General features: G+C 39.4%; 5 protein-coding genes and 1 long non-coding RNA gene across 15 annotated transcripts; 2 read left to right on the forward strand and 4 right to left on the reverse strand.

Moving 5' to 3' along the window:
* The first annotated feature begins 5,968 nt into the window (after positions 1-5,968).
* On the forward strand, positions 5,969-38,431 carry RNF11 (ring finger protein 11). The gene is made up of 3 exons (XM_030033938.2): positions 5,969-6,188; positions 36,456-36,625; positions 37,207-38,431. The coding sequence occupies exons 1-3, from the start codon at positions 6,066-6,068 to the stop codon at positions 37,376-37,378; spliced, it is 465 nt and encodes a 154-aa protein (XP_029889798.1). The 5' UTR covers positions 5,969-6,065; the 3' UTR covers positions 37,379-38,431.
* A 9,580-nt stretch (positions 38,432-48,011) lies between these two features.
* Positions 48,012-95,506, reverse strand: TTC39A (tetratricopeptide repeat domain 39A). Of its 3 annotated transcripts, none has more exons than XM_030033935.2 (18): positions 95,281-95,506; positions 83,743-83,847; positions 76,051-76,182; positions 75,284-75,360; positions 74,721-74,788; positions 71,744-71,808; positions 69,201-69,300; positions 68,021-68,086; positions 62,117-62,225; positions 61,393-61,460; positions 61,203-61,262; positions 60,317-60,478; positions 58,565-58,656; positions 57,421-57,541; positions 54,973-55,084; positions 52,249-52,363; positions 51,426-51,542; positions 48,012-48,384 (listed from the first exon to the last, which is right to left on the reverse strand). In XM_030033935.2, exons 1-18 carry the CDS (start codon positions 95,319-95,321, stop codon positions 48,264-48,266), a joined length of 1,731 nt encoding a protein of 576 aa, XP_029889795.1. In that variant the 5' UTR covers positions 95,322-95,506; the 3' UTR covers positions 48,012-48,263. The 3 variants fall into 3 exon arrangements, with proteins under 3 accessions (XP_029889795.1, XP_029889796.1, XP_029889797.1); XM_030033936.2 differs by lacking the exon at positions 95,281-95,506 and adding an exon at positions 85,956-86,087; XM_030033937.2 differs by lacking the exons at positions 57,421-57,541; positions 58,565-58,656; positions 60,317-60,478; ... (9 more) ...; positions 83,743-83,847; positions 95,281-95,506 and adding an exon at positions 57,046-57,281.
* Positions 95,507-100,918: 5,412 nt separating this feature from the next.
* Positions 100,919-153,045, reverse strand: EPS15 (epidermal growth factor receptor pathway substrate 15). 4 transcript variants are annotated; one of them, XM_041127987.1, is made up of 26 exons: positions 151,788-151,835; positions 145,375-145,416; positions 140,215-140,304; positions 139,837-139,884; positions 138,733-138,828; positions 138,224-138,289; positions 137,639-137,764; positions 137,095-137,154; positions 135,289-135,489; positions 133,554-133,699; positions 132,461-132,620; positions 128,783-128,868; positions 122,949-123,021; positions 117,745-117,906; positions 116,905-117,102; positions 114,749-114,946; positions 114,127-114,204; positions 113,680-113,770; positions 112,173-112,208; positions 111,165-111,301; positions 109,483-109,552; positions 108,198-108,274; positions 107,529-107,691; positions 104,760-104,938; positions 104,146-104,182; positions 102,697-102,813 (listed from the first exon to the last, which is right to left on the reverse strand). In XM_041127987.1, exons 1-26 carry the CDS (start codon positions 151,818-151,820, stop codon positions 102,803-102,805), a joined length of 2,664 nt encoding a protein of 887 aa, XP_040983921.1. In that variant the 5' UTR covers positions 151,821-151,835; the 3' UTR covers positions 102,697-102,802. The 4 variants fall into 4 exon arrangements, with proteins under 4 accessions (XP_029888795.1, XP_029888794.1, XP_029888796.1 ...); XM_030032935.2 differs by lacking the exons at positions 104,146-104,182; positions 151,788-151,835 and adding an exon at positions 152,863-153,045 and having other exon boundaries at positions 100,919-102,813; XM_030032934.1 differs by lacking the exon at positions 104,146-104,182 and having other exon boundaries at positions 100,919-102,813.
* A 13,887-nt stretch (positions 153,046-166,932) lies between these two features.
* On the reverse strand, positions 166,933-172,617 carry LOC115349128. Its single transcript, XR_003926006.2, has 3 exons — positions 172,549-172,617; positions 172,360-172,459; positions 166,933-167,898 (listed from the first exon to the last, which is right to left on the reverse strand). It is a non-coding gene; the product is annotated as an uncharacterized LOC115349128 (long non-coding RNA).
* Positions 172,618-176,121: 3,504 nt separating this feature from the next.
* Positions 176,122-241,106, forward strand: OSBPL9 (oxysterol binding protein like 9). Of its 5 annotated transcripts, XM_030032937.1 has the most exons (24): positions 176,122-176,329; positions 186,260-186,310; positions 190,201-190,279; positions 202,788-202,864; positions 213,675-213,770; positions 215,829-215,876; positions 221,090-221,119; positions 222,002-222,052; positions 226,359-226,397; positions 229,245-229,338; positions 229,879-229,980; positions 232,275-232,434; positions 233,122-233,234; positions 233,509-233,627; positions 235,049-235,134; positions 235,382-235,556; positions 237,079-237,163; positions 237,432-237,542; positions 237,919-237,982; positions 238,093-238,233; positions 239,148-239,226; positions 239,600-239,691; positions 240,145-240,280; positions 240,384-241,106. In XM_030032937.1, exons 1-24 carry the CDS (start codon positions 176,219-176,221, stop codon positions 240,456-240,458), a joined length of 2,214 nt encoding a protein of 737 aa, XP_029888797.1. In that variant the 5' UTR covers positions 176,122-176,218; the 3' UTR covers positions 240,459-241,106. The 5 variants fall into 5 exon arrangements, with proteins under 5 accessions (XP_029888797.1, XP_029888798.1, XP_029888800.1 ...); XM_030032938.1 differs by lacking the exon at positions 226,359-226,397; XM_030032940.2 differs by lacking the exons at positions 176,122-176,329; positions 186,260-186,310; positions 190,201-190,279 and adding an exon at positions 190,314-190,700.
* An 859-nt stretch (positions 241,107-241,965) lies between these two features.
* NRDC (nardilysin convertase) lies at positions 241,966-273,602 on the reverse strand. Its single transcript, XM_030032932.1, has 31 exons — positions 273,256-273,602; positions 268,193-268,523; positions 267,920-268,001; positions 267,120-267,273; positions 264,683-264,756; positions 263,138-263,233; positions 262,080-262,202; positions 260,520-260,577; positions 259,430-259,503; positions 258,291-258,360; positions 257,816-257,893; positions 257,250-257,370; positions 257,115-257,173; positions 256,455-256,509; positions 253,867-253,971; positions 253,471-253,594; positions 252,837-252,923; positions 252,106-252,225; positions 251,310-251,361; positions 250,044-250,194; positions 248,792-248,919; positions 248,262-248,424; positions 246,951-246,982; positions 246,515-246,653; positions 245,994-246,041; positions 245,581-245,633; positions 244,861-244,944; positions 243,227-243,317; positions 242,798-242,914; positions 242,461-242,550; positions 241,966-242,183 (listed from the first exon to the last, which is right to left on the reverse strand). Exons 1-31 carry the CDS (start codon positions 273,585-273,587, stop codon positions 241,986-241,988), a joined length of 3,489 nt encoding a protein of 1,162 aa, XP_029888792.1. The 5' UTR covers positions 273,588-273,602; the 3' UTR covers positions 241,966-241,985.
* Positions 273,603-279,142: the final 5,540 nt, after the last annotated feature.

Genomic DNA, 279,142 nt, shown 5'->3' on the forward strand with positions numbered 1-279,142 from the left:
TTTTGGATACTACCTTACTGTTGCACTGAACTGAAGGCTTTGTGAGGAACAAAGGCTCCAAGATAAAAGTCAAATTCAGATGAAACAATATCATGTTCAACTTCATAGCCCTCGTTAGCTGAGGTAATTTTGGCTTCTGGACCTGCTACTCCAAATATCTATCCTTTCCCCTCATCTTGGCCTGAACCCGCAGTGACAGTACCTGATGACTAACAAACTGGCCACTGGTGAACTCTGGATAGAACTCGCTCCTTGCAAATTCAGGAAGTATTTACAGACAGTAAAAAGTGAAGAAAGACCAACACTTCAATTAAAATTTAAAATTAAATTAAAAAGTAAAAGATTAAAGTTAAAACGTAGATTTCTGTGTATTGAATATCTACCACCTGTTGAATGCCAGCCCAGTACTCAAGTGTCCCAAAGCCTGTCAGGGGTGACGTGTCAGCAAGTCACACTCCCACTCAAACACAACAGTTACTGTGATTCCTTAATATTCTGCTATTGGGAACTTTGCCACCCATGCTACTTACCCGATTTTTTACCTACTGCCATGTTTTCTTACTGGCATTTTCTAAGGATATAAGGCAGAGCGAGAATTACAACACAGCAGTAATGCATCTGTTGTAAATCACCCAAGAGAAACAAAACAATATAAACCAGTCTGAAACCTTCTGGGGTTATCGGTATATAATCTACTGCAACTAAACCCATTCCTGAGACATTTGACCTAATCCGCCTTTCAAAGCATTCAGTAAACCAGATTCCCGGGTAATAATTTCCAGTGCTAAACTACTTCTGCAGTTTGAAATAATCTCCGAAAGTGTACCTTAAATCTCCTACTCTACGTCCATCACCTCTTGCCCTAGACCCACTGAACATGAAGAAAAAAGTATTCCTTTTCTCTGCAGAGAAACTTTTTACATTTTTGAAGATCATTACCACTTTTCCCAACACTTTCTTTTTCTTTAAACCAAACAACCCCAAATTCTTTCAGTCTTTGCTCTTAGATCATGTTTTCTAGGTCTCCGATCATTCTGGAAGTTGAGACTGTGGTAATATGTGGTACACTGAGAAAAAGGAAAATTGACTCCTACACAAAATTCACCATGAAGCTGGGTGACAGAGGGTTTGTTTGAAGAGGTTACCTTTGTGTGATGATTGTCTGCTTTGTTGTGTGGTTTTTTTAATGCCAAAATACATGTCCTTTTTCTTTGCGAGATGCAGTGTAGGTGCCCCTGTGCATGGAGTAGCTAGGCATTATGCTCTTTGGTCATAAAACATTGTGGACCTGGGGAAAACAGTTATTACAGAAGGCAACATATTTATGCCAATAATGGAAAACATATCCTTACCAAGATGGTATCTTTGGGATAAATTGATGTAAGTGGTATTTGTGATGCCAGGATAATTTAAGCAGAAGTTCAAGTAATTTTTAGAAACATGAGCAAAATGCTGCATCACAAAGTGCATTTCAGGGAAATATATTAGTTCCATAATTGCTTTCTAGTGCAGCATTCACTGTCTCTCAGAAAACAATATACAATTGTAATATATACTGAGAAATATCTATGGTTCAGCTAAAATCAACAAAACTAAAAATAACGACATGCATTTTAGAAGATGCTATGTTCTTTATAACCAGATAAATTAACTCAGTCATTGCCATAATCAGATTCACATATATAATTGAAGAATGTAATTTACTTCCATTCTCCAGAGGTATACAAGGCCTTTTTTTCCAGAAGAAGGTTTTAAAATTGTAATGCATCTTATTCACCAACACTACCTGAGCAAACAGCGCTATCTCTGAACCTATAGGTACCATGGCATGGAAAGATTGCACTCAGAAGTTAACTGGCTTCTGTATATGAATTGAGAAAACAATCTTATCCAGAAGAAAGATAAGACATAATAAGGGATGATAAGTGCTAGGAAAGTAAGCCTGATGGAAGAAAAGGAAGTGAAAAAACTTTTCCATGCTGAGGACAGAAAAGGTCTTTCAAAAAACTTTTGTTGAGCATGACACATTAAACATACCCAAAATGTTGTCCAACAATAACATGACCATGGATCATGTAAAATGAAGTCACCAAAGGGTCTTTTATCTATAAATTAGGCAATTTATGATGTCAATTTTGCAAAGAAACTATTAACAAGAAAGACTTTTCACAACCTCAGTGGTTTTTAGATTTTTAACTCAAAAAGAAAGGGATTTTTCAGTAAGATAGCTCATCATCTCTGGCTAGCTCGTATGAGCCTTAAGAATACAGCATTTTATGTAACTTGTCCCCCCCATATCAAAACCCTTTAAAATAAAACATAAACATTCCATTGCCTGCATCCTTTAAAAACATTTTTCATTAATTTCCATTTTGTTTTTAAAAATACATTTCATTTAGAAGATGCTAGCTGCCAAAAAGTGGTTAGTACGGAACTGTGTATGACACTGTCGTATCGAGACTTACCAGAACATTAATCCTGTACACTGGCAAATTTCAGACTACCCCATTTCCGTTCTGACAACAGATTACAGCCAATTGTTTCAATGTTTACAGGTAAGAAAAAGTTTCATTGACTTAGGTTGCCAGTTCTGTATTGATATTAGTCTGATACAAATTTTTATACACGCATTCGTCTTTTCTACCAGTAGTATCTATGCAGCCTTAAACCACTATATGGCTCTTTCTTCCATCTATAGGATCATTTTAAGGCTCCAGAAATCCAGCCTGATGATTACTTGTTCCCCAAACTAAGTGGGGGAAGTAAAAAACAGAGAGAACCGAAGAAATCAGTTAACCTGTCCTATGGTTCCCTGGAACAGAGAAACTGTACTTGTCAATCACATCCTCTCAGAAAAAGAGACCATATAAAACCTACTTGTGAGCCTCCAAATCTGTATGGAACAAGCATCTCCTATGGCATGAACAGCTCATAAACAGGCGGCTGGTTTTTTTTTTTTTTTCGGTCTATACTCTATTTGGTCCACAGTCACCTCTACTATTCTGCATGTGCAAGGATCACTTCTGTGTCTATTTCTGCAAAAGCAGATCCTTCTAAGCAGCCTCTGTACTTACAAGTATTATCTACAGAAAGCAGGTGCAGTGAAGCCTGCCAGGTCTGTTCAATTTTCTGCAACTTAATACTAAGAAATGGTGAAAACAGCTCATGTGTTCTCTGGACAGTAGACTCCCATCAAACGGTTACTGAGCAATAAGGACAACCAACCTCTACCTTGAAAAGCTCTTCAGCTGCTTTCTTGTCCCCAAGCTGCAAAAAACATGGTAACAAAAGAAGTAGCCTCACAGTCACACCACAGCATATGCAGGGATATTAGAAGACAACATTTGTGCATCCGTGAACAGAAGAATTTTTCCATTCTCCGTCTCCTGAACTGCTCTACAAGTTTTGAGCTGGTGGTGCAAAGCCATTATTAACCACCTACCTGGCCTAAGAGGAGTGAATGGCTTAGAAAACAAGTGGCTTAAAGCATTCCAGCTGTGAAGAACCCAGTAATGACTCATAATAGCTCTCCCTCGTTCAGAGCACTCAGGGGTACAGAGCCTGCCACTTTGCAAAGCCCAATGTAAACTGCTGCTTCTTCTTTGGTCTGTGTGAGTCCACCATGAAAAGTAGATCTTTTTCTGGCATTTGACAAGTCTCCATCTTTTAAACGGTGCCCGGATTTGGAGCATCCCGTAGCTACTAATGGGAAAGTTTAACTGGGCTTGGCGGTTATTCCTTTTGGAGATCTGCCTCAGGGAAAATAAATGCAACATCTATACCATGGGACCCCAGAGTACGTCCCAGGATGAGGCCAGAGACCCACATTTGCACACTGTTTTCCAAAGAAAGGAAATCTTGGCATGCCAGCCAGTGGGGAGGCACCACATGCTCCCACAGGACCTCTACACTCTACTGGATCAGACTGCAAGGCAGACTGCAGCACAGGCCTGTACAGGCTGAAGCTCCACAGAGAGAATAAACCATGAAATGACAGCTGAATACAGAAGTCTTCCTAGTTGCCAGTCACGTTGTTCCCGATTTTGCCACTGCGCAACTGAAAATACCAGTAACAGAGCTGGAGCCTCACTGCAAGGTCCTCAGAGCAGACAGCTCAGACATTGCCTTAACCTTGAAATCATGACTGGGTGAGGCAGTGGTTCGCTGGATTCTCTCCAATGATTGCTTGCCTAATTCTATTAAACCAAGTCAACATACTCATAGGATAAACACCCAAATGACCAAGTCATGTACAAGTCATTATTATTTACAGTACTCCATTGCAAAGCCTCTCCATCATGAGCAATGCTCACAATTCGTGCACCATTTTTATTCTCAGTTTCCTAGAAAAGCCTAAAACTGTGTTTGAACACCGCAAATGTCAGCAATAACTTCTCTTTTGCTACAGATTTTACACTGGGGCTGTTTAGGTTATCCATTGATAAGCAGCAAGACAAAACTCCTCAACAGTAATAAAATGAAATCTTCAAGAAAGAACTCATACGGATGACCAGCAAAAAGTCTGTTCCCAGACTGAAGTCCACCACAGGACCTCTCAAATGCTTAAGTAAATGGTTGTAGAGCCAAATACATCACTGAACACCTGGTTTGTAGATACTTCGACCCAGGATGGAAGCTCTAGTGCACACCACAACTGACATGGATCAGCAGAGAACTCGGTGATAAAAACGTGCTGTCCTGCTTTACAGACCCTACTTTGTGGCCGTTCTCATCTGCACCAAATTTGCTTCACTTTAAAAAACACTGTAACAAAAAGTGATTTTTAAATATTTTCCATGGTCTGAATCTGAAAGCCAGGGAGGGGGGATTTTGAGGAACCGTCCCAGAGGACAAAGCTGGAAAGAACAAAGTATCATCCTGTAAAGGAAAAAAAAGTGTCACTCCGCTCTGTGTGGGTCTGTGCTGGCACGCTAAGGCAGTGAAAGAGGGGCATTCACTTTCTTGGAGTTTGCATTTATCTATACTTACCTGTATTTATATCCAAGCCTGAATGGTTTTTTTATGAAGAAAAAAAAAAAAGGAGCTAAATACGTGGTTTCTCTTAGTATCTGCTTATCACACAAGAAGCCTGAACGACTACCTTCAGAAACATAAAAGCGATACAAGGAACGCCGGCTGCTTTTTTTGCTCCACATTCGGGGTTCGAGGCCCTGCCCCTACAACGACAAACCGTGCCCGCTCGAGTCACCCCCTCTCCTCCCTGAGGAACAACCCAGCGGCGACCCACACGCCGGGGAAGGATCCTGGGCCTCTCACAGACCACCGCCAGCCGGGCCGGGGGGGATGTCCCTGCAGCCGCCGCGGACGGGCCGGAGCCCCGGTGGTGCCGCCGCCGGCCCGGGGCGGCCTTTCCGCCCGGTCCCCGCCGCCATGCCCGGAAAACAAACAAAAACAAAGCGCTCCCGGGGGTGGAGCGAAGCGGCACCCACCATTTTGGGGGCCGGGGTAGGGGGGGGAAAGGGGCGGGAAGCCCACCGCCCCGCAGGCGGCAGCAGCAGCCGCCGGACGGGCCCGGCCCGGCCCGGCCCGGCTTGCGCCTCGTCCCGCCGGGGGCGGGCAGGGTTTTCTCCCCCCCCCCTGCTCCGCGGAGGCCGAGGCCTTGCGGTTGCTAACCTGGCCCGGCGGGGAGGAGTGAGAGGAGGAGCCAGGGCGGCCTGTGCGACAAAGCCCAGTGCGCAGGGAGCTGGTGACCAGGAAGCAGAACAGCGCCGGGCTGCCGCGGGGCGGGCGGACCCCACCGGAGCCCGCTGCCCCACGCCGCCGCCCCCCCCGGGGGGTGGGAGGCCAGTCCTGCTGCCGCCCCCCCCCCCCCCCGCCTTGGCTCCGGGGGGTCGGGGCGGCTGCGGAGCGAGGCAGGAGGGCAGCCGGGCTGCTGCTAAGCCGCTTAGGGCCGGGGCTGGCATGAACCTCCCCGGCGGGGCGGCTGCGGGCTGCGCGCTGCGGCGGGGAGGCTGAGGGCGCGGAGCCGCCGCCGCCGGCGGGGGCTGGCGGTCCGTCCCTGAGGAGAAGGAGGAGCGGGGGGAGCCCCGCTCCCCGGGGGGAAGATGGGGAACTGCCTCAAGTCCCCCACCTCGGATGACATCTCGCTGCTCCACGAGTCGCAGTCGGACAGAGCCAGCTACGGGGACGGGGCTGAGCCGGATCAGGAGCCGCCGCCGCCATATCAGGTAGGGGAGGGGGCGGGGAGCGCCGCGGTACGGAGAGCGGAGGCCGGAGGGGGACGACGGAGGGAGCGGAGCGGGCGGCGGGGCCCCCCGGAGAGGCTGAGGAGAGGGGCGCGGGGGGCCGCGGCTCGGGGCTAGGCGACAGGCCGCTCGCCCTGAGGGCCGGCCCGGGGGCCGCCGCTGACTCGTCTCGTCCCCGTCCCCCCGCTCCCGCCCCGCCGCCGCCGCTCCTGCGCTGGGCGGCCGCCCGAACCGCTCCCTTTCCGCTCACGCGTACCGGCGGGGAAGCCGCTTTGTCTCCTCCAGTCTCACAGCTCGGGCCTCTCGGCAGACGGGAGGCGAGGTTCCGCCGGCGGGGAGCGTCGGGCGGGCCGGGCCCGGCTGGGGGCGGGTGTGTGTGTGGGGGGGGGGGGGGGGGGTGTCGGTCGGTCCCGTTGCCGGGCGGGGGGCGGCCGCGGGGTCCCGGAGGAGGAGGAGGAGGAGGAGGAAGGCAGGCGCTGGCCGTCCGGCCGGTGCCGCGTCCTTTGTTGCTGCCTGCGGTGACATCACCGTCTGGCGTTGCGCTGCTCGGGTGACGCTCCGGGACGGGGACCGCGGCCGCGAGCGCTGCCCGGGCTTTGTCCGGCCGCGCTCACCGTCGCCCGGGCTTCGCTCCCGTATTTTTAGCAGCATCTGATCCCCAGTAAGTAACTCTCCCGGCGCAGCGGATCCTATTTCCCTCGGTCGTGTGGGGCACCAGCAGGGAAGTGTTGCCCATTGTTCGGTGTTTTTTTGGTTTTTTTTTTTTTTTTTTCCTCTGTCTCAGAGAGAATCTGTTAATTTACAGCTTGATGACGAATCGAGAGGGTGGGGGGAGAAGGCCGGGTATTTTCTCTCTTTCCTCACAGCAGACGATAACGTTGATGTTGAGTGCTGATGGCGTTAATACGAAAGCCCCTGCTCTTGGCCCCTCCGCGGAGGGATGGCCGCGGGAAGGGGAAGCTGAACTTGGGGTTGCACTTGTCTGCTCCCTGCCATCTGCGTGTCCATCCCCATATATAGAAATGTATATTGCCCTAAAGGAGCCATCTACAGTCAACGGTTGTACAGCACTAAAAAAATGGAAAAAAAAATATTCCAGTGGTATAACTGCACATTTTATTCAAGTTTTAAAAGTGTTTTCCTAGCTGAGATAATTGGATGTGTTCCAGGGAAATCTATAGAAATGACAGTTGAGACACAAATTCTGGAGGGTGACTTGAGAGCTCCCTGTTCCCTAGGATGGGAGTCACTCAGTAGTTGCAGACCTTGACGTACAATTAACAAAATAGCAGGAAGTATTTAGCCGGGCAGATGTGTAATCTACAAATGCTTTAAAAGGTTCAAGAATTACAGCCCTGATAGGAAGCCCTGTGAGTGTTGAAGAGAAGCCCCATATGTAGCAGCCCTTACTGGTGCAGTGAAGCTGCACTGGTGTTGCTGGGCAGCGTGTGCCTGTTTTGTTTAGGTGCAAAAGCTTAATATTAGAATAAATTTCATGATGTGGGGAATTTTTTTCTGAGTTCTGAACTACATCTGCTGAAGTCCAGTAAATGGAAAGTGCTTGGTGGCAGATTCAGTTTTTTAAAGGTTGTGTTATTCTAAATTAAGCCTGAATTGGCTATGCGGTTTAGGAACGCATCGTATTTTTGTCAAATCCACATATAAAGTTTGACTGTTTGTGCTATTTATTGCGTTTACATCTGTGATTCCAGGAGGGCTTGTGGAGATCGTTTTTTTTTTTTTTTTTTCCTTTGAAGACAACCTGTTAGGTCTTGTAAGAGTCACAAATCGAGTATATACTCTGTGCAGGCCTTCTCATGTGGATTTCGGTGTAGATAAGTACTCTTCCTTCGTTGTTGTTTTTTTTTTTTTTTTGTTGTTGATGAACTTCCTGTTTGTAAGTGTGGATAGTTGGTTGAGAACACAGTAGACAGTAAAATGAACCTACAGGTGTCTATTATTGAGTAAGTGTATTCATAGCAAAACTTCCTTCACTTGAATAGAGCTGGGTAGTATCTGGTGATGTGCCCACAGGTGCTTGGCTGTCTCGAACATTGCTGGCTGTCCTGAAAGCCCCTCCGCTCGCTGATCCTAGCAATTCCTAAAGCTTCACCTTAAGGTAGCATTTTGTGTCTCATATAGTCAAAATTCAAAGCTGCTGTTTCCACAGGTCTTGAACCACAATGGTTTGTGATTTAAAAAAAAAAAAAAAAAAAGCCCTACCTACAATATTATGCAGCATTTCACACACTTTGAGGTTGAGGGGATTTATAATTTTAAATTGTTTGGGGTTTACAAGATGCACAAGCCAGACTCCAAATGTGAACAACTCCTTATGCTCCGTTATTGCTGTTGTGCTAGCAATAGGTCGCGCTCTCATTTTAACTTTCAAGTGGCAGCTTGGATTCAGCGTTACAAATGGGAATTTAGGAGTTTTGTCCTTGTTTGCGATGATTGCTTCTTTCACAGTGTCTTAACCAGAATTAGAGTGTGTATAATATATAGACATTAGGAAGGAAGAGGATAAAATGAATTTGAAAACTTGTTTGTGGCAACTAGTGGTGTGTGCAAGAAACTGGGAAATGAACAATTTGAAATTTAACTACTGAGATTTCAGCTGTAAAATTGACATATTTTAGAAGAGAATAAAATCTGGTAGGTTTGCTTCTCTTGGGTTTGCAGCAATGATGTGTGAACTTCCTGAATAGATCTTGCAAGGTATGCGAACTAGGAGAAGGAAGCTTGTTGGGTGAAGGTATGTAGAAAATGACTTCTATGTCTCTTGTCAACATAATACAGAAGTTAGTTACATTTTAAATACTTTTTTGTGTTCTGACAGCATTTTGCCATGGCCATCCAGATGGAAATCTTATTAAGCTGTAATTTTTATTTAGCTATTGATTTCTAACCGCAAAATGAGTCCCCAATAATCATTTCAGTATTGCATGTCAAATTTCTTTTATCAGTGAGTGCTATTGAACTGGCTTTGTGAAATTCCTGCTTCCAAAATTGAGATTGACAATTGGATTGGCAGTATGGACCCAAAGAGTAACGGGGAATATAACTTCCATTCAGAGGCTCTGCATATACCTGTCTCTGCTCTCAGTTTCTGTGGCAGTATGTGTTATAAGCTACAGCAGAAAGGCTTCAGAAAGGAAGCATCTTTTTAAACAGGTATCTGAGTTAATGAGAAAGCGGTCCATTAAAGCATCAGACGTTTTCCAGTGCATCAAGCTTAACGACTAACATGGGAAGTAATTAAAACACACCGAAAAAAGAGTGTGTTTGTATGGCAGGGAAAAGGAAGTGATTTCAAGAGTGGACCAGCGTTTTCATAGACAGACACTAATTTTGGATGCCTCCATTTTAGAACCCAGAAATTACAACTGTTTTTCTAAGTGTTAAGCACATGCAACTCCATTTTTAACCAGTGAATCTGTGATTGGGAAAGAGTTAGCTTTGGTTTTGTTTTTTCTCAAGTCCTCAAAATTGAGTATGCTTTCAAGTTTGTTTTCCTTTTCTGTGTATGACTTCTTCGCCATCTGTTGGCAATATGCCTTCTGCTGTTTTTCCACACAAGTTCACTGTTTTTTTCCAGTTTCTCTTACTTCTAGTAGTTTTTCTCAAAGACTTTATTTTGCAGAACAGATGTGCCCTTTTTCTTAATCCTTGTCTCCTATTTCTGTTCTTAAATAGTTCCTTAATAGTTGCAGGAAATAATTTGCCAGTTTATTAAAATTTGGAATTTTACACAGTGAAGTACAGAATACTTTACATCTTTTCTCCCTAAGTTTCTACAGGGTACTACTGTGGACAAAATACACTGCAGTCTTCTAAAAAAGATGTGTATACCACTTGCTGAATTAATAAGCAAAAAGCATGAGAAGCGCAAGTTCTTGATATTGATACTGAACTTATAAAAGCACATTTGATATGTTGGTGTGGCACATAGACTAATAAAATATTTTACGCCTTTACCTGAAGAGATACAAAGCGTGCTCCAGTACTTAGTACCACCCTGTGTTGTCTTAGAGGCCCAGATAAAATGTTTCAGTGGCTTTTTTAAAAATTATTTTTTTTTTTTTATTTGGAGGGATTAATTTAAAACCTTTTGACCTGGATACTCCTTTGATTATTAGGCTGTAGGCACAGAATGAGACAAGAGATCACAAACATGAGCTTAACCCAATGTCATGCTCCCATAATCTTCCAAAAGCTGTTGGGGACAGCGGGTTTTGAAAGCGCAATTGAGGATGTCTCATGGCTTCTCTTAAACTGAGGTTGCTGCAATAGCCTCCTTGGGCCTTGTACCCTCGTCCCCATGCATCTGTCTTGTCGTGCTTCATTCCAGCCATCCCCAGTTCAGGGAGGTGGCACGGCAGCCTGTAATGATGGTGCCCTAGGTCCCTATTAAGTCACTCTCCACGATCCCCTCAGCCTGAGCGTGCTGCAGTAGATGCAGCCCTGGAGTTTTGCTTATCCAAAATGCTGAAGTTGTCCCCGGTTTGAACAGTCAGAAAATTTTCTTGAAATACTCTACTGCATTTCTATGTGGAACTTGCTCCTGTGGATACATGTGTTGGATGTATTTTGCTCAACAGAGAAACAAAGCTTTTATTATGCTCTCACCATGACTTAAGTAATATATTACATTGGTGTTCTGATGCTGTCTTTTCAAAGGCATGGTAATTAATATCATTAAAAATTGCAAACCAAATTAATTCTGATACAGGAGTTGCACCCATTTATAGAAACATCCATACAAAATTCTCTTGGGCTGCGAATGAGATGATTTATCATCCGTGATTACGTGGATTGTACAAGAAGGAAGACTATGGTAGTATAATGTGTTATAATTTAGCGTTGAGTGGTTGTGCAAAGCTAGAACTGTTGGTATATGTTGGAAGAGCATAAGAGGAGGAAAGGTGCAATGGGAAAACATTACATACGGAAGGCTATCCATCAAAAAAAGCAAACCAACTAGTAAGTTTACTTTCATGTAAGAGAAAGGAGTATATTTAAAAATTGCCTTTGCAGGTCTTGCGCTTTTCTCTGCTTGTCCTCCACATCTTGGTGATGACATGTATGAATTACAGCTGCGTTTGTGGATGTGAACTGAAATACCGCTCCAGTCCACAATTTCTCAGTCTGGCGGAAACTTCAAAGGGCTTCAAACAAGAGTGTCTCTTTGTTTGTGTGTTGCTGGCTAGTGCCTTCTGGCAGCAGTGCCCGAGGTGGAGATCAGCTTCAGTGAGGAGACAAAGTGACGGAGAAGCTGAAGTTTAGAGTGCACTGCATGGATATGAAATGGTAGAGTAAGCCAGTGATGGTTTGTGTTTATTTGTTTTCAAGAATATGATTGCTTAAGCTACCTCATATAATGCATTCTCAAAAATGAACAAGTGTTGTAGTAGTATTCTGGAATAATCTCTCTTAACTGTGAAAGACCAAGCACTAACTGCTAAAGTCACTCCTGTTAAATGCTGCATTCAGAAAATCTGGAAGCCCTCCATGTCTTACGGTGCAGTTCTAGTAAATTATTTGTATGTGCAAAGCAATAATAAACTTTTCTTTTTTTTAACATCTGTATAGGGATATACAGTTCGCTTCTCCAGACAGTAATGAAATATGTATTATGAACTTCATTGTAATAGCATTCAAGATTATTTGGTTAGTGAACAACATGCCGTGACACTTCTTACTCCTTCCACGTCTGAAGAACTTAGCAAGTTTTCTAGAGAATTGTATTGCTAGTAATTGGTGCTAGAGGGGAAGTTTCCTGAGGGTGCTAAGTCTAACTCCCTTTCTAGATAACAGTTAGAAAAAACTGTGCACCTGTATTTCCTTTCTTAATGCATACTGGTATCAGTGTAGCCTGCTAGGCTGGCTGATAGGTGCTGTCTTCCATTTTGCTAGTGAAAAAAGCTGGGAGGCAGGGGGAGAAGAGAGGAAGGCAGGCAAATATGAAAATAAAGGATACCAGATGGTATTACAGAGTTAGGTAACTTTAATCTTTAAAATGCCCATTCATAACCTGTTTTTAATGAATATCTTAATGAGTATTGGCTGAATATTGTAATTCTTTGCCTGCTTAAAATGGATTTTTAACTCCAGTTGGTTATAAATATGTGTTAGACGTGGCTGGAGGAAATGGGAAGTGTATGCTGATGTTGGAGTTCTGTGTTCTCTTTCTATTATGAAAATTAGAGCCGGTTTCTAGACTCACTCTTGTTGAGTCGGCAATCAGTAAAGATCTGTTCCTAACCATTCTGGCCAGAAGATTTTCCAAGAGGAACTTTGAAAAGAAGAGAATATGTTTATAATCACATTTGATGGAGTACTGCTTGCTGTTTTATGTGGATTTCTGCAAGGAATGTCTTAAGTTGGATCAAGATGCTATACAAGGTCTGTCCCTGTCTTCCCATGTCCCTGTTCATCACTTCAATGAAGGAAAGAAGCTCAGTTTAATGAACACTTCTGCAGACCCTGGTAATGGTTGTAGTCAAGCTGGTTGCAGAATGTAAGGTCAAGAAACTAAAAATAACACCACTTGCTTGTGACAGACTTGTGTCTTCCAATCTTTGTGCTTGTCCTTGTTATTGCCTCGCCATAGACACACACAGAGAAACGTATTTGTATTTTGAAGAGGTAATGGTCTGTGGAATAGACTAAAGCAAATCAGCTGTGACTTTTCTATGAGCTAATGAAACAGTTCCTAAGAGACCAGAGAGTTACAAAATGAGCAGGTTTTTAGGGATGTCATGGCTGAGTTAGAATAAAACCTCTTCAGCGGGAAAAAGCTGAAGAGTCACTGTTCTTTGACTCTAAAAGGCAAGACAAGCTTCAGTCTTGATTTAGACCACAAGAAAAATTTGCCTTGACATTATGAGGGTCTCAGAGGTGAAGATGTGTCTTGCTTCCTGAAGGTGGGTTGTGTTTTTGTAGATGTTATCTTTCTTCTTCTGCCAGCCTCTCGGGGGGACAGCCACAGCAGCAACCTGTCCCAGCAGAGCTAGAGTCACGTGTAGCTTCTTGCTGGGTAAAACTGCACTGTGGACTTAAACTGAAAATAACCCTGCTCCCAAAACTGAACAAAACCAAACAAAATCCACCAAAAAAAAAATCACTCTAGCAGCTCTAGCAGAAGCCATCGTCATTCTTAGTTCAGTCTTCTGTTTAGTTTGAAACTTTTAGCAAATCACTTAACTGGTCTGTGCTTTAGTTTCCTCACTGTAGAATGAGGAGGAAAGGAGTAATAACCTTTATCTTTAGTGCAGGCGTGTTTAGTAATCTAATTCATGTTTGTAAAGTGTTCCATGATAATTTGATTTTAATAAAATAATATTCCTCCATTATATAATGAACCTCTGCAGGAATTTACGACAAACCTGCTGCTGTAGAGAGGGAGCTTTATCAGAAGATCTGTTTAAAGCAGTAGATAAGTCTCCTAAAATCTGTTTGGAATCTGATAGTTCAGCGTTTATTTGGCAGCCTGCATTCCAGATGCTCGATCAGTAGGAATGAAGAGGCCATGGAGATGGCAATAAGAAATGTTGCCTGATCAGGTCGATGAATCTTTGTTATGCTGGAAGATTGTGCATTCTTTCAGACAAGCCAACCCAAACAAACAACACTGCCTTCCCCAAAATCTAGGACCACCGTGTGTTTAGGAAGCTCTTATGTTTCCCGTATGTACCCCTGGTTCATATCTGTGATCGGCAGCTGTTGCTGGCCATACATCTGGACTTTGGTTTCTGAACCACAGAAAATAAACTAGTTTTATGTTTTGAAGAGATAATGATCTGTAGAATGGACTAAAGCAAATCAACCATGACTTTCCTATGAACTAATGAAACAATTTCCAAGAGATCAAACAGTTATAGAGAGTGGTTATTTACCAGTCCTCCATCGGAATCTGCCAGCTGCTCTGTTTCTCTTCAGTGAAGAAGAAAGTCAGAATGCCGGTGGCATAAAAGCTGCTGGGCCACGATCCATGCGCAGTGACATGGACAAACAGCAGATGCGTGCAGCAACTGGAGGAGGAGATAAAAGAACCGTCCTTTCAACCGCAGTTGCGTCAGCCAAATCACAACCAGCTGGTTTATTGCATCGGGCATTTGTGCTGATCCACCAGAATGCTTACGCATGCTCTCTGCTTCGTACACGTGCGCGCATGCATACCGTCGTATCAAAGGCTGGGCTGATTTTTGAGCGTTCTCATCCTGCCTCTGCTTTTAGCCACTGGTTTAGTTTAGGATGATGTAGACCTGAGGTGCCTGGGGGAGGACTGAAACTGTGGGAGGAATGAGAGAAACTGTGACTCAGGAAATTCAGTTCTTCCCTTAGCCCCAGCATGCAGCGATGAATGTGCAGACTATTATCCCTACATTACTGAAACCTGTTTCCCTTGATTGTCTTTTTTGGACGCCGGAGAGGCCTGTGTGTCCTCTTGTCTGCTTTTTCCCCACTCAGAGCAATTTGTATTTCTAGGGGGATAGTTCAGAAACAGTCCTTGTACGTAGTTCACTGAACTCCAAGGCCAAATGCCCATGCGGGGACAGCCTCATCCTCAGTCAAAGATAAATCTCAGCTGGCTGGCAATGCTGAGTTTTCCAGAGCTTGGGATTGTAGCCCATGTGCCATTAGAGTTTGGACTGCTAAGAGAGGTCCTAGAAGCATCAAGGAAATGCTTGGTTTATGACTAATAAAATCTAATGGAGCCACATGAATATCCAGTGGTAAGCAAAAAAATCATTCAGTCAGTGCTGGTTTGGACAAAAGCAAGCCATCTGCTATCCTGCAGCCACGATTAAAACCATAAAATTTACTAGATACTGCCAGTTTCTAATCTTTGTCATGGCAAAAGTGCTTTAAAAAAAAAAGACTAGAATATAACACTGAAATGTATCTATAACATAGCTATATATACTTGGACAACAGTTCTGTACATACCGCAAGGTTTCCCTATAGTCCTCACTACTATCACTCTGTATGGCTCTCCTGATGATTTGTGTATAAAGCTCTAGCCAGGAGGAAATGGAGCAATATTTATCTGTCTTCATTTAATCCTGTAAGATGCATCTTGGTAGTGGGGGATACAAATCTCTGATGACTCAGTGTGTGAATGTTGCAGAATTGGATGAGGCTGGGTGCTCTTGCCCTTTCTGTTTCCGAGCTGTGGGAGACTTATCTAAGAGATCAAAGTGCATCAGATTCCATTATTTCAGTGTCTATGGGACAGTATAATGCATGACTACTCTGGGACGATGGCTGTGTCTGACTTCTATTCATCATTGTAATTAAACCCAGATACAGAGTTTGTTCTGTGCACTGAACGTTAATCACAGCATTTTATTAACATGGTTGTTGAAATCTGTAATTCAGACATAGTATAATTTTGCAGTATAGATTAAGACCAGTATTTATTTTGCCTGAATAAATAAATTTTATTTAAAGTTCAGAAAGAGAAGTGATTGCTCTCAGGTTTTGAGCAAACAGGTGCAAGCATTGCTTGACTACAGACGTACCAAACTGCTAAACTGGTTTGGTCTGTACTGTTGCTTAACAGAAAGCAGTTAACCACTGTTTTCAGTGGAAACTATATGGAAGGCTCAGATCAGCAAACTAATGCCCTAAATTCAGGTTTAGTTAAGACACTGAAATTAACATTTTAACACCTGTAGACTTTATTTTATGCTCTATAATAGTACTTGCTTAATTGCCATTGCCCGTTTTTGATGTTTTGGGATTTCTCTTGGTTGATTTCTATTTAGGTATTTTGATTTGTATTGCAGTTGCATCTATATATCTTCAATTTAGTTGATGAAATATGACTAAGTCATTGCTTTAGTGCCTGCTTCACAGAATTCTGTAATGTTATATCTATATAGTTGGAGACCTTGAGGCAGTTGCGGATTGTCCAGTGGAGAATGGCATCCTTGAAAGCATATTGCCCTTCTTGGAAGGAAACAATATAACTTTTAAAATTCAAGCAAAAATACTTAAATTAATTGTTAATTCTTTTCTAGGTTAGTGCTTTTTCACCTCTTAGTTCCTGGGTCTCTGAGGCTCTATGGGCTGTTTTTTTACAGTGCTCACAAGAGCTAATAAAATCCCATCTGTAGTCACTAAACTGAGAATACAGACCCACACCTCTACTTGACAATGTTTGGGGATCTGCAAATCGGAAACTAGTAAGAAGCACTGCATAGGTAGTGTTACTCTAAGGTCTGTCCTGAGCCAAGAAAACTCCTCCGCCTGCCCTGATAGAGGCACACTGGTTTAGCTACTGGCATCCATGTGGTGCTGCAGTGGCTGTGATGGCCAGGTACCCTCCAGCAGCTGGATTGGGTTAGATGATGGCTTTTGGCCCAAGCCTGAGTGAGGTGCTCGGTTGCTGTCCCACCCCACCCTTGACTGGAAGTGGTAGTGTGGTATTTAATCCATCGAAGTGGATTCATACAGTAACTTGCCTGGAGCTCTGCTGGGTTGTATATAATCCTTCCAGCTAGTCATCTCTATAAGAACCAAAAATGAGGTGCAAGGAGGGGTTTTACATTGTGTCTGAATTTGGACAAACTCTCTGGAATTTCTAATTGAAGTTGTATTTATTTTACTGTATGGCTAAACTACTGAAAGTAAGTTTACCAAAGAATGCCCATTCCTTTTGTAAATATAGCGGGTTTCTTGATTTACAGTAGATGGAGTCAGGTATTCAGACACAATGCTTAATGACTAATTAGTTGTGTTTTTAAAAATCCTTCAGGAAAGAAAAAATACTATCTACACAAAATTTCATGCTCCAAGTAATCTTTGTTTTCTTCTGTAAACTGTATTCTTGTTCAGTGAGTAACCTGTTTTTATTACCTCCCAGAAGCAGCAAGATGACCTAGATCTAGAGCTTCCTGGGGAGAAGTTCACTTCACCCTATATATATCTTCTCCTGAAGTGTCTTTATGTAGCTGTCGCCTACTCTGAGCTGATAAACTGAGTAGAAAAGAGATATAGTTTTAGTCTGAGGTAGGGAAGGAGGGTGTTTTATCCTTCCTCTTTTTTTGGGGTCTAGTAAATAACATCTTACGCACATGCCACTATCTGGATTCCAGCATGGCGAAGGCCAGAATTCCAAACTCCCAGCTGCAACATACAGAACTTCATGTCTCTGTGTCTCCTCAGTGTGCTGCAGCTGAATAATGACCAATTACCTCTTGGTTAATGAGTGAATTGGATCATGCCTTCATCCTGGCAGGAGTTTCTGCAGTGGACTCTGAACATGATATCCTGGGGTCAATGTGTTCCTTGCTCTGGTCGGATCACACAGACGGAGATTCCTCCAAGAAGCACTGCTGGTGTGGTGGTATTTTTATTGGAAAGCAAGAACTGGGAAAATGGTAGTAACAACTACGTAACAGATGCTACCAAACAGGCTGTTGGTGCTGAGGGATCAGACAAATGTTTCCACCTCAGGGTAACGAGTCAAATGGTGAAGAGTACTGTAGGGCTGAGAGAAATTTGTCCATCCCTTTGTCAGCATAAAGCATTTTTTTACATATAGGGAGTTTATCTGAGGCAGTGTGTCAGCAACTTGAGCTCTTTAGGCTTCTGCAGCCTTTCTGGGGAGAGAAGGGTACTTTCTGTGTCCCTAAAGAAAGTGCCGCTGCCTGACGACACCACATTGGGGATAGGTGCCAATGGAACCCATTAATGGTCCTGTGTTGGGGTGTGTACATCTCCGGCATGTGGGGAAACTAGCATCGGCATTTGTTTTACTTGATCTGAGGCAGGATTCTGCTCCAGCACTTACAAATAATGGCTTTGACCGACACGACTCGGGAGTGAACGCAGCTGAGGCCAAAGGAGAGGCTTGGGGGCTATCTCTGCGTTCAGCGGACCACGAGCTGAAACAGGTGAAATGTGGCGTGCCTCCTGACCGGTGCTGCGTGCGTCCATGTTTCTGGCACAAGGAAGTCTGATCTAACCATCCGCTGCTGCCAAAAGGGATTGCTTCGCTTTTTCCCTCCTGTTTTCCGCTTGCAGCCATGTGCTCCGCAGTTGCTTTGTGGTGGCTTTGGTGCTTATCTGATCCTTCAGTGAGTCAGCTCATGCCCATCAAGTGTCTGAAATGGGTTCTCAGGCTCTTATTTTCATCGTGTCAGATTAGTGAACCAAATTGACTTCCTGGTGGAGATTGGATTTATCTGCACTCTTTGCCATCTATATATCGCATTTTTACTTCGTGACATCTCTGGAAGGGTCTAGAGGTGTCAGGTATTAGATGTGTGCTATTACCACCAAGTATTCCAGGAGTTTTGGCTTCTCCATGTTGCAGTTAAGGATATACTCAGACTTAACTGCATACCAGAGCATGCACTGAATGAGTATCTGACACTGGTTTGGGTGTGAGTGCGTTTGGGAATGCTCTGTACATGAAATGCAGTTGAAAGGTGCCGTTTCTAACTTCAGTAGGGTGGTGATTTCTGTTGGAGGAATTTTGCTGCTTCAGGACAAATCTCTGATGTAGACAAAGTCTTAAGTCTGTTTTTCTTAAATGTGATCTTTCTGGTTTAAAAAAAAAGAACCAAAAAAAAAACCCCCAAACCAACAAAACGTAATAAAAGAATAGAAATCTGTCTACCACAACCACCATTAAAGACGCTTGGATGCTTTTCCTCGCTATTTTCTTTTTTAAAGAAGCTTCATTAATGTTACCTAACAGTTCATGAGTATATTTGGTAAGTACAGGAATGGGTGAAGACTTTCACAGCCTGTTCATGTTGCACAGCAGACTGTGATATCCCTTGGGACACAACTGACTACAGTAACATCATTCATCTGCATTGTGGGGTGCTGCTCTGCCTCTTGCCTCACACAAGCCTTCCAGTTATGACTCTGTGGATGGTTTCCAAAGTCTGAACATAACTTGGCAAGCTTTGTCACTGCTGTTAGGAGTTTGATTACCTTTGTGCATATGTATGTGAGGACTGCCAGTGTATGTGGCTTTGAATAAAACAACCTCCCTGTTGTCCAAAATGTTTAGAATTAAGACATTATATAAGTATGCAAGAGCAGAAGCTAAGCTGGCCACCTCAATTTGGCCATCCTGTTTTATATGTTGTGACTCCTTATTCTAGTTTGGTGTCCCTTAGGAGAGGCCACTAGTTTCCCATTGAAGCCAGTCTTATTTAAAGCAAATTGAGGGACAAAAACTTGTTCCAACAAATAAACTTGAGAAGCAAATCTTGCCGCTTCTTCACGTGTCTGCTTATGCAGCACTACCCGCTCTTGTCATTTCTGTGGTAATGCCATGCTCTTACATAGCTCGAACCCCCTTACTCGGTACCTTTCTGTTTAGTTTTCTGAATTCAAAACCAGTAATGCTGAACATGAGCCGTAAATACCATCTTTACAGCTTTTTTTGGATCTCATGAGCCACGTTGGGTCAGGCTTAATTTTTGGCTTGGTTATGTACAAAAAAAAAGCCCCAAAGCCACAGGAGATGGGGCTGCTGGGACAGTGAGGGACACCCTTCCTTGTCAGTCACCAGTAAGCAAACGACCCAGCACATTGTTGGGACTGTGGGGGCCTGGAAAGCTGGAGAAATCGTTTTCTGAAAGACTGCTTGCTGCCACTAATGTTTCCTTGGTTTATTTCACAAAATATGCTGGCCAGGTTTCAGTTTGAATATAGTAAAGCATTTCAGCTGGACAGAATGTAACTATTTAAATTAGACCAATAGCTATTGCCCTTTCTCCCTTAAAAAGACTGAAGTAGCACATCAAACTGAAGAAAGATACGTATTTTTTTAAATCCTGGATGCAGACTGGTTACCGTGTTCCAGCAATGAAATGCCTATATATCAACATAGAGCCCATTAATCCCACGTATACTTGTTCCCTGATGACCTTAGGTTTTGCTTGCCACAGGCCAGATCCTCGCCAGTGGTGCAGCTGCCCGGTGCTACTCAAGCAACACAAGTGGGTTTGTAAAGCTGGAGATTTCAGAATGTGCTAAAACTTCCAGCTAGCATGCGGTCAGCAGAATAAGCTTTATAAAGGTCTTTTTTTCAGCTCTGCCTTCACTCCTGCTTCTACCTCTAGATTGTGCTGTAGGAAACGGGGTTGGCCAAGAACTTTTGTGCTTACACCATAGGTGTTTTCGCGAGTGGGCTATTGAAAATCCAGCAGAGATCAAACCAGAATTGCTAATGGAAAATGATTTTGTCCAAAAATTTCTTTTCTCACTTTTAAAGCTTTTGTTTTGTTAGTGTCTTAAGCTCCCTGGTGGACATGACAGTGTCTACAGACATTTATAATAGCCTCAACAAAATGAGGCTCAGATTTAATGAGTGTTATTTTCTGTATTTTATTTAAATTAGCTTTGAGTTAAATATGACAAGCATTATTGTTAGTTGTTACACTGCATCATAGATTATATTAATTCGGATAATAGCCCTGTTCAGTACAGTGCTGGAAATTGCATGTTAGCAAGTGTGTGAATTGGTCTGTTTCCTGGTTTCTGTGAACAAGAGCATATATGGGTAGTTATGCATATGCTCAATGAAGTTATTTTCTGCAGATAATGTATGATTTTTGCAAGATGCTGGTCAAGCTTTGCCTTTACTACTCCTACAGGCAGCCTCTTTTGATCAACCGAGAACTAAGGCTCAAGAAGCTATTTCACAATTCTAGATTTTTTTATGGCAAACTTGCATCTGTTATTCTTGTACCGAACAGAACTTTAATTGTTTCTCTGGTTTACTTTTCTGATTTATTTAGAGATCAGTCCTATATCCCTTTTAGCCTTTGTTTTTCTAGGCTAATGCTTCTATTTTTATTTTGTTTGTTAGTGGATGTGATATTCAAGCAACTTGGTTTTCCTGAAAAACAAAATCTGTCTCATCCATAGTCAGTGAAACCAAACAAAAAAACCCCCAAGACCCCACTCCCCTTCCCCCCCCCGCCCCTCCCCAAATGCAAAAAAGATTAAAGCAGGGCATATTTTAAGTGATTGAGGGGTCATTGACTGACTGCTCAGCATCTTGCAGTGCATTTTGTCATGGTGACTGATAGTGGAAGTCACAGACAAGATTTACTTTAAATCTGCAGAACATGCAGCTCAGAAGTCCAAGGGAAAAGCACCCTTTCATGCACTGCTAGCCATTAGCCTCATTGGGGTAAACCATTCCAGAACACGCTGAAAACCTCACCAGGAACACAGTGTTACATGAAGTGATAAAAAAAGATCAGGACCAAGCCTGTAAGTTATTCCAAGGCTAATTTCTGTACAAAGCTTCAGCAGAGCAAAGAAATTTTCTTTAACCTGATCTGCCAGTCTGAAATTGCTCCGTAGGGTACTTGCTGTATGGCTTTCAGCAGATTTCATTTGATGAACATTGGACTCATTTTTGCCAAAGGTCATGGAGAAAGCCATGCCCAGCCCTTTTCTGCCCCCAAGGAAGCATCTAGAGCTGCCTGTCTCCCAAAACGATGGGTTTATTTCTGCTTCTACTGTCTGATTCAAAACAACAAATGAAAGAACAAAAAATTGTTTGCTTTGTTAATTTCTATTCATGTCTTTATTGCAGTAGAGATCTGCCTATAGGAAAGGAGGTATCCCAAATAAAGACAGGAATTCAGACTCATCTTGTTACCTTGCCTATTTGGTTCAGAGATTACTCAGCAAATCTTTTAGTGTCCCCAGGGAAGAACCTTCCCTGACTTCACTTAACTGCAGCAGTGCATAGGGAGACAAAGTAAGTTTAGTTCTGTAGGTCCTCGGACTTGGATGAGGAGCACTAAATGCCATCTGCTTCCTAGGCTACTCTGCTGCACCCGCTGCCTCTCAGAGATGCATGAGAGGTGTCCTTTCAGGGACCATACGGTGAGCTAAAAAGGTAACTAAAATATTTCTGTAGTAATTGAGTGATGATATTTCTGCTCATGGAGTTAAAATCCAAGCAAGCAGCTTCTTTTTCTCTTCTCTTCAAGCTTAATCTAGCTATTACAGTTACCTCTGTTGTTACACCCTAATGAATCCAAGGTAACGAGGTGTATTCTACACTAAATGTCATAAATTAAACAAAAAAAACTCCAAGGGTTTTCTTGGTAGCAGTTTTGCTGTGGCTGTGTGTATTTTTTTTTGATATGGTAACATACCGAATACCTCCAGATTTACTGCCTCAGAGCTCAGTGTTACTCCATTCAGGTATTTTGTCATGACCGCAGTTTGTCTGTGTGTGTATAAACTGGCAAAACTTACTTTAGTGATTGTGTGGGTTGTAGCAGGACATGGTTATTCCACCCTGAACATTAATGCAGGAGAATATGATAAGTAGAAATACTTCTTTATATCTTCATGAAGCCTGAAAGAGTGTCAGTAGCATAATGTTAATGACATTAGCATTTCATTTCTGACTGAGAGGCATCGAAAGTAGTACGTACCTCACCTATGGTAGAGTTATGAAGGGCCTGAGTGGTTTCCTTGTACCCATGCATCTAAATCGGATATTTGAAAGTTACAGGCAATGTTCTTGGGAAATTAGTGCTTTTAAATTCTTACAGATGGCCTTTTTATTTCCATGTGATCTTCTCAACTCCAGCCCTAAAACTGCACCGTGTCTATCACTGTGTTAGGTGTTCAGGATTTCTGGTGTACTTCACACAACATGAAAGATCCCTCGTTGTGTATGGATGAGCTAAGGCTGGAGATCTCCAGGCTTCACAGCTGCTCTCGTACGGGTGTGTTGGGGTGAAACGGGGCTTTGTCTTCCAATCTGTCAGTCCATATTTGGAAAAATGACCTCTCTGTTTTCATGTCCCTCCTCTCAAACAGTTTTCTGTTCTTCTGAGATTTTGTAGCAGCCTGAGCCATAATTCAGGCAAGTACTTAAGTAGGCGCTCAAGTGCCACGTCCCCGGTAGTGTTTGAAATCCTTAATAAGTGTGGTACTGGGGTAGTAGTGGGGACATTTGTAGACCTTACAGATAATTGCAGCGAGCAGGATGAATCTGTTGTGGAAACCTCAAGTTTTCCTTCAGAAAGCCCATTTCAGTGTAAATGAAGCTCTTGGTACCTTCCATGAGAGCGGGCATAAGCAGGGGAATGGCCTGACAAAATAGAGGTTTTTCTTTATCCCAGTGGGGCTGGACAAGGTGAGACGGGAGCTGTGGTGGCTGCAGAGGCTGGGCTGGGCTCTGTGCTCCCCATCTCCCCTCCTCGCCTTTGCAGAGCCTTGGACCTGCTTCAGTTCCCACTTCAAACCACCTACTCTGAAAGCACCTGCGCTGAAATGAACACAAGTATTTTTGGTGTAAAACCAGCACAGGCAAGATCCAAAGAAGAGTATTTAAAAAGAAAATTAGCATAGACTGAAAATGCTGATTAGACAGGTGGTTGCTTATACAGTTAGTGATGGACTCATTTGTTAAGCTGAATGTTTGCGGCTTGTCCTGGTTGCACTAGCAGTGAAATGAATGTGTGTTTTCTGGTGGCAGATTAAAGAAATGACCACATGCTCGTTGAGCTGTCTCTGTGCATTTAAAACTTTAAAATAAGTAGGAAAAACATGTTCTGGAAATATTTCGCTTGTATAACCAACTCCTGAGAGAGCTATTTATGATTTTTCTACCTGTTCTTGGCACAGGCCTTTTTTCTGTTAAAAGAGGTTTGACAGTTGCATGAGATCACACTTGGATTTGTGCCCTGCGAGCTAAAAATGCAGAGTCACTGCTTGTGAGGACAAGACTTTGCTGGAAAAAATAGAAACACTGCCCTTGTGTTCACTGCTAATACTGCATCGAAAAGTGGAGCTTCATCAAGCTTTAGTGTGCCTTAATATTCATACAGTCGTTCCTTGCTTTTAGGGAGAGCACTGCTTTAAAAAACCCCAACAAATGAACAGATTTAGTAGTAATCGTTTAATGCCTGGGACATTCCTTTAAGATTAATAAATGACCAGCTGAGATGAGCTGATAGCCTGAATCAATGTCTCTGGCTGTTTACAGCTGCTGCTCATTAACTCATAGTTGAAATAATTAACGTTATTATCAAATGAGTCTAAACAAATAGCTGAATCGCATTTTTTGTGTGTGTTCATTCTCACCGAAGTGGGAGAAAACAGCGAGTGTGTGCCTGGGAGGGGTGACCGTGTCCCCCCGGAGCTGCACCAAAATCTCTTGCATGCAGCCCAGCAGTTCAGGGTGCTGTTGGCACCCCCTGATTCAAACCCCATTTCCAGCTTCAAAATGTGGAGGAGATCCCAGAAGTGTCCCCATCGGTTGCCCAGGATCTGGTGGAAGGGAGGAGCTGTTGGCTGGGTGGACGGTGGGGTCGTCCTCGCCAAGCTGGCCCACCACCGCCGGCGGCAGCCGGGACGGCTGCACACAGAGACTCGTACTGCGTTTGAGGTGCCCTAATGTATGGCAGGTGTATGTGAGGCTTCATCTGTCTGTGGCTTTGTAAGCAGGCTAATGCAGAAACATGCTTAAAAACAAGCTGTGGTTAAGCTGTTGCAAAATGCAGCATTGATTATATCCTTTAATTGGCCTCAGGAAGCCTCCTGGCTGCCTCTGCACAGTCCAGTCCCCTGCTGCACTGCCTAGGCTGAGGCTTCAAGTCACGTACCTGGGTCTTAGGGGTATCCACTCTGTGTTAGAAATTCAGACGCCGTTAAGAAAATAAAAAGGCCTGTGGATCTGAGTGTACCGTCAAACTGCCAAGGTGTGGCAGCTTCCTGCTTGAGCAAGCATTTGTAATTGAGGATGGCTTTGTTAAAAAGGCAATTAAAATATTTCAAATTTAGTACAAAGTTATGATTAAGTGAAGTATAACACAGATTTCCTGAGTTCTGAAACAAACCCTGCTGTCATGAGCTGCTTCGTTGACACGGTCTCAAAGCCGGTGCCCCACGCCAGCAGTCTCTCCGCTTCAGGTTTTCTTGCTCTGTGGTTACGCAGATGCAGCTCGTCACCAGCCCCATCTGCTTTTTTAAGCTCTTCTGCAATAGGATGTGGACTGTTACCACTTTTCTCCCCCAAGTCATTTATCCTTAGTAGAGCAATCTGTTTTCTCGCCTTTCTCTATGGTTTGGCAGAGGTTTGCACTGTGTGAGAGTCCCGCTCTCCTGAGTCCCTGTTTGCTGCGAGGCCTAATGGAAAATTCTCCATCAGGTTTCTGCTTGGCTTACCTTGCTGGGGGGAGCCCGTTGCTAGCCCACCTTCCTGGGCTAGCGCAGCTCGGCTGCGGTGCTCTGCCTCATCAGCCATTCTTTACCTGCTCCCTGGTCAAGCAGAAGGTCCTTGTCAAGGTTTGCAGAAGCCTTCTCCTGTGTATTTTTGGCTGGGTAACAGCCTGCAACTCTATAAAAAGAACTACTATGTCCTCTTTCAGACCTTTTTTTTGGTGCTTGCTTACAACTGGGTGGCTACAGAAAAGTATTTTGCATCTTCGTGTAGGATAGTACATCGGGGTAGATGATCTGAGATAGCTGCTGTTGATCTGCCTGTTTGTTCTCATTATCTGTGTTACCTCTTACCTGAAGCTAAACTGACACCTCCCAGAAGACCGTACATAGATAGGGGTGATGTTCCAGCTCGGGCTGCTGACTCTATTTAAGTCCTGTTTTAGGAACTAGATGTATGAGGACTTGCATTCGATGTGATGGTTTTGGATGCGTGCTGAAACTTGCTTTAGGCAAGGCTGTTAAACCGCGTTGTGGATAGCCCTCTTTGCTCAAGGAGGATGCCTGCCGTGTTGTTGAACGATAACGCCAAGATAACACCATACGCTGAGCCTAGAGATGAGATCATTCGTCACTTGATTTCACTGATCCTTTGATATCCTACTCACTGTATACTTTTTCTAAAATACATTCCTAGTTATGCATAATATTTCTCTGCTATATGGTACTGTGTTGTTATTAGTTCAAACTAGCATATTTTAACATACATAGACACATCTTCTATTTACACACGGAAGTACAGCCTGTATTTATACTTCAGCAGTCCTCCCCTGATGGATTGCTCATGCCTTCAGCTTACGTGCATTTTTGTGTTTACTCCCAGTTTTGGCCCTTTGTCCCCAGCCTTTCCTCTTGGCTAATTAGGGTTGATTTCTGTAATTTTCCTACCTTGTTCTTGTACTCAGAAGGGCTGTGTTGTTCTTAGAATTGCTTTCAAGCTGACCTAATTCTTGCCAAAAGGTACGTTTTAGCACTCTTGCTATTTTTTAAGTGTTTGGAGTCAGGATTTCACAATTGGCTTAAGTCCCAAAAGGGACACTCCTCCCATTTTCCTCTTGGCTGCCCGTTCCCAACTTTTTCAGTGGCTATAGCGATCGCAGAGTCAACGATAATGGCTTGTTTGCTTTTCATGAGGTGAAGAGTCAGTCGGATCAGTGTCCTCACAGCCAGCGACTAGAGCTAGTGCGAGGGAAGTGGCAGGACCCGTGGTTCAGAGGCAGCACTGCTTTAGACCAGCTGGAGTCAGCTGCACCCCAATCCCCAAATTCCCTGACATGGCACCAGGAGGTAAGCAGGGGCTGCTCGTGCTTAGCTCGGCTGCGCCGGGTCTGTGGGCTCAGTAGGCACTTCAGGGCATAACGTGCACCATTACTTACTCTTAGCGTGTTACGTTGCCCACCTGAAGTTGCCTATATATATATATGTATATGCCTATAATCTTCATCGGGTGCCTGCCTGTCCAGTAATCCGTATCAGGCCCTTCCTGTAAGGGACTTGCACGGACTTGTCCGAGTGATGCAATGCTTTGGGGGTTATAGGATGGTAGATTTGGGCCAAGCTCATGTGTCAGGAGGCAGAAGTGCATGTGAGCCTAAGCTTTTTTTGTCTGCTGTACTCTGAGGTGAGTCAAAGCCTCCGAGTGAGTGGTTTGGGTGGGTGCGCATGGGGGACGGTGTCCAGGACAAATCACACGTGTCTGAGATCACCGGACGAGCAGGGCGGGTTGTGAGCGAGCCGGTTTGCTGCGCTGAATACGGCACCTGGCATGGCGAGAGTCCGGGCTGCCTGCAGACTTTGTATGTTACCCCGGATGATCAATACCAGCATTTTTAGCTGTCATTCCTTTGATTTATACTATAAACAAGTTGAACTGATTGATGTTTACCCTTTCCAGAAAGTAAATATGTGTCTGAAAGAAGCGTGAACAATTCTCCTATTTCGGTGTGGACTGTTAGCGTTCTGCCATAGCTCCGGAGTGCTTCCCCCATCTCTCGTGCTTGAATGCAGCCTCCGAAAAACATGTTAACTGGATTCATTTGTTTGGGGTGTTCTTTTTTATTTTTGCTTCCTGCTAGCCAGCAGTTTCACAGCAGTAAGTGAATGGGACACAGCAGGTTCACTCTGTACCTTTCAGCAGAAGGAGACAGTCTGAGATTTATTTGTTTTCAGCGTCTTCCACTACAGGACCATTTTCTTTTTCCCAAAACTTCGGGTTTTTATTTGTTGTTAAATCTGCTCCTCATTTCTCCAGCAGCCGTCTTGCTTGAACCATAAGTGCTGTGTTTAACATAGCCATAGCACTATAATAAGTGTCTGTGTTTGCCAGGCATAAGAAGGGTTTCTGCAAAGATAACCGCTTGGTGTAAGTAGGAGAGAACATGTACCAATAATGCAGATGTTGTGGTTTGCTTATGGGGTAGGATGATCCACATACACATGCTGTTCTTCTGCCACCAGCTGCAGAAATGACTACTGGCCCATTCTGCTAGATTTTCTCCTTACCCAGCTGCTTTGCTTTGTAGTCCTTGGGGTGTACAAGTCTCAGGAGGCTACATTTTGTGCCTGAGTGTCCTTAATTTAATGTTTAGGGGCAACTGTTCTTTCCTGGCTTTGCTAACTGCAGCAACTTGACAGAAAAGCATGAATTTTTGTAAATTGTTTATGGATCTTTTCCCTCCCTGTATATAAAAAAAACCCTATTAAAATAAACATGCTAGGAGCTGTAATAAGAGGACTTTGTTACCTCTCAGAAGTTGTGGCCTGATGCTGTAAGTGGAGCTGTCAGTGGGGCTGTCTGGAGAGATGGAGTCAGTTCTCTGGTGAGCAGTTTGATGGTCTGGGATACACTGGCGTATGTTACCCACTTTCCTGAAGAAATTCACACCCTGATGTTTGATGGGATCACTGGAGAAAGGAACAAGGACAGCTAAAACCAACACGAAGCTGGTGAACAAGAATTCAGTTAGTCGAACCGTACCCAAGGATATGGCCCTTGAGTCAGAGAAACTTGCTGTGCAGCCTGGGAATGTAAAAACTGTCTGGTTGTGTCAGGAGATTGTGCTTCCAGGGATTAATTACTGCTCTTTAATTACTGCTTTTCCCCTACAACTCCTTCTTGCTAATCTCTTGTATTTAGGTTTGCATTGATGGTTAATCAAATTTCAGAGCAGGTGACTCTACAGAGCAGCAGGTGATTTCCATCTGCCAGGTAAGGCTGGGTTTGCACTGGCCAAGCTGAAAAGGGCACTGTCACCTATTTTATCTTGGCAGTAGGTAGCCTTTTTGGTTTTGTGTGACAGCACAGGTAAGAAGCTTGAAAATGAAATCCCTTTCTCTAATAGCCCTTGTCACTGTCTAGGAAAGCAGCAGGCAGGATGCATCTAGTTTGTACCTCCTCTCTCTGCCCCAGCCCTGTTTTTGGTATAGCAAAGCTGAGCTCAGGGGACAGGTAATATTTTAAGAGTCAGCAGCCAGGACTCACTTTCATGGTTGCTTATCTTTTCCAACTCTTCAGATATATTTATTTCTTAGTAATTTCAATGGAATAATTGTGGAAAAATGCAAAGGACAATTTTACAGTTTCAGTAAGAGCTTAGATGAGGCTGCGCCATCACTGCGGAACCACTGTGGCTTTCACCAAAAAACACCTCCCTCTGAAATGATGTATGACTCAAACCGGGTGTTGCTTCTTAATTGGTGTTAGCAGCTGGAGAAACACTGTGCAGATCCTGCAGGTTCCTCTCCTCTGTTGCAGACTGTTTCCTTAGTCTGTTGTTATATTAATTACTGACCATATCTACAATGTCTAATTCCTACAACACCAGAAATCTTATTAATCTTCCTTTAGGAGCACCCTGGTGGGAAGCATGTACAAACCTGCACGCGCATCCCAGGCGCAGGGGGGCCCTTGCTGAGGTTCGGAGTGTTTCTCTCTTACTGGCTATGGACCAGTAAGATGCTAGTGCACGTGTTTATTTCTGCGTGAAAATTCTCTATTTAATATTGAAATGATAATTGTGATACTAATAAAACTTTAAAGGAAAAACTGAGATGTGAAATTCCGTACGTCATGAGTTTGGGTTTTTTGTCCTTCAGTGCTGTCAAACTTACCAAGGAATATATCAAACAAACAAAAGTAAGAGTGGTTTTGTTTGAAATGGTCGTGAACAGTTAAAGTAAGCTCTCTCCAGCAAGCAGTGGTAGCAGAACAATCCCTTAATAAATCTTAAAAATGAAGTATACATTTATTGGGCTTAAAGTTCCAGATGAATCAAACATACATTCAAAATTTAAATTGTGTGATTAGTCTCCTTAGGGAGGAATGTGGGAATCCTGAGTAATGCAAGGACTTGGAACTATATTTTAAAGGTGAGCGTGTAATTAGTAGAGTGGCGCAATGAATCTGTTTTGAAACATATTATTATTTGTCAGGAGAGAACTACTTGGATCTTCACACTTCTCACATAAACAAAGGGAATCAGTCTTTGGCATGCTTGAAAATTTGGTAAAGGATCAGTTACAGTTTTGCTTAATACGGTGTTAAGTTAATGCTTAATCTCTTTTCTGACTATATTAGTAAGTGAATGGGGTCTGCAAGACAAACCCATGCTTTAGATTCCAGCTTGTGCCAGAACGGCTCCTCTTGTGTGCGCACGTGTGTCTGGTCTGGTTGTCCGTCCCAAGCGTCCCCTCCAGATGGGAGAGGAGGGCATTTTTCTTTCAAAAGAACTTTTTCAGCTATCCCAGTTATTTATACTGACTGGCTACCTGGAAGCAGGAATATAAAGGATCAGGTAGCGATTTCATTACATGATGTTTTATAGCAGCCAGTGTTCAGCTTTATAAATGAACTGTTCTCTTCTGTATGGCAGAAAAAGGTTTTTATAGTTGGCAGGCTGCTCGTAATATTCTAAGGATTATTAAAGTAAGCTGTAGTTGTCGTATAATGCACATTATAATGGCGAGTGGTTCTACATTAAGATGTCTTGGGGGAGGATATTATTTCAGAATGTGTATTCACATACAGATGGAATTTGAGTCTTTTCACCCAGATCAGAATGACATTCACAGAAAAGGCCCCTGGACCATCATGCCAGTGAGTTCTTTATGAGTAATAAAGTAGCGAGAAGAGAAAATTTCATAAAATTCATTGGGGATTTTGCAAAAAAAACCAAAAAGGATGTTGTGTTTTTTTTTTTTTCCCTCACCTCCTGACTTTACATCTGTAAGCTGAAGTTGTTCTTGTCTAGATTAGTTATTTAGGCTTCCTGCTAAGCACCTCACCTTAGAGATGAGAAAACTGGGAGGCAGCAAGGCTAAAAGATGTGTCTAGTGACGGTGAGCGTTGTAATAGGCAGCAGTGTTATGTTGCAAGGCTGTCAGAGCTGCAGAAAGGCCAGGCCACTTTCTGGATCAGTGTTTGAGGGCTGGTGAGCAGTAAAGCGTATGTGGCCCTGCTGCAGCTGTATGGGAACCAGTACAGCTGCTTTCCGACAACACGTTTCAAGACAGACATTTGCATATCGAAGGGATTTCAAAAAGCTGTGGGAACGGCTGGGGAAATTCAAATTGAACTGTTACGTTTGCATTAATTAATTAGGCAGCAACCGCAAGGAGTGTAAGTGCTATACCGACTGATGTTAAAAAAAAAAAAAGTAAGAAAGACTTAGGATAAACATAGCTAGGAAGACGTTTGTCTCCTTTGTTGGACTGAATTAACAGATATGCTGTTGATCTGGTGTTAAAATGCAAATAAATATCCCAGAGTGAGGCACACTGAGAGCATTGGATTAGATGAGGAAGAAAATTCAGAGATGGAAATGGAACAAAGCAGTAAATAGTGGAAAGCAGGTGGCTGTAGACTGATCTCGGGGACAGCAGTGAAGCTTTAACCTCTGGAACTATTAGATGTTACAAATTTATTTATCTCACCTTTGACCTTCCTGAAAGGATAATTTGTGCATGTTGGTGCAATTACTAAAACCAACAAACAAACAAAAGCCCTGATAACATACTGCTGATATGTGGCGTAGAAGGATCTTAAAATAATCTTTATCCAGGGATTAAGAGTTTCTGATCTACCACTGACCTGTTTTCAGAGTATTACAAATGTATCGCACTTGGCAAAAACAAGATGAAAATGCTGTAAAACAAGAGAAAAGCAGATTTACAGCAGCATAAGTAACCAAGGTAAGTTGCATTGATGAGAAAACTTCAAACTAAAAATCGTGCTTGATGAAACCTCCTTTTTCTAGGAGAGAACCCGAAGTGTGCTTGGGAATCTGCATGCAGAAACACAGTGTCTGGGCCTTTTAAGCCATGTGTGAAAATGTTTATTTTCATTAGAAGTGAAAAATGCAGACCTCCAGATGCCCTCTACGATTTCCTGCCCCCCTGCCCTCCAAAGGAGGAGGAGCCAGGGTGAGATGGAGACACAAACTCTGCTGTAGTCCTCGAGTCTAAATTAATGCTGTTATTTAAGGGCTGAATAAACATTAGGAATTAATGACTTCTGTGCACAGAAAGCCAGGGAGACTTGTGCTGACACCGTCTACTTTGTGACCAAGAAAAAAGTTGTGTATCTCCAGGACTGCGGCCATCTGAGATGTTTCATCATTACTAAATTCATATGTGAAAAAAATAATTGACTAAAGTAAATTAAGTGCCAGAAAATTATTTTTATTTCATTGCCTGACACCAATACGTGGATTTGATTATTTGTTTTAAACTTTTTTTGGTTTTTTTGCATGGAGGAATAGAGTTAACATGAAATTTCATCTTAGTTTGAAACGCCCGACATCTTTATCAAATGATAAATAACATGGACTTTGGCTAGATGTTCAGTATTTCATAATTTTGTCTGCAAAAACATTTTCTATGGTAGATAAGGGAAAAGTGAGACATCAGACCAATAAATTCATGCTCATCTTTGGAATAAAATAATTACTTGGGTAATAAAATCTTTTTTATATTTATACATGTCAGGGAGCCTCTAGCTACAAACATAAGTTGACTGAAGTCTCAAATCCTCACGTCGTTACCCTTGAATATCCACGCTGGAGTGAGCGGGACCTTGCCTTAACGTGGGTTGATAAAAGTAGCCATTATAAACTGTGAAAGATTTGCAGAGGGGTGATAAACCCGCGCAGGCGGGGCTGCACTCGCTCCTTACAGGCGTCTTGAAATTATTGTCGGATGAGCTTAACTTCCAAAAATGCTTCAGAGATTTGATAGCGGAGAAACCAGAGGATGCAGCTGCCAGCGTGGTGATGCGGCGGTGGCTGCGTGCGGGGCCGGCCGGGGTGCGTGCCAGCGGGGCTACTGGGGGCTGAAGGAGCCCAGCTTGACTGACGGGTGGTGGTCCGGGTCTAGGTGAGGGAGCACTTCATGCGGTCCCCTCCATCTCTTGATTTGATCCCTCTGGGGATACCGAATGTCGCTTCAGCGAACTGAGTCAGAGAAATCTGGGCTCTCATATTCTCACGAATAAATAGTTTAAAATATTTTTAGAATCATACACGTATAAACACACCTCTTCTTTTTATCTGTCGGAGGGGAGAGGACTGGTTTGAAAAGGTCATTGTCGGTGTACCCTAGAGTTTGACTCTCCGCGATGTGTGCGGCTGTATTCTTCCATTTTACTGGTATGTTTGTATCCAGTGGACTGCTAGCTCAGTTTGGGCAGGCTTTTAATAGTAATTGGGAGGTGAGATTAAAGTGCCACCAGACAGGGTGTTAAGGAAGTGCACCAGATCATGGGTGCTGAGCGGTCGCTCTTTTTTATTTACAGTAGTACAATTTATGCATTTTTCACAACAGCTTGGCAGCCACACAATCCCCAATTTTTTATATTCACAAGCATGAAGACTTCACGGTGAAAGACAGCACCGTTTTCACCCAGAGTTACTCATCTGACAAGAGATTTCTTGTCTAGTATGTGAAACTGTAGAAGCCCACAGCTGGCAACTATAAATTCCTGCCTTAATGGGTTATGTCAGACATGTAGCGCAGGGTGGTGGCTCTGCGGGGAGGGAACCTGAGACAGGACGCCAAAAGGAGGAGTGTTTCCATACAGCGCTGGCCGTCAGGAAAGCATTTGTGTATTTGGCACGGGAAGGGGGCCCCGGGCCGTCCATCAGGCCCCTCTTCTCCAGGTCTCTGCGGGGAGGATGACACCCGTGGGAGAGGGGCACTGCAGTAATGCAGAAATGGGTTCCCCAAGTGCACAGTCCCTCGGTGGTCGCTCGCAGCAAGCGCCTGCAAAAGACTAGAACGAGGGAATGAGGTTTCGTTCTTGTTTGGCCTATTACAAGCTTAAAAATTGTGTTACTGTCCAAAACTTAACTGAAGCAGTCAACAGTTGGATAGCGTGACTTATTTCTCATTTCAGAGTTGTCCAAATGTGATAGTTTTAACTCACAACAGATTGTTACTTAACTATAGTTTCCTTTTGCTGTCTAATTTCTGCTGAGATATCAGTTTGAATCTGTTTGCTGTTCATCTGCTATAGGCATTCACTACCAGTTGTCGCTGCTACTTCCAGACATTTTGAGAGTTTCTTGGACCTTTTTTCCTCCTCCTGTTTTTGTCTTTCCTTGTATTTCTGCATTATCACTTGCAGTCATGGTTTTGCCAAGGGGAGCTGTATGAAATACAGTAGCCTCCTCTCCTGCCCTTATTAGCACCAACCCGTGCCGTGCACGTAGTTGGTTATAGTGCTCCTCTTTTTTTCTAAGATGGGAAGGAGGGTGCATCTCCCTCCGTATGCTAAGTGTTCTGTACATCTTTGTAACAAATCAGGGAGCCAGCAGTAATGTCTTCTGCTATTGATTTAATAATCTGTCCAAAGAAGTACAGCAAAGCCTTGGGAAAAAAAGTTACTGATAGTTTGTGGTGTTAAGTTCTTGACACATAAAACCAGGACTCGGCTCTGCCTCGAGCTGATGTGTTCAGTGCAGAGGGAGGGTCTGCAGCATTCGGGAGGGGAAAAAATGCTTTATTTTGCTCGCACTAAAGGTTGCCAAGCCACTTCATGAATACTGTTATATCTGACAGGTCATCCCAGCTGGTGCTTCTCCCTATTCAGACAGCGATTACAAAATACTTCAGATAATTTAAACCATTAAAAGGCAGCTGATCTAGAAGAAATCTGTGATTCTGTGAAACACAGTTGAGAGTAGTCAGGAAATTAATCAAACTTACAGAACCACTGGCATTTTGTCTTTTGAACCTTGTCATAATTCCTCTGAGTTCTGCTAGGAAATCAGAGGGGGAAATCCTAGTGTGGCTAAATTAAGAGAAGACTGTGAATTTTACCCCACAGCTGAATTGCAAGTGGCAGGCACTGTGTTAAAAGAACAACTGCCCTGTAGACTTGTATTTTTGATGAGTATTTCTCATGAGCAAGGACTTCTGCTGCTGGGCATCCCTGGAACTGGCCGGCGAGAGGCTGCGTGCTCCTCGGGCTGCTTTCTCCCAGCCTTCCAGGAGCCCCGTCTGTCTTTCCACTTGCCGTGCTTCCTAGCAGTGAAAGAAGAATCACTTTATCAGGCTTTACAAGCGCAACATTACATGTGTTAAACCCCGTATCGGGACTTTGCCAGGTGTTGGTGTCAGCTGAACACTGCACTAGACCATTGCCAGAGCCGGCCAAAAGGGAACGGGAGAGGGGAACGCAGCTGCATTCCTGCTGCTGGAAATACCTGGAGATGCCCACAGCGGTCCGTGCTCTGTAAGGACATGCATGTTTCAGAAGGTGGTTGCTCTGTCCCAGGCAGCAAAAGCCCACATTTTCCCCATATCAGTGAGGAGCGAGTGGGAGTTTGGCAATGGGAGCTTTGTCAGGTGATGCGTGCTGCATCAGCGCTTCCTGCGGTGCAGCTGCATGCCCTCCTGCAGTCTGCTTGGTTTGCAGCAATGTCCTCTGAAACATCAACTTTTGCATTTTTCAAACAGATGAATCAGTGCTATTGTGTCTCTGATGCACCAGGTTTATTTGCAGAACACATCTATAAGTTGAATTTTTTTCTGCTGTTTAAGTACCACCATTAAAATAGACCTATTGCAAGAAATTCTCTCCCTATTAACAGTAGAATTATGGCTACTAGCCAATACTGTCCTAACAGTATTTCCTGTTCAAAATTTGTATTTATGTCCAAAAAAGTGCTTTAAAAGCAAGTAAAATAAGTAAGTACCATGTTAATATAAGTGTTAGTGAAAATATCTGATCTAAAGTTTGTTAATATTCAGAAGAAGCTTCTGAGAACATGGGAGAGGAAGGACTGTGTAATACCTACACATTGTCTGTTTTTTGTTTGGGAAATATGTACTTTAAACATACAGAAGTTGAAGTCCAGCTTGGGACAACTTGTAAAGTCTTACTAATGTATGAGAACAAATGTAAGACTTGGATTACTTACTTAAGCTGTTCTTTTTATCGTCCAGGTGACATTTTTTAAACACAAAAGAATTAAATCTACAGTTCTGGATTGGAACTTGTGTGGCGTAGAACAGTTCATGTAAATTTTAGTGATTACAGAACCAATAAAACCTTCCTCTCTAGAACTCTTAAGAATAGGCACTGTCCTCATCTTTGCAAACAATTCTTCCTAAATGTAAAAAAATCTACTTTTTGTTGCAAATACTGGGGGCTTTTCCTCAGCCATTACATTGTTCAATTCAGTACCTTAGCAGTTCACCAGGTGGCTGTAGGGTTTATTTGCCTGCTGTCTTGTGGAGTTTGTTGTACATGTATTTCACGTATGAATGATTCCTGGAGATGGAAAGCTTTTGCAGAGAACAACCACGAGCAGCTCCTTCCTCAGGATACTGGCCTCAATACTTTATCCCATTCTCAATATAATTATAGCCTCAAAATTGCGAAGTAGGAGCGGGAGATTTTACAAACATTTGTAGGACTAAGAGAGAAAAAGTTAAATACATTGCTTGTACTGTGCTACAAAATGCGAGGAAAACCTCTGTGTTTTTTTTTTAACTGTAGTATTTTAATTTTAGGAGCAGGTCCCTGTTCCTGTTTATCACCCGACGCCTAGCCAGACTCGGCTAGCAACACAGCTGACAGAAGAGGAACAAATCAGAATAGCGCAGAGGATAGGCCTTATTCAGCATCTACCTAAAGGAGTCTATGATCCTGGAAGAGATGGCTCCGAGAAGAAGATCAGAGAGTAAGTTACAGAAACCAAACTGTGAACTAATGTTCTGCCCTGGAAAACCTGATCTTGTCCTCCTGTTTTTGCCTTATTTTCAGGGACTGTAATTTAATGTAGCTTTCAGGAAAAAAAATGACCCTGCAGAAGGTTCTTTCCTTTATCCTCGCTTGTTTTCCTGTTACAGGTGAAACTTACTTTCCTGACCCATGTAATTCATGTCCTTACATGTGTTTTTTCCTCTTTATCCTCTCTTCATGGGGAAATAATTTCCTGTTACTTCCTCACCTGTATGGCTCCCTTTTACCATTTCTAGTTTTACGCACTCTGCGGACCCATGCCTACAGAAGGCTTCCAGCCCTCACTGACATTGTAACCATGGGCACACACATACACTACAAAGGAAACGCCAAAAAATCTAGCGCTTGGTGGAGCCAGCACTGACAGAGCTAAGAACTCCTCACACTATCAACAAGTACTAAAAGTTTGACTAACTCAAACATACCCAGGAGTATATATTGTACTACTTCTCATTTCCAGTGTGGTAACAGCAGCTTAAATATTTTTATGATTTTTTTTTTTTTTTTTTCCCCCCCTAGATGTGTCATTTGTATGATGGACTTTGTTTATGGGGACCCTATCCGATTTCTGCCGTGCATGCACATTTACCACCTGGACTGTATAGATGACTGGTTGATGAGATCCTTTACCTGTCCATCCTGCATGGAGCCAGTGGATGCAGCACTGCTTTCATCATATGAGACTAACTGAGCCAGGGTTTCTCCACTGAACCTTTAAGGAGACCATCCACTTTAATGGGTTTGATCCTTTTGTCATTCAGCCCAAAGAGCCGGGAATTAGGAATTAAGATCATGCACAAAGTATACATTTCCTAATAAATAAATAAAAAATATTCCTGAATGGCTGCAAATATTGGAAAAAACATAGTATTTTAGAGACTATAGAAAAGTAGGTTGTTATTTTTAATGTAAAGCCTTGACCCACCATTGTCTTTTAATGTTTGTTCTTACACCCATATATAGGAATTGTGTAAAGTGTTACAGCAACTGTAAGTGTTTAAACTGCGTGTATCCAATTTTATTAGCAGCAAGATAAGAGTATTTTTTTTCCTAAATAAAGTAACCAGTTTTGTTCTGATTCTTTTCACAAGTCCTGGCATTTGGGTCAAGGCTTTATTGAAATCTACATTTTATAACACTGGCACAAAGAAATAGTTTTAAGCTTGTTTGCACAGTTCTTTTTCTTTTTTTTTTTTTTTTTTTTGGTCCATTGGAGATGGAATTCATTGCCTTAGGTCTTTTTAATAGTGTATTGTTATTGTTGGGCTGGCTCTATGCTTGAAAACCAGTTTATTTATAACCTGTTAAAAGTGCTATATTTTGTTTGCAGTTAGGAATATGCAGACTTCAAAGTGATCTCCTAGCTTGTAAGCAAACTGAGATGCATTATCCCTTTTCTACAAGTGATGCAGAATATGAAGATATAAAACAGTCCTACAGTGAAATTACGGTTTCATGGTTTTTATAACTTGCTTTGGTTTTGATGAAACAACAGTCCTTAAACTTTAATATGTCACCTTTAACTTGATCAGGTTAAAAGTGGGCCAGATGGACAATAAATAGTTAAACTACCGTGACTGAAAAAAAAATATTTGGAACTACTGTAGTGGTAGTGTTGATCACTTATTCTATTTTTTTTTCTCCCTAAAAATGGTTGTCTTGGATTATAGCAAATGGATACTGCATCTCTCGTTCTTGTAGTTCTTAGGTTATCAGAAGTTAAGAATAAACATACTGTATCTCAGTCTCCTGTATTAAATGTATCTGTTAAGCCCTGCTGGCTGACACATCAGTCCACCAAACAGATATGAAATCAGATATAAGAAAAATATATTTTGTTCTGCACGTAAATGCAAAGTTTATGGAAACACCGACTGTCATACTAGCAGTTGAGGGGGAAAACAGTACTGCTATAGCCAGAATGACACAATTAGCTAATTTCTGTAGCAAACAGTATGTGCTTGTTAAGAGACGGTCTAGCAAAGATTGTAGCTGTAAGGACCTTTTATCCACTTACTTAGGATGATTTTTCTTTTATCTTTTTTTTTTCTTTCCTTCCTTAATATACCCTACTGTGACTTCTATACATTCAGCGCAACGCTGATACATCGAGAAGTCCTGGTCTTGCAAAATGAGATGCAATCTCAAGTTAACCACAACAAATCAGGGAACATCCTTGATTGTTTTTCATACATAGTTTGAGTACTTGATACAAGTTGTGTTTAAAGACCCAAGTACTTTGAAGACTTAGTGTATTTACAATATAGAATTGTGCATGTTATGGATAATTTTTGAAGGGCTGGTCAGCAAAATGTAGAATCAACATGTTGATTTATTTATTATTCCTGCAGCTGACAGCAACCTGCTCTCTTAGAGAAGAACTCCAAGTAGCAGTCAGAAGGAATTGAAAGCAGTCTACAGTTCTAGATTCACTCAGATTGCTACACATTTATCTGGACACAATTTTTTGCTGAATTCATACATACCTAATTACATGGATCAAAATCTGGGAAGAGAGACCTGAAATTGTGCAATATCATTGTTCCTTTTCATCATTCCATGTGTGTTCTTTTGTGTCCTCCTTCTTGTTTGTTTGTTTTGGGGGGTTGGTTTCTTTTTTTTTTTTTTTTTTGGTAAAACAATGTCCACATTAAGTATTCATTCCTTTTCTTTATCTTGTTAAAACTGGCAAATGAACAATTTGAAAAAAACAGCATTGTCATGTTGGTATTAGTCTTTATTTATTACAAGACTTGATTAAGAAAGATTTGAAGGAAAGATGAAGTGACCAATTACTGAGCTGAATGCTTTTATAGGCACTTTGTATAGTTGAACTTTTAACACTGATATACTTACCGGGCTAAGGGAAGAAATTACTTTTATTAAAATACTTGTTAAATAGCAAAAAGGTGCGAAGGGCTAAAACTAGAGTTGAATACACAAAAAAACATTCCAAAAAGCTCAAATTTTAGCTGAAAGACAAATGTGTAAATATAACAAATAAATCAAATGATTTTTCAAGTTTTTAGGTGCAATGCTGTTATGGATGATTTCTAGTTCAAAAAAGTAATTGATCTGAATTTAACACAAAATAATGTGTAACCTGAATTTTAGCTACAGTTGTGAAACCAGATCTGTGTCTTAATTCCACCATCTGTAAGATGAAGATAATATTTGCCTCCTGTCTCAGAGGTGTCTAATAAATTACTTATATTTCAAACATATTAGACATTCCATTTACAGCACAGCTGTTTGTCTCCTAACCAGAGTCTGCTGCAGCTCAGTGAGTGGAAAGGGCTGGCTCTTATTCATCTGGACCTGTTCAACTGTAGCCCTTCTTATGCCAGAGCTGTGTTTCAGGGGGGGACAGGCCCATACTAAAATGTCTGCAAAGCAATTTGAAGGAAAAAAAAACCTCTTACAGCTACTCTGTGTAAGTAACCGAGTTTATAGGTGCATCAACAGTGATCAAAAAGTGTTGCTTTAAAGCATTTTGTAGGGACCATGCAGTACGATGAAAACATTCAGTACAACAACACTGTTTGTACTTTAGAACTGTAACTGGCAAAACAACCCCGGCACAGACCCAGAAATAGCTGAGTGGATCATCAGGCTCAATCCTCAGCAATTTCAGGCAACAACACAAGAGACGCTGAAAGTCTACGCGCCCCTAGTCGTTGACAGACACCACAGCCTCCCATAGCAACCTGCTATCCCATTTAAAGACTAAGAGTTGCCCCAGCAGTGCCACAGAAACAGAGCAGGTAGGGACCAAGGGCTAACATCGCCAACATCCAAGATGCTTGCACAGCAGGGAAATTGTTAGGTTATGGTTGCAGATTATAGTAGGAAATGGATTTTGTCTCACACAACAGAAGAAAACAAAATTCCCACAAATCTGAAGCAAGAGAGATGCAATGACAAGTTGTGAATACTTAGTTTTATAAAGACCTTTATGCTTAAAAATTCTTGCACGCTACTGGAATTACCATTTGAATCATTTTACATCTGAGGATGATAATCCTTACTACCTGTTGCCGGTTCGTTATGTAAATCTGGGAGAGAATCATAAAACTTGTACACAAACAACAACAAAAAAAAGCCTAGAGAGTTTCTTTGTGAGGAGCTAGTGTTGTAGAAGGGCTTTAACCACGTAAGGTTTATAAAAGTTCCTACTGTCTTGCAGCTTCCCAAGGCTGAAAGCAATTACGTGTTTGGAAGGCTGACAGCCCTCTCTTTGCAATGGCAGAAGTGTACATTTCTAGGCTAAGGGATTATGAAATACCTGAACTTACTTAGATTGCCACAGTTTCAAGACTTTGACATTTCCTGTCCTTGTGCAATCGTGGTAAAGATGAAAATTCTTGAGTCAGACTGTCAGTTAAATAAATAACAAGATGGCTGAAACCAAACATACAAGCCCTCTTATCAGTTAAATCCTGGATTAAAATGGACAAAGTGGATGCTAGTTGATTACAAAAAGTTTATTACAGACGCTACATTTTTATTAAAAACATACATACTAGTTGATAACCTACAAAAAACCATGAATAAAATCTGTTCAGCAGAGGCCTTCTTGACTTAATACCCAGAGTAAAAATTAGCTTCAAGGATTAATTTTTCCTTTTATACAGCATTTAACTTTGAAGAATATAATTTATGCTAACCACCCTTTGCAAATTATCTTGCATTTAAACCTGTTCTGGGATAAGAGTTAGGGGATTTGGAATTCTTGGTATGAAATGCAAAGTTAATGCCTTTTGATAAAAAGAACAGTCTAAACATACTTTGCAAAAGCATCTTTTTGATGTAAGCAGAAGAAATAACTATATTTGCATGCTAGCAACTGATTTATTACAATATCCACCCTACACTGACACTTAGCTAAGTAAAAGCTGCAGAGAGGAATCTATAATGAAAAAAATATTTGTGAAAACGCCTGTACGTGTTTGTAGCAGCACAAAGGTACGTACTTACTCAGCAAGAGGGGACCAACCATACAACAACCAAACAAAAAGCCCCCAAACTTTCTCTGTCCTCTCAGTTGGAAAGCAAGTAGCAATAACTTCATAAACCTATTCTTTGCAGCACCAACCCCTAGAAAATATTTGTCTTTGTTTTAAATAAGGCATTTCAACAACAACTCTGCACGCGACAGTAAATGTTCAATTCACTGCACGTACTACGTGCACCTGGGCTGTCCACACCAAGCGTTTTTCCTGGACACAACAGCCCCTGCTTCTGCTCACTAGAAGCACTCGTGCCAGGGTTCTCACTGCAGACAGACATGACAAACGTCCACCTTTTTAGCATCTTTTTCCTACCCTTCTGCCACATTAGTGGTAGCTTGTCTAATCAAGAATTCACGCTGGGTAAGCAGACTGAGGGAGACGGACAAGCAGAAATTCAAGGGGAAAAAGATGAATTGCTCTAAACCTGTGTTTTCTGAGCAGGACGGAGCCGTCCCAGGTGCTGGCCCACTGAGGCCGAGCTCTGCTTCCAGAGTAAAAACTGTCTGATGCCCTTGAGCTCTCCAGCCTAAAACTGCTTTTTGGTGAGGTTACCTCACTGAAGGGCTCTTGCTAGATGCCTGTTTGTTTTGGGACTTCTCCCTGTAGAAGGCGATGTACTGCACACTCTGTTTCCTTTACGATCCCACAACAAACCACTAGTAAAGGCCCTTAACCTCCCTGCATTTTCCTCAGCCGTCATCTGAAAAAGTATCAAAGCTTTTTTCAAAAAAAGTATCTCACTTTTTTTTTTTAAGTGTCAATTGAATAGTTCAAACAGTTCTGGTAACTTTTCAAAAAGCTTTGGCTACAGAGCCTGCTACTGGTGCGCATGAATATACATACATAGACTTCTTGTGTTATTATTGATAAATACTTTTTTATATTTATGTGTGTGTGTGTGACAGATCACACACTTTCAATAGACATGTAGCAAAGGCACCACACATGAGATTCCTGCTGCTCCTTAGAAATACCAAGAATTATTTGCATCAGCAATGAGCCCCGCATCACAGAACGGAAACCTGACCCAGGACCCAGGTATCCACAAGCCGTAAGAATGAAAGCCAAAGCACATTTTTCCCAATGGGAACAATCAGCCATTGGAATAATCTCCCCGGGGAAGTGGTGGGTTCCCCAGCATTGGACACTCCTAAGATTCAGCTGGACGGGGTGCGGGGCCATCTTGTCTAGACCATGCTTTTGCCAAGAAAGGTTGGACCAGATGATCCTCGAGGTCCCTTCCAACCTAGTATTCCATGATTGAAATACCAAAACTGTAACTGGCCCTGCTGGTTGCTTCTAAAAAAAACTTTGCAGCTGCCCAACAGAGGCTATGTAACCTTGGTAGTGATGACAGCAGTACTGGGTACTGTACCCAAATGAAGACAACATTGAACATGATCCATATATTGTATCTTCTAGAGTTAAACAACATTGCTTCACCTCCCTAGAATAATCTACTGAACTCTGCTGTCAGAGATAAAGTTATTATTCTGCATCTTTGGACAGCAGGAACAGAGACAGTCTTCAGGCATCTCACACCACCATCTCTACCAAAACGTCAGGAAAAGCACCACATTCAAACAAAACCCCAGCTCATCCTAGAACTGCACCTATGACACTACGAACACCAAGCACAGCCCCTGTGGCTGCAGCATTGCAGACAAATATCCTACACGGCTCCAGCGCTAAGGAAGTCATTCCTTACCTCCACACCCTGTCTGCTGTAGGATAAAAAGAACAGCGAGAGATGAAAACTGTCCAGAACATTGCAGCTTCTACTTATCTTCTCTTTCTCACCACATTACATTGCTTTTCAGCCACAGACCTGAAACTGTTGTTCCAGTACTTGACTAACATGAGATAAACATTTGATTTTTTTTTTTTTCTTTTTTGAATTGAGGTAGCCCATAAAGAGAGCATGCAGGGGGGAGTTGTGACTGCTGTTTTGTATTCTTTCTGTAAAAGTCGAGGAGAGAGAAAGCAAGTAGAATTCAATGTGATGCATAATTCTAAATAAACATTTTGCCTATGTTTAGCCAGCAATGAAAGTAAGTAGGTCCAGAGATTTAAAAAAAACCCAGAAAATAATGGAACACAGCCCAGTCCTACAAAAAATATTGTTGAATTTGGAGCAAACATCATGCAGAATTTTACCACAGTGCTATGCAGATATTTATTAGCTCTGTTGCTGTTCATAAATCTTGGAGACAGGGATTGACTGGGCATGTTTTTAAAGAAAGTATTTGTATTTATATATTTTTTTTAAACACCTGAATCAAACCTAGATAGCATCTTTAAAATATATTTTATGATGACAAATCATTCAATTATAATACTTGCCAATGCACGCTTTGCATATAATCTATCATAAAAAGGTATTTGCAGAACATAATGAGAAAAGAAGCAAGTTCATTTCTAGTCTGTTCAGATTTTCTGATCTCGTTCATCAGTGTCGTTTCCAACCATTAACCATTTTCCTGTACAGCAGTAAACAACATGACTCACCTCTTTATCTTCTCCTCTTCCTCCCAGAGGGGGAACTGCGTGGAATGCATTGTTTTGGTCATTTCATGTACATTTGCTTTGCTGCTGTTTTTTTATGCTTGAGAAGGCAAAGAAATGGATCTCGCAGGTGGAACCGGAGGCTGAGTGTTGTATTTAAACTCTAGGGAGTGCCTTTTGCATTCTGGAAGTACTCTAGGAAAGCCTTGTTTCACACAGAGGAGCATTACTTGATGCTTCTATTGGGCCAGAGGCATACAAGCTGTCAAAGCTATCATCCCATGATCTCTTAGTAGCCTTGGACCCAGGCCACAGATCAACTAAAAGTACTAAGGCACTCAACACAATATACAATTTAATGCCAAACCCAGTGTGAAATGGGAAGAAATGTTTGATATGATCCTGTTCTATGCTGCTATATTTTATAAAAGGCAAAGTTTCCCAAGCAAAGTTTTGAATGCTGTATCACTGCAGTGTAAACAACCTGAGGCACTGTCAGAATGGGACAGTCTTTAAACTAACCATCCGTAACAGAATGCGTTAACTGTAGATCGCAATAGAACTGCATATTGATAATAAATCAAAGCATGTTCCTATGCTACTGGTTTAGTTGAGCAATCATAAGTGGGTGTTTCCAAATAATAGTAGTTGTATTATGTTTGTGACTTCATCAAAATCTCTTCTGATCGTCAAGAAAAGCTGTGACCAGGTTCAGCTTCAGCCCACCATTCTTCATCCAACAGGTTATCTCATCTAGTGTTATTTATAGGAGCTAGGTGTTGAGGTAGTTACACCTCGTTAGACGTCACTATAAGCTGCTGGCTTTTCAGCCCATATCCTCCCTTCAGTTTAATGAGAGACCATACATACATGGATTCCACATATCAGATCTAATGATAAAAACGATGCTCATTTTACTGCTTCTCCCCTCCTGGCCACTACCAAGTTCAGATGGCACAGCGGTATCACATGGCGCACCATGGCAATCGCTGCAGACATCCAGGAAACTGAGCATGAATTTCTACCCCTCCTTGGCTACTGGCAGGAAACCACTTATCAGTGCTACTAAAAAAATACATAGAAAAAGAAATACAGTTTGTAAGTTTTATGATAAAGGTTCTACCAAGTGCAGAAAACTATTTTCTGCTATATGAGTTATTAGTTTGCCTTTGTTTAACTTCCCTGGCTTTGCTGAGGACTGAGAAGAGTTGATACCAGCAATCGTTGGCTAAAGCCTAGTACACAGAGTGGGTTTCTCTAGCATTAGTCAGACAATTCAATGTTTGAAAGCAGGAGAAAGTGCTCCTTCTGCAAATGAGGCGCTGACTATATCCATCTGAAGTCGTACGTACGTTCCCTGAATCTTAGGCCATGCTGAAAATCCTTCATTTGTGATTCCATTAGAGTATCTGCTATTTTCTGGTAGGTACTTAAGTTCAGTAGTACTGAACACTGAAGCTGTTTGAGAACTTGCACCAGTTGTGCTTTCCCTAATTCATTGTACCTGGGACTCGAGACTGATGAAGCAATTTACCATTCTGGAGAGCTGCTTCAGGCAGAATGCAGCAGCTTCATGAGAAACAACGGAAAAACAATCCCAGCATAGACCTTCCAGCTCAGACTGACAGCACTGAGTTGCTGATCCCTGCCACAGAAGAGCACCAAAATGAAGTACGTCGATGACCAAAGACTAACGGTGGGCATTTCAAAATGTAACACACTGAAAAACGTATACAGTGACAACGTACCAGACCTTCCATTCGGCCTTTAGCAAGCAAGGTGTTATTTTCCTTTAGTGAGTTCAGAATATTACAGCCTGTAAATCTTTGTTGTTGCATCAGGAAGGTGAGTATTTCCTATTGTTTGGGAGCTAAAAAGTCAGAGTGAAAGCACAGACTACTTGATCATGGCTAACTACAAAGTCCTCAGCTGAAGCTGGAGATCAGGTCCACGATATGGCTGGTGTTTGTGCTCGACCAAAAGAGGACAATGAAAATCTTAGGATTTTCGTTCCTGCAAAGAAGCAAGGAAGTTGACCGCATATTGCACAGTATGTCCTTTGTGCAATGTATCTAAGATCAGGCAAAACTCAGTTGTGGGTGAAATTTCAAAGAGCATTTCAGTGGCCTTGAGAGATGAATCTACAGTCGGAAGGATTGTTCGCTTTCTGCAAAGTACCATTTATGCTAATTTTCATGGCATTGCTTGCTTAAAAGATGCTAAGACTGCCAAAATATTTGAAAAGGACACAACTGGAAGAAGAGGCGTTATATGCATGAAATAGAACAAGAATCTTTTTTATTCTATACAAAGAATGACTGAATTTTTACACTTAAGTTTGAATGTGCAATACGTAAACAGCATAACTGTTTAAACTTAATTTTATCTGAACTGAATTTATCCGAGAAAGTCACTTTAAAAAAATGCATTCTTCATCTATGATTTTAACTTGGGAAGACTTTTATAAAGAGCATCTATTTTTAAGACAATGCAAGTTCTCTGTGTTGAGGAACAGGTGGTTCTGTCTCTTTGCATATTAATTTGCAATTATAAAACAATGTCGTTTCCTTAGAGGAGGTAAAAGCAGAGCTATAAACTGTCATTTTTCTCTTCTGCTGGGAACAATCACTTTAGAAAGAATATTCACTGTGAGGTACATAGACACGAACCTTCCTGATAAACATCTCCATTGGAGAAAAAGGGCTGTCAGAAGACCTCCCATCTCCACATACCAGAATGGGTCATGGGGAAGAAGCTCTTTCAAAAGGGAGGTAGAATTGTGCCCCAAAAACCCACAGGCATACAAACATGGAGCTAGCCTGGAGAACGGTAAATACGAGTCAAATATGTGTTATGTCTGACTTCACAAGTTTTGCAGAAAAGCAGCAATTCTATGGCAGATGGCATTGGAAAGCAGACCTAGCTCATTGCTCTATTCTTAAAGCCCCTTACACAGAAATTCCCCCAAAAGATCAATAAAGAGCAAAAAGATAAATGGCCCTCTTTTGTGAAAAGCAGAGCACTTTGCCAAGGGAGCCTGCTCCAACCCCAGCTTCTTAACACAGGAAACACTGCCATACAATCTCTTTAAACATAGACATCTCAAGTTAGGCAAACCTAAGAACAATCGTTTTAAGAAGGAATCGACTGTCACAGTAACTCGTGTATTGCTGTGCAGCCAGTGCAATATTGCTGTTTCTTAAGTGACCTTCAAGGACTTGTGCTTTAAATTTAATATAAACTTCAGATCATGTTCGTTCTGATGAAAAAACTGTTTCCTAAGGACCTCCCATTTTTAAACTTGTCAAAAAAGGGATGCAGTTTTATACTGTCATCACCTTCACCCCGCCACCAAATCCTTGGTAAATCATTCAGCTGCTACGAGCAGCAGAATTGACATGAAAACCAAATTAAGAAAAAAAAATTTAAGAAAAGTCAAGATACTTGCAGAAGGGAGACCATTTTTTTCACCGGCAAGTTTCTTGTAGAAGCAAAAATGTGACTAGTGAAAGCTGGTAAAGAGAAGCTTTCCATGCATAACTAGAAATGCGCACGATTCGGAGCTCCTCCCTGCAGTGTTTCTTGCACACCGAGATTTTCTCACATCATTTCAACTAAGTAGGTACTTGGAAAAAGTGATGATTCCTTCTCAACTGCTAGCAGTATGAATTCAAACAAACATTTAAGCTAACTGAGATTAAATCTGTGAATCTTTAAAGTTATGTTGTTTGTTTTTTTCCAATTGTTCCCTTTTATGTTGTAGCTTGCTTAGTAAATGTTGCGAACGCAAGAAAAAGGCACACATGATTGAAAAATGAATTACACAGATGTAAGTATTCAAAAAGCCACTGTTGGAAAAACAATATTTTTCAGGGTTATGGTTGGTTTGAGAGGTTTTTTGGCATGTTATTACATTAGATTAACGTTTTATGCCTCACCTTTAAAATCTCAAATGATTTGGTTTCTCACTGACTTGAAAGAGAAGGAAAAATAATTCTTAAGTGTCAGTAATTTTCTGCATCAAAGTTTGCAACAAACAGGACATCAAAGAAGAAAAAGTTACGACACTGCCGAGGCTCCAGAGTGCATTCCATTTTCTGGGGCGGATTTGGCTTGGTGCAGGGCAGCTTGAATTCTGAAATGTGTTCTTGTTTCCATAGAGTAATTCTTGTAGTTTTGTCTAAAACAAAAGCAGAACCACTCTGATGAATATATATATTTAAAACATTTTCAAGTTACCTTTATATTATTTTTCTAAGCAAAACAACTATAGACAGCAAAAAAACCTTTCTTCACAAGCTCCTTTGTTGCCTACTCTAAAATACAAGGCATGTGTTCCTAGCCAAACAATGCAGCTCTTTGTTCTTTATTTGTAGTTCCACTGTCTGGCAATTACCAGAAAAATATAGCTTATTAAGAAATTGAATCTGGTCCCCTCAGTCAAAATATTGAATCCATATTAAATATCTATAACATCCACTTAGTTTACATTCAGAAATGAAATTGTTTTTCCTCTCTCAAAGTATAAGTGACAAATGTGAATACAAACATTTTCAGTTTTTTTTATATAATGTTAATAAGATAGACTCATCTTAATTCAGCAGACACATTTCAAGAAAGTAGAGGAAAAAAAAAAAAAAAAAAGAAAAAGAAAGAGAAGCTATCCTGAACCAGAAGAGGGGAACACCCCATCTCCATCCTATGGTTGTCAACGATGTGTACTGTGTGCAGGAAATCAGGCCAGACAATTTGTTGTCCTAGAAGCTTGCAAAGAGAAAGTGGGCACACACGAGACTCTGTATCAGCTTTCAAGGAGTAATTCACCAGCCCAGGGAAAGACTGGCAGGACTTCCCCCACAAACATCTAATGGCTGACTCAGCAGTGTCATCTGCCTATAGTCTCCAGTAGCTATGTCACGCCCTAAAGGGTTACAGAAACATTAAAAGAATCTGTATTTTCATGGAAAAGCTTATATAAAAAAAAGAAAATTTGCCCCTAGGACCACATAGAAAGTGCAGATCCTACTTAATAGGAATTAACATGTCAGCTCCTGCAGGATGGATACAGAATCCAGATACCAAAGAGGATTAGACCATGCTAATTTTCTCTTAGAAGGTATTTGTCATCTTTACAGAAACATAACATTAAGTATTAAACAGTCTGTGTACCTTAAAAGCATTTCAGTTCAAAATTCGTAATTCAAATCAAGCATGGAAGCATGGTATCTGTTACTATGGCAGTCTCTTCGTAAAAACAAGGAATTCCACACCCATCCTACACCAGCTTATAATTTTATGTATGCAACACCCAAGAGGCTGACTGAGAAAAGGAGGTGACCGGGTTCTGCTGTATGCTGATCTGAAACTCTCTAGAGTTTTTTCTTTATATTAAGTAGATTTTGTCATGCAGATACTGTATTTCTCATCAGTAGGCTGATACCCTTGCTTGTAGTTCACAGTCATACAAATAGAAATAGAAATATTTCCATACATGACCATGCCAAAGCTGTTTATCATCTCATTCCACTCTTTCTCCCAGAGCTGAAACATTCAAGCCAGCAGCAGTATGTGGATTTAGGTCAAGCAAATCAAGCGTCATGCACAAGCCAAGCGCTCGTCTGCGCTCCTGCCAAGTGCAAACATAATTCTGCAGTCCTGAAACCCACCACGGACAACGCCTTCTCCCTCTAGTGGCTGCAGAGACATTGAGCATTTTTAGCTGAAAACTTATAAACCCTGAGCATTTTCATGCAGCGTAACAGCTACAGGTGGAAATGTAAGGACTGCACTTTTTTTTATGACTGACTGAAACAAGGCGGGGGGTTTGTGGTGGGGGTTTTTTTGCATATCATTACAGTGTCCATGGGTTCTTTGAGCATAGCAAGTCTGAGCATTAGCTTTTCATACACTGGGTAACAACAAATTTTTAAGAGCTGCTGTCTGCTGGTGCTCTTCTTTAAGCCTAACACCTTCCCTCGAGGGGGCCTGTGACATGAGCCACACACAGCTGTCAGGGGAAAAGTGCAATGGCTGAGCAGCAAGCGATAGAAGTACCAGATGGAATGAGAACCTCTGAATCATTAATTTCTAGATCTCTTCTTCAGAGATTTGAACAAAGGAAATGAGGACAGGAGGAGAGGCGTGCTTTGAGGAATGTGAAACCAGCTGAAACGCTTTCCATTGCATTTTGCCAATGCAATTTTTGCTATTCTTAATATCTTCCATAAATCTACAGAGAACCAGGCTCAGAAGCATAGGAGATTAAGAATTGCATATTTTAATTTTTGTGTTGACAGGCTTTTGGCATAATCTTCGGTAGCTGATTAACCACTCTGTCTTGCGTAGTGGACCGACTTGGACAAAAGCTCATAACAAAAACTCTGACCTCTTTGAAACTTGGGGCCAGACATCAGTTTTGTAGCTGCTCACACCTGCGGCAGTGACTGGTGTGACTCTCTGCACTTGGAAAGATGCAGACATCTGGACTCATTCAGGATCCAGGCAGAGAGGTGAACTACCCTGCTGCAGGATGCTTGAAGAGGGCGAGGGTTGTTTGGTTTGGATTCCCTCCCCTCCCTACCCCAAGAAATTTTGGCTCAGCAGAGAGGTAAAGGCTCGGACAGAGGCAAACCCAGTATTTTGTTAATTTTATAATAAAGAACATACAAGATCAAGTCCAACTATTCCTGATAAACCTACTTTGCTAGAAAAATGAATCGCACAAAATAGTAAAAGCAGGTGTTTCAGTTGCCTTTCAGATGAAACAATACAAAGATACTAAATACAACCTGAAGCCTTATCTTAAATGTACTTCATCAAGGAAAGAAAACAGCACTGCTAGCTATCAACTTGAGTAATGCTATTTTAGCCATAACACAGAGCTTTGATTTAATTAATACATCTTTTATGAATAAGTAAATAGACTACAAAGATTATTACGTTTTGTTACACATGGATTATTTCTTATGGAAGCCTTTGACATTCCTATTAACATCTTTAAAATTTTTTTGCTCTTAGCAGAATGGATGTGCAAGTCACAGACTGAACGATCAGATAGTGTCTACCACTAGAAAGTTCCAAACCAAAACTAAGGCAGGCGTGCTTCCATTGAAAAAATGAAATGAGTTTCCATGATATTAATGAAATGTTTCTGCTTCCCACTAACCAGTAAAATACCATACTGACCCATCGGACATCAGCACAGGCTTTTCACTTGCTTACTTTGCTTTTTCCAGTAGTTTTATTGCTTCTTCTCTTCTGCCCTGGTCTAGATACAATATCGCCAGCTCCAGCAAGGCATTTGGAATTAGATAATGGTCATATTTTATCTTCTTCTCACTGCATTGGAAAAGAAATAGCCTCAAGATCTTGAAATGATATATTGTTTCCCTCATTTAACAGCTCCAAACACAAAAAACCAGGAGATTAGCTAAGATCAGAAGGAGCAATCAATCTCTATTACAACACTTGTCATGTTCTCTATCCAAAGCTACCTTCCAGGTTATTAAATGTGTATTTTGCATAACCATCCTACACAGTACGTTATTTCTCAGGATTACAAAATATTGCCTTTATTATGAGGGAAGTATTAGAAACGATGACAGTATTATGAGCGCTATCCATGTGAACTGACAAAAAGAGATGCCATTCACTGCATGATGTATAGAAGTTCCAAGTATAATCATGCTGCCACCTGTCTCTGCAGACTGCATTTGGCCTTTTGGGTACAGCTTGTTCATGACTGGTAAGAGGAAGGGAGCAAAAAAAAGGATGTGGTATCTCAAAAATTTTACGTGCCTATTTTCTCCTTTTTGGGGGACTATATCTGCAAAAAGCACAGATTTGCAATTCTTCTTCCATATGTGGCTAACAACACTGGCAATTAAAATTACAATTCCTTGATATCAAAGTAACTGAAATAAACACTAAATATACAGCAGTCCTCTCCCTTCTATTCATATCACGGTTGCATCTCCTCTTACTTGAAATGAATGGTTACTGAGAAATTCAAGAGCTCTCCTATATGCCAGGTACGAAAACTTACTTTAAATAGATGTAATTAAAATGGTCTTCTGCTTCTGAGATCTTGCCCAAATGCTTGAGGCATAAGCCCTTTAACAGTTTTATCACGCACTGGTCATCTGCTAGTAATTCTGTAGCTGCAAGATGAAGTAAATGGCACATTTTAGAAAACTCTAGAGCAGCAAAAACTTTCCTACCTGTAGGGAAGCTCTTACACAGATAGGTGTGAGCACAATCCATTCACTGGAACACAGAATGGAAGGAACTAACTGGTCAATTTAGTTCATTTAATGCAGACACAAACACACATCAACCTTTTCATAAACTGATCAAACTTTGTCTAAAAATTGTTGGGCTGTTCTTTCCCTCCCTACTCCCACTGAAGGCTATTCCACAATCTTATTGTTCTGACAACTAAAAACTAATTTAAGGTGTCCACTTTGGAAATATCAAGGTCCAATTTATAATCTCTTAACCTTATGCCTTTATTGCCCTTTAGTACGTATAGCTCTTCTCCTTCCTTGACTTCTAGTCACATGACCTATTCGTATGCCAGTGATTTAGCACTTTTGTTCGGCTAAACAAAAATATGCCAGACTTTGCTACTCGCACCTCACATACCCTCATCTTCTTACCATACCTTCTTTTCACCTCTTTTGAGTTTATACTTCTGAGTACCCAGAGCCTTACCAGCCTTACCAGTGCCTAGTTCAAAGTCATTACTATCAACACCCTCCCTCTAGCAGAAATTTTTTGCATAATACATTTCAAAGAAAACATCTGGCTTTTTCATAGCCATTCCATATAGGCAGCGTAAAGTTTACAAGCAAAATCTTCAGCTTGCGTGCTCATTTCCAATTCATGAAATACTAACTAAAAAGAATTTCTGCAAAATGTCTGATACTGCATCTCATGCTATTGAATGTCACCCTGTTTTCACTACTCCAAACCTTACCTGGTTCTTCCTCTGTCACTCCAGCTGATTAAATGCTGACACATACAGCACGAAACAGCTGCTTCCCTTTGGACTATGCAGCTGGAGGCCTTGATCCTACAATTGGAGTCACTTCTATTGCTAAGTCCCACAGAGGCCCCTACATACATATGTCACCAAAGCAAATCGCAGGGAAGATGCCTGAAGACTATGCAGCAAACTAACTTAGAAGGAACAGGGAAGAGGACAAAAGTTGACACACTAAGTATGTCCACAGTGAGATGACTCACGGCCACAGAAGAGTTATTTCATAAGAATAAAAAAAAAAAAGCAAATAAGTTGTCTCTTCTGGACATCTGTCCCAAGAACATGTTCACATACCATGTATTTCCTCCTCCTATAACACATCCTACAAACTGCCCTGGATTGTACAAGCAAACATTTAGGGACCTATCCTAGATGCAAATCTGATATACATAATTGTATTTCTAGATGTTACTTCCACTAACAGACTTCCTTTTACACCTCACATGGTATAACGCTGCTAGGAGCACATCCTCAAATTCATAATTTTATAGGGTTAGATTCTAAAATACTTGAAAATACAATAGTTTAGCCCCAAACACTGACAGGAAAGCTCAAGAAAAGCATGATGCCTGGAAACAGCAAGTCTCTATTTGGAACAGGTAATACTTTAAATTGTTGGCGTGTTTAAAATATATCCCACTTTTCATTTACATATCCTCACAGTGTTTTATAAACATGAATCAGCTTCTATGAATCCCTGCAAAAAGCCAGCTTTATCCACAATTTACCAACTAAGATAAAAAGAGAACAGAGAACTAATTCACTTATTCAAAATAAGGTAAAAAAATGGGTGACAAAGAAGGTGAAAGGGTCAAAAGCCTTCTTCTAAGATCTCACCTTCACTGAAAATATTTTTCCATTCTCTTTTTCAATCAATTAAAAAGGAGATAGCTTTAGCCAGTCTTTCAAGCAACTATTTCAAATCTTGTGTAACACAGTGTGCACAGGAAGACCAAGGTCCTAGAAAAGACTGCAATGCAGTGATTTAGTCCATATTCCTTTGTCAACAGGGGCTTGATCCTTTTGCAGGAAGGTAGTATATAATAAGAAGATCAAATATTTAGTAAGAAAAACTTTGTGAGAAAAGCTGTGCAGACTGGTTGCATTCCCATAGGAGTTGGGAAAGATTGGCAAGAAATAAACATCAATTCAACTTTCTCATGGATGGCTAATTAAGAGACTGACAGAAGATGTGGTAGCAGAACCTGTTCCAGTTCAATACTACCTTAGGGTCATTCACAGTGCAAAAGAAGCCCATCCCTGATGTCCCAGCTTTCTACAGCGTACTGTTGACACACAAATACCATTCAGCCCAAGGTCACATCATAAGTTGACAGCACTTCTAAAACAGAAGACCAACTTGTTTCCTTCTGTTTATCCTTCAAAACTGAAATCCAGTATCTGAGGATAACAAAGCTTCAAGATCCAAGTAATCAAGTCAATGCATATGCTGATTTTGATCTAGCAAAATAAACAGTCTTTTAATACATGTCATAAACTATTCCTAATACACATCTGTGGATGGAAAATCACTTGCTACTATTGTAAGTTATTGCTATATTAAAAAGGAAAATTATTCTTATCTGCATAAACAGTTTATGTTTCATTATCTGTGTTCCTTCTATGATCAGATTAACTTTACTAATGAGTGTCTCTCTTTATTCACAGATAATATCTTTAGCTATTGCACTGTAAAATACCTGCTTAAACTGTATCACTGATTACCTGAACTTCTTGCCAATGCTTCTTCTGCTTCAATTAAAGTTTCTAACATGCCTTCTGTTAAGTTGGGACACTTTCCAATTACAGCATAGCCATTCCAGATATACATCATTTCCTAGGGTCAGGGAGAAATGACAGCATCATTAATTACAGTACTAGATAAATGGAGTTAGCAAATACTTTAGTTTATCCCTGTATGATGAAAAAGTTACAGATTCCTTAAATAAACAGTCATTTTGTCAAAGCATATTTTCATTGCAACTGAAAACTTGTTACATTGGTTTTCAGAAGAAATTAGCCCTGGAAGACAACTAAAGAGCCATTTACTACACACAATGCAAGGAGGATTGCTTGAACAGAATGCAAACACGATCTCACTTATAGATGAAGGCAAGTACCAACAGAACAAACAGACTTAAAACATTCATGGCACATGGCTGACTGTCCCTTGATTAAGGTCTCTTGTTTTTCAGTTCTATCCTAGCCAGGGCAGTAATAACTATAAATAACTACAATGTATTGCTACCATAGAAAAAAATATGAAGTCTCAGGACAACAAAACAAAACAAAAAGCAAACCAAAACCCCCTAACCTTTAAGCCAAACTTCAAACAAACCAACAGAATTTTAGAGCCAAACTGTAAACCCTTTAAATTCCTCAGGTTTGTTTGATGTTCCCACAGAAAGTAACTTCTTTCTTATTCAACTGTTCTTAAATTTTATTAAGAACTATCGGTTTAATTCCTATTTGTTATTGGGGTTCTCTCTTAGAGTATATAACCAGACCAAATGTGCCCATTGCCACTAGCAATCACAAAGTTCAAGATGGAAATATTATATAGACTTATGACTGGTCCTCATGACAAGTTATTCATTCTAAGACCGAGTCTGTATTTGATAATTTAAAGCTTTTTGATAAAACTTCTGTATGGAATAACTGAGTTCTGGAACCATAGTACAAAAAGCTGTCAGGCTAGAATAGATGAAACAGCATGTTAACCCCAGTCACTGTTGCTTTCACCATCTGGTCTCTATTGATTAGAAAACCTGTGCTGAGCTTACTGTATGTAGTGCAGATTTGTTAACATGGTTTTGAAACAGAAGTATTCAAACTACAGTTATTCTAGGCTAAATCCCTGAGCTAAGACTTGCTTGAGGACTCACTCTTCTCAGCAAGTCCCTTCACAGTGAAAAAAAAAAAAAATCCTAGAGATAAGATTCTGCACCCAATACCACATCCTCAGAGTGCTTTTAACTGTTCAGCTACGGCATCTGCTGCCTCAGAAATGCAACTGCAGCAGAAACAAAGGACGCAGTGCCCGGCGACTCCAAGGAGAGCTCTTACTACAGAAACCTGTTCTGCTAAAATCCCATTAGAATAGCCTAGCCAAACCCCAGGCGTGTGCATTTCTTACTCTCTACAATCTCTGAAACCTGAAAGGCACATCAAAGTAACCTAATTATTTCTCTCATTTCAGTCTTAAGGCTTAGTGGAAGTGGCCTCTAGTGAATACTCACGCTATGCTGTAACATCTATATTTCTTCAAGCAGCACTGTGTCACATACCCAGCTGGTGGGCTGAGAAATGACTACTCACTGGTGTCTCCAAGAGCCTCTCCTTGCTCAGGCATTTTCTTAAAGAGTATTTACTAATCATCCATCTGTTTCTCACACACAACAGCTCAAAGCACTGCAAATGTTAACACCACTGCACTTGGCAAACCTGGACTCAAAATCCTTTTATGTTCTTTTAGGTGTTCTTTGCAGACAGATTTTTCTAAGTGCACCATGAGTGAGGCAATGGGTGCCTTATGCAGCTGTTCTCATCTGGCCACAGGGAACTGGCCAGCATCACAGGCCAAAAGAAAAGGAAAAAAAAAAAAAAAAAATTCAACAGTATGCAATGGTTTTCTGGAGTGGCTAAAGGATTTGGTTGTTTCAACCCAGCACCCGTGAGTTGCCCTGGAGAGCACCAAATTGCAAACATTCAGAGGCACATTAAATAGATGCTTACATGCAGTCCCCAATTCTTGCATTGTTTCCTTGATTCCCCTTCCTCCCCCCTCGTAACTTGTACCTTAAAGTCTTCTTTTAGTAGTCTCAGTAAATGACACATGACAGAAGAGACCTAGGGCAAAGTTCCTCAAAAGGGAATCAAAAGAAAGCTGTTAGGAGCATGCTAGTCTATAGCTGGAATAATGAGTTACACATGCAACACATTTACGTGTCACAAACAACTGGCTTAGTTCCCTGTGGCTGGTGCATGCCCCAGTTTTACAGCATTCCTTGCATTCATTTGGCTTTGCTTTGGGAACATTCCAGTCTCCTGCAGAGGTTTTACCTTAGAAACATGGAAAGATACTATTCTAATTATCTCAGTTTTATTTCCGTAAATTAAAAAAAAGTTCGTAAGGGAGGTGGGGGGGGGGGGGCAGGGATATTTCTAACTTACCAAAGGTGGAACAGGCAAAGGAATGGGGTTTGAAGAAAGATATCGTCGAGCTTTCCGAATTGCAAACTTTTCTGTAGGCAGAGATTTCCCTGCAATTTTCAGTTTCAAACTGGGAACAATCCTGAAAGTTTAAAGGAAAATGTAAGGAATTTTTCCTCTGTGAACCTCTGGGAAAAAAAAAACATTCAAACTTTTAAAAAAAAAAAAAAATCAAACCAAAGAGAACTTAAAAAAGCTGTTACACACTGAGCTATTGCTACCTCTGGGGAAGCTGAGCAATACATATTCATAAAAGCTGTCTTTATGCAGGGCACATATATCTCTAGGCTTCCTCTTTAATCAAGCAGGAGGAAGAGGGACTCTTCCCCACCCACAGAATAATAATGATGAACCTAACTCATAAAGTGCCCATCTTTCTTCACAGGCTAAGAAAGAGGCAAGCAAGCTTTTGTCAGTGTTCCTCCCGTTCTCCCAAAGACCAAACCTATTCACCTCGTAATGGATCCCAAACCCAGTGAAATCTGCTTGTAATGTTTATATAAGATATAGAAAACCTGAAAAGTATCAATATATTGTAAAAGCACATAAAAAAGTGGTATTTAGATTTTATAGAAAAATTGTAAAAACCAAAGTAATCAATTTTCTTTGCCCCAGCAAGGTTTAGGCTTTTCTGAGCTTAAGCATTACAATCAGGTTAACTCACTGTTAATAATGCATATATTCACTTGCACATTTAACTATTTCATATTCCTCTCAGACTCAAAACCCAAGAATCAAGTTGTACTGATGTCTCTACTAAGGAGGCACACATCTTGTAGCATAATCCATTGAAGGTTTTCATATCTCACATGCCATTTTGATTAAAGGAAACGACTGAAAAAGAATGTGCATATTACATGCAACAGCAGCAGCCACTGTACGGCTGGTAGACCTAAAATCCTATCCCTAAAGTATTTCCAGGCCAGGAGAAATCTGCTGTCTGAACTCAGGGTCCACTTTAATGTTTCATTCTGCAATTTCTTACCAATCCAATGCTATTTGCACAGATCTTCCAAGTGCACAATGAATAATTTTGCCTCTCTTCCCCCAACACTGTGATGTGAAAAGACAGGAAACTGTTGTAACCAGGAGTAGCAAATTTTACCTAAATAATTCAACTTCGCTGTCTCCAAAAGGACTGCAGTCATCTGGTCCAAACATACTGAGATAAGCAGCTTTCATGTAAATATAAGTAGCCTGCAAATGCAATCAAGAATATCTATGCAGAAAAATGAATTTCCAGCATCACTGTTATTGATATCAAGCACAAAACAGCAACAAAGAGGAAGAAGTTGCTGCTTTTGCTCACAAACAAATGTAATCTTACAAAATTTTAAGCAGGAGATAAGTATTTTAAAAAGTGGAGTACAGAAATTTTTTTTTATCGTGTATGTCTGTTTACTTTGTATCAGCTTATAGTTTATGTCCAAATTTGGAGAACAAATGTCATGCTTGTGTAAAGTGAATTTTTATTACTTCAGGAATACATGCTAGAAAACCTATGATAAGGTCATGCTCAGAGAAAAAAATATGGTCTATGTGTCCAATCACAACTTGGTAGCATATCTCAAATATTAGGTTCTAGAAAACAGTTTTTGAAGGGTTTCACGATTTCAGATTATGGAAAGTACTGATTTCACAGGGATTCCTGAGCAATCATAAATTCAGCAACCAAGGAAAGCAAAGCAGCAGATGACGTTACAACTCTTGCAACAGTAGAGAATAACAGTTGGTGACTGCTTGATTAGTGCTTTAAGGAGTCTACAGTAACCATAAGTTTCAGGAGTTTTCTGGAATAATTTAAGCTGTGATTATTTATTTATACCGGAATCTAACAGTGCATATATGTAACCATCTTTCATTTAGCTCATGTAGTTACTAGTTTGCTACTATCCCATTGCACTGTAGATTACATATTAATAGGAAACATCTTCTCCGCTTCTCTAAGACTCCTGTAATATAGTATAAAACTCTACACATAGTCTAAAAGGATACACGTTAATACTAATCCTGCAGCATTTCAGGATATTAAAGCTTTTAAGCCAGGTGGTGCACCCCTGGCTGTGTGAGTTCTGTGGGAGCTATTCAGACCAATGCACCTGGCTGAACGCGTTGCTGGAATCCCAAGAGGCACAGGGAGTCCATACTGCAGTTTTCACCCAAGTGGGAGCACTGAGAGAGTTGCTCTCACCTGGCTGCTTGGACCTTGAGTTGATTTTGGTTCCACTTGGCCAATACATACAATGTGTAGCAGAAAAAACAGACAGAGATACCCTCCCCACACACATAGTCTGATCACATTAAGAAACAAACCTCCAATCAACCACACCACCCGCCCCCAGCCAGACTTAATTCCTCTGACAGATTTCCCTGGGGCTCAGGGAAAGACAAAGGGAAGAAAGCTACCAGGGTTCTGGATGGAAGACCTTCTCCCCTTCAGATGCACAGGGCAAGGTGCCTCTTCTAATTATATTTATTATCCTGGAGGCACCATCATGGCTAGCCTCACTCATCACCAAAAGAGCTTACAGCCATAAGGTAACGAAAGAAATGGCAACTTGCGCCATTAATTGCAATGTCTTGATGACACAACCAGTCAATACACAGCAGAACATCTTTAACAAGCTGTTCTTCATCTACAAGTCAGGCCCAAAAGATTTCTGTTTGCCCACAATCTGATCAGATTTGAATGCTGGCAATTCACATTGTTCTGTAAGAGCCGCGGCAGACCAGGTTTTGTTTTACAATCTTCATCTTCAAAGCTACAAAAGCTTCAAAGCTACAAAAAGTAAACTCAATCTGATGGAAAGTTAATAGATACTACAGGGCTCTCCGCCCTCCTGTTGGCTTAACTTACCTTTGACCAAGTGTTTTCTTTGCTTAGCAGGTCTGCATAAAAGAAAGCCATCTTCCACTGGCGCTTGTAGGTGAAGCACCACATGAGCTCCCAGTAACACATGTGATGAAACTGCTTCCAATATTGCTGCGCCTCGCAACATTCTTCATACCTATCAACCGCCTGAACAGAGAGATTTCCAAACACTGCCTTAATCATGTGGAAATGCACATACACCAGTGCTATAATAGACACTGAGGCTTCATGATCTGCCCTCGTGGCTCCTGCAACTTCCAAATTATTAACAGCCCAGTATTACCCAAAATCAGGTCTGTTGGCTTCGCACAAGAGATTCTTGGCTCCACAGTCATCCTGGTGTTAGCAAGCTTACCCCTGCCACAGAGCTCCCCATTCCTGGAAGCTATATTAAGTTCTAAGCATAGGCAAAATGAACGTTTGTGTCTGGGGAAATTGGGAAACTAAAGTCAGAGGACAGATGCTCAGCTGACATTTCATGTTGCAGCTCCAAAGACTTCAAGGGAGCTACTGCACTGCACGCCAGCTGATACTCTGTCTCAGAGTATTTTGGACACGCATTATCACCTCCCTAATTCTTTCAAGTCTTGTATGACTCTCACTCAGACTGAAGGCAAAAGACAATAAGAAAACTGTGTTATTAAGAGTGGCAGAATAGATTATCACCAGAAATTGAGAAGAGTAGCAAAATGAGCTGGTCAAACAAGCTAGTCAAAATAGTTTTCAAAATTCCTATTTGTAATTCATAAACTATAAATTACATATAGGCTAAAGCCACAGGAAGCATTAGCCAAAAATGAAACATTGTTCCTGGAGGAGTTTTTCTAAAGCTTTTGAAACTTACTTTCCCAAGAGCAAAAGGATTACTTACCGCATCAATATTACCCTTTAGTGTTTCTATCCTGCCTGCAAAAAACAGGAATATGGCTCCCTGTAATAAATAATAATAAAAATACAAGTATTCTATAATAGGTTTCAAGCTGACCATACAGTCTAGATCTTTGTTATTGGGCAAGAAAACATTAAACGATCATACCAAACTAAATTATGATTCATTTTACCTTTGGATAGCGAGCCAAGTAAGGCTTAAGTAGTCTTTCTGCCTCCTCAACATTCCCTTTTCCTGTCCCTAGAATGCATAAAAATGCAAGTGATAAAAATAGTAAGAAAAGAAAAAAATTTTAAAAAAAACCAAACCAGGAATGCAAGGTACTCATTAGCCATCCTCATCTGACCAATACGTAAGTTCCCCTCTCTGATAAGTAAGGCATAAATACAGGTTGGTGTTGCACTAAGCCAGCAAGCAGGAAGACCTGAACAACATTGTGCTTACTGACTTGAAAACTCACTTATGTGTAGACAAACACAATTTGTGGAATGCTTTAGCAGCAGATAACAGGGAAGTATCTCTCAGCGGGAAGCTATCACCTCCCAAAAAAGTCAGGAACTACATATAAACACTAACAAAACATTCAGGAAGTCACCACTTACAGCCATTATTTTAACCTCCCAATAATGCACCTGACTACCGAAGACAGATTTAGTTCTCGCAACTTCCTTTGCTATCCCCATCGTCTCCCTATTTGTGTGTTAAACAAACCTCCATCTTGAAGATTAAGACACTCTCTTCAGTTATGATCGCTATTGTAAAATTACCCACAAATTAGTTATATTTAATCCGGTCACAAACAAACAATTCACCAACAAACAGGTGATGGAATCATCTTTTTCCCCTGTGTCCCACAAGAACTAATCAAATCCAAGAGTTATTATAAACAATCTTACCTAACACAAAGGTCATGAAAGTATGATAGCAAAGCAACAGCATGGTACACAGCACCGACCTAAAGCTGTATGATGATGCTCCTTCTTGCAGCTGCAGCAGACCATGCTCCTGTGCAAACAGAGGTGAGGAGGACCAAGTATTGGAAAAGAACCAAAGCTGTGTTTTACTAGTTTGTTAACTTCTGCAGTGCCATCTATAGATTGTTCGCTCACCAAAATCCCAAAATGCACTGACATACATTGCTTACATAGCAATGAAAGATAAAAATACACATATGAAGTTATCTAACAGTTTTTCATGGTGTTACTTCTTAGCCTGGAAAACATCTGATGACAGAGCAGCAACTTGGGATGTATTACATAGTTAACATAAGAGAATGTGAGACAACTTATCACCATCATCCAAGTGCTGCTAAACAGCATTCCAGAAACAAAAACCACAGCGTTTTGAGATGCAAGGCAAATAACACATATCGCCATTGTGCAGTGTATCCATGTTTGTTGTTATTCACTGCATGAGCAAGTTAAAGATATCAAGAAAAAAAATAAAATCTGCAACTAGCAGGGCAAAACATGACAGGGCAAAATGACTTTTTTAAGTATGCTAAGAACAAAAGGAACTTTGCAATGACGTTGGCCCGCTACCACCAGTGTAAAAATATGATGAAAAGAAGAATATTTCTGTTCCCTTTGGGAAGAACTAAAGCAATCCAGTATAATGCTGTATTCATATTCAGTGAGAGCATGATGGATAACCAACTTTAAGGATTCAAGCTCCTGAGGCAACAGCATTTAGCAGCCCATTCTAGGACTGGTTCCATGATACCAACAGCAAGAATATAAATATGCAAATGTATTAAACATGAGATCTGCCTACTAGTAAATATGCACAGTAAGACGTCCACCATGTGCTGGGGAAAATTCTGTTTAAAAGTTACACTATGTCTGCAACGGAAAGTTACTGGAACACGATGTATGTGACTATAAGGACATCCTTTCAAACCAGCTACGCTATAAATAGGGACCCTGAGGGACGCCTGTTGAGCCACTGCGGAAGGTATCACAGTGAGCACTCAGAGCATGATCTCAACACAGATTTTCATCTTTTGTGTGTCCTTGCCGACAGAGGGGCATTACGCTACCTCACCTTTACCACTTACTGTGTAAACCCTGAAGCCTGTAATCATATTCTAATTTTCATCATACATGTACTTTTTCAGTTAAGTAGTATGGTTAAGTGTTTTCACATAAATACAGTTATTTTGTGTTTTCAAAAAAATCTTGATGTATTACATTAATTACTGTTATAGTGAAAGGTACCATTAACACACATATTTGCAGGTCCATTAGTATAACATCTAGCCTGGACAAAATAATGAAAATACTGACTTGCATGTCACTTCAAAAGAAACTAAAAGATAGTAAAATCATTACTGAAAATCAATGACTTAATGGAAACCAAGCACTCGGCAAAATAAAGTCAACTTCATTTTTCTGCTGAGAGCAAAAGTTTGACTGATACAGATAAGTAACAAAATATGATATATTCATCTTCTTTAAACTGCCCAGATGAAAACCACAAATATCTGGATTTAAAAAACAAAGTAGCACTATAGCACTGGGAAGTAGAAGTAAGACAAAACATTCTGCAGAATGAATTTTGGCAGAAAAAAATTCCAAAGTAGATCTCCAAAGTACGTTTTTTTGAAGTGAAAAATCTTCAGGCTGGATATTTCACTGAGCCTTTACTGACATCAGTACTAGGTCTTACAGTGTTTGATATCTTCCATATAATATAAAAATACATATAAAGTGAATGCTGATCACATTTGTGAATAGCACTAAGAATGATACACAAACAAATTTTATTAGTCATATAGAATAACTTAAGCATTTGTCAAGTTGATCTCACTTATGTATTTTAGCCTCAGAAATGTATTTTAATACAGCCAAACACAAAGTTATCATCTGTACGGGCAAGGAACGCAACCCACACCCACACCTAATCAGCTAAGTGAGGTGTCATGAGTTGGGCAATACCCCCACGTAATCCTCACTGGGGATCAAACTGAGGATCTTGGAACCAAATCACAAGCAGCTACTACCTGAGCCTAAGGAGAAACTCTGTAAACAAACTACACTCACTGGTACCAGTCACTAAGTGAGTATATTATATTTAATTGTTAGGACACACCTTCTAACCATAAATAACCCACAAATATCTCCCACACCTGTGCCACAGGTGATATGAGCAATCCCAGAGCACTAGGAATGAGCTTCCAAAGTCTATTACAGGGCATATTGCTACAATATAAAACAGATGTCAAGGCAATAAGCGCTCGTAATTTCTCCAAAATGCTTAAATGACATTAACACATTTAGGTTTTGTTTTCACACAAAATCTAAGTTACTCTGAAGGGCATAAGGTATAACGCAGAGCACGGAGCAACGACACTTCTTAGAGACAAATCTGATCCAATACGGTACCTCCCACCTTTCTGTGCAAATTGCTCATAACATCCTACAAACTCTTAATTCCCAAGACTGTCACTACATTATATTACATCAGTATCTCATTGATTCGATCTTTGTCCCAAGACATCCAATGCTCTGCCATTCAGGACTCCCCACAAGAGCAGTGGGGATTCCCGCAGTGAATGTAGGACAAACAAGGACAATGCTCAAAACCATTATCAGACAACATTGAGACTGTTTCACATTTATTTCAGCTGTCACTGACTAAAATCCATCTACTTTCCTGATGCAAAAGCTCTTGAATGATATTTTTAAATCACTCTCTTTTAATTCGGGATCTCGACAATGAAAGCAGAGCAAGGTCATCGTTCATGTCCCATGACCTGACCACATTACTGCAGGCTCAGCAAGGAGGATGGATACTACTAACAGCTTTTACAAAGAACTGACTGATTAAACTGGTAGACAGGGCATTTGAATGTGTCCCATGAAATAATTTTAGATTTAACCTTCAATTAAAATTTGCAGAAGACACCAAAACGCAATTCAAAAAGATGCTTAGTTGGAAACTGGAATTCAATTTATTACAAATTGACGCATCAAAAACATTCTTCAGCTCAGCTGCTTTGGGAGTATAATTTGAAAGAATTTGGTTCTACCTGAAAGTTTTCCTGCCTTCCCTGGAAAGCATGCTGTCATCTGACCCCCTGCCAGATTGCACTTAACATATGGTAGACTCAAGACAAACTTTTCTAGTGTTTAGCAGCACAGTATTTGTAATTGTCTATAAAATAAGAACAAGAGTAAATATTAGCCTGAGACCTGGCAAGAAGAGTCAGTAAGAAGAGTTCAATGCTTATATGGAAGATAGTGCAAGGACTCTTCTGATCTCACATCAGAAGTTAGTTATCATTAAACACAAAAAGTCCAGAAGGGACGCATACCCTATGTACTGCCCAGTGAGTGAGGAAGGCATGCCTCCCCAGCGCAGCGTACTAGACAGGGTGTAATACATACCTCTGCCCACAAAAAAATTTCTCACTAAATTGGGCAAAACTGTATTGAACCTCAATGCCCAAATGCAGGGCCTATGCCATTAAACACAAAAAAGCCCTTATTTTGACCAATGACAGAGGGGAAAGGAGCTTGAACAGTGAGAAGGGCACAACAGGCACATCTTGGACTGCAAGGGAACAAATGTGGCCTCAAGCAACTTTTATACTTTCTTGATCTTATCCTACCTACTATTTTGAGACTCCAGACTGCTGTTAAGTTGATCAAGTTGTCCACAGTGCCCACAAATGGCTTAGGAAGTAATGGAGCTTTGGGCATGCCCTCATTTACTATCAGACATGACATGTCTGAGAGGCAAGAAGAGTCCCTACGGGCAAATCTGCTGGCTTCAAGGCAGATTAATATTGTGGAAGATAACGTAATGCAGTTTTATATCCAGTTTTAATAAACACATGACCCACACCAAAAGCAAGCTGTTCTCCAGTGCACTGTAGCTCTCTCAGGTAAACTGTAAACAGCTCAAGGCACTAATCATGGCTCTTTTGTCTTGCACAATCTGATGCTTGCTATGAGCATTTAATGGAAAAGACTGCAAGATCAAATACAGATGTATCCTTTCTTCTGGATGGGATGCCGCACATGACAAACTTTCCCTCTCCTCCTCTGACACTTTTTCTTTCACCTTCTAGACTCTTGTCTGTACTGCATGGGACAGCTTCCTCTTGCAAGTTTTGGAAAACCACCACTGGAAAGGATTGCAAATGCAATTGCAATTTTGCTTTTGGCTTTAGGCATCTGACTCACAAATGTTAAATGCAGAAACACTTTTTTAGGATGTTAAAATAAATGACCACCAACGAACTTTGATCAACATGTTTAAAATACTCCTTTTTCATGGTGTGCAGGCAGCAGTTTTTTGCTTACATTTATGGTAATATAGGTCATGCTTCAGTGAGTTATTAAAAAACTGGAACAGGAGCTGACTCATCACCACAAATATCAGCCCACTCACGGCCACACAAGAAATCCCAGAGCCAAAAGAAAACAACAGAAATTCAATTAGAGGGACAACTTTCATCTGCAGTAATAAGATGAGTGTTCAGCAAAGTATTCTCAGAATTCTCCTGGTATGTGAATTGCCCTTACATTTCTAGGAGAATATTTTGCTTTAGATGCTCTTTGTTTTCATAACTGACAGGTAGAACTATTTGATTTTTGCCTCTACTGCTTGTGAAACAGGTCCTGGTCAGCTCTTGGAAATTTCCAAGTTCTAATCCACGCTCTGCCAAAAGCTCCTTGCTTTTAAACTAGACATTTTATTTTCAGATCTAAGATCCTTCCTGTAAACTAATAAAATGGTGATGACACTCATCCACCTGTCACCTAAGGTTGCAGCTCTGATTAAGGAATCACTTTTCTCCTTGAAACTTGTTTTGTAAATAGAAAGCATTACGAAAGAGTTAAGTTTTAACTTGTTCATATAGCTTTTGTTGTGTCTGCAGGACATCAAACATTTACCTTACCCAGCATTTATGAAATAAATGTGACTAATGGTTTAGGTTAAAGGACCATGTCTTCTTAATCCAGGAACCCAACTTTACGCCAATCTCATGTTCTGCTGGTAGAACAAGAGACAAGGGCAGGTACAAGGTATCAAGGCCAAGACATTCCCATCAATTTAGTATCCTATTTTGAAACAACAAATCCAAAAAAATTCTAACACAGCACTTTCTGTGCATCTGACCTGCAGAATTACTCAGGTTCATGCAAGTTTACTGGTGCTTCATTACTAACTTCTGTCCTTAAACTGTGTGCACAAACAACGTAGTCAGACTGGTTACTCTCTAGGCAAAAAAGCACTTACTCCTTTAGGCAAAAAGAATTTAGGTGCCACACTCAAGTTATAAGTTGCTATTAAAGACATAGAGAAAAAAAAAATCAGAAATGAAATTGAATATTTTTTTTCCCAACTGGATGTCATGCAGGAACCTGTCAGGGACATTCAGATACCATAATGACAGTAACTATCAAGTAAGCTAATATATTAAAGGCTAAGAATGCACTTTTGGCCATGGATTTCTAAGCACAAGCATACATCAAAAGACCAGTAACTAAAAAACTAAGTATGTCAACATCATTGTATTAGCCATTGTCTCATTGTATTAGCCATTGTCTTTATCATGTTTCACAACTGTATCATCATTGAACAATGGTAACACAACCTTTGAAGTGTAATAGTTCAGACAAAATATAAAGGAAAACTGAGCTGCATGAAAGCATCAATGCCAACAGTGCACGTGTGATACCATTCAGTGTTTCTAGGGGTTACAACTAATGTGAGGAAGAAGGAGAAACTCCTGTCTCCATTTTTTAAGAGCGAGGGGAACGTACCAATAATATTTAGTTCACATTTACCTTGTTTCCAGAAAATCCAACAAACTCCAGTAATCTCAGAATCCGTGCGGGAAACATGGACAATGTCTATAGAAAGAAATGCAACAGTAATAGCCTTTCTGCCTCTCAGCTACCAGCTGCCTCCTACAACTTTTCCAAACACAAGAAATAATCACTAAAATTACTAAAAACATCCTCCTATGTCTGACCATTTTCTGGGTAAATGTATACGCCTGCTATATTTTACATACAATTTAAACAGAAATATCTGTTTAATATAGGGACCCTGTGTCTCCAGGATTCCCTGCATAGAAATATGTTTACAAAGCACACGCTTAGTAACTCTAGTACTTCTTGGATGTTTCAGAAATATTGGGTGCGGACCACACAGTATGTATTTGTTCTTTGTGCAGTAAATCTAACATGCAAAGTAATGCAAGCAAGGGGAAGCACCAGGCACTTTCTGCAGCCCATCGTCTGAACAACCATGTCAACCCTTGCCATCTCTGGGTCAACGCCTCTCTGACATACCAGGAACTGTCCCGTACCATTTGACCACCCACTTTCTGACCAGAACACAAGCAACAACAGCCAACAGTGGCCTCAGAAGGACCCCAGGCCCCATTCATGTACCCTGACCCACCAACTGCCCTGCTGACGGCCAAGTCCCCGGTTGCTTCCCAAGTGCCAGTTAAACACTAAATGGAAGTCAACAAGCACAGGCAACCGCTGCTTCTGTGCAAGGCTTCTTCTGGCCCCCATCCCCATGGGTCCCTTCTCATGCGACTCTAACACCTTCCCCTCCAAGTACCTCCCAAATATTGGTCACTTGGCTAATGAACACCCTTACTGGAAGCTGGGCACAGGCACTCAGCTATATTCTCAAACAACATGCCCTTAGCCCATGTCAGATGAGATAATTTCTCAGTTGATAAACTCCCCATGAAGATGTGCAAGTGGGTCTGCACACACAGAAAGCAGTGTTGCCCACGTTGTGGGTAGTAGTCTCTTTATTTCTAAAGTGTATTACTATTTGACATTCTTAGACCAGAGACTGGGATCCTGCAAGTGTCAGCGCACATACCTAATTTTAACTGTATTATTATTAACACTGATGTCAGTGGAACTTCTCAGGTATTTAAGTTAAGATCATTTCCAGGAAGTTGCAGGACTTCAGCTCAAGAGAACTGTTGCTACATACCAGATTAAATGCTCCAACTCCAAGTTTTACACCTCCCTCAAAATGAAGATGGTTCTCTCCTTTGACATAATGTGGAGACTGTATGAGACTGTCCAGCTCCCTGAAAATACACAAGATTCTGTTACGTTGTCATTAAATAAAATGATTAATTACAATTCCGTAAGAAAGTAACCCAATTACCTTGAACTAGATAGTAGTTCAAAAAAGGTCAATTTGTCACCTCACCCACGCAGACACCACCTACAACATTTTGTTGGATTTATCAACAAATCACTTCTGTCACATTACTATCAATTAAAAAATATGGAGTCCTGGAGATTAATTCCTGTCAAAGACAAAGTCAATTTGCAACCACATTTCTGCCTGAAAATGTTTCAACAATGGCTGTTGCGGGTAACACCAATCTTTACTACTGCAAAAAGAGATGATGGGGCAGTGCAGGAGAGTTAAATTTAAATTAGCAAATTTGATTTGAGTTTCACTAATTCCTGGATAAGGTATTCCCTTTTTGTGCATGTTCATTCAAAAGAACACTTTGTTATATATAGGAAAAGACAATTGTAAGAAATATTTTGATATGGGCAGGTATACCAGAAATTACTTTCCACTTATTTTTCTAACTCTCATAGATCTCAACTTTGTAGTGTCCCTTTATTTCCCTGTGTAACCCAGCTGGATTTGAACCTGTTTTGTCTCCAAGCTTTCTACAGTTATGTGTTTTTCACACTACTGTTTTAGTTTATTTTGTTAATTACTAGGAGAAGAAAAACACTGTTTTATGATAGCCACATACTTGTATTCAGGCTGTCATGTTTTTATCTGCTGGTTGTTGCCAACAGATACAGGACTATTCACTGTAATTGCAGCCTTTACAATGGACCTGCATTTAGAGTCGCCTTCAGCCCACACAAATAATGGACACTGTCATCTCCCTCCCTTTCAGTATACTTCTGGAGAACCTGGACTGGATGCTGTTCTGTGTCTGCTAGACACGTGACTTTTTGTGGCTGTTCTGAGTCCAAATTTAAAGTCCTAAAATAAAACAAAATATTTTGTATATTTAGCTTTCACTTTTTAAAATTATTCATATAAGTCCGTCCTACCGTGAAAGTTTTCTGATACTTTTTATTCACCGACAATAAGCAAATGTTTCATTCTGAACTATTGTTTTATTCATTCCATCTTTTTTTACAGTGTATGGTAGCCTTTCCTCCCTTTAAAAATTGTATCTTTGCAACATTTACTCCTCCTGTCTTTTCAGGGTTGCTGTTGTTGCAGATTATCAAGTGGTACTGCTGACAGCAGGGAAAGGAAAGATGGCTTTTTATATCAGAAACTACATTGTAAAAAATATTGATCAACCAAAGCAAATAAAGTCTGATTTCCATATTTCATTTTTTTCTCTATAACCTGTTGCACAACGCTCTCACCAAAACTGCAAATAATTATTTCCTCCCACATCAAAGGTACAGAACAAAAATCATAACTGCCAATCTTACATCCAAACCTTCTCTTTGTTAAAATACATGTTTTAGTAACATTCAAGTTGTTATTACCACAAAAAACCCCTTTGTTTTTACATATACTAGAGCTGATCTTAATTTATTTAGCATAACTGAGTATGCCTCCTATGGTGTATATTTTAATGTAATTTTTAGAATTTACTACTGCACTTCAAAACCTTTTGCACATGTTGAAAGTAGCTCTCCATAACTTCCTGGATGAAAAGAGATCTGCTTAAGCAGATGTTTTTGACTTATAGACACTAAGTAATGGGCATATTGTCAGTTCAGATAAGCAGCCCTGCTTATCATTTTCAATAGCAGGCACCTTTAGAGTAGAACAACTGCCATACTTAACCAGATTAAGAGTCCAGCTAACCAAATATTTCACTCAGACAGTGGCATATGCTTGGAAAAGCATCCTCTGGGAATTGACTGTTCAGGGACTTCATGACACGGAGAGACTGCATCTGTTCTACTATGATAACGAGCCCCTATAAACCTAATTCCTGTAATTTTGTTTAATCTTTGTTTGAAGCCATTTATACTTTCCACTGCAAGCTCTTCAGTTTATTGTCTCTTAATTTTGTTTTAGTTTCACACATTTATTACGGAATTACGCATGCTTCAGCTACTGGTTTTTGATGTCCCAAAAGGCTGCAGCTAGAACTACAAAGAAATGTCATTTCATATGCCTAACGACTGCGAGACCTCCAAATTGTGCTATGCAGACACAATGAGCACTACATCATTTAGAACAGTTATTTTTTGACATAATTTCAAGGATATAGTATTTGAAGTAGGCAAGCCTTGAGAGTTAACAGGGTTAGGGTCCACTATCTTTACAATCCAAATCAACCATATCAATGTCCTTTGTTATGCAAAGGAGGAATTTGTGTGGGCTGAGAAAGGCTATAGACATAAAGCCCATAATAAAGGCTGCAATAAATAAAACAGTAATTAATTTGTGAATTGGACAATTCGACCAGCAGCACTTTTTACTGAAAGAGTACACTGAATCACATCATCACTCTGACTTACCTGTATGTCTGGTAACTGTTTCGGACTTTGATGCCTCCTTTTATGAAGCTAACCATATTCTCATCCTGTTAGAAAGGAAACACATTAGCAATATGAACTTACAAGCATTATAAAGAGCTTTTGTCTTCTTGAGATGAACACATGCATTGAACATAACCATCATGACACAGACACTATAAGTCTCTGAGAAACAATACATGGATTTAGGATTTCCTTTCTATATTAAAATATTTTTACTCTGTTCAGACGTATACACTTTATTTTGATGCCTTCTGTGATTGGTTGAGGCCTTGTGACCTTTGGACCACCTGAATTTGCATTAAAGAACACAGGGACTAAACTAATGAATGGCACCTAAGGTACATGCATTTGTGGCTGTTTCAAAAAATAGCTTTCTCTCATTTGTCCTTCAGCACAGTTAAGATGTGAACATCTACTGGCTCAGCACCAGATACAAATAACTGCCTGTTCTCAGGTGTCTACAGAATACAGTTTCACATCCTAAAAAGGAAGCAGGATAAGTAAAGTTATGCAGGATATGCTCTTTCTGGTCTGAATATTCAAGTATCTATGAGATCCATACTAGTATGGAACCATGTTACATTACAAGCTATAATGAACCGAGAAGATACAGCAAAGTTTATCTGGGGGACTGTTAGTTTACAGTTGTATCCCAAAGACAGAAATCTTTAGTCTCATAACTTTCTGGTGGCAGTTTCTTGCCTCACTCATCATATATAATCTGTCATTCTGGATTGTTTTGATATCTATTACTCTGGGATAGGAAGACTACATGTGTTTTAGCAGATGATTCTTTTGTGATGGTACTTTAAGAGGCTGGATGAAGCATTGTGGAGAAAATAGCATACATTAGATGAACATTTGGTTGTTTTACTGTTATTGTTACGGAAACAGGGCCCAATTGTGCTCATCGATATGTAAACAAAAAGACAGAACGTGCCTCAAAGAGCTTTCCATCCTCCTGTAAGTCAGGAAGATAACTCAATCCAATCACAGTTACAGTTCAACTTCTTCCAGACTTTGCTTTCTATGAACTAGTATAGGAAGCCTAATGGCCTGAACTGAAGGGCAGGGGCTTACTCCTGCAGCCTGCAACACCACCGCTAGCCTGTGTCTTTTGCAGTCATCCTTAAGCAACATTAGCAAGAATAATAATTGAGGACAGAAACTACGCGCCATAAATGAACATGTAATTCCTGATGATATATCCCCACAGACTTGAATCCCAATCACAGGCAAACAAAATAACCACAGAAAAATGTGATGCTGTTTTTCTTTGTCCTGTAGAAAAAAGACAGTTTTTAATTAGCAACTGGGGGTGGGGGCGGTGGGGTAGGGTGGTACAGCATACCTAACCATATGTAAAAGTTCAGTTATATTTCCCTTTGAATGGAAAATGGAAAGAAGAAAGAAATTGGTTTTAAAATGTTTAAATTCAGAATACTCATGATACCAACAACAGAGATAACCAATGTGAGAATAGTGCAACCCTTGAAAATCCTGAGACTAATTTTTATGTGTTTTCAACTGGATTTGGTCATTTACATTAAGCATCAAAACTAACCCACTTCAATAGCTGTTGGAACCAAGTGTCGTTGCTTAATTCTTAAAACCAGCTCATGTGTTCATGAAAAATTAAAGACAGAATAGAAGAGGAAGCAAATAGACAGACATTCTTTATGCAGAAGAGGACAAGAAATTATCTTCTTACTCTTATATCTCTCATGGCTCTATAAACATTTTAAAAAACAGATAACTGTGAAAATAGTGCTTAAAACACTCCTTTCTTACAGGCACAATGGAGAAGTTCTGAAAAGCCTTGCTTCCACAGCTTCAGATATCACCCAACCTGTCCCCAGTGCTAGAGGCTAGTCATCCCAAAGGATCCCAAAGGAATACGGAAATAGGTAGCCACACCTTGGCCATTTCGAAGTCCATCATCTTACCATAAAGTCACCATCATCAGCACTCTAAAAACCTTCAGAAGAAGCTATTCTGACTACTGGTTTTGCTATGAAGCAATAGTTTCTAACAGAGGGGCATGGCAGATCACTGAAAAAGGTTACATGGTTCATAAGCTATCATAAGCAACATAAATCAGAGCCCATCTGGCAACTCCCAAACAGTATAAAATCACCACCTGCATTTAATTCTCTACCAGCATCTTTAAGCCAAGAAGCAGAAGCCCTTCGTGAATCTGACTTTTATTATCCCCTCTGCATAGATGAAGAGGCCCACTGTCATACAGCAAGTACAGCCAAGTCAAGAAGAAAAATCAGCTATTTTAACTATGATTAACAAATTTAAATTGCAAGCTGGAGCCCAAGTAAATATTGCTGATGTTGAACCATCAAACAAATCAAGCTTCATTAGTACAGAGATAAAATTCAAAGAAAAGGGAGAGCTCCCCTTCTTTTAAAGACAGGCAGCACTGTTTAGCAAGAAGCATGTGTGCAGCCTAATAGCTATGCAGACCATAATAGCTGTTCAAGAACAAACAAGTGAGAAAGCAGTTTGGGGAAAGCAAACACCAGCCTGACTGAAACAAAAATCTCGCGCGCATTCCAGCATAGCAGAGCTTCAATGACCATCTCTCTCTTTTTTTTTTTTTTTTTTTTTAATCCAATATCTCAACACACAGTATTTGAAAATCTGTGCTTACTGCGGTTACATTTCACACATCCAAAAGGGACTAAGGGACTGGAGAAGGGTGTCATAGGGGACTCAGTGCTATGTGTATTGAGATAAGTATTTTTAGATAATCATGAGGGATAACAAAACATTCTACTATCTCATCAACAGATAGTCCAGATAAAATACAGATTTAGTCCAGATGAGAGAGTCTTACACCATTAGGTCAAACTAGGGTCTTCTAACATTTCATTAATTTTAAGAAAAGAAACCTGTATGTTGTGTACTTTTCCCCTCCCACAAAGAGCCACACAGAAATCCATACCTGGAGGAATGTGAGTGCTGCTCTCTGAAGTAAACATTCAGCATAGCAAATTTCTGCATGGATTTCCTCTAGTGTCACATGGAGTGGGGAGGAAAACAAATCAATCAGACAAAAAGTAATTAAAAAACACTTAGCCCATTAATATAAGAATAAGATCACAAAGCTCAAACTGAGAAAAATCTTTTCCAAATTTGCTGTAGTGTTTCAGTTCTACACTAACAAAGTAACTCCAAACAGAAATGACACACAGTTACAGAAAGTTTGCAAGAATTTCTCTGGTGCTTTCGAGGAATTCCTGGATCTAGAACCTTCTAGGCATTTCAAAACTTCTTTCAAGGTGTTTCTTTATCCTGCAATTTTTGGAAATGCTGAGTCAGCAATCAAAAAATCCAGTGATTTTGGATGTGGTGACACAGCAATTGCCAAAACACTGATCCAGCAAATACCAAATCAGCGATTTTGTCAGTGAACTCACAATCCGCAAAAATGCGTTGGGTGAACAATTCTACACAGTTCAAATTGCAGCAAAAAAACCCCATCATGCATGTTAGAGATAATGTTACCTTCAGTAAAGTGTTCAAGGCTTTGTCTATGCACAAGATTGTTGATGGAATCAGCTACTGTAGATTTCTTCCTAAATCTGCAGAAAAGTCAGTTTGGTCATTCTGAACACGAAGCATCAACCACACAGAAAGGTATCTTTCAGCTGGCTACCCATACAATCACTAACAAACCTCTAGTGTTCACCAGCCCTCTGTCATCTTACCACATATGCAACTTCAGCAGATTCCATACAGAACTTAGTCAACATGGTTCTCCTGGGATCTGTCTTTTACCCTTCATGTGCAGAAATTTGTCTTGATGAAGGAAGGGGATAAGGGAGCTTTTTGATTTATTGTGTGTGTGTATGTGTGCACGTGCGCATGTGTATACAGAAGTGGGAGCACAGCTGACTCAAAAAGACAGCCAGCCGCAGTACAACCATCATCAAATGGGAAGATTCTGCAGTGTCTGTAAGTGGTAAATAACTTCCAGACATTGCAGAACCAGGGCTACAGGTATGACAAAAATCTCACTGACAAGAAAAATCAGATATTGCAGTAAACTGAGTTTTTCAAGACCAGACCGCTGAAAACCCTAAGTTGTGTGATGTGGCCTCATAACTGACCCTCCTTTGAGCAGGAGGCTGGACTAGATGACCTCCTGATGTCCCTTCCAACCTCAGTTTTCCTATGATTTCTATGGAATTATATGTCCTTTTTTAACCTATACGTTTTTCGAAACTTTCCCATGAAGGGACTATTCATTGACTGAATTGCTCCACACTTACTTTTGACAGGTGGCTTGAGCTTCCTTCATTGTGTTTCCTGCATTCAGTATGTCCTGAGGATCAAATGTCATCATAGCTTGCATTTCCAATATGGTGGCATAAGTTAGTGCATGATACATACTATCTTTAGTTCTGAAAGAAAACACAAGATGCAAAGCACAGCTGATTTGATTATATTATTAATTTTAAAAAACAAATACAAATCCAACTCTGGAAATGCATCAACCTGATGGGAACAAGGTCTAAATTAACTAGAAATCAAACACAAAGTACATGCAAAATAATCAAGAAACACTAATAGATTGAGATTTGTACAGGAAACCATGTCTACAGCTCCAGTTTCAATAACTGTGCTAAAATGTTCCAATTCTGAGCTGAGGATAGGTATTTAACATATATAAAGCACAGGAATTAACCACATGGCTAACCATTCAGGGACAATAGAATCATCGTTGGTTTTTTTTTTAATGGAGTTATCTAACCAATACTACAACACGTGACATAAATCCAGATATTCTTCTAATTCGGGACAGTTACTCAGGACAGACTCGAGGAGATTAAGTAACACAGTACTATAACCATGGCCAAAGTAGAATCTTCTTCAAACAGATCTTCCCACCAGAAACATTCCAGTCTATGTCAAACATTACAACTTTTTCCTCCTCTCCCCTTCTGCCAGCCTTCCACCCCAATCTGTTCAACTTAAATATTATTCTGTGGGATTTCAGATGGTGACTCTTTTGCAGAAAGCCAAAAACTTTGGCATTAGTGCAAAGAAAACAATTAACTCCTACATGCAGCCATTACCAGCATCTTTCCTCTGTCAAGAAGGGTTTATATATTGCACACATTTACAGCATTCAGCCAGTATCTACGTATGGTATAATCCTCTGCAAATTAATCAAAATATCTTCAGGTGTAGAGGTCCAATAAAGACAACTTGGGAAATATGTTGAAAGGCAAGCTCAAATGCCTGCCACAGAAACTCTCTGTAGACCTTGCTAATCCACCCCTGACAAATAGCACAACTTAGACAAATACTGCTAAAGAGCAACAATTGCTATTTCAATTGTCTGCACTTTTAGAATGGATCAGATAGTTCTATATGGCAGGGAATATTCAAAAATACTTGAAGTCAAACAAGGATATCCTTTCAACAAAATCTCCACCCTCAGTACACCTATTCTCAATACGTGTACTTAGGGTGTTTGTTTCTCAAAACGAGACACTTCATTCTCTTTTTCTTTCAAGAAGTGGTGTGCCAGCAACGTGCCCTTGCCGCACACGGGGCTAATGGGCTGCGTTAAGAGGAGTGTTGCTGCCAGCAGGTGGAGGGAGGTGATCCTTCCCCTCTGCTCAGCACTGGTGCGTCCACACCTGGAGCACTGCGTCCAGTGCTGGGCTCCTCAGTACATGGACATGCTCGAGAAAGTCTAATGAAGGGCAATGAGATGATTAAGGGACTGGAACATCTCTCCTGTGAGGAATGGCTGAGAGAGTTGGGACTGTTCTGCCTGGACAAGAGAAAGCTCAGGGGGTTCCTATAACGGTATAGAAATACCCGAAAGGAGGATGCAAAGAGGACAGAGCCAGGCTCTTTTCCTTCGTGCCCAGTGACAGAATCAGAGGCAATGGACACAAACTGAAACACAGGAGAGTCTGTCTGAACATCGGGAAACACTTTCTTACTATCAGGGTGACCCAAGCACTGGCACAGGTTGTCCAGAGAGCTTGCAGAGTCTGTATCCTTGGGGATATTCAAAAGCCGTCTGGACATGGTCCTGGACAGCCGTGTCTAGGTGGCCCTGCTTGAGCAGGTGACCTCCAGAGGTCCCTTCCAAGCTCAACCACTCTGATTCGGTGGTTTTGTTTTAAGGGGAAAAGCCAAACTTTAAAGGCACCTCAATGCATTTAATTTCTCCCCTGGAAATACACTTGCCTCCCCAGGTTTTGTTACCTAGATTGAATTGAAAGATCATTTTAAGGATAACTTAAGACAATCCTACATTAATCAATGATCTAATAACTCACCGTGGTGACTTGGATTCCTTTGAGTTTTCTAACAATCCATACATTATTATGCATTAATTCTTTTGCTCAATACCCTCAAGTATCCTCAGGAGTCCCTGATGTTTGGTTAGTGTTTTCCAGAGCCAAGAAATAATCTTGTCTACATCTAAAGCAACCCCCTCTCAATTACATTATGCAATAAAATCACCAAAGAAAAATCCAAGTGATGATACGATCCTGACTTTCTTTGTATATATATTTTTGGAGATCTAGAGATTCAAATAATACCTAGTGTTGAAGCAGATAGAGTTACACAGATATTTGGTGCTTCCCTTGCCAACCTTCATAGTGACAACGAAGGGCTACTTTTTCCAATACACACGGCACAGAGAGGGCTGGCTGTACTGAAGAAATTTGCAGTGTACATCTTTAAACTCCACTGCAGTCTGTGTTTTGTGGCTGTCCTTCGTTCTGAGTTGCTCTCACCATGTCCACAGGTTACCTAACCAGCTGCTCTAACCAACATCTAAACCAATCTAGCAGAGAAGCCATTTTGGGAAATCACCTACTGCTGTTAAGTGCTATGAGACCCAGACTATGCTAACATCCATCTCATCTCCAACATAAGAAGAACAGACAGATAATAGGGAAATTAGTTTAAAATCCAGTGGAGTCAGGACAGCTCTGTCTCGGCCTCCTACATCACGATTCTTTCAGCAGACTGATAATGTAAAGTAGAAAAAAAAACTAACATACCATAAAATGCTGCCTGATGAAGTGTTCCTGTTCATTTGATTACTCATCAGCCTCAGTGGGCGCAGAGAAACACACTTCATCTCATATTTATTAAGATAAAACCCTTCCAAAGGTTCAAATTCAAAGCACAGAGAAGGCACTAAAATAGGCCCCTTCCAAAATTTTAGAAATTTGCTTTCAAAATCAACGCAGATAAATATTAAATTCACTGCACTAAAGGAAAATTTATACTTTTCACATATACATGGTGAAGAGGGATTTCCCTCTCCAGTAATTTGCTTTTGATACCAAATCACCCCTGCCCTAATCAATGGTTTAATCTGTTTTGCTTCTAATATTTAAAGGAGATAATAATTAATGTTTATCATTAGTCAACTGGTATTTATCAACACTCAAATTTACTCTTGTTTTTCAGGGGCTGGAAGGCGGGTAGAAATGCAACCACATGTAACAGTTATCTATGCTATTTATACTAACCATACAATTAAAGTTGCCAGTTACATCCTGACATATTGCCAGAAGTTTTAAAGCCTGCATTTTATATGGCTGGATACAGAATGAAACTTGATAGCTTTTTCTTTCTTCTTTTGATTCCTCAGCAGCACTTTCCCCAGGACATTGTTGGAGTTAACAAGCCTTTATGACATAAATACAACTAATATTCTGATTAATGACTTATCCCTGTAGTTGGTATCACATGGCTGAATAAGAGGATTATAAGTAATATCTTTAGGCACTTACGGAGTTATGCCACATGCCTGTTCTCCAACTATGGTGCAATCATTATCATCTTGTAGCACTGCTCTTTCTTGAGAGCTATTGGAGAACGCTTTTATTCCTGCTTGAAAACAAGTACCTAAGTGAGGATGGTGACAGCTCTTCCCTCCAGCTGAAGTATATAAAGCAAAAAGCTTGGCTTGGTTTGACCTCTGAATTAACCCAAGGGCTACTATTTTTTGTGAAAAACACAGTGCCCAAAATCTTTTTGTGGATCCTTTTACAGTAATCCAGCAGGCAGGACATGCATCACCAGGTTACAGAAACCCCAGGTTCGAGTCCATACCCTGATTTAGTATCGAGATGCTTCTAACAAGTAAACCAAATCCAACAGCACAGAGTAAAAAAGACCCTCCACAGACCGGCCAACAGTCTGTTCATCCAGTCGTACCCAAGAATGAGACATCAAGGCCCAAATCGAAACTGCATCAGGAGAATGTGGTCACACGGGGCCTGAAGGCTTTCCTCATCTTTGATCAAAAGTTCCACCCAACATTCAAACAACCCGCTAGACCTACTGCATGGGCTTCCATAGAAACTCTCCAGTTTTAGGAACTGACATTTTCCAATAAAAACCTGCTTCCTATGAAAACTCCCCACACTAGCATTAAGTTTACAACTAGAAAAGACCATTCTAATCAGCCACCAGCCTGGTTCCCTAGTTACCACAAGCCACCAGAATGGTCTAAGTTTGGTCTAAGCCAAAAAGCTGCAGTTCAACAAGAGAACCCCCGAGCCTTTTTGATCTAAGCCACTCACCAACATTCAGAATCTAGTAAGTTCTTCCAGCTAGGAGGTGAAACCAACAATTAAGTCAGGTTTTGGCAGCAATGTATTTATTTACAAAGCCTATAACAGTTGTGTTCTTCTGGACTCCAGGCATAAAAAGAGAAAAAAACCCTAGAAATAATGACCTTCCTCATGTTCTTGACATTCTTTACAATAAATAGCTAACTCAAGCTTTCTGCAGAGCTGTGCCCCATCTTTATCCAAATGCTGTCTAGAAATTTGCTCTACCTCCATGTGCTTCCCCTTACTCTTTCACCGCTCTCAGTTAGACAATCACACACTACGTTTGTTAGATCAGTTCCCAGAGAAAGCTCCTCCACCCCACTGAACAACCTCATGTTTGTTTTTGTTCTATAAGGGCAAGAACATTTCACCACACCATGAAGACAGCCATTACAAAAGTCTTCCATTCCTTAGTAACCTCTTTAAACTTTTTAAAAATCAAAATATACAAGATAACATTTTTTTATTATAAATTGGGCTTATATTAAAAATTCCGGTGATACTAAATAAGTACCACAGAACTACACTATTCCAATAAGAGTTTCACAGGTAACTAGGAGAGCAGTAACATGATCTCTTCACACCTACCTGATATACTCCCACATCGAAAGACTGAACTTACCTTTCAAACACAGTCATTCTAGAATTAACATTCCACCAAACAACACCAAACGCTTTCTGGAGACTATATTCAGAATAAAATCAACTGCCCAGAATTAATCGTTCTCATATTGTTCTTATAATACTGCAGGCAGCAACACATACGTGTCACAGCTCATCCAATGATCCCGATTACTCTGTGTCATGAATTTACCTTTATTATTTACCATTCTCCCAAGTGATTTGACATCAGCAAACTATCAGGTGATTATGTCATGCTTTCCTTCTGGATAATTATTAAAATATTAAACATTTGTCTTGGGGAAGGGAAAGGGACATCTCATGAGAATCAACTCTTTAATTCATGATTATCTGTTTGCAATTACATGACAACTAAAATCCAGTCAGCTTTTAATCGATTTACATATGTATCTTGGGGTTGAGAAGGAAGATGACATTTTTTTCCCCACTCTAGTGACTAGAAAGTTTCAGTGTTACTCACTGTCAGTTAACAGCTTAAATATTGAAAATCACTGCTGTGTTTGGTACCTGAATTTAAGGAATTTCTTAAGAGGTCTTAGACTTAGTGTGAATAAGCCATATAAAGGAGTAATTTAATTAAATTTACTGCAGAAACCACAAGGTAATTGGAGCCCACTATTGTACAATGATTGTTAATGATAATAAAGAAAACTGACTTTAAAACCTAAAAGGCAGCTGAGGAAACAAGAAAAGTTATGTAACATGAAGCAAAAACACGAGATTAATTTTTTTATGAAACGAGATCTCTTCTTTATGATGGATTTGCTTTTCTAACAGGAAAAAAGAGCTTACCTCAACAGAAGTCTAGACACCATCCTCAACTATTTATTTTTAAGCTGCTAGGAAAGATCTTCTGATTTTAACTCTCATACATTGCCAAATCTGCTCTCAGTTACACATGGTACAAATCAGTTGAAAATACACTTACTGTGGAAGCCAAATGTGAGTAATTTAGTGAATCTGCAGTAATGTAATACAGAGCAGAGTATGTCCTACAACATAAGTGGTAAAGCTGCAAAATCTATGATACGAAATTCTTTACAAGCATGTAAAAACTAAAAAGTATTTCTTTAAACAAAAATAGTATGTTTATGGACTGTGAAAACCAATTTCAAATCTCAGCATGCTAAAAGGCAACAGTGAGGAACTGATGACTCCTAAAGAAAATACTCAGTATTACCATATGTGCCCACTCTACAGCTCTTGTGATTCCCTAAAGAGATGGAGCGTGTTCATAATGGATATCATCTGTGGGGAAATTTAGCATCCTGTTTCTGCATTACACTCGCAAAGATCATAAGTCTGTATTTCCCTCACTGCCAAAGGCAACAGGAATAAGGGCCTCCTCATAACAACAGGCTAACATGAAAAATCAGTTTCAAAATGGTTTTGCAGTGTGGAATACAGTCAGGTAAAAAAAACAGAGCATCAGCTCATGAAATATGTTCTGCAGGGCCCAACAAAAGCTGAATGAAAATCATATGCAATAGAAGAAAAATGGATTTACAGAAAAAAAAACCCCACAGCCTCACTAGCTTTTGCAGTGTTTTGGAGCCCCCTTCAATAAAACATCCCCCTATTTTATGCTAAGCACTAAGTAAGCATTTCCAGAGAGGCACAGGGGCTTTACTGTCAGAATTTAATGAAAACACAGTTATTCTTCTTACCATTTTTATGATATCTTCTGATGACATATAAACACAAAACAACACTGCTGCGAATAAAACCAGTATTATTAATACATCTGAGCCTACAATTTATCATGAATGTCTTTCACAGTGTATACTTACATGGTTAAGCTACAGATTCTGGCATCAAAGACTGAAGCTGATACCTCAGCAAAGCAGATACCTAGTATTCATTATAGTTACCCCTGATGTATATCAAACTCACACTACTGCATTATCTATGAATTTTATTTGTTTCATATTCCAGTGGCCTGAAAGAAGGCATGATGCAATTGCTGATGGCTCAAAAATAAATAGAGCAAATTGGGGGCGCGGCAGGATGGCCTGGAAGTGAAATAACCATAGACTTCAACAAGGCAAGAGCACAGGTAACTTCAGGACAGGGTATGAAAAAAATCACAGACATTGTAAAGACACAACAATTATTAGAAGCTATTTTATGACCTCACTGCTTGCAGCTGGGCCACTCATTACATGCTGGGCTGCAATGTAATTAGGAAACAGAGTGCACGACCACAACAGTGAATTGCAAAATAAGCTGTGAGAAAGTTTCTGCAAGTCATTATTAAAAAACAACAACAAAAAAGAATTCATACCTAAAGTAATGTGTCTCAAACCTGGCAATTCATGGTCAGTTGCTTATTTAGACACAAAACCATAAATTCTCAAATTCTCACAGTATGCAGAAAAATATGGGAAAGGAGAAAAAAAAAAAGTGTCACGAGATGGTTTTTATTCTTCCAGGAGCAAGAATCTCCCATACTGTACTACAGCTCGGGGTGTTACTTCTTTGGACAACAATTCTGTAGTTTTTGTAGCTACCTTTGATCACTCTTGTTATGTACTCACCCCAGTGTAAAGCACTTATTCTGTCTTCCCCCAAACTTACCACATTAACTTACCATCCCCTTTTGAACGAAAACCATGCAGTCTTATCAACCAATAACAGAGAATTAGCTGTCTAGTCAATTATCCTAAGAGATGGTGAAGCAAAGAAAAATAAACAGAGGAAAACTAATCAACTTACTTCGCTTGTAAAGAAGCCAAAGCATCCGAGAATTTGTTGTTAAGAAATAAATCCAGAGCTGCCATGCACTCATGCAATGCCATGTTGAGGTCTGATGTAGGTGACCTGCCAGAAGAAGAGATAATAAACTCAGCACATCTGTTCCCCTTCTACCAGTCCATACATTTGAAAACTCCTTCAGATCTAGCCTTATTCCCGTGTATAATCTGCTATTCCATTTCTAGTAATTGCAAAAAATGAAAGTGACTTCCACTATGTTTGTGGTTTGTTTGGTTTTTTTTAACTATGCTCTTATCCTGTGACATGTGGAAAGCAATTTAAGTTTTGTACTTTCTGAAAATAAGATAAACTGCATGTACTGTAAATAAGAACCTAGACACGCAGAAGTTACCATGTGGGAACGTGGCAATTTGATGAGCTCAGCTATCAGGAACGCAGAAGCACTGGGTGACAGCACACATCTGACTATGTGTAAGGCTGACAGAGACTACAGGTTAGTGACATTATGATCATGTTGTCACTTTAAGGATGAGACATTGCCAAACTGCATCAGATTATTATATGGACTGCTGCTGGAACACCTGCTTTAGTTCAACTCATGTTCAGTATGGTTCCTAACCAGTAAACCACTACAGACTTGCAGGTGGGTTAAAATTTCACATTGTGCATGCTCCTGGGAACATCACTGTCCCTAAAAAGTGCTACTGCACTCAAACAAAAAAACTGCTGCTGCATCTCAAAGTCAGAAGATTCTCACTGGCTTACTCCAGCTGTACTTTTCTCCTCTACAACATTCAGATGTCAGCTTGACCTGTCACAAGGGTTCTCAGCTGGTCTTTGGGTTACTGGCAACAGGATAATACAGACCAGCTGAAAAAGTTTGGCCCAACTTCATCACCACCAGAACTGCTGGACAAAACAATCCACAAAAGAAACAATAAGGCCTTGCACTAACAAAGTTAAGGTCACCTGGCCAATGTTAGGACAGTTGAAACATCTGCATCTAATGATCAAAGAGCTACACTGCACCAATATGTTATATGCAAGTCCGTACAAAAAAGCTCCCCCAACAAAATACAAATAAATCCTCATCATGTTGCTGACTCTGAACAGCTCTAACTGATATGATCTGTCTTGTGACTTAGAAACAACGTTACTCCCTTAAAAAATGGCACAACACATAGCCTGCTGAAAGGAAACACAGAAAGCAAAGTCCTGGTATCATCTTAAGGAAAAGACAGGAGAGCACAGAACAAACAGATAGCATCAGTAATAACCACTGGCTGCAGCAGTGGTTTGTTTTTGTTATAAGAATAATGACTCAAAGAGAAAAAGAGCATGCTTTATATATATGAAAAACAGGATTATAAATTTGAGAGAAACATTACATGACACTGTTCACAGTGGCTGTGGTCATCACACTTCAGATACACTGCAAATCCTTCTGCACCCAAGAGACTCTCGAAGTGCTTTGCAAACATTGATTAACCAAGTCTTGGCATCCATCTCATACAATATGCAATATCATAGCTGCCTAACTATTCTGAGACTGACTTACCTACTGTAATAATTAAAACTTTGCCAATTATTGTTTACGTTTATCACAATTCTTATCTGCCTTTTTTAATCTGTCTCCCTGAACCAAACAGCATATTTAACACTATATAAAACGTATTCTCATCTGTTTTAAAATATTTAGACTAGTAACATTTTACCTGGGTTGTTTGTTTGTTTGTTTCTTGTCATGCAGAATTACCCCACTCAATACAAATAAACCTTTTCAAAATATTCCTTTGAAACAGAAAGATGACAAAGAAAAAAACACCATTGAAGCTCAAAGCACAATTAAGATATATTAATTACTTGGCATCTTTTCTGGAATAAGAATTATTAACACAGTGCCATGCCACCCCCAGCAGCAGCAAAAATACAAGTTGCACACTTCCCTCATGCTCCAAGGAAACCTGACATTTGATGTAGCTCCCAAGTAAAGGGCTTAAGACCTGAACACAATACACACCTTACAAAAATGCTACAAATCGTCATTCGTTGCTGTTAACAACAGAGAAGAAATACTTTAAACTAGAGAGTGCTAAGCATTTTAGCAAACTGATTAGTCATGCTTCGGTGGGCTACAGATTCTCTCCCGCTTTCAACAGCAAGATCAGAACTGCCTCTAAGCCAAACGGAAAATGCTGTGCGCTGCTACTTACCTTTCTGCTAAGTCTCTTGTGTTTTCTGACATAGTCATTTGTATGCCCGCTCAGCATTTAGGCTCGAGCATCCAGCAGCAGCACTTGGTGCTACTTGACCAGCTCCGAGCGACAGCCACGCCGCGAGCACCGGGCAGGGCAGCGTCTGCCTGCCTGCCTGCCGGCGATGCCGTACTCTCTGATTGGTCCGTATGGATGATAGGATGAGAGTTATGAGCATCGCCAGTTCACTTACAACATCCTACAGAGGAGCGATTTGGAAGCCGGTCCATGGCACACGAAGTTCATGTATCACTGGATACTACTAATGTAGAAGGTGCTGGCAGCTGCCAGCGTATCTTTGATCTACAGGCTTGTCTGAAATTGGCGGCAGCATCAGCTATCTCTCATTCGGTACAAACTAGGCAAAAGTCAAATATCGCTGTCATTACAGATCTGAAACAACAAAAATTACCGCATGCAGCACTGGACCACATCGGAAACCTAGGAACCGGAACGGAGCATCAAATGAGGCCAGCTGACATGCAGGAGAATCGAGGCATTAATTGCTGCAAATGTGAGAAACAGACAGGCCAGAGAGACAAGAAAATAATTCTTCCCAGCAAGGACTCTCCGCAAAACAGGCTTCAATCTACCAGCCAAACTGCTGCTTTTTGTTGGTTCCTGTAACTTTGGGAGCGAGTGAGACTTTATACGTTATTTGTAAAAATCTCTCTTTAACACCATGCAAAATGACACAAGTTGGCATAAACGATTTAATCTGTGGAGTGAGCTCCTCTGCCTGATGTTGCCCAAAATTAAATAGTGTATGCTCCCCAACTACTTTGCTGGCATGTCAGCAGTACTGGTCCTGTACATAAGAAGGGCAGCTACAAGCAGCAAAAGCAGTTACCTCTTCCATTACAACAGCTGGACTATAGCAGCTGATCAGTTATGATCTACTTATATAAGTTAGTTTCTCCAAGAGCATCTAATGTTAAAAATTATATGTGTCTTTTCTCCTATACACTGTCTTATTTGTTACACAAAGTAGTACCACTAATGAAGACATCAACTGCTGAAGGAAGACCCAAAATTGACAAACAAGCAAAGGATAATTTCAGGAAGATACTGTGAAGACATTAAAATATCTGATTAAATCTCTTGCTGTTTTTATGACATCCTGTACAGGAAAAGCCTGTGCTGCATTTGGTATAAAAATTACTGTAATAGATCCACAGGCTGGCCCATTAATGGCTCCATTACATGTTCGTAACAGCACTATGTACCTGGGCCACAGCAGGAGATAAAAGACATTACCTGGTTTTTTCCCCAGTTGGGAATAACTACTGGTTACAACTTAAAATTAACCAGAGTGCTTCCATGGCAGGATCATGAGCTACTCTGAAAAGATTATTCATCGTTTTCACTAGCTGTTTATACAATTTCTAACTGACACTGTCTTTCTCCAAACGGTCTTTAAAGTTCTGTATGATGAAGGCTCTGGCTGTTTCTGCCAAGTTCTTCAAGACTTGAGTTGGCAGGTTTTTATTTGAATACCACTTCTCTGGAAACAATTATACGCTCAGACAACCTTCAGCATGCGCCTCTCTTTCCCCACACGTATCAATGTTTTAACTAAGGAAAACAAATCTAAAAAATTAAGACCTGAAATATTTCCAAATTTAGGCCATTTGCCCTTTGGTTTTAGAAGCTTCTTTCCTTTTTTGCTTTTTGGTGGCAGGTCTTGCAAGGACAGTCATATGGTTCTCAATGTGGTTTTATGATTCATAAAATCATCGTTCTCTGCCCCATGGACCGTGACTGGGGATGCTTCACAAATCGTAATTACCGTATATCCTGTGACTTAAGGTAAGACCTGATCTCCTTACTCCACTGTAGCTCCATTGTCTCCAGACAGAAGCACAACTAATCAGGACATCCTAGGCAATGCCCTTTTTACTTAAACATCAAATCCTTTTTATGCCAACAGCAATATCAAACAAAATAACTATGGAGAAGTAAGCAAAACTAAATTTCTCAATATCCATGAAAAGTAAAGCATTTTCAAAAGTAAAGAATCATGTCTTCCATGGTCAAAAGGAAGGGAAGGCTTTTTTGAGCATGGGAGTTACCATATTTCTGCATAATTTTATTTCACTGCGTGCATGATGTTGACTGGTTTCTTACTATAAGTTTGCAGCTCATATGCTTTAAGATTTCTCATTGGGTTTTATGGATTTCTTCAATAGAAAGGATCTTGAACCTTGTATTCTGCAAAATGCTGAACTACTGACTCATTTGACCTCAAGTAATTATCAGAACTTTGCAAAAAAAGGTAAGTCTGAAGTTTGTGCCTTTATAGTAATGCTTTTAATAGTAATTCAACAGCTCCTTCAGTATTGTGAAACACTGAAAGCAAGTTAAATCAGTCATATCCTAAAATATGGATGCATTTCTCTGCCAAATCTACATTATCTGCATAAGTCAGCTGAGGTAGTGTGCATGGGTAACTTTATCTGGAGGAAGAGAATAAAATAGAGTCAAGCACAACTGAGGCTAAGCCAGTACTTGATGAGAAACCACCATGGAGAAGACCAAATGCTGGTGACTCAGGTTAACTCTCTTCCCTCCGTTATCAGGAGAGTCTTGGAGTGGGGAGCAGTGGAAGCATACCCTGTTTTCCCAAATACAGGCTAGTCCCAAACATGTAAAGCAAGTGAGATGCAAGACCAGAGAAAAGCATCTAATGGAAAGATTATATTCCCATCCCAAAGAAACTTTACAGCAAAATCTCTGTAACCATACTAGAGACCTTCTATCTCAGGGGCTTGAACAGCACCAGTGCAATTGGGGTCAGTAATGACTGACACTGCCTTCATCTTATTCAGGAACATCCACAAAGCTACTCTAGTGAATACCAACCTGGGTTCTGGGTTGATTGCTGCAACAGCTCTACCTGTACTGTACAGCTGGCTTCTGCTCCTGCTGACCCACTGAAACATTTCTTCTGCAACACAACAGAAAGCGTTCATCACCCAGCCTTACTACACGGAAGGCAGGGAGAACACAGCTGTTTATCTTGAAGGGTTACAATTTCAGCTCAAAAGTTTCATGTTAAGTAACTTTGAAGTATTTCCTCTTGATTTAATTTTAGATTTAACAATCTGGACAATATGGTGTTTTGGCCTCCTTTGCTCCCTTTATATCAAGGGCTCTCTGTGTAACATACAGTTTCAATTTTTGCATGGATAATGCTAATCTTATGCTATTAAAGGGCAGCACAGACACTCATAGCACTGCTAGAAAGGAGTGGGTTGCATCAACACATATTTTTGCAGCTTTTTTAAGCTACCTGCATCAATAGTGAATATACCTGGCAGCACATCTTACTACTATGATGGTGGAGGGCTCAGTATGTACAGGGAAACAACAATTAGCATTACTTTATCTTTACAAAGAGATTTAGAGAGGGTTGCTTCTAGCCATGTAGTCAGAAAAAAAAAAAATTCATAAACAACCTCTTTACAGAGTATGAAATGGAACTGAAAAGAGATTAGTCTCACATGCCCAAAGCAGCTTCATTTTCTTGCAAAGAGGAAGGAGTAGTAAAACCATATCAGTCCCTACAAACACTGTGCCACTCAGGCTACCAAAGCTCCTTCAGTGCTAACACTTCAACCACTCACAGATGTGAGGAGCATCCCAAAGCACATTTCTAAGCTCTGCATTTCAGTTCTTAACAAAAAAAAAACATTTAAAGACATCTCCAACATATGAACACAACCTGGCTTGCTGATACACAGGCCACCCTGTGTGGTTAAGTACCGTCACTGACACCAGGGTGTCCTTCCCACTGTGTGTTTTCAAAAATATCACCACTGAATATAGGAATTCTTGCCACGACACCACTTTCTGTTCTCATAATGCTGAATAATCACAGAGATGTTAGGAGATACCAGGATACACCTGGGGTTACTTTCTTTAGCCTTTTCAAGTTTGCCAGCTCATTCCTAAATTGATGACTACTACTTTTCTAAATAGATGACTGCTTTGAGCAACGCTGCATTACAAATGTTGTAAGCCTGAGACTGAAAAAATCTCTACATTCAAAGAAAACAAAAAGCACATCACTTGGGAAGAATTCTTTTCCTCTTTTGCAAACATTTCCAAAACCACACGAGATCAGAAATAATCTCGGATGAACAGCACTCTCATTACCACGAAAAGGACAACCAGTAAGCAGTTCTCACAATAATTTGTTACTATTCAGTTTCCAGACAATACAGAAATTTCTTCATAATTCGAAAGCAAATAAGTTAATGCAAGAAAATTAATTCCACCAGATCCTTTCCTGTTCTATGTGCCAAGCTAGTAATACCTCAGCATTTATCTTTTTGTGTTCTTGAACATGTTTCTGGCCTGTGACTAACGCTCCTCGGTGCTGCAGAAATGCCATTACTTCTAACAACAAAGCAAGTGGAAAGGTTTCAATATTCATGTTCGCCAAATACTCCGCACAGAGACACAACAGTGATGCAATTCTGGAATTCAGGAGGTCTTACTCAGTATTGCAAGTTGTACATAGAGTATGACAGTTTATTTTTGAGGTTAACTCAGCTCTCAAACCACCAAGATGTTGATGCCTCGTCAATGCCTGAGGACTTTTGTTAAAGATACTCAAGCTTTCTGCCCTTCTGTTTCAGTGAAGGCTCACAAAACAAAGGGATGTGGCAAAGCAGACAAGCGAGCAGAACAAAGTCCAGGGAATCGGTAGACTTGTGTTCTCCCCTTGGTTCCACCGCTGTTTAACTTGCGCCACACAGGACCTAGGTTGCATTATGTTCACAGTTCTCATCCTGTATTTGAACAGGCAAACAACACAATAAATTCATTAAGATAGGTTTGCTCAGACAAATAAAAAGTATTGGTGTCATTTTTGCAGCTCCCTTTCCGTGTTGTACTGCCATGACTGCTCACAGAGCACTAAATGCACCGTTGCGGGTGATTATTCCCAGTTAGTAGAAGTGCCTGCATCAAACAGAATGAAAAAAAAAAATATATATATACACAATATAGTCTAGCAAATTATGAATTATCAACCCAAGCGTCCTGGGACTGCACTAACCTATTGGAATGTACAAAGAAAAAATTAGTTCACACGCGGTCAAAATTAAAAGAAAACAAATATATCCAGCATTACAGAAATCTACAGGATTGCTGCAATTAAGAGTAAATTTTCATCATAAACCAGTCTGTATTGATACTTAGCAAGTTTTAACAGCTCTTCTTTTTCAATTTAAATGCTCTACAGTCTTTGTCACTTTGAAGGACAGATGTGACTCCTATCATGCCTTTCTGTTTTTTTAAGAGTCTTAAGGTCTTTAGACAATCTTACAATACCCATTTGCTCTTTTCGCAAAGTCCTCTAACTTCTCACGGTTTTACTGCCTCTGGTCAACCTACACTTCTGACATAGTTACTCTCCATTTTTAAAGGTCTAATCCTGTTCATATGAAAACTAATGAGAAATCAACAAGAGCTGCACTAGAGCATTGTCTTGCAACATGTTGAGCACATTTAGGTACACAGCAAACAAACAAAAAAAGCATTAAGTGAAAAGTAAGCTCACATTTGCCACATTCATGGTAAGAAGCCAGACAAAATCTATGAGATTTGTTTCTGTAAGGACTGCAAGATCAAGGTAGAGGTCTGTATTATTTCCGAAGTAAGATTCAGTGAGAATTCAGGGAGGGATGTTATGCAATTTTCCCTTTTGGTTGGATTCTGCATTACCTAGCAATAATAAAGACTGACTGGTAGGTCACAAAATAGTTACCTATGCATCTTCAGCATTTTGTGAACTCTGGTTGGTACTTTTTTATGCCGACTTACGCTTCACTTCTTTCAGACTTCAGTGTGGTGACAAACATGGAAGGGATGAAATACACATTTTGGCCCAAAAGGCATTTTTCTGCAGTACTTAATTTGAGCTGAAATGTTTCTTGGTTTGGTATTTGGTTTTGTTTGGTTTGTTTTTGTTTTTCTTCCATTAAATCTATGCAAAGCGTTCTCAAAATAAATTACTCTGTAATATGTTTTATTGCAACTTTCTTCACAAAAAATTGTGCTTTTGGTTCAACTCCATTGCTGAACAGTACTTTCGGTTCCCATTTAAAAAAATATACAGGAATGACACAAAATACTTTTAACAAATACGGGATTGTTGCTTTGCCTTTAATCATTGCTTTACATGAAATTTCAGATTATGTCTCCCTGAGAGCTTCCAACAAACTGACTTCATATTTCAGAAGTCATCAGCAAAGCATGCTTCACGCTACCTTGACCAATAACAATGCCACTTTCTCTCCAATTAAATAAAAATTCAAGCAGAGCACTTCAATATGCCTTTATAACTTTCTTGAACCTGCCTATTGAATCAATACTCAAGAACAGAAACAAAGTACTAGTAGCAAGTTTTCTTGGCACTCAGTATTTCTAAAGGCATTTTGAAGAGTTATTCTTAGGCACAATGGCTTCAGGAAGTAGACAGTTACTATTCACTCCATTTCAGAGTGCAAAAACAACTAAGCTAGCTAGCTGAGGATTAAAAAAAAAAAAACAACAAAAAAAGCAAGACTGATTTTGAACTCGGAATCAGAACAGACTGGGATCTTTCTGGCATTTTTTTCCCTTTCTGACAGGAAACATGGACTGGTCAAAATTTAAAAATTTGGATGCAGATGTACTGAGATTTCATCAGTTCAGGATGACAATTTTAGTTAGAGCCAAAGAGAAAGAACAATAAAATTACACGCAAGTTCAGTATTGCATTCTATTTGATTTGCATTCGAGATTCACGCCACTAAGTCAAGTATACCTGAACGACCATCCTAACATCCAAACTCTCTTCTGATAGTTGTTTTTTCCACAAAAGATGACTGAAAGTTTTATTATCAAAGTGAAGACAAAAGCTGAAAATCTGCAAAAAAGGTCAATTTCCATCACTCCTAGTCAAAAAATCTGGCATTTAGTTTTTAGTTCTAACCAGTCCACTAGACCATCGTGTCCTCCAACTATGAGCTAATAACACCAATTTATTCCCAAAATATAACTGAAATCTAAGAAACCACAAGCTGAGCCCTGCAAAAACACTGTCTAGGAACTTAATTGGGGCATTACTTAAGGAGCATTTTAAGTAAAACGTGAACTATAATAAGGCAATAGTAATATTTTTTCCCAAAAACTTGAAAAAATCCTGATACATATGTTTTCAACATTTTGTACTACAGTAACCGAAACATCTGAAGCACTTTACATCCTAGTGCAATGCTACACTGGAATGTGACGGCTGGTTCCAGTAGATGGAGCTACAGAAAGGCAATGAGGACCCAGCCCCAAGTTCTCCAGCAGCTTCAGTAACACAGCCTGACTTTTGGGGACAACCTGCCCAATCTATCAAAATTCAGCAAACTCCTTCCTGCTTCTGAACATTTTTGCAAACATTCTTCTGTACGTTCAAAGCTTTCTGAAGTGCAATGCAGTCACAGTCGCAATCTCTCAGCCTTTGCTGCTACTATTGTCAATGCAAACACAAGACCTGGAAGTTGCTTAACGATGTCATTTAAAATCGTTATTGCAAACATATGGCCCACCTTCCCACCCTACAGAGTAAAAAAAAAATAATAAAAAAAAATGTTGGTCCATTTAAGAGTTATCAAGAGAGAACACGGCAACAAACTGTATAAGGCTATTACAAATGCTAATACACGTGTCATTTTGGATCATTAGCAGGGCTAACAGACTCTGTATCCTACAGGACTTTGCTGCTTTAAGTGCCACAAGACCACCCACCTCCACTCTCTGTAATAACTCTAATGTTAATGTAGAGGCCACCAAAAAATGAGCACTATTGTGTAGCTTATATAATCTGAAATTCAGGAAACGTTTTCCATCATGGTTTCTGCAGATGAATTAAAGTCTCGGGCTGATGTTTGCTGTTTTCAACTTTAAGATATAGGGAAAGCATACAGGCAAAGAGAGAGCAAAACACCACTTCCAACACTTCATGAAGAGCCACGAACAGACCCTTTACCACTCTTCTAAGCAGAGAAATGGTTTGCTGACCTCTCAAACAACCGCACTCTTAGAAGTTTCTACTGCTGCATAGGTTATAAAGCAGATTACTTCAAAAGTCTTATGTCAAACAGGTATTCCACAAACAGGCCTTTTAGCCATGTCTAAAATTTAACACACCGTCATCACTGGGGAAGAATGTTATTTGCACACTGATTCAGCTTTTGAAGGAACAACTCCCTCACATGCACACAATGGAAGTTTATGTATTTTAGGGGCAGTGGGAGTGCACACGTGGAAAGGAGAAAGGAAAGTCATCCACCTGCAGCTTGTTCCTAAGGGTGAGCAAGAAGGCATTGAGTTACAAAGTCATTAACGTCAAAGTTTGGCTGTCGAGGCGTGTTGCAAGCTGGGCAAACAGGAGCTCAAGGAAAAGGACTTGGTCTTCCACGCTCTTCCATCCACAGGCTTCAGAGACACGACACCGCTCTTAAACAACACTTTGAAGACGAAAGTTTATTTGCATGTAACTACTGAAAGACTGCAGCACAGGCACGTAATTAACTTAAGCTAATGCTTTTGTCTAAGGAAAAAAAAAAAAGAAAAAAAAAAAAAGCCCCGAAAGTGCAAAAACCAGTTTCTGCCCCTTCAGTCGCTGCCTGCGGGTCGGTAAGCGGACGCACAGGCGGAGAGAGTCGTTCGCCCAAAGCCGTGCGCGGTTTGGCGGCAGAAGCGGCCGAGGGGCGGCTCGGACCCGGCCCGGGCTGCAGCTCGGACCCGGCCCGGGCTGCAGCGGGGCAGCAGCCGCCCGGGGGTCCCGGCCTCCGTCGGGGCAGGGCCGGCCCCGAGACCGGGGACCGCGGCGGGCTGCGGCGACAGAGGCACCGACTCCCCCCAGCCGGTCGGGAGTAATCCGGAGAGGCACCAAACTCGATTTACAGGCTTCAGACCAAGGCGGGCTGCTTACCCGGGAAACGAGCCGCCCTCACCCCCCTCCGCCGAGGCACCGGCGCCTCCTGCCACCAGACCCTCGGCTTCGGCCGGCACCGGGACGGCTGTTCCCGCCGCCGCCGCCGTCGTCCCCCTCCTCCCACCCGGGACGGAGCGTTCCCAGAGCCTCGGGGGAGGCCGCGCCTGCTGCCAGGGGACACCCCAGCCGGCCCCGCCGGAGGCTGCAGGCGCCGGCTGCGGGCGGGAGAGACCCCGCTGCCCCTCGCGGCCTGAGGTAACGGCCGCGGCCCCCCCCCGTCCCCCCGCCTCAGCCCCGTACCGGGCGTCGCCGCTGCCGCTGCCGGCCGCGCGGGAGTCCATGGAGGCGACGCGAAGGGCGTCCCCGGCTCCAGGAGCTGCGGGAGGGGAGGCCGGAGCCGAGGGCTGGCGGCGCTGCTGTTCCCCGGCGCGGGCGGCAGCCGCAGCCACCTCGCATGGTGTGAAGCGGCGGCAGCGGCGAGCCTCGGCGCATGTTCGGGCAGGGCAGGGCCGGGCCGGGCCGGGCGGAGGGGCCGCCCTCACAGGTGAGCGGCTGCGGCAGCGCCCGCCCCTGGGCGAGGGGGAGCGGGCGCCTTGGCGGCCTCCCGCAGTGCGAGAAACGCCGAGGGGAGGCGGCGGCGCGGGGGCGGCCCGGGGGGGATAATAGCGCAGCATGCGGGCGATGGTCGGGCGCTTCCCTGGGGGAAGACAGTGCAGGTCCGGGGGCCTTTGCCGTGTGGGGTGAAGGGTTAAACCGAAGGGGAGGGAGAGGCCTGCGGTGTGAGCCCAGGCGGGCCCCAGGAACGGCTGAGAGGAAAGCATGCGTTATGAGGGCGGGCGGGAATGAGAGGCGTTAATTCCTCCCGAGAAAAAAAGAGGAGGAAAATATAATTCGTACCGAGTCGAGTGTTGAAGGAGCCTGCACGCTCCACGAGCCTGCTTCCAGGGAAGTGTTTGCCCGGGCGGAGCCCTCTGCCACAAAACACAATGGTCAGTTAATTGTACAGAAGGAGTGACACGCCTCAGCGCTTACGCCTCAAATGTATCAGCTGATGAACAAATTATTCAAAATAAATAAGTACAGAGTTAAAAAAACGGCTAAACCCAGTGAAATTGCTAATAGATACGCAATACTGAAAAATTGTTTCAGTTGGGCCATTCATATATTATTATATCAATCATGCAGCTTCAGGGTTACAAGGGTAACAGATCAGAAGAGAGAAAAGAAAGCAAGTTTGTGGAAGGAAATGAACGGGGGAAAGGCGGCAAAGGTATACACGGCAGAGGGAGTGGCAGGACAAACAGAAGGACTTGGTTGACATAAAGAAACAATGGGCACGTTAATGAGAACAGTGGGCGTATAAGGTTAAAAAAAGAAAGAATTTATTAGCGGAACACTGACAATGTGGTTCGTGATGTGTAGAAGGAGGTAGGCGGCAGGCCCGCCTCACGCTCCAGTGCACGGGATGCAGCTGCTTCGAGAGTGAAGCTAGGACAGAACTGAAGAGAGCACATTTGATCAATTTGAGCATGATTCTTTAGTCTGACAACAGGCAAAAATTCATGATTGTCTTAGCCAAATCAAACATATTAGGTCAATGAGGGATGTTGTAAGGAATGGTGACAAGCACCTTCACAGAGCTATTTTGGTACAGATGCAAAACCACATTTTTCAGCATAAAAATACCTTACATACATTTAATTTTTTGAATTGTGAAGCTCATACATTCCAGCTTACAGCTTTCATAATGAAGAGAGACTTCCCGTGTAGTTCTGCGCTTTAGATACAACCCGTTTTCAACAGCCAGTCACGTTTAACCTAAAGAACATTTTTATTAATAACCACTCCAGATTATACTCTAAATTGCTTTTACAACTTTTAGGAATTCTGTGTTGTAGGGACAAAGTTGAAAAAGCTAAAACAGAAGGACAAATTTGCATCATTAGCTTAACTGCAGTTTGAATTAGTTATTCTCCTCGGCATATTATTGTATGCTCATGAACAGAACATTTGTGCTTTTAATATCTGACAGTAAAATAAATGTAATATTTTAAAATAATTAGATAGCATATTAAGGAAAATTAGAGAATTCAAATCTATGACTGACATTCAACTAGTACTCTTACATAGTTTTCAGGATTCTGCGTCACTGGTTTGAACCTCAACCAAGTTATTTATTCAGTAAAAGTTGTTACTGGCTGTGGGCCCAAAATAGGATTCATACTCCAAACTCCTCAGAACTGTTTGGAACTCAAAGACCCTAGTCTGTATTACTGAAGAGCATTTAAGAATAAGGAGGTATTAACAGAACTTCAGATAAGTATCAAAAAACTTAAAAAAAAAAAAACCAAAAAAAAAAAAAACCACACCAACAAACTACAAGAAGGATTTTACCTAAAAATCCATTGAACCTTTCAAAATCAGTTTTTTCTGTGTAAGTGACCACACCTGTTCATCTTACATCTCAAGAGAGACTGCATTCTGTGGAAAACAATCCTAAAGACCTTTTGGCTTTGAATACAAGAACTTCAATGCTACGTAGCCTGAACAGAATAAATAATGAATCTGTCCACACAGGAAAATCAGTCTGAATAAGTGGATCAGGATGAGTCCTTTTATTGACTTGGGCACTGTCAGATACAAATCCAAGACAGCTGACAGTCTGCAGACAGTGTTACAAGGATCTCTTGCTGGCCAATGCCAGGTGGGACAGACCTCTGAAGTCAAAGGTAAGAATTTCACCCTGTATTATCAGAAAACTAAATCCTCAAGAAAATATCTTGTTCAAACCAGCACTTCTGTCAAATTCTGTTTCCAGTTATTTGTATAATCCTGGAGCGCAACTGGCTGCTCATACTAACAGAGAAAACACCTTGTAACATCTCTCCTACCTATAGGATACACATGAATAAAACGGCATAAAATTCCTTTTACTCTGCACAAGATCGTCTTTCTAAGTTACAGCAGTTACGTAATACACCACCAGACCCATTGTCATTTAGAAAACAGGAAACAGATTAGCATTAAGAAGTGGTTTGTCCAAAATCATTTAATAAATCAGCAAGAGGTAAGTAGAAGCAACATCCCGACCTCTTGAACACACATCCCAACAATGCAGCATTTTTCCCCTCTATCAGCTAGGTACCCAATCGCCTGCTTTAAAAACTAATTTTTTTCTGTTTTCAGTTTAAAATCTAAGGTCCTAGCAGCTTTAAATCTCTCCATTTTAGCACAACAGGAATTCTTTAGTATTCTGAGCGAGGAATGGCAATGCAGCTGGTATTATTTATGTGTTTTTTGTTATTCATGTTTCTTTACACAGATTGTGGATGAAAATGACTTCTCGTTTCAGGATATTACTAACCTAGACTTGATGGCTTGTCACCTGACAAATTAAAAGTTCCTTCCCATCTTTTCTGGATAACAGACACAGGCCAAAATTTACCGTGAAGCTTCCCACAAAAACCCGCAACAAGGGATTCTCATACTCATCTATCAGTCTATAAGCAAAAGAGGAAAATATTTTTACTTTTTTTTTTTTTTTACCTCTCTGACTTTTCTCCACATAAGAAATTCCTTAACATTATGCTGTCTTCCCTCCCTGCATGGGTACTGAGTTATAGTTCTGCAATGAGTGCAGACAGCAGCTTGCTTCATTTTACCCTCAGAGCTCCCTGGAAACAAAAGCTTTCTAGCTGTTTTGGTAGCATGAGAGTCTGACTGGTACTATGAATAGCAGAGATATCATTAGGGCGGAAAGATATGAAGACTGTTTGGTCATTGCACTAAGACTTAGGTGCTACAAGCTTAGAAAGCGTGTCTCTCCCCAGCTGGCAGTTGTACCTTAGCCACCGCTTCAGAGATTTGTTTTGCTTCCCCCTCCCCTCCCGCCTTTAAATTTTAATACCTACACCTGGCTGCCAACAAGGAAGACAACACACAAGTTATTCTGCAGGGAGTTCAAGAGTTCAATAACACTCATATAGGTAACTAAAGCTCCACTCTACCTACCAAAAGAGTAAATCTCAAACTTGGATCAAGACAGACCTTCAATTTGGGAAAATTACTGCCTACTTCCAGTACAAACTGTTGACTATCTGCTTTTAATTTTACATTGTCTTGTGTTTTATAATTGCACAAGGCAAACGAATCCTCTTCCCTCTTACAATAAAAAAAATGGATGCATCTGAAAGCCAACTTCATGTTCACTCTAATTAACAATGGAATTAAATTCAAGAGTATTCACTGACATGATACGGAATTCCATAAAGAGAAGACATATGACTTTAGTTGCCAATGTTTTGAACAGATACATTACTTTTCCAATTTTACCCTTTTATAAATTAAACCCCTACGCTCTATACTCTCTAAAAACATGATCATCTAAAAATACCATTCTAACAGTATTGCAAATACATGAGGTTGCACATCCATGCACACAAACCACTTTGAAGATTCAGGCTAAAGCATGATTAAAACATTCCAATACTAAAGTTATAATTTTGGTAAATATTCCAATTCTGAAACAGTCAATTTAAATTTAAGTAGCTAAATGAAACTGTTCAGAAGGAAACAACACTAGGCAACATTGTTCTGACAGCTGAATGCTATTTCTGCAAAGAGGTGACATAAAGCAGGTGCATGAGGTGGCAAAGGATGGCAAGGAAGTCCACCTGAACCAAAGAAACCGGGAAGTCCAATACTGAGGTCTAACACAACAGCTTTTAAGTATTAAGCGGAAGGGTTAGTATTCTCTGTCACATCAAGTCTCCTGGCTTAAAGTCCACTGTGCTGAAGCAGACAGCTTTCTGGAGAACTCCAGTTAAAGTCAACCTTTAATAAAGGTGCTTCATTAAGGACCTTTATCGCCATTTTATTCCTTGTCAGTACTTCACAGTGATACAACAGGCTTGACATTAGTCCCCAGTACATTCTTCCAGTACAGTTTCTAGTTAAGTTGCTTCAGATAACTTGCACTCAAAACGTTAACTGTCAAGTGGCGAATTCATGAGATAATCTCTTCAATCTTTTGAGTGCAATGGTATTCTGTGAATGCAATAGAAAGTTTTACATGACAGTTAGAACTTCATAGTATAGAAGTTAGAGAAAGACAGTGAAAAGAGGATATAAAATTATTCAAGATGATTAGCAACCATCTTCAGTTTCACGATAAAGAGTTAAATGGACTGCACACTATTTGGAGGGGAGAGAGGGTTGAAAGTGGCAAAATCAGAGGCAAAGTGCACCCAAGATGGAAACTTGACAAGGGACTTAAAAGGAAAAAAAATGGACAGCTGCAGAAGGTTTCAAATAGCCTCAAGAATGTGTGTGAACCTGATAAAATTAATACAGATATTACATTGCCTAATCCAACTGATGTCTCATTAAAAGAAAATAGGCAAAGCGATTTGAGTCCACTTAGGTGAGTATATTAAAACCTAGTACTACTGTAACAAAAGAATCAAAGACACATGTAAGTCGTTGTTGGAACTCCTAAACCTCTGACCAAGCAGTCTATGGCTTGACATAAAGGAGACATTATGCCGACAGACATATTGAGAAGAATCATATATGCTGGGTCAAACTAAAGATCTCTTAAGCCCTGTATGTTGACAGCAGCCAGTAGAGGATGCTTACATATCTTCACAGAGAAATCTGAAGTATCTAAACATTTAGGCTCTTCAACCCTTCTGCAGGCAAAAATCCTTGGACAAGAGTAGCCCAAGTTTTCTCTGAAGCTGCCACAACTCCTAATGAAGCAAGTGACAGCTGGGATTAGTGTGCACTTTAGCTAACCTCCAGATTCAGGCAGCTTTTTTTTCTCTGAAAATTAACCCACTCCCAACGGACTACAACTGGAACGTGTTATATTGTTTGCATTACATTTACATGTTGCTTTACAGCTCACAGCACCCTTTTGAAAAAATTAGGCAACCAGTTCACGCTTATGTACTTAAACTTTATTTCTTCATAATTACAGGCTATTGTTAGAATTTTTAAACAAAAGGGAAGTCTATAAATAGAGGCTAATCCAACCTGAACAAGTTTTTTTTAAAAAAACAAAACCCAAACAGTTAAAACTTCATAAAGTAATGCCATTTAGCTCACAGCAGTGGTTTGTTGGTAGTCTGAATAAAAGTACTATAGTCAGAGTCAGTAACATGAAATGTAACATCAAATGACTCAAAACTTTAAATTCCATAAAGGAAAGCAGGAATATATATATAATATATACATATAATTTTGTGTTGGTCCACTGAGTATACATTTTGAACAAAAGATAAGAAACTATGTAATCCAGTTAAGCATATGATTTGCAAGATTAGTGTACACTCATTACAAAGATGTATAGATAAGTTACAACTATTTAATACTTGCAAAATTTTAAGTTACTTTTTTTGAGCAGGTATATAAATGCTCATTTCCCAGTGCAAAAGAAAAACCATCCCAGTCAGGTTACCCATTTTTCCTGAAAAATTGAAAACTACCCTCAAACTCATGCAACAGCAGCATTGATAGGTAATGGGAAGAGCTTAAATATACTGAAGCATGTCCGAGTTCTCCCCCTTTCCCCCCCAGTGCTGTGTGTTGAAACACTTCAATTTCCTCAACTGAAATACCACAGGTTAAAAGTGCAAGAAAAAATAAAATCTCTTGATGTTTATGCTGCTGCCATCCATTTTTCTTAGGGCAAAAGATTATTCTTTTTGGAATTATTTTAATGAAACTAATTCTCCAGAATAGAGTTCTTTCACAATGAACAATAAGTTATTTTCATTAACATTTTATCAATCCTACTCTGACTCAGTGACCGTAAAGAAATCATTCAGTTTAAGGTGCAACTATCAGTTGGCATTCAATAAATTACATATACAGAAAACAACTGTGGTTTAAAAAAAAAAAAAAAAAAAAAAATCAGACTACCTGTTTTTTCTTTCTATTCTCAATCCTATTTCAAATTGAACTTAACTTGCCAGTTCAGCTGCATATTTCACAGGCAAAAGTGGCTCAAATAGCAGTGGGGTCTCGTAATTTGACAGTCATCTTGGCCAACAGCAAATGCACATGAATCTTCAACTTAATTGCTTTATAAAACAAAAGGTCTTAAAACCTATGACCATGCAAGAAAAGCATTAAAGGTTTCAGAAAGATGCACTCTTTCTGACTTAGACACCATGAAGATTGTTATTTCAAATCCAAACATAGAATCTTCAATGAAGAGAAAAATCTATAAGCATACCTGTAAAATAAAGCACTCCACAACTCTGGCATTACTAAAATCTCTTTAGAAGGATAAAAGGTTTCAGATGACTAACTGCTTGGTGGGAGACAGTCAGCCATGGCAGAATAATTGCTATGTTCACTTTATGCTCAATTACCAACTGCTGACAGATTACAGTCAAACTACAATCTCACTATCTACATTTTGAACTGATTTGCTTAGCGCTGGGAAAAGTACTTTCTTCTCCTGAAAACTTGAGAAAAATTGAATGCTAAACTTAACAGTTATTCAAACAATAACCAGAAAGGGTTGAATTTAGGCAGAAACATTCACACCACTTTCAGAAATTTAAAACCTTTCATGGTTTCTTGTACATATGTATTTTCTGATTAACATTTAAATAGGTTAGGTATTCAGGAAAAGGGACAAAACAGTTGACATAAGACAAAATCTTATTCTAAACTTCATGCTTCTGATATTTCAGATTTACTGAGTGCAATAGCCAGTTCCAAGTCTTCTTGCTCTTGCTGTTTTAGTCTTGCCAATCTTTCTTTCTCTTCTCTCTCACTTTCTCTCTTAGCCCATTCAATCATGTCTTCCTCAGTAGAATACTGCATTTTTAAAAGACAAAATAAATCAAATTAATAATACAATGATAACTAATACTGTCCAAGTCTGTGGTTTAAGGGACAATTACGGTTTTTCAAAATATTGTATATATTCTAGTCTTCAAATATTACTTGCTTTTTAATTTTAATACACTATTAAGATTAGCGTAGCCTAAGGTTTAACTATTAAGAACTGCATAGAAGCCATCCAATTGATGTATTTTTATGACATATGCCATGTTTCAAAATTCAGTATTAATTTTCAAAAAAGTTATGGAACAGAAAGTGCTATAATTTAAATTCAAACTATTTTGGATAAAAACCAGTCTATATAAAAAAAATTTGGAATAAATCAGGAGAACATTTTACAAAATACAGCCCTATCCACACTGTGGGATATCCTGATTTACCCTACTTTCATTAGGGATGATTCTTCCAAGTGACAATGACTGCAAAAATTAGCTGTAGAATGACTGTTTTTAATTGCGCAGATGAAAAATACTTCTGCCAAAAAGCAGCAAAATAATACGGTAACTGTACAGTTAGAAGCCTAGTAGTAATATAGAGAAAGGCCAGTGTGATACAACAGGAAAAAAAAAAAAAAAAAACACAAAAAAACCCAAAAAAACAAAACCCAACAGATTCTTTCCATGTATATTGAAGCAAACAGAATGTGAACTCAATTTCTGTGGTACAATGATTATAAATCAGAGACTGTTAAGAGTATTACCTTATGTAAAATACAAAAGATTATGCTAAAGTTTGTTTCTAGTCAGCATGCAGAAAAGCTAAGAGGTAGGTGAAGGCCATGTCTTCACAAATGTCCCAATGTTAAGTCTGAAACAATTATCTTAATATACTCCAGGTAGTTTCTGCTATGAGCTGCTTCTTTGGGAAATAATTGTAGAAAAGCTTGAGTTTTTTCCATAGTTCACTTAGTATTTTCAGTAATTCCAGCCAGAAAAGAATACTTTTTCCTTCATAAAGATAATGAACATTTTTCCTTTCTCCTCCACATTTCACATTCTCTCCTGCAAACTGGCTTCTCAGTCCCTTTAACTAATAACAGTGATCAATAACAGCATTTCAGAAATTATCATGCTACAAGACACATCAACCAGTGCAAGTCAATTTTGAGAGCCTGTCAATCCTCAGTTTACTTCAATCAAGCACATAGTTTATTAGGCCTGAAAATAAAAAAGCACTATGATCAAGATACTGTAAATGCAAATTGCATTTAACAGGTATCAAGCTTGTAAGTGGGATGATGCCTTTCAAAACACCTATTTGCAAAAGCTCAAAGAAAAAAAGATATATACATAGGCATGCACAAACCTTTAGATTTGCTTCTACTGCTTGGACACCACGACTTCTATGAAATGGATTCTGGTTATAAAGAGACACTTACTACTTTTTACTTCATTGTATGTAAATCTGGAATTTACTAGCCATTCAAAACTCACCAAATTATATTTCATTAACATACACCATTATGAGGCTGTTTATCAGTATTTCAGTACATCGAAATGATGACCAAACGGTTCAGTGACAGCTAAATTAAAATCACACCTTTTGTTTTATTTTTAATTGGATAGTTAACAGTGTGCTTGTTATAGATAGATAATTTAAATCTGCTGCATGCTCTGCATGGATAATGGGTAATCCTTAGAACATAGATACTTAGAAAGTCCTATTTCCTAAAAGCTAGGAGGCCTTCATGAAAAACCGCACAAAAGCAATGCAATTTAAACATTAACTACAACATTTTGCAGTATTTTGTTTTAGGACAGCCTCAGCTGTAAACTAAATGTAAATACTGTTCTAACTGGAAGTGATATCCCTTTTGTACATGGGATATGTTTTAATATTTTAAAATAGACTGAAGACTTCAGTGTGAACCATTCAAAGCTGTCATTATACTGAAACAAATGTAAAAAGTGTTTACTCACAGTACTGAAGTTTGCAAAATTGTTGGGGTCAGCCTCTTTACTGACGCTGGTGGGAGCAAATGGATCACAGAATAGATCTGCTTCTTGTTCTTTGGGAATGTCTGGGGTGGGGAAAGGCTGAAATGGATCGCTCGGTTTAAAGGAATCTGAAGAGTCTATTTGATTGATAGGTCTTTTCCCTTAGATTAAAATGAATTTAAAATGAATTTAAGATAGCAGGTAATAACATGCCAAAAATAGTAAAAAAAACAAATTCAAAAGCTACTTGGAATGCAACCTCTTCTAGTAAACTAGTGGAGTTGCAATGACTTCAGAGGAAGGGTTGCCAATTTAAAAAATGAGGGTATGGTCCATAGTTTCTTAAAGGGTAATCAGATAAAAAGGAACACATGTATGTTAATGATTCAAGAACATAGTTATGTACTAATTAACTGTTTTGGGAAGAGAATTTCTAACAGTTCTGAGCCTCTATTCTATCAGCACAGTATTTTTAATTCTGCTTACCAACTGTCCATGATCATTGCAGCAAGGCTCTTTTATTATTTGTTTGGATCAAGTTAACACAATTTCATTCAGAGACCAGAAATATATTTGTAAGTCTTCAAAACATCATGTCCTCTCACTATGCTAACACCTGGAATTTCTGTAGTTTTCAAACTAACAGAATAAAGGAGTATGATAACAAGCAATCACAGGCTTAACTATTTTGTTAATCCTTGCCTAAGTAGCAGCAGATATAACAGAATCAGGCACAAGCCCCCACCTATCTTGTTCTTTTTTCAGCTTAACCCCAGTCAGCTTTCAACACCTTTGAGGACATTAACCCAAATACTTCCAAGAATAGTTGAGCTGAATTTCATCCCACCATTCTCTCCATATGTTACTGCTTACAGAAAAGGTTTCATTGCAGTTTCCTGAATTCAACTAGCGGGTTCTGCAAGTGGTTTGACACTAACAATGGTCATATTTTAAAACTTGCTTCTGTTGCCATGTTAGATTAAAACTCTAGAATAGAACCAAAGTGCTTATTATTTTGCATATCACTGTTGTAAGTTAGTCTAAAAATTCTTTCATAGACCAAAAAAGATTCTAATTTGGCAATGATTTAGAGAATAGCCCCTCGGGAATATATGATTTATTTAGACACTTTGCAGATAACCTTGCCATGATAGCTCTCACTCACTGATGATGTTCTATTACTGGCAAACAATGCATGTCTATTTCTTGAACAATGTGGGAGAAGCAGCTTCAAATGCCATCTAGGGAATTATATTTCTACATGGGAAGGATTAATAAGTACAAGAATATGAAGTATACAATCTCCAAATCTGCCCCAAAAATCATGAAATGAGAGTGCTTATCAGTATCTAGAAAGGCAATGGATTTCAGAGGCAAGCAGACAGCCCTGCTGCACACTTTCCAGTAGCATGACAAGTTAAAGAGAAAGATTTTGGGGCATTTCTTTTAAAAAGCATTTCCTTGTTTTGAATCAGGCCAAAGGAGTAATTAAAACCAAATACACTTAAGTATCTCCATTTTTTATTTCTATTGGGAAGATAATTTATTGGGAATGGTTATCAAGATAGCCACAGTATCGTTTTTAATACGTGCAAATCAAAACAGGCCACTTTTTTCTGGTCATATATTGATAAGGATGCTGTTGTTCCGCCACTAGAAGCTTGCATTCAGAAAGCAGATATGTACACCACATCATAGCCGCTCCCATACAACGACGTCAGAAATCCTTTTTTTGTTTTAAATAAGGACCACCATAAGAGGAAACACTATCAAACATTCAAATTATCATCACTTGTCGTATCAGCTGTTTTAATGTTATTTACAACGAAACTGATCACTTGCATGAACCAGATCTCACATCAACATTAGAAATTAAACGTTAGTATTAATACTCCTGCATTTACTGTGTTCCCCTTCTTTTGAGGAAAAAGATGAATATGTGTTTAAGTTTCATGCTACAGTTTTCCAAAACATCTTAAGATTCATCCATATAGTGCAATAGTGAAAAAATGATGCAATAGAGTTTTTAAAGAAAATGAAACAAAGGACAGAAACTTAAAAAGGAATACTAGTAATATGTTTTCCAATCTATGCAAAAAAAAAAATTTGAGAGTGAGGAGTCTGTTGTAACATGGGCTTGTCGCAACCACAAGGTGTTATCCTTGATAATCATGGCCTTTTCTGGAAAGCAGAGCGGTTTGTGTCATGGAGTAGACCAGAGGACTTAGCTATCACTGAACAGAAAACAGCATCGGAAACTTGGGTTTATTACTATTACATTGGCTAGGTTTACTACTACAGACTTCTGGCAAGGCCACCTGGAAAAAGTTAATCTGAAAACCTGAGACAGTCATTTAACCCTATTTAATTCATTTTGCATTAAAACCGGAGGTTTTGCAATGGATAAAACACACTGAACTCTCACTTTAAGCATAATTTAATGCAAGACTCACAATGTACCACATTAGTAACCATTTAATTTGCAGCCATGCTATGTTCTTGCAGATACTTGTAATGACTCTGGTTTTTCCTGTTTTCTAAATCCTTTCTCTCTTCAAAAAACAAACTAAGACGCTAAACACCATGGAAAATATAACTCTGAGGAAACCATCTACAGATCAGGAACAGACTTGTTTCACATCCTGCTCATTCATTCTAAATTCAGACACTTCACCATCCCCTCATAATTATTGTCCCACTGCCAACATTGAAGAAGCTAATTGTTAAAAACATCTCAGTATCAGCTCTTACCAGGTGGTGGTGGACAGGGCCTTGTGGGAGTTCCTGTTTTAGGGGGCAATGCAGGAGGAACATCTTCAGTTTTAGCTGGTGGTTCCTCAAATAAGTTTTTAGTTATGATCACATTGTTGACAGAACCTGATGTGGAAGAGCTAAAGGGATCCTCATTGTTGGCCTTCAACAAAGAAAACAGCAACATACGCATTTTCAGTGCAATTCTACTATACTTTCCCATCTTTTCAATACTGCAATATTTATTTAGAACTGCAAGTTTGGACTAAGACAAAAAGAAAATACTTTTGTTTGGTTTTACACATATCACCCACATACTCCGGGAGACTGAAAATAAAGAAAAATCAGGAATGGTTAGTGTGTACAGCAATATCATATTGAGTGCAGTTAAACATGCAAAAGTAATAGTTTTGCTGTTAAACTCAGCAGATTTAAAAAAAAAAAACAGTATCACTTCAAATATGAAGAAAATACTTATAAAGCCACAAAGATTACATTGCATTGTTCACAGTGGAATTGCAGGACAGTTTACTCTTTTTCAAGAAAGTCAGCCATTATAAATTCTCAGTATTGGCAAAACTGTAATGAAACTGTTGGTAGAGAGTAAGCTATGTCTTGTCACTGCAGAGTTTCATGCATTTTCTATGAGTAGCAGTAGCTTCATATTACCTTTGACAGCGTGCTAAAGTCAGCAAAGCCACTTCCAAAGGATTCATTTCCAAACAGAGAGGCAAAAGGGTCTGTAGCTAAATATGCACAAATCAAGCAGATACAATGAGATTAAAAGTTAAATATGACAGAGACTGAACAAAAAATTCCCACAACAAAAAAGCAACTGTTACATATTTTGCAGCACAGACTAATTGAAGTGAAATATTTTATGAGGTGGGCACTTTAAGTTATTAAGTAGCTTTTACAAGAACTCTGAGTGTCAACTACCAATTAAGAATAATAATTCTCCAGAACAGGAAGTAATTCAAAAGAAATACTGGTATTCTGGTTTCCTACATTAAAAAAAGTTAAATTCCACTGAAAGTATCAAAAAATCATACTACTGGATGTTCTGCTGAGATAAATGTATGTATCCACACAGAGGTATTTTTTATGCGCATGGACCCATAAATATACATACACAGATATGTATGTATATGAACATGAACAAGAGCTCACTTCTGACTGTAGGCCCACTTGTGGAATAAAGTATCTAAACCTCGTACCATCTCAATCTAATTCAACAGTACCCTTTCGTTTTTATGTGCCTCAGAATATGTAAAAACTTCTATTCTACTGCAAAGCAAGAAGTGCACTGTCTTTACTAATACGCACTTCTGCATCTCTAGAAAATGGCATTGTTTTCCTACAATTAAACTGAACAGCTTTACAATACCAAATCACACGTGGATTCATGTTTTGGATTACCACTTGTCAGTGCAACTTGGGAAAATAGGAGATTAGTCTTCCCTAAAACATCTTTAGCCCTCAGATGAGCGAGGGTCATAGCAAAACAAAAGGAACAAACTTGAACAGTAAAAATTCTTGATGAAGTAGTTATTCTATCCTACATCTCCTCTTGTGGTACAATGCTATCTTGTATGTTACTTAGAAAGTAATATGGAATCTCCAAAAACAACCCTAATGGGAAGCAGTACAAACCATTCAAATAGTCCAAACATTTAGATCAGGATATTTTACCAGTTTTACATAAGGCAGAGGAACATTTTTGCAGAACCACTCTTCAGTCTTATGCACTACAGATAATCAGACAGTTTTGTTTTATAAAAATACCCCCCCTGCAAACTTGCACCTTATGTCATACTTTATAGGAAAATTCAGAAAACACAGGAAATCCCTAAAACACTCCACTGCAAATTCAGTTAAAAGACTAGAAACAAAAGTAAGCAAAAGCAAATTAAAATAAACCCCAGGAAGTCTGATGTGTATAATCTACTTTTACCTAGATCATTTGATGTAGTAACAGTTGTTCCACCAGGAGCAAAAGGGTCATTCTTCTTTGATATCTCTGTCTAAAATAAAAAAATTCATTTGGAGGGAAATTTGTTTTTCAGCTTAAAAGATTCCTCAATTCTATGAATACAGTCACAATTTGTTTTAGTTTAGATGTTTTAAGATAAAATATTTTGGAAGTAGCTTTTATCAGCATCAGTAAACAAGTCTGTCAACAGAAACTCCTCCCTCAAAACAGCGATTAATACTTTCAAAGGAAGGAAAAAAGGGTACAATGTGCAACATACTTGGTAACCACTAACGCAAAATTTAAGAATATCTACCACTCATTTTGGTTTCAGATTTCTACAGCCAGAGCCATCTTCATGAACATATAACTACAAGATATCAACACCATAAAGGTGGTAAAGCATTTAGGATGAATGCATAACTTTAGTTCAGAAATACAGATTTCAAGACTCTACTGCTAGTCGCACACCACAGCTCCGACCCCCCCCTCTTTTTTTTTTTTTTCCCCTCTTCCGTACTTCTCTTATTATCAGACTGTAATATGACAAAGAATTGTTTATATTAGAATATCAAGACTTGGAAAAGGACAGTGTGCTAAATATTAAAGATTGTAGAAAACTAATTTTTAAGGTTGGAGGTGTAGGCTGTGGTGCGTAATATGACCTTGAGATCTGCATAATGTGCTCACCACATGAAAGGACACCACCACCATTAGGTGCAGTGATTTCTCACTATCTTGGCTGTTATGGGTTAGCCACAGGCACACTCTACAGCCACTTAACTTGCTTCCTAATCCACATGTATCTAATTTTTATCTATGTATATGCATATTTTATACACACAGAAAATTGGAAGTGAGGCATGAACAGAAGCAGCACTGAGCAGGAAAGGAGATGGCAAAAGGATGAACTTAAGACATGACGAATTTCAGCTTCTTGGATTGTTTGTCTATCAGCCCTAAATATTACCTCATCTTCATCAACTTCTATCCTACATCAGAGAAGGTTTCATACCCAACTCTAGCTTATTATAGGCTCAAGACTTATCAATAACTGCTCAGTTATAACGTGAACAGCTTTAAGTTACACCAAAGTACACCTGAAAGAGGTACATTCAGTAAGAATCTTCACATTATGAGAGGGCTTCGATGACTCTTATTAAAAGACCACAACAAAACCCAAACAACATACACGTATAGAACAATTTTCAGAAAGGAAACAACTTTTCAGAAGGGAAACCCCATACCACAACAGATTTCAGATAAGATATAGAACATACTTACTGATCCTATAATCTTTACAGACAAAAATCAAGTGTCTCAACATAACTTGGTGAGATTAATCTTGGGTTTCTTTCAATGTTGACTAAGTTCCAGCAGCTACCAACAGAACTTAGTTCATTATTCTCAAATGTTCTTATCTGTGGAGCAACAAAGCTCCACACTGAAACATTTTTAAAATGTTTTTATTTTTACTTCTATTTAATCCGTGACTACTTCTAGAAAGTAGGACACAAAAGGACAAGACAGAGCCGTGGGGTAAGAGGTAACCTTTTATCTATAGAATTTCTGAGTATCAGCTTTTCAAGACATGTCCAAATATACAAAATAGGTTATTTTGTCCAAATCATATATAGAAGTAAAAGGTATGCTACCAAACTTACTGTGTTATTATTACTGTTGTCTGCAGCGCTAAATGGATCGGTGCCAGCAGTCACAAAAGGATCAGTGGAGGATTGTTTGAAAAAACAGTCAGATGCAAAAGGATCTGAACCTTTGAAGGGATCACCACCAAAGGGATCTAAAAAGTAAACATCTCATTAACATTTCTGCTAGCTTTACTTAGCTTGATATCTTAAAAACTAAAGATTATATTGCTTTTTTCATACTTCAAGAAGTTGACACATTTAAGACCAAGGATCTCTGAAGTATGAAATTAATCTGTGAATAATTTGTATTCTGTGATTCAAAACATTAGACAAGCCAACATTTTCTACACATCATGAAAACTTTGGATGGTGCCAGTGATTCAGTTCCAGAATTATCTGAGCATATAGGTTTTTTAACCAAGCTCCCTAAAAATGATGCATTTTACAAAACCTAATGTTTCTCAGAACTCTCCTACCCTCCTCTCCTTCACTCCCCACACACAATTGATGTTTTCTTATTTGGCACTTGGTGCTCAATGCTATTTTGCTATAGCCTTCCTACAGGCCATTTTGCTTTTTTGTCACCAGTAACTCCATTCATTGCAAATAATGTAATGACATTGCCTATACAGCCAGTCTAAATAGAGACTTCCCACCTTTTCCAATATTTAGTTCTAAAGAAAGTTGCTAAGTTAAAAGCCTTTAAAAGAGTACAGTCCTACTTCTTTGCATACAAAACCGGCAGCAAGAGTTTTGGGCCTTCTGTTCACCACCTTCACATACTTAAATCCCAACTAAGGATACCTCCAACAGGCAGAGAGAAGTTCACTGGCAATGGGCTTCTCCAAAAAGCTTTAACACAAGTGGACAGCTGCTACTGCCATACATCTATCTATCCTATGGTGACTTTTTGGGTCATTTCCACCTTTTTTGCACTGAAAGTAGTGACGCTTTTCCCCACATACTCTTCTAGTAGGAATCATTTAGAAAAACAAACACATTAGAAGTTACAAAGTTACTTACCAATTTTCCCAAAAGGGTCATCTTTGAAGGGATCACCTGTTTTAAGAAAAAAAAAAAAAAAAAAAAAAGTTACTTGTCATGAAGCATGTACTCATCTGAAGTCTTTTGCACACAAACTCATTTCTACAGCTAGAATTTAAACAACTCTCTCTCAGAGGAATATTTTCACTATTTTCAGTGGAACTACAAGAGCTAGCATCGGATGAAATAAATATTCATTAAGTAGCTCATTACCATCATGAAATACACACAAAAGCAGCCATCTCAAAGATGCATTTCTGTTGGCTGTTGCCCATAAACATCAACATTATGCAGTATTTACCACCACAGGAATCCAGGCTAACCACTGATAGAAACTTACTCCCAATTTTGATTAATTCTCACAGGTGCCATGGATGGTAGCTCCTAAGCAAGTGTTCATTTCTGTACTGGATGCACGGTCCCAATTGCATCACTTCTACTCCCTCATCTACACGTGAGAGACATACATATACTGTCTCTTATCTGTAGGTATCTACCCCTGCACATTCTGAGCACACAAAGCCCAAAAGGTTGACTACTAACAGACATACCTTTCTCCTCTGAAAGAAAGGCCTTGTCATGTGCTGTAAAAGTAGGACCACTTCAATATAAACAAAAATCAAGCAATATCTACACAGAAACATTCAAGCTATTTTAAATTAGTTTAATTTATTCATTAAAAGTATTAAATCTGCACTGACATTCTTTAAGAAGCCAATTGGTCTGAAACAAATTTAGCTTCTTTTCCTTTCGAAGCGATATGAGCTAAATTGATTAGACCATGTTGATTCTGAAAGCATGTAAAATCATATTAATGTAGCTGAAAACATCTGCTTCAGCAGTTAATCCAAGTTAACTCCACTTCTCCAAGTGGCTCCATATAGACAGATCACTTCTTCCAACATAAAAGAAAAAAAATAAAAGCAGAGCAACAGCATTCGTAAGTGGCAAGTTCTTAAAAATAAAAGCATAGCACTTCCACAAGACGAACAGATGGTGCAGTTCCACATTACCTTTTTCTGAGTGCCAAGCTCACCATAAGTAGGCCACAGCCATTCATTCTCAACAACCCACACCCTCCCCACACCACAGCTCCCTGAACCCTCAGTTGATCTGTTTGTGGATCTGTGCTGCAAATTAGATTAGCAAGACCACATGTATCACAAGTATGCCCACACCTTTAAGACCAAAATGCAACCAGGGGTGCGGGGAGGAGGGATGTAAGAGAAGTACTCAGGAAGAGCAGTGAGGGAAAGGTGTGCTTTTCACAGCTAATTAGAAAGTCCAGATGAAGGAAGGAGAAACACGCTGGAGCTCTCATTTCTATCATATCTATTTTTGTAATGCTATTGGTTCCACACTGCCGTCACTCAAGCATCTTCACATTATTCTATAAAGAGCAGTTCCAAGGTGAAGATTAGTCTGAGATGTGTTCATACAAGACCTGTTTCTGCAAATCTGCACTTAGAGAGAAAAGTTTACTTACTGCCAACAAAAGGGTCAGACTGGAAGAACTCTAAGCTGGCTTCAGAAACTAGATCAGGCAATGGATGAGATTCAGCATCAAATGGATCTTCCTAGGCAATGCAAAAGAAGTAGAGAAAGGTATTAAATTTTTAAGACATGCAGGACAGAAAACACTTATGTCATCTTGTGTTACCATTTAGTAGTTTCTTAAAGCTGAAGAAAGAGAGACAGCTAGAATTCTACGTAATTCATCAACGGAGAGCCAAAATATTTCTCAAAACAACCTGCCCGCTATACGAGATGACATGTTTTCATGACATTGCACTCTAAATGAAAGAGTAAGAAATGACAATTTTATTCTCTCTTGTTCTATAACTATGATACAAATTACATGATGCAAGCCTGAAACAGTTTAACCAGGATTTTTTAATTTACTTTTTCCTTCCCCAAATCTGAACAAACTCACTTTTTTGGTAATAGTTGCAGCTGGGGTCTCTTTCTCTTCTTCCACAACAGCGGCTGTTGTTTCAGGACTATTCCTTATCTATAGAAGGATAAAAGAAATTCACCATAAATAAGTAGATAGAAGACTACACAACGTAATTTTAAGTATTACATAGCTAAAAGAATATACTAAAGGATACTTCAAGAGGTTCATACTTATTATAGAATACTGAAGTGTTCCATAAACCCTGCGAAAGTTTAAAAAAAAAATAATCAAAAATCTACTGGGATATTTATAGCAAGACAGCAGCTTTAGATTTGCTGTACTATTCCTTATTCCGTTCTTGTTGCACCAACTGCAGACAGCTGCTCTCCTTTAATGTTAATTCTACTATTTAAATTTATAATATTTTGCTTTGGAAGCAAATACAGAAAAAAATTTTTGCCACTTTCCAGCCAGACTAAAATGGCCTCCTTTTCTCCTTATCAATTTTCAGATTGCAGAAACATAGTCTCTTAGAATAACACCCTGAAATTTCATTTGTGCAAGTGTTTAAAAATATAATCAATCTTGATACATTCTTAAGTTATTCCAACTTCACAGCTGCACTGCATCATGATCAAGCAGACAAAACACTACTCACTGGAGACACACTGTTTATTCGTTCATCTTCTGCTATACTTTCCCTTTCAGCATTCTCATTAAGGTTAGCAGTTTCACTGCTGCTGTTGCTAAGACTAGAATGATCTGCAGTTCCATTAACAAGCGTATTATGTGGCTGACAGTGCCAACTAAATTGGTTATTTTCCAATTCTTTCAGTTCAAGAAGTTTTGTCTGCACCTGTAAACAGAAATAAATGTATATGCATCAGTACAGCAGCACACAGAAGCTACTATATGACCACCCCCTCTTAAATATAAGATAGAAGATATATGCCTGAAATTCTTATTTTCAAAAGCAAATATAATAAAAACCACGTTCTTTCAATCAAAGGGTGAAATTTGAGAGACAAGCACAAATCTGATCTACAAGAAATGCAATGTGGTTGAAAGACAGACCTGAGAACCTTCTCCTGCCAAGGAAGCAGACTGCATCACTTGCAACATCAAGACTTGTTGGTTTGTTTCTATTCAAACTCCTAAGAACAGTTTCAAAGCCTTTAGGTTTTTTTTTTGTTTGTTTAGTTTTGTTTGGGTGAGGGTTTTTTTGGATGTTGGGGTTTTGTTTTGTTTTGTTTTTTTAAATTATGTATTTGCAATTGCCTTAAACTCTAAATTAAAAAGGCTGCTTTATCAGAATTCTCATCTTCCAAGAAGGAAAATTACAAATTCATTATCTTCTCCCACATGACTTCTGAAGTCTACAAAATCCACAGTGTATCTTCCTAAGCAGACAGTTACATTCACATTATTATTTCAGCAATATGCTTAACGCAGTGCCTCGCAGCAAACATTTACAACCAGCCTGCCAGTTATGAAGGAATTACTGGATTTGGCAGATTATGCAGAAGAATGAACATAGTTCAGATATTTAGGTGTCTAAATCCCACTGACTTCTGCTAGGTCAGGTGGCAGCAAAGACAACACCAGGTGTCTTTCAAACACACGGACCTCAGACCAACTATTAGATAATCTTGCCTAAAGCACCACAGCACCTATTGTTCATTATTTGTGAGCCATGGGCAATAAAATCGGGAGTACTCATATAAAACCTATAAAAAAATAAAAGGTTTGTAGTACAGTCAAGCACAACCACTTATATTATCAGCTTCCAATCTGTTCACTGCAAGTACCTCTTGCTAGTATATTAATATTGAAATAGCATAACCTTCTCTCTACCTGTGATGAAATGATGGAAAATCCATTTGTTTACTTCTCAGTTTCTAAACCTCAAAGCCAAATTTAAGAATTATGAATATGTTATAAGGCTCTTCAACAGAAGAAAGTGTTCTTGCATGAACACTAGCAGTGGAAGTCTTAAGAAACTTAAAAAAAAAAAAAAAAAAAATCTTAGAAAAATCGTTAACGAGTTACAGACATGAATTGTGTGAAATGACCAACCCAAAAGTCAGCCACTTCTAGGGTTCAAAGTTAATCGGAAGGCTTTTCATTTTGTTTTTAACTTGATAACGATGTGACTCTAGCTAATATATTAGACAGCTGGCATGTCAGAGAAGGAGAACGATGAGGAAAAGCAAGCTAATGCATCACTGAAGTAATAATAAATCACTGATTATAGATAGGAGCTAAAAGTGTTCCTTTAACATAACAGCAGACACTTCAAAGCACAGTGCTTAAAAACCAGTGCAGCCATCTCTCTACTTCTCAGTATCTAGTCTCAATCCATTCTATTCTTACATTCACCTTACCTTCCCTCTTCAACAATGCACTAAGTAAATGTTATTAGTAATTTTATACTGACTTCACATCAATTAAAGAAGAGTGAGAGCATGCCTCAGGCCATGGCTGAAGAAGAAAGCTTAAGTAACTACTGGACATAGAGAATTTAAACATGCATTATCCATTTTTCATTTATTACATTAAGACAAATTATTTACGAAGTGTAATAAATTAATCCTTTTTTTAACAAAACTCGGAGAAAAATCATGAAGTATCTTGAGTGACTTGAGTCTGCCTGTAAGAATCCTAACAACTACTAGCACAGAACACATGTGTAAGCAACTAAAGACATGAGCAAAAAAAGAAAACAACGCCTTTCCTTTAAGAAAAACCACACTAAAAGTTGTCAGGGAAAAAATAAATTGGGGGGGGGGGGGGGGGTCTTTCACACTGCCTTACTGAATTGATTTCCTGTTGTGAATCCTGCAGATGTTGCTGAAGAGGTCCCAGCTGTGCTTTCCCAGACTCTATGCAATGCTCAAGCTCTGCAGTTTCTTGCTGCAGGCGACTCAGCTCCTCTTGAGCTTTGGTCAGTTCATCTTCATACGCTGAAATCTTTGATTCCTGGCTTGTTATTTCAGCCTTCAACATGGCAATCTAAAGCATGAACAATATTTCAAAGCCAAATAAAAAACCCAAACGCTTCCAAACACATCCCAATACTATTATTTATGAACAGAAAAATTAAAAACCTCATAGCTATTGCAGAGATTATAGATCATACCTGAATGAAAGGTTAATTCCCGATTGGTCTCAATAAGATCATAGTATTCTAGCTGTTTGCCTAACCAACACAGATATTTCTAATACTGAAACTATCATTTTAGACCTTAAAGAAATACTATAGCAGTATATTAGAAAAAATCTACATACCCATAAGATGATTTTTTTAACCACTAAGAAATCAGTCCCAGTAATTAGTGCTTCTAATTACACTTACATTGTATTATAATTTTGCATTATTTCTTTGCACATTGTATTATAATTTTGCATTATTTCTTTGCACTTAATCTTATTTGTGTGCAAGTATATCTCAGTATATTTGTTGACACACTGAAATTAGGAGGTCACTGAAGTGAGTGACATATTTCCTATTGTTTGTTGGTCACAAAGTCTCGACACTCGGGCCGTTTATTCATTAAAGTTTTTTCTCCTGCCCCAGCAACTGCAACACTGCAAGGCTGAGTTCTTCAAAATGAGGCAGGTACTTTTTCAAGGGCCTTAGCCGCTAGACCTTACCAAATGGGCCTCCTCTGCACACTTCTGCCTGATATCATTAAGTTGCTCTTCCAACTTGGCCTTCTGCTCATCAAGATCATTGAGGATTTCCTGCGCTTCCTGTTTCTGAGCTTGCAGCTTTTGGAGATTACTGCTCTCCCGCTTTACTTCATCTTGTAGATCCTGTAATAAAAGAGATTAGCTTTGCATTTGCTCCCTCTCTCCTCCTAACCACTAAATTCCACAGCATAAACTGCAGTACCAACTCAGATTTCAAGGTATCAACAAATTATCTTTCAAAAGCTAGCATTTACAATGTCATTATAAAAGCTAGCATTTATGTCAGACAAGCAAGTATTCTCAAATTCTATTCTAAGACAAAAATAATCAGGTTATTTGCTTTTTCCTTTCTTTAGTAAAAAGAATCTCACTGAAATATTGACGATTGTGCATCAGCACAGAGATTAACTGTTTTACTCACAGGGAGGTTAGGATTTAATTTTGAACTTAGAAGTCGTCTTTATTCAGGTTGCTACATTGTCTCTCTCCTATGTTTTAGCAATATGTTTTACTGAATTCCTTAATAACAGAAATTCTTTATTCTGCTCCTTCCCCCTTCAAAAACACATAGCCAAAAATAGGAACTTGTTTCAGCAACATGGTAAAGGACCAAACCGGTGCATTATTAACCCAAATGCACTCCCTTCTAGAGCATCCCTACTCTGATTCTGCAAAAATCAGCTGAAAACTTATTTTCCATGTAACAGTACTGGTAAGAAATGCACATTCACTACACAACAATATGGCATCTTTTAATTTATGAAACAGCAGCAAGTACGTATCTTGTGTTCTAAGTACATTAAGTAGTATCATATGATAATTAGTTCATTTCTGAACAACAGGAATGGTTATACTTCAACAAACTGCAGCGATAGCACTGAAAAAAAAAAAGGTCAAGTGAAGAATTTAGGAAGAAGAAAGAATCGTCAAAGTCAAGAGGAAGAGAAAATACAGGGAGATCAAAAAGGATTAATACAAAAGGAAAAGTATTAGATGAAAAGAGAAGATTGCAGCCTTTCTGAGACAATATGGTAATTGAAGGAAGAATCATGAACAACAGTAAAAAACAGAGATAAAAGAAAATGAAGGAGGATAAGAAAACAAGTTGACATGAATTTCTGATTAGATCATACATTTGTGTGCTGCTCTAAGCTAAGATCCTGTTGTCCTTTTTTAGGGGTGTTTTGTTTGGGTTTTTTTTTTTTTTTTGGTGAGGGAGATAGTTTATCCATGTGTGCTAACACCTCCACATAATCAGGACAAAAAAAGCCAGATAGAAATAGAAAGGCATATGGGGTAGCAGTCAGATGCTAGGGAAATAGGTAAGCTCAAGACAACTGGAAGACTACCTAAAGAAACATCATAGATGCTTCCATACAAAAAAAAAAAAAACCACACACACAAAAAAAACCCCAAAAAAAACCCCAAACAAAACATAAAACACAAAACCACCACACAAAAACCCCCAAATCAAATTTGAAGTTTGCTAAAGAGTACATGACTGATGTACAGCAGCAGACTAAATGAATTACTGGTTATTTCTAATCTATGAAAGACAAACCAGCACGCACACAAAAAGCTCTTACAAGCAGCTACTGACTTGGATAATTTAGACACTCTTGATCCATTCATTTTTTACATCGCTTTGAAAAGCAAGTATCAGCTGACACTCAACACAAGCAACAGGGGAAAAAGTAACAGCTTAAAGAGATTTCAGTCTCCTTTCTCCAAAGAAAGCAAAAATTCACATACACACAAGCTAAATATAGATCACCTCCACTCCTGCTACTGTTCCTTGAATCCCAATGCCTGTCCTAGACACCGCAGTAGAGAAGCACTGAAGAGACTTGACTAAGCCTGATGGCTCCCAGAAGGAAGAAAAAAAAACCCAACCAAAACCCAAACATGTTCACATAACCACTCCAGAACTAAAGGTCAGAGTAGATACAATACACAGAACTGTGGATAACACTCAAAGATACATCTTCATGAAGTAAACCAGGCTCCAATTAAGCTTTGATTTCAAAGAACACCCTCAGCAGAGGAGCAGCATCTTAATGTTCAAGCACTGAATGAGATTCTATATGAAAACCATTAACCTATTTGAGGTGGTACAAACTAGTGTTTTTATGGTAATAGTAATCCTTGTATTAGATTTACGATCATTATAACTCTCCATGCTAATGTAGTGTAGGACAAGGGAAGTCTAGAGTTCTGTATTTCCACAGATAGACAATGGATTTAATAGCTTGCCAGTCTGTACTTCAAACAATTCATGTGCTAAGAACTATTAAGCCTGAAAAAGCACAAGGAAGTTAAACTTCACTGACTTTCTAATAGCTTTGGTGCCCTGTAACAAACAAAGAATAGAGAAAAATCCATGCTGAGTGGGATACTCAGAGCATAAATCTGTTTAAGAAAACTCAGGCCAACAAGATCAAAAGGCTAGAAGAGAAGGCCAGAAACATTCTGGACTACTTAGAAGGCCACAGTCCCGAAAGACCTTTCACTTTTTTTTCCCCCTCCCCCTTCCCTGAAGTAGGGTCTCACATGCAGTTACACTTTTTTCCCCCAACTCATGTAAACCTATATTATGCTTTGTTCAGGAGTTACACACATTTGTTCTCAAAATTTCTTTACAAAGTTTCAGTGTCCCATTGAAAAGCAAAACACAGACCTTTTGACTACACATCAATAAAATTCTAGGGAACATGTAACTGTTGGGAAAGCCAGGAGAATTGCCACTTATTTCAGTCTTAGCAGGCAGACCAAGAAACCATGCCCATACACGTGAAGTGTTAGACGGCAGATGGGAGTGTTGTGAACGTGTCCCAAAGCCCACTGCCTGAGGCAGTGCCTAGCTGCTGAAGCAAAGACTCCTCCAACATCTGTATCTAGAAGAGCAGGCTGGTGATGAGAGAGCAAGGACATACCCAGGTAAAGGGATTTTCAGATGCCACTTGGTATGTGGTCAAGAACTAATGTTTTAGTTACACATTAACTCTCTAAAACAAAGTTCTCTACTGCCAAGAGGAATATTTCATATCCGAGTTTATTACTCCCATATTTATAGGAAAATGCTAATCCAATCACAGAATAAGTTAAATTGCCTTAGAAGTTTCTTGATTTTTGTTATTCTGCCCATAACTAAGAAAAAACACCCCTTAATCTTTGCTACCAAAGAGCTGATAATTTAATAAACACATTAAAACCATCAGCATGCTATGTTTTCCTTCCAACTCTTTTTCTGTCTTTGCTTTTTAGTATCTATTTACATAGTATATAAATTACTTTATAGAAGAAAAAACTATTGTTCTTCCCCTCCTCCCATAGAAATCAGTTCTATCCATCACAGACCATGGCTATATTTGAGATTATAATTTGTGTCCACGGAATTAATGCTGGTATCAGAAACCCAGGAGTGTGATGCCATGAAACTAGCTGGATCCAAGGTGGCAAATTAGAACACACTGTTTCTGTGCACCATCTTTAGAAATGTCATCATTAGAATAAAACCGGAAGAAAAAAGCATGATGTAAAGATATTCTTAGTCTGTCACCACTATTCTCTGAAGTTCTAGAAAGTTTCCTGAAACGTGCAGGTCCTCCAACATTCAGGAGCAAGAAAGGGACCAGAGATAAAGGGCCACCAGCTTGCTTAAATGCTGCAGCCATTTCCCATTTGATTCTGATGGTTTCTCATTTTTCTGACAAGCCAGTTCCATCTCTACAGGCTGACAGAACTCTATAACTCTGTATTTAACAAGGGACAAATAGCTTGTGTGATCACTAAGCGGTTAAAGACCTGAGACAGTTGCTTCCAACATTACTGCTCTAGAGACAAAGACTTAATTGATTCTGTGATGCTGCTGACTATCAAAGACTAAAAACATGCAGATTACACTAATACTGTAACATTAAATGTAAGGTTTTATTTAGCTTTATATACCTTTTGTGCAAAGGCACCAGCAAACTCAACCTTCACATGAACACACACAGATTCCAGAACACACTAACAAAATCACCCTGTGTGCAAAACCAGGAATACCCATAAGAATTTTTAACAGTGTGAAAAGATAATCTGCAGAGTGGGGAGGGGAATGACCGCTGCATGCATGTACAGAGTCACAGACATGGGCAACTTCCGCATGCTTTTCTGCAGCTGCTGAATCTAGCTGCCATCGTGACTAACAGGCCAGCATCTGATTATCTTCTGAAAGGTCAGACTATTAATTATCATCCAGGCTTTAAGGATATTAAATAGCTAAGCACAAAATTCACAATGGTTGTAACACATTGCCTCTTTTTCTGCCCAACACAAAGTAAAATGCAGAAATCTTGCATTATTTGTTCTTAATCAAATAAAGATTATTTAAAATAATAAAGATTCCTAAAATAAATGTAGAAATAAATGTAGAAATAAATGTAAGTGATCAGATATCACACTGAAGTTTTTTCTTAAAGCAGCAACTCCAGCTGCTTTTGCAGCTTAAAATTTAATTGAAATATTGCTTTGCAGCATTTAATTCAGAGCTTGGCTAGACTGCTAGCACCCTAAGCACTGATGATGACTGTATAAATTTTAATCCCTGTAAAACACTTGTAAAATTTAAATTTTCCAATATTCTGGAAATTCAATGTCATCCTTTTAAATAAAAATCAAATAGATGATTTTTAAAATCCACTTATGTTAGGCAAAATTAACTTGAGGCAATATTCTTCCCAACCTGGTAATTACTGCGACTCTTAAGAAGCAGCCCCATATACAAGCCCTTTTAATTCAGCCACTTAAGTTTATTAATTTGCAGTGCTACAGTGTCTTCTCTAGTTTTAATTATACATCAGATACCCTTGCTAAAAAACCAAAACAAAACAAAAAAGAAAAAACAAAAAGAAGAAACCTATTCTTTTGTAATATTTTTCATTTAAAACTCCATGCAGGCTACATATCCTAGGAGCTGGCACATTTATATAAATACACACACCTACACCAACCCACATTCATATAGAAAATACACTTCAGAGTACATTCTTTTTCCTAGCCACCAATTTTTTTCTTTTTACTGAATGAGTGATGTGATCTAAAGACTCAGTAATCCCACTGCCATTAAAACACCACATGGTGCAGTATCAGGTGACCGAACAATAATTTTGTGTCTTATTTACCTGGACCTCACTTGTCCTCTGCTTGATGGTATCTTCTTTCTCCTTCAGGTCTTGCTCTACATTATTCTTTTCCCTAGAAGACCAGCAAACAATGCAAGAATACTTAAGAACATCAGCTACAGCAGGTACAGTTATCCAGCCCCCTAAGCCTGTATCTCTCTTTAAATACATAGTGAAACATTAAACACAGATGATGTGAGGGATTTCTGCTTTCCAAATTATTTACAAGACAGAAGCCCACAGAAGTGTTCTGCATAAAAAAAAACCCTGTCTTTTCACCCAACTGCACTTCACTGATAAGAATGGCTCAAAAATGGAAGGGGGCGGGAGGGAGAAATCAATGAAATACTGTCTCCAGTGATCTCACTGTTGCTATGGAGCACTTGTCTAATGAAAACTGCTGGGAAAAGTGGGAGGGATTGCATCAGATTCCATCTATTAACCCCTGCAACCACAGTCATTCCTATGCTAACAGCAGCTAGAAAACATTTGCAGCAGGCCAACCTAGCTGATTAACGGACTCTGCCTATTAGATTTTAGATATATCTGTTGGTAGGCTTAGTCAGAAGAAGAAGAAAGGTTAGCGTGCTGTAATCACTGTCTGCTCAGAGACTCCATGTGTCGTTATTTGCTGTGTCATATCAAGTCTGTCTCTACAGACATTTATTCAAGTTTAAAAGTGACTACTAATGACAGGGGAATTATCATCAATAAATTCTTGGCAGTCAGACATAACAGCAGCTTTAAGAAAGGGAAAAACAACCCAACATACAACTCAGAAGTGTTACTGTTTTAAAAAAGTCCTAAGTGTTTATCTCTAGACAGTATATGGAATCTTTTCTCCTTTCACAGATACAGAAAAGCATTAAGCTTTACAGTTTTAACACTATGTTCCGTATACAGATATTTACTTTCATAAAGATTTCGTCAACAAATTAGCACACACGTTAAAAGTTAGAATTTGAACAACGATAAACCTAACATTTCTAAATGAAATACCATAGTGAAAAGCTATGATATTACTAGTACATCTTGAAGTTAAGGTAGCTTCATATTTGATTACCAATCTGCTGCTATTAAATCTAAAACTATTAATTTTAATCTTTATTCTTATCTAATACAGAAGAAAGCACTTCTGTCTCCAAAGTAAAGCAGGTCTACTCTAAGTCCTCTTAAGCTGAGGAATTCTTGTTTACTGCTAAACCGCATACAATGGAAAATAGAAAAAATCCAGATGTCACAGATGTTAAATGAACATTTGCTCTGAAAAATAATTAGTATAGATTATGTTCTGCTATTATTTATCTCAGTATCTGATTAAAGAGCAACTTGCTGATTATGCCCAAAGGGAAAGTTTAAATGGAAGGAAAAGGAAATATATGGAAAGAGGGACTTTGAAGAACAAGGCTAGTTATTTTGTTAAGTGTGAACCTTCAAGTTACATAAAATTCCTCACTCTCCATTCATCAGAAAAATGCGTCAATAGAAATTCTAAGCAAATCTTTACCATTTCCATCAAAGCTATAGCACACTCTTCTAGCTCAAGAAACTAGTATTTGTAGCACGGTTGCACTTAGATACTTAAAGCATTGCAACACAGGGTTGAAACAAGTTCTGTTGATTTTGCCTTCTGTAACTTTCCATGAACAAAGGGTCTCAATCTCAATAAAGCGCTTCCATGGATCTAAATACAAGTCAGGCTGAAAAATACCTTCAAGCTCTCAGACACACATCAAGCACAGCAAACATTAAGGCATATTATTCCTGATTGAAGATAAAAGAGAATAGTTGACTAGGTAAACAAATACTTGTTATTTTTCCTGCTCAGGTATGAAAACTGAGCAGGAAATAGAAATGCAAGCAGGTATTTATGCTTTAATATACAGCCTTTCCACATTACTGTCACTGATATGCCTAAGAGACTGTCTGAGATGAAGATCACTTCCCTTTTATTTCAACGGAAGCCAGGTACCTAAACCTTGCAATCTGGACTATGCTAAGCAAGCAACAGGATACAATACCCACCCACAGGCAGCTTACACTGGCCAAATCACAACACAAACAATGAATTGGAAAAAATCAAGTGAAAGAAGTATTGTCAGGCAGAACAAGAAAAGCTTAGGCAGCAGTCTCAGGCAAAGGAAAACAAGCTGAGTGTATATAGTCTACACAACACATCCCCTTCTCCCTTCCTAGTAATGCATCTTTGTTTCAAAAAAGAGACAACACAGACCTACTTAATTCACTAATTCTTCTGAATGCCTCCATTTCTTTTACAAACTATCTGGTATGCCCCTGTAGGAATGCTCAGCAACTGAAAGAACCAAAAACAAGTAACAAAATTGATTTATTGGATATGACAGATTTCCTGGATCATAAAGTCCCTTACCACATCAACACCTGGAAAAAAAAAAAAACCACACCAACAAAAAAAACAAAAAGAACTGTGGTCTTGCCAATAAAGGACACTTGTAACCAATTCAAGTCAATTTATGAAAGCAATATTATTTCCCTATGTATTTTAATAGTAGTCAGGTCTGGAGAACCTCATATCAAAGAAACTAAAAGCAATTATTAAAAAAAACCCAAAACTAATAGGTGGTTTCTCCAGTGCAGATACTTCATGATTCACAACTAAATAACCTTAGTAAATCCCTAAGTTTTATACTAATTTGTGAACCAGTAATTTATAAATGGGAGCCAGCAGATTGCAAATATTTGTTATAGCTGACAACCATGGAGTCCCCATGTCAGTAAAGGCAGTCAAGCCAAACATGAAACAACACTAGGCAGGCTTCTTGATGGCCAACACTTAGAACCACCTTAGTTACAAAAGCAAAAAATCATACTGCTTTGCCATAATAAGTGACAGATGACTACTCACAGAGTTGGTAGCGTTATCTGCACTCACAGCTGCCCAACATTTCTTATTTTCACATACATTTGTAATTTTCGGAATTCCTAGTGTAGTAGTACTTCAGTTTAGCAACACTAGAAAAAATGCCTAGAGATTGCCTTGTTTCTTCTCCCCTTTGTTCCCTGCAACCTTTTCAGCTGCAACAGCTCAGTTACTTCCAAACCAGAGGTTAGAAGAAATAATCTAGCCTACAGTAAAATTGTTACCATTGCTTTGCTGAGAAGCTGTAGATCTCTGAACTTTGAAACAAAGGCTTGATGGGAGTGTATGGCAGGGAGAGGTTGCCCTGTTTTTCTGGGGATGTTTTGCTGTTTCCTTACTTTTGAGAGACCAACTTATCAGCTTTATGATCCTTTTAACATGATTTATATTCAAGACAAGATAACTGTTGCTGTCCAACATACGTGAAGAATGGCACCTCTGGTGAGATACACTAAGTTAAGCTCAACTACTTAACACACTTGGAGAGGAATGTAACATTGGTAAAGCTTGAAGAAATTCCACTAATTTGTGGGCCATAGCTAGCTTTGAATGCACAAAAGCAAAGCACGGTTTGCTGGGGAAGAAAAAGGTTTTATGGCTCAAAAAAGAATATTAAGAACATCTGGTCTAGCCTCCCACAATGCTGATCAAAAAAGCTTCAAATAGATTTCTAAAAATATAGTGCAACTGAAACAGAACTTACAGGCAGCAGTGCTGACGGGCTCAAAATGGTGCAGATTCCACAACGTCCCTAGGCAAATCATTCCCCCACCAGAGGGGAATTATCCTCGCTAATAAGTGCTCTGCATTTTATTCTTCATCTGATCCTCAACCTCCACCTTCCTGACATTGTTTTTGTTGAATTAGATTAGAAAACTATTGGCTACCAGAAATCTTTCCCACACAGACTGTAGAGCCACAAACACATCAGCTCTGTATTCTTTGCTCAGTCTCAAAAAGCTATGTTTACCACACATTGTCATTCTTTTGGGCATTTCCTCTGCTGCCCTTTTTTTTTTTTTTTTTTTTTAAGTGCACTTCAAAAATAGATTCAGCTTCTATTACTGGGTCTCAGATATGCAGCTCTGGTGGAATCATGCACTAGAATTATTACATATTGAGTTCTACAGCTGAACAATATATCTTGTTTAATAATGAACAAAAATAAGTTCAAATTACATTTTTATATGATAACTATCAAGACTGAAAGTGTACTTCACTAGTTATTAAAAAAAAATGTGGATTTGCCAAAGATGAAAAAGTTTCCTACATTTACCACAAAGATTAATCTGTTGCCTCGCATTGCCACCTGTGCTTAGGGAAGGTGCAGAAAAGTACCAAAATAACACTTCTACAGTGGCTAAAGGATTTCTAAGTAATCAAAAAAATTAATTTTCTTGAAAAAAATAAAAATTAAGAAATTTTACTTGAGCCACAACTCACTTTATGACATTAAGTTTGCTAGTAATTCTCATTGAAACCACACAAACCTCTTACTATTATACTTGAGTTTGACGATACAGGCTTAAGCCTCTGATTGTTAATCCAGTTCTGTTCTCAACCTCTAAATCATATCAAAGTAAATTTCCCCTTCCTAAAAATAAATACATACTAATAGTTGCCCCTACCATATCTTCAACAACCTAATATCATTCAAACGTGTCTTAAATAATCGTCCAAGTATATTTGCCACTGCAGAAATGGAAGCAATGCCTTTCCAAAGGCTATGGTTCCTTCATACCTCACAGTAAGAAAAGAAAAGAAGACACAAACAAGACTGGCTTGCATGTTAGGCTGCAAGCCCACCTACTGAAAATCAACTTCATCTAAAAATTAATGCTAGAGAACAATTTATTTCCCTCTAAAATACTAACAGCAAATATACACGGCTGTAAATCATATTTCAGGTTAACAAAATGTAAAAGTCCAAAATTGGAATTAATACAACCTAAAGAACAACTGAAGAAGGCAGAGCAGGGAGAAGTGAGGAAGCAGTGGGAGTAATAAGAGGGAGAATAAGCAGTTGAAGTGAAAAAACATTTATGTATTTAGGAAACAGACTGTGCTTTGACACATTGCCAAATTAAATCATTCCTGCAAGTGACATGAATAAGACAGGCAGATTTCATCATGACAAAGCACCCTCACTGATAAAATAGTACAATTAACTGTTCTTCATAGAATTTTTGGTAGATTTATGATAGAACAAAAAAAAAAAAATCACTAAAGAAAAATATCTGCTATGTCTTGAGAGTATGACAAAGACAATACAACATATATGGACTTCATTTTCTTAGTCACTTGAAGTCATCTTCTTAATTACCTTAGAAATAATTAATGGAACCCAAGGGTCTGCAGACCTCAAATTAAACAATTTTTCTCAGCGTAACAGTTTGTTTTACTAAACAGAAGAGAAGCATGTCCACCTTTACCACCATCAAAACCCTAGCAGAGGTCCATATACAAACTGTCATCTTCCCACTCTCTACCCTACATACTTGATCTTTCCCATCTCACTTCCTTACTGCCACTAGAAAAAAGTACTTGGAATTCCCTCTACAAATCAAAGACAACTAGTACCGACTAGTATCATGGTTCAAGCATCCTAAAGATCTGCTCCATTCTCATCTGCTAATAAAGATGAACAAGTGAGAATATTTCCATCTCAGGATACTAAGATATGCAGCACTCTGAAACATACCCAGAGGCATGATGGACAGACCTTTCACAGTCTTGCTGTTATTAAATGCACTCATCTGAGTGAACAAAGAGTAGAAGTGTTAAACAGTATTACAGACATTTACAGACATGCTAACCTTTTATTTTAGCAGACTATTACCACCTGGTTTTCTCTAATGCATTGAATTATTTTTTAAAAAGCAGCAAGTAGCACAACTGAATCTAAGGCAAGTATGACTATTTCTCCTTTACCTACCTCTGCAGGTCTACTATTTCATTGTTTAATGTATCGAGTTCTTTAATTGCAGAAAAATCTGCTACAGAATTCGGTCCTTGAGTACTCTGAAAGATAAAAAAGAAATACTGTTAGTTTATAGTTTATGCTGTCCAACAACTATGTTTACTTTTTGCGATAGCATGAGCTATCCTCTTGTAACAACTGCTGGTAGCATTGTATTTCAAATCTTCAATCTTAAAAAACCCAAAACAGTCCAGATGCTACGTTAACAGAACACAATGCATATCCAATGCATCTAATAATTCAAACAGAGTTTGTCTCCTGTAAACTCTTGAAGACATCTTCCACAAAAGCACAAGACCACCTGATCATACAAAAAAAAAAAAAAAAAAAAATAATCTAGGTCCGAAATAAGCTTTATCTTACAGTTAACGTTTAGCTGGCTTCCTAGCATTCATTTAAGAGTGGTTTGGTTTGTTTACTACTTTTATATTTATATTTCTTCACTTTGGTGATCCTCCTGTTGCAGAGTATAGACACTTATTTGCAATGATTTAAGTGATATCAAGCTAGTTTAATGTGAACCTCCAGAGTACTGAATGAAACTTTGATAACCAAAGTCATAGATAAGTTATGCCCATGAGTTCCCATTTACTTAACATCTTTATAATAATAAGACAACAACTGTAATACAAATTATTTGTTTCAAAGAAGTACACATAAATGACTAGAGAACAAATGCTGAAGACACAAATTAGCAAATGCTGTAATTGTTCTACTGTGCCTTATCACAACATGAACATGTTTAGGAAGCCATAGTCACTGTAACTACCTTCTATAAATACATCAGTTCCTTCAAGTCCTGAATAAAGTCATCCAGGACAAACACAAAGTTCAGAGGAAAAGTATATACATATAATTAAAAAAGGCAAGTGATACACAAAAGTTTTTAAATGCTTAAGTTTGTCTAAAGATAAATCAAGATGCTATTAACTATGTGTTTATTCAAGCTTATACTCTGGAAAAAAAAACCGAGAAAACAACAAGAGCCAAGAAAAGACCTAAACAGTAAGCCCGACCACACTGCGGCAGAAAATATTATTCAGCAGAACTATAGCTTATTCATGCATACTTTACTACAACAAGTGGCATGAAATGAGAATTAAAAAACCCCATACAGCTATTCTGAAACTGGTTAGTGTACAGCTTCTCAAATGGGCAAAATAGCTATGCAGTTCAATCCTGTCCTAAAGGAATTACACAGGAGTTTTGCAGAGTTGCTCATGGTGTTCCAATGAGAAAGTTTTTACTTCTCCTAGGAAGGGGAGAGAAGGAAAACATGGAACTATTAGCTACAAGTACAAATTCTTTCCACACCTCCTTCTCTCATCAGTTAAAGAAATTCTGCACACTAACACCAGCATCAAACTTGAACAAAATGTAGTTCAATCTTATTTTCAATTGTTCAGGAGAACTGGGCAGGGGAGGAACATAAAAGCCAACATTTTTAGCTTCAATATACAAGTTAACAAAGACAGAAGTTAGAACTACTTGCTGCCATTTGCTACACTGCAACATGCATGTAAACAATGCTTTGAGTTTTTAACTCAAAATAGCAATAAAAGTAAATTCCTGTCAAAATTCTTTAGGAGGAACTTGCATGTAAGTTTAAATTTTATGGCTGGTAATGCAAGTGCAATTTGATGACTACAAACAGTTCTAGGAAAAGAAACACAGCAACAAGTACTAGACTGCTGCTGTACCCCATTCATGGGATCTGCATTCAGGCCTCAAAATTGAAATAAAAGTTACACTACTGTGGTAATAAAAGTCTGTAAGGAAACCAAACATTCGATAACAGCAACATACATACATATGCATTCGGAACATCTGCCAAGAAGGATCACAAGTTAACTTTCTGTACTCCAAAAACATAATGGATTACCATTATACTTACTGATATTTCTGCTACTACCTTTATATCGGTCAATTCAGAAGATGAAGCCTAAGGTTTTTGGTTTTTTTACCATGTAAGCCATGCCACTTCAAAAAAACCAGCAAAAAGTCTATTTCTGCCTATTGCTCTTATCCTTTGGGTTCAATTCTTGAGCAATGATCTTGGACAAACAGGTTCTTTCATATCAACAACATCTCTTTTGAAAAAGCTCAAAATGAGCTGAAGGTTCAGCTCAATCTAGTAAAACAAATTCTTGGTAAGGATTTACAGAGCTAACTAAAAGCTAACTTACCTTCTTTCACAGTATTCTTACTCTTATCATTAATGTTAGTAATGCAAAAAACCCATATATCTCGCACTGATGTCTTTGAGAGTTCTAAAAAAATAATTTACACACACAGAATAGCAGTAAACAACACTGATCTCATCTAATGTATTCTAATCACTAAATTTTCTGCAATATAATCAGTAAAACCATGGGTATTAGTCCTAATGATAACTGTCAACTGTCACATTGGCGTACTACTCTGTCACCACTTCCTCAGCAATTTAAACAGGCTAAGACATAGCATTTTCTCTTTTAAGTTTAAGCAGCACATATTACCAACAGGTAACAGCCACAGAGGTCTGGATTCAAGGAAGAACCTTGGGGTTATTCCCGGTGATCAACACTGGAAATCAGCAATAATTTGAGATCGCAACATACTGTGACACTTCAGAGAAGTGCTGTGCTATTTCAATGACTATGTAAGAGTCTTAGAAGGATGTTCATTATTAAACCGACAGACAGTAAATATTAGAAAAGCAAAGATTCTCTAACCTTGAGAAAGCAGAGTTAACAAACTGACAGAATAATAAGGATGAAAAGCAGAGTGGTGCAGAATGGAAAAAACAGTCCAAACTAGAAAAGAGACATAGAAAGGAAAGCAAACATACAAAAAAGATTAGTAGAGTTGCAAATAAAGCAATTACTTTTTAAAAACAGAATGTAAAAAGAAATTAGATACCAATTACAGAAACTCAAAAGTAGTGCCAAATTTTGAGTTTCATTTTTTCAGGTGCGAATTTTTCATTCTGTTTAAGAAAGTCGTAGAATTAGATCAATGTTTTGCACAACCAAGAAAAGGTAACTCGCATCAGACTTCATGATGTGTAAAACATGTAAGAATTTGTGATGACCTTTACCATTCTGATAAATACAACTTGAACTGCTGAGGTACAGCCTACTGCTGGATTAAGATAGATGGCAATCAACAGACTATGAAGACATTAAAACTATCTGTGAAGTATAAAATGGAGGACCATTTCCTTTTATAACTTTAAATATATAATTCTAAACTGTATTTAGTCCACATTGTTTCCAGACTTCTTAAAAAAGACCAGTGTAAAAAAAGAGAACTGTGAACTCATTAGGAGAAAAACATTGAATTTGTGCACGTTACTTCAGATGCAAACTAAAATGTCTTTAGATAGGCAGCAGAAGGATTATTCTTTCAAAATAGAAAATAATGCTTTCTCAACATAAGATCTCTCCGCTTGGTTGGCAGGCATAATAAATGACAGCTTCATTTTGAAACATGGATGGAACAGTTTTTGGTCAATTCTTTGCACCTAAGACTTGTTTTCTTCCTGATATTATGATAAATTTTACGTATGTCAGTATTTGAGGTGCTTCGTGCGTAGCCTTTGAAATTAACATTCTTTGAGATTTATACCAAAACCACCAAACCCATCCTTACCTTCTGTAAACTGACACCTCTGTCTGAAGGTGGAATCATCTCTGGAGTCAGAGCCTGAGGTGGATCAATGCCCTTTGTTAACTTCTGATTAATTAAATAGAAAGCCAAAGCAAACTGTTCCTTTGAAAGCTTTCCGCAGTCCTTTGTGTCACAAAGCGCCCTGTACAGAGAGGCACATGAAATAAATCAAATCCTCATTTCTGCAAGTACAGCCTTGTTTATTGTATTTGCTGTCATTTAAAAATGTGAAAATTGCTAGTGTGTATCTCCTTTTGTAAAAAAAGGTAATATAGAAGTAAGGCATGGTAATAAATAGAAAACATTACTCAAACGTACACAACCACTTTCTCTTTGCACACTAAGGTCCACAGCTCTGTTACAGCAAGTTCTGATCTGGTGAAAGGCAGAATCAGGGCTGTAAGTCACAAACACCACCTGAGTATCTGTAACTGAAGTGCCTTCTAAATTAAAGAACTTTTCAAAGCCAACACAAGTTTATCTAAATTTTCCCGAATTTCCTATATTAGAGGTTGTGTTAATCATACCTTGGGGGGGGGAAAAAAAAAAAAAAAAAAAAAAGTAGTTTTTCCTATCAGAGTGCCCCACAATAGCTTATAGTGGGGAAAGAATTGAAAAAGCAGTGGGTGTCACCACTAGCTCTAATGAAAGACAAGTAAGTTGTAGAATGAGATGGGCCATAAGCCTCGCTTGCTAAGAATTTTATACAGATGATTCTCTTTACCAGCATATGGATAGTATCAGTGTTTAGATACACAGCAACACTATGATGCCTTTAAATACACAGGTTTAGCTGAAGTGCAGTATTTGTTCGTAACAATCTGTGTTCAGGCACTTTACCTCCTCTCGTAAGACATGATGCATAGCATAAACCTGTTTTCCCCCAATTTCTGTCCAAAAGTAGAAGCAAGTAAGTTACCACTACTTATACAGAGGCCATGCTATTATATACAAAAAACAACTTTCACTTTCCAGAAATGTCAACATAGCACTTTTCAAAAAAAGTGCTAGGAAGGAGCGAGAACCATGCCATCATCTAAACAGCTGTCATGGAAAAAAAAAAAAAAACCCCTACCAGATATGTGCAAGAAGAGCAGAAGGCAGTCCCGTCTTCAAGAATAGTTCTCTGGCTTCCACACCTGACACAAATCCATCCATGTCCTTGTCAGTTTTCACAAAGATCTCATCATACTTAATTTTGTCTGCAGGCGATACAACCCACTGAAGCGGGTGGTGATGGAAGGGGAAAAAAAGAAAAAAAAAAAACCAAAACAACGCAGAATACTAAGATATATGCAGTTCTGTTTTCAGATAGTTACAGAGTTACATAATTCAAGGACTACAGCACAAATTTAAAAAGTGATAGAGGTGCCTAGTTCATGAACCAGTTTTATCCTCCAAAATACATATGCACAGAGATCCACAAGCAACTCCAAAAGCAGAAGCAAAATATTTACATCAGTGAAGCACCAAGGCTGGTTGGTACTGCTCTGCCTCTTTGCTTACACATTAAAAGCATTCCCTGGAGCCCAGATTTCCTCCCAGCATGGGATTGTGCCCTCATCACTGTGCTCAGGCACAGTCCTGCTTACTGTCTGGCGCTATCAATTTTATTCCTCTTTACACAGCTGGAGACCTTTAGCTGCAGGGACCGCTCAAGCCCAGACTGTTAATAGTTGGCACATTCTAAATTGTAGAATTTACCTCCAATCAAGGTAAAGATGGGAATTAGAGCCACTTCTCTTACTTCAGCAATTTTTCCAAACACTAAACTACTTTAAAGATGTTTGGGTTTTTTGAGTGAAAATGGCTTCAAGTGCCTGCTTATGAATGCTAATTAATTTCAGTGTACAAGGACACTTAACAGGTGAATCCCAAATGGTGCTGTACACAAAACATACACTGAAACACTCATCCAGAATGGCACTGCTTTGTAATACATACAGCAAGAGTTACCATCAGTCAAGCAAATTGCCAGATGAAAACCTTGGCACCTCCAGAACCAAGATGCCAGTTTCTTACTGATTACTCATATCTGAGTACCCAAATGTCCAAGCAGCATCTTATGCATTAAGTACTACAGTTCTTACCTCAGATCACCTTCTCAGTTTTTTCTTATTTGGAATAGAACTAGTAAGTTATAATCTACTCGGAAATACATTTTCCAGAATTTTGGATTCTAAAATGACCAGGATTAAATAAGATGTTTGGGGGAGGGTAAGAGGTGTCAAGCTTCTTAATAACCACATTCGGAACAAACACCAGCTCTCGTGTTTAGGTGGATATACCAGACCTTTTGTTTCCTTTTCCCATTACTTGCATTCATCTATTCCACTTTCATTAATGCCTTCTTCAAATTACATGTGCGTGCACACATACAACTGCACATACATGCTTGCCACAATTTGTTTTAAGAACTTGTCCATATTCAAATCAGTCTTCAGCCAGAAGACTTATGTTCTGCAGATGTGTACCTGGAGTACATTTTTAAACTCTTTTCTTAATATTCTGACCTGTGAGTTGAGCTTGATGCCTTGAAATAATTAATTTAAAACATATCTTCAAAATCTTTACTAAATAATATTCTTTTATCCAACAGTTTATATCTGAAGACATCTAGAAAAAGCAGAACAAGATAAATTTTATACCTCTCCACCTGGTCTTCCCATCAGCCTCCTCAAATTCATCAACCAATCAACAGGGCAAAAAGGAAACTAAAAACCTGTATCAAGACTCTCATTCCAGGCAGTCTCCAAAGCACAGCATTAAGAGCAGAAATCTTGTAACCCCAAGTAACTTCAGAACTTTACCTGCGTTAATGGTGTTTTGGCAGCTAAAATGCCTACAGATGGCAAGGACTGATGAGACTCTTTGGTAGATGTTGAAGATGGAATTAATGGCATTGATCCTGGAACACTGATAGGTTTTCTCTTGGATGGTGGCACCAAAGCTGCAGGCAAGGACATTGGCACTGGTTCTTTCTCCAAAGCACAGTATACCAAAAACATGGCCTGAACAAGAAAACAAGGTGTGTGGATGTAAGTACATAAGAAATAAATATATAAATTAAAGAATTAGTTAAGAAATAACTTTGTAGCATTTTTTCATTATGTTTCTCCTTTACAAGCTCCCTCAACTGAATTGCAGCTTATTGTCTTCTGACCTATGTTTTTCATTACTACTTTCTTTTGAGGTTCAGTGCTTAGCAAATGAAATTGAGTATCTTTTAGAACTTTAAAATGATTCTCCTCAATATTACCAAGTTTGTACCACCACTTGTGGAATTTTATTTGAGAGAACACTTCAAAAAAATTAATTTTAATGTATTCACTGTTTTTCCAGGAATCACTATTCTTTTATTGTGGTTGTACGTTTTAATAATTTTATGACTGTTGTTCAAGACACAGAACTGCATCTAAAACAAATCTTTTAATACTTTACCGATTATCAATTTAATTTATCTCAAACATTTTCCTAGAGCATATCAATCATCTGATCTCACAGCTAAAAGTCTGAAGAATTACAGATTAAACACAGGAAATCAAATATAGTAACAGTTAACTACTGGGGTCTTAAAGGAATTGGTTTCAAAAGAAACTCCAGCATATAGGCGCCTGAAGATGACTAGAATATTCAAGAAAGCAATTTTTACACTTTTATCCCTTCTCAAAAATACACAACAGCAGAAAAAGGTAAATTCATCATATTTATATTACAAAGAAACAAAGAAAGGTTTTGATGTTGTCCGTAACATCGATTCTTGGCAATTAAACAGGTATTTTTAAATTTTTTATTTTTTTTTTTTTAATTTTGACTCTGAAAGGATGAGTAAAAGTTTAGTTTGTAGAAATTAAAATAAGGCTGGCTTTAGCCCCACCTGAGGACAGAAAGGTCATATTACTTTCTCAAGATTCTCGCAACGCAGAATGCAGTTAGGATATTTTGTTAGCTTTTCCAAACCTTTAAAGTTAGGTTTGATATTTCTCTACATAAAATGAAACCCTCTCCTCCAGCGTGAACACATAATTCCTTCCTCTCCAATTCACTTACATGCAAAAACAAGCTGAAAGTTTTGAGAGAAAGTTGATGCATGGCTACTATCGCATTCAGGACTTAGAAAGACTTCAAAAACAAGAGCCTCCCACTCTCTTCTCACTTGCCATCTCTTGGGTGAAATGAAACTTACTTACCACTTCTTACACTATTTCATGAGTCCTGGCATTAATAGTGTTAAAATTTTCACTTGCTACAAACTTCTGAAGAATTTATACATAATTTCTTTAAAATTTTCCTCAAAGTTATTTTGAGACATTCAAGTACTAAAACACTAAAGGTTAAGGTAAAACTTATTCACTGAAAACACTCAGTCTCGTGGGACAGCAGATCACAGGTTTAAGTTTTTAATGGCTCATTTAGCCCACAAAGGAAGTTACTGCTGTGTATTGAGAGACATTCAACAAACTGACAGAAACATTAAATAGTACTAAAACTTGATAAAGGTCTCAGAATAAAGGCAATAAATGAACCACACAAACAGTCAAAAATTAATACATGATGCATCTATTTTAAACCCTGCCATTAGGCTTTCAAAGTCCCAAGAGGCAGAAGATACTTACAACTGCAAACTCATCTCGATCCAACATTCCATCACGGTCAATATCACTCAATTCCCACACCTACCAATAAAAAGCAGAATATAGGGATGTTTGCCTGAACTGCAGCAGTTTCCTATTTAAAAACTCATTAAAAACAAATGTGAGAACAGCCTCCCTTCACCATACCCTAAGTTCAATTAAGATTAAGAGCATTAGTTTTCAGTGAACAACACACATTCATATACACCGTGCAAAAGAAGAGAGATTGTTAAGTTGGAGACGGAGTGCACTAAGGGCACCCTGCCCTAAACCAAGTATTAAAGCAATACACTGTAGTAAGAGGCGATCTATCAAAATATCAAAAGTTTGGGGTTTTTGTGGGTTTTTTTGTTTTTGTTTTTTTTTTTTTTTAACACTTTAATAGTTATACATGTGGCCACTCCATAAGATAGTATTTAATAGTTAGGCTCACTACTACAAATCTTCAATTCGAAAAACAGATATTGCTGAGTGTAGCACAGTTATTATTTGTGAATTAACAATTAAGAAAGATAGATATTCTTACTCGTCCTAGGATATCCACTGGCAGTTTCGAGTTAAGGAGTACAGGTTTCACCTTATCACCTGACAACAGTCCATTCACAGGATTTAGACTGTCAAAAATAGCATCATACTTGGCCTTGTCTTCCAGCTGCAAGGGCAGAAGAAAAATATTACTTATGGAAACAGTCACACTCCTACCCTAAGAAGTAGTAGTTCTTTCAAAAGTATTAACTATTTGTAAGTTACAGTTGGAAACATGCACATTGCAGCTTCTGATGCTTAGAAAGAATATCTTTTTCATATTTAATTTAAGTCAGCTAAAGAGTCATCCAAAACCCAAAGAGATGTATTCTTCAGTTATTTTCACGGCTTCAGGTAACTATTCCTTTTCTTTTGTTTCAAATCTCTAAACATGAAGATATTTCCCTACGGTCAGGTGTTTTTATCAAATTAGGTCTACTAGCCCAATTACAGATTTGACACGAATGGCAATTTATCGTACTTTATGAACTATAGCTACCAGTAGCATTATATTTTTCTTGAACAGACTTACGTTTTCTTGCAAACCACATCATAGTTCTAGGTAATAGCCTGATCTTTATTTTACCTTAACAGCCCATGGTACATCACTTGATGCTGTTCCACTGAGTAGCAAAGGACTACTAGTATCAGTCTAAGGAAAAACAGGAAAAAAAACCCACATTAAAAGACACATGCTTCTGCAATGTTGCAAAACTACTCCCTTATTTGAGAAGGTGTTCCTTCTCAAAGCCAGAACTGCTTTTTAGTCACTCATGCCTTAGTTAAGGATACCAAAATTTAGAGTAAGAAATTTACAATGTTTCTTCCATTAAGGACAACGCTAATAGAACAAATACCATATATATATATATATATATTCAAATTATACACAATTTTATATTCAAATCCCCACTAGAACATGTAGCACCTTATTCTTACTCCACACTGCTTAATTTTTGCCTGTTGTAGGGCTCTATTGCCCTACAACATCACTTTCAGAAGCGTTTGGCATTTATACCAAACCTTCCTAATCGTTCACTTAAAAGGAGTTCTTAATAATGAGTCGGTAAGTTCAATTAAAAAAAGAAATCTTACAAATCTTGGTGGAGGAACAGGCAAGTTAAGACTATTCAGGGAAACATCCAATCCATTCTGTGCACATGCTACAAGTCGTAAAGCCACAAAAAATTCCTACAGGAAAAAATGAAATTTTAAAGGATTTATTATATGAAAACACGCAAATTTCAGAAGAATTAAGAGCTTTTCTAGTACTGCTATATATACAGAGGGTTGCAAATGGCTTCAAAGGGTGTCACAAAGTGACAGAAAGCAGCAGTCAGCCACTGCTAAATTCCTCCAGTGAGGCAAAGTTTGTGATTACTAGCTCCAAGCATTTAGTAACTTCCTGGCTAGTGTAGTCAGTTCTCAGCACTCAGGTCTTCTATGGCAGAGCAGTGAAAATTTAAAGTAGCAATTACAGCTGTTTATCTTGGAGGAAGTGAGTTGATCCCAAAGGTGGCAGTTGGAGTGGGAGGAAAGAAAGGTACAGCAATGAGAAAAATGAACCAAATGAAGTCTGGAGGAAAAAAAAATAAAATTAATTGGTAGATGCTACAAGCTACTCCTTTTCCTACCATGGGATGAAGTAGTTATGTCTCTACAGGCAGTTATTTAAATAACTATAGTTCAAACCAAACAGCAATGCACATTAGAGCTTTTCAGTAGCACCACTGATACGCGAGTCTGACTGCCATACTGCTCATTGCTACAACTTTGGAAGAACAACTCCAAACAGAATGTACTAATGTCAAGTCCACTAAAATTAGATAAATAAGAATTTTTAAGATTTTACTATAATTTTAATTTCCACATTCAATTTCCTCCAAGATTAAAAGTCACCTTTGTAGTAAATACAGTATATCAACCCTTAAATTACTTTTCAGTATATTGTATTGTACAGCTACACAGCAGCTCATTTTATGACTTGAAGAAAAACTGATGAGGACCTGAAGGCTGCTTAATTTATTGTAGCTTACACTGAAGTGGGAAGTACATATCTAGTTCCAATTAGAAAAATCTGAAAAAAAAACCAAATCAGTTAGAAAAACTGCTTTCCTGATCCAGAAATCTTAACTTTCATCCTTTTTCAAGGCTTGCTAATGGTTAGAGTAACTTCATACATCATATAAATAATCATACCTGTTTGTTCAGGATACCTTTGCCATCAGTATCAGCTAAGTCCCAAATCTGAAACATAAAAATAACAGACACATAAGTGTTCCACAGGAATGAGAGGAAACTGACAAGTTCTCACTACATTTAACAATGCATTTGTGGATGAAAGTTCAGGTCTTAACTTTTATGATAGCACTTGTTTGTGGTGACAAATTTAAATATCATTTTAATTTCCACCATGAGCTACATACATAGTAGAATAAGCAAGGACACCGAAGCTGGAAACCATTGGATAGCACAACTGAAAAACACATTAGGGAAGATCACATATCCTGTAGTGCCACTAAGTATTTTAATTTACACAGGATACTAACTGAAGCAAGAGACAGGATAATTAAATACCTTTCCAAGTACCAAATCTGTCAATCCAGACTTTTTCAAGAAAACAGCTGCATCAGAAGCTAACACTCTTCCAGCATTAGCAGAATCAACCTAGGGACAGAAAAAACAACTCACATGATAAACTAGCTTTTGAATTGATGCAGTCTCTTTACACAGGCTCTCAAAAAGCTAGCAAAGAAGAATGCTCAAGTTAACATAGTCACTTTGAGAACTATCTTTAGATTTTTTTTGGAAAAGAAAAACTCCCTTTCATTAAAAATCATGTTACATTAGAATTCAGACATTTTGACCTAGCTGCTTGAGATTTAATATTAATAGGCAGGCTTTGGAAGCTGGTATCTTAAACTAACACTGCCAAATTTAAGACGTATTATGCATATATATCTAAGCATCTTTCACACTCTAATATGTTTTACAATGTTCCAGAAAAATACACCATTATCCCCATCTGTCTGTATACAACTAGAGACACAGGGAGATAACAATTTTGCCTAGATGACCCAGTTTGGGGCAGAAGCAAGGAAGGTAAGCCAGGTCTCCCAGGTCACAAGCCAGCACCCTAACAGAAGCTTTAGATTAATTCCACTTAAAAACTGAGGAAAAAACACTAATACATATGCAAACAATCAAATGTTCACTGCTGTAAGTTTCTAACCATTGATTATGCCTGGGTTTCAAGTTCTCCAGTTTCAAGTACAGACAAAGGCTCAAGAATTTCTCACATTATGCAGTAGATAGGGAAGCTTGTTCACATTAGGCCATCATCTGCACCTATCTAATTAGCCCGTCGTAATCACAGGATTTTCTTCATGATGCCTGGAAAACATTTGATTTGTAAGGACAGAGAAGTCCCAGAGTTTTATTACATTTAATTGTCCAGCTCTGAATTCATTACTGTTACGGTCTGAAAAAGACGACACTGCTTGAAGATACGTTTACCACCCTAGAAGAGGGAAATGCTTACTCCCTAAAGTGAAACTTCTTTACGCAATGAAGAAGTCAGTGATAGTTTTGGCAGAATATCAACCAGCATGCATTTCCTCCTGGATCAATAGGAAGATCATTAAAACAGATCGTTAGTCAAGTTCCTAAGCAAAAACAGTACCTCAGCTATAACTTCAGGTGGAAGAAGCAAGCAGTAAAACTTACATCACCTACATGGGGACAAGGGAAATAGAGGAAAAGCTGTGAGTCTTTGAGAGCCTAAAGCAAAAGGATGCCTAAAAGGGGCACAGTATGGAGAGGAGGACTAAAGGAATCTTCAGTCAATTCAAACTGTCAGGCTTACTACGTCACACAGGTAACTGTACAGCTCCTCAAGTTCTAGAGATCAAATAATATATTGCATTTTATAGACAAAAATTATATAATATTATCTCCAAAAACAGAGTCTTCCCATCTATGATCAGATGAGATGCCCTGAAACTCTGAAGACTTTGCGACATGATAAACATTTCAAAGGACAGGAGAGAGGCAACAGAGGTCACTTACTTTCCACACTTCCTGGAGAGAAAGAGACAGAGAACCAAAACTGAAATCATACAAATAAATGAGCATGCATGGAAAACTGAAGTACATGCACAGAAAGAATAACTTGATGCTGGCATCAGATTTCCCAGTACCCCCTTTTGAAGATCAGTGCTTTTTGAGCACTTGCTGAACACTGAGTCATCATGGCTGTCTTTGAAATAGCCTGAGAATGCCTAGTGAAAACCAGTGCTTCAGACAGAACAGAAAGTTTGGGAATACACAGCAAAACACTTGATGGTGATGTATTGCATCACTTACAGTCTCATAGCTCTGTGTTTAAACAAAGACTATATTGAATGTTTTGTTCAGAACGTAAGACCAACCTTCCAAGTTCACAGGTGCAGCACACACAAGGTGCTCAAAGCAAACAGCTCCCAAGATGGGCTTGGAAGTAGCTAGTGAAAGACTGCTGAGAATTTATGATTTGGAAAGCATGCTGCAGCAGATGAAGGTGTCTTAAGACACTTCTTCTAAAAGTGAAGAAAAAACTCTGAAAGCAATCCCAAAAGCATCCTTTAATACGAAAGTGAAAACATCTTTTGTTTTCAACATAACTAATATGATTTTACTTAGGAGAGGTTGTTTCCTATAACTGAGGATTCTCTGGTCAGGACAATAAAATTACAAGCACTACAGTGTTGTAGTTAGCCTGCTCCTCAGATTTTTTTAAAAATCTAATTCAGTCTGTATGGGAGTGCTGTTCATATTATAGGTAAAAAGTTGCCAAGACACCCATCAAATCCCCTTTTCAGTTAGTGGAGTTGACCTTGCACATAAGCACAGTCATCTTGGCATCCATTCAGAAAACCTCCAGCCTAGGATTTTTCTACTCTTTAGGGAAAGTCACAAAGCAATACATTATCAGCTGTGTTTATTTTTTATTTCCCCACCTCCAACCCAGAGGAAGGTGACTTTAAGGGATTTAAGCAAGATTCTTGTTGAACCCAATATGGATACAGTTTCTTTTTGTGGAACTAATTACCTAAATTTTAGAAACTTTTTTTTTTTAAAGGGCTGATTTCAATTTCTGTACAAATTCCTGAGCCTTGCACGCTGGGATGTGGGTAGTTACTAAGCATTAAAATACTGCAGAAAATTGGCTTACGTTTGACTGTCACACTGAGAAGATAGCTGGTGTTCGTCAGTTATAACCAACTTCGTAGAGCTTTTTCTCTGATGTGCAAAAAGCTGTTTTCATAGTGGCCAACAACTCTCTTGTTTCAAGTTGTCTTTTGTAAGGCCAGAATGATTAAAAGTTACAAACGTACACCTGATATCACTGTTACCTTGTGACCTAATGACAAGTACTTCAACTCAGGATTCATCAAGAATTCATCAGCAGCTCAGGCATACTGCTTACCTGCTACACTGCGTCACATGATTAAGTAATTTCCTTCTACTTTATCACATGTATTTACATGTATCCTTTAACCTCACCCTGTTTTGAGAGTCAGTCTAGAAAAGGTTAAACAGAAAAACTTTTGTTTGAAAGAAGCATGTCCCCATTGAAAGGTTAAGATTTCAATTGGATTTTAAGTACAAAGCCCAGGATTTATACCCGTTTCACAACACACGTTATGCCAGATTAATTACTTTAAGTTTGTGATAGAACTGGAAGTGTACTAAGCATCAGAGCTATTTCAGGTGATGAATTTATTCTCAAGTTGCACGGAACACTCTGAAGTGCTTCCAGTACAAAAGGATAAAAATCATACTCTACCAGCACCATAGGACAAAGTGGGAAATGTCTTCTAACATTTCTATTCTGGAAGTTGACATATCCTTATCTAAGGGATGGAAGGAAAAAGTTACCTAGTGCAACTGAAAATCTTTACACACAGCTACTCATTAGGACAAATGCTTGCAGAAAAGAGTTTGACTGAGCAAGTCAGAAAATTAATCCTCTGGAAAACAAATCCATTGGCACAACTTCACTGACAGTAACATCACGTTTAAGGAATCCCCATTCCTGTACACTACAGAGACTGCTGGACAACAAACAGTGCTCCAATTTCACTAGGCTATATATTCCAACGAATGCAAGATGCTAAGTGACTTAGGAATCAGTATCACATTTGTGCTTAAACTCAGTTTCTTTATCCAACTTTTTGCTTCACACTTCAGTAGTTAAGCAATTGCAGTCAGGAGGAAGAGACAGACAGGCATGTGCCAAAGATGATAACATGACAGCGACAGCAGTACTGAGCTAGGAAACCTAACGTGCATAAAAATTAGTTCCTTGCCTTTTCTTGTGACCTTATAACGATCACCATAATATGGGATTCTCCTAAGGCTTTTAATCCAATGCCTAAAGACAGACACACAGTGTATTTGTCCCTCAGACTGAAGGAAAACTTTGTGAGGGTGATACTATCTCCTTCAACCTTCAGGAGCCATACGAACTTAGATCAAGGTAAACTCTGTCTCCTTGTTTAGCAATTTCAAATCTGCTACTCTCCTGTAGTGGAGAAAAACCCTTGTTAATGTAAAATAGAAAGCTCAAACTTTCCAGGCAGGCATCATAGGCTGATACACTTTAACTGCTGTTTTATGTGCTTGATAATGGGACTAATCCTCTAAGCACAAACCAAAAATAGAGCATGGATAGAAATCATGGTCTTCTCTCTTCCCCAGCAGATAAGCTTACATTCGAATGTTGACGCCCAAAAGAAGTTCCTAAATAAAGAGGTCATATACACTATATCCTGTCTTAGGACAAACAGACAGGAACATTACCAGTTGCACAAAGATAAAAAAAACCCTTCCTATAAGGTTGTTTTTTTACAGTGTTCATCAAGTACTCATCAGGTCTTTCTATTAAAAAAAAAAAAAAGATCATTTTTAATTGTTTTATACAGTCATTCATTTAGTTTACATTTCCTTGAAAGTCTTCATATTATTTATGTTCGTACAATAATGTATATTATGCACGATACAAAATATTGCTATTATAGAGTAGTTGAAACAGCTGTTTTTCAAAAAAAAGCTGTATTTACAGGAATGAATACACCTTATTTTTGCTGGGCCTAAATACAAAAGACAGGTGATACAAATCTTTTGACTTTATAATGTAAAAATAAAATATCATATATATGAAAATATAATAATAAAAATTTTATGTATCTGTTGAGTGAAGCTACAAGGACTACATGCATTCTTTTGGCGTTCAGCAGCCTTCCATCCAAATTTCACTCCTTACAGCATCCTGTAAGAACCTCTGGGGATGCTCTGAGAGAGATGCAAGTCTTACATAACATTAACTGCACTACAAACACAAGAAATTCGGTTTCACTTGTAAAAAAGGAACAAAAATCTCAATATAGTATTTCACAAGAATTTACTCCATTCCAAGAGTTAACAGTCTGACATAACTATAAAGTGATGTATGTCATACATACCTGGCAGTTCCCTCACAAATAAAATAAGTCATCTTACAACCAATATTAAATTTATACTGATATAGCTCAGACCTAAATGTTAGCTACTATAAAAATATATTTTAAAGCAGAATAACCTTCCCTGAATTTTTATTGTTTACACACTGTTGGCCATGCTGCAGTCCATAGCAAAAGAATATTCTTTCTTTTAAATACAAAATAAAGTTTGTTCTTTCAACAAGAAGATACATACCTGTCGATAGAATTTCTCATACACGGGATTTGCACTTGATAGCTGTAAAAGAGAGAGAGAGATAAAATTGACCCTAAAGATCCATATTTCAACTCCCCTCTCCCTGAATAAATAAAGATATAAAACAATTCCTATTGGTCTTCAAAGAGTCAATAAGCATTTATATAATTATATAATTTATATAATATTTATTCTGTAAAATGATGAGGACTATGACAGCTCTTCATGCTGTAACTTTTAGAAGACTAACTTCTTGTTTTGAAGTCAGTCATACTAACCACTATCAGATTACTATCAGACAGGTCACCAGGTTAGGCAGTATTAAACAAGAATTCTTAAGCAAGATCATCTATAGGCAAAAGAAGAAACCTGAAACTATACGGGCTAGGAAGTGCTCTCTAATGAGTACAAAGCAATATAATTTTATTTTGTTATCCACTGCACCATTCTTTAGAATTTAGTGTCATATGCAACTAGTCTGTAAAATTTTCAGGTATCCAAATTAACTCCTGGATTCACAACTATATCCACAGCAACGGAACCAAATTAAGAGAGAGAGTAATATTTTAACTTAGATTTTTGTAACCGGAATCCTTGCCAGAGATAAATTCTATCTTAATTCCACTGCCATCTACCAGACATTCAGTGCTCACCTAAACTTAGGTGGACAAGGATAAAACAGCTTCTTTGGAAAAGGCCCTTTCTTTATGAATTTATTTTTAAACCATTCTTAGAAACTCTAAAAAAGCCCAAGGCCTGAAACCATGCAAAACCTACAAATACCCTTGCCCTAGAGATTCCCAAGAAATGTATTGTTCGGGTTACCTCTCTTCCCCAATGTAAAAACAGGCACAAAATCAGATACTATCTTAATGAAGTACGTGTTGCCTAAACCAAAGATTGTGTGCATGACTGGGTGCATTTACGCAGAGGATAACCCTAGAATTATCGCAATGTGTTGCCCTCGCAAACCCAGCTGGAACAACTGAGCATAATACAAGTTAATTACACAATATGTACTAAAAAAAACCCAAACCACCTAAGTTTGAATATCATCCAAAAATAGAATTCTCCCCCTTAAGAGGAATATAATCTTAAACCACAGGATTTACAGACCTTTGTGCAAACTGAATCCAAAAAGGTAGCTTTGGCTTTAAAATTTAGAAGTTTGCATCAAAATATGGACACCAACAGGATTCCAGATGCTGTCAATCATATAGTTGTAGAAAACACTTTACTACAGCACATATAAATGGTGACAGCTTAAATAAAACCACATATATTTTCCTATAGCAATAGCTAATACAGTTGCTCTTTTGGCTAAGCACTGAGATGTTCACAGGTGCCGATTATCAAAGAATATTAAGAGGGGAAGTTTGGTAGAAATCAGGGGTTTAGTGTGATCCTGTTCAACTACAGAATGTGTGCAGTATCACCAGAACATCCTGAAAGATAAATTATAGATAACAGCTAGAAATAACAGGAGAACTTTCTTTCAGACCTTGACATCTGCTCATTCAGCAAGTACATTGCCCCAGAGACACTCAGTTTCTTCTAAGTGTCTGATTCTCTAGGATTTGGTTTTTTTGGGGGGTGGGGGTGAGTGGTGAGGTTTTGAACGTTTGTTGGGAGGTGTGTTAGAAGTACCTCTCACATAGCCAGACATTAAAAATTACATATTCTGGGAAACCATCATTTGTATTCACCCCAATTCCTCAATTTATATAGCTTAACCTTGCTCTGACTTTGCTCTGGTACCCAAAGACTTTTATTTTTTCAGCCATCAACTAAACAGGCATTTACACATCCCTTAAAATAGCCTGATGAAATATATACTAGTTTTGCCAGACTTCTGACTACCATAACACCAATATAACAAACAACACTTTCAACCGCTTTCCAGCATGCTCCAAAGCATACTGTACTTTCTTAACTAAACCTCAAATGCTGTACTTACCAATTCAGCTACACTTTGAATAGCAATCTAGAGGGCTAGTTCTCCTAAACATTCAAGTATTTTACTCACTAAGTATTACTTTGTTATAATGTAAAAGAAGAGGCACAGAATCAAATTAAAGCTATGAGCAGAAAACTAGAACAGAGTTGGCCAGTGCATACGCTAGAAGTATCAATTCTCATGCATCATCCCTCTTGCCCAATATCACCCTTTGTTCAGCCAAGTGTTTCATTATTACAGCCAAACCAATCATTGTCACTCCTGGACAGGAAACATCGTGTTGAAGTCCTGCAATGAAAACACTAAGTGCAAAACAATCTTTTCATTCAGTACTTAGAGTACGAGCCAGTAATTCTTATTTATTTCATTAGTGTTTCCAATACTCATTTTAACATCAGTATCACTCCAGTAACTGGAATTTCCTGTGACGCCAAATAGAATAGTAGTAGTAAAAACGTTTCCCAGGCTATTTTACTAGTAACAGACTTGGTTTTCCTTCAAAGTGTACCCCACAATAAAACAACAGATACAAACATAGTCTAGGATATGCTTCTGAGATAAGCACTTTCAAAGTGCTGGTGTAGAATTTACCTGGCAAAATTCTTTTTATGGGATTTGTAACAACCAATTGCAGAGAGTAAATTCACCTTGTTTTCAATGCAAAAAGGAGGGAGGGAGAAAAGGTCAGATTCCACAGCGTACAAAAATAGAAATACATTATTATGACTCCCTTTAAAAGTTTATCACTTCTAAGAGTAACATCTGTTCTAGTAATTACCACCTTTGTTACAAACCTATGAACTTTAGAATACTAACCTAGGCAATAAAAAACACCTTCAGGTGTTTTTTTCATGTTCTGCCTTTTTCATGTTCTGTTGTCAATCAAGCCTTTATATCCCCATGTTTTCATCCCTCTAGCACACTGGCATTTAGGTGTAGTAAGATACTACTACCAGTCTGTCCACCCCATCCATCCACAACCTTCCTTTGCACAAAAGGGTTTAAAAACAAACCAAAAAAAGCTGTCCATTGAGAAAAAAAAAAAAACAACTTTCCCCTTCAACCCAAATGAGAGAGAAGGGGAGAAACAAGCTATTCCATCTCGATTAAAATCCAAAATATTGCATTCTATCATGATGCAGGATTCGTTTTAAGAGTTTCCAGGCCAAACGACACAATCTGGTCATAAATGTTCTTCACGTACTCAGCCAGCCAAAAAGCAGGTAAGTTTAAGGCAAGCTGGTTTTCTTACAATGCCCTTTCCAAAAATAATCAACTTGTCTCTTTTTCCCCTATTGCTTTACTGTCTTATCTGAAGTGTTTCGTGGTAAAAGCTTTCTACCACTTTCCATTATATAACCGAGCACATCTCCTACAGCAATAACAAAAGTAAAGATGAGAAAATATTTACTATAAATTTATATACAAATATTACCACGTACTTCAAAATTCAGCACTTTCAATCCCATTAAACAGCTGAAGCATGTACAAAAACTCTGCCATCATGTCTGTCACGGCATAATTCAGAATGGTTTGACTTCATTTTCAAATCACTACAGGAAACCTCCACCATCTTCTAATCAGTACTGAACAAAGCCTGTATAACATGAAAGAGTAGCTCCACTGCCTTTTTAGATGCAGCTACTCTCCAACATGGTTGATGCAATATCAATCAAAAAAAATTAAGTTCTATCTGCCTTAGGAACAGTCACCCTCCTCTATACTTAAGTTTAAACACACACACATGCATACTCAGATTTCCTCATCTTTCATGGAGGACAGAAAGAGGAACAACAGATCTCTCACTCCAGTAAAAAGAACAAACTAAGATTTTATTTTATCATTTTGTTTATTTGTTAAAAAAAAAAAAAAAAAAGAAAAGAAAAAAATCCAAAGTTTGCCAGAGACCTCAAAAGCTTTGGCTCTACATTATATGTAACATATATATTACTATAAGAGTGCCATTCATACTGCAAGTATTTACATCCTACATATTCCAGTAACAAGACGTTAATCCTGGCAATGCCTGCGTTAGACTGGTATCTGTCTAGTTTAGCCTCAGTTGTAATATTCAATGCTTCCCTTCAACAACAAAGCACAGTGTTCTGGACTTCGTGACAAAATACTGAAGTTTAAACTTCAAGCATACTTGGTGTAATAAATTGCAGCTAATTAGGATACAAATTGGTATTACATGACTTCGTCTTGTTTACCAAAGCAGTTCATAACTACTTTAAGACAACTACCACATTTTTCACAAGAAGGATTTCAAGCCATCAGGCAGACAAACACGAAAAGTTATCTTCCTATTCTCCCTGAATATTTCTTTACAGTCCTTCCCCAAACTGTGAGCTTCCCCCTCAATCACACACAGGCAGCTTTTCAGAATAAACCACAAGTTCAATTTTCAAGAGCAACAAGAAGGTTTTGAATGTCCTTATCACACCAGCTTTCAACAAACATAACCTCCCCACTCTCAACATGCATTTTCTGCATCTTCAGTTTTCTGTTCTTGCTCCCTAAATGAAACAGGCCAGATAAGCAACTGTCCTCGGCAGGTCAAAAATACAAGTCCTCATATTGGTTATAGCTTAATTTGGGTTTTCCAACAACAGACGACAATTTGTGAGATAGCAATGGTTCCTTCTCATTGATGTTGCTAGGTTGTTTCCAAACTAAAGGCAACCACAACAAAACATTCACTCAGTAGAAGTTTCCTTAGAAGTTCCATATTAAATTCACAGTTATGCTCAGACCATAACACTTACTGAGCAAACGCAAGTGGCAACAAGATGTTGCAGAATGGGTTCAAAATGGGGAGATAAAAGAATCTTCAAATTATTAATAATTTGGGGGGAGTAAGGAGAGACAATCAGCTTCAATTTGCAACACTCTTTCAAGCATACTTGGTGTAATAAATTTCACTACAGCTACACAGTCCTGAAATATTTTTACTAATCAGCCAACAGAATACAATTAGCACCAAAAAGTTTCAAATTACTTAAACAGAGCTTCGACATTCAAATAAAGGATGTCTAGCCCTCTCAGACACTGCAGCTGCAAAGTCATCTGAAAATACCCTAGTCTCATTTGGAAATACCCAACCTCCTAGCCATGTTAAATCAGTCAAACCAAACACAGGAATGGGAAAAGAAAATTTGACACAATTGTGAGCTTGACTGCAGGTTAATATGCCTCTTATTATCTGCACGTGGTCTACAGCAAAAAGTAACGATCTGCGTACTTTTTATTGCTGGTGTTAGTAACTGATCTAACTGCAGCGGGTAACTGTACCCCCCCACCCCCTATACTGTCATTTTCACTTCCTCATGCTCATCTAAACAGATTTAGAACACTTAATTTGTTATGACTTTTCATAACCCTGGAATTCCAGAAGTTAGAACTTATATTGAAGAAATTATCTTTAGGCTTGCTTGACTTTCTAAGATGATTCTTATGCAATGCAAGAAGAAAAAACAAACAAACAACAAAAAAGAAATCCCCACACAAATGGTCAACAACAACAGAAATAGCTTCCTCAATTTAACCACTGATGTAAGCTGTAGTCACAATAGTTTTAAGGATACTGGTGATTTTTCTGCTTCTGTCAACATTATCGTGTTTTTATTTAGTTCCCCTTCCGTGGGACCAAAAAAGTAAATAAATTCTACAATGAAAGGATTACATTGCCTGTAAGCAATAATGTCTTGCTGTAGAACACACCAGAGCAGACACTCCTTCCCTCTCCCCAGATAAAGAGCCAGAAGAGCCCATGCCTTTAGACCAACAGAATGAAGGCTGCTGGTCTATGAAAACTCTTTTCCTCTTCAGTAAGGAGATGTTCTAAACTTTTTTCTTTTGCTTGAAGACTGTTGAAAAAGAGACACAGAAAAAGCTAACCTAACATTTTTTAATATCAAAGCTAGCTTTCACAGAAGGTACTATACTTTGTAACTATGTATCTTTAGACATGTTTATTTTCTCCACATATTTGAAGTTCATCTTTTCAGTGAACTATCCTCCTTTCTTTCCTTGAAATAGTTGATGATTTTCTCAAAAGTCAACTACATGAGTGAGTAACTGCAAATCGAGTAGGCTTTAAGTAAACTTAAAAAGGCCAACTTTTTAAGTTTACTTCTATGTGCTTAAGTGATTCACGCTTATTTACCAGCTTTACTTTCTGTAAATGTGACAATTAATTATCAGATTGAAACATCCCAAGCCAGGAGAACGTGCACCAATAGCCCTGCCTCAGGCTTATGTCAGGTAGGAATGCAAATTTCTCATGTCACTGCCAAATGAAACAAAAAAGTAACAAAAAGTGCAGTTTATTAGCTATGAAATCTCTGGGGAATAAATAAGACATAGCCCTAACAGTACAGAATTACTTGTATGAAGCAATTCTGCTACCATCAGGAAAAAAATGCAAGCAACAATTTAGGCAAAGTGAGATCACCTGAGCATGAAATGGTGCCACGATTCTCCACATTTTAAGACCCTCACCTGCAAAGCTCTTCACTATCAGGGACCTGTACAGGCAGTATACAAAAATGGTGTCCCCACACCATGGGGCCCACCAAAAACGTAAAATGACTTCCAAGCGATAACCTTCGGAGCTAAGTTTCAGTTAAACCAAGAAATTAAGCTCTCCCTTCCGAGCTAATCTTCTTGCACGCTGCCCGTTAACAGGCTGACGCTGGTGTACCGCCAGAGAATCCCTCGATCCCGTTCCTCCCCGTGCTGTCAGCCGCAGAGCTCCGGGAAGCGAGCGGGGAGGCAGGCAGGGCCGGCGGCTGCCCGCACCGGCACCGGGGCACGGTTACCTAGCCCAGGGCTATCGCGTTTCAAACCCTCTCCGAGGCTCCGAGTTCACCACCCGCCTTCCAAATCTACGGGGCGGGGTTTTGGGGGGTTTATTTTGCTGTTTAAACCAGGCGTCCTGTGTCTTTAGAGAAGACAAAAGACCAGCCGCGATTACGGCCGCCGCAGCCCAGACCTCTGCGGGCTGCCGGGCGCGACCGCGGCGCTGCCCGCCCGGAGGGGCCGCTTCCCGGCCGGGGGAACGACCGCGGCTCCGGCAGGCCGGCTCCCGGCCCCGGGCAGAGGCACCTGCGGCCGGGCGGGATCTCGTTTCACGCCCGCGGCGGCCCCGGGTCGCGGCTCGGGGCTCTCCCACAGACACACGCCGCCCCCGCCCCCCCTCAGCCGCCACCTGACAGCGCCGGCGGCCGTTAGCGCGGCCGTTAGCGCGGCGGGGCAGGGCTGAGGGGCGGCGGCGGCGGCGGGCACACAAAGCCGCGCCGCCACGGGGCCCTCCGGGGAGCGCCCAGCCGCTCCCCAGCGGCGTCGAGGCGGACCCGCCGCCCGCCTCAGCGCGGCGGGAGCGGCTCAGCCCCAGGCCCCGGCTCCTGTCCCCAACACCGCCCCCCGCCCGGGAGGCGCCAGGCCCCGGAGCCCGCCGGCAGAGGGAGGCGAGCGGGCGGGCAGGAGTGGGGAGCCCCCCTCCCCGCGCGGAGGCCGGCGGGAGGTACCTGTGTCAGGGAGAGGTGGGCGGCCATGCTGCTTCCATCATGCACCGGCCGGGCCGCAGGAAGGACGCGCCGCGGCCCCGGCACTCACGGCCCAACTTCGGCAACTTCCCCAGCCGGCCCCGGCCAAAACCCGGCACCGGATCCCCGCCCGCCCGACGGCCGGAGCCGGGGCCTCCTCCGCTAGCACACGGCAGCGGGCGCCGCAAGCAAAACCGGGCGCCGGAGCGCGCTCGCCGGAGCCGGAGCCGGAGCCGGAGCCCGAGCCCACTCGAGGCAGCTGCAACAAAAACCCGGAGCCGGAGTTCTTGGCCTGACACGGTGGCCCGACGTTCCCCGCCGCCGGTGCCTAGCCCGTCCCTTACCTTCTCCGTCGGCCCTGCTTCTGCGGGAGATGCTTCGAGCATTTTGAACGGGTACAGTCCCCCAGTTTAAGTCGTGACACAGGTGGGGGAAGTCCCAGAACGGGAGGTGCATCAGGTCTGGGCTCGGTTGCAACAGAATTGGGCACAGGGCCCAGGAGGAAGCAGCCCGTGAGCCCAGCAGGATGTGCTGACCCGACACATCCTCCCCCGGCTCGGCAGCGGCGAGGGGCAGCCCTGGGCTCGGCCTCTTGCCTCTCTGCCCCAGACCCCTCCGCTCACGGGGAGCGACACGTCTGCCCCGGCAGCTCTGGGTTGTATACGTCCATCTCCCAGTCAGACTGTTCGTGCTCGGCGGAACAGTACGGGGAACGGTGGGTCTTCTGCGAGGGGAAAAGCAGAAAAGGGACGAGCAGCCCTTACGACAGGAGAAACTGTGAGACGACGTAGGCAGCAAGAGAAAGAGGAGCGAGCTGGAGTGGGAAGCCACCTGCACCGCGTTCTCCTAACCCATGAGAAACGATTGTGTACAAACTGGCTGGAAGCGATACTCGTGTCACCGCTTTATTTTCCCGCTCTTTCTCCCGCTTGGGGCTCCGGCTTCACCCAGGCGAATTTCCCTCTGCCACAACGGAGCGAGGGAACAGGAGAGCACGAACGGACCCTTCTGTACCTGCTCACTCCCACACACTGGCTATTTCAACTACTGTTCCGAGCTCTCTGCGCTACCGCGTTGTGCATCGGTCACTGAGGGTGGAGGGAAAACATTCCTGTTTTTTTCCTTTAGACCAAGATGGATTAGGCACAAATTTAAACTTGAAATACACATTTGGACCAATAAGAGGAAACTACCTGGGGTCATACTTGATTATTGGAAAGGTTTCACAATGTGCTTTGTTTTCTTTCTCTGTTCTTAATTTTCTACCACTCTGCATTTTTTTGTACTCTTCAGCTCAGTTTCATGCTTGTGCTAACCCTCATGCCCCACCTCTGCATCCTGTCATTCCTCAGCTGGCAGTCATTCTGAGCTGCTGTTCCTCATCATCTGTCATGAAACATGTGGGATCCCTCCTTCCCACCTATTCTCTAATAAAGGTTTTATAGAAGCTCTGCTTTACCGACCTGTTCCTCAGTCATTGTTTCAGCAAGAAAAAGAAGATATGGAGGGGAAGAATACAAAAAGCAAACAGAACAGATATAAAAATATTCACACCATTCACATGCTCACTGTTAGACCTCTGCTCCAACCTCACACTCATTTCCTCCTAAGTAAAACTCCTAGAAAATAGCACAGGCTATTATATTTCTAGGTTGATTTTTTCTTCTTTGATTAAAATTGGAATACTACCCCACAATAATTAATACCTGGAAATTAAACCGGAAGATTGTAAAACTACAGCTGTGTCCCCTGGGGACGGCAGTATTTGAGCCCATTAATATTTGGGAGGGGGCCCCTCGGTAGAGATTTGGAGGGCCGGGGTTTCTGTTAGCTGCTATGATCTCGCATGGATGCCCTTTGCTCTGTCAATTGTTTTCTCCTTCTCTCAGTCTCCTCTCCCCCTGCGAGGAGAAGAGCTACAGCTTGGCAGCAGACTGGTGGCCTCTCAGGAGAGAGGTTACACCCAGGCTGATGTCTTCTCATTGCAAACAGAAGGAAAATACAAAACAGGGTAACGGGACCTGGCTCTGGAGTTAGAGGCTTGATGTTGAAAGCTGTCGTGAGCAGGATTTTGTGGGCAGGCTATCTGACTCGGCAGATGTGTTCTCGCGGCTGTTCCCTTTCTCTCTGCTGTGTATTGCATCAAGTGTTTCCCATCTGGTCCAGGAGTAGACCCACAGCTGCGGCGAGGCTACTGAAATAAGGCTGTTGAGTCAAGGAACACCAGGGATTTGTACGGGGTACTTGCCTCTCCCAGCGGAGCCCTTCGCGCAGGGCAGCCTCACCCAGAGCATGATTAAAGGTCCCATGTCCCCCTCTGAGCAGAATGTGCTGTCCAGGAGGTATGTCAGCTCTGGCCGAATGACTGCCTCTGAGGGCCTGACCTTCCTGAAGCCTCTGGGTCAGAAAATAAACAACAAAACCCACTGTTTTGCACCCCCAAACTGTGAAGCGCACAGCAGTTTGCTGATCCAGACAGCCTTTTCATGCTGCTGTTGAACTCTCTGAAGCAGCAGCAGATGACTACGAGTTGCACTTGCTGCTTAGGAACTAGCAGGCAGCGCCAGGTACGTGGTTACGTGCCTTCGTGCCCTGGCCACGCATATAGCACGCTTGGCTCCTCTGAGAGGTGGACGGACTTTAAAAACACGTGGTCATTCATGCATGACCACTCCACAGTCAGAGTGCAAGAATCGCTCAAGGTAACCACTGTGGCCTCTGCAAATTAAAATAATAATGAGTTCCATTCAATTAACGCTGGATTGGTGTGGTCACGTGGATCTTTTCTGTTGTGCTTTCTGTGCCTCCCACAGACAAACATTGTGCTGGATGCCTCCAACCACCTGAGTTAAAACAACTAGCTCACAGCCTCAGACATCTCTATAATAATTACAACAGCGCTTGACAGCCTGGTGACAATGAATCGTTGTACTGCAGCTTTGTATGACTCTAGAATGACAGCTCCCAGAAGGAAATATCTGCTTCTAAGGTGGAATTGAAATGTCATCTCCTGACATAGGGTCATAAAACTGGACTTCACATGTAATTTCTGTCAAGAGAAAAATTAGGGCTACTAAAATTTACCCGAAACCGTTGGCAGGTTTGCAAAACAATGCCCTCCAACTACTTTCTTGGCTTAGCCACAAGCAGCTCACTAGGGCTTGGCTAGGGTAGAAGACCTCTGGAAACCTGGAACTGGGGGACTTACCAAATGTACCTCTCCTCTTATTTGCTCCTCAGTGGAAAGTTTTTCTGTCTCTCCCTTTGCTGACCCCATGAATCTTGGCCTTTTGCAGTATCTCCTGCAGTGAGAATTGTGTAGATGTTGAAGGGGTGGTAGGATTGTGTGCTGGGTTTTTGGGAAGGCTTGTTAAGAACGTAAGAAAGTCAAAAGGTCAATGAACTAGGTAAAAACTTAACAGTTTCATTTTTTATCTTCTCACATTCAACATGAATTCCCCTGCAGGAAATGTGTTTATCTGTAATCTGCTCCATAACTGCTATATGTTGATCTATTTGTCACAAGATCCTCTAGTACAGGACACTTTTGGTAACAAAAAGACATGGAGAACAGTATTCGCATGCTATTACTTGTAAGTATAATAGGATTTTCTATGATTCCAAGTACTGACATTTTGGCAAATGGGTAGCAGACCTCAGTGTTCTTTATTGTTTGTTTAGAAGTACAATGCACAAGGTTCAGTCTACACTGGACAAACAAGTGACTACTAATAAATCAAAACCAGCCAAATGGCTTGTGAAGAGTGGGGCTTGCACCAGTGCAGCTACCATAACAACAGCATAACCATTTTGGTGCAAATCCCCATTGTAAGATACTGTGTAAGTATATAAAGTGACTTGTTTTAGTACTGTTGACTTGAATTTGAAACCTGTGCTGCAGCAAGACAGCGTAGAAAGGTCTTACACAAGTCAGAATCAGACACTCATGACCTCTGTGTTTTATAAATCTCTTATGAACACCAAATATCTTTGTTAGTAAAGCTAGTAACATTTCAATCATATCCACTGGTCTCCCTGGAAATAACATTTTAAGTGTCCATCCCTTCCTTTATTATAGCTTTGTTTACATTATGGATCAGCACACAGGAAGCCCATTATTTTTTTCCAAAACAACATGTAGGTATTTAGTATGACTTGTTCTGCTCGTTCTAGGAAAAGTATTATTACAACTCATGAACGCTCAGGAGGCCGACTAGAGGAATGACTCACTCCTGCCTCCTGCATACCTGAACATAAAATGACGTATCCAGCTTTCTGAAATTTCAGTGCAAAGCAGATTAGTAGCTCCAGTATTACACATACAGAATTAAGGATCTAAATATCAGAAGGATTAAACCATTTTGAGTTTTACAGAACAAAAGGAACCATGTCCATGAACACACATAATCCTGGCAAAAAAAATAATTACTGTTCTCTGATCAAAGATGAAATGCAAGGGAACCAGCTCACAGGCAAACAAAGACTGTCTTATCTTGCACAGGTTTCAGAAAGCCAAGCAACAGCCATGCTCCTGATACAAAACAGCATTTTCCCACACTTAGATTATTGAGAGATTCCTCCTGAGACATGAGGAAGATCATCCTACAAAACTTTGATGACCTTTTGGACTGAAGGTACCTTTTATCAGAAATCTCAGAATACTTTCCAGGACTAGTGACACAAGTTGTTTTAGGAAGTCACAACTGCAGGCGTGCCTTTAACTAGAAATACACTGCAGGATATGCTTTATGTACTCTTTACATTTTATGCAGCTGCAGGTTTTCTAGATGTAGGGTTACTGATAGGCTGATATGTTTTAAGGCCACAAGAGATCATTACAGTAATCTAGCCTGACCGTCTTCATCAGATCTTCCACAGAGATCTGTTAATTTTTTGCATAAAACCTGTAATATGTGAGTCTTACAGTCTATCTTCTAGGAGGATGTCTAGTTACTAGAGTATGTACACTGATCATTATGAAAACTGCATGGGAATAATCTGCTAATTCCTCTTGTGCTGTGCTCTTTTAAAGTGGGTGGTGGGGTGATCAAATTTATACAAAACTGTAGCAGTATTAAAGAAGCACAAATTAGGATATTAAGGTATCTTTGCATATTTCTTTATCTGAACAGTGTTTTCTGTTCAGATGTTCAAAAACACTTGAATATATCTGAATTTAATTTCTTCATCTGGCAGTCTTATGTCACATAGAAGCAGAGTAAGGTATGGAATAATTTGTTTTTGTAAAATGATGTTATTTATATTGCAAATATTCAGAATCCCAAAGGGCAAAACTGTTTTTGAACTGTGATAATTAGAAAGAACAATCTTGAATTTTCATTGAGATTGGAATGTTACAGTTGATAATAACCTGAATAATGCTAGAGTGAATGTCTTAAAAACAATTACTTTTGATGGAAGTGTTGGCAAATTTAAAATAAATGCAGCACTACAGTCCCATCTATACCATTTTAAAACATAAACAATTTATCTTTTCATTAAGACTGTTAAGCATATTTTCTCCAACTAATTTGTATGAGCCAATTTCATGGAGCTATACCTCACGCCCCAAAAGAATTAGAGAAAATGTAAATATATACAACAGGCCAATTTGACCTCTTTATAAACTAGATGGATGACACACAGTAGAGTGACATTTTTCACATAGGATTTAATTTTTAGTTCAATATCATGTTTGAAACCCAGAAAAATCTTCAATAGGCACTAATTTGACATGATGTCCAGCTACTATAGCAGTTGGAGATTTAGCCATTCCTTGTACAGCTTAATACATACTCTTGTTATCAATTCATATGTATAATATGTTTGAAATAACCAGGGAGCTGCTAACATCCTGTGTACAGCCCCCATCAGTTAATATTTAAAATAGGGAAACAATAACTAGACATGATTTAGGGTTTAGGAACTAACTACTAGACAATGGGTCTTTATGTCAGAAAAGGTAATGGATTGTAGTCTGGTCAATAAACCTTGAAGAACCGCTTGGAACTACCAAGATTAGGGAAGAAGTAGGCAAAAGGTAATTCCTAGAGGGGGAGATTGCAATCACCGACTCATTGACCACCTACTCAAATGATACCACCTACTCAAAAGAAGACAATGAAGGAAGAAGACAGAGTCTGTGCACTAATTTACATGAGGGGCGAAGAAGAAAGAACCAATCATTAAGGAAAATAACAATGACTATGTATTAGTTAAGTGTATAAATGTGAGAATTTTTGAGACAACAGTGTGCCATCTTGAGACAGGCACCCATTCATGCACAACAATGAAATTAATTTGAAAATGCCTCAACTCTGTGCGTTGTTGGCTTGCACACCGGGTAAATGAACGCCGTTTGTGGGACAGCACTCTGACAGAAATAGAACAAGCAATACCACTGCTGAAACAGCAACAGTCTTCATTATAAATTAAACACATCAATATTGTAATGTGAATTGTATATTTGACCAAAATGAGGCCTGAAAACTAGTATGTTTACAAAGTAGCAGGCAGAAAGGCTTCTGCGAACAGTTTCTTCTGTTCCCTTTTTCCTTAGGCATGTTATCTATACTACAAATCCAGGGAATGCATGGCTCGCCTTTCTGAAACAATTACAAGTCTATTATGTTTTAAGTAAATAGAAAATATTTACCAAAAAAATCTACACACTGAATTCCCAGCATTCCCCTAACCTAGAACTAATTCACTCTGCACTTCACAAAGATTATTAATTCATTTCAGAATTAAAAGATACATGAAGTGATTAGGTAAAAGAACAGTTATTGACCATTTGAATTTTTTTCTTCTCATGAAATGGTTTGTCTTTAAGATAAACTCATGACTATTTATGGCATGATGTCATTTTTATGGTGTTACTGTAGATCTTGATACTAGCAAGTGTTTCTTCTTGAGACTTTCCTTTTTTGTTCTCCTAATTCTTTTTATCTTCTTATATATTCTTAGCTTTTCAATTTTCTTTCATTTTCATCTAGTCTTAATTACAATCATAACAATGTCAAAATGGTTTGGAAATTATGGAAATAAAATAACACCGATGCAATAATGTTGGTCATGAGACAAAAACCCTAACTTTCCCAAATCACATTAACCTACTACCTGCAACCCAGTCTTCAAGCTAAGCAACGATTCAGGTACTAACACAGCAAAACACTTAAAACACGCGTTTAAATTCATCCTTATTCAGGACAACACAATAGTCGTGTTTAATTTTACGCTAGTAGTTAAAAACTTTCCTAAATTTATACCATATTCTGCTTGGTTTCGGCAATAACCTCTCTCATATATGTGAACTGCAGTGACAAGACCACTGGTGACAGAGATCTAAGCTGGGTTATGGTACTGTGACTGCCAAAGGTACAGTGAGGAGATGAGTCAAAAGCCTTAACAATAGTGGAAAATCAATCATATTTGAAAAGGTGTTAATGACTTTGCCCTCAGAGTAGACAAGGACAGAGATGATTCAACCATGATTAAGCCACATTTAAAACTTTGCTAACTAAAATATGTGTTTTGATGCCTTCGTTGCTATAGAAAAGATCACAAATTATTGACAAAGATAGTGAGAAGCAAGAGCAAAGCATTACTTCCCTATATCTATTGGATTGAATATTAGGAAAAATTTCTTTACTGAAAGGGTTGTCAGACATTGGAACAGGCTGCCCAGGGAAGTGGATGAGTCACCATCCCTGGAGGTATTGAAAAAGCACATAGACAAGGCACTTCAGGACATGGTTTAGTGGGCATGGTTGACGGGTTGGACTCGATGATCTTAAAGGTCTTTTCCAACCTAAACGATTCTATGATCTGTATCAGTCCTGTGCGCTGTAAGGGAAACTGCAGGTTGCACTTTGTGAAAGCTATCAGATACCATACTGCAGCGTTCTTTCTGCAGACAGAAGGAATTTGGTGTGACCGTGTAGGAATCTCTACAGATACTCTTTCTGCTGCACTCCCCCTTCTCAGAACCACAATCCTGCTGTATGTCAACAAATGAGAAACTACCATGTGGGATTATTTTTGATTTGCAGCTCTGTAGCAGGGAGAGGAATCCGTTCTGTTGCTCAGCCAACTATTGCACAACACCGGCAGGCAAAATGTTCCTTTAAGTGCAAAACATACAATCCCACTGGTGTCAACATGTAAAACTGAGGAATGTTGCCTTAAAACCTCTCTTTTGTTTTCTGGACTCCTGAACTGTTGACGTGTAATTAAATATTTTCATTCTTCTAAATCAGTTTGATACTATCAATAATACTAATGTAACTTGACTGATGAGATAGCACCTAAAATATTTTCCTTTATGAAAAATGTTTTAAACCCATACAATAAATATTACTGCTAAATATCAAAGACTGAATATTATCTCATTGCTGTAAAGTGCGGGTGCACTGAATAGTTCACAATTTAACATATGTTCTTGTTTGGTTTGCACTCACAATGCAATTGAAACATGAAATATCCTTAAAGGTGACCAAATTATTTGCTTAATGACTGATTTGTTTTCTGTTTGTTTCTTTGGTTTTGGGGGTTTTTTTAAGATTAAGTTGCAGAAGCAATGCAGCAGTGATTCAGCCTTGATGGAACTGTTTAAGGTGTGCCCGTGACTGATCAGATGCAAAAGAGCATTAATTGAATTTGAACTCCATCAGCTGGCAAGGACTTGCTTACCTCTGTGTCACCTTATGTTTCTTTCCTATTATCTGTAATAAAAGATATTTCATCAGCTTCACCTGTTGTGTTCAACAGATGTAGCTACAGAAGTCCAGTGACCATTCATAAAAAAGGGGTTTTTGAGTTTTAGTAGCAATTAAAGCAGCCATGGAAAATACTTCCAGTGTAAGAATCACTGTGACAGTGAAAACTACATCGTGGATTTCAGTAGTTTCACAACAGCTTTTCAATCAAACTTTGTAAACTCTGTTTACAAATAAAATTACATTTAAATATATTCAGGCCTCAAAATTGCACCCCAGAATCTGAAAGACAAGCTGAGTTAACTCCCACTGCTATTGGTAATATTAATTTAAATGAGATGCACAAAAGCTGAGAAGCAATTGAAGAATGTATCAGTATATTTATACTTAAATATCTATATCAGATTACCAAAATTACTGATGATGATGCACAAGTATCAAACCAGACAGATTTTTCAGATTCTCATATCAGTTTAATTTGTGTGAACATGACAAACAAATTTATCCTTCTTTAGAAGGAGGAACGGCCCAAGGTGCTCACAAGACAAATACATATGATGTATAAAAATGACACAAAGAACACTGAGGTCCAAAAGAGGAAAGTATCAAGGTTTTAGGTGTAAGACAGAGGAAGAAGCCATATAAGCTAGATAAGATCAGATAGCTAAATGAGTTTTGCAGAAACAGAGGATGTTTTCTCCCTAAAAGAATCTCCATGATTCAAAAGGCATTCAGATTACATCCAAAACAGAAACATTCTTGTCAGTCTCTTCCTGTTTACTGAAGACATATAATTTGTTCCTGTTCAAATCCAGTTTACCCTAGTGATTTTCCTTAGAGAAATATTGGTAAAAAATTATTTAATGAATTTCTGTCTCCTTTCCTTGTGATAGCATTAGATGACGGTAAGTTATATATATACAAATGAGCATGAGAAAAAAAATACTTCAAAATCATCAGCAGACCTATTTAGTTAACTGTAAGATGAATATGATGAGTAATAGATGAGTTACTTAATTTAACTCCAATTCTCCTGAGTAGGGAATAAATCCAAGGCTAAAAATTAGCTGTGGGTCTCCTACATGCGACTACAGAACAAATCCATTAGCTAGCTGGCACAACTGTAAGCCCAAAAATACAAACCATACAGGTACCTTGTACAGATCAAGGTCAAGAAAACCTATACTGTTGTATTTATAAATACAGGTATCTGCTGTTTATTCTTGCTTTTCAGTATCCTTATTTTTGTAGTTGGGATTCTCAGGTATGCAAGATGTCTGTTAACTAAACAACAAAAGTTTGTGACAGGCCTGGATGATATCACAAAGTTTATTGTATTCAAATAGAAGTCAACATAGTATCTAATTCTGATGATTTCAAATCCCTTCTTCCAGTATATCGAGTTCCTACAATCACAACTTAAAAATTTACAGTTATCCTCAATCTAGGATTGAGACTTGCATTTACAGAATAATTTAAAGGATTAAGTGAGTTACCAATATTGTCACACAGACACAGGCTTTGAAAAACCTTGGTGTGATAGATCTCCATCTTTTGCAAAAATAATGCACAGGAATCAAAGCTGATACGCATGGCGTCTCAGAAAGAGTAGTTACTAATTAAAAAAATGAGATAGAAGACCTGGGGGGGGGGGGTGGTGGTGGTGGAGGGTTTTGTTTTTTTTTAACTGCATATATCATGTGCATTGGACAGCAAATTGGAGCAGATCCTACAGCCAGGCTTTTTTTGCTGCCAATGAAGCTTGAAAGGGGAAAAGTATCCAAAAACTGCTTCAGGACATGGATGAGGAAATTGTTGATCAAAGTCTCCGACAGAAGCACAGAAGCTTGGATCGCTTCCTTGGGTTTCTAAATCACTTAATAGATATGTTTCTAGTCAGGTAACTGGGAATTACTGTTATTTTTAATGTAATTCCTGTTTCAAGAAATGTGGTAGAGGCAGGACAGGGGCTTGGCCTATATAACAACTGGCACAGAAAAAAGCCAGCCAGATGGCATGAGTCTAAAAGAGTTCTCTTGCCCAAAACATAGCACCTACGTCCTTGGCAGATTCTAACAACAGCAGAGAATCTCTCTCTCTCCCCTTTACCATTATCATACACCTGATTTTTCCACGTATCTGCAGTTCTGTTCCCTGCCCTTGTAGCTTTGTAACAACTTAACAAATTGTTGTTAGGAGAAAAACATTTATTCTACTAACAAAATTAGACTTTTTTTCTTTCAGGTACCTCAATTTTGTAACACTGCTGAAATAATGTTCACTAATTCCTGTAGCTCTTTTGGGGTTGCTAATTTAAAAAGTAATGCAACTTAATACTTGAGTAAGCAATGTAATATAAAGATCTATTTTTGATCAGATAAGCAGATTAAATATATTACAAAAAGTAAAACTCCTAAAATTTTAGATGTACAAATTGTGCATATACAATTATTTGATTAAATGAACTATGTGTGCTACTTCTAGCAGGAAGAAATATTTCCAAGCACCTCATTCAACCTAATGGCATAATTAGACTCTCCATGCACATTGAATAAGGTCTGCCCAAACAATATAATAGATCTACATTTGGTCAACACTTTGTTCACAATTTATTATAAACTACATTACTTAAGTCTGATCCTCATCACCAGAGGACTCAAATTTTGCTGATAATGCAAACAGTCTGGGGTTTTGGCTAATGTGAAAACCTATAAAAAGGAAATATAATAATCCAGAAAGAGAATCTATGACAAAATTACATTTCCCCTTCAAGTCTCCTGGCTGGTTCTAGATTTACCATTACTTCCATCACTGCATTATGTGAGCCAGATTTCCTTCTCTCATACACAACTGCACAACTGCCAACCAAGTCCATAGTTTCAGTGTATTCCATGAAGAGAAGATGGTCTTATGTCAGTATCTACTGCTTGTAAAGAAATCTCTGCCATCTCCAGCCAGCATATTATTCAACAGCTGCAACAGAGCTGCACAATGCTGATGAGAGGGAAGTAATGTGTTCCACTGAAAACCGGATGAGGAAATGCCTAAAACTGCAAGCTGACTGAAAGAGTAAAAGGAATTGAGTCAGCGTTCTGGGGAAAGGAAGGAATAGGGAGGGGTGGAACAAGCACTATATTCTTCCAAAAAAAAGTATGTTCAAAGCAGATAACATATGAAAAAGCTAAGTGCTACTAGTATATCATAAATAATATAAAATGTACCTAATGCACCATTGAAGTTTATGGATCAAATCCTCTTTCCTAGCCAAGATGTACTTGCCTTACAAAGGCTCTCAGAGAGTTGGTTATAGCATTCTGATTCACTACCCAGTTCACCTCTAACACTGTGATGGGACTGGAGATGATTCATTAACAAATTGCAGTTACTCTACCCTACAATCCCTTTAAGACACTGTTTAAATGGGCTGTGAAACTGGTTACTATATTAGCTTTTAGTCCATTAAGAACTTTTCAGCCTAAAAGAGAAATTTCCTAGCTAGAGACCTTGGGTGGTTTTCTTATTTTGCACTGCCTGAGCATTGTACAAGGGACACAGGCCAGTGAATACGGCCTAAGGCTTTCCACTTATAACCTGCCTCAGGTTTCTCCAGCTATATGAATGCTTCAATTTCTCCAAAATAAACAGAGTTTCTTTAGATGTGTGATTGCACATCCGTGTTTACAGGTCACTAAACTGCAAATCCAATTCAAATTTCTTGTGTTTGGGGGAACTGTATCCCTGGATGCAATGTGCCCTCTGAGCATGCATAATTTGAAACAGATGGCTCAACAGATGAGCTGCCAAACACACAAGGCCAATTCAAATGCCATCCAAAAGTAAAAGTGAAGTGGGATAAAAGTTTTCCTTGTCCCACTTTACATAAACAGGGCCTATCTGCTTGGAAGATGCTGTTTTCTCATTTTCTGCCTTTCTACTTATTCTTTTCAAATATGGCATGCTCTAGAAAACAAATTCAGTTTTACCAGCTACCAAGATTTTATCATATATTTTCCAATTTTTCATTTGTTTTTTTCAATAAAGCTCCAGCCTCTGGAGTTAAGAGCTTGCATGGTTTATTTGAGCTTTAATTAAAAAAAGCAGCAAAATATAGGACCTTTCTAGCCTTCAGGTTGCCAAGAAAAGCTTGAAAATGTAAGCCCTGAGGGTTCAGAGACCAAAATTCCTTTTTAACTTATGCTTTGGTTGGCAGGGCTTAAGTACAAATAAATAATTTAGAATGCCTGGAATATCAAGTCTACTGATTTCCCATTTAAACAACTTGATATAGGAACAACCACCAGAAAGTTCTCCCCAGCTTGTAATACTTCCTAGCCTTTCCACAGGACCCCCTGCCAAGCACTTGGTCCATGGCTTGCTTAAGTGGAAGCACTGTTCCTGCTGGCATTATTATGCCTTAAGCAATGCCTTCACTGTAAAGTAAACCTGATTTAAAGCTACCATATGTCTTGATTTTCCCAGATATGCCAGTTTTTTCCATCTGGATTTTTTTCCTGAGCGCACACACACATCTATGTACATATATGTCTGTCTTTCAATCTGTCCATCTCCCCAAACTTTGTATCTAGCTGTCTGAATTTCTTAACATCAGGAATCCTGACACAGTACATTCAAAAAACCCAGAGAATAACAGATTGCATACTGCAGAGTTTCTCTGTGCATGAAAAAATCAAACATTTCCAAGAAGTAATTACACTGTCTGAGCATTCATGGTACAGAATATGCCCATCTTGCTACTGGGAACAGAAATGACAGACATCACCTGAGTCGGTCAAGTGCCACTAAGATCAGTTACACTGCAGAGTATTGCCTATGCTTCACACAGTCACTGCACCAGCTGACATTGCACTGATTATCCCCAGAAATCTTTAAAGTACTACAATGCTACAATTAAGGATTTGTGGGTATGCAGGATTCAACCTGAAAACCACAAAGAAATTGCAAGTTGAGTTAACTTCACAGCCAAGACAAATACTCAGGGTATAAGATTGGTCCACTACCTACAAGCAAAAAACCATTGTCCTCTTCATGTTTTGGAAATTCAGTGCAATGAGTAAATTTAATGCCGTGACTCTGTAGCGATTAAATGTCTGAGACATCACCCCTGATATTTAAGTGATTAAATTCCCATTCAACAGCGTAAAGCCAAGTAGACATAACATTTCACAGACAGAATGGGTTAATGTTATCAATATGTAAATGATAGTTGGATTAGGGAAAACTGTAGGTAGGGTTTTGTTTTGTCTAAAATTGTCAGATATGTAAACCAAAATCTGACAATTGGGTCTGATAAGACAACAGTTCAATTGCTAATGATTTTGCTGTATTCAGAAAAGCTGCATCTTTTCTCTAGTTGGCATACTAGAAACAGCATAATTAGAACCAGTCAGCATAAACCTGAGAGTGTAATACTAATGAAAAGTTCAGATCCTCCTCTTTTCTTATGCAATATGAACAGCAGAGCTTAACTTCAGGTATTTACATGCTTTAATCTTTAAGTCAATCGGATAAGTTTTGCTCTTCATTATGTGCATGTAACCACATCAACACCAATGGAACACACAACTATGAACAACTTTTGGCCTCTTCGGCCTGTACTGGAAATACTCGACTAAACTCATGCTTTTGTTTGTTGATATCTTATTTCCAGAGACTTCAGGCTGCTAATCTACAAACTATATTACAAACTTGACCAGTAAATTAAAACAAACTATTTATTGTGTATACCTCAAGTAAATACACAACTGTAAGAAACTATGACATCCTAAACACCACCAACTTGAGCTTATGCTATGGAAAACAAAGTCTCACTGTATACTGCAGACTATTTTTATAGTTAGACTTGCTTGTTAGTATATTCCTCACAAGTTTATTTTCAAAAATTAATCCTCTTGGGCAATGGAAAGCAAATGATGTAACTCTCCATTTTGACAATTGTCTAGAGAATTCGGTTAACTCCAGTAGCATTTACTGGTTTTAATACTAATGTTATTGTAGCATTTGCTTAGAAGTTATGTTGCAGTTACTGTTCAAATTAAATAGTTCATCAGGGCACTGGGAAGTCCAAATAGAACAGACTGAACTTTTGAAACTTGGAAGCAAACAGATTCAACAAGGCCTGGATTTTCATCAAGTTCTTGGCTTACAAACTGAGTAACAGAGCCACCCTGTGTGTGCTGCTGCCTATGAGCTGAGTAGGATTCCCTTTGTTTCAGTCCATGACATCTGGGTGTATTTCAGCAGTTCCGAGCAACTTCAGCTTCAGCGAAAAACAGTGAAACTGCTAATGTTAGAAAATGGGCAAAATAAGGCTCAACTACTAAAATGTAAAATTAAGCTGCAGCATCATTAAGAATAGCCCACAGAAATTCCACTCTTTTACTGGAAAAAAAATCCAAAAAACCAACCCAAGTCCCTCCTTTAAAGGATACCTATAGAGTCCTTTAGCTAACTCTGTGAAAATAAGAACATAATATAAGAATAGAGGTAGAGGCTCAGAATAAAGGTTCAAATAGCCCAGTGTCCTGTCTCCAGCACTGGCAATAGCTAGTAGCTATGGAAGGTGGTAGGAGTAGATAAGCATGTAGTGAGACTGCCCAGTGTCCTGTCTCCAGCAGTGGCAATAGCTAGTAGCTATGGAAGGTGGTAGGAGTAGATAAGCATGTAGTGAGACTGCCCTGGTGTACTTCCCAAACCTCTAATAATTTACAGCTCAGAAGTCACCTAGGCTGGAGTTGTTTAATTGGTGTGAGTGGTTGTTTTAGTCTAGACAGCTGATGAATGTGTCCTATAATATGTCCCCGGCTTTTGTCTTCATACTGCTAAGGTTGGAAACCTAGCCAGGGTGTGCTAGGGCTTGCCCCTGATCTTTGAACCAGGGTTTTCTTCCTGCTGATACCAAGCTGATGAAGCTGCAGAAGATGCTGCTGTGAACCAAAATCTCACTTTGTCTGGAAATCAGACGTGGCTGCATTCTGCACATGAGTCTGCTAGTTCACACATAGCTGGAATAGTCTCCTGACAACTCCTGAGAGCTGTCAAAAGTAGCAAAACACCCATCTGCTCTCTAAATTGAGGTCCAAATGCAGATCATGATTTTTGGGGAGCAATTTGAGTTTATTCTGCCAATTCTGGTGGCTACTTTTCTTCTACTAAATCAGTTCTCTGCTTCTTTCTCCATTTCTCATGGAAAAGAGAGAGCTGAGTAGGCTGAAAAAATAATTTCTGCATTTTCGCTTCCATCAGAACAAGGAGGAAGCAAATCCTTTAAGCAGGCACCAAAAAGGATTATTTTAATTCTCAGATAAGAAGAAAAAGACTTCTCCAATTTTTGGTAGGATAAACCTTGCTACCTTTGTCTCCCATCCTTATACAAGAAACAGTAACCCTAAAGAAAGATCTTTTTGGCATCCCAAATTAAGGGCAATATTAAATGAGGGATTATACTGTATACAGGGCTCCTCCTATTTATAAATCACTGGGAGTGATTCTAGATCTAAAGTAAAATGATTTGGCCTTCAATCCCAGAATGAGATACAAGAAGGAGCTGGAAACTGATTCTAAATTGACACAACTGAAACTTAGTTTTAACAGATACCCCTTTAATACTTCTAGCTAATGAAATAAAATGACTAATAGAAGCATTCATGGGACAGTGCTCATTCTATATACTTGTATTTTATGACTGATTGCTCAGCTCTAGGTCTCCTTAACCTTACTTTTATCCTCTCTTTCATCTCTTTAGATTTCCCACCTAGTAGCCTGAAAATTACCAGGGTGCTGATTTTGGCTGTGATAGCGTTAATTTTCTTCATGGTAGCTAGGATGGGTCTATGTTTTGGATTTGTGCTGGCAACAGTGTTGATAATACAGAGACGTTTTCATTACTGCAGAGCAGTGCTTACACAGAGTCGAGGTTTCTGCTCCTCATGTCACCCCACCAGCGAGGGGGCTGGGGGTGCACGAGAAGTTGGGAGGGGACACAGCCGGGAGAGCTGACCCCCACTGACCAAAGGGGTATTTCATACCATATGACGTCATGCTCAGCATATAAAGGTGGGGGAAGAAGAAGGAAGGGGGGACATTTGGAGTGATGGCAGTTGTCTTCCCAAGGAACTGTTAGATGTGCTGGAGCCCTGCTTTCCTGGAGATGGCTGAACAACTGCCTGCCGATGGGAAGTGGTGAATGAATTCCTTCTTTTACTTGGCTTGCATGTGTGGCTTTTGCTTTACCTATTAAACTGTCTTTATCTCAACCAATGAGTTTTCTCACTTTTACCCTTCCGATTCTCTCCCCCATCCTGACGCAGGGGGAGTGAGCGAGCGGCCGTGTGGGGCTTAGTTGCCAGCTGGGGTTAAACCATGACACATAGTCAGACTTATGCTTAAGTCTAATACATTATTTCTGCTATTTACTTGGACAAAAAAAAGAGAAGGAAAAAGGTATTTTTCCTCCAGATTTTAATAACACTTTGTACCAGACAGCATGGATACTGTTCATAACAGTCTAATAATATGCATATATTTTGGAACCTACTTGTGTATGTGTATACACTAGCTTTAAATACGGGCTTTGATATTGCTGTATCTATTAACAACAAATAAATACAGTGTATAAAGAAAAAATAAATACTCCCTACTGAAAATAAACATGGCATGTAATCCTTATGATTAGGGACACTACTCTTTAAAATATTAAATCAGTTCTTACCTTTTCCCTTGCTAAATTTGCTACACATCAAACTCTACTGTAAATAGTCTAAATTTTGTGAGAAGACAATGTATCTATTGCATTCTTGCAAAACGAATTGACTACAAAGAGCAAGTAACCTTATTTGAAACATATTAATAGGCCAAACACTATGAAAAGAGGTGATGGTGGGAAAGCTTTGAGAAAAGAGATTATGCTTATTTGCCTTTTTGTACCAGTGGGCTGCATACCACGGCTGCAGTGAAGTAAACATTCCAGTTGAGCAGCATTCCTCTGTATCTTTTCAAAGTCTCTGTGGAGACTAAAGTAGAAATCACTTATTTGCGGTTGAGAAAATAGCATGGACTTCTGCATTAAATTTTAAATAAATTCTGCCCACAGGATGATAAGATGCTTAAATCAAATGATGAGACGTTACCCATCTAAGCAATGCATTAGGAGTATAAAATGTGATTCAGCATGCTGTGAACTCTAAACTCTTGTACTCAGCAAAGACATCAGGCCTGTTGTTCTCAAGACTAAATTATGATTTGTTGTAAGTTTTATAATAAAATAATACTAAGATTACAGGGAACCATTCACCCTGCAAAATTCATTCCAGCATTTTTCTAGTTGCTAGATTGATTTCCAGATTACCAGAGCTCAGTCTGCATGCAGATGGAAAATAGCTCATATACCTGTTTCTTCAGTATAAAGGCTAAGCAAATCTTTTAATTCTTTTGGACTAAATTTATAGTATATTTAAGTTACAGTTTTTGTTAGAAGGTGCTTTCCCTATTAAATTTATATTGCTGTTAATGCCTTCATCTCTGAACACTGAACAATCTCAAGTGTGACACGGGCATGTGGGAGGAATTTTCTGCCCTCTGTGTAAAGGCAGCACAGATACCCACATTTCTAAATGGCAAAGCCCCTCAGCAAGTTCAGAAACTTACTTCTTGAAGAATGTTGAGTCCTAAAATGTCAGTTTACATCTATTGCAACTCCCGGATAAGGTTGTTATGTCAAACTGCCCTGCAAAACTGTAACCTGACTTTACTCTTTTATGAGACCATAACAAAATTAAAGTTATGTTATTGTTATAAAGCTACTCAAATTTATAATGCCCTTAAAATGTGTTTCTTTGTAGACCTTGTAACAGGATTTGGTCAGTGAGTCACTTGAATTGCTTAACTGAATACCATCACACCCTGTTTTTAACACACACTGCAACATCTGACAAACCTTTCCTAGTCCTGTAAAGTATCGGTGCCAGTTAGGTGAGTCAGCTGCGTCTTTGCTGCATCATCCTCCAGACATACAGCACTACTAGAGAGGATTAAATAACTACAGGTAAAATAAATCTTAGTTTCAGAATCATCTCTATTTTAAATGCAAGAGAGGTTCTTCAGCCATTTCTTAAATGGTACCACATTTTGGCTGAACACATTCCATGTGTTTTGGGGAAACGGCTCCAATATCGTAAGTCTCCAGTGCAGCTGTAAACATGCCATGAAAGGATGAGAATCTGGACAATAATAAGGCAGATCTTTATAATGTTCAGAAAGAAAAGTCCCTTCTCTTGTGAAACCTAGTCCAAACACAGCCATAAGCTATAAGTAGAAACAGAACAGGGACTCTGAGGCCTGAGGACTTTAATTCCATACAGCCTGTTGTAATTTGATTTCTTCTGGCGTATGCTAATATGGAGTCATTTAGAAGACTCAGAAAGGTCTGCTTAGCCCTCAACAAGGTTCCTCATCCCTGACCTAGACGAATTTATGACAATTCACTAAAATCAGAGAAAAACTAGATTAAAATGGAAAGGATTGGGAAAATGTATTGCTAATGGCCTTTATTTGCTGGGATCATACATGAATTGGCAAGAAAGGCCCAGGACAGAATTATTTGTTTGCCTCAGAAACACAGAAAACCAACTACTCTCTTCGTTCCACTGTAGTGCTGATTTTTTTTAATAAACATTTCTATTAAAAACAGTGACAGTATAATAAATCTATTCAGAAAATCTACTTATGATGGCACTTATGGGCATACTTGATTTAATTATCTTCTTTTAAGAATGACTGCTTGTAGGGTAAAGGTGATTCTCTCCCATCTATCTTCCTCTCTGTAACCCCGTAAACCAAACATAATTCTGAGGAAATAAAATAAAAAATGTTCAGGCTCTGACATTGTTCCTATTCTCAGTGTAGTCAGCATACGCATAGAGGGACTAGAAAGTACCTTTAAAGGACAGTAGGAGGAGACTGAAGATGACACAGAAGGCTTCATTTTCTACTTGATTGTAGCTTGTTAGTACATTTGTTACCCATTAAAAAAAAAATCAAATGGAGGAAATTTTTTCACAAAGGTACAAATAAAAGACATTACTTGCTACCAACAACCAGAAAAAGAATCATCCACCATCAGGCTAAAAGATAATTTCTTAATTATGATGATTACGTTGTCAGTAGTTGACACCAGTGACCTGATAGGACAAGAAATACAAAATGAAACGACCAGCCCGTTCCTGAAGCGGGAAAAGAAAAGGAAACAAATTGCATTTGTTCTCTTCTCAAATGGCTTCCTTATGTTCTACAGAAGCCCAAGCAGTTGCAGCTGTTGGGAGAAGCTAAAGCTACTTTCACTGCTTCCAGTCACACTCCTAGACACCCTTAAGGAAACCCACAAGCCACACAACTTCATCACTGAGGTTCTTCAACGTTGATTCAGCTATAACTTCAGGAAAATTTACAATAGAAAAGCATTTTCCTCTTAAAGAATCAGACTTTCAGTATACTCCTGCTTGTCATTCCCTCCACCCTGGTCCTTCACTGGTATTTACTCTAAATCAGCAGTTCCTTCCTCTTGGCTAGAAACCATACAGATTTAAACTGTAATGGCCAAAAAAACCCAGATGTAATTTATTGGACAAGCTTGGACAAAGGAAAGGAACACAGAAGAAATTTTTAAAAGTGCAGTGCGAGTTGGGATGTCCTGCAAAACACAGAAAGGATTGGGCATATCTGAGGTTTCCCCCTACATTCCTGTTGGGACAGTCTGAATACTCCAGAGGCTACTTTATGGGCTAAACATTGTGGCTGGTCGGGAAATCTGTGTGTGGCTGGGACGCTACAGCATGATAATTTAATTGAGGCCTCTGTGTGGCAAGAGAATGATGCTGGACAAGATTTTCAGCTGATGGAGCAGCATATAAAACAGAGGCAGCACAAGGTAACAGCTGCTGCTTTCCGTCCAGTTCTGTTGATGTCTTGTACGTAATTCTCTCAGATGACAGTAAGTACTAAATGTTAAAGAGGGTGACATACTAGTCTAATGTAAGTTTTGTAAAATATGGAGAACATCACAATAAAACTGTCTATAATTACAGAAAATAACAGCTCTTTGTAACTGTTCCAAATTGGATACAGATGGAACATGTTAAAGTAAACTAAATTCTTCTATTAAGGAAGTAACTTACTAACTTCTATTTTAAGTAGTTTATTCAAAATCATCGATGCTGATGATGTAACATACAAAGTATATAAAGGTAGGTTACATCACAGTTGTGGCTGATTTCAGTTTGTTGATTTGTTTATATGAACAAAAATGTTTGCACTGATCTTTCAAAACAATTTGAATGGGCACCTAGAATCTTTATCAGAAGATAATTAAGCCTAATTCCTTCAACAATGCCCTCATGAACCATATTCAATATATACTGGAGTAATCTAATATACACAAAAGACACATCATCCTGGCATGCAAAGAAAGTACATAAACCTATATGATATTGTATCCTGAATGCTGATAACAGACTATAATTTCTTATGTATTTATTTCAATTTGTGTGGGTTTTTTTTGAAAAACAATGATTCTCTGATCTCTGCCAAATTACGTAAAGAGAATATCCACACTACATTTCTAAAAGAAACCTTGAGATGAATTCCCCTTTAACACAACTTTTCCACCTACTCTAGGGCTTTTAAGGTTTAGCTAAATTGAGCTAGCTAAAATACATGCTTTTTCTAGTGGAGACAAGTCTTTGGCACACTTCCCTTCAAAAAAGTCAAAGAGAACAAAGAACTAGTAACATATTCAGCGTATGCCGAAGTTCAGCACATTCAGCCTCTGGCAAACCAAGGTAAATAGAAAGCTCTTCTGTCAAGAATTTCTCATTGAGAATGCTCTCCCTACAGACAGCCCTTTCACAGTTAAGCCAAGAGGGTTTTTGCACAGGCTCTTTGCATAGTTTCAACACTTGTGGTACAATACAGTCAAAGTAGTGATCTGAGATAATAAAGCTCCAGTCCAACTACAGCTTTAAATGGTAGTACTAGTAATGTTCTGGCACCATCTGATGTTTTTTGTTTTGCTTGCCTGGGTATAATCTCTAGGCAGCCACGCTTTGTTTAGTCAGTGAAACTAAAGAAAAAAACAGACTACTAAGGTCATATGCAGCTTGAAAAAGAACGTTATCAAAATTAACAAGCTGGGTTTCAAGACTGAATTGCGCATTAGCTAGATTAAACTGGTAACACCGCGCATAAACACACCACCAGGTGACTCCAAGGAGTATTATAAAGTCAGTGCCATAAATTCCACTTGGTAACAAACTAGTAAGCAATGTGACCTCTGAAATGGGAAGATTAATTAGAAATATGGAAGTATTTCTTATTTTCTAAAATCAAACACAGAAGCTCTGCCTTTGAGTGATTCTTTTTCACAAAAGGGGTAACTGGGGTGATTTTCTATTAAAATTAGCTAACTTAGTATATTGCATTGTTTTAAGACGCTAGACCTATCTCAACCCTACTATAAAGGGATTTTTATATTAAAATCATAAGAAGAAAAAATTGGGTTTGTATTTGGTTAAAAAAAGGAATAAGTTATTCCATGAATACTGTAAAGATTGGATGACAAACACAAACCTCACAGTAAAAGCACTATTTCTACTGCTATATTGTCGATCCCTGGGAAGGAACATGAGTATCTCTATGGGTCCTTTGAAGCTCTTATGTTAAAGTACAAGTGAAGTTAGGTACTTGTGTCAGAGAAGATCAGTGCCAAAGAACATGCCTTGCACTGAACAACAGATTTACAATTGTCTATAGCTCCTGGGGAATTCATTCCACATTCTCGGATCAGACCACAGGAAAGCTGTGTCCCATTTAAATAACACTTGCCCTTAAAATGTTACCTCCAGTCCTGAATGTTTTTTATACACCCTGGACCCTGGCCACACAGCGCCTTCAGGAAAAGACCCAGGCCCTTGGACTCGACTGGTAAGCCCGACAGGCACTTTGGACAGGCAAACCACAGAACGGCTAAGGGACAGGCACAAGAGCGAAAGAACGTAAAAGGTGCCGCGGTGCCAAGTATTTTAGGGAACAGGGTAACGCCCTCCCGCCCTCACACAACCGAAGCGCCAGGGCGTCGTGCCCTCACCACACCACTGCCACCGCGCAGCCCTCCCTCACGCCTCGCCCTCTGCCTCCCCTGCGCCGTGAGGGGAAGCCCCGCCACTTCAGGGACCAGGATCCCCCAGGCAGCACCCACAAATCCAAGTCCTCCCGACGCCCAGGCTCCTCTCGCCCGCCACTCTCCTCACCACAGGCTACCTCGCCCCCGCCCGCCTTCCCGTTGTCTTCCCTCGCCCCGCCCCGCCCCGCCCCGCCCCCAGCCGTCGGGCTGCCTGCCCTGCCCCTCCCCTCCCCTCCCCCCGACGCGCGTCCCCGCTGCGCGCGCAAACCACGCCCCTTCCCTGCCCGCCCTCCGGGGAAGTGTGGCTCCTGGCCCCGCCCCCTCGCTGCGTGCCCCGCCCCCTTCCCTCCTGGCGGCCGCCGTGTCGCTCCCCTGCTCCCCTCACCGAACGGGCGGTGTGTGTGGCGGCGGTGCCGGTTCGGTGCCTAAGATGGCGTCTATCATGGAGGGCCCGCTGAGCAAATGGACCAATGTCATGAAGGGCTGGCAGTACCGCTGGTTCGTGCTGGACTATAACGCCGGGCTGCTCTCCTACTACACGGTGAGGGGCAGCGGGCCGGGCGGGTGAGGAGCCGGGAGACCGGCTGAGGCGCAGGGTGGGGGTGGGGAGGGGACTCGGGGCGGTGTGAGTGCTCGGGTGGCCAATGGGGAAGGAGGAGGCGGCGGGAGCAGCCAATGGGGTGGCCCTGCGGGGAGATTTATCGGTGGGGGCGAGCGGCGTTGTTATTGTTGGCGGCCGGGGCGGGGGGAGGGGGCGGCTCCGGGGCGGGGTCGTTGGGCGGGAGCGGCCGTCGCCCCCCTGGCGGGGAGTTCCCTGGCGGCCGGTGGCTCCGGAGCCGGCGTCGCCGGCGGAACCCGGGAAGCCGTAGGCGGCTCCCGCCGCGCCCCGGGGCCTCGCCCCCACCCGCGGTCGGTGTGGCGACGCCTCTGCCCCGGGGGAGCGGGGCCGGCCCGCTCGCGCCGGGTGGTCCGCAGCCTTTCCCGGTGACGGGCTGCGGCTCCTGGGTCCCGCCGTCTCAGCGCTCCCCTCTCTGCCCAGCGGGAACTTGCTCTCGGCCTGATTCGGCCGCTCTGCCCGGGGCGACGGGCCCGCGAGGGTGTCGCCTCCCCGGGCGGCTGGCCTCAGAGACGTCTGCGCGGAGCAGCGATCTTCTCTGTCGCTTCTTAGCCGAGGGTCACGGGCACGTTGTCGCTGCACACGCCGAGTTCGCCGCCTCAACGGCGGGTTGCTTCCCAGTTCGAGACTGACTTTCCTCTTTCCGTTGAGGACTTCCTACTTTACAGCACGAACTTTTTAAGTGCGGTCGATTAAGAAACAGTGATGTTTTCCCTGATGCTTTTTAAAAATTTTTTATTTTATGTGTAACCACTGACAGATCCTGACTTGCTAGCTTGTTCGGCTTCTTATGTAAAAATGTGAATTAAGTTGCCAGTATTTTAACAGTACAGATTCGTTTTTTTCAGGGATATGCCCTTAAAGGAGAAGGCTAACTGGCTGAACCACTTGCATGCACAGATAAGTTTTCTTAGCGTGGAGCAATTACTATTAGTGTGTCAGTCTGGATAAAACACAAATTTAGCCAGTAGTCAATTGTAATAGATTTACAGCAAATAACCTGGAGTATCATGCTGTCTGTGAAGGTATATTCATACGGGAGCATTGCATATAAAACTTTTTTTCCATACATCTGGATTTCTAGCCCTACTAGGAGAGAGCTTATCTCTCCAGACCTAGGAGTTTATAAGGCTCTCAGCATAAAACAGTTACAGACTCTCAAACAATTTTGGTTCATGTGGGTTCAAAATCCCTCACCTGGGATATGGATGGAGAAATAAAAGTGCTTTTATAGTTGCTTTTTAATGGCTGTTCAAATGTCAACTGTTTGACCGAGATGAATTAGCGAGTGTAATCTAAGTAGAGGTCCAAGGTGCAAAGTCATTTAATGCTTAGCTACAGAAATAGAAACATTTGCTGATGACTAGTGCTTATAATAATAATTCTGGTTATTGCACTGACTTTCATTCTATGGTCTTCACCTGTGCAATAAAAATCAGTTCTTAAATTTCATTATTTCCTATGATAGGTGTCCCTACATATGCATGACACTTTTATTTTGTATAATTTATTATGTTCTCTGTTATTATAATGACTTTCAGTTCACAAATTTAAAAATCCTTTTTTTAACTACCTGTCCTAAAAAATTCAAGTTGGGTTCAGGAAATCAAATCATGTTCTCTGCTTTGTGTGCCTTTACCACTAAGAAATGCCTGCAGTTAACATTTACTTTGGAATGCTTTCCTTATCCATGTGCTGTCTTTTCTGCACATATGCCTGTAAAGCACTTGTTTTGCCAATCTGTAGACATCTGAATTCATTCTTATATCTAAGGGTGTGTATTGTGTTGAAAGACTGGCTGCCAGAAGAACTGGTCCTTCAGCACGCATGCTTCCTTGCATGTGCTGGCATGATTACTCATAGGGCTGTAGGGTCAGCTGGAGCATGGGTTTGAAAGATAATTCAGATCAAGTCCCAGTTGACCGCATGCCTCACAAGTACTAATATTAGCATTGAGAAGGTAGTGGGATACTGTTTCTTTCAGCTCTACCTTTAGTTTTAGAGTAGTAACTCCTGAATGGTAGTTTATAAGGCTGTGGTACGTAAGCAACTTTAATTTGGAATGTTAGCAGGTTTCGGGGCTTTATTTATGTGGGGAAATGGCCTGCTGTGATTCTGTATATGCAGACTTGTATTTTGAATTAAAGGCTTACCTATGTGATCAGGTACGTAGGGTCGTGTACTCTGTTCTCTCTGAGCCAGTTTCAGTCTGAAGCAAATAGTTGCCTTGCTCTGCTTGTGTAAGTGTAACTGAATGATTTTTGAGCCTGAAACTGGCCCTTCCCTGTGAGCGTAATGCATGGGTGGGGTAGGCTGGGATTGTTTCAACCTGGCTATATAGACGTGCAATCTGGAAACAGTTTTGCTGATAGGAGAGAGATTACAGTTAACTGATCAACTTTTAACTGCTCATCACCTCTCACAGACTTCTTAGCCCATTTCAACCCAGAAAGTTGCACATACAGGAAACACTTTCTCCAGTAGATCCAATAGCCAATTAACCTTTGGCAGAGGAGCCGTGGAAAACTGCAGGGTAATAACTTCTGATGCAGCTGAACTTTTCATCAGAGCTAGATCCAGAAATGTATGTTTCTTCATAGGTGTGTCCTTGCACTGTTTTATTTAGTCTTCTTTGGTAGTAACTTAAAATAGACTGCAGAAAAGTACCCTTAATGTGCGATAAACATTCAGAGTTAGTGTAGAATAGTATTGCACTTGTGAGGAAAAAAAAAAAAAAAAAAAAAAAAAAAGGCACCTGAATTAGTATGCTGTCTTTTGGTAAAATAAGTAGTTGTTAACCTAAATATGTTTTGGAGACATACATCAGAAGCAAATGAATTCAATTAAATTTACATTTCTGACCTAATTAGAACTTTCAAGGAGCAAGTCAAAAGATTTTACATCAGGTCTGAGTCAGCAAAAAAAAGAGAATTTAATGTTCACACTTATTTCTGTTTTCTTTTGTGTATTTCCTTCCTCTCTACTTAGTTGTATTGCAGTGAACACTAGTAGTACTACTTGCAAGTGTGAATGCAAATGCTTCTCACGTGCATTTCCAAGCTGTTTTACAAAGGTTTTCTACAATGCCAAATTGTTTGCTCTTTTCCCACTTCTTCTGTAGTTTGTGGGTTTTTTTCTCTTTCAGAATAGAAATGTACATCCTCAAATTTGCTTATGATTACATTTGTTTAAAGTTATTTATGAATTATATATTTCAGAGAGTATGATCTGGACTTGTCATCCATATATTTTCTTTACAAGGTTTTGCTCGAATAAATGATTGTCTGATATCAGTAAATGGTTACTTTTTTCTCCTTTTTTTTTTTTTTTTTGAAGAGCAAAATACGAAATAAATGTGTCATTTTGGATCAGTTTGACCAGTGGTTTGACAAATTATTTCTTTTTTCCCCCTCAATATTCTTTGATTTGTGAATCCACCAATGTATTCTCTTGAAGGTGTAGCAAATGTACATCTACTGAAGCATTGTGGTTTTTTCAGTGTGTAGTTGGCTGCATTGACAATATTTAACAGAAAAGTCTCGAAGCGGCTCATTTCTGCCTTCTGATGGCACAGGAGCTGTAAAGTTATTCTGTGAGCTGGATTCCAGCTGAAAAATAACTTTCTGCAGATTTATTTTTTCAGCTGAATTTGTTCTGTCGTTTGTTTTCTGCATGTCAGTATAAAAATATGTGTTGGCATTATACTGGAAGATAGCATGAAGACAAAGAAATGGCTAGGGAGAAAGAGGGAGTTGAACACAATTTGCTTTTTGTTTACGTTTTCTGGCAGAAGTGCTGTCTTAAATACACATCAGCTATAGCCTTGATTACCCTTGGGAATCCTGTAGAAATAATCCAGAGAACACCTCAAGGTTGAAAATCTGATTTAAATTATTGTTTTAAGTGTATTCTTTAAATAAATATTTTAATTGTATAATAAATTAAAAGCAGAACTGGCATAGCTATGCAAACAATGCTAAAACCAGGGCTAGTAGATAGGAAGGTCAGTTCCTTAAAATATTTTAAAACTTTGTGGATATTTGACATATGGTGGTATTGAAAGGAGAACTGTTCAAAATGTTGTAGACTTAAACAGCTGCCTTGTATAGTGAATGAGGGTTGCAAGAAAAAATAGGTGTGTATGACAACTCCATAGTGTGTATTCTTGAAATAAAACTGGGTGGCCTCCCATCATCTTAAAGGGTTCTTGCACCAATAAATGCCTGAAGAATAGATTTAAATGCTTAGATATTCTGTTGTCATTTCGTTAATCATTCTGTCAAACTACTTTTAAAAACATATGCTGGTTGAATGCTTTCAGAGGCAAAATCTGTGTGAAAACAGTTTTTAGGAGGAAGTAGTTGTGGTGGTGTAGAAATATTTTTCCCCTCATGCTTTTTAAAGATTGCTGATAGTTAGCAACTTCAATACTGGTTGTACTGTATTGAAGAACTGCTTGTGGATTGTACAATCCAGATACTGAGGGGGGGACTCAAATTTTGTAGCAGTTTCATGAACCTTTGGTGGTGAACTGAAAACAAATCTTGTTAACTTGATTTCAAATGATGCCTCTGAAGCTGGAGTCATGGCTCAGTGCCCCTATGGTAGAGACTTTCAGTTGAATGTGTTTTCCTGCTTTTTCCAAATACAGTTTCTCAAACAACAGCTGTGTGCAAAAATCCTAAGAAAACAGGAAAAAAACCCATCTGCTTTTGCACAAACATTCCCCTTAAGGTCTCTGCATTCCCTTCTCAGCTGAGGCGACACTTTTTCTTGTGATAACTTGATCTGCCATGTGCACTGCAAACAGCATAGTGAGTCTAATAAAACCAGACAAAACTATAAGCAGACTAAGTATAATAAGAAAAGGAATTCTGAATTTATGGACACAGGATAAAAACTATTGATTGCTATTATGCAACACTAAATTGAATTTTGTACATAGTTTTAGCTTTGTATCACTGGTTTTGATGCACTGAATAATTTGTTATAGGATTATAATTTAAGTAGTCGACTCCTCTTTGGTAGTTAGGTTATGGGTCTGGTTTTAGGTCTCCCAATACTTGATCATCACTTTGCAGTGCATGTCATTGGCATTTCTCATCCAATATAAACATATTGTGCCTCTTCAGAATTGTTCAAAAATATTTGATGGGTTAATTTTGTACTGGCACTGAACTGCATGTCGTCTGTCCTCTCAAAGCTAGCCATATTGTCTGCTCCATTAATCTGATGAAGTGAAGCTGGGTGCTCATGTAGGGTCTGGATCAAGATGGGTACAGTTTGGCACATCAGAAGAATACAGATCATGCGCTAACTGTGGATCCAAAGAAAACCAGTTCAGTACTAAATCTGTTCACTTACCTGCAAAATCTCATCTATTGCACATTTTTTATATTATCTTTTTTAGGTGTGCAAAATAAAACCAGTAGCAATCTAGAAGATCAATTTTTGTTGTTGCTGTTGTTAGATTACAACTTAGTTTAAGGTTTCTAGCTATTTAAAAGTCTTTCCTCAATGCAGGTCGGGAATGGAGCAGTTAAGCTGAGTCTAATGAGCTAATAAATTGTCAGGTGAGAGATATAATTTAATGAATAAGCTTTATTTAAAATAACTTAGAATTATACGGTATGAACTTATAATAGCAATTACAGTATGTAGAAATTTGGAAGGATCAACATGGGGATCAGATACCCAGTCCTGTTGCAGATATAGGCTGTTTAGTCCGTAGCTGTGCTTCTTGGGGAAGAGGCTGAAGAAGGGTCCTATGATTGTGCTGTATCTTTTACACCTTGATCCAGTTATGGCCTCTCGTGTATTAATTTCTTGTGGGATTCTATAAGCAGCGTAATGCTTTCCTATGTCAGGAACCATAAATTGTTGCCGTACCTTTTTCAGATATACATGGCATCTATTGGGGTTAAGTGAGCCCCAGTGGCATCCTCAGTTATTGCTGCAGTGTTTTGGTTCCTGCTGTATGACTGCATCCACAAAAGCCAAAGCTTTAGCTACAGGACAACATGGCTGCCCCTGTGCTCAAGGAGGTCCTCCTCTGAGACTGGGGTGTGCCTTGCAAGGGAGCTAGAGGAATGCTGGGCTGGGAACACCATGTAAAGTTGTTGGGTTTTATTTCTGCTTGGAAAATGAGGGTTGCCTTAGCATTTGATGAGAACAATGACTATTACGGAACGTGGTCCAAACTAAAGCTTCTCCTGTAGATGTAGTTAACTGCAAAAATCACTGTTTATAAATAGAGCTTATTCCATGTTCTTTATCCCTAACAGGAAATAAATGTCATAAGTGGTTTTGCTCATCTGTGTAATTACATTAGAGATTTCCTTGACAGCACTGTATGAATCAAAAATGTATCTCTTCAAGTTCTGTGTACTTCTGCACAAGCAGAATTTGTGCCTGAGAAGATTTGGAGGCAGACAGCAGCTGGGTTTTTGAAATCTTAAACTTTCTGTGCAACAGCTAAAACTCAAATGAAATAGTAGCAGTTCTAAACATGAAGAAGGGCTGGGGGCCTTTTGGGGGGGTAGGATTTTAATTTTGTTTTGTTTTGTTTTGTTTTAAATAGACCCAGGCATTATTTTAATTTCTCTAAGAATTTGTGGGTTACCTGAAATGCCTTATGTTAGTTAGATCAGTTCTGTATTTGATCAACTTCACTGTGTGGATGTGAAAAAGAAACCAATAAAGGCCATATTTTTGGGGGAGATACCTACATTCCCCCTGCACTAATACTGTATAGCTTTGTTCATTTTTACAAACTTTTATTTGAGTTTCAGCGGAAATTTATCTCATGTTGCTGTCTGCTTGTAACCTATTCAAGTCCATTATCACCAGAATCAGTACACTGTGTATTGAAAGTTTATTGAAAATGTCATTTTTTCTGGTTATAAAACTGATCACTGAAAAAAGATAGCTTCATATTAAAACCTTAAATAAAAAAAGAACGTAAAATGTGACTTTTTTCTTAGCCATTCAGAGATGTCTTTCTGCTGTATGAGATTTTGTTCAGTGAAATGGAACCATTCCTTAAACAGTTATGGGCTGGCTTTATTTATCCAAGAATACTTGACCAAGTATAGGACATATTGGATACCCATGCCTAATTTCAACCAAAGAGTAAAACATAATGCTCTAAGAGGAAGCTGAAGCTGTCTGAATTGTATTTTTTATAAAATCTTACTTGGTGTGGGGCAAATCCAAAATGTCAGCTGAGTTATGTTTTAAAGTATTCTCCTGCAGCAATCAGTAAAAGATTTGCTGTTTTCCAATGAGAGAATGCAGCACTATGTGCAATGATAGCTGCATGCTTTAGTGCACAGGGAGTTCAGATACTGGAATGGTAGGTGCTTTATTCCACTTAGGTAGAATGAATTAGATTTACCGCTTCATTATAATTGGTATTAACCAATTAAAGCTCTGTCTGAAGATGTCAGTATTGTAAGAATATAGGACCACACTCTGAACCTGTGATTTATCTTGCGAATATTTTTGCAGACTAAGAACATTGTAATGTTTAAACTTAACTTCCGTTCCATTAAAATGTGGTGTCCAAGGCCTTTACGGTATCTTTTGCAGTTGAGTTGATAGTCAATCTACACAGTGGAAATCAGGGTCGTTGGGATTCTGCCTTCCCTTGCACTGGGACTAGCTCTCATCTTCCCTGCACTTAGCTGGTTGAGGGATCTGAACTGAACCAAACCAAATATCTCTTCTGCTACCTTAGCTTTTTGTCTGATTTGGTTCCCTGCCTGTGCTGAGTACAGTGAGCTGGGAGTGCTTTGCCTGGCACGCCGGAGGGCCTGGGGTGTGTGATTCGGACAGTCAGACCTGATAGGTTTCTTTCAGCTGGTGCAGAGTTGCATCCTCAGTCTAGGTATTTTCTTTCCTGCTAAGATTATGCCAATATTTCTTCTTGAAACCACCAGAGGGAGTGATAAGCTCTCAGTAGTGTCCTCCCATTTTAGGAGAACTCTCAAGGCAGAGAATATAAAAAATAAAAGTGTACTCTAGTGAGGTGTGTCCCAAGTATATACAATATCTGATAGGAAACTATTGGAGTAACTTTGTTTCTAGATCCTTTCTTGGTTTTGAGCTTTAAAAAAAACAAAAACAAACAAACTTATAAAAAAATCTTGCCTATGTAGAAGTTTTCATTCAGGAAATCTACAATGAAATTATGTATCTGTAGAATACATTATGGATGCACTGCTGGTCTTTACTTCCATTTCATTTGGACCAGCTAACCTGTATCGATGTGAAAACAAGTAGATTAATACTGATGGTTTCTAACATTCAGAAGACAACTCTGACAAATTAGGGACTTAATTGAATGAGAGATCAGCAAAAAGCATTATTTGAAGCTCTGGCTGCTATATTTTTAAATTACTTTAGGTTATAGCACTTTCTGTGACTGCTTCATGCTTTCCTTGTAGCTATATCTCAAATATGTAACAGAGGAAGAATAATTTGTTGCTGTTAAGACTGATACTTCTCGTTCCCATCTTTTTCCACTGATATCAGTAAGATTTCATTGTCTAATAGCTTCAGTGAAAATAGAGCTGGTCATAATCACATCAATATATTGTCTAGATGGAGTTGTTAAGACACTGTTGGAAAGAAGTGGATATTTCAGAAGATGACAGCAAGAGAATCTGTTCATGAGACACCAGTGATTGCTGTGTTTTCGTGACCTGGGAGAAAGTAGTTTGAATATTTGGATGGTAAGAGAGAAGGGGTTGTATTAGACAAGACTACCTTTGGAGACAAGGCTACAATGGCATGTAATTTATCATTTGAAAAACAGAAAGTGTGTGTGTGTGTGTGGTTAAAAACCAGAAGATGTTTTGCATCTATCAGAAGACTGAGTATTTAGGGCGACTGAAATGTTTTCTTTTTTTCTTTATCTTAAAGAGTTTGTGTGTGTGCTACTAGAGCTTGCCACTATTGCCCAATTACACAACATTGGCAGAAAGTTACTGACAAATCTACCTGAGTCAGTGCTGGGAACAGCTGAAAGTTCAAGGTATCACAATTTCAAGCTAGAAATGAGGTGGCTGTTTAGAATTGCCTATTTGAGGGGTTGAGTTTTTTCCCCCTGGAATTCTCTTGTCAGTGCTTCAAACAGATACTAAAGAAGAGGTCCAGTAATTTAGCTGCAAGGTAGGCTAGTCTACAAGTTTGAGCACTGGTTATGGAGATAGGAATCCTGTTTTCTGATGTGGGCTCTTACCGCTTAAATGGCTATAAACATAACTTTTCTAACTGTTGTAATGAAAGCAGGCAGTACTATCTAGGAAGTAGACTTAGAAACCTGACTAAACATGACATTTGGATCTGTATGAAAAGCGGTATGAATCTGGGAAACTTTCTCACAGAGATATAATTTCATTTGTACAATTCTGCCTGCACAGCTGGATTTTGTTATATGGACACTTTTCTGAGAGTAGGAGAGAAAGGAGGAAGATGTAAATCAGCATACTGCCAATTTTTAATATTTTCTAATTCCTTTCTTCACTTCTTTTTACTTTCTATAAAGGTGTGGACTGCATCTTCTAAATATTTCTTCAAGGTATCTACAAAACTTCTTGAAGTGGGATATTGTATTCTTATTTTTTGAAGGATTACTTTTTCAGATGTGTACTTGCACTTTTCAGGTGGTGTACTTGCTTTTGTGTGAGAACTAACGTATTTTGTAACAGAAGTTGCATCTCATTTCATCAGTCAATAAAACATTATACAAAAATGCTTTATTCTTTTCTCAGTTGCTTTGAATAACTAACTTTCTCCTTGCAATTCTTACTGTATTTGTTAATCCAGTGATCTGCTTTTTTTCTGTTTCAGTCAAAAGACAAAATGATGAGAGGATCACGCCGAGGGTGTGTTAGACTCAGGGTAAGTGTTGTTTTATTCAGTACTTAATGACTTACTGTGTATCGTATGGCCTAATGGAGAGAACTGCAAGGAGACTTTTGAGGTTTGGGCTCTATTCCTGGCTCTGGAAAATACTGAAATAGTGAAAGTATTTAAAGAAAGGAGACACTGGAGGTCAAGTGACATGCTGGTCTAATTACATTCTATAATTTTGTATACTGTATAAAACCATTATATATTTTATACGTTGTATAAAGAACCATTATATGACAGAGTAAGATGGGTTAGTAGTAGCACACTATAAAGAAGTTGCTGTTTGCAGTTCTCATTTCTTTGTGTGTGGAGATATATATGTATATACATATATGTTCTGTACGTACAGAAATCATTGCAAAACTGCTTCCTTCTGTCCTTCTGATTTGCCTTTATTCTCTTACTGTGTCCTCCATTCTGCCAGTTTGGACACTCTTTAGGCCTGCCACTTGATTGTGCTTGAGCTTAGTGAAACAAAGGAGGACTGGAAAGGGAAGGAAGAAAACAGCAGGCAAAGTTTTTGAAATGTCAGCTGGCGGGCTACAAATTGGGGAAACAGAGATAAGAAGATGCAGAGTGGGAAAGCTGAGTGTTACCTGTTTGACGCACTCTGGCTTGGGACATTTAACCTTGAGTGCTGCTGTTGTAGCTTGATATGACAGTACTGAAGTGAGGTGGGAATGCTGTGATGTCCTTGCATATGCCCAGTTTCTACCCTGTGGTCATGCACGTACCAAAAGTATTTCCTGCACAAGTCCTTTTTCTATATTTTTTCCCATTCGTCATAGAATCTCTGATTCCAATATGCAGCAATCTTGTGAAGAGCTGGTGTAAATAGGGGGAAGGGATCTGGAGGATAATGGGTATGAATGGGAGCATTTTGAGTCTTGAAGTAAGAGAAGTATAGGAAAGGTGATCCGTGGTCTGACACACAATGTGATGAGTGTTGCAGCAGAACTCCACTTCTTCCAGTTATTCATTCCTTCTGTTGTTACTCCTTTCTAGTCTTTCTGTGGGCCTAGTAAAGGGGTACCTACAGCCTTTTGAGACTCATACAGAGAATCTCCATTCACTTGGATTCCAGATTACTTTTTTTTCACACTTTCCCTTGTTTAATGTATTGATATCTCAATTTACAGTTTTTTTAAGGGTAATGTAAACTCAAACCACTCTCGAGAACATGACATTCCCAAAGATTCATGAGGATGTTTTTTGCATTGTGCAGAAAAATTTAGTCTGAAAAACCATGCCTGCTTTAATAGTGTTTTGAGCCTGTCAATGTGGAGGTTGGCCTCAGCCTGTCAGTTTAGGAAATATTAAAAGTGAACAATCTGTTCAATATTGCATGATCTATCTTTATATGGATTTAACATAAAACAATCCCTTTTTCTTCCCCCATCTGCCACTCTCCCACCCCAAATTACTCTTTGGAGTTTTCTGAAGATTTGCTGACTCCCCCATCCTTTATCTGAAGCGTGTGGAGTTTTTTTGTGAGGCAGGAAGGAATCTTTCTTTTTTCTGCTTTTGTAAAGCAGCTCTTCTGGCAGATGACAGTGATACTGATAGCTGAACAGATGGGCTTCTGCAGTCTGAAATTCTATCAAAGAGGTTTTCTGTTTAGAGTAATTGTTGATTTGTAACTGTAGGTGTGAACATAAACAAACATGTAATTTAAGCAATTTAGCTAAAATACTTCCTTTTTTCTTGAATGGATTTTAAAAAGCTTGTTCCTCACCTTTTTGCTCTTGATACACGTTTCACAGGCCTGAAGTTTCATCTTCAAATTCTTCTGTTGACTATCATAGTGTACTTAGGAAGGTGTGTTCATAGAGGAATCTGTCATCTGTACAATGTTTTAAGTCCTGCTTAAGTTTTCTGGAATACACACTTAAACTTTCACACTCTAGTTTTTCTTTTAGTTGTTCACATGTATTATCTGCGTGACAACAGAATCATCTTCTATGCTTATGCTCAGACCCTTTGCCTCAGCATTGCAATTAGAGTGTGTGCATTTTATGCAGCTTTGTGCTGAGATCACAGAGAGTGATGTGCTCTTCCTCCTCCTCAGTTTCCTCCCACCACTTAGGATGGAGACAGGATTTAGCTGTCTTAGTCTGACCTTTTTAGCCTTAGGTTAGTTTTACCTATATTCTCTGGGGAGAATATCTTGGTCATGTTCTTGGTGTCTGACTTACAGATTTTTGATATAGCTGTGGAGGAGAATGATATTGTACAACTTGCAGTGATCTTCTGATTTATTGCTTAGCAAAACATGTACTTAAAGTGCCAGACATTTTTTATCTATTGGTATATTTAAACAACAAAATAATTCTGCCAAAATGAATCTGGCCCATCATGTCATGTCACTGGCATGCTGCATGATTACCAGATAATCTTTGAATGTAATGGCTAGTCATCTGGTTGTTGTTATGTCCTGGCACTAAAAGTATTCAGAATTATACTGGATTGGGTACACTTTTTAGGTGCCTTTTTTATAGTGATCACAGAGCTGTCCTTGAAAAGCCTATACGGAAGATAGTCTTTCGGAGAAGTGGTACACTTTTGGCAGTGGAGGGAAGAAAAAAACGTGTGGAGCTATTCTTTCCTGCTATATAGCCTTGAATTACAGATGGTTGGTGCTATTCTTAAACAGGACCTGTTCCTTCCACTCTGTCTTGTGGTGCCTGTCATAGTCCCAGCCACACATGAGCTGGTACCATTGGCCAGAAGCCTCATATAGGGGCTAGGAAGAATGTGTGTGAATAAGATTGATTCAGATCCCTCTGCCTCTAAGACTGTAACAAAACAATTCTTGTGTTCTGGCCAGCCTGATGTATACCTGAACCCCTACCCTGCAGTTGCTGTATGATACTTGGCTGAATGAAATGAAATACTTGTTGGAATTGACTCACAGTGCTTGTACTACTGTTAACTTGCTGTTCACTCTGACAGTAAGGGCAGAATTTACTCTTTAAATATGCACACCTTCCAGTGATGTCTGTCTGTTTTGTGGGAGGGGGAAGGATAAAACAGATCCTGATGCTGTGTCTCCTGGAGAAGAAGAGAAACTGAGTAAATCCACTGGTGATTTTTGAACTAAATGTTATAATTTGTTGGAGTTGACAGAGGCCTGGAACGGGTTTTTTTTCGGTGTCTTCTCCTGGATGAAACTGTGTTGTTTATTAAGTGTTTGGGGGGTTAGGAATGAAGATGTGGATAGATTTGTAAATAGCTAAGCACAGATGGCCTTTAACTCTATAAATTATTTGCATTTCCTTCTAATAATTCATGAGGGATTAGAAGACAAAGCTAGCTGCTTTTGATATATCCTGATGACTTATTGTTAATATTTACTTAGGGACTGAAAATTAGATCATGCAGTGTACCAGTGACATGATGGACCAAATTCATTCTGCTAGAATGATTTATTTTTTTTATAGACTAGTAGATAAAATCAGGTCAAGAGCTTCTTTTTGTAGAATGTCTATGAATTAGTATTTTTATACATGGAAAGTACTTATAAAATATTGCTCCCTACTCTTCTTTAAAATATAAGTTGGAATGTAGTAGAAAACTGTTTACTATAATGATGCTGCAGCATAAAGCCACCTCCTTTACAAAAATAAAAGATGCATATTATTATCATCTAGAAAATCACAGTTTTACAAATAATTACTGTTTTTTTCTGCAACTAAAAATTTATTATTTTAAAGAACTGACTTGCATCCTGTGACTAAATAGAGAATCTTTCTGTTCTTTACTGTATTCAGTTTGCTTCCAATTTGTCAATGCTTTTTAAATTCCAGTGGTGTAGTGATAGAGTGTATGCTGCTGATGTCACTGCTTGCCTTATCAGGATTTTGTTCTTTGTTTCACAGGGAGCTGTGATTGGTATAGACGATGAGGACGACAGCACCTTCACAATAACTGTTGATCAGAAAACCTTCCATTTTCAGGGTGAGCTGAAAGAAGAGATTGTTTTTTCTTATAATAGATTCCACTTGTATTTGATGGATGATTTTAAATGTTTGGCAACAGAACAGCATGAATGAGCACACTGAGAACATTCTGGATCCAGGGGTGCTGCAGGTTAGGCAGGGATTTACATCTGCAGTGGATACATATGTGCTACAAAGAGACTGTAGCTCTGGCAGGATTTGGAGATTAAAAACGTAAAGAATAAATCACTCAAGGGGAGAAAGTAATGGGCTTCTGCTTATGGGTTTCGCTTACAAAATGTTTCTGATCTTCGTTATCAAGATACAATTATGCATTTCTGTATGAAGAGAATCAAGACTGGTCTGAAGGTTGCAATTTGTATCTAAATAGAACTTAATGCTCAATTATGAGGAGACTAGAGGCAACATTTGGCTTAAAGGTGGAGCTTTGCTTCAAGATTTACCAGCTTGCATTCATTTCATCTACATTTCTGTGTCTTGTCTGCCAGTCACCATTTCTCTGCTATTATCCTTTTATTCACATTTACTAACACCAATGCCATCTGCCACTGCTATGTTTCGTCATTGCATGCTATGGTTCACCGGTAGAAAGGGTAAGGTACTATATAATTGTTATGTACTCCTTAAATTATTTTATCTGCAGCAGTAAGACTAAATACTGTGATAATATTGACTAGAGAACTTCTCTTTTCTGAATGTTAAAATCCTAGGGAAGTGTGATAAAAATATTTTTCAACTAACATTTGTTAGTCCTTTTGCTTTTCCTCTAAAATGTAGTGACTAAATCATTTAATTGCTTTGCATAGAGCTGGAAACTGTTAATATCGAAGAAGCACATTTGCATTTAAGCAGTCAATTTATATAAACTAGAATAATTCTATAACCTGTATTGTACTGTACATATTTTTAAATCAGTGATTTGGAAATCATTAATACTGCTGTGTTTCTGAGAATATTTCTAATGATAAATATTAATTGTACACCATATTGTCACTGGCATCTGTATTCCTTGTGCTACAGTTCTTCCTAAATGCTGCTGCTGTACTCTGGCTTTTCACTGCATTAAGCCTCATAAACATACCTTCATAATGCTGAGCTCACAGTAATACTTAAATCTACTGTTCCCAAGGATAACTGATAAAATGCAAGCTAATTGCTAATGCAGTAATGGAATGCCGTACTATGGCAGTCTTTCAGTACTATGAAGCAAAATACTGCTGAATATTTGAGAACTTGATACAGGTAAATCTAGAAATCTCTCATCTTTAGTTACTAAGATATAGCTTTTTAAATATGTCTTATTTGCAGTGGTTTCTTATATGCTATGTTCTCTTTTGGGTAGTCAGATGTCTTAAAAGAAGACTGATAGTATTTGACACAAGTAATGTTCTGCTTTAAGTGATATTGATAATTTTTGAACATCAGTTTTGTCACAAAACATCTCATGCCTTGTCATCTCAATTTGTGTGCATTTCATATCAGGTCAGGATTTGTGTATGCTCCTTTAGTGTAGAACTAAGATCTTGTACACTATTTTCTGTGTTAAGCTTTTTCTGTTAGCAGATTATAAAGATAACATGCCTGATAACCAGCAAATTGTAATGATACAAGCATAGCATTAATATATGTGGCTGTAATGCGACGAATGTAAAAAGACAGGTGAGATATTAGTGCCAGGATATTTCAGTATAAAACAGCTCTGTGGAACTATATCTGTAGTTCTTACAGTCACTGTAAATGTATACTCACCTCATGCAACCCTTATGTCATATATATATATATAAAATGTTTGTTCATTATATGAATTTAATTCAGTATTACACAGGCTTTAAATTACGTGAAATATAGGTCACTATCAGTCATGAATGGTGAATGGGTAATAATGTAAATACTACAAAATGTATTCTTAGACCACATAGGATATGTAGAGCAGATTCTGGGAATAATCCAAAAAAACATACAGTATTCCTAACAATTTCTTTCTGAGATTTTTTTTGTACATGATCCAGATAGAGCTTTTGTTCTGTGAGATAGTCGTAGCTATAAATAGATTCACCCTTTATAAAAGAAGTCTTGTATAAGAGAAAACTGCTGCAGAAATGGCAACTTTTTTAAAGATACAATCTCTTCCTTCCTTCTCACTGCCTGCCTTCATTCTCAAAGACAGCCAGGGATCCAAAAACCTGCAGCCTAGTTGGGAAAGTGGCAGAACTTTAAAAATACCAAGATTTCAAAGATCTGCTGACCTGTGCCGAAGTTAGGGTCCCATCTGCAGTGGAATGGTTTCTCTTTCAGGCCCCAAAAGAAACATGTTTTCATGTACTCAGACTTTAAGTACTGATTGTGGAAGACTTGAATCTTCTTTGGCCTCAGTGAAATTTTGCTGGCAGGCAGTGATAGACTTTGAATTTGGGAAAAGAAGGAAAAACTTCATACTGGATTCATTAATTATTTCTTAATGTCAGTTGCTCAAGAGTGCACATCTGTCTAACACTCTAGAGATGTAAGTAATGAGACGAAGGGTAAATAAGTCATTTAAAGACATCTGATCAACTTCTCACAGGGATATTGTTCCCATATGTGTGTGTATGTGTATAACTGAATTTCTGAAGTCCTAAGCCTTCAGCATCTCCTACTAAGATCTGCCTGTCACTGGATCTTGGTAAATTCTGAGTCTTTCCAGTGTGTAGTTCATATTTTGTTGCTGCCTGTGACAGTATCCCTCTATTCTGTTTGTAACTGTGCTTTCTAGTGGCCATCCCTGTATTGAACATTAGTAAAAGTTAAAAAGTTTTTATTACAAAGAAAATATAGTCATTGGATGACGACTGTGTATATATCAAATGGTATCCATATACTTAGTATCTGGGTATAAAGGAAAGAAGTGAGTTGAATAAATATGGGCAATAAACCAAACAGGATGTTTTGGTTTACTGTCAGCTTAACTTTAGCTCTGCCAGAGTGCCCAGCAGATTTTTCCCCTTTATTTTATTGTTGCATACAGCTGTATTCACACTGGAGGGGGAAGGAAGGGGTAGGATGTCCACAGAAATTTTAAAATAGATTTAAAAGTAATGTATTTCATCTCCCAATTGGTCCTTGTTTGGTCATACTATATATCCAGTTTCATGGCTTGATTCTAAGGCTTCTGAATTAGGTAGATCTCAAAGCACTCCCTCAGGGGTTTGTTCAGATTAGATGTAAAAATCCGTTCAAGTTGCTGCAAGACATTTGGGATAATAGTCTTAGTCTAATGTACCTTCCTGTCAGGAAGCTCGCTTTTGATATATTTTTTTCTTGCTGTAATACATGTCCCTGTTCTAAATGTTCTATAACCTTCAAACACTGTGGGTTGGTTTTTTTTGTTGTTGTTTTTTTTTTTTTCTTTTAACATCTTCATATCATCACCTAGCTATAAGCTCTTTCCATTTGGAAAGTCAGTTCTTCTATCATCTGTATCACTTAGCTGCTCTTTCTGCTCACTAGGATGCTCCTGGCTTAAATTCAAGAGTGGGAACATGATGTTCAAGACAGTCCAGCAAGGGTATTGTTGCCTTCTTGATATTTGAATTGCTGTCTAACCTGAAGCAATAATGGCTTTTATTTGGACTGAAATACTTCACTAAACACATGCAGAAACAAGAATTCAGATTTTTAAACTCCTACCTGAAAACCCAGCTCTCCAGCTCTTATTTTTACAGCCTGCAGCACAGTTCCTTGGAAGGCAAATCAGTCTTGTCTCCACTGTTTTGTGTAATAAAGGATTGAAAGATAGGAAGCAGTCCAGTGCATTGATCTGAGATGATTTTGCTTTAGCTTTTGTCTTTCCTTTCCTATTCCTGCCACAAAAGTATCTGAGAAATGAAGCATGAATGTTGCTGTGCAATTTATTCTCCTATTACATGAAAGCTGTCAGCTGGTAAAGGTAGATTTCTCCTTTTTCCCCATCCTGCCCCAGTTTCTAGCTTAATTTGTGTCTGCCTACCATCCCAGCTGAGAAAAGAGGGAGATACGCGCGGCAAGAGGTTGCCTTAGTGTTACAAAAGCAGGGAATTTTTGTTACTGTGGGACATAGCTATTACTAAGGGTGTAGTGGGGTCCACAAAGGCCTTAGTTGCTGAGAAGTATCAGAATTTGAGATTTTAAGTATTTGTTGTAAGTATCAAATTTAAGTATAGTGGTTTTAGACCTGCGTTTCACTGCTACTTGGGGAAATAGTCAATATTTATAGTCTTATATAAAACCTTAACATTGTCCACCAAATAGATGGCAGGAAGCTGATTGCCCTTGTGATATAAAGAGGCACTTCAATCTATCAGATTACCCAATTTAAATAACAATTCAGAAATTGCAGCCTTTTTCCCCAAAAGTTTTGAGAGCTTTTTTAATTTGATATTGAAAAATGCCTAGAAAGATATTTTGGTGTGAAATCTTGGTCTGTGCTGGTTTCCTCAATGAAGTTTATAACTGCTGTGACTGCATCGTTTGTCCTAACCTAACATTTTGGAGGGTCTTTTGGGGTTCTGGTGATGCTGAAACAGTGAATTCCTCGATGCTATGCGCAATAGTGCTTTTATAGTGCAGAGGTGGGTGAGCAGCTATGTTAAGAGTAAAGCTTCCAGGCTTGTCTCTTCATACATTTACATCAGAGCTGAGCTACCTGTCCTCCTCCCTTTAACTGATCAGATCTGTGCTCCACAAAGTTCTGGGCTGCATCTCGTCCTCTCCTGATTGTCAAAACTGCAAAAATTCCTCTGCAAACCAGAACTAGGTTTAGCTTTTGCAGTATGATTCTTCTGTCTTCCTCTCTCTTCCACGTACCTCCTTTTTGCTATTAATGTGTTATATTAATATTGTGAGTAGTTGGAACTTGTGACCAGAGTGGAGGGAATGGTGCGTGGTTGTGCTTTTACTGTTTCATTCAGTACCTTCTTGCACCCGCGGCATACTGTATTATAATTGTCTATTTTCTAATCATACCATGAGTATGGCAGTTTTAATGGGGCTACCTGCACTCAATTTTTATGGTCATATATAAACACCTCTTGGTTTTCCATTTCTTAAGGTTGAAGTAGCAGATTTCAAAATGTATGTTAAACTTGAGAGTAGCAAAGAAAATAATACCTTGAAACAGTATCTGTGTGATGTGTCCAGTTGTTTTCTTTTTTCCTTCCTCTGGAAGAAATAGTATATTTATTGCTTGTTACTTTTGGCATCAATACGAATCTATTATCTCAACCGTATATATGTTAGATGGCAACTATTTTGGAAGAGGAGAAATGGTCAGAAAAGGTCTCACTGTGAGGACAGGAGGGATACTGAGAAGTTCAACACTCTTTTCCTTCTGTTTTAACAAGAAATTCCAAGTAGCAATAAACTTAAGTTTGACCTGTTAAATTGAGAACTATATTATTGGCTAAGGAAAATTGTTATATTTTTGTTCTTCTATTTTGATTTTTTTTTTAGTTCAAGCCAAAATATGGTTTCTACCTTGAGCTAGTTGTTTCTGGGCTAGTTCGTTGTGATCTGTAATGGCTTTTAAATGCAAACATACCTTGAAAGCCATTTCCACAGAATATAGTATATATAATATTTTTCAGTGTTACTATTATTAATATTTAAATATTGACATTCTCTAGTGAAAACCCAGATACTTGCAGATTGTCCCACATTCAGAAATGTTTAATTACGAAATTATACGTTGAGTATGAATTCCCAGAGAGAACTAATAGCATCTTGATCATGTATTTCCTTTGTCACACAAGTTTCCACCTGAAGGTATGTTTATGGGCTGATTATAAAGCTTGCTAAAAAAGCTTTTGAGCTTAGGTAACAGTAAAACAGCAGTTTAGCTGGTTTCTCAAAATCACAGATTAATCTTACTAATACATTGTACACGGGAGACCATTTGATGCTTTTTCTTTGGACAAGATTAGATTTTCTCTTTCTGTCTTGTGACTGCACAGGAATCTTCTGTAGGTACAGGGAGATCAGACTGGTCAAACACCTGCAGAACAAAAGGAGGGTTGATTTATATGTGTGGGTGGAGAATGGCATCAGGAGGAAGATTAGTAGAAGGGAGAATAATGATTGTGACAACTCCAAAATTATGATACAGAGGAAATAAGGTACTGAGACTATATTCAACCTACTGACAGATATGGAAGCTGCATGTGTTAGAAGGGTATTTGTTAGCAATGAAACTACTGTATTTTGGTAGGCTTTTATGAAACCCTGCTTCATCTTGCATGTTTTTCCACAGTTTGAAAGGCCTTCAGTGACTTTAAAAAGCCATTTATTTGGCCACAGAACAGCCCTTTGATGTGTGACTTTTCCACCTTATTGGGCACTACTGATAAAATCTCTCTCCATTGAGCTTGGTGGCAAAAATCCTATCGATCTCAATATAGTCAGAATTTCACCTCTATCATCCGATTATTTGTGTGTAAAGATACTACATTAGTTCTGCACTTGGCTGAGAAAATACAGGAATTTTGCATAAAAATCAGTGGAAGTTTTGTCAGAATGAAGGCTGTATAATTGGCTCTATTGACTTTGTGGGTGTAATAGACTTTTTTTACTGAGTTCTGCCTGTAAGTAGGTCACAGTGAATGAAAATAAAATATGCACTTCACTTTGTGACAGTATGGTGTATTTATAAGTAATCTAGTGATTTTTTAAACTAATTCTTGAGGTTTTTCTTTCATCCTAATGCCCATGTAGATGCACAGAGGAAAAAAAAAAGCACCAGTATGCTAATTCTGAGGTGATATGTTTTATATATTCTGTCTTCCAAGTGCTGCTGTGCATGACCTAGAAATGCTAGTGGTAAATGCTGTATTGTGGAGCAGAGTTGTTAAACTTGTTTATATCTAATCTTTAGATGCTATCAAGCTTAGGCTAGAAAAAGTAATCTGTTTTATGCTGTACTTTAACATTTGGTATACGTTATATAAACACATATAATCTCTTCACAACAAAGTAAATATTATAGGAACTCTAAATTACAAAATTTATTCTCTATTTGGGAAACTAATAGAGGATGAGAGCGTTTAATGTAGTTGCATTTCATTTGCCTTCTTGTCCTCATAGAATAGAACTTTTCAAAATCCCTGCCATATCTGACTTGGCAGTTTGGGAAATTCAGAGATAAGGGACTATTTTAGGAGTTGTAAAACATCATCTTTCTGAATTACAGAAATTCCTCCATAGAAGCAGTGATTCTTGTCTTTAGTACTTTTTCATTCTGTAATTTTCTCCTTGGTGAACTAATTGCTTTTCTTTCTTTGTACCTCCTCTAGGAAAGAGTTAAGATTTTTTTTACCATAAAATGGATGTTAAAATACCTTATGAATAAGCTCAGCCAGAGGGATTGCAAAAAATGCATGTCTTTAAAAATATTATTATCATATTAAAGCTCACTGTAATGCAATTACATACTTTTCAAGTGCGCTTCTCTGAACTAGTCATAGATAGGACTGTGATTGTGTTAAGTACCCTGTGGTTGCCTGAGACATACCTGAGATGTCACAATAAATTATACAGGTACCTTTCAAAGGATGCACTATAGACACAGAGGAGTGAAAGGTTAAGCATATGGGAACAAATTGTAATTTAGCTCATAAATACTAATTCTACTAGAAAAATGTAAAAAGAGCTTAACTGACATAATCATGGTACATTTGCAGTGTTTCAACCATTAATAATTCCAACTTCTTGCATACAGCGGTGAATATATAGCTCTGTGTGGATTTAGCTGGTTCCATGTGGAAATGTTCACTGTTAAATTGCAGTAAAAACTGAGTTAATGATTCTGGCACTTAAAATAGAGAAAAGCACAGGGACTGTTAGTGTTCTCTCAACTGCAGACAGCATTGATATTTTTGTGGATAGTTGATGGCCTAGTACAATTTGCATTTCAGCTGACAAGGTAACTATTGCATTAACCCCTCAGACTAAGAACCACAATGAATATTCATGTAGTGTAGTGGGCTCTTCTATTTAATTTCTTTTTCTAATTAGTATAAAAAAATTTGAATCACTTATAAACAGCTGAAGTAACACCTTTATGTCTTTTAAGTGCCAGGTATTTCTCATGTAGATGTCTCGGTGTTTCTTATTTGTCTTTTGTAATACTGTTATTCTAGGGTCAGCCTAGGAAAAGGTAACTTGTTTCTCTCTCTTGCCCCCTGCCCTTCTTCTCTTTCTAGAATTTTTGTGTCAGGAGGTACCAGATATCATTCCTCCATTTTTATATAAGCACAGACACTAGTGAAATTCCTTGGACTAGATAATAATTGCCTTATCCCAAATATGTTGGTAGAAAGAGATTCTGGAGTAGCTTTCCCATAGGAATCAGCGGGGGGAGGGAGGAAATTAACTTTCAAATGGAGCCTGATCAAATCATGAAAAAAATTGGAGTGATTTCAGGGTACTCGAGACATAGGACTAATGAGCAAGGCGTTCTTGTCCCCTATCTGCTGAAGAAAGGCTCCAGCATTTGCTGATGCAGAGTGAATGTTATGTCGTGTGCATCACAAACTTTTTAGCTGAAAAGATATTAGAGCTTTTTCTTCAGCCAAAGTTGCCCCCTTTAAATGAAAAATGGCTTGGATATCTAGCTTTCCCTACAGATGGGTGGATAATGATCTCTGACCATTGTGTGTAGATTTTTCCCATAAATTGTTTCTGAGTGTGTTGGCTAATCTCTTTTTTGAATGTTTCCATTGATTTTTTTTTCATCAGTGATCTTTTGGCAGCTGTTCAGTTCTAAATTGCTTTTACCATTAGGGAGCTTTTACTTGCACCTAATCTCACAGCAGCCATTTTGATTAGATTTAATACAACTTTTCTTGCAGCTTGCTTTACTAAAAACTGCATCCTACTGTTTTCTCCGTGGTATTCTTAAGAGAGTGTATAGAGGAGAGCCAGGAGGATCTGCTGTTGACGATAGATGGTCTGAAAGTTAAACCAGTGTCCTGAACAGATAGTGCTTTAAAGGTTACAATGGTGTGTGTTTCTGTGCAGTAAGCAGTCTTCTCATGGCGGTGTTCCTGGATTTATCGTGGCCGAGACTTTGTCTTAGTAGCAGGGTTGATGAGATTCATGTGTTCTACCTAAGGATTGATCATGCTATGCCATAAGTTTGCAATGTCTAGTATATGAGGAAAAAAATACAGCTTTTTTCCTTCTGCTGAACCCTGGTAGAAAGAGCTATAAAAGGCTATTAGAGGAATAGAAGCTTTAAAAGTTTAGTTTATTTATGAGCATGGGAAAGTCAGTTCAGTTTTTGAACTGTACTGATTGATTGGTTTCTAGGTCTTCCCTGTTGCTGTAAGCCTTCTCTGTTCTGTTAGTGGTTCATATACAAGTCTTAATGTGATAACCTTTATTAATGGTGTACTGTATGTTGACATTAGTATTTAACTAATACAGTGACCTCTTTTTGCTGGCAATATGGAAGATCATAGGAAGTCTGTTGTAATACAAGGATTAATTCACTGGTCTGCAGCTTAATTGTTCCTTTTTTAGTTTAAATAACTGTGGGTAAAAAACTTGAACATGGGATTTTTGTGTCCTATGAATTAGTAGCTTCTCAGTGACTTGTATCCCACCTACCCAGTAAGATGTTCCTTGGGACTAGGAGATGGTTGATTAAAAAAAACACAGAAAAAACAGAAAACGAACTCGAGAAACCTTACACACCTTGAAATATGTTAACCACTACCACTTTGAACACACCTTTGAAAAGCTGAAGCATTAATACATTTGAAGTACTGATAGATTAATGACACAGGTAACTTCATGTTTACTGTTCAGTGGTGACTGGTATAGGAAGCATAAGCTTGGTTGATATGTCTGTCAGGACTAGGCAAAGGGGCCTGTTCTTGGTAAGCAGAACCAAAGAAGCTAATAAGCATTAAAATTACTGTCAGAGGAAAATATACCTGATTCTAATTGACTAATTCAGTAATTGAAATTAGTGTTACAGTGTAAGCTATGCTGTGAAAAAAAAGAAGAGGGGGTTTGTATGTGCATATTATATGAAAAGAAAAATTATAATTTGCACACTGCAAAATATATTTGGCTTAATGCAGTCATCTGGACAGAGTTCATAGGGTTTCTGTCCCTTCATCCTGTCTGGTTTCACTGCATTATAAACTTGTCCTCAGCACCTACTTCAGCTTTTTGATTAAATTATAGAGAACTAGTAGGAAGAACCCCTGTAAGTTAGAAGTTCTTTCTAATGAGTTTTTGAGAGTATTACAGATGGCAAAATCCAGCTTTTTAATACTTGCCGCTGCAGTTCCTGCAAGAAAGTTATTTAACTGCTGTTCCAAGTAACATTTAATCACTTTAACTTCTTCCTACAGACTTCCTTTGTGCATATGAGAGCACTTTGGGTAGTCACTTTCCCTTATGTCTAGTTTTTATTTGTGCATGTTAATGGTATAATTATCAGAATACCTGTGGCAATTGATCACACTTTACTATTTTAAAAGAACAATGAATAGGGATTGACTTGTAGAATCGGGGAAAATACGTATTTTTAAAAAAACTAGCTACATTTCAAACTAGGCTTGTACTTTTACCTTGCGTGTAATCGAAGTTTTGCCCCACTACTTTGTAAGGCCACCTCATCAGTTAGACTTGGAGCAAGTTTCTATATTAAAGAGACATTCTTACGTATTTCTCACAAACACATAAATTGTCAAGTCTTTCCTGATAGTTTTGTTAATTTGACATAATTAGTGTATATATACTGAAGTAAACAATGCTGTATGTTTATCTTGATATTGATAGGGTTTTCTTTGGGGAGTCTAGAAAAATCTACAGCTTCTTCCTCCAAAGGGGGGGGGGGGGGGGGCATAAGAGAGAGATTATTCTGTGGATTTCTGATTCTCCTTCCCTTATCCCTTCCTCTGGCCAGTGAAATGCCCTTTATAGGAATGGATGTGTGAAAAAAGTAATAAATAATTTCCTAAAGGAGGGTTTATTTAACATATTTGGAAGACCCGTGGTGGTTTTCAGTATGGATGGGTTTGAGGTGCAGAATTCCAAAGAATAGAAGCAATGGGAACATAAGGGTGAGAAAGGGAACATTGAAAACAAAGCATTTTGAGGCTGGAGAGTACATTCCAGTATAATAACTTACAGATATTTCCTCTGAACTCCATAACAAATAAGTCAGATAGGAATCTTAGTTCTCCAATGCATAATAGGTGCTAGCTCACTTAAGCTTTCCTTGCTTTTAGCAGGCTTCCTGTTTCTTTTAAATACTTTCCACTTGAATGAGGAACTAGAAACAATTGTCAATAACTGTTTTAAATCTGTACATGGGCCAGTTTGTTTACAGTCTATTTAATGACTGGATTTTTCTCTTCTTTCTTCACCTGGAGTCTACTGACTCTGCTCCTGTGGTTTTTAAACACTCTTAGAGCACAGCAAGGAACCCTTTCAAACTAGCAAAGTAAAGTTGGCATGTCTGTACTGGGGGTAAGGGGGAAGAAAAGCAGTATAGGGGGAAAAAAAGAAAAAAAAGGTCATGATAGTCCTTAGTCTGTTTTGATCTGTTCTTCATCCTCCTTCTCCAGCTCCTCTTCTCTTCTTGTCCCACCAGTCCTGAAAGCCATCCACTGCCTCCTTTAATCATCACTTAATATATTGCTTTCTTAACTATCACCGTCTGCAACTAAGAAGCATAATCATCTTCTTTTGTCATTACTTCCTGACTTGGATTCTTAATTAAAACTGTATGGTGGTCTGTTGCAGAAGTATGAAAATCTTATTATGTGTGTTGTCGTTAACATATCATTCAGGTTATATTCAATTTTAGAGTAGGATTGTCTTGAGTTTGAAAAATGTTTATTATGTATTTCAGATTATTCTTTGTGCTTCATTATTCATACCAGTGACCTGTTAGAGCTGGTGTTTCTCCTGTCTTATGAATCCATACCTGAAAAGCTAACTTATTCAAAGTTACTATGTCCACACTGAAGTAGAATTACTGGATAATTTATTACAGGTTGAACAGCTTCTCATAACTAAGAAAATTAAAAAATGACTTAATGAATTGAGGAATGTCTGTGCAAATGCTCTTCTTGTGTATGCCCCTAAAGATGGACAAGGGACAGATAATCACAAATAGCAATAATGCAGAACTCATATATTTATCATATTCTTATATTTAATTTTTTTTAATTTGACATATATGGTAGAGTCATTAGTAAAATAAAATTTCTATCAAAGCATAAAAAGTTTTTGCATGCCTGATTATTTAAAACATCTCTCCAGTACTATACAGTAGATTAACACAATAATGTTACAGAGCTGTAATCACAGAAAAATAAACAGGATATTAAGACAACTGTGGAATTATGTCATTGGTGACTTAACAAAGATAGTATGGTTTAATTTCCATATATAGTGAGGACATCAGATCTGTTTGCTTATGGCTTTTAGTATGCTGCATGTAATTCAACAATGCCTTTTGAATAATTTTTCAGCTCGAGATGCTGATGAGAGAGAGAAGTGGATTCATGCTTTAGAGGACACCATTCTCCGCCATACCCTCCAGCTTCAGGCAAGTTTCACTTTCAATTTTAATTTGTTTTACTTTCTTTTTTTTCAAAGCAATGGAGTACAACAGCATGACTGCTAATATCAAACATATCTTGTATAACACCTGGCTGTTCTATGGCCTATACAGTCAGATACAATATGACATCAGTATAGGTACCTGAGATTAGGTTCGAGTCTTTCTGTTACTATTTTCACGTCTTACCATCATGAAAAGTCAGTATATGACTTCTTTTTATTAACTCTTACTTTTAATTGGTGGTTCCAGACTGATCGTTGCACATTTAGTTCTTTTGTTTGTTTGTTTTTGTTAAACTGGGAGTTAGTCCTTTTTGGGTCAAGCAGAATGAGACATGTGGAAGCCTGTTGTGTACTTGTACACAACCTAATTTTGAAATTAAAATGAGATGGCAGCATTGAACCTCTTTCTGGATGACAAAAATGGTAAATAGCTTATGTTTGCATCTACTGTGTGAGCTGGATATTAGTAGTTTGCTGGTTCTGAAAACAGATGGTTGGACTGAGGATGGTTCTTAGCGCTAGTTATCTAAGACCAGTTTCTGGCAATGTTGTAGACTTGGACATGTCTATAAGGCTTGCTAATCCTTTATTTTTGCCTTGGAGAGAAACACAAACTCTTCATGAAAGGGATTTTCTCATACTGGGTTTGTACCACAAAGGTGTCTGATGACAGTGTAGAAACAGGTATTCATTATTTGTGTTGAGTACAGGTTTGGTATGCTTTTGGAGTACAGCAAGAGAATTAGGTCTCTTTACGATTGACACTGTATAAAGAAAGATACATTAAAATCCCTAATATCACAGAAAGAGAAGCAGGTTATAAAGACTGATTTAGATGACATTTGCCCAATCTAAAGTGTTAGAACAAGCCTCAATTTATCCCATCCAACTTCGGGCACTTGTGGTATCTCAGTCAATTTACTTTAATTTCCTGCTAAACAGTGGTTTTCAGCCTTTTTTGACTTACTGAAAACCACTACAAATTTTCTAGTGGATAGCAGATCCCTGGATAAAAATTCAAGTTTGACAATCAGCTTTGTATCCCTAGTAACATGTCATAAATATTTTAGAAGTAATCTCTCCATCTGGACACAGTAGCTGCCCACAGACTGAAGAACTCTGCTCTGCAGTGGGTCTGAGGGGACAGAGATTATCTTGAGGACAACATATGGATTTAGAAGGGCTGAGCCTGCCTCCCAAGGGGACGCCTCTTTCTCCATCCTCAGCTTGGAGAGAGAAAGTGAACAGGTTAACGTAAGCAGGACTATTTAGGGTCTGAAGTGAAGTAAAAGTAATCTGTGCAGTTTTCTCCACCTGGAAGACTTTTTATGGCTTGGAGATAGAGTACAGAAGTGAAACACCAGAATATACTGCGGTTTTATCAAAATGTACACTTCCACACTCTCTGGAAATTGTGATTGTAGTTTTATTGGCAGACATAGATTTCACGATTGCAGCTAGTAATGGAACTGTTTCCCATTACATAACCTGTTCATGTTTCAGGAGTTTTTCAAGTAAGTGAGGCATATTTAGATAAAAAAACCCTAAGTTAGTAATTTATCTAGTAATGTTTGAGGGAATAATTAAAAATCTAGAACTGATTACTAAGAAACATGTCCTCATCCCTCTTAAATACGTCCAGCATTAGGCATAACACCTTGTGGGCCACTGTTGTGTGCTCACCATTCATTTTCAAGAACCTTGTTCAACGTGCCGGTCACATACCCTTTTTGTTTCTGAGGCCCTTATTTTTAGACTAGCTGGAAGACTGTTCGCTTACACCCCTACTCAGGAACTGTCAAGGCTCGCCATCTTCATCGACATGAGCTGCCGAGCAGATACCGGTTTAACAACGGCACAAGACTAGACCTCCTTGCAAAGCAGCTTTCTCCCATGAGTGAGGAAGAGCGGTCTCAAGTACCGTTCTCCCGATGTGCAGGCGGAGTGAACGAGCTCTGCGGAGCCCGGGCTGAAGTTACGGAGGCTGCCTGCAGGGCCGAGCACCGGCTGTCTCTGCGAGCAGAAACCCCTCCGTGTTGACGGCCGGCCAGGTCCCGCTGGGCTCTAGCGGCGTGCTCCCGCCTCGGCCACTGGCTGAGGCTAGCGGTGCCTTTGGCGGGATGACCCCGGGCCGGCACGGAGCGCAGCCGGGCTGCCGAGGGGCCTCGCCCGCCCCGTACCGCGGCTTTTGTTTCGGTGACAGGAGGCGCGGCGCTGAGCCTGCCGGCCTGCCTCCCCTCACGGCGGGCCGCCGCTCCCCGGCCGTCCCCGCTCCCGGTGACCGCCATTCTCCGGAGGGAGGGGCGCGCCCCGCCCGCCCGCCAATCAGCGGCCGCCTTATTCGTGATGCGAGCGGCGGGGCCGTGGTGGGGGGTGCCCCTGCCCTTCCCTTGCTCCCCCCGCCGGAGGCGGCGCTGCCGGGGCCCGGCGGGCGGGCGGTCAGCCAGCCCCGCCGCTCCGCTCCGCTCTCCTCGCCGCACCCCGCGGAGGAATGGCCGGTGTGAGTACGGGGGAGGGAAGGCCGGGGCCGGGGGGGGGGCAGGTGTCAGGGCTGCCGGGTGTCCCCTCTGGGGCAGGTCCCCTCCCCGCCGCGGACGCCTCCCTGACTGGAAGCCGAGCGCTGCCTCCTCCCCGCGGCGGCCGAGCGGCTCCGGCCGCTGCCCTGCCCCGCCCGGGCGGGCGCTAGGGGCGGCCCCGGGGAACAGGCGGCAGAGATCGGCGTCAGGCAGCCCCCCCGCCCCGTCCCGGGGAGCGGGGCTCGGCGGGCAGGGCGGGCGTGGGCTTCCTCCGCAGGGGGACGCGCGGGGTCTCCGGGAAGGGCTTTGATGCCGTATCGGAGTGCCGGCGAGTTTCTGGGCGCCCTGCGTGCCCGGAGGGATGCTTTCATCCGGTTACAAGAGCCCGTTGTATACAAACACGCCTTGGCGTCCATTAACATTTAAAACAAAACGCCACTTCATGCACTTGATGTTCTTTTGCTTTCCTTTTTATTTGGACAATAAAGTCAGATGAGTTCTTTGGGAGGATTATTGGCTCAACGGGTATGGATGGGGGGGGGGTGAGTGCTGTGGCGGAGATTATTTTCTGTAACGGTATTTTCTTAGTTTCTGTCGCAAACAGAAACGTGGTTATCTGTCATAGAAGACCTTTATGCGTCTGGTTTTGTCCAAACCGATAGATCTTTTCTGAGTCTTTTTTCAGATTTTCGTGCTGCTTTCAGTCTGTCTGTCCTCGGACTGGAGTGTTCAAGTTCGCAAAGTCAGGCTTTGATTAAGTTTTCTTCATAGTGTCAAACATGCATCTGTTGGACATGAGAAAGCATACCGAAACCTAGGTAGTTCGTGGGTTGTGTGAAACAAATCAGAAAGGATAAGGAGTTAATGCGAGGTGGAGAGGTGAAGTGGTGTCTGGGTGTTCTCTAGTCTGATTAGTCTTGCTAATTTTATTTTGCCTAAATGTCCTACTGTGTTGTCCTTCAGTCTTTATAATGGAAGTGTTTTTGAAACACTTAAAAATAATTAAACACGCTACCCCCTCCACCCCCAGCAACAAACCTAAACTTGCAAGAGTGAGCTACAGTCAAGGAACTGAAGAACTGAGTCATAAATATATAGAATGAGTAAAGGGATCCTAGCTGTCCAGAGGGCTGACAATTAGTAATGTTGTATCCAAACGGAACAAGAATAGGGAGGAAATGTTTCAGACACACTTGTAATCTAATTTGTCTGAATTTTGAAACTGAACTCTGTTGTTCTGCTTGCTGTGTTTTTGTATGTTCTTACATTAAAGGCATTACTAAAAATATGCATAGTTCTTCTAGTATTAGCTTTGTCTATTGAAAAGTCCTTGAAGAGCAGATGGTGCGGTAGTATTTGAAGTACCATTCTGAATCCACCAGTGTTTTTCCCCTTACCCCTCCCAAGATGTTATTGTTGTGGCATTACAAGGTCAGTGGCTTTGCAGTGGCAGTATACATCAGTTGCTTTACACCCCCAAGAAATAAGGGGAAGGGTGTGCATGGGGTGAAGGTATATTGTGGCTTGGGTTTCTTGTTTGTCTGGGCAGAGGTAGGAGGGTGATAAGTTATCTCAAGTTTTCTTTTATTCCTCACCAGTGTCTTATATCAACCAGCAATCCCATTCAGACAGGAGGTGCTTCTAGTCGTCTTGTTTAGCATAAATGTCCTGCTTTCCTTGTCTGTCTTGCAAGTGGCAGCCCAGTGGTTTTTGGCTCTGGAATCCTCCCATGTGAAAACCCCTTGAAGATAACTCATGTCTTTTAGGACCACAATAACACAGTAACTTTATTTTTTGATCTGAAAAGACCATTGTTGAAATATGAGTCTAACTAAAAACCAGAGTAACTCTACTCTTCTCATGCCTTAAGGGAATTCAGTAAAAAACAGAATAAATTTTGAAATTCTAAATGGCTGAACGTGTGCATGTATTTTGGTAGTGTTAGGATCCTATCTGTAGGAGTCATGCTCACCCTGAGCTGAGGGGATGAGCTTTGCATTTTTTGGTTTTTTTTGGTTGTTTTTTTTTTTTGTTTTTCCCCTCCCCCTACTCCTTCCTCCTGTTAACTGAAAGTTTCACACTCATTCTTGCCTTTAATCCCATGTCTTGAAATGTACTTTTCCCCTTAGCTGTTCTAGTGCTGCTAGAGCATCTTGGTAAGTGTCTTAAAGTGGTAACTAAAGAGGTTGTTAAGAATTGCATAAAAGGCAACTAACTACCAACTTGATTTGAAAAATAAATAAAAATACAAAGCTGAAACTTGCATATTCTACAAATAAGATGTCTTTCATGCTTTCTGAGTAGATATGACAGTGATAATACACATTAGAGAGTCTTTAAATACTTGCAGGCTACAAAGGATTTCCTACCCAAACTTATGAAAACCTTTCAGGTAATGCCCCAAAGTATTTCAGCCTCTGAGTGGACTCACTGTAGAGACAAAGGAACTGAAATTACTGTCAGTACAAAGATGGACCATTTTTTACCACCATAAAAGTGAAAGAAATTAAAAAAAAAAATTGCTTTGTAACTTGATACCTCCATAATTTAAACAAGATATTTACTTTGTAAGTAGCAATTAGTAAGGTAAGAAAACTATATACTAAGAAGTGGATCTGGGATGGTTGCTGTGAAGAGTGATACAATGGCTTAAATATTAAGAGTTAGACCATGGCTTCACCAATACTTAAGAGTTGGTAGTGCTGCTGGAAGCGGTCCTGTCTCACTTCTCCTAGCAAAAGGGAAGAGGCAGTGTGGCAAGAATAGCTGAATTTAGAACTGGATTCACAACTGGCCCAAATTAAAACTACTTTTCCTGCTGCCCGCCCTTTCAGAGTTTAGTTTTAACTCAGATTAGTTTCCACATTGAGTTGATTATGTGGTAAGGTAAATGTTTATGCTGACTCAAAAGAAAAAGCAGAGTAAGAGTGAGAATAAACAACAGGGGAACTTATTTGTTTCTGATTCACTTACGCCAGCATAAAGTGTTTGTGAAATTGTGTTGCTAGTATCGGTTCACTTAGTATCACGTTAACCAGGCTGTTTGATGACGTGTCTAAAGCTGCAAACAAGAATGAAAGATAAGAGTAAAACTTTCTTATGTGTTTCTCTTAAGTATATTATATTGTTACTGGCTTTCCAATCCTGCTTCTAGTGTGAGTCAAGAATGCTTGCATAAAACTAAGAACAGATTCTTTTAGATTAAGAATATATCCAATGTAGATGTGTTTCAAGTGCTGGTGGAAGGGCGTAGAGTTAACAGGCGTGCTGTCCTTTTTCAAATTTTGCTGACAAAGTAACTATGATAGTGAATAAGCAGGTTAGCGCATGTGCATTATCTACCTTCATAATAAATTATGTAGGTAAATGTATGGGACTTTAGGATATATTTAGTATTTATGAGGTTTCAGAATTGTAACCTATGCTTTAAAAACAGAATTTTACATCAATGTGTAAACACCTCTGTTTTCTGAACTCTTTCCTAGAAGACCTGATAATATCTATAGCTACACAGTCTTTACTAAGCATTTTGTTTTGCAAAGCAGAAATACTGTTTTTTGGTTTTGGGTTTTTTTTGTTGTTTTTTTTTAAGTGCAATATTCTGACTGTTTGGACATCTTGTATGCCTTCCAGAACTCATGCATTTGTTTTTAAACTTATTTTGAGACATTTACCTTCTGAGCTTTAAATATTGCTTAAAAATCTAGCAGAGGAAAAAAATATGGTTGTCTTTGCCACAAATAAAAAGACAAGAAGGTGGCATTGTTCAGTGGCTTACTACTTGATTTGTTGGGTTTTTTTCAGTTTTCTATCAGTAGTTCTTAAAGGCAACGTCCTACCTGACAAAATCAAACATGCTGTGGGCAGGGGATACGTTTCTGATGAGGTATTGAGGATGGAGGGAAAACACTCTGATTCCCTTTAAACTAACTTCCACAAGTTCTTTTTGTTGGACTTGGAATCCTAATTAGATGAAGAATATACCATAAATATCTTCAAAAAGATAAGAAAGTCCTCTCTGTACAGCTTTCTCCTTTCCTCCCCCAGTAAAGCTATCGTACAAGGACAGCTCTTGTCAAGTCTTTGCTGTTGTTGCCTCTATCTTTTTCTTTGTTTCCCTGCCTTCGTTACTGTTCATTTTCCACAGAGGTCATTATTGTAATGCTTTTATTTGAGAAATATATTTGAATTTTTCTGGTATGCTTCTTCTAAGGATGATGCAATCTCTTCATCCCATCCTAGTTTGAAAGAACTAGTTTAAATTAGGCTGGAATTACTTCTCAGCATGGACAAGTTTTGAATACAAATGCATTAGTGATATGTGTGAGTTCTAATTTGGAGGACAAGGAAACAACATATAAACTCCCTTAGTGCTAGCAATTCTATAATGGAAGTAAGGCTAATAATATGTATTTTTAATTGGTTTATATTTTGTTGTTGCCCTCCTGTTTAGCCCCTCCAAAAAAAGGGTCATGTATGAAGGCAATAATTTTGCAGGACTCCTAGCATGAGAGTTCTTTACTCAACCCCAGACCAGCATGTAAACCCTTTCCTAGGATAACCATCCTGTCTGCTTAGTCCAAGTTACTGGGTATCACACAGATCGCACTGGGAGATTGCTAATTGGGTACGTCAGTGTGCTGCTGGGCCCTGCTTTCTGCTTTCTAGCTACAAACGTTAGGATTGGCATGTGCCCTATAGAGTCTAGTCTTTAAGCTTTTCATATGTCCTGAAGGGGACATTCCAGAAGTTGTAGGAGGGAGGGAGGGATGAGGGAAAGAATGCTATGTTAACCTTTTTCTCTCTTCTACAGAGTTGTTATCAATACCGGTTTCTTTGTGGGGAGTAGTCAGATACCAAATGTATTGTTTCAGGAGGTGGTGGGCAGACTAGAAGTTAAATGAATTACTTGCTTCTGCAGCTAATTGATCTGGTAATGTAACTGTTAATTCCTTAAAATCTACATGACAGAGTAGTTGTTATTTGAGGGAAATAAAGCATACTTACCGATAGATCTAGTTATTCAATGGAAAAACAGGTTATATTACTTTGGATTGGTAAGAAAGAATCAGTGTCTTTCTGAAGATCTAAAATAGTCTGGTGTCCTGTTCTTTTTTTGTATTTTGAAGATACTTATTTTAGAATCACAGCATAACTTCAGCTGGAGAAGACCTCTCGATATCACCTGGTCCAAGGCCCTTCTCATTGTGAGACCAACTTCTACATGAGATCAGGTTGTTCAGGGTCAAATCCAGCTGAGTTTTGAACTCTGCCCTCCAAGGGTGGAGGTTCAACAATATCTGCAGGCAACCTATTTTGTCAGTTTATGCATAGGTGAGCAGCATATAATACAAGTTTCTCATAAAAATTTGATTGCTAGTTCAGATGTGCAGTTTCCTAATTTACATGTTTAACAAGCTGTTAAATTGACTCTGCTCACCTGTTTCTTTTGAAGCCTCATTACCTACATGGCAGTGGAGGGAAGAAAGGGTCCCCTTTTTTCCTCTACTCTGTCTTTGGGTGACCAGGTAATGAAGAAATAAGGATTTGGTATGCAAATCTGCACTTTGTATATCTGCTTTTTCTAAATTACTGCTGGGTTTGAAATATTGATTGCTTTTGTTTGCTGTTTATACAGTGGGTTTTTTTCTGTACTATTGCTAATCTTAATATTTTTATCTTTCCAGTTATCTTTTGGTTTTCAATTTGAAAACTATGTGAGAACTTAAATTATTAACCTAATTTCATATAACACAGATTAGTAAATTTGCTCAGTAGGTTATCCAATTTCATCTAAACTGTCTTTATACAAACCAAGAGCAAACTAGGAGTGAAGTGCTACAGCTTTTAAGTACCTGTGCTTCTTTTCAAAATTATTTTCGTGTTTCATCTCTGTGCTATGTCATCTTGACACTGTACTTGGTTTTATGGCTCTCTCTTTATGTTGATTGAAGTTTTAACTTTCTAGTAGAACTTTTTAGGTCACAATTTTCACTCTGTGTTTGATGTGGATGTCTGCTCAGTTGTAACACTAAATGTTTTAATCAGCTTTTCCCTTAGTGCTAAGAGGCTGAAATTTAAGAATGGCATTTTATCTTTAAGCCACCTCTAAAATAACAGATTGTTACATATTAGTAGTCATAGACTGATGAGTGAAATAAAACCCAGCATTTTGATGCTGCATACAGGTAACTTGTATCGTAAACTTTATTTCTGTGTATAGTATCTTCAGCAGAAATTTTCTGTATGGTTCATGCAGTTTTTGTATATGAAACCTGACCTCCAGAATTTTTTTACTGAACATGCTAGACCATTTGCTGAAATGATGGTGCCTGCTGCTAGCTGTACAGACAATTCTGTTTTCAACAAGGAAGTAGAATACTAATTTCATATAGTTTCAGATCTAGTTTCAGTGTAATTTAAACTTGACTAGTTTGAGGGAGTGTCAGAAGTTTCTTGATTGAGAGGACTCTCCCCTCTGCCTATTAGTTTATTTTTGGTAACTTGTTACACTGGGTGTCCTTTCTTAATTTCTTGGCATAGTCAAAATGGTTGCTTTCTTCTCTTCTCCTCACTCCTTGTTTCAAAACCCTATTTCTAAATTTGGCCAGTGTTGACTGTCTAATACAGGGTGAAGTATCTCTTTTTTTTTTTTTTTAATGCTGGTTTACAAACTAATCTGTATGGATAGACTTACTTATGTAGAACTATTGTCAAGATTTGGGTGTTAGCCTGTAGCACAGTTTAAGATTTGGCAAATGAATAAAGAATAATATCTTCTACAGGCAGTAGATGGCTTTATGTTTTAGGGTGTGCATGATACTGTGCATGCAGCTTGACAGACATAAAGGCAAGTCATTCCTCTATTGCATGCAAATGTTCATGCCTCTAAAGAGCCATCAGTAAAGCTCTTAATATGATGGCCCATTACAATACAAAAATAAAAGAAACTATCTATTGACAGAGAAAACAATGTGAAAGAAAAAGTTATCCTGATATAGAATTTTACAGATATGGATTGCCCATCTTCCCCCATACGATTTTTTTTTTTTTTTTTTTTTTTCCGCCCCACTGCCTGATCTTTACACATTCAGACTTTTGAGATTCTTGGCAGTCAAAACAGCACAGTTGATGGTTTCATAAGAGTTTGAAGTTAAGATGTCATATTTTAGATCAATGTGAATATTGGTGAAAGTATTTAGGCTAGTAGGAAAGTCTTGTCACTGCTGTGATGTTCTCAGGATTATGTTTCTGTTATAATTGATGTTTGCTTCTTTATCCTTCATGGGTTTTTTCATCCTATATATTTAACTTGCATTGTACAATTTTTTTTAAGCTGGGAGTGCTTCAATATTTGTTTTGTAGTTCCATTTGCATTAAAGGCGTTATATAAATAAACCTTAAATGTGTTTACATAGCATATGTGCATGAAGTCAGAAGTAATCAATTTCAAGAATCCTCTTTTCTTTCCTGTAATTAAAGATGTGGTAACCCAGTGGGAGTTTGTTTGTTCAGGTCTTTAAATACGCATTTTATCAGTTTAAAGGTAGGGATTATATTATATGCAGAAGTGTGCTTTGAGTCTTATATTATTAAGGGAGACAAATTTGCAAGCAAGAAAATATAAATGTAATCATTCTCATGGCACTGACACTTTGTCCTTGTTGGCATATGTGCAACAAAATTTAAGAAATCAAATATAGTGGCAAGGATGCAAATCATTATAGCTGTAAAGGAACTAGGGCAACCAGGAGTAATAGCTTTGAATTTTTCAGCTCAAAGGTGGGCCCATATTATAAGAAGAGATTTAGCACTTGTTAGTTCAGCTCTTTGCTAAGAAGCTGCGAGTTGAGCAATATTGTCTGAAGTGTGAAAAGTGCGGTCATCCAATTGGGTATGGCTTTGTCTTCCTTAACTGAAATGTAAGAATATGAAATCACAAGACAGTCTTCAGAAAAAACGTGAATTCTCCTTTATATTTTCCAAAGAAACTTTAATTAGTGTAATTTAAGGGGATTTGTTCCGTCATAAGTAATGAAATACTCTGGTGTGTGATGATTATACCCCCACTGAAAATGTGTACTGTGTTTAGCTGCAAATAGAAGACAAATGTGTTCAGCTGTGTGCCTGTGTTTGCACATGGCAGGATGAGAGGCAAGGCAACATTTTATCAGTTGGTTGGCAGGCAAAACTGTATTTTTGTTAACTTTTTTCCTCATCTGAAACTCTGATTATATATTTGATTTTTTATTTATTTATTTATTTATTTATATCTAGGGTGTGGATTCAGGATTTGTTCCCAGCGTTCATGATTTTGACAAGAAACTTACCGAGGCTGATGCTTACTTACAGATCTTGATAGACCAATTGAAGGTATGGTAACTAAATGGTGTATTTACTGTATTGGGAGTCTGCTTGTCCCTGTGGATTTCAAGGTCTGGTTGAAAGGAAGCTCAACAGAGGGAGAGAGTCATGTTTTATGCTTGACACATGTTCTGGTAAATGTGGGATGCAGAGAATGCTCATCTGGCTGAGCTGACTGTGAAGTGGAGAAAACATACCTTTTTTTATGTATGAAGTCTGCCAATGATGGATTTTATTTTCTCTTTCTCCCTGGTTTAGGATGTTACATAAGTTCTAACTACTTCCGAAATAGATTTTTACTAGAAGTATAAAAATTAAAAGTTGCAAGCTACGGGCTGAAATAAGCTGAAAATGGCTTTCTCTTAGAACGGATCTTGGGATTGTTAAAATAGAGTTAGAAAATTAGAATAACTCGAACAGATTTTATAGAATAGTTTACAATGACTGAAACATTATTTTGTATATATAGCATCAAGGAAATGGCAGAGATGACTTAAGTTTAATTTTAAAACATAATTAAATCATTATATTGCTCATAGTATTTTAGAATTTATCTTGAGAAAATGTTGTCAAGTAATATGTAACTACAGTTGCAGATAGTTTCAGACTTCGTTGCAGTAGTGATAGATAATCTGATTTTTGTCCTTGAGTGAAAACATTCTGTAGAAATTATGTACAAATACAGTTCTTTTACACTTTGTACATGTATTTTAAGAGTAGGTGGGAAGGTAAGGAATGATGAGGTCATATCTCTCAGTACTCACCTTATTGAGAAAAACAGTTTATACTGCTGGTTAGGACACTTTTTCCCATGACTCAGCAGGTTAAAATTGCTGTTAAGATTGCTTCAGTTCTGCTGGTTTGGATTTTTTTTTCCCCTGATATAATAGGCAAGTATTGCATGTGGGATATTCAGCAAAAATTCAGTTGCAGGGGAGGGCGGAGAGGGGGAAGAGCATACCAACAAAAATGGAGGTGGGCAAAAGAGATGCAAACAGAAGTCAAGACTAAACTGCAAAGACTTGATCAGGAGTTAGCTTTGTCTTCTGCTCTGGAGCCATCTAGCATGCTTCTCTGAAGGAAGGTATTTAAATCTTTACACCTTCTAATTGTTATTTCAGGCCAACTGGGGGGAGGGGATATAAGAATTAGTTAAAAATGAAAGAAGAGTGAATTTGAGGATGGACAGAGACCAAGACTACAGTCTTTTTTTAGAACCAGAAATCAGCCCTCAAGGGAAAGGGAACACACGAGTAGGTTTTAGGCAGGCGGTTGAGTGAAGAACTGTAGCTCACCTGCTAAAAATTACAGCCTCTTTTCTGAGCAAGGGTGGTTTTGATGAACTTTTGAGCATTACCCTTAATCATTTTTCTTCCTTGAACAATGTGTACTTAATGGTTGTTTGTATGTGCACCTTAGAGTGCTCTTGGAGGCAACTTTTAACTGTTTCAGCTCAGCTTGCATTAAATACACATACAAGCTTTTCAGTAAGAATTTGTTTCACTTTGCTTAGCTGCATTTTATATTCCACCTTTTAGAAAACAAGTAGAAGTTAATGCTGGGAAATCACTACATATCTTTGCAAAAGAAGTGCTTCCTAATCTTACATGAATTGAATCATGTACCTGAGTAACAAGGTACCTGAAAGGATTGATAAGGGTTGAGGCTGTTTTGGTAAGCACTCTGTGTGCTCCAAAGGTCTTTGCTGAAATAAAAGAAAGGCAGTTTGAGGCATTCTAATGAGTGTCACTTTTATCACTTAACCTCACCTTTTTGTTCAAACTATGGTAGAAGCATGCCAGACTGAGCTGTGGACCTAGCTGGGATCTGAGATTTGGTCTCTGGCAGGATGGGATAATGTGAGAAATCAGTTGCAAATTTGTTATATGTTATATCACAAGTGCTGTAAAGAAATATTAGGCAAAAACTGCTTTGGGTCATAATACCAAGATAGTATAACTTATGTGCTTATTAAATGCTTTTGGCTTTGAAATTTTGGTGTTTCTGGCTGATATTAAATGAAAAAATAACACTTTCAGTATTTTCACAAGTATCTCTTTCTTTTAGCTCTTTGATGAAAAACTCCAGAACTGCAAAGATGATGAACAGAGAAAAGCAAGTACATTTTGCCTTAAATATTGCTTATTTTGCTTAATCAGATGGTTTTGTGCATCAATTTGCAATAGTCTATAGAAATTTAAAGTATGGTTCGAATTTGTCGAGTTGCCAAAATCACTTAAAGCATTTTGAATAACTGGTAACATTATTTGTGTTGCAAATAGGTTGCAAACAGAATTTTTAGTAATACTGGGTGTCATAACATTAAAAAAGGTTTCAGTCTGTAGGAAACGATTACTCTTCTGTTATCCAACCATCTAAAGCATTTTAACTTAAATTTGCTGGGTTTTTCATCTTTAGCAAGGATGAGTGTTTAATGTTTGTAGGAATAGCAAAGCTATTCTGAAGGAAAAAAAAAACAACTAAGCATCCTGTATTTCACATAATCAGTCTATATCCTGTGTAGTTCTGCGACTAGCATGCCACATGTTGGAAGTCTGAGAATACCTTAATTCATTCACCTTAGGTGAGGATGCCAAAAATGTAACTTGCTATGTGGGGAGCAATACTTTTTTAGAGAGGCTGTAATTCACTTAAGTGTTGTGTATTTTTTTGCATCCCCTCCTATTCCATTTCAAAGTCAAGTTTGTAGGTCAGAGTTCAATCACCATGTTTAAGAAAGGCTAGCACATACCTTTGGTGGTGTGGGTTTGGCATTAAGTAGCATGCTGGTTTTGTATGTTAATTTGTGTGGTGTGGAGGAGGCATTTAACAATTCCTTACGAAGGGTTTATTACTGAGGAGTTGCTTTTGTTTTCAGCAAAAGCAGTAATTTCAATATCATAAAGTAGTGGTGTATTTCATCCTAGTTCCCTCCCTCCCCTCAATTTCACTTGTGAAAAACAAGCTCAAGTTCTCTTGGTGTTTGGTTTCAGTTTTGAAAACAGTTTGATGCTTTCTGTGATTAGTTTACTTATTTATAATGGTTGTGACCTTTCATGTGTTACCCGTCTTGTTTGATGTGTTATGTGGCATCTTAGGGACTTCAGAAGCGATGGTCTTTCTGGAGTTCTTTTGCACGTACAGGCTTTTAAAATAACTTTGAAGTATAAGTGATCTCTGTGTAAGTGTGTTTAATCTGTAGACAACTGACTAAAAGAGTAAGATCTAAAGATTTTGTATTTCTCCTTCGGTGTGTCTTACTGGGAAGAGTTCTTCAATTTTGACCTCCCTCCAGATGCTACTTTGCAGATCAGGCAGTACTTTCTTTTTCCCTGTGACAGTGCTTCTAATCCCTGGAGACTTTCTGCATGTTGTGCTGATTTCTTTCTTTATGTCTGCAAGGTATCTATGGAACAGACAGATTGTTACTTTATAGAGAAAGCAGGAGGCCTGTTTAGAAGAGGTCAGCTTCCTCTGGTTTTAAATCTTGATGAGTGTTGCTATTACTATATATTCCATTTACTCTCTATTAAATATGAAAAAGACTTGGGCAAAGCACTTTTTGATCACGTCTCTTCCTGTACTAAAGCAGCTAAGAGGTTTTTTGATACTGTATTTAGCAGTTTTTCTATTTGTTTATGGAAGTATGGTTCAGCTATCAGACTATGAGCTGAGTGTAACCTGCAGGATACTTCCATCCAACCCACAGTTTTTTCCTCTGAGGAAACAAGATTTGGTTATTTGAATGTTACGTGCTTCCCAACTAGCTGAGTGCTGTTTTCTGCAACTGTTTATGGCCAGGCATTTAAAACCTCAGCTATTGTTTTTTGCATGCATACAGAGCATTGGATGAGCTGTTTTTTAGTTACAGAATATTTGGTCTTTTGAGGATAATGGTATAGGGTATAGGTGTTCTGAGATGCTTCAAGATCTCTTGGATATCTTCTTTCCGAGACATAGTAATCTGTTGCACTTGGAAGAAGGCGGTGCAGATGTAGACTTGATGGATTTTGAAGACTGAGAAATATTGTGATTATCATGAATTCCCTGTGTTATATCAATATTTCTGGCAGAAGTACAACTAACACTGCATAGTGGGATCATACTATCTTGCAAACCTACTATAACTAGCAGTGCTGCCAGTTTTGCTGAATGTACTGATGGAGTACAATTTATATATCCGATTACATAGGAAGTAAAAGAAGGTGCGTGATCTGAGGGTACTGGCGTTTCAAGGTGAAGACAAGATAGGACCTTGCTTTCTTACAGTGTTAGCAATATTACTGGTGAGAACTCGAAGTAAGCTTTTCTGTTCAGTTTTGTGAAACTATCTTGACCACACATATCGGGGAGAATAAAACTGTAAGCATTCAAAAACATCAGAACAGTGAAGAGGTGTATATTTGGCAGGCTGGAACAAAGCTGACGTTACTTAACAAGATTTTGGAGGGAAGTATATAGCCTGCTTAAGCCCTTTGGTTCACAACGAGTACTTTTTGTGAAGTAAATCCAAGGCTGAGCACGCGGATTCAGGTTGCACCTTACTGATTCTGACTATGAGTCAGCTACCCCTACGTGCCTCTGCTGCCTCTCTTTGCTGGACGAGCTGATCCCTCTGTAGTCACATGATTGTTGAATGAGGCAAAAATCATGTTCAATGAAATATAATTAGCTTTCTATTGGATCACCAGTGGCTTCATAAAAAAATCAGATGTCACGGAGGTGCAACAAGCAGCAAGTAGATGGAGTAGTTTCAGCAGCAGCCTGCAATTTGATTAGATTAGATATAGCATGTGGCTGCATTCCACAAATGTAAGTCTGCAGGAGATGGATGTTTTATTTCAAAATATATGTATTCATTACCTAAAACTAGGGAAACTGTCTTATTAAAATTTTATCTTTGTCAGTTTTCAAAGAGTAGGGATGTTGAAGAGAGAAAATTGTGATAACTTTTAGTAGTAAGTTATATTCTTTAATTTTATTTTTATTAGTAATGTTTTTTATCTTTAACATACCTCTTTTTACCTGCTTATGATTTTCCTTGCAATTTTGTATTTTCTAAATTATCTATATTAATTTAATGCAAGTTTAAACAAAAGATAGTAAGAATAAACTTACAAGGATTGTAGCAGCGTGTATACATAGCAGTGTATTTCTGTACAATTGATGAGATGAAATACAAGCATTCTGCTAACTTCTCCAAACCAACCACTCTTGTAAGCATGCCAGTTTTGTTGCTAGCAATCATCCACTTGTTTTTCTCTCCCTGTGTCATGTCTATAGTGTGTTTGTATAAGATCTTACAGGGGAGAGTTCACAAACTTTATTTTATGCCTGCTTACATCACTGTTACAGAATAACACGTTGCTCATGAAAATCCAGAGACTTCCATATCAACGTTTGCTTAGGTAGGCCTAAAGAACAGGGCCGGTGCTCTTTAGAAGGGTGTTCCCAGGGACTGAGTCTGTTTGACTTGCCTCCATTGTTATCATAATTTTGTGTACATATGAAGACGACAATATTCCAGTTGTGTGTGCTGTGTCCTTGCGAGGTAGCCATACAGCACAAATGTGAAAAAAACTGGATTAATGTGTACTGTTACTACTTAAGTTGGCCAGCTCACAAGGAATTCATTTCCATAGAGGAAAAAATTATGACTGTATAATTTGTAGATAGGCCTTGGAAACCAGGCGTCCTGAGGTTTTTCCCATCTCAGATCTTCTGTGTGATCTTGGACAGATTAGCCTTTTGTCTGTACCTATGTGTAAGAATAACTATGTCTTAGTCTATTGTTTGGAAAATTACAAATGGGTAGGGGGAAAACAGTGCGACTCAATTACATTATATGGCCTGACATCACTTTCAGATTTTCAGCAAAGATGGTATCAGTGAACGGAATAAGATACCAATTTATTTGGTGTGTAAATACTCTATAACATGTTGGGGAAAAAATAGGTAAAGAATAATCAAAAATGCTGATGCTGCCTACAGTTGGCTATAAAGCTTTGAGACTGCATGATTTATTTCAGCTGCATAATCTTTGAGACTGAATGATTTATTTCAGCTGCATAATCTTTCATCTGACAAGATCTGTATGTTTGGGTACATTGCCTATTCTATTTTGGTGCTAAAAGGCTCAAAACTTCACTGCTGTCATATTTAAAATGTTTTTTTCAATATGTGTTGATGAAGTTTGGACTAGAAGTACAGTAGAGACATGAAAAACAAACAAAAACAAAACAAAAGAATTTTTAGCTGTTGGCTAAAAATTTAGCTGTTGGCTATTTCTCTGCTAGCAGCAGAAGTAAATACAATATAACTTTGTGATATAACATCCCTGATATGCTATTTCCTAGATCAGCATGGTCCAGTCTTTCCAGTGGAAAAGGCTGAGGCTGGGTGCTGTTTGGCCACCTCTTGCCAATTAATCATGAAGAAAATGTACGGTATCCTTACGAACAGCATATAGAACAGTGTATAACTGAAAAAATTTTCCCTAGATACTGGCTGGGAAGCTGTCACCTTTACACACTTTGATTATTCAAGAATCAAAAAGACTGTGACTCAAGTCACATGAGACACTCATATTAATCAAAACAAAGAGGTCCTGTAATTGAATTAGTAGAGGTTCAGTGCTGAGTCCAATTTAATAATTTTGCCTTCTGCAGGCAGACCCAAGGACATCAACAGGATGCATATGCTTCTTAGATAGGTCATGCTTATGTGTAAAATGGCATGCAGATGCTTTTGCATGCCTGAAGTGCAATTCCACACAGGAAATCTTAATGAACCAGTGTCTCTAGATAAAATTAAGTAGGCAGATTTCCAGATGCACTTTTACTGGAGGCACTTAGACTGGAGAAAGAGCAAGAACACGTGTGCCCTGTTATTTTCTGTGATTTTTTTTTAACTGTGCTTAACTGCATATGTTTATTATACTTGAATGATGGTAATTTCAAGTAATACTGATTGTTGAAATGTGCCACCATTGCACAAACTGAACTTAGAGTGAATCTTCATACTGCATTTTATTTCTGTTGAAGTTATGCAAAACTGAAGTGTAGACTTGGATGGGTAAATATGTATAATGTCACTACTGAGAAATTCCTAACCTTGTCATCTTTAAGCTTTAGTTATCAGTTCGATGTCTGTCTTGTCAATTACAAAATGAAAATTGTGTCTATATACAGAAATAGTCTTTAACATGTTGGTTGCTGCTTTTCCTTCCCCAATTTAAGATTAAAATATAGTGTTTGTACAGTATTTAGGTCAAACTAGATGCTGGAAATTCTGTCTTTAACCACATTATTTTGTTTTTTCTTTTACAGAAAATTGAAAGTCTCAAAGAAACAACCAGTGTAAGCTTACTTAATTTTTATATCTGTTATATACAGAATCTGAAATTGACCTTATTTTCTTGGGAAAGTTTTTAAAGCTTTTTACAGAAAAGTGGGAATCCATATTGGGTCCAACAGTGTGATGACAGAGGCAGCCTGGTTCTGGTGCGGTCTTCAGATTTATGTCTAGCACCTTAGAATAATAAAATCATAGAATAGTTGAGGTTGGAAGGGACTTCTGAAGGTCTGGAGACCAACCCCATGCTCAGAGCACGGTCAGCTAGAGCAGGTTGCCCAGGATCAAATCTAGTTGGGTTTTGAGTAACTCCGAGGATGGAGGCTCTGTAACCTCTCGGGGCAACGCGTTCCGCTCTTTGATCATCCCTAGAGTAAAAAAGTGTTTTCTTATGTTTAAGGTGAATTTCCTGTATTTCAATTTGTGGCCATTGCCTGTCGTCCTGTCACTGGGCACCTCTGAGAAGAGTCTAGCTCTGTCGTTTTTTACACCCTGCCATCCCAATCAGATATTGATGCCCATTGATAAGGTCTCCCCTAGCTTTTTCTTCTCCAGATTAAACAAGCCCAGCTCTCTCAGCCTCTCTTCACATGACAGTTTACCTGCTTGCAGCACTGTGAAAGTTTGAAGCTGACCTCCGTTTCACCCTGACAACCTGTGTTGTGTTCGGCTTTTGGAAACTTCAGTTTTCTACTGCTATGCTTTTGTCTCTATAAAAAAAAAAAGGGGGCTAAAGGAAAGTAGAGGTTCTGCAGGAGTGAGTGTCCATTTAGTTCTTGCCCAAGATTTCAGTTAATATTTTGTGTAACTAATAAAAATACCTGTAAATACAAAATATTACAGGATAATAATACAAGGTTTTTTTTCTGTTATTTTTGTTTTCCTAGAGCATGGTAGAATCAATAAAACACTGCATTGTGTTGCTACAGATTGCTAAAGTAAGTACCCTGTAAACTATTTTGAGTTTTAATTATACAGCATTAATCTGTGTGAAAACAATTGAAATCTAAAAGTGTGTTCCATATGATCCAGGATATATATCTAAAAAAAATTGGTATAAGTTGATTTATGCTACTATTTTAATGAAGTTTCTGAAATACTGAGTTCCACAGCAGTCCTGTTAATGTTCATGGTAACAGTTGTGTTGATGATATAGCTTTTCTTTTGAGATAAACTTTCTTTTGCAGAGTTTGCTATTAGACTAAATAAGAACTTAAACATAAGTGTGACAGAATAGAAACTTAAGATTCTTCTTTCTGCTTCATTTAAGAATATGACTAACAAACAGAAAAAGGGAAAATTGTGATGTTAATCTAAACTGGTTTGGCAAGGTTTTTTGTAGGTCTGAAGTTCATGGTGATGTTGGAACTTCTTGAAGTAAGAATTGTATTATTTGAGAATGCAATATGGGTAATGCAGTCATGCTTTTCACTTAAATGTTTTGTTGCTTTTTAAAATTTAGTGAGATTTGGATTTACTTTTTTTTTGTCAAGTTCTGCTTTTACAGGCCTTCATGTACTATATTTAGGATATGTTAATTGTGAGCTGCTGATTTATACCTTGCGACCGAAGTGAAGGAAGATGGTGTTTTGCAGAGAAATTAATTTATGGCATTTTCAGAATTTGAGGCTGAATTTAATCAGAACACATTCTGATTTATTCAGAAATAGGTGTAGGCTCTTCAATTTTTTTTTCTGTAGTCTAGATCACCTTTTTGTTTTGTAGCTTTCAAATACAATACTGCTGTTTGTCTTCATTATAGATGCCAGATACAATGTACAACATTTTGAGGCCAGTGAAAATTGAAGTATTTAGAACCTTGCAGGATCAGAAGTCATTCACTAAAAGGATCAGTGCATATTTTGTGAAATTCAGATTTCGTATCAGTAGCTTAAAAATTCTGAAGAAAACGTTTCTAAGTTAACAGACTTATACAAAACCAAAAATATTTTACAAGTAGTAGGGTACATTGAAATGGTTTTGTGCCACATGAATCTAGAGCTAGAACAGTCTTTACTTAACATACAGTGATACTATTTGAATCCTTCACTGCAGTGATAGCAAGAAAAGCCTTGTCAGTACTTAATAATTTGCTGTTATTTAGTACTGGGTATATTTAGAATTTTTTTAGTACGGTGAAACCAGTAGACTATACGTCATTCTTTGGGGATTTGGTGGAGTCAACTATAGATAGATTAGATGATAGTATACTAGTTTTCTTACACAGCTATATGTGACTTGCTGTATTAAGGTAGCTGTTGGAAAAAACTGTGTGCAATGAATGACTTGCTCATTTTTTGTTAATTACTATATAAATGTATTTAATAGTTGTTATTTTCGCAGAGGTTTAGTTCCTATGAAATTTCGCTCTTTTTAAAAAAGCTCTGCTATGTAATCAGCAAATCTGAAAGAGCAGAATTATAACCTGCTTTTCAGGTTCTTGATCAAAGCTGGTAATAGGTGGCTGAGTTAGTTTTCTTGTTTCTATTGAATATCAAATTCCGTTTCTGCTATGGGTAAGTTTATTAGGGGATAGACAAAAAGCATCTTGTGCTGATGCTAAGCACACTTTGAAGTTGGTTAGGTGGTTTGCTGATAATGGACAAAACTGAACTTGTAGTGGCAGATGTAGTCATTTTTGGTCAGGTTCAGTGCTTTACTACTCCAACTACCATATAAGTGTAAAGGTAGGTAGAATTTGGGTCCCCCAAAGATACTAAGACTTGCTTTCTGTTACACTAAATCAGACCTTGAAGTCCTCCTTTCAGTACTAGTAAATATTAACCAGTGTAAATAGATGGACTTATCCATTGAGGAGTGGGGTTTTTTTTTGTTTGTTTTTTGCTAAACCATATCTAAAGCTCTTGTAGAGCTGTTGAAGATAAGGTGGTTTAAATGAGTGGTTTATGCACAACTAATTGGAAGACATTGGTCCACATATAGTGAAAAATACTCTCTATAAATCTTCCTGCAATTTTAATAACCTTTATTCTGCTTCATCTCCATCTTCTTTCTCTCTCAGGCAACTATATTTGTTGACTACATGGCAATTCTGTCCCCCCCCCCCCCCCTTCTATAAACTGTGTTGGTATCCTGATTTGTTAGTGCTGTAGGAAATCAAGAATACAGGGGGTTTGGGCTTGTTTTTGCAGTTCTGTAAGTTGCATGTGTATGAAGCATTATATATGTAAAAATGTATTGTGTCTGACTGATAGCTTTCTGTTCTCCAGTATGGAACCTTTTAAGATTCTGCAAGTTTTTTTCCCAAAGCTGTAAGGCAAGTATGGCTGCTGACTTACACTGCTGAAAATAAATCATATTAACACCACCCCTGCACCCCATTTTTACTTCTACAGTGCCTTGCTCATTAGGAGACAGACTTCACAATTACTTTCTGGTTGTTTGGTAACTTGAAAATTGTTATCACTTTTCCATATACTCAGAACATCTGTTTCAAACACACAGCCATTTATTACTTGGATGATTTTGGTACATTGAGGCAAACCTGGTGTTTGGGGTTTTTTTGTTATGTTTTTTAATTGTGTGTTATGTTGAGCTGTGTCATCGACTCTTGAAACAACCTGCCTTAGGACTTGGAACAGTTAAATTTTCATTAAACTTACTGGTAAATCAAGTGTGTAATCATGCCACTTGTACTTGAGGTGACCCAAGGCATTTTCAAAACAGTGAAGTAAATACCAGCTAAATAGGAATATGTTATAATACATACATTGCTTATCAAAAAGCAATCAAAATAAACTAAGTGGGATGGATAGGTGGAGCCTTTGACTTGTGTTGTCCCCTTTGTGCGTATGGCAGTTGAAGGTGTCCAGCTTTGCTGATGTGTGTGTTGTAAAATATATGTAATGGTCTGTTAGTGATTTGGTAAACTACAGTCTTAGAAATATATATTATATGTTTTATGAAGTAGCTTTTATAATTTAGATATTTAGTTTTGCATCTTTGCCTTCCCTTTTTCACTCCATCATTTCTGGTGAGTCTTGCCTGCCTAGTTTTGTGGCATTTCTGCCTTCCTTACCTTATCAACATGCCACATTGCTGATTGTGCATTACTGAGATAGGATAGCAAGCTTCAGTACCAATGCAGCATCTTTGTGTTTTATCTCCTAGGTCATAGAGATGGTAGCGTAAGATAGAAATTTTGTATGTTGAAAAAAAATTAATATATTTGGACTGCAGTGTTATTCTACCTTCTGTGTGTGTTAGTTTGCAACCTGGTGGAACTCATTGCCCTTAATGTTGCTTTTCTCATGGAAAGCCTTGCTTAAGAAATGTCAACTAGCAGACATGAAGTTTGAGCAGCCTATTGCCAACTATATAAGCTAAGGAAGAATGTATAAAGTATCAAAACATAAGTATGTGCCAACTTTCTTAATACTATTTACAGCTTTTTTTTTTTTTTTTTTTCCTTGTTCCTCTTTAACAACTGGAAATCTGGGGAAATACTCTGCAAACAAGTCTTAAGATTTACACTAAACAAAGCTATGGATTGATGTATTGGCTAATATGAACTTTGCAGCAGAAGTGATTTGGCTTAGAGTTCAGTAAAATTTATACCGTTGCTGGTACAGTGTTAAAACTATGCTAACTGTAGATTGGCATTAACTTGTCTGTTGCTAGTGTAATTTCCCCTGATGGCAGTTTTATTCCATGCATTGCCTGCTCTTTCACATATGCTTCTAGGCAAAAAAACCCAAATCCTGGATTATAAATAATCTAAAAACATTTTAAAATCTAATGGATACCAAAAAGCAAAAGTTAAAAACATTTAACTTATAAAGGCACTTCTGCATTTCAAAGGCAAAAAGTGCTTTTGAGAACTTGACCTGTATGCTAATCACAGTTCTCTAGAAACTGAGAACTTTGTGTCTTCTGGTTTTCAGGGACTCATTGGTGCTGCAGACCATGTTTTGGGGGGGCTCTTAACTATTTGGGAAGAACCTACATTGTAAAGCATAGTTGTATTCTGCACTGCAGAAACGGTATTTTTAAAATTGTTCAAACTTGTGTGGACAGATCCTTAGGAAATGCTAATCCTCAGAGGTGCAGTGACTATGTATAGAATTGTTTCTTCTAAGTTTAGTTAGTGTATCAGATGATGAGGAACATTTTATGGCTGAAAATGTAAACATTCCTGAGAGAAACTTGCTGTTCTCACTTAACACAGAACTGATAAGTCATACAAGATTGTTATGTTGATATTTTTAACATTTTTTCCTTAAGGACCAAAATAATGAGGAGAAGCACGCAGATGGACTTATAGTAAGTTTAAATCTAATCTTTATCTCCCTTTATTTCTGCAGAACATGTGAACAGAGACCTGAATTTCCACTCATTTTGCAACATACTTCTTCCTTACTCTAATTTACTGCTTCAAGTGTCTTGTTAAAATTACTGTTGAGTCATTAGCTTCTGATGTTGGCTAACACCCTTGCCTTTAGAAAATATAGTGATCAGTTTTATACTGAGTGTCTTAAGTGGCAGTGTTATGACTGAACGCTTAGATAAAAATCTGCCATGTGAACAGATGACAGGGAAATTACTGGGATAGAAATAGTTTTGTGTTCCGTCTGAAGTATCTTTATGTATGAAATAGATCAGCTATCTGTGTGCTTCAAGTAGTTTGTCTTTTCTACAGTGCTGCTCATTTGATGCAAAGTTGTATTATGTCTGTTTAAGCAATGCTTCTTCTTTAACGTCTGCATTTTTAATGTAACTTCTGTCATCTTTGGTTTCGGTCACATGTGACTTCTTTCTTCCTTCTCTTTTTGTCACTTGAGTACATTTCAGATACTTTTAATAGGAGATTGGTTTCAGTAAAACATGACTCTAAAAATCATAGTGTGTTCTCATTACAGCTGACAATAGTTCCCGAGCTTTATTTGTCTTTCCGTTATATACAGCTTTAGCAGTATGATTTTCTGGTATGAACTTTGGAGTAAATATGCAGATAGAGGTTTTGATTTCATGCTTATCATAAGACGAATGATTACCCTGTGGATAGTCATGTAATTGAGGTCTTAGTGTAATGGAGTAGGTTCTGTTATGTGCCCTGGAAAAGAGAGGTTATGCAGCTAGACACTACCCCAGGCGGAGGTGGTACGCACATTAGATCTGCAACTCGGAAATTTCATATAGATATTACAACTTACTATAGTCTGAATTTGATTAGCCACTGTTCTGATTGTCTGTCGGCTGGCTTATACTGGGGAGAAAAAAAAAAAGTATTTCTGTAAAAATACATTAACTGATTCATCAGTGAATGTGAAGACTGAAATTTTGATGCTATTGAGGTCAGTGTTAGCTTGGACTAAAGGTCAGGATTTCACTTTAAACGCAGGCAGGAATATGATCAATGTTTGATACCATGGTGGGATGACGGTCTTGTCGTTTCTGCATGGTTGTTTTTAAGTTTGTTATTAAACTCAGAGTAGGAGACTTTCTGGTCTACCTTCATCTGTTTCTAAACCACGAAGGCATACCCCAAAATACCTAACAAGAAGCTCAGGTTCATGTTGCAGTTTGGAGAATTGTTTAAGGATAAGGTTACAATACTGTGTACAAGGCCAAAGTTACTTTGGGTTGGTTTTTTTTTTTTCCTTTTTTCACACCAGTGTTCTGCACTGTATATATTATTAGTTTCCCTAAAAACTAGGAGAGATAGCAATAGCATCCTGTGTATCATAGGACCTTCTTGATTTTTAAGTTTCTTAACTCTGAAAATGGGATCACGATTTTAAACTGAAATAGTGGGACAGGGACCTACCTGTGTTGCATGCATAATTGCACAAGCAGTTGAAGTGATGTGTAAGGGATGTTGATTTTATGCTGGAATACAGTGGAGTAACAGTATGTGTACTGGATTATTTGTATACTAGTTAGTAACACCAATGAAAATTTAGAAAGCAATTTTTATGCCTTTTTTTTTAAACTGGAGGTTTTTTTAAAGATAAACAGGGAATAATAGTTTTGTTTTCAATTAAATAAATCCTGTGCTGTAAAAAAAAAATAATAAAAATCTTCATTGATTTTTAATGTAGGACAAAGTTCAGAATTACAGTTAACCAGGAAAGGAGGCAAGAAAGAAGTCTCCCATTTGTAGGAAAATGGGAGGAGGAAGGTTAAAATGACCCTGTTTCCCTCAGTCTGCATGCAAATAGAAATTAATAGACTAAAAGGAGGGAAGGACAGTTGGAGACTCTCTTCTGTTTTAAATATTGATCTAAAAAGAGGATAGGAATAAACATACTGACTAAATTTAAAGGCAAAGCTCATCTACCTTTTTTTAAAGTAGAAGTTGGTATTGTATGACCTTCCTGTGCTTGATATTCTTCAACTTAAGCACAGTAGCAAGATTTCCTAGCAAATTGAGGCAAAGATTTTCACAGTTCCGACATAAATCAATGGTTTTAAATTGCTAGTTTGGATGAAAAGACATTGCAATTTAGATTTCCAAGCGGCTTGTTTTATAAGAGCCAAGAATGTATACTGAAGTCAGTGATTTTTGTGAGTGTCGAGTTGAACTGGTGCTTCATTTTCAAAATGCCCATGCTCATACGTAGACTGAAATGTCCTCTACTGGAGATGCACTGAAAACTGTCAGCTTGCATTGGAAAGAGTTTTGGCAACAAAGCCACTTCATGGCTGTAAGCATGCTGATGATTCTTATTAATTTATGGGTTGATTTACTATGGTCTGGACAAATTATTTTTTGGAAAAAAAATGGTTTTAAAAATACAGATTACCTATCCTAATGTTTGCCAGATAATTTGCGTCTTAACTTTCCCCTCTTTGCATGCAGTATTTATTAATGGACATTGGAAGGAATGCTGGAAGCTAGAACTTGAAATAAGAATTCTTTATAGGACAACTCAAATCTGTAGCAAATTCAGTTTAGTGTAAAATCTGTGTAAAGAATTAAAGTATTACCACTTTGAAAGTATTTCTCATGTCCTCAACTGTCAATTTGTCTTTTACTTTCTCTCTCAGGAATTTGCTATCTTGCATTTGGGCATTTCTTGTGCTCACAATGTTCTTGCTATCTATGCTTTATCTATCTATTTATTTATTAAATTGAGAAAAAATGTGCTCTTCTTTCGTTTGTCTCAGAGCACTATAAACCCGGTTGACGCAGTATATCAGCCCAGTCCTTTGGAACAGTCGGTGATCAGCACAATGCCTTCCCAAGCGGTTATACCTCCAGGTATGGTGTACAGAAAGAACCTCAGCAGAAATACTCTTGAGCAGAGCAGGACGCAACTGCAGTCTAGATGGAGGGGCTGCATAATGGTGGATAGCTTCTGTGTCACATATGCAATACAGGTGCACACCGTGCTTAGTGGTGCAAGGGAAGGCAAAGGAGCGGGGAGGTATGGAGCTTCCTCAGCCATCAGGAAAATCTGCCTCTAGTTCTGTGGATAAGCTGATGTATTTCACTTGCTCTAAGTTACTAGCTTACATTTCTAATAATATACTTACTTAAAATAAACAAAACTATAATTTTCAGAAAAGATAAATGCTTTCTAGCTAAATAATTGCAAATTTTTTAAAATGCCATCTTTGTTTAATAATAAGAGCTAGATAACAATGATGGAAACATGTTTTTCTGTCCGAATGGCTTTTATAGAAAAGGATTTCATTGTTGAAGGTGAGGTGAAATGAGGTGGAATCTCCTTCCCAACAAAAGTATACATCTCATATTTAAAAGTGAATTTTGAGTTTAACATATCTAAATATCTCCTAGAACCTGCTCAGTTGTGCAAGTCAGAGCAGCGACCCTCATCTTTGCCAGTGGGACCTGTAGTAGCATCGCTTGGAAATCAGACTCCAACACCAAATAGTACAGGTACAGTTCTGTGTAACTCTTATTGAAGTACAAGAAACAAAACCTGAATATATACTGTCTGTAACCTAATGTAATAAGCTATTAAGACAACATTGTATTATTGACCTACATCTTGCTTTTAATCAACACTTATTTCATTGTTGTGTTAAAATCAATTATTCTGCTCTTTCTCCCCTCCATGTGTACATAATCCATAGGAGTATTACCAGCTTGCTTTCTTGTCTCCATTGTTGCAATCTTGCAGTAATCGGCACAAGAACTGTGCAGTTAATACATCATGTGTGGTCTTTGGGCTTTTTAATTCGTTGATTCCCTAGTCTACCCCTTAAACAATAGCATTCATTGGGCTTTTTAAAACTACAATAGATGCTTTGAAGCAAAAGTTGCTGAAATATGTGTGAAGTTGCTATAATTATCCGTTTACAATTCCTATAATATTTCTAAGGTTTTTTTTTAAACCATAGCTACATACTTAACTTTTTTAATTATCTGTCTACATTGACTGTTACTTCCTGATCAGTTGTCTTGATTAGATTGTCCAATCATGCTAAAACTCTCAGTCGTGTGTCGTGTCCGTCCGTCCCCCCCCCACAGTTTTTTTCTAAGCTTGTGTATAAATGATTTGTTGTTACTCTATTACTACCTTTCCTTCCTAGAACACTAATATGTGTGTCAAACAGTATTTGCCCCAATCTGAAAAATGAAGGATACCACTGCTGGCTTTTTCTCCTGCCAGAAAGTTCCTTTTTTTAGTCTTACTCTATGCATCTCATCTTCTAGTTAATTTCTGATGATTGTTTTTGTAAATACCTTAGCTTGCTTAATAACCTCTGTTGTGACTTAGGCTTCCACAAAAGGTCTGTGTCAGTGTTAACCTGATTTGTCTTTATTGCTATAACTCTTTCGAAAAATGGCAAGTTAGTGATGAGACAGGATTCATGTAATCCAATTTAGAAACTGTATTCATTAGATTTCGTCACAAATATATTTGTAGCTAAATTGGAAAAAGATGTTTTAGGCAAGTAGAATACAAGTTGAGTGACAACTGGCTGGACTGCCAGGCCCGAGGCTTGCGATCAGATGTATGAGGTCCAAATGGCAACCAAGTGACTATTGGTGTTTCTCAGGGGTTGATACTGGGTCCAATAGTGCTTAACATCTCAGACAACCTAGACATGGACCTTGCCAAATTGGAGGGAACAATGGATAGGGCAGGGCTGCCATTCAGGGGGGCTGTGACAGGCAGGGGAAGTGGACTGATAGAAAGCTCAAGAAGTTTGATGAAGGAAATGCAAAGTCCTCCACCCACCTACGATGGGCATAGCCCTTGGCCTGCCCTGTTGCATGGGGTTAACTGCAGCTTGGCAGAAGAGGAGCCGGGGGTCCTGGTGAGCAACAAGTGGAACATGGGTCAGCAGTGTGCCCTTGTGGTGATGAAGGTTTTGTTGCATACCAGTCTGGATTAGTGAGGGTGTAAAGAGCAGATTAAGAGAAGTGATTGCTCCTCTCTACTTGGGATCTGTGGGACCACATCTTGAGTACTATGTGTAGTTTGGGGTTTCACAGTACAAAGACATGGACCACTGAGATTAGGAAGCTGAGGCCCATGACTGGGTTTGTTCAGCCTTAGGAAGATCAAGCTAAAGAGTGATGTTACTGCTGTCTTCTGCCAACTATTGGGAGGGTGTAAAAAAGATTGAACTGGGCTCCTCTTGGAGATGCACAGCAAAAGGATGAGGCAATCAACACAAGTTGTAAGAAAGGAAATTCTAAGTAGGTATTAGAAAATGTTATGGTTTTATGATGAGGTCGTTCAAGCTTTCAAATAAGTTCCCCAGAAAGATCATAGAATCCTCATCTTGAGAGATATTTAAAACTTGACTAGATGTGGTCTTGAACAAACTGGTCTAATTTTGAAGTTGTCTGGGCCTTGAGCAGGGAGCAGTCCAGATGACTTCCAGAGATCCCTTCCAACATAAATCATACTATGATTCTATACAAATTTTCAGTATTGTTGTTTTGCCTTTAATTGACAACTTTGGGGAAAACATGTCTTTATACTTCACTGTTGTTCTGTGTTCTTGATTTTTCCTTGTCACCTTTCTTTTGTTATCTGTTAAATGAAACTCAGTATGAACCTGACTAATTATTGCTTCTAATTTTGTAAGATATCATACCTTCTGAGTTTGCATAGTCTTTATTGATTTGAACAATCCTACTCATAAGTTAGATCTGGTGGATTTTGAAAGAATTTTCTTGGTTTTGTTAAGTCTGTAATTTTTAATGCTCCATAGGAAGCGGGCAATCAGCACCTAGCAGCAGTCTCACCTCTCCAAGCCATGTCAACCTGTCTCCAAACACAGTCCCAGATTTTTCTTACTCAAGCAGTGAGGATGAGTTCTATGATGCTGATGAATTCTATCAGAGCAGTTCTTCCCCAAAACGATGTATGGAGTAAGTAGCTGAAAGTATGCAGTGGCGTGCTGAATACAATTTTTATCTACAAGGGCATGGTTTGTCTGCTTGTAGAAGTTAGTTAAGCTGAATAAGTCATATTGGCTTTTTTTTTAAAAAAAAAAAAAGGCAGGGGAGGCAAAAAAGCCGCTCTGTGTAACAGAATAAGATTACCCCCTCCCCCAGTACAGTCATCTATGAGGGATGCAGTTTCCTCCTTCCCATTCCATCGTGTATGTATGTTGACAAAACTCTAACATAAACCAACCTTGGGAAGCCCCCAGCTCGGAGATATAAGCTGAGACCATGGTGTATTCCACATGCATTTGTTGCAGCCTTTGGTAAATAGCCAATTCCCACTCACATTTACTAAATGAAATTTTGGAAGTTGACTGCCTTTCCCCAAAATCTCTGTTTACTTTTCTTTTTTATGAATTTCAGAATTAATTTTAAGAGATACTACACATTTCGAAGAGGAATTAGCTGTTTTATACCTTCCTGTGGTATTATCTTAAGACTGCAGGCCTTCCCATTCGTTCAGCTACAGTCCATTTTAAGTCTTCTGTGAATTAGTGTGCAGCACATATATTAATGTCTATCAGTAAACTTGTCTATGTATATCAAATTATAATAATTTGGTGTGAATTAGTTCATTGTGAATTGTGAGAATTTATTACTCTTCTTTAGTTCTTCAGGGTCTGCTGCAGTCCTGACTCGGAGCAGCACAGGAAGTAGTCTGAAACGTCCGGATACCACAGAGTCCCTCAATTCTTCCATGTCTAATGGGACAAATGATGCTGGTAAGTGGACTGTATGAACTTTTAGTAAGGAACTCTTGATTGTTAATCTGTGTGTAAACTGTGTCAATATATGTATGATCATATATATATGACAAGGTACTTATGGAAAATGGTTTATCTACTGTTTCTTTACTAATGAAAGATTGTTGAATTGTAGGTTTTAAAAACCATAGCTTTATAAATAAGACCTTTTTGACAGCTAATGTATATGCTAATTAAATACAGTCTGGTTTTGAATGTTTAGAGAAAAACAAAAGCAATTTGGTCTTTCTAGATCTCTTTGATCCTCCTGATGATCGAGATGATGATGGGGAAGGAGAATCAGTGGAAGAACATAAGAGTGTTATTATGCATCTATTGTCACAAGTTAGATTAGGAATGGATCTAACAAAGGTAAACTTGCTGATTTGTTCATGGGGAAGGGAGGGAGAGTAAACCCTGAATTCTGTGTAAATCAGTTCAATGTTAAAGTAGTAATTTAACTATATATTTGTTCTCAGAGCTAGTTAAGCTATAATCTCTTCGGCATGGTATTGTTTTTAATTGGAGTTGTTACTGGGACGGAAAAAACAAATGCAGAATGAATATATCCCACTGCTAAAATCTGTTTGGGAAAATAGTTTGCTATGGAAAGTAGCTGTTTGTTCTCTTTGAACCTGATCCTTGGAGTGCCTGTAAAGCTGGGATAAGAGGAATGCTGTATGCAGTAGTAATGTTTCTCCTGTCTTTAGCTTCCTAGAACAAAGATCTACAAGATCCCAGTGTATGGAGACATTCAATAAGACATAAATAAAATAAAAGGGGGAATTAAGCATATAGTGAAATGCTTTGCTTAACTGGGATCTTGTTGAGTAAGTTGCTTGTGTATTTTAAAATGCTACATGTAGGTCTGGCAAGTAAAGAGTTGGATTTTTCGTGAATGTGATTGATGTTGTTGTCTGTCTTAAGGTTGAATGAACAGCATTCTGAAGGTGTTGATCCTTCTAGGCAGCTTGGTTAAATTTAAACAAGTAATTCCAGATTGAAAGAGAGTAGGAGAGATCAGTCCTATCATTAGTTTCCTTAAGTGGATGACTTTAACTGTCCAGTCTGGAACTCACAACAGACAATAAAAAAATAAAACTTTTCTGGAGAAATAGCCAGGAGCTTGCAAGCAAACTATGGAAGGTTTCTGGCAGTTCTGAATAGGAATTGATCCAAAAACGTGTGTTTTGGAAACTCCTGGAATGGTTGAAAATTACTGATCTCTAAGCTGCCAAGAAGCATCACAATCATGCATCTTGTCTGCATCACTTTAAAGTCAACAACAGCAATCAACACTGCTTTCAACAGTGGTCTATACCACACTGACACAGACAGCAGATCCACAAGTATGGAACCTGCAAATGCTGTTGGGGAAGAAAAGTAGTAGCGAAGAGATTAACCTTCATCTTGATAAAGAGGCATATAAGAGAATGTGACTACATGGAATGAGATTTTGACTATAACTGAAAATTGATAGTGTACATATAGATGAAATTAATCAGTGTTACTGTAATTAAGAACAGCTTTTGATAAGCTCAGCCATGTAGTTGGATATGCTCTAAGTGGGACTAGAATATACATGAGACAGTTCCTCTTAAATCTTTGGTTTTATAGAAGATGCCAACTGACCTGTATATGTCAGAACTCATTGGTGAGTTTGAGAACACAATCAGCTTACAGGCACACGAAGCCTTGGGTGCTTTGTATGCTATTTACAGTTAGTACCTAGAATGGTTTTGTGCAGGACACTGAAGTATCTTGATCTATAAGAGTTGTTTTTGTTCACCCAGGTGGTTCTTCCAACTTTTATCCTGGAAAGAAGATCACTGTTGGAAATGTATGCTGACTTTTTTGCACATCCGGACTTATTTGTCAGGTATTTGATTTTTGAAGTAGAGCATTAACTGGTTCTGATACTGCTTATGGCCCTTGTGGGCTGCTAAAAGTAAGTTGGTAGTTTTGAAGAGTATTGCTTGGGTTTTGATCTAAACTTGAAAAATACTCTAAGTAGTCAAACTTCTGGTTGTAAAACAACCAAACATCCAAAAAGCTTTCCTGTATTTGAGGTACCTGCTTGTATTTAATATTGCCTGTCCTTCTTTTCTCTCTTTTGGCCTATGTAGCATTAGTGACCAGAAGGATCCAAAGGAACGGATGGTTCAAGTAGTTAAATGGTACCTCTCAGCTTTTCATGCAGGAAGAAAAGGGTCAGTTGCTAAAAAGCCTTACAATCCCATTTTGGGCGAAATCTTCCGATGTCATTGGGTATTACCAGGCACTGAAGGTGAAGATGATATGGTTAGTTTCTTGTGGTATGTTTTTTGGCGCCTAGAATGCATGCGAGTAATTCCCAAAGCTTTATTAATTTACTGATTGGAATGGCTTATGCTATGTTTAAGTAGCAAAATCAACAAACTATGGCAATTTCTTAACTGATTCCCCCCCCCCGGTCCTTCCTTCTTTTCTTTGGACAGAAGTTTAAAGTAGCTTGCATAACAAAATTTGAGCTATTAGTTTTTTAAGAACTATTTGACATGTTGAAAATGTTCTCTTTTTTTCCTGAACTGTTTCATAGCACTGAGTATGAATTCCTTTCTTTCCAAAGTTCTGATTTTTTTTTTTTTTTTTTTTAAATCATTTCTCTAAACCCTTGGTTTTTAAGTGGGGTTTCTTTTCCTCACTTACAACCTAGAAAGCAGTGCAGTTTCTCCAGTACATTTAATTCTCCATTTAAATTTTTTTTGTAGACTTCTGAAGTTTGTATTCAAAGCTTGGATAATATTTTAGTTGTACATCTGTGTCTGGCCACTACTCTCCCTTTTGTGCTTTATTGGAGTAGGTCTGGTGACATGAAGGACAGAGTAACAGTAGTGCCACTCAATCTGAACTCATCTACCAGTGTATGAGCTTTTCTCTTATTTGAGTTTCAGTGAGACTCAAGGATTAATCAGACTTACGCACACGAACCATAGTCAACACAGTGCCCCACTGATTCTAGAGAGAAGCTCTAGCACTTGCAGTGCAGCCTGGTGTGTGTGGGGGTTTGGGTTTTTTTTTGTGTGTGTGTTTTTTTAACACACCTCATTTAGGCTTCTCACCTTCGGAAGTTGCAGATGATGTGGGAAGAGCTGTTGTGAGATACTACACATAGCCTCAGTGTAGTATATCTAAACATGTGATTGTTTAGATATAAATCATGTATTTTTCCCATTTAATTTGCTTCTCCTCTCCCCACCCCCCGAGTTAGTTTGCTCAAATCTTTCTCTTGTTTCTGAGGTGAATGTTTGGACTCCTGTTTGCTGGCATAAAGACAATATTGTATTTGTGCTTCCATTGCTTCTCATGATGAATTACACTTTTCATGATATGCCACAGGAAATGAATGTTGCTTTATGGTTTTGTGATACATACAATCTGATCATTATTAATATGCATATCAGAGTTTATCACAAGCAAAAATGAAAACTATTTCTGCCACCCATTTCTTATTAGTTAATAAGAAATTAAATGGATTTAAATATTACTTTGTAATTGGGTTTATACATGACTCTGTCACTTTAACTGTTGTATTTGGGGGCATCTCCCCAAATATATATATATATACTTAAAAACAAGAGAGCAGAAGCTGCATGTTCTTCAGGAAGCATCATAGTTTCAGGAGTAAGGAGTTATTCCCTATCAAATTAGCAAACTGACAAATACGTTAAAATCACTGCAATACATTTTTAGAAGCTGTTAAACATGGAAGCAACTTTTCTTGGAAGCTTCCAGTGTTTTGTAAACAGTGTCAGTGATTAAAATTCTCTCTACTATCATGCAGGAGCCAGTTTCAGAAGGACCAGTCCCTTGGGTCAGTAAAAGCAGTGTAACGTTTGTGGCAGAGCAGGTCTCTCATCATCCTCCAAGTAAGTTGGCAATAACTTTGCTAATAGAGATGGCATCTGGATAGGAGCGACAGTAAAGTCAGCTCTTGATTTAAATCTTGGATTTACATTTTCTCTCCAAATTTAAAAGCTGAAGGTTTTCTCTATAAACTCTTTTTGTGAGAAACAAATTGCAAACTCTGTTGCCACATAAGTATGAGGCACTTCTTTGAGATATTTCCAGATGAATTAATTTGGCAATAGTAGTATTAATGTCTTGTGCTGCTGTTTTTAATACCTTTTTCTTCAGTTTCAGCATTTTACGCAGAGTGTTTTAGCAAGAGGATACAGTTCAATGCTCACATATGGACCAAGTCAAAATTCTTAGGAATGTCTATTGGCGTTCATAACATAGGGCAAGGTATGTGTCTGTAAATTTAAAAATAGAAGAGAAATTTACATTCTGCAATTAGGGTTTTTGCAGAAATTATTTAAAGTTATCCTATTAAACATAAGGAATGTTTGATTTTATGTAATTTGAGCTTATTTATCTAGGAATTGGTGATTCCTTCTGCACACTTTCTGTGCTGAAATAATTTAGGGTCCAGTTTTTCATGTAAACACAACTCTCCCTGCCTTCTCTAGAAGCTAGGCATTCTCAGCACCTAAATAAAGCTCTTCACCTTTCCTTTTTATGGTACCTGGTTTTAGTGAATTATTTCAGGAGATCATTATGAAAAGTTTTGTAGAGGTTTTGCTGGAGGTTTTTTAAATCTGTTTTTATTTTTCTTTGATAGGGTGTGTCACATGCCTAGATTATGATGAACACTATATTTTGACCTTTCCTAATGGTTATGGAAGGCAAGTAAATGTTCTGTTTGGTATTTTCATTTTTAATGCCTTGTAATATTTCATGCTTAATATTTATCAGTTAAAAGGTTATAAATTTATACATATATTTATAATTGCAGGTCTATTCTCACTGTGCCATGGATAGAACTTGGTGGAGAATGCAGTATTAATTGCTCAAAGACAGGTTATAATGCTTCCATCGTCTTCCACACAAAACCATTTTATGGAGGAAAGAAGCACAGAATTACAGCTGAAATTTTGTAAGCACGTTTCTTCAGTTAATTTCACTTTTTCTTTACTTAAATGCTGACTGTTCTTTCGAGACAGTCAGGAGTTTAAAATACTGAAACAGCTGCACTCAATAACTTAGCTCATGATTACCTGTCACAGGATGCCATTTTATAGCCAAGATTTGTGAGAGGAAACCTGCATAGGCCTGCATCCTACCTTGTCCTCCTCTAAAACATTCTTAGCTGATTACCAAAAGGAACTTAAATATTCCCTCCTGAATTACCCAAATTGTGTTCATCATTACCTCTCCTAAAAATAAAAATACAGAAGCAAGCATTGTAACACTGCTATTCATAGTGTGTCAATGGAAGTTCTGCTGCAGACTTTATTTATACCTGTGGTTTGGTTGATTTTGGTTAGACCCTGTGCACATGCCCAGAGCAGAGAATTCAGTGGAGATTCTCATCTTACTTGGAGATCTGCTGTAATGTCAGTAAGCGGATGCTGACAAAATGAGGTTTATAACTTGGTTTTAAATCACTTCTTGACACATGTTGGTAGGTGTCATTTGTGGACTAGTGTTTGTGTTTCCCAGTAGTCTGGGGAAGAAGCTGAGTTTGTGAAACCTTTTTAAGCTTGAAATTACCACTCTAAATCTGTTTCAAAAGCCTGTAACTAACGGGTTTCCTAAACTCTAAATGGAGATACAGCCCTAGGGCAAGACCTGTCTGTCTTACCCTGGAACAGCACTTCCTTTTAAGGTTCATCCAACTCATGCAAAACTTCTCACTTGTAAACAGAACCCTCATCTCTTCTGTATTGGTGATGGCCATTTTAAGGGCTGATATAAAACACTGTACAGCAACTAGGATAAAGTTTTGATCCTTTAGGGTCTTTCAGTTACTGTAATGCAACTGAGAAATGACTCTTTCTTTCTATTTAGTTCTCCTAATGACAAGAAACCCTTCTGCTCAATTGAAGGAGAATGGAATGGTGTCATGTATGCAAAATACACAACAGGGGTAAAGGAGCTTTTTTTTTTTTTTTTTCCTTTCCATCAGAAATGGAAGATTGTGCTTAAATTGGGTTGGGTTTTGTTTAGTTTTTTTTGTTTTTTGTTGTTTTTTTTTTTAAATGTTAATAGTTGGGAACTCCTATGAAGCTGCCCAAAGGTCACAAGAATGCTGAATTTGGGATAAATGTCCTGAATTTACTTTGTTAATTTATTCTTAAGCTAACTTGATTTTTATAGCGAGAACAGAATCTAAAGAATGATGTTTTTTCATGTATTTCCTGACAACCAGTGTATTAAGAGTGTGAAGGTATATAAATTTTAAGTCTAGATAAAGAGCTGATAATTTTTTTTTTTTTTTTTTTTTAAATCTCACTCTCTAGGAGAATGCTGTCTTTATAGATACCAAGAAAATGCCTACAATTAAGAAGAAGGTAAGGAAATTGGAGGACCAAGACGACTTTGAGTCTCGCTGGTAAGAACTTTAGTTAAATGGGCAAATTAAGACTTTTTTTTTTAGTTAGACTCAAGTTGGCAGTACACAGTCTGACTATTGGTACACTTAATCCATTCATTGATTGCATGGACAAACTGTGTTCTTCATTAGCCTTTGCTGCAGGACAGAGCCAAGGTACAAGCAGGTTTGGGGCTTTAAAAGGGGAAGAGGAGACCCGTAGTTCTTGGTTTCATCCTCATCGGGACCAAATGTTCCAGCGAAGTCCAGAGAGCTTCACTACAGCCTCCTTACTCCTAGAAATAGACAGTGCAGTTGTGGTTTAATGTATATTGGTTTTTTCCACCCTTTTGATAAAGTGAGACCTACCTTAATTCAAACAAATACTGATGACTAATAGCCAGTAGTATGTTTCTACAACCTTATAGCACTTTGCTTCTATAAAGCACTCTCCATTCAAATTTCTTTTTTAAGCTTATGGAAAGATGTAACCTACAACTTAAAAATTAGAGACATCGATGCAGCCACAGCTGCAAAGCACGCGCTTGAAGAAAGACAAAGAGCTGAAGCCAGAGCCAGAAAGGAGAACGAGACCTCATGGGAAACAAGGGTGAGCTTTATTCGAACAGTGTAAATGCCCTCTAACCTGTAGCATTTGTTTCTTTCAAAATGAATCATAAAAAGCTTACATTGGATTATTCCCTTTCTTCTAGTTATTCCATGAAGATGGAGAATGCTGGGTTTATGACGAGCCACTATTGAAACGACTTGCTGCCAGTAAACATTAAGTAAGTGGGTTATAAAACCAGAAAACATTCAAGCCTTGGCTTAGCAAAGTTTACATCTGATACCAAGACAGTCATCAGTTATCACGTACGTACCGTTTGGAGAACCTGACCCCTCCAACTACAGTGGTTCCTATCTCAGGGATACTGGACTTACTGATGCAGATAAGCAATTAAATGAAGCAAGAAACGTCTTGGCTGTGCAGTAACTTATATTGGACTCCGCTATACTGGTAGTGTATTCAGGCTTCAAAGGCAGGCTGTTGGAGCCTTGTTACTGATGCTTCTAAAGCATGGAGAATCTGGGCCGTGAAGCATATACACTTTGTATAACCACTGTGAAGGCCATGGCATTGGTATCAGTTGCATAATATTCCTGGGTCCTACATATTTAAAAAACGAGAAACAAAATGCAAGACGTCATTTAAATCTAGCTAACGTTTGCAATGTGTAAATATGAGGATTCCATTGATGGGACAATTTGTTAGAAAATGCTACGTAAATGTTATCTTCCACCTGTATGATAATCAAACCTTTTGGCATTTCAGTGTCTTGCCCAAAATAACTTTGTTATTTTGAGATTAAAATGTAACCACAGATAATTCTACTCAATGCATCTTAAAGCTTCATAAAATAGATTTTTCAAACTTCTCTTATGGACTTTTTATTTATTTCATAATAAACCTTTGCAGCAAGACTGTTTTTTCAGCTGAGTGACGATCAATTGTTTCATGTGAAATGTATCGGTATTATTTTTTTTTTCCCCACTGGAATCCTTGCAGCTAAACCTACTTGTTGAAGTAGTCAATGAACTAGCAAAAGGAGCAGAATTTGCAGCACCCACAGTAGCATTTTTCTGGAATCTACATCCAGCCTTGCTTCAGTAGAGATGCTTGCCAGCACTTTAGGAACCTTTGCATTTCTGTGCTTTTGCTCGAAGTTCAAGAAAGAATAGTCAAGTAAGTAGCTATATGTAGCAATCAAACTATTTTTCTTTCCACAGTTCAATCTAGCTTTTATTTGATTTCATCTCCATTTTGTCTATGTTGCACATAAAGAAAAACTAAGAAAAAGCAGTGTGAGATTGAAGCCTTAGGCTTTTTTTTCCCCTCCCACCCACTCTGTAACTAACTCCTCCAGGAGAACTGCAGAATCCTTTCTCTGAGGAGCTGACTGCTATTAAGCAACTGGTACAGCACTGCAGGAACGATGCACAGGACAGTCGGAACAAAAAGGCGCAGCTCCCCCCTTCAGCCAGCCAGAGAGGAGAACGGGGCATCTTTCTGGTGGTGGGGAGAACTCTCCCTTCGCTCCAGCTAGAAGTCAGGGCCGTGCCTGTTCTTAATGAACTTGGGAGATTAATGAGAAAGGTTGGCTGGAAACTTACTTGAGGAAAGCTTCCTCAGTCTCTGAACAGACATCTTCATCCCACCTAAACACTACAGCCTTGTTTTAATAAAAATAAGTTTGTAATGTTTACATTGCCGAAAGCACCTGTATTACACATCACTGCAGGGCAAGACGTCATTTTTATTTTAATATTTTATGGTAAGGGAGAACATTCAGAGTTGATGTGTAAGCTTTGATGTCCTTGATGGAAGTAACATTAGTCATCAGAGATGATGGGGGCAAGAAAATAAGATGAGGTATTTCACCAGATGAAGAATTCTGTACTTCTGAGACAGCTGTAACCTCAGAGTCCCCTTCATGTTTTCCATATCCAACCACCTGGAAAAAAGTTACCAAAAAAGAAATTTGGCTCTAACCTTCTACAATTTGAATCTCATTTAATGTTCATCTGCCCTGACAATTAAATACAGATACTTAAATGCAATTCAAATGACAGCAATAATTAGAAATGTAGAAAATATGAAGAGTAATGTGGATAACCACCACACTAAAAGTTAGATTACGGAGCCCTTCTACCACACGCTTACTGGCCTCTCTGAGGTTACCAAAGTTTGGCATTTCAGAAGTTGGCAAGATGGAGCTGGCAGACACTCACGTGTACGCTGAGCACTTTCTTCTTGTTGCTTCTGTGAGCTTGGAACCAGGTGACCAGGTCTGATTTTGTAACAGACTTCAGAGCTTCAATCTGAAACCCACAGGAATGAGGTTTAAGTAGCACAGTGGTGATTCAAGTGATTTTAAACATAAAGATGGTTTCTCTACAAACTATATCCCATTACTAAAAGAACTTTTTTAAAATAGCATGTAGTTTTAGAATCAGCATGTTACCAGTAGCATAACTCCCCCTATTTATGCTTTGCATTGAAAACTGCTGCCAAAAGTGACATGCGAGTGTTCCATTTGTCATCACGCAACAACAAGGGACCACCAACCTCACGGGCAAGCCTGTCAAAGAGATACTGCTGTGTCACAACTTCATTCCAGTTCCTGTCTACTTCTTCTCCAAGATGGGAATCTTCACATTCTTTAAGTTTTATCAGAGCTGTAACCTCCATTTGAAAAAGACAAAACAATTCGTTTCAAAGGGTTTAATGCTACCTTAATTTACCATCACATTCACTGAAGTTCAGAGGAAACTCACATGAACAAGGTAGTTCATTGCTTTCAAACTTAACTGTAAATGGCCAGAGGGCAAATGTTTAGAGAATAACTGCAGAAGGGAGTAAGAGGCAGGATTCACAAGCGAGTCCTTTGCCCAGAAAAAAACTCAGAAATATGCCAGATGATAGGCATACCCAAATCCTCCAGTTTAGGTGTCATTTAGCAGTTCAAGGCAGAACTTTTCAAGATCAAGTTTTTACCTGGGTGTTAAAAGCATCTTCTGTTAAATGCTTGATTTTCTCTTCAAAGCAGGAAAGAAACTCCTCTATTTTCCTGTCAACCAATTCAGAACTAAAAAGAAAGTTAAATAATTAATTAAATCAGGCAGGAAAAAGAAAAACAATACTGGGGGGGTGAAGTAGCAGAACAGCCCTCAAATGATGAGGGAATGTTTGGGACAGGCTTGCTTCCTCTCTGCCCCCCACCCCAACCAAAAAGCTCACACATCTGTGAACACCAACTTTCCTATCTCCCTGCTATCAGGGAATAAAACCAGTGCTCTGATTTTTAGCTATATTAAGTATTGTTCACACACAGGGACTTCAGATAACCAAGCAGCAAGAGGAGTTGCTGCTGTGATGCTATCGGGGACCTAAGCCAGTGGTATATCCAACAGCAGCATGCGCTACAGCGTGCCGAAACAGGACCCCCAGCTGCAGTCCTGAGCCCTGCACAAAAATAGCTGTGGTCTACTGGATTAGGATGAAAAGAAAAACAATGTGATATGACGGATTGTGAGGATTCTGAAACATTAAACCCTTTACAGGTGACACAGACCTCAGTAATGGAAGTGTCATCCAAATGTAAAAATTAGAGGGAGCAGTACTCTGTGCTAATTAAACTTTCACTGACACAGTGTTATTCTTCGTAAGTTGCATATTTTTCATATAACCCTTCAACTTTGGCAGGTCAAATACCTGTAGTTAGCCCTAGCTTTGAACAAAACCATACTATTGTTCTGTCTGCTGAAAGCGAGCCAGAAGAACAGCTATATAGGATTTACTTGGCAACAGATTGAGCTCTCCTAGCAGGATATCTTCAAAAGGGCAGTGGGATATTTTACTTAGTCTTTGGATTACTTTTCCCTATTCAAGTCAGGACTGCTGCAGTTTTAAGAAGCTTAAGGCTATTGCTTTATTTAGGTGTTGGTTTTCAGTCACTATTCTTTTGACATTCCCTTTGGGCTCTCACATAACTCCCCTCACAGAATAAAAAATAAAACCCTCCACGGCCTGAAGCAGGTGTGAACTCTTAAATGAGAGCAGGTGCATAGAAAAGCTTAAGCAAAAGCAAACTGAAATCAGCTGTGACCTGATCAATAGAACAAGTAGAAGATTAAGTGAAACTCTCTCAGTAATAATTCTTCAGCTGGATGTTGTGTAAATACACCACTTAAAATATGACACACAGACATGGTCATATATTTAGTTTGATACCTCGCTATATCATGAGGCTCAGATGTTCAGTGCCTGAATACATGCAAGGGCCACTGGCACCTTGTTGAGCTTGACTTTTCTAAAACCAGTTGCCAAATTACCTGTGCTGAAATCCTCCTTATTGAGACAACAGCAGCAACAGCTGCCATTTACAGAGATCCTTTTCACAGCAAGAACAGCCAGCTGATTCCTCGAGTCCCAGGCTGGCAGACCCACGAGACACCTCCTCGAGCTGGTCTGCATCAGCCAGGCCTGGCTGCGTGAGCCGCTGCCGGGAGGACGTGGCGGACACGGTGCAGTAAGGTGCACCCAAAAATGGGTGCTGGCAGCTCCGGGGCAACTCCTGCAGCCCAAGGCTGAGAGTGGTGATTGATGAACATTGACCCCGGAGCACTTACTTGTACTTAGTTGCCTGGGTTGCTACTGTGACTGAGAAGCCAAGAATCCCAGAAGTATTCCTGCAGGTAGGGTATACGTGGTAGCTTAAAAAAAAAAAAAAAACAAACAAAAAACAAAGGGGGGGACACAATAAAGTCATTCCACAAGCACAATTAAATTTTCATTTACAGGACATGCTACAAGTTAAAATAAAAAGTTGGTACTTTAGAATAAAAAACTCTCAGATGATATAAATTCTCAATAGTCTTATTTCCTTTATTTCCTGCATCACTGCACTTCAGTGTTTTCTCAGTTTTAGGAAATCCTTTTAAGCTTGGCAGAGTATTTGTGTTCCTGCAAAATAAATCAGAGTGACAGACCTATAGCTGTGAAAAGCTTGTTCCAGTTCCCTGAGGTAGAAGGGTGCCTCTGAGGGAGGCTGCGACACACCACAAAGCTGCTGTGAAAACAGCCCTGGGGAATGGGGAGCTGATTTAGGAAGTGGAAGGAACAACTTTAAGCTGAATAATTCTGAGTTAACATACTAGTAATAGGTGCAATTCTTATAGGACTCAAAAGCTTGTATTGATGGGTGCTGTTGGTTTTGATGTGTTTATGTTGCTGTTTCCGTTACAATAATTCAGTAATTAGCCACTGTGCAGGAAGGGGTTTTCCAGAGTAAAAACACTAGGGAACAGCAAAAGCCGGTGCGTAGGAGCTGTCCTCCACAGTGAACTCACCCGAGGGTCTGCTTGGTTCTCAGGAAATCAAAGCAAGGCTCTTCCATGTGCATCTGAAACAGAGCACAAATGCGTTACAGCACACGCGATGCTCCCCTGCAGCCACCCCTCAGGCTCCATACAGAAATGTGACCACAACATGTGAAAACAACTGAACTACTGCCTTTCCAACTGCACCCATGGCATTAAGAGAGGTCTCGGTCATCTGGGTCGGTAGCTAAGAGAACAGTCTTCCGTACTGTCCGTCACTGCAGCCCTTGGGGGATCCTGTCCCAAACACTCACAAGTTTAGAGTAAGCAATAGGTACGTGCTCTCCCCTTTGTACCATTTAGCCCTGTGGCCTTATCTAAGCTCCAAGCACTGTGTTCAGGGAAGACACTGATGAGTTAGGAGACACAAACACTTAACTTACCACAAGCAGCTCCATAAGGGTATATTCCCTTAGGTTCCTGGCACCTGACTAGAAAGAAAATGAAGAATTTAGGGTGATTTCATAGAGTTAAATGCTACAGTTCAGATCACGGTGACAGTTGTTGCACACGCCTCAGCCTGGACTGCAGCACTAAATTACAATTGATAGCTGGGAAGTTCATTTTCCGCGGCGGCCTCAATACGGCCTTCAGAAGAGAGGGGAAGGGCTCAGCCCAGGACCATGAGATCAGTGGTGAGGACAGCAGGAAATCACCAAGGCACAAACCCAGCTACTCGCACTAGCACAGGGAAGATGCCGGTTTCAGGGAACCCCACACGCTGCGAGAGCCCACCTGGGTGTAGTCTGTTGGGCCCAGGGCGAGCGCTCACACAAGGTTTCAGCGCGCTCCCTGTAACATCCCTGTCCAGGGACTGCTCTCAAGACTGTGACTAAGTACAACTGGAGCACCAGCAGCAGCTACCAGAGGGAAGAGGCCAGTACACACCAAGCTAACGTGTTACCTGGTAATAGACTGTCACTTCAGAGTTGGCATCACCCTTGTTGAGAGTTTTCACCTTACAGAGCAGATGCGTATTTGGCAAATCCACCACCCGGAACTGAACAGGGCAGGGATGGGCCAGAGGAGCGAACTGGAGCTTTCTGAAGGGAACACAGACAGCAAAGTGTCAAACACCCGCTCACACCTTAACCAAAACCAACATAACACCCAGGCATTTACACTCTCGGTCTGACATTATTTTCCCCTTCCCCAAACCAGAACAACGGTCACCTCCCGCAAACACCGCCAGCGCTGTATCCAGGAGGGGAGAAGGGAATTTCTCGCTTCCACCCTGATCTTGCTCATTGCTCCCACCCCGATCCCTTCCTCCTGGAAAGAATCTTAACTTGATCATAGTTCCCACATCATTAGTGCTGCAAGAGTCAAGAGATACTCACTGAACAACGTAATTCAGAAAATCCTTTGCTTCCTAGGAGAGAAAGTATAAACATAAGTTTTATTTAGAAGAGAATTATTACCCCAATTCACAACCACACACCCCAGTGCATTGCTTGAGAAAGTGACCCCCCCAAGCAAAGAAGAGCCGAGCTCTGTTGTGCCACCTACGTCCCTGCCCCCTCGCCTTTATCCCTCTGGACACCTCTGCACCACGCTGCAAAGTGAAACAGAGTCTGCAGGCAGTTTCTTGCACATGTAACTTCTCCACAAAGAGAATGCAGAAGCCAGAGAAATAGCATCAGCCACCACAACAGCAAAGGGTGTGCACAGGAGGAGATAAGGCCCCTCTCTTGTGCATGAAGTTGGAGCTCTGGGAAGGAGACCCTTGGGCTTAAGTGGAAGAAATGGGAGGAATTAATAGAAACAGCAAAACCAATGTAGGAGTGACAGGGTTGCACCTGCCACGCTGTGAAAGCGGCTTAGCTCACACAGAGGCTGCAGCAATAAAACCATTTTGAAGGAAGGTTCTTAGCAAATCACTATTAGATTCTCAGACCTCCTTCTGTTCCACAGCTCAGGAGGGGACAGCTGACATTACAAGAATCTGACCTCCCAAAGGACATCAGCACATTTTCTTTAGGAAGCTTTAAACAGTTTAAGGGCAAACACCACCAGCTAAGACAAACTTCTTGGCACAAATCATAATTGCAGGTTTCTCTCCCACAGGCATTCAATGACATCGGATATATGGAGCTAAGCCCCCTTACAACCTTATTTTAAAAAGCCTGATGGGACTATGTGTGACCTAGTCCCAGGGTAGAAGTCTTCGATGAATACTGCAGGGGTTTGACAAGACTCAAGATAACTGGACGTCAGTGAGGTTTGATCAAACCACGCAGGCAATCAAATTTCCAAGATAAATGTACTTTGGAGGAAGCCTCCTCCTGTGGCACCACCGTGGAAATTTCTCCATATCAAATATATCAATGCACCAAACAATATAAAAACTGGTAGCAACAGGGGAGACAGGTTACCGGCATATTTCTACCACATTTTTCCCTCTCTGCAGTTTAAATCCAAATTCCTGGAAACTTCTGTTCAAACTGGCAACCATGGACTCCCCAGTGCCTTATCAGGACGAGCACTCCTGAGTTATTAGAGGTGACGCTGCCCTGTACCAGCGAGCCTCCAGATTGCCAGTACAGAAGAGGCAGTCAGCTGGCAGGTGAGTGCCGGAGTTGTGGCAATTGCGTTAAAGCACATTTTAAGAACCAGTTTGAGTGCCTGTCAGCTGCTGAAGCTGTACTTACTCTGCTTGTGAAGTTTCCTTGTACGAGACCCTCTACAAAGAGCTGTGATTTGAAAGCCTTAACAAAGGACGAGAGAGACTCAATGGAAAGGCCGTTCATCAGCGTCTGGTATTTATCTATCATGGACCACCTGCCGTGTTCTAAAATCAGGAGACGCACATCCCTGCAATGCAAGAAACAAAACCACAGGCCGTCAAGAGCTGTTTAATGTAAGAGATCCCATTTCTGACTCGGGATTGTACTGGAGACAGGGAAGATGGTCCCCAGGAGCATTGCTGTGGGCTGACTCTGCCCTCCCTCAGCACCCGCTGCTGGCTACAGAACAGCACTGTAGAACAGTGACACTGTTCTGTCACTGTTCTGTCTGACCCACGTGTTCGATATGCTGGTTGCGGAGCTGCTTGAGCTCTCTAAGCTACAAGCAAACCCTGGAACAAGCCTCTGGGAGCACAGAGCAGCAACTCCTGAGCTCTTCAGCTCAACCTCGACGCTTGCTGTGCAGCCACTTTTTGCCCTCCCCCAGAACTCACTTGGCCAGAGTCTCGGGTTTGATGAGGATGTTGAAGTACGTTTTCTTCAGCTGCTCTGTTATCATTTCAAAAACTGCTGGAGTAAAGCTGAAGTCAGACAAATAATCGATGATGAGCTGAAATAGAAGCTGTAACGAAAACAGTTTTAAGTCAGGGGGGTGTTTTGTTTTTTTAAAGAACCAATTTAAACCTAATCCTATATAATAATAATAATAAAAAAACCATCATTATTTGGTCAACATAAGAGATGTGCAGGGTTACTAAAGCACATCCCTCAGTTCTGTTAGATGTTCTTCACTAAACCATTCTATACCAAATTACAATCAGTTTCAAAAGGACTGCATTTTCAGAAAGTGAATGAAATAAGGTCAATATCTCAAATCAACAGGAGTTTCCACATTCTATTTGAAACAAACCTAGCCTGTAACTCCAACATTTCTGTATTAGATATTCCAGTTTTTCTTTTTACAGCTGACCAGCATGATGACATTGCAACACAGCAACATTCATGATTAAAAAAAGAATATTCAGACCATGCTATTTGCGTCTCTGGCTTTTTCTGTTAAACCTCACATTAGTAAGTCTGACAGACAATTGACAGTCTTGTTAAAGCTCCAGTCAAGCTCTTGCAATGAAAGTCTAAAGGAAGCTTGGCAATGGTCTCCTCTTCAATCACTACATCCTCTCTGTTTGTGCTTGCCGCATCTTACACGGCCAGCGTTTAGAGAATGGGAACAGGGATCCCCCAATCCTCATTAAGTAAGCTCTTAGCAACCCAACAAAGAAAAACTGCACCCAAAATGAGTATGTTCAGAAGCTGTATCTCCAAAGTCAAATTGTAAACAAAACCTATTTTCAGACACACTTCTCCAGACAGCGTGCAAAGAGCCTTAGCTTGTAGATGGAGAGGCTCTAACACTCTATATGGACAGAGGAGACTCATAGCTCTTTTTAAAGGAAAAGCTGTTAAAGTCTTAATGGAGGTACAGTTATTAAATAAAGCAAGATTTTTCTTAAGTCAGCCTAAGGTCAGTAATGTAAGCTTGTGTAAGTGAATAGAACTACATCTTTATACACGTAAGCACATGAAAAAGCATTTGCTGCATTACCGTGTACCTGAACAGAGACACAAATTTTCCAATTTAAAATACCCCATCTAAACATTGAAAGCTCCAGCCAGCTAGGCTCCAGCTGCTAGGACAAAAGGCACAGCAGCATGCATAAAAGTATTTAGAAGATCAGCAGTACTTACAGGTAGTTTATGATTGAATCCTTTCACTCGAATGACTAATCCATGCTCTCCAGCTACTAGCTTGTATTCCAGCTGAGCGACGTCTGCTTCATAAGCTGGTTCACCAAGATTGTGGGAAAGGATGTTTACAAATGTATCAAACAAAACTATGCTGGATGGAGAAAAGGGCAGAGGGTTAAAAAGAAAGAAAAAAAGGATAGAATAGAAGAAAGATAAAAATCAGCCCAATGAGTTTGATGGTACACACGAGAAGTTCTCCAACAGAAACGAGTACTTGAATTAAACGAGATTCAAAAAGAAATTTTCAGCAAACCCAGAAATACAGAATGCAAGTTTCCCCTTGTCCAGAAAGCACATGACACTACTTAAAAATTATTTTTGACATTCAACTGTTCTTTGCAATGAATAAGATTCCAGCTTCACGTGACTTAAGACTTCTTCAAGGTAGGAATGCACATTGTAACATGCCAATGCTCAAAACATTGAGTAATCACAGAAAATGAGATTATTACATTTTGTGTAAAGGAATGGGGGACGGATGGACTCAGTTATGCTGAAGACTTGAGTAATGAGATGATTATTTATCTATCAAGATTTAAAAAAAGTAATAAGCTAGAGCAAATCAGGCTACACAATGTGGAAATTGCAGTCTGTGCTTTCAGATTTTTGTTATTGCCTGGATTCCAATTCAAACTAACAAAGCCCTGATGGAAACAGATTTATAAAGGCTTTCCCAAAACATTAGTTGTGCAGGTCTCAGTAGGCTTACGATAAAAGCACTACGAAATTCGTTACAAACGGCAATGCTAGCCTAAGACTAGCAGAAGTGCAGCACGTGCAGAGCTGTAATCTTGAGGTCTGTCTAACAACTGGTTTCTAAATGCTGCTGATAGTCTCTTCACCTGCTCCTACAGGCTCCCAAGTTGCTGGTTCAGGACATGCCTGTGGACTGCTCTTTGCAGGACTGACTCCTTCTCTAAGCACTTCCTTCTGGCATGTGCACTGCTGGTGTTATATTATTTTTTCCAAAACTTGCACTTGGTAATAACACACCATGAAACTCCTATGCATCTGTTTGCTACAGTAATGACCTGCTGCAGAACCACTCTTGCTGCACTACAAATAAAACCATGAGGAAAGTCTAAGAACGTGAGAAAGGGAAGCCTTATTCTATTCCAGTTTAAAATTAATCTCTTTTCATGGTTTTTCACTAGGTATAGTAATTTAGTTACTCTGCAAGATAAACATAAATAATATAATCCTCACTTCTCTGCAGACTGCTGTATCAACGGAGAGATCAGGTGGAATCGAACATAACCTGGTGGGGAAAAAGAAACTTAAATGAGCAATTGTATAAAAAGTGACAGCTTTCTAAAGTCAAATAGATTTCCATCAGGTTGTTCTTTGGTCACAATTTGAGTCTAATGAAAATGGTCATTCAGCTACAAGAATATATTTTTGCTTATATTGTCATCATCAAATGTCTTCTTTTTTTCACTCCAAAACCTTCCCTTAAAAAATACCAAACATTAGAAAACACAGAGCTGTGCTTTGCAGAATACTAACTCACATGATGTGACCACGACTAATAAAAAAAGAAAACTCCACGAAACATCTGTTTAACAGACACTAAAAATTGTGACATTCTGCCTGAAAGCAGCAATGTATTTTCCACATTTGTGTCGGATCCTGGCTATATTTTTTCTTTCTGTTGAAGAGACTATAGTCTTCTCTAATTAATGCGTTCCTTTGTTCTCAAGCCCTTGTCTCAGTATCATATTCTGTCCGCCCAATTCTGTCCATAGTCAGACTTTCAGAAGTCAGTATATTTCAGTGATTCCACTTTTTAACCTGAAGTATCTGCAGAGTTTCTTTCTTGCAAGGTAGTTTACCTGCTTCTCTTTTATTATAGCTAATAAACATATCAAAAGGACCACGGAAGAGCTGACAGTAAACACTGAGTTTAAATGGTGAACACTATCACGTTTTATTTGCCTTCTAATAAATTCCAGCTGGTAAAAACAGGGACTTCCTATTCTTTGGAAAGTCCTAAGGCATTTACCTTTTGGGATTTTGAATTTATCATCCTTCCTGTACCAGAGACAGCCTTGTTGTGTGCTTAGTGTTTTGACTGGATATTCTGTCTCAGGGCAGTCAGCAACTTTCAAAGCAAAGTCAGTGGCTAACAAAAAGAAAAGCCAAACCAAAACCAGAAGTTAGTGGGTTTCAGAGACACAGCCAGGCTACATGCACAAAAGTCTTCAAAATAATCAACAAAATACATTTTTTCCCCTCCCAGTTTGCTAAATTATATATGATAATGCTTTTCTGGACCCAAAGAACATTTATTTTTCAGTTCCACACCAGAATAGTGGCTCAGAAGCAGTCCAGAAATGTGATGTTGCATTCCATCCAGGATACAAGTTATGGGTTTATTTTCATTTGTTTTGGCAACAAAGCCAGATGGTGTTTAGATACTTTCAAAAACAGCAGGATTAAGCAAATAAAATTGCTCTTCTATGGTGTCCAGAGCCCTGCGTTAACTCTCACTGATTGTGTGAGACCTGGTCTGTTATGGCTATATGATCTGTAAGTTTACACCTTAGAAAAACTCAGTTCTCAAGCTTATAAATAAAAGAATAGTAAATAAAATTAAGGTGAACAGAGCTCTCATATTTTTTAATTTGCAAACCCAGGTTGATGTTCAGATGGAAATTAAGATTCTTTCTAAACCACAGCAAATTTTCAAATAAATTATTGGGGGAAGATTTCACTCATCCTCAGGCGCCTTACCTATGTATTTGTTTTCTTCTGGAAGGTGTAAATCCTGATTTAACTCAAAGTCACTGGCCCATAAATCACTCCAGTACTTGTCAATATCTATTAAAAAACATGAAATGCATTTAGTGCAATAGAAGGGTAGTGCTATCCTATTTCCTAGGTCAGTCATCTCATCTCTTAGATGAGATCCATGAAGATTTGCAGTATGATAGGAGTTTCTTAATGTCACCTGGTTCATCGTGACTCTTTCTAAATCCCTTCCTAGGAACTCCCCTGGAGCAGGACTGAAGCAGCCCTATTAAAAAGTAAATGAAGCCTGCCTGCATTAGTAATCCAGCTACCAACACACCTGTCCTTCATTGTTTGTGTTCTTTTCCCTGTTCAGGACTTGAATGGCAGCCAAGCAGAGGGCTCGCTGGGATCCCTGCCTCCTAAAACAATGCTAAACTAGGGAGTGGGAATCAACTGATACCAAAGAAAGAAGAACAATTATTGAGTAGGAACAGAGTATTTGACTAACAATGAGGTCAGTAAAGCACCAAGGATTAATTTCCCTACTTCCGTGTGGTTGTATTTTGTGTTCTCTCCCTTTTAATCTCTCTAATGCACGAATCAGACATTCCCTAAATTTCTGCCATTGATTTACCTTCCACGCTGTATTGCGTTCCAAACCACCTCTCTTTTAGATGACACTGGCCTTCATTGGCAGCAGACAGCAAAACGAGGTTGGCTCTCTGAGGACTGAGCTGGTTAAGGGCATCAGCAATGATCTACAAGTTCAAGACAATATTTCAGTTCAAATGCAACTCTGTCTCTGCCTGACCCAGCAAAGACTTTTTAGTCTGAACATACAAAGAACAAGACATAACCAGCTTACAAAAAAGGAGATTTGCTTTCTGAGTATAAAAAGAGTGATTCAATTAATACAAAATCTGTGCCTGTATTATGCCTAATTACATGCCTATCTACGTGCCTACATTGTACAGCATGCCTATATTTTCCTTACATTGAAACATGTCATCAGAATTCAAAGAATATTTACCTCAGGCTTGTATTCAAACAAGAGCTGGTCTCCTGTCAGAAAATCCTCCTTCTGAAACAACTGCATGTTCTCACAAAGGCTTTCCACATAGTCAACTGGATCTGTCTGTAAGCAAATAGATAAAGCTGTTTTTCACATAATCAGAAAACTAAAATATCAATGTCCTGAGAAAAGCTTGACTGGTCAAGTATGTTGAGCATGAGTTGCATGCTCTGCTTGTTACAGCATTTAGTTTTGGTTATTAAACTACATACATTTCATAACCATAGCTAATATTCACGACTCCTCTGAGAATCCTGAAATATCAGACATCATCTTTATAGAAGAAATGGCCTTGAGCATGCATTTACAGTCATTAAACCTACTAGGTTAAAGACCCAGTAGAATGCACTCCTTGCCTCCAGGGAACACCAGCAGTTGCACAATTCAAGATTTAAAGTGATCTGGAAGCTGGAAAGAGCAAGCTGAGGAACTGCTGCTGCTGCATGAGTATCTCCGATTCTGCTCCTTTCCTAAGTTCTCTGCCATGATGTGCAGCGTGAGGAGGATGAGATTCTCCTACTTGAACATGAAAGTATAGATTGCCTTTTAATTGTGTAAGACTGCCTAGCGGAGAGCTTCTTGCTGAGTGCTATTTGGTTTTTTTGAGCCAGCATCACACCACACAGATCCTGGGTCCAGATACAGACCACACTTCGCCTGAAAAGAGGAGAGTTCAACACATCTGTGTCTTATAAATGTAGTGGAAAACATGACTAAGAATTTCTTAAGACACTGTACATCTGTGGAAGCATTAAACTTCTCTTGGGGCACATAACAGCTTATCCCAAAACCATGCCTCTGTAACCATTATTTTTTTTAGGATGGCCACATACCAACTCTTTCCATCAACCAGAAGAGTGGCATGCCACAACTAAGTCATTCATCTGTCCCTAAGATGCACAACCCTGTCACAAAAGCACAGCACAAAAGCTTTCTGAGTTAAATCCCTGCACTGACAGTAATCAAAATCAACTGGCCAAAAAGGCAGGACTCTTAACAGTGGCTATTTCCCCATTGTAAACTCAGGTGTTTTCTATCTCTACCTGGCTTGATACTGGAAAGTACATAGTCTGTTCGAGCAGTAACAGTTTTGGAGAACATAAAATTCTACCCAGGAGTACTAAAAAGAACCAAGACAACCAATAAGAACCTTTCAGGACTAAATAGCTTCATTTTGATGAAAAAGTCATACTTCCAATTGGACAACCTCTGTTGGCAATGATTAAAGACAGATTCATAAAACTGTATGTAGCACAACACATATTCATTCCTGCTATGTCCAATATACTAAATAGCCATCCTTCATAGATTTTTAGTTCTTCTCTACTGTTCAGGGGAAAGCTTTTGTTAAGAGAAGACAGTCTGTTGTAATTTTGTAGTAGTTGAACTTCACTAACAAACTCATAAAAGTTGTATTCCACTAAAAAAAACCACCACGCAACATTTAAAAAACACACTTGTAAATCAGCATAAACTTGTTCCTACCAAAGAAATCCAGCGCTCTTATCTATCACTTGGGGTTGTTGGCAGCAGTCCTTGCTGTCTGTATTGCTTGCAAATACCACTTCTGTTATTCAAAGGCCACTCAAGACACTCAATATCCTCCATATGCTATTTTGAAGGCAGAGCTACAGATGCAAGCATTTGCTAAAAATGCTATTTTTAACATCCTGATGCTCCCAGCAGACAGGCAGGTCTTAAGAGTGTCCAAAAATACTTGGAGCAGCTGGAACGAAAAACCCCTCCACTTTCAATATTTCCTTTTTTTTTTTTTTTCCCTCCTTCCTGCATCTGTGTACCTTAAAGAAACCAATAAACTTCAGTGATGCTTTCAAGCCATATATGTAGTATATGGATCTGTTTTCCCAAAAGGAAATTTTAGTGCCATTCAAAAAAAAAAAACAAAACACCAAGTTACCTAATAAGAAACGGAACATGGCTAAATGTAGTGAGAGTAAGAAAGTCAGTGAAGCGAAGCTTCTCAAATTATCTAAATTATGTTTCCTTCTTTATCTTTAATAAAAACAAGTAAGTTCTTTTGCTAACTGCTATTTCAGTAAACCAAGGAAGACTTGACAGAAACCCACATTTAACTGTGCAGACAAGGGGGTCATTAGCATCTTCGCCTTTGTGAGGCCAGGTCACCAGCAATCAACACATTTCACACAACACTGTTATTCTATCCCCATAAATCAGCAGTGCCAAAACAGCTTAAAAAAGTGAAATGAGGCAAAACTTCTGGAAAGTTCCAAACAATTTGCAGAGCGCTATTAATGGGCACAGAACTTCAGACACAAGGGCCTAATGATTAAAACTGAAAAAGAGCCTACCTACCAGGTAGAGAACAAAAAAAGTAACATTAAATTCTGTTAAGGTAAAAGTCACAATATTTCTCTGCCTAGAATACAAATTCTTCCAGCAAAATACAGCCTCATTAAGTGCATAATCTGTTTCTGGTTGAATAGAACTTTGAAAATGTATTTCAAAATTAAAAAGAAATTGTTTTTATGTTTTACCTATATCAACACAAAACAGTGGATGAATACCTGTTCCTGGTAGTGAAATTCATTAGCTTCAATCTTCTGGATTTCTTCCCATATTCTGTAAAGGAGGGAGAAGAGAATAAAAGTGAATTTCCTCCACTATTCCACAACATTTATCAGGAATCTGAAAAAAAGCAGTCTTCTAGGAAAGGCATCAAGGGTGAGTTCAGTGATTCATTCAGGTACAAGATATAGAAGCCAGTATTATTCGCGCTTCCCTTCCATCCAAGAGGGCACTTCTCAATTGGCAGAAAGTTCTGCTATTTTCCACAGTGGAAGACTTAACTACAAAGAGTCAAAATCTGATACCAAATTAACATAAAGGCTAACACCAGAACACCACAGTCCTGACTTCCACAGATTTGGCTCAAGATAGTTATTTAAATAAAGGCAAAAGTGCACCCTACATCTACACTAGTTCAGTTTATTAAAATTAGAAACTCAATCACAATAAATCAGACTAAACCACCAAGAAACAAGTATAAACGTTTAGCAAATTAATTTTTAAACTTTTTTAACTGATACGTTTCCCACATAGACAGGCTTTACTACTGACTCACCGTTTATGCTCTAGTAACCCCACAAAAATCGCAAACACTACAAATAAAAGGCTAATGGAGAAGGACAATCTCGCGAATATCTGATGTAGTGGCAAACACTTGCCTTTTATCTGGCCCTCTTTTCTGCAGCATCTTCACATACTGAAATACAACATGGGCCACCTGCAGACAGAAAGGAACAGATTAATTTTTCCAAATCAGGAAAACGGTAAGAAAATCAAGTTGCAGTTAACGATACCTCATAGAAGTGCTTGTAACCTTCATCAGTCAAAGTCACAGAAATGCTGAAGATGGAGTAAGTGGAGTTCTGTTCAAACCCTGTCTCACCATTTCCTCCATATAATGCAAGAGCCCAAAATCTATGGAAGAGTTAAAGGCACTTATTAATTACTCATTTCAGCTTTATTGGACCTTAGTTACAATCAGCATTATCATAGCTTTACTTCAATGGCTTTCAAATTGTTTACAGTTTACACAAAGCTTTTCCAACATAAAGACGTGAATCTCAGGATAACACAGTTTCAGAAAAACAGTGAAAGAGCTAAGTTACCTTTGGGACTTCTCTTAAAGATCAGTCACAGATACTGCTGATCCATGGATCACAAACCAGAAACCACTTATTTCTTACTTGGGTCTATCAAAAGTTTAAAGAATATCACTACAAAATGCTGATACAAAAAAAGCAGACTTGGCCCGCTTTTATATATGTATATATATAAAAAAATATATATACATACAAAATAAAGTTTGCCTTTATTTTAATCATAGGAAAGCATTTAATTACTATGCTTAAAAAATACATACTTTTTTCTAAGAAAAGAAAGAACGCTGCCTTTGCCTTCATGTCCCACCAACCAGGAAATATAATGAAGTGGCTTCACTCTAAAAGAAAATTTGAAGGAAATTAAATGCCAGGGGGTAATATGTTTCATAGAAAAAATTCAATCACTAGACAAACGATTAAAATATACATTGTCTGTTTCTTCATGGCAAGTTTTGCATTTTCAGGCAGCATCAGGATAATAAGCTAAGAATGTGGGAGTTCAGAACATAATGACTGATCTGAGTCAGTGAGGAATGACATTAAATCAGTTGTGTACCAATTCCACTCAATTTATAAAAGGAACCATATCTGCATCACTTTAATTCATTTAAAAGACATTCCCCTAGCTGAATCAAAGTAATCTGAAACACAAATGAGATTCTTTGGCTTGTTGTGGAAGTCAATAAATTATTCACAACATAAACACAGTACAAGTAAAATGCAGCACCACCGTACCTGTAATACTGTTCTTGTGGTGGAAGCGCCCAGGTGATACTCAATGAATGAACTTTCCTGATTGGAACAACTGAACACAAATAAATTTACTGAATATACATGATTAGACATAGATAAGAAATTTTACGTAGTGCAGAAAGAATGGTTACAAATTATTCAGAACCACATAGAATTATTCTACAAAGTATCTGGATCACACAGAGAAAATACGAAGCTAGGTATTCAAAACATTTAAACAAATCTACTTATAGAATCATAGAATCATTTAGGTTGGAAAGGACCTTTAAGATCATCGAGTCCAACCACTAACCTAACGCTGCCAAGTCCACCACTAACCCATGTCCCTAAACACCACATCTACACGTCTTTTAAACACCTCCAGGGATGGTGACTCAACCACTTCCCTGGGCAGCCTGTTCCAATGCCCGACAACCCTTTCAGTAAAGAAATTTTTCCTAATATCCAATCTAAACCTCCCCTGCCACAACTTGAGGCCATTTCCTCTTGTCTTATCTGCAGCCACCTGACAGAAGAGACTGACCCCCACCTCCCTACAACCTCCTTTCGGGTAGTTGTAGAGAGCGATAAGGTCTCCCCTCAGCCTCCTCTTCTCCAGACTAAACAGCCCCAGCTCCCTCAGCCGCTCCTCATAAGACTTGTGCTCCAGGCCCCTCACCAACTGGTTGCCCTTCTCTGGACACGCTCCAGCACCTCCATGTCCTTCCTGCAGTGAGGGGCCCAACACTGAACACAGCACTCGAGGTGCGGCCTCACCAGCGCCGAGTACAGGGGAACGATCACCTCCCTGCTCCTGCTGGCCACACTATTGCTGATACAGGCCAGGATGCCGTTGGCCTTCTTGGCCACCTGGGCACACCGCCGGCTCATATTCAGCCGGCTGTCAACCAGCACCCCCAGGTCCTTTTCCTCCGGGCAGCTTTCCAGCCACTCTTCCCCAAGCCCGTAGCGCTGCACGGGGTTGTTGTGACCCAAGTGCAGGACCCGGCACTTGGCCTTGTTGAACCTCATACAATTGGCCTCGGCCCATCGATCCAGCCTGCCCAGATCCCTCTGGAGAGCCTTCCTACCCTCCAGCAGATCAACACTCCTGCCCAGCTTGGTGTCTTTGTTTTACTTACCTTTGTAGAGCTTGTGAAATTCTGGTGTGTCAAAAGGCTGAGTCAGATGGCCAAAGCTGGGTTTGGGTAAACCACTTAAAAGCAAAATTAAAGTGTGATGTTACTGGCAAGGATTCAAGGCTACATGGAGATAATCACAAGACGTAAGCATCCATAGCTCTGATGTGACAGAGGCAGTACACCGGACAACCAGTAAATGGCCCTTAAAGAGTGTAGCCCAGGATCCACCCAGCCCAAAGTGGAAGGCAACCTGGCTGGCATTCACTTGCACTCTGCCCACACAACAGAGTAATTACCCAAAATTTAGATATCCCATCAACTCCTCCCTCTCCTTCTGTCCAAGGTGGTAACAATAAAAAGCTTGCTTTCATAACAGGGGAAAGGAAAGCCAAGCACAGTAAACAACTTCCTGAGTTGGCCCTGGATTCACAGAATCCTGATGGATTGTCTTGTGGCGAAGGAGGAACGAGAAGGACAGGAGTCGGGAGAGACAAACGTGTCTTTGTATGGCATTAGACCTTCACAAGCGCACTTCCATGCACCACAGAAATAAACATCTTCCAAAAGCAGAAAATAAAGGGGAAGTAAAATGCTTTTCAAGTTAGCAAAGCTTTTGCAGAACTCCTTTTTTAGACAACACATCGGAGTGAATTATTAAAAAAAAAGATCAAGTTCTAACCAGTTGCCACCCTAAGGATGACACTTAAATTCAAGATATGGTCTGAATTAATTTTGCTGCTAATTATTTTTGACACAAAGCAAAGATAAGCAATGTAAAATGATAATCTTAGGTTTGAATGATTTGTCATAAAATCAAGGTATCATCACATATTAAGCAAACACTGCTGCAAGTCAGCACCACACAGGTCGCAGGCTAAATAACTGTTATGCATAAACAAAGTCTTCCTGAAACAATTAATGCCAGTCTTTAATTTCCAAAGTTGCCCTTTTTTTCTGGATAAGGATGTTAATTAACAAATGTTAATTTTCTTAGTTTCTCCAGTAAAGGAGTATTTTTTTTTAAAAACGTCATTTTAAGAACAGATAATTTTATCATTTGTAATGCCTTCATGCATCAAAAGAATCTTACTTATTTGGGATCTCAGAGAAGATTTCTGTCACCCACTTTTCCAAAGTATCCAGTGTTTCTAATAAGGAGAGAAAAAAAGAAAGCCAGAAATGCAATTTCCTTAAAATCTCAGACAAATTCTTTATCTTATCTCACCAGTGCAGTTATTTTAAAGAGGCTGCAAGTCAGTATATTTTAAAATTGCAAAGTTCTAAATTATAAGCTTCAAAGCTGTTGGTTTGAGCCAATTCTTAATATTCACTGAACTAGAACTTTGGTCATAGCTCTGGTTTTGTATATAGTGCCAAAATCTCAGGCTGATACAACTGGGATTTAAAGTTCAGTAGTATCTGGTGTTACTGTGAAAAGGAATTACTGACTTAGGTATCTACAAAATCACAAGTACTTGCTAGACTCATTCCATCACTTCATGTCCAGAATATACATGCCAGTTTTCACACCCAAATGCAGTCCTGCAGTGCTAAGAATTCCTTCTCCCCATCCTCTTGTCTAAAGGAAATGTGTCAAGAACCAGAAGTTTAAGGGTTTTTTTTAAATGACCAATTGGAAATTGCTTGTTTAAGCAAGCATTCTGAATTCCCAAAGTGATGCTGTATATGCTAAACAGCAACAACAAAAAAGGTGGGATGGGTGGGGGGGGAAGATTCACGGTTTCCTTTGTTTTAAGAGAGACAGAAATACAAAGTTGACCTGGCTGGCTATCAGTTACCATGATTTTCTTCCCAATCACCAGAAGAAACATTACTACATAAGTGATTATTCAAGAGGCGTTCAATGCCCTAAGTAGTTTACAGACTAGACAGAAAAGCATGGGAGAAGAAAATAATTACCACCTCTATTATTACCATCTCCATTTTACAGACGGGAATTGCAATCAGTTTTAGCATTCAATAAAACCCCTATGCACAAACCTAACTTGAATACGTACAACTCTCTATTTTCAGCACAGGTCTCTACTACATGCTTAATTTCTAAGAAATTTCTTTCTTTTATTCTCAGCAGAAACAACCCATAGTTCTGAAGTTCTTTGCCGAACTGAAACTCAATTCCATTTGCATAGAATTTTTCAGTCTATGGGGAAAAAAACTTAGAATCTCTATTCTTCCTACAGAAATGTGTTTTATTTTAAGACCTCTTTTGAAAGAGCCCCAAGCAGAACAAGACAACTGGGAGACCCAGTCTCAGTCTCCCCATCATTTTCTGTGGAGGTTCACTGTTGACGGCAGAGAAGCCAGCAGCATTAAGTCATTTAAGTGGTCTGACTCTACATTCCTACAAGATTCTTTTTTAACTGTATCTCTGAGATTTTATCTTCTGTGTTAATCTGGAACCTATTCAACAGTTTAGTTAAAAGTTTCTCAAGAAATGGCAGGATGACAATAACACAGCACAATTGCTCAAGTCTTGTTTCATTTAGAAACCAGGCTAAAATCTACATATAAATACCTCCTGCAGGACTGGACAATCCACTAAAATGGCTTGGGCTACAGCTGAACTGGTGCCAAAAGCACTACACCAACAGCTGCAATGAGCCTGTTTTTAAGGAACAGCTGACATTACCTTTAGATTGGACAACTAAAGTCATATAGTGAGCAGAGTAATGGCGCTGCCAGAAGTCCCTCAGTCTCGTGTAGGTATCAATATTATTCATTTTAGGCTCATGTTTGAGTGTATCCGCATTACCTGTAAACATTAAAAGGTGGTTAGTTATCTAGACACTGGTTACGTCAACACCAGATATACAGAGAATTTCTTTTCCTCCCCTGGCACTGAGTCTACATGGTAAGCATGTTAAAAATATCTAATAGAAATTTGGAGTTAAAAGGAATGTTAACTGAAATTTAAGATCTTCCAATTTCTAGTTCCTATTATAAGGACGGTTGGTATTTCTATGACAAGGGAGGACAGAGTCCTCCTGCATTATCAGATCACCCATACAGCGTACAGCACAGCTGTGTTGCCAGCTATTCACTCACCAATGGAACTTGCAGAATGGGGTGGGGAAAAAGACAGGAAAATATGATGTTCAGTATATGTCACTACAGAACTTTATAAAAATTATCTACATTTCAAAGCTGGCTAACTCTATTATCCATCACACTGCAACTCACATGCTCACCAGCACCACAAGGGTGAGGGAGCTAGGACTCTGCTGTCCAGGAGGGGAAGGACAAATTTCCCTTCTGCTCCACTCACATGGCTGCGAAGGTCTACTTCTGAAAGTTCAACAGTGAATTACTTACTTTGAAAAGCCTCCTTAGACACAAATCCAGAAATACTTTATTTTTCCAGGAAATTTTAATAGCCAAACCCAAGCTTAAGCAAGACAGAGATGACTCAGAGCGCACCACCTTTACATTAACAGAAATTTACATGATTATATGCCTAGGGCAACCCAGCTTTAACATCAGCAAAAAACAGTACCAGAATGAAAAGTATCTTAAGAAGCAGACAGCTGCTTTTAGTCCCAAACATTTTACTGTAAAACGAGTAGTTGCTCTAATACTTCTGAGCAACGCTAGTGTTTGCTGTGATAAGATAGCTCATGTTAGTACATCTTTTAAGTTATTAGAAGTTTAAGAATTATCACCACTTCATAACATAAATTCGGAGCTTACCCCAAAAAAATTTCTTCATGGGATGTCCAGGCCTGGCAAGACTCCCAAATAGCATCTCCTTTCTGTTTGCATCAGAGGGTCTTGCTAGCTGATACTCTGTTAATTTAAAGAATTTGCAGTGGCATGCATCAAAATTTCAGGTCATGTTCCCACAAAATAAAACAAAGCAAAAACCCCAACCAAACTGAAAAGGAGACACACCACACAGATGCAGCCTGGAATGAAGTATGATGAAATAGTGAAATAGGATAAGAAACAGGACTTGCTAGCAGTAATGAATATAAGTCAAGAGAAGAGGAAAACTTAGCTCATTGCTCAGAAGTAAAGAAAGGGATAAGGCGGGGAAGCATGTAAAGCCCCAACCTGTGCTGTCTGAATGCTCTCAATCTGTTAAATTTAATGGGAACACAAGACCATCAATATTCTACAGGGTCAGGCCCTGCAGAAAGGGCCAGAGAACAATTACAAATCTGCTTCTCCCATATATCACACAGAATAACTTCTAGCCTAATAATGAAATAAGAAACTGAAAGCTGAGCAAGATAGTTTCCAAAAATGCAGTTTTACAATCAGTTTATGCTAATCTAAATATGGGATTCTGCCAAAATCAAGAATTCACCCTCCTGAACTGTATTTTCCTGTTCCTGTTTGTTCTGGTAATAAGAAACATGCACAGCAGAGCTGTAAACTAATTCTTTTGGCTGGGTTATTCTGCAGCCAGTTCATCAAGCTGACATAATTTACCAGGCAGTGCATTACTACAGTGTCAATACAAGGGAAGGAGTGGATCTGCATGGTGAAGGCAGTGCAAGTGAAGGTGTAAATTGGCTTAAGCTGTTGAAGAAGCACACCTTAACTCAAAGACAGGTCCTTGTTTATATTGACACTTATCTAAATTCAAAGATCAAATTGCCCATTTTTCCTTGCCAGAAGACAGATGAAGACGACAACTTGGAATAAATATTTGAACCAGTTGGTGTATGTACCAATGACAGTTTTTTTCTAAAACAGTGAAGTTTTACAGGCACTCATTACATATTAGAAAATCAAGTGAACACTCCACTCGCTTCTACGCCTGGTTAAATTTCCTTCTGTGAAGCGACTTTGTAGTTTTTAAGGCGTTAGAATAAAGAGACAAGTACAATCACCTCAACTTATTGTATTGACTTCACATAGGACTGGTGAGAGCACTGGGGCTATGCTGGAGTTATAGACATGCTGTCCACTGAAGAGCATCCACATGCTCATGTAATTGCCCTACCAGTTACTGACAAACCACTTAAAATTTTTAATTTCTAATTCAAGAAATGAGACGGTAAACTCTCACAGTGATGGCACTACATTCAGTCTTCTTCCTCCTCTAACAGCCACTGATACCAATCAAACTTAAATTGAAGAGTTTAATCTCTCTGTCAAGTTAGGTGAACTTGACTGAAGTGCTCAGAAGGGTAGTCCAAAATGGAAACCAATTAACAGTGTTACAAAATAGGTTTTGTTTCTTTAGGAAGATGAGCTAAACACACAGGAAAAGATACTCTTACTTACCACTGTCTACAGCCTCCACTTCTCGGTCTATTGCATCCCTGATCATTAGCGGGTGAATAAAGAATTGTGCCCACCTATGAAACAGAAAAATTCATATATTTTTCTTCAGTGCCTATTAAGCTAGGGAAAAAAAAAACCAGCAATTAAACCCAACATCTACTATTTTAGTTTATAAAGTTGCTTGTCTTACTACAAATTATGTAATTCTTGACTATACTGTCTTAAGGAAAGAAAAAAGCCAGTTTTGTGATACTATCAAAAACCAAAGGGCAGCGCTTCCCTGCTCCATAGAGTGGGAATGAATTGGTTGGATACAGTAGGATATGACACTAATGGGTGCAGGATTATCTGCCTCTACATCCTAAGAATGATCATACTAGATCAGACAAGTGATCCATCTAGTCTGGTATCTGGCTCTAACAACGACCAGTATCAGAAGCTTTAGAGGAAATCCTCGGTTGTTCATTAGGAACAACATGAACATAGGGAAAGTTTCTTCCTAGGTCCAGGCAAAAAATTGTTGATTTATGTCCTGAAACATAGGTTTTTATATCCATTACAATTTTACTATCTACTATAAAAGTCAGTGTTGTCATCCAGATACATCTCTTCTCCTGTACTCATAGAGAGCAGAGCCATGGAAAGGGACAGATCTGCAATCAATGGAGACTCTGCAGAAGGCTGCTAGAGAATCTAATATTTCTATTTTATTTGTTGAGGTTTTTTTAATGATGCACTGAACTGGTTGAAGCAAAAGGTTAGCAGTAATACATTGCTGATGTAGTTCTACGGCTACAGGACCCATTAAGCTAGAGACTACTTGTCCTGGTTTCAGCTGGGATAGAGTTAACTTTCTTCCTAGTAGCTGGTATACTGTTATGTTTTGTGTTGAGTATGAGAAGAACGTTGATAACACACTGATGTCTTCAGTTAGTCTAAACACAACTTAGCAACAAATCAAAGATTTTTCAGCTTCTGATGCCCAGCCAGCAAGAAGGCTGGAGGGGCACAAGAAGTTGGGAGGAGACACAGCCAGGACAGCTGATCCAAACCAGCCAAAGGCATATTCCATACCATGTGACATCATGCCCAGTATATAAACTGGGGGGAGTAGGGCTGGGAGGGATCGCTGCTCAGGAACTAACTGGGCGTCGGTCAGCGCGTGGTGAGCAATTGCATTGTGCATCACTTGTTTTGTATATTCCAACTCTTATTATTACTATCATTTTATTATTGTTATTATTACCATTATTAATTTCTTCCTTTCTGTTCTATTAAACCGTTCTTATCTCAACCCACAAGTTTTACTTTTTTCCCCAATTTGCTCCCCCATTCCACTGGGTGGTGGGGAGTGAGCGAGCGGCTGCATGGTGCCTGGTTGCTGGCTGGGGTTAAACCACAACACTATTGAAAGGTGATGTCTTTCAATTTCTTTAGATCCACAAGCGCTTGAACGAGCAGAAATCATCATCAGCACCCATCTACCTTCCTTGTATGAGATGCCATTCTACAGAACTCCTAATTTCTCTATTTCCCCTCCACTAAGTGAGCTGTTGTGACAGACTGCAATTATATTTTTTGATTCTTTCACACTTCCAAACATCTAAAAAAGCTGGACCAATCTGCAACTGAAAGCTGAATTTAGCCCAGTAAAGTAAACTTTAGGCAATACTTGGTAAAATGTGCAAACACTTGTTCTCAGCATCATCACAGGAGTGTATTTTGATCAAAGTAAGTTTGCAGTGGAGTCTACTCTCCTCCTGAGATATTTTACAGCATCAAGAATACACAGCTGCCATGCCCCCATGAATGAGTAATTTCCTCCACCCATGCCAACAGGTGGAGCTCTGTTGTCCCAACATATCCCACAGCACAAAACAGCAAGTGAAATACTTTCCGGCAAAAGATAGAGACTTCTCTGAATAACCTGGCTTGGGTTACATGTATCCTTCTGAGGCACGCATTGTACCATAACTTTTAAGGCTGCCCTCGCACCCACCATGATGGATTAGACTTGGAGACAAAAGAAAATTTAGAAAAAACACTAACTATCAGGACAGATATTTTAAAGGATGACTCACTGAGACTCTCAGAGCACTTTCCCTCTGAACAGTTGTCACACTGTGTAAGATTTCTCCTGTCATCGAAGCCACTAGTTTAAGGGTGCTAAAACAATCAAAAAGCTACGTGCGCTGAGACTTACACATGGATCCTATGTAATCACCCAGTGGCTACACTGGCACTATCTCAAAAAAACAGCAACATAGCCACAGGGAAATAATACTTCCTTATGTTCAATATCCACTGTTGTAGTGCAGGTACCGATGGAAGTTCAGCAACAGCCTTAATCATCCCAAAATGAAAAACAGCTACACCCAAGCTCCTGAGGCACATACAAACATTCCTTAACACCTAATCACCATTTATATGAAGTTACCTATCAAGCGCTTCTTTGAAGTACTTCCTCTGCACATCAAACTGGAAGACTGTCCGCTCACAGTCGGTTGAAGCATTGTCACTGCCCCCATGTTTCTTCAGAAACGCGTCAAATCCATTCTCATCTGGGTACTTCAAACTGCCCATAAAAACCACTGGAACAAAAATCAGCAAAATTACCAAGATGACATTAATTTGTTATTCCTAATTGCAGCTATAGCAACCCCTCTTCAGCACAGTGTTACCTACAACTGACCCACAGCTCACACGCAGAGGTTAACTACTAAATAGCAACAGACTGTGTAACTTGCCCAATAACTAGTGTAATCTGCCTTTAGCAGAAGGCCCAAATAGACTGGAAATAACAGTGCCTTTCTAGGCATGCTTGGCCTCATTCGGTCAAGAGTAGTATTTTGAGATACATCAGGTCAGAAACTTCATGTGGTTTCTGTGCCTATATTACTAACTCATCATCCTTTACTAGAGAGATACAGATCTGTAGCTCCATCCTAATTTATAACACCACAGGTAACATGCTTCCCCCCACATTTAATGGATAACAAAGAATGTTAATATATGTTAATGCATAGCCTGCCAAAGGGTATGAGACACATTCTCCCACATTAAGGGTTCCTTACTAAGTCAGTATTTGTATAAAAGCACATATTTATTGAACTAATGAAAATAAATTCTGGGATAGCTGAAATAAGAAATGATACTAAAATACTACAGAAATTCAGAGCTACATAGCACTCATTTTGCACTGAAGCTGGACAAGATGAAATAGGAGCAGGTACATACTATGTTCCAGGAAGTGTGCTAATCCAGGCAGATCTTCGGGGTCAGAGAAGCTGCCAACAGCAACGCAGAGGGCTGCTGCAGACTAGAGAAAATACAACAATCTCAGTAAAAGCTGCTTCAAGAAACACTTCAGGAAAATTACAGAAGTATAAGATAAATCAACCGGGACAGGCACAATAAAAAGAAGGTCTAGTCTGAACGCCTAACCACAAGGTTTCAGACCACAAGAAAGCTCACTATGTATTTTTTCACCCTACAGCTTTAAGTACATACCTGCTTTTCTGTACAGCCTCTCTTTCTTGTCTCTTCCTTTTCAGCTAGCTCTTCTAATTCACTGTCATCAGGATCATTGAAATCCTCATTATCTCCATCATTGTCCTCACTCTCATCCCCCTCATCACAGTCCTCATCATCAAAACCTTCTCTACCATCTTCGATCTCAGCTCCAGAGTCATCATCTTCATCACTTTCCTCTTCAGATTCATCATCATCGGTGTCTTCTTCCTCCTCCTCCTCCTCCGAAGATAAAGCAGCTGGGGCACCATCCAAGTAATTCAAATCCGAAATCAAAAGTGCACATAAGCCATTTTGCAGTCTGATATACCTGAAAGAATAATTATTTGCAATGAATATGCTCATTTCCCAAATCTGAATTTTCAGAACAGTGAAAATTTCTCTATTTCCTATAATAGTTCTGTGCTCTTCAACTAAGATTTCCTAATGAAAATTTAATGGTAGCTAAGAAGGTGAGCAGTTTTATGGTGGGAAAGTAAAAACACTCTTCCGCTATTCAACAGCTGTAAGAATAAGAAAGAAGCAATTTAAGGTAGTAGCAGAAGCTCTTCTCCCCATAAGGTCAGGGACACCGACTTGTGTTTTTATTTTTCTCTTTGTGAAACGTTTAAGCTACTAGCACTGACTCAGAGAAAACTTCACGTACTCAGAATCAGCAAACCCAAACTTCAACAGCGTGTTCACTTTTCAGGCTCTTGTAAACATGTAATATATGACAGAACTAAGATCTTAGTCTTTGCTTCTAAATAGGACCCAGAGACTCCATTTTATTTGATTTGATTTTATCAATGCTTTCTATTAAATGGGGTCCACAGATGTAGCAGGCATGTGTTAGGAGAGATGTCCTCTGCAGGCTTAATAAAATAAGTCACAGTAGGGTGGCTGGGTTACTATCAAGAAGCAATATACACAGAGTTCCGTGTGGGTGCGCATACATACGTAGAATTTTTAATATATGTGTGTGCGTATATATACATAAAACCCCACAAGCTCTCTGTCCAGCACTGTTCTATAACTTTGCTGACAGAGGACTGCAAGCACCGATGCTCTGCACAAGATCTTTCAGCAGTACTTGTTTCCTATCAGATCTGGAATACACAGTCACAATTTGTCAAATTAGCCAAAGCACCACTCCTTGGAGCTTGCACTGGCTAGTATGCCAGCTGCGGAAAGGAAGAAATGCTGGATCTGGAAAATACTCAATCCAACCTGAGAACTAGTGTGATATAGACAGGTGGTATCTGATCCAGAAAAAAAAAAAAAAAAAAGCTAGTATAAAACAAACCCATGGTCACATCCCACGCTCCCAGAAAAATCTGAGTTACGGAGCATAGAATCATAGAATAGTTTGGGTGGGAAGGAACCTTTAAAGGTCATCTAGTCCAACCCCCAAGTTTATACCAGATCAGAACTTTGCATTGTGGCCACCGTTGTAATTAGGTAGCAGAAATTTCAAAGCAGATTTCCAGCTCAAGCTACATGGTAAATACCCAAAAGGAAAATGAAAGGCAGGTTGTGTGTTTTCCAACCCCATGATTCCCAAAGTTTCTTACATGTTTCATTCATGGTTATCATTATGCAATTTCAATGTTTCCCAGCAATAAAAGCATGTGTTATTATCAATATTCCAATTAAAATACAAACTCAGTGTAAGTTTTGCTTTTTACTAGAGCTGAAGGCCACCTGCTATGGCTCTGCAAACCACAGACCAGCTTGGAAACAAATTACTCAGAGTACTTCTCTCCCAACTGAATTTTATGGGCACATATTTGGAGGAAAGGGATAAAAGGGGTATTGTGACAGGAGTTAACCAGTTCTGAGACAAAGAAAAAAGCCACACTTCTTATACTACCAAGTCTATGAAAAAAGCTTAAGAACAAATGTTTAATACTTATGTTAAGTTTATGAATTATGACCACTCATCCAACAGGAATTGATAGCACTTATGCCAGGCCAGGGTTTCATAATCATTAACACACCTGTTTTGCTTGCTGCAGGACTGCTGAGCAGTACAAATTTGTTCCAAGCAAAAGCATGAGTGCATTTTTACTCATTCAAACTACAGCACATAGCATCTCTACAAGTTATACACTATGAGTAACTGCAGGAGGTACAGATAATACTAGATCCACACTAACATCTGGCTACGAAGTTCATCATCCACACATGCTGAAATCCTGTCTGTTAACTGTTTGCATCGTATACGTATGTTGCATTATGCAGCTGCAGCAATTCTGAGTGCACAACAGGAGTCCTAAAAAACAGATATACTGTACACTCGGGCACTTCAGCCTCTGGGGAGCGAAGAGCAAGAGCCCCAGAGTGACAAGTCGACGTTGCTACAGCATGTCTTCCAGCACAACCATCATCATCTTCACCTCTGCATACAACTGTCTTCAGGTTTTCACGGCCCATAAAGAAAACTGGTTTCCCAGTGATCAATAAATAGTCACAGAAAGCTACTGTGAGAACAAAGAGAAGAGAATAGTGCTATTCTTCCAGAAAAATTATTTGCCATAAGCCTGTTTAGCCAGGTGTATCCAGTAGCTCTTGTTGATCATCTCCACACACCTCCATTAAACTAATGGAGCAGATGATACTAATTTTACGTTACTCATCCTCAGGCTTATGGGTGTTACATACCAGGACAGAAAGGACCCAGCAGCAAGGCGACAATTGAACTAAGCCACTGTTGAAGGCTATCAGATTTCACTTCAGGAGAATCTAGAACAGTTCAGTTTATACTGAGCAGAGGCACCAACTGACATAGGTGTTCTTTACTTTTTCCATGTTTCAGGCCAAAGGAAAAGGACAAGTGTAATCAATACATAACTATCAACTGGTACGCAAAATACAGTATTAAAAACTGCAATCACTTAATGTAGCAACAGAAGCAAGCATCGTCCAATTGCTTTTTTGAAGGACTGTACAGGCATTGATACAAATAAGGCTTAAATATAAAAGAAAACTCAAATTCTTAAAGATACTGTTTAAACATCCTGGACAAATTTAAACAGGATTGCTCTCACACAAAGTTTTTTCTTGTATCAATACTGGTTGTTTAGCAGTTAAGTAAATATTAAAATATGTATCAATGCATGGCAAACACTTAAAGAAATGTTTTTGTTTCCCAAATTACCCAAAACAAGCAATACAAGCCCATGAAATTCCATATATGGATGAGTTTAAATAAAACATACAGTTTAGTAAAGATAGCTACCGACTCATAGCTCTAATGAACAAACCCAACTTTGATTACGAAGATAATTTTTGTCCCAACAAACTCACTTTTGAAAATGCATTCTGCAATCTGTCAGAACTCTTTTGTTTTTACGATCACTGTATTTGAGAAGATAAAATATAACATTTTCCACTAAGTTAAGGCTGATGTCACCATATGGATACATTAAGCCCACTGTGACTGGTCCGCAGTGTACATCATCACTGATGCATGAACAGAGGAGAAAGCGTATATGTATCATCAAATCACCTGCCATTACATTTCCTTAGGAGGTTTGGTATATAGTTAGCAGACATAGGCACGCTTTACTTTCAGCCACACTGAAGTTCTCCTTCCTAAGGGCAACGTTCGTGTCCTTCTGTGCAAGCCTCACTTCCCACAAATGGAAATCAGTCTGAAAAGATGTGACACACTGCTTCCAACTGAAAAAAAATCTGTTGAGCACAGACAGTAGGATTTCTGGAAGATGTTGGCATTAGTTTATTCTATGCTATAAACAAACACACTCTCCAATTCTCCACAAGCAGAGGAGGTTCCTGAGCCTCTAAATAGACAGCCAGTGACAGTTTTCAATGGACTTCCCAAGCTTCGTCGCTATGCTGCTCCAGGTAGTAAAGGCAGAAGTTTCCTAAGCTGACACTCTCTGTGACCGTGAACTCTGCAGGAAGACAAGCCTCCTGCAAAGTATCATGAGTAAGAATGCCAGCAGGAGAGGCAGGCAGAAATCCAGAGGAAGCAGCGAGGAAGTAGGGCAAGAAGGGAGGGAGCAAGTTTCTCCCTAAGCCAATGGGCACAGTCCTCTTCACGCAGCCAGCAGGGAATTTCACTGTCAACCAATGTCACTGCAAATCCAAAATTCAGTTCCAGGCTCAGGCAGATTCTCCACTGGCTGCACAGATTCGACATCACGAAAAGTAAAGATAAAAAAAAGCATCTCTAACAAGGGCTGAATAATCTTCTGCCTAACAGAAAGAAGTTACAATAAGTGTTCCTTCAAGAATGACTGCCTCACAGCATCCGAAGTGCTCAACCTCTGCTGACCGTTCTCAGCAGAGTCTCTCACTGTGAGAAGGCCACAGATGCTGTGGGCTGTGCTCAGGGAAGGTGATCTGTTTCTGCACTTTCAGGAGTATTACTCCAAAATATACAAATGAAAACACAGGCAAACTATCAACACAGAAGTCATTTTCATCTCAACTCACTGACACGCTTGTGTTGAAACCTGGAAGCTCATCTAAAACGGAAAGAGTAAGAGGCTTTTTAAAGTTGGTATCTGCTCTGTAATACCTCAACTGCATTCCACAGTTCAGCTTAACGCTTTCGGAACGGAGCTGCCTGGCCAAGGGCTGCAAACTAACAATTCCATATGACTGCGCCTCAAAAAGGTAGCGCCACAGCGGAGTCTTTGAGCAAGTACTGATAATTTTTTTTTTTTTTCCTGTGCAAGCCCCAAGCCTATTACTGTATACAAACCAGACAGCCCACCTTCAGAACAAATACACCCGGGAACCCCCAGTCTCCATTTATGACGGAGAGGCCCCGAACTCTCCCGCTCCCCGACCTCGAGCGCCTGAGCTTACACCCGGAGTGCTCGGGACAGGGTGCAGGCCGGCACCCACCGACCCCCCCACCGGCCGGGGGCTGATTTTCCGCGGGCAGGCGAGGAGGGGAGGCCCCGGCCTACCCCAGAGGCCAGCCGGGGGCTGCCTCAACACCCCCCCCCCCCATCCACCCCAAGCCTTCCCGGGCCAACAGCCTCCGGCGGGTGTGGGGGGAGAGGCTCGACGCCGCCGGCCCTCACCGGTACTGCTTGGGGTCGCTGGGGGACTTGACGATGTCGGAGTCGCCGAGGTTGGCGCCGGGACCGATATCCCCGCGGTCTTCCTCTTCCCCGTGAGGCGAGCGGCCTCTGGCGTCGCGGCCGCCCTCCCCGGCCTGCTGCCCCACCGTAAGCTCCGGGCAGCTGTAGCTAGACGCCGCCTTGTTCCTGCCGGGCATGGCGGCGGTCGCACCGCACCACAGCGGCTGGGCAACGGCACGCACCGGCCGGCCGCGCCCCGCCAGGCCGCGGGCCCCCGCCCGCACCGCTCGGCTCCTCCGTGCGAAGGCGGCCGCGAGAATGAGAATGCGCATGCGCCGCCGGCGGCGGCCGCCCCCGCCCCGCCGCGACGCGGCCGGCTTCCGCCGTACGAGGAAGTAGCGGTGACGGTTGCGACGGCTCCGGACCGCAACCAGTCAGCGCCCGCCGCGGTGCCAGCTGGAGAGAACGGACCAATCCCAGACCCTCACTTCGTCGGGGGAGGGCTCTGATTGGCGGAGAGAATGCTGGTGGTGTGGGAGGGGTGGGGGAAACCATAGGCGGGGAGAGAGGCGGAGGGAAATGCAGCCCCTTTCAGAAATCGGACGGAGAGGACAGAGAAATCCGAGGGCGGAGGGAGAGACAGGGGAGCAGAGCCGGGTCCCGGGAACTCCTCTCTGTGCCGTCGCGTTCCGGCACTTATGCCCGCCTGCCGTGTTACCTGCTCCCCCTGCTCTAGCGTTGGAATCGTCCAACCGCCGGTTGGTGGCGGCCAGCCTTCTCCTCTCATGTCCTTCAACTATTGGTCCAAGTAGCTGTCGCTCACTCCTGACAGGACCAATCAGCTCGCGCAAGCTGCCCTAGGCAGGGTATCACGCGCAGTCCCCTCAGCGCAAAGAGGCGGGAAAACGCGCCGGGGAAGCGGCAGGGCCCGGGGTCCGTCGGCAAGGCCGGCTCCCCGGCGGGCATCGCCGGCAGCCGGGAGTAGCTCCGAGACCGGCGGTTGGGTCGAGCCGAACGCGCTGAACGCGACCCCGAAACTTGGCACGAAGAAACGGGGTCGTAGTCATCGACGTCCCTCAGCAGTCGTTGGAAAAGCCAAACGCTAACCACGTTGGACCAATTTAAAGAACTGTGACTATTCTTAGGGTTCAAAACGCCAGACCGCACTGTTGATGTGATAGCAAAACCAGCTTTCAGCTGGTATTTTTCAACACTTAAGTGAGCTAGGCTTAAGTTCACAATTTTATTTCAGCCAGCAGTGTTAATTTTATTTCAGCAGCACTAGTGTTAAGAGAGATCCAGTATGTGGTGACTTTTGACTCCTGGTTTGTTTTTTAATTTTTGTCTTACCCTAATGGTATCCTTAATAACTTAAAGTGTGTACCCATGACTATTTAACAGAAGAGACTCTGTTTATTCTTGATATGGCCTAGTTCAGTAGGTCTCAGCATTTTCCAATTTGTGAATATACTTTTTCCCCGCTATGAAACTGCAGTGCTGATGTAGCAATTTCAAGTCTTGACAACAGAAACGCTGCTTTTCCTCTTGTCTTAAATCTCTTTGAAGCCGGTGTTTCCAAACAGCTTACATTGCCAAGATCCCTTTTCTTGTAACGCTCTGAGAGTTGTAAGGAAGCTTGCCATTCCATTTATTGCATCCGTTTTGCATTGTTCCACACTTGTTCAGTTTTCTGCTATTCCTGTAAGACCAGTGCTGTCAGTTACTTTGTGCGTCTGTGTAAGTCTATGTTGACTGCAAAAGAGATGATGAAAGCGAAGTTAGGGGGTCAGAGGCTAATATAAATGAGGGGGGCTGTCTGCGGTACAGGGACGATAATTTAGACTGGATGTTGTGGTGGTGCATTTCTTTCCCCCTCTCCGGGCTGATTTACGAACTCGGGAAGGCTCGCTAGGCCTTAGCATAACTGTAATGAGTCGGGCAGTTAAGCGACCCTTGACTGTGCCAGGAACTCTTACACGGCTAAGACGGGGAGATACGCTGCATGTCTCAAGGACTCCTGCTGCCCAGCGAAGGCGGGGGGACGGGAGTAGAGATAGCCAGCTCTCCCTCCTAACAACCTTGAGACATTACAGTCCTCCCCTGACAGTCTTGGAGCATCCCGTACCTCTGTTTTGAGTTATTCTCAGTCTCAGAATTTTCCCATATCATATTTAATGTTCCCATATCAGCAACTGTGGATCCTGACATGCTAAAGCCTTTAAGCAAAGGAGCCCTTCCTATGCTTAAACCCTACCTCATTGCAAAAAGAGATGAAATTAGGAGAGACGCAGACTTTAATGCCCTTTTGGCCATAAGAGAAGGTGCTGACGACAAGGAAGAGGCCCTAGTGCAAAGAAATCTCCCTACCTGGGCTACATTAATGCAAGACATCATAAATCATGGGCAAAAAATGGGATGGGATGATCTATCAGATGAAACCAAAAAGAAAAGTCGTAACATTAGGCAACTTAAGCAATCAACCCAAGATAACCCCCCCAGTAGAGGAACCCACTGATCACTAATCCAAAACTCAGAAGTGGAGAGAATTATACAATGAAGGATTGTCACTAGGTATCCCTAGAATTGCAATTCAAACACAGAGTGCCAGTGCTATCCAGAGTCTAATTCATACATTTCAAAAATATAATGATGACACTCGGAAAGGAAATATTCCAAATACTCAGACACCTACCCCTCCTCCGAGAGGGAGTAATAACCATTTTCCTCCCAAAGATTCAGAAACAAAAAACTAGTAACTCCTGGGCGACGATTGGGTCTGTCGGTTTGGCAAGTACAATCTTACCAATGGATTGATAACAATGGCCCATACATTTTGATTCCAATTAGTCCTTGACAACAATTAGTAAAATTCCTAATAGATACGGGAGCACAAATTTCAATTTTAACACAACATGATGCTGAGAAGCTGGGTGTACAACCTGGACGGCAAAGAGTTAAAATCACTGGAGTAAACGGAGCGAGTGTTCCGTGCCAAAATGCAAAAGTAAATTTATGGCTCCCAGGCGAGAAGCGTATGTTATCTACTCGCCTTGCTATCAAGAATCACAATGAAAATATTTTAGGCTTTGATGTTTTAAACGGCCGAACCTGGCACCTGCCAGACGGTAGTGTGTGGTCATTCGGTTCAAACCCCAACCCTGACAAAAACCAGGAGGCTACAGTGTGTGCACTCCGCGCAGCCCCCGCACTTCCCAATTCAAAGATCACTAATGTGCCACAATACCTGATTTCTGCTGCAACACGAAACGGAATTTCAGAAGTAAGAACTGATTTAGAAAAAAGACAAATTATCTCTAGAACTCATTCCCCGTATAATGCACCCATCTGGCCAGTCCGTAAACTGGATGGGAGGTGGCGTTTAACAACTGATTATTGGTGCTTGAATGCCAATACAGCCCGTTAACAGCTGCTGTACCAAACATTGCAAACTAAACAGCTACTTTGCAAGCAGCCACGCACCAGTGGATGGCGACATTAGATGTGAAAGACATGTTCTTCGTGGCTCACTTGCTTGGGAAGCTACTGGTAACAGTGGTGCAAGACGTAGAATCAGTGCTAGGTGGATTTATCCTGCATCATAAAGGGGTAACCCGTTTGGCCTTCCCCACCAAAACTTTTCTTTCTTTTCTTTTACAGGAGAAAACAGATCTGTATTGATGGCAACAACAACTATGCTGGTTTATCCCCAGTTTAATCTCATTTTTTCTCTTAACTGGGATAAGAATAATTCCTTTGGTCCAGACACAAGACCTTTGGGACCATGCACTACTAAATTATACTGGAAACATTGGAATGGAATGACACCAGAAAATAAGGCAAACCTGAACCTTGCTACTTTGGTGATACAGGGAGGTGAGGCATATCTAAAAGATATATAGAAATGAGAGACGTTAGACATAAAAGGATTTAGGATATCTCACAATAATAAAAACATTCAACAAATACTATCACTTCAGGCCTTACCAGGAGAGGAAATAAAAAAAGTGTGTCGGGCAGTCAATGGGTCTACCCATGAAAAACACACAGAAATCAAAATAGGCTACACTAATTTTTCTAAACCAAAAACCAATGAGAAATCTTTCCATAAGATCTCAGAACCAGACTGCTGGTACAATTTCACTTTCACACAACCCATACTCGCACTCTGCTTCTGGGGTAAGCATGGTGTGGAATTATTGTTTGATTTTATGATTAGGGAACGTGACTTATGGAGCTCGTATATGACGGGGTGGCCATGGACTGATGCGTATATACCTTTTGACACACCTATGCCCAATCTAAATTTATCTGTGACCACACTACACAATAACATCACCTTTTGCAGGCATGAGTGGATGATTAAAGACAAAAATGAAAATCAACAAATTCCATCTTTGAAAGGAACTAAGGGAGATACCATTTCAATAGGATGCTGAATTGAAAATCACACTAGATGTATGACATTGAATTTACACATCATTGTAACTACACCAAGGAAAGACACAACATACGTACCTGTCCTTTCAAACACGAATGTTGGTATATTTTTCACTATACCTCATTCAGCACACATAATGTGTTTGTGGACAGACTTCAATTCCCATTCTGACCTAGGCCTTCAATTCAGGATTGAAATCAACCAACCAAATTTACCAACTCAGCCCCCCATCAAACTATGTCCTCACATTCATAATACTGGACCCGACATAATTAAGAACACAGGACAACAAAGAGTGTTATTTAACCCAACATGGTCCCTCAAACGAGTAAAACTATCAATGCCATTTGATATCTCTGCAATTAAACCTACCTGCTCACCATTCCTGAATACATCCTATACATGATGGTTAGCATGGTTACATGGACAGATTCTCACCTCTCCAAAGCGGTCAAGGAGAGATGTAACAGGCATACTGGGAACAGGACTAGGAATACTAAAGAGCATAGACAATGAAGTGTTAGCAAACAAAATAAACTTGGCGAGCAGCAATTTACAAAATCTAGGACACCCATTACAATCTTCTTTAACTGCATTGGGAACTAGTCAATGGCTTTTAGCTGATGTATTACCTAAGCGGGAAAGAACTAATGAAAAAGACCACCAGCTAATTACCAATGCATTAGGCACTACCCAAAATAATGTTTCTCTAGCTCTCAGCTTCATCCAAGCCCAATTGGGGATACAATCTACTGTGGCAGCAATTATAAGAGAAGGCGATGAGGGCATTTTACCCACTGAAATTCAAAAGGTAATCTGGGATAATCCAAGTAAATTTGAAAGAGAATTTCAGTCTTGGTGGCATCTAATCAATTTCACTTATGACCATACCAACAGTAAAGCCACAGCTTTTGTTTTGACAATACTCAATGCTTCATTATACACCATATACCCAATCATTGCGCCGGGATTAAATCACCATGGAACTATACTCTATCTCATAGAGCATAGTGTATGGACCCTACAAAACGGAAACAAATGGCAAATTATTGATATGGATGCATGCGTTGTACAGGAACACCAGGGATTCATTTGCAAAAGTGATACCATTAAGACTCAAGACATTTGTCTTGACACTGAACAAAACATTTTTCATTTTGAAATACATCCTGATGAAACCCCTGAAACTGTGCTTATATATGTTGGAAATGGATGTGTTTGTATGAGAACCTTTTGTGATTCTATACTTACAGACAATACCACCGTGAAGATACATAATCACTCAAATACCCGTGTTTGTAATTTTACCAGAATTATAGGACGCGACTTTAACTATTCAGCTCCTGTGACGACTTACCAATTGCTACAATCAAACTACACATCTTATCACGACTTACTACCTGCTCCCATTGGAATGACTCTTACATTGGTAAGAAACCTGCTACAACA

This window comes from Aquila chrysaetos, chromosome 12 (assembly GCF_900496995.4).
Source record: "Aquila chrysaetos chrysaetos chromosome 12, bAquChr1.4, whole genome shotgun sequence".
Classification (NCBI taxonomy): Eukaryota; Metazoa; Chordata; class Aves; order Accipitriformes; family Accipitridae; genus Aquila; species Aquila chrysaetos.

Excerpts from the sequence above, each read along its gene's own strand:
- OSBPL9 (XM_030032937.1), top strand. The coding sequence starts at position 176,219 with ATGGCGTCTATCATGGAGGGCCCGCTGAGCAAATGGACCAATGTCATG. Across the intron at positions 221,120-222,001 it reads GTCTCAAAGAAACAACCAGT|AGCATGGTAGAATCAATAAA; the intron begins GTAAGCTTACTT and ends TTGTTTTCCTAG. Across the intron at positions 232,435-233,121 it reads TCCCCAAAACGATGTATGGA|TTCTTCAGGGTCTGCTGCAG; the intron begins GTAAGTAGCTGA and ends ACTCTTCTTTAG.
- RNF11 (XM_030033938.2), top strand. The coding sequence starts at position 6,066 with ATGGGGAACTGCCTCAAGTCCCCCACCTCGGATGACATCTCGCTGCTC. Across the intron at positions 6,189-36,455 it reads AGCCGCCGCCGCCATATCAG|GAGCAGGTCCCTGTTCCTGT; the intron begins GTAGGGGAGGGG and ends TTTTAATTTTAG. Across the intron at positions 36,626-37,206 it reads TCCGAGAAGAAGATCAGAGA|ATGTGTCATTTGTATGATGG; the intron begins GTAAGTTACAGA and ends TTCCCCCCCTAG.
- EPS15 (XM_030032934.1), bottom strand. The coding sequence starts at position 151,820 with ATGTGGAGAATCGTGGCACCATTTCATGCTCAG. Across the intron at positions 137,765-138,223 it reads ATGTACCATGGGCTGTTAAG|CTGGAAGACAAGGCCAAGTA; the intron begins GTAAAATAAAGA and ends CTGCCCTTGCAG. Across the intron at positions 117,907-122,948 it reads AGAGGACAAGTGAGGTCCAG|GATCTACAAGATGAAGTAAA; the intron begins GTAAATAAGACA and ends CTTTTATTACAG.
- TTC39A (XM_030033935.2), bottom strand. The coding sequence starts at position 95,321 with ATGGACTCCCGCGCGGCCGGCAGCGGCAGCGGCGACGCCCG. Across the intron at positions 71,809-74,720 it reads CAGCACTCACATTCCTCCAG|GATGAGAATATGGTTAGCTT; the intron begins GTATGGATTTCT and ends CCTTTCTAACAG. Across the intron at positions 51,543-52,248 it reads TTTAATTACATCTATTTAAA|TGAGAAGAAGATAAAATATG; the intron begins GTAAGTTTTCGT and ends TTTCCAATGCAG.
- NRDC (XM_030032932.1), bottom strand. The coding sequence starts at position 273,587 with ATGCGCATTCTCATTCTCGCGGCCGCCTTCGCACGGAGGAGCCGAGCG. Across the intron at positions 245,634-245,993 it reads CCCTTATGGAGCTGCTTGTG|ATGCACATGGAAGAGCCTTG; the intron begins GTAAGTTAAGTG and ends GCTCTGTTTCAG. Across the intron at positions 242,551-242,797 it reads TTGACAGGCTTGCCCGTGAG|ATTGAAGCTCTGAAGTCTGT; the intron begins GTTGGTGGTCCC and ends TGTGGGTTTCAG.